This window comes from Oncorhynchus tshawytscha, linkage group LG30 (genome assembly GCF_018296145.1).
Source record: "Oncorhynchus tshawytscha isolate Ot180627B linkage group LG30, Otsh_v2.0, whole genome shotgun sequence".
Taxonomy (NCBI): Eukaryota; Metazoa; Chordata; class Actinopteri; order Salmoniformes; family Salmonidae; genus Oncorhynchus; species Oncorhynchus tshawytscha.
This window is the reverse complement of record NC_056458.1, coordinates 52723992-52926507: the sequence shown is the minus strand read 5'-3', so window position 1 is coordinate 52926507 and position 202516 is coordinate 52723992. Positions and strand designations below refer to the sequence as shown.

At 46.6% G+C, this 202516-nt stretch overlaps 6 protein-coding genes and 1 long non-coding RNA gene across 17 annotated transcripts in view; all 7 read right to left on the bottom strand.

Moving 5' to 3' along the window:
* Positions 1 to 760: 760 nt before the first annotated feature.
* heatr6 (HEAT repeat containing 6) lies at positions 761 to 43042 on the bottom strand (the record flags this gene model as incomplete). The annotated part of the gene is given in 18 exon segments (XM_042309247.1): positions 761 to 857; positions 2575 to 2699; positions 3478 to 3600; positions 13184 to 13318; positions 14786 to 14872; positions 14958 to 15080; positions 19173 to 19528; positions 19632 to 19731; positions 19884 to 20090; positions 25176 to 25350; positions 25489 to 25712; positions 28892 to 29032; positions 30077 to 30178; positions 32408 to 32522; positions 35575 to 35690; positions 35765 to 35905; positions 39791 to 39898; positions 42695 to 43042. Coding segments are annotated over 18 exon segments (2769 nt in total), but the record flags the coding sequence as incomplete, so codon positions are not given.
* An 808-nt stretch (positions 43043 to 43850) lies between these two features.
* LOC112235688 (dynein light chain 2, cytoplasmic) lies at positions 43851 to 54155 on the bottom strand. 2 transcript variants are annotated; one of them, XM_024404167.2, is made up of 4 exons: positions 53973 to 54155; positions 52979 to 53033; positions 44564 to 44700; positions 43851 to 44479 (listed from the first exon to the last, which is right to left on the bottom strand). In XM_024404167.2, the coding sequence occupies exons 3-4, from the start codon at positions 44693 to 44695 to the stop codon at positions 44342 to 44344; spliced, it is 270 nt and encodes an 89-aa protein (XP_024259935.1). In that variant the 5' UTR covers positions 44696 to 44700; positions 52979 to 53033; positions 53973 to 54155; the 3' UTR covers positions 43851 to 44341. The 2 variants fall into 2 exon arrangements, with proteins under 2 accessions (XP_024259935.1, XP_024259934.1); XM_024404166.2 differs by lacking the exon at positions 52979 to 53033 and having other exon boundaries at positions 53973 to 54147.
* A 3038-nt stretch (positions 54156 to 57193) lies between these two features.
* On the bottom strand, positions 57194 to 74565 carry LOC112235686 (serine/arginine-rich splicing factor 1B-like). The gene is made up of 4 exons (XM_042309253.1): positions 74167 to 74565; positions 60438 to 60634; positions 59926 to 60102; positions 57194 to 58073 (listed from the first exon to the last, which is right to left on the bottom strand). Exons 1-4 carry the CDS (start codon positions 74376 to 74378, stop codon positions 57892 to 57894), a joined length of 768 nt encoding a protein of 255 aa, XP_042165187.1. The 5' UTR covers positions 74379 to 74565; the 3' UTR covers positions 57194 to 57891.
* Positions 74566 to 77483: 2918 nt separating this feature from the next.
* Positions 77484 to 86407, bottom strand: rpl23a (ribosomal protein L23a). The gene is made up of 5 exons (XM_024404164.2): positions 86299 to 86407; positions 81389 to 81569; positions 80609 to 80785; positions 78754 to 78823; positions 77484 to 77546 (listed from the first exon to the last, which is right to left on the bottom strand). Exons 1-5 carry the CDS (start codon positions 86321 to 86323, stop codon positions 77532 to 77534), a joined length of 468 nt encoding a protein of 155 aa, XP_024259932.1. The 5' UTR covers positions 86324 to 86407; the 3' UTR covers positions 77484 to 77531.
* Positions 86408 to 90842: 4435 nt separating this feature from the next.
* Positions 90843 to 164794, bottom strand: LOC112235685 (inhibitor of apoptosis protein-like). 8 transcript variants are annotated; one of them, XR_006080375.1, is made up of 16 exons: positions 162936 to 164197; positions 160444 to 160558; positions 152629 to 152794; positions 144098 to 144249; positions 143832 to 144006; positions 143306 to 143615; positions 136113 to 136212; positions 130484 to 130562; positions 121517 to 121565; positions 121139 to 121363; positions 115457 to 115555; positions 114850 to 115002; positions 92692 to 92733; positions 91916 to 92475; positions 91785 to 91872; positions 90843 to 91696 (listed from the first exon to the last, which is right to left on the bottom strand). XR_006080375.1 is itself a non-coding variant. In XM_042309145.1 (15 exons), the coding sequence occupies exons 2-15, from the start codon at positions 163027 to 163029 to the stop codon at positions 92282 to 92284; spliced, it is 1953 nt and encodes a 650-aa protein (XP_042165079.1). In that variant the 5' UTR covers positions 163030 to 163824; positions 164487 to 164794; the 3' UTR covers positions 90843 to 92281. The 8 variants fall into 8 exon arrangements, 2 of the variants coding, with proteins under 2 accessions (XP_042165079.1, XP_042165078.1); XR_006080374.1 differs by having other exon boundaries at positions 90843 to 91784; positions 91829 to 91872; XR_006080372.1 differs by having other exon boundaries at positions 90843 to 91394; positions 91697 to 92475.
* Positions 164795 to 164806: 12 nt separating this feature from the next.
* On the bottom strand, positions 164807 to 172575 carry LOC121841364. Its single transcript, XR_006080376.1, has 3 exons — positions 172062 to 172575; positions 171548 to 171828; positions 164807 to 165287 (listed from the first exon to the last, which is right to left on the bottom strand). It is a non-coding gene; the product is annotated as an uncharacterized LOC121841364 (long non-coding RNA).
* A 16383-nt stretch (positions 172576 to 188958) lies between these two features.
* The window catches only part of LOC112235683 (transcriptional coactivator YAP1), a 50894-nt gene continuing 37336 nt past the window's right edge, over positions 188959 to 202516 (bottom strand). The window contains exons 5-8 of one of the 3 annotated variants that reach the window (XM_042309396.1): positions 195691 to 195845; positions 193705 to 193793; positions 193494 to 193594; positions 188959 to 190062 (exon numbers count right to left, since the gene is read on the bottom strand). In XM_042309396.1, coding sequence (XP_042165330.1) covers positions 189914 to 190062; positions 193494 to 193594; positions 193705 to 193793; positions 195691 to 195845 — 494 coding nt within the window. In that variant the 3' untranslated portion in view covers positions 188959 to 189913. Of the gene's footprint in view, positions 190063 to 193314; positions 193364 to 193493; positions 193595 to 193704; positions 193794 to 195690; positions 195846 to 202516 lie in introns of those variants that run through there. The other 2 variants (XM_042309397.1, XM_042309398.1) reach the window with 2 other exon arrangements.

Here is a 202516-nt window from a genome sequence, read left to right as displayed (position 1 = left end):
AGTGAGACACAGTGCTGTTTTTTGTCAAGGGCTTCAATAATAGAATTTAAAACCTTCATGGCTGCTGTAATTGTGCTATGCTTCTTCTTGAAGCCCGATTGGTATATTGATGAAATGGAGTTAGTAAATAAAAACTAATTTAGCTGTTCACTCACAAGGGTTTCAAGTATTTTCAACAGGGGTGACAGCTTTGAGATTGGCCTATAATTATTTAAAAGAGTTGGATCTCCCCCTTTTAAAAGTGGTAGGACAAATGCTGATTTCCAGATCTTTGGAATTTCATTACATTCCAGGGTTAGATTGAACAGATATGTAAGTGGTTCAGCTATGAAATCAGCTGCCAGATTTAAAAGGCAGGGATCAAGAAGATCAGGACCTGCAGGCTTTCTCTGATCTAAGGATTTCAGGGCTTTATGTACCACCTGCACTGAGAATGGCAAAAAGCTAAAAGTTTGACCAGCTCTCACTGGTTCATCCACACAGGGTTGTACAGAGACAGAGGGCACTGAATCAAACAGTCTACCAGATGATACAAAGTGCTCATTGAAACAATTCAGCTTTTCAGTTTTGTCATATATAGCAACAAAGTCCTTCAAAACACATGACAGTAATTCATTAACATTACTGTTACCAGACATAGACTTAATCGCCTTCCAAAACTTTCTAGATTGATGATGAAATTTTAGAATAAGGCTGTAACGTAACAAAATGTGGTTAAGAGGTCTGGATACTTTCTGAATAATCTGTTGTGTGTTCTCACCCTGTCCTTGTCAAAAGCAGCCTTGGTGGCTGACTGAAGCATCTGGAGCACCAGCATATCAGACAACTCCTCCTGGAAAACCTCCCCAAGACATCCCCTGAGAGGAGGAGAGGGAGAGAGAGCGAGGGGCAGAGAGGAGAGAGCGAGGGGCAGAGAGGAGAGAGCGAGGGGTAGAGAGGAGAGAGCGAGGGGCAGAGAGAAGAGAGTGAGGGGCAGAGAGAAGAGCGAGGGAGAGAGAGAGAGCGAGGGGCAGAGAGAAGAGAGCGAGGGGCAGAGAGGAGAGAGCGAGGGGTAGGAGAGAGAGGAGAGGGTAGAGAGGAGAGAGCGAGGGGTAGAGGAGAGAGCGAGGGGCAGAGAGGAGAGAGCGAGGGGCAGAGAGGAGAGAGCGAGGGGCAGAGAGGAGAGAGCGAGAGCGAGGGGCAGAGAGGAGAGAGCGAGGGGCAGAGAGGAGAGAGCGAGGGGTAGAGAGGAGAGAGCGAGGGGTAGAGAGGAGAGAGCGAGGGGTAGAGAGGAGAGAGAGAGGGGTAGAGAGGAGGGAGAGAGGGTAGAGAGAGAGAGGGGTAGAGAGGAGAGAGCGAGGGAGAGGAGAGAGTAGAGAGAGCGAGGGGTAGAGAGGAGAGAGCGAGGGGTAGAGGAGAGAGAGGGTAGAGAGAGAGCGAGGGTAGAGGAGAGAGCGAGGGTAGAGGAGAGGAGTAGAGAGGTAGAGAGAGCGAGGGGTAGAGAGGAGAGAGCGAGGGGTAGAGAGGAGAGAGCGAGGGGTAGAGTAGAGAGGAGGGGAGAGCGAGGGGTAGAGGAGAGAGCGAGGGTAGAGTAGAGAGAGCGAGGGTAGAGAGAGAGAGACAGCGAGGGGTAGAGAGGAGAGAGCGAGGGTAGAGAGTAGAGAGCGAGGGGTAGAGAGTAGAGAGCGAGGGGTAGTAGAGAGGGGTAGAGGAGAGCGAGGGGTAGAGAGAGAGAGGGGAGAGGAGAGAGAGCGAGGGGTAGAGAGGAGAGAGGAGAGGGGAGACAGCGAGGGTAGAGAGGAGAGAGCGAGGGGTAGAGAGAGCGAGGGGTAGAGAGCGAGGGAGAGAGAGCGAGGGGTAGAGAGAGCGAGGGGTAGAGGAGAGAGAGGGGAGAGCGAGGGGTAGAGAGGAGAGAGCGAGGGTAGAGGAGAGAGCGAGGGGTAGAGGAGAGAGCGAGGGGTAGAGCGAGAGAGAGCGAGGGGTAGAGCGGAGAGAGCGAGGGTAGAGCGGAGAGAGCGAGGGGGTAGAGAGCGAGGGGTAGAGAGGAGAGAGCGAGGGGTAGAGCGGAGAGAGCGAGGGGCAGAGCGGAGAGAGCGAGGGCAGAGAGGAGAGAGAGCGAGGGGTAGAGAGGAGAGAGCGAGGGGTAGAGAGGAGAGAGCGAGGGAGAGCGAGAGAGGAGAGAGCGAGGGGTAGAGAGGAGAGAGCGAGGGGTAGAGAGGAGAGAGCGAGGGGTAGAGAGGAGAGAGCGAGGGGTAGAGAGGAGAGAGCGAGGGGTAGAGAGGAGAGAGCGAGGGGTAGAGAGGAGAGAGCGAGGGGTAGAGGAGAGAGCGAGGGGTAGAGGAGAGAGCGAGGGTAGAGGAGAGAGCGAGGGGTAGAGGAGAGAGCGAGGGGTAGAGGAGAGAGCGAGGGGTAGAGGAGAGAGCGAGGGGTAGAGGAGAGAGCGAGGGGTAGAGGAGAGAGCGAGGGGTAGAGAGGATAGAGAGACAGAAGTGAGAGGGGACAGGGACAAGGGAAAGAGTGAAAGAAAATTAATAGACAGGAAAGCTGATGGGTTGTCTACATTGACAGTTTGTGTGTATGCGCGCGGTCTCTCACATGTTGACGATGAGTGTGTCGGTGAGGTTGCCTAGCGACCAGGCAGCCTTGGAGCGGACATTGGGTGAGCGGTCGTCCAGGGCTGTCAGGATGGCGTTGGCCGTGTCTGCTACAAACATCACATCCTGTAGAGACATGTCGTCACTTCCTACACAGCAGAGATCCTTCCTCTACCCTGGCAGACTCATCATCACCCTGACTAACAGGGTGTTATAAACAGATATCACCACCACCCTGACTAGCTGGGTGTTATAAACAGACATCACCACCACCCTGACTAGCTGGTTGTTATAAACAGACTCATCACCCTGACTAAAATTATTGTTAGAGCGTTTCCAAGACAGATTAAGTCTAATCCTGTTCCAACGATCCTACCTACCTCATTTTTCCAACGCACAGGAGAATCCTTTGAAAAACTCCACCCAAACACAATGTTTAAAATCATTTCTGACAATCCTCAAACTTTTGATTATCACTTTTAAATGTCCCTGTGGGATGTGGCCTGTCTGGTCTAGTGGGATGTGGCCTGTCTGGTCTAGTGGGATGTGGCCTGTCTGGTCAAGTGGGATGTGGCCTGTCTGGTCTAGTGGGATGTGGCCTGCCTGGTCTAGTGGGATGTGGCCTGTCTGGTCTAGTGGGATGTGGCCTGTCTGGTCTGTGGGATGTGGCCTGTCTGGTCTAGTGGGATGTGGCCTGTCTGGTCTAGTGGGATGTGGCCTGCCTGGTCTAGTGGGATGTGGCCTGCCTGGTCTAGTGGGATGTGGCCTGTCTGGTCTAGTGGGATGTGGCCTGTCTGGTCTAGTGGGATGTGGCCTGTCTGGTCTAGTGGGATGTGGCCTGTCTGGTCTAGTGGTGAGACCAGTCTACAGTGCCACCACAGCTCTGATTCCAGTGTGTATGTACCTCTCGTAGACAGGGGAACAGAATGTAGACTCCCAGAGCTCTGACTGCAGCAGCCTTCACCAGAGAGTTATCACTGTAGGTCAGCCCCAACAATACTGTTACACACAGAACCTGGCTCTTCTCCTAAACAGACAGACAGAGAGAGAGACAGAGAGACAGACAGACAGACACAGACAGAGCGAGACAGAGAGAGCGAGCGAGACAGAGAGAGTGAGAGAGAGGCAATGAAAATACCAAAAATATCATAAAATGTTTAGCTACACCTGAATTCAAGTCCAAATTCAAGTCTGCAATTTAAAGCACTTCAAACCCAAGAGCTGAGCCCAAAAATGAGCCCTCTCAGTCAGCTGGTGTTGGGACTAATGTTTACAATATTGAAAGAAAAAAATCTCAAAGCTGTCTAAATTGCTATCTGGCCCTAAACAGAGAATATGAATTGGCTGATTATTTCAACTCTGTCAGAGATACGAAGCAGAGACAGATCCTTACCAAGTACAGGCTGAGTGACCACCAATTGGCAAATAGAAACCGGCAGACATGAAAAGACATGACTACCCAAAGAGGGGTATGTGGTCACAGCATGACAGAAGTAGAGACAGATGCACTTTCTCCTTTACTGTGCTAAATATTCCTCACAAAGAGATTCATTATTCACAGAAATTACTACATTTATTCCAAATTTTAACTTGTTAAACCCAGAGGAAAAACAAATACTCACGGCGAAGGAGTAATGGCTCCTCTTGCAGCCAAATATGTATTTGCTTGCCATAGCCTGAGGGACACTGAATAAGGGGTGGCAGGTAGCCTAGTGGTTAGAGCGTTGGACTAGTAGCCAGAGGTCGCTAGATCGAATCCTAGACCAGACAAGGTAAAAATCTGTCGTTCTGCCCCTGAACAAGGCAGTTAACCCACTGTTCCCAGGCCAGTTAACCCACTGTTCCCAGGCCAGTTAACCCACTGTTCCCAGGCCAGTTAACCCACTGTTCCCAGGCCAGTTAACCCACTGTTCCCAGGCCAGTTAACCCACTGTTCCCAGGCCAGTTAACCCACTGTTCCCAGGCCAGTTAACCCACTGTTCCTAGACCAGTTAACCCACAAATAAGAATTTGATCTTAACTGACTTGCCTAGTTAAATAAAGGTTAAATACATAAAAAATAATAACATCTGTATAGTAAACAGTAACTTACGTATTATTACTACTAGTGATTATCATTCAAAATCGTACTGGTAGGGGTGGTGGTAGTACTGGTACTAGTAGTAGGGTTGATGGTATTTTTTACATTTATTTTATTTCACCTTTATTTAACCAGGTAGGCTAGTTGAGAACAAGTTCTCATTTACAACTTCGACCTGGCCAAGATAAAGCAAAACAGTGTGAACAGACAGCAACACAGAGTTACACATGGAGTAAACAATAAACAAGTCAATAACACAGTAGAAAAAAAGAGTCTATATACATTGTGTGCAAAAGGCATGAGGAGGTAGGCGAATAATTACAATTTAGCAAATTAACACTGGAGTGATAAATGATCAGATGGTCATGTGCAGGTAGAGATACTGGTGTGCAAAATAGCAGAAAAGTAAATAAATAAAAACAGTATGGGGATGAGGTAGGTAAATTGGGTGGGCTATATACCGATGGACTATGTACAGCTGCAGCGATCGGTTAGCTGCTCAGATAGCAGATGTTTAAAGTTGGTGAGGGAGATAAGTCTCCAACTTCAATGATTTTTGAAATTCGTTCCAGTCACAGGACGCAGAGAACTGGAAGGAAAGGCGGCCAAATGAGGTGTTGGCTTTAGGGATGATCAGTGAGATACACCTGCTGGAGCGCGTGCTACGGGTGGGTGTTGCCATCGTGACCAGTGAACTGAGATAAGGTGGAGCTTTACCTAGCATAGACTTGTAGATGACCTGGAGCCAGTGGGTCTGGCGACGAATATGTAGCGAGGGCCAGCCGACTAGAGCATACAGGTCGCAGTGGTGGGTGGTATAAGGTGCTTTAGTAACAAAGCGGATGGCACTGTGATAAACTGCATCCAGTTTGCTGAGTAGAGTATTGGAAGCCATTTTGTAGATGACATCGCCGAAGTCGAGGATCGGTAGGATAGTCAGTTTTACTAGGGCAAGTTTGGCGGCGTGAGTGAAGGAGGCTTTGTTGCGAAATAGAAAGCCGATTCTAGATTTGATTTTGGATTGGAGATGTTTGATATGTGTCTGGAAGGAGAGTTTACAGTCTAGCCAGACACCTGGATACTTATAGATGTCCACATATTCTAGGTCGGAACCATCCAGGTTGGTGATGCTAGTCGGGCGTGCGGGTGCAGGCAGCGAACGGTTGAAAAGCATGCATTTGGTTTTACTAGCGTTTAAGAGCAGTTGGAGGCCACGGAAGGAGTGTTGTATGGCATTGAAGCTCGTTTGGAGGTTAGATAGCAGTGTCCAAGGAAGGGCCAGAAGTATACAGAATGGTGTCGTCTGCGTAGAGGTGGATCAGGGAATCACCCGCAGGAAGAGCAACATCATTGATATATACAGAGAAAAGAGTCGGCCCGAGAATTGGACCCTGTGGCACCCCCATAGAGACTGCCAGAGGACCGGACAACATGCCCTCTGATTTGACACACTGAACTCTGTCGGCAAAGTAGTTGGAGAAGCAGGCAAGGCAGTCATTAGAAAATCAGAGGCTACTGAGTCTGCCGATAAGAATATGGTGATTGACAGAGTCGAAAGCCTTGGCCAGGTCGATGAAGACGGCTGCACAGTACTGTCTTTTATCGATGGCGGTTATGATATCATTTAGTACCTTTAGCGTGGCTGAGGTTCACCCGTGACCGGCTCGGAAACCAGATTGCACAGCGGAGAAGGAACGGTGGGATTCGAGATGGTCAGCGATCTGTTAGTTGACTTGGCTTTCGAAGACCTTAGATAGGCAGGGCAGGATGAATAGAGGTCTGTAACAGTTTGGGTCCAGGGTGTCTCCCCCTTTGAAGAAGGGGATGACCGTGGCAGCTTTCCAATCCTTGGGGATCTCAGATGATACAAAGGAGAGTTTGAACAGGCTGGTAATAGGGGTTGCGACAATTGCGGCAGATAGTTTCAGAAATAGAGGGTCCAGATTGTCAAGCCCAGCTGATTTGTACGGGTCCAGGTTTTGCAGCTCATTCAGAACATCTGCTATCTGGATTTGGGTAAAGGAGAAGCTGGGGAGGTTTGGGCGAGTAGCTGGGGGGGGGGTGGAGCTGTTGGCCGAGGTTGGAGTAGCCAGGAGGAAGGCACGGCCAGCCGTTGAGAAATGCTTGTTGAAGTTTTCGATTATCATGGATTTATCGGTGGTGACCGTGTTACCTAGCCTCAGTGCAGTGGGCAGCTGGGAGGAGGTGCTCTTGTTCTCCATGGACTTCACAGTGTCCCAGAACTTTTTGGAGTTAGAGCTACAGGATGCAAATTTCTGCTTGAAAAAGCTGGCCTTTGCTTTCCTGACTGACTGCGTGTATTGGTTCCTGACTTCCCTGAACAGTTGGGTTGTACCTACCTGGTGGGTTCCTTGATGATTTGTGTGAGATTGAGGGCATCTAGCTTAGATTGTAGAACTGCCGGGGTGTTAAGCATATCCCAGTTTAGGTCACCTAACAGAACAAACTCTGAAGCTAGATGGGGGGCGATCAATTCACAAATGGTGTCCAGGGCACAGCTGGGATCTGATGGGGGTCGGTAGCAGGCGGCAACAGTGAGAGACTTATTTCTGGAGAGATTAATTTTTTAAATTAGAAGTTCGAACTGTTTGGGTATGGACCTGGAAAGATGTGACATTACTTTGCAGGCTATCTCTGCAGTAGACTGCAACTCTTCCCCCTTTGGCAGTTCTATCTTGACGGAAAATGTTATAGTTTGGTATGGACATTTTTGGTGGCCTTCCTAAACCAGGATTCAGACACAGCAAGGACATCAGGGTTGGCAGAGTGTGCTAAAGCAGTGAGTAAAACAAACTTGCATGAAACCAAGGCTTTTTCAATCACAGAAGTCAACAAATGAAGGTGCCTGGGGACATGCAGGGCCTGGGTTTACCTCCACATCACCCGCGGAACAGAGGAGGAGTAGGATGAGGGTGCGGCTAAAGGCTATCAAAACGGGTGACTGTAGGTACTGGTATGGGTAGTAGGGGTGACTGTAGGTACTGGTATGGGTAGTAGGGGGTGATGGTAGTACTGGTACGGGTAGTAGGGGTGACGGGAGTACTGGTACGGGTAGTAGGTGACTGTAGTACTGGTACGGGTAGTAGGTGACTGTAGTACTGGTACGGGTAGTAGGTGACTGTGGTACTGGTACGGGTAGTAGGTGACTGTGGTACTGGTACGGGTAGTAGGTGACTGTGGTACTGGTACGGGTAGTAGGTGACTGTAGTACTGGTACGGGTAGTAGGTGACTGTAGTACTGGTACGGGTAGTAGGTGACTGTAGTACTGGTACGGGTAGTAGGTGACTGTAGTACTGGTACGGGTAGTAGGTGACTGTAGTACTGGTACGGGTAGTAGGTGACTGTAGTACTGGTACGGCTAGTAGGTGACTGTAGTACTGGTACTGGTAGTAGGTGACTGTAGTACTGGTAGTAGGAGACTGTAGTACTGGTACGGGTAGTAGGTGACTGTAGTACTGGTACGGGTAGTAGGGGACTGTAGTACTGGTACGGATAGTAGTGGACTGTAGTACTGGTACGGTTAGTAGGGGTGATGGTAGTACTGGTATGGGTGACTGTAGTACTGGTACTGGTAGTAGGGGTGATGGTAGTACTGGTATGGATAGTAGGGGTGATGGTAGTATTGGTAGTATGGGTGACTGTAGTACTGGTACTGGTAGTAGGGGTGACGGTACTACTGGTATTAGGGGTGACTGTAGTACTGGTATGGGTAGAAGGGGTGATGTAGTACTGGTATCAGTAGTAAGGGTGATGGTAGTAGGTGATGGTAGATGCTGATGGTAGTGATGGTAGATGGGTACGGTTAGTAGGGGTGACGGTAGTACTGGTACGGATAGTAGGGGTGACGGTAGTACTGGTACGGGTAGTAGGGGTGAAGGTAGTACTGGTACTGGTATTAAGGGTGACTGTAGTACTGGTATGGGTAGAAGGGGTGATGGTAGTACTGGTATGGGTAGTAGGGCTGACTGTAGTACTGGTATGGGTAGTAGGGGTGACTGTACGGTGGTACTGGTAGTAGGGGTGACGGTAGTACTGGTATTAGGGGTGACTGTAGTACTGGTATGGGTAGAAGGGGTGATGTAGTACTGGTATCAGTAGTAAGGGTGATGGTAGATGGTGATGGTAGTGATGGTAGATGGGTACGGTTAGTAGGGGTGACGGTAGTACTGGTACAGGTAGTAGGGGTGAAGGTAGTACTGGTACTGGTATTAAGAGTGACTGTAGTACTGGTATGGGTAGAAGGGGTGATGGTAGTACTGGTATGGGTAGTAGGGCTGACTAGTACTGGTATGGGTAGTAGGGCTGACTGTAGTACTGGTATGGGTAGTAGGGCTGACTGTAGTACTGGTACGGGTAGTAGGGGTGACTGTAGTACTGGTATGGGTAGATGGGGTGATGGTAAAGACATCAGTTAAGTGACGGTAGTAGTGGTACGGGTAGAAGGGGTGATGGTAGTACTGGTACGGGGAGTAGGGGTGACTAGTACTGGTACGGGTAGTAGGGGGGACTAGTACTTGTACGGGTAGTAGGGGTGACTATAGTACTGGTACGGGTAGTAGGGGTGACTATAGTACTGGTATGGGTAGATGGGGTGATGGTAAAGACATCAGTTAAGTGACGGTAGTAGTGGTACGGGAGGTAAGGGTGACTGTAGTACGGGTATGGGTAGTAGGGGTGACGGTAGTACTGGTATGGGTAGTAGGGGTGACTGTACTACTGGTATCAGTAGTAAGGGTGATGGTAGTACTGGTACGGGTAGTAGGGGTGACGGTAGTACTGGTATGGGTAGTAGGGGTGACTGTACTACTGGTATCAGTAGTAAGGGTGATGGTAGTACTGGTACGGGTAGTAGGGGTGACGGTAGTACTGGTACGGGGAGTAGGGGTGACGGTAGTACTGGTATCAGTAGTAAGGGTGATGATAGTACTGGTACAGGTAGTAGGGGTGACTGTAGTACTGGTAGTAGGGGTGATGCTAGAACTGGTATGGGTGACTGTAGTACTGGTATGGGTAGTAGGGGTGACGGTAGTACTGGTATGGGTAGTAGGGGTGACGGTAGTACTGGTATGGGTAGGGGTGATGGAGGTGGTAGTAATGATGGTAGTGAAAGTGATGATGATGATGGTAGTGATAGTAATGATGATGATGGTAGTGGTAGTAATGATGATGACGGTAGTGATAGTAGTGATGGTAGTGGTAGTAATGATGATGACGGTAGTGATGGTGATGGTAGTAATGATGACTGTAGTGATGGTGATGGTAGTAATGATGATGATGGTAGTGATAGTACTGATGGTAGTGATAGTAATAATGATGATGGTAGTGGTAGTAATGATGATGACGGTAGTGATAGTAGTGATGGTAGTGATGATGACTGTAGTGATGGTGATGGTAGTAATGATGATGATGGTAGTGATAGTACTGATGGTAGTGATAGTAATGATGATGGTGGTAGTGGTGTAATGATGATGACGGTAGTGATGATGATGGTAGTGATAGTACTGATGGTAGTGATAGTAATGATGATGGTGGTAGTGGTAGTAATGATGATGATGACGGTAGTGATAGTAGTGATGGTAGTGGTAGTAATGATGACGGTAGTGATAGTAGTGATGATGACGGTAGTGATAGTAATGATGATGACGGTAGTGATAGTAATGATGATAGTGATAGTAATGATGATGACGGTAGTGATAGTGATAGTAATGATGATGACGGTAGTGATAGTGGTGATGATAGTGATAGTAATAGTAATGATGATGACGGTAGTGATAGTGGTGATGATGACGGTAGTGATAGTAATGATGATGACGGTAGTGATAGTAATAATGATGGCAGTAGTGATAGTACTGATGGTAGTGATAGTACTGATGGTAGTGATAGTAATGATGATGCCGGTAGTGATAGTAATGATGATGCCGGTAGTGATAGTAATGATGATGCCGGTAATGATAGTAATGATGATGCCGGTAATGATAGTAATGATGATGCCGGTAGTGATAGTAATGATGATGATGGTAGTGATAGTAATGATGATGATGGTAGTGATAGTAATGATGATGATGGTAGTGGTAGTAATGATGATGCCGGTAGTGATAGTAGTGATAGTAATGATGATGATGTTAGTGATAGTACTGATGGTAGTGATAGTAATGATGATGGTGGTAGTGGTAGTAATGATGATGACGGTAGTGATGATGATGGTAGTGATAGTACTGATGGTAGTGATAGTAATGATGATGGTGGTAGTGGTAGTAATGATGATGACGGTAGTGATAGTACTGATGGTAGTGATAGTGGTAGTAATGATGATGACGGTAGTGATAGTAGTGATGGTAGTGGTAGTAATGATGACGGTGGTGATAGTACTGATGGTAGTGATAGTAATGATGATGACGGTAGTGATGATGACGGTAGTGATAGTAATGATGATGACGGTAGTGATAGTAATGATGGTAGTGATGATGGTGGTAGTGGTAGTAATGATGATGATGGTAGTGATAGTACTGATGGTAGTGATAGTAATAATGATGATGGTAGTGGTAGTAATGATGATGACGGTAGTGATAGTACTGATGGTAGTGGTAGTAATGATGATGACGGTAGTGATGGTGATGATGATGATGGTAGTGATAGTAATGATGATGGTGGTAGTGGTAGTAATGATGATGACGGTAGTGATAGTAGTGATGATGACGGTAGTGATGATGGTAGTGATAGTAATGATGATGCCGGTAGTGATAGTAATGATGTTAGTGATAGTAATGATGATGGTAGTGGTAGTAATGATGATGCCGGTAGTGATAGTAATGATGATGCCGGTAGTGATAGTAATGATGATGCCGGTAATGATAGTAATGATGATGACGGTAGTGATAGTAATGATGATGCCGGTAGTGATAGTAATGATGTTAGTGATAGTAATACTGATGGTGGTAGTGGTAGTAATGATGATGATGGTAGTGATAGTACTGATGGTAGTGGTAGTAATGATGATGACGGTAGTGATAGTAATGATGATGACGGTAGTGATAGCAATGATGATGACGGTAGTGATAGTACTGATGGTAGTGGTAGTAATGATGATGCCGGTAGTGATAGTAATGATGGTGACATGAGTGATAGTAATGATGATGACGGTAGTGATAGTAATGATGATGACGGTAGTGATAGTAATGATGATGCCGGTAGTGATAGTAATGATGATGCCGGTAGTGATAGTAATGATGATGCCGGTAATGATAGTAATGATGATGACGGTAGTGATAGTAATGATGATGACGGTAGTGATAGTAATGATGATTAGTGATAGTAATGACTGATGACGGTAGTGGTAGTAATGATGATGAGTGGTAGTAATGATGATGGTAGTGGTAGTAATGATGATGACCATAGTGATAGTAATGATGGTGACCATAGTGATGAATGATGATGGTAGTGGTAGTAATAGATGATGGTAGTGGTAGTAATGATGATGCCGGTAGTGATAGTAATGATGGTGACATGAGTGATAGTAATGATGATGACGGTAGTGATAGTAATGATGATGACGGTAGTGATAGTAATGATGATGACGGTAGTGGTAGTAATGATGATGGTAGTGGTAGTAATGATGATGGTAGTGATAGTAATGATGGTGACCATAGTGATAGTAATGATGGTGATGGTAGTAATGATGGTAGTGATGATGATGATGGTGGTAGTGGTAGTAATGATGATGGTAGTTGTAGTACTGATGTAATGGTGAGGATGCCAGTTATAAGTTAGTTATATTTTAATGGTTAGCCTTTTATATGCATTATATTGGGGCGGCAGGTAGACTAGTGGTTAGAGCGTTGGACTAGCAACCAGAAGGTTGCAAGATTGAATTCCCGCGCTGATAAGGTACAAATCTGTTGTTCTGCCCCTGAACAGGCAGTTAACCCACTGTTCCTAGGCCGTCATTGAAAATAAGAATTTGTTCTTAACTGACTTGCCTAGTTAAATAAAAAAATAAAAAACAAATATTTCTACTGTTGACTGTTACAATTGTATTGTATTAATTTATTTAACTTAATTACTATTTTATATTATTCTTCTTCTTTATTTTAATACAATGTATATTGTATACATTGTTGCTATGGCAATAATGACAATGTTTTTCATGCCAATAAAGCAGCTTGAAATTGAGTGCCTGCCAAGGAACGAGCAGGATAGAGGGTACATACAGGTAGCTGTGTGAAGGATTGTGGCAGGATAGAGGGTACCTACAGGTAGCTGTGTGAAGGATTGTGGCAGGATAGAGGGTACCTACAGGTAGCTGTGTGAAGGATTGTGGCAGGATAGAGGGTACCTACAGGTAGCTGTGTGAAGGCCTGTGGCAGGATAGAGGGTACCTTCAGGTAGCTGTGTGAAGGCCTGTGGCAGGATAGAGGGTACCTACAGGTAGCTGTGTGAAGGATTGTGGCAGGATAGAGGGTACCTACAGGTAGCTGTGTGAAGGCCTGTGGCAGGATAGAGGGTACCTACAGGTAGCTGTGTGAAGGCCTGTGGCAGGATAGAGGAGAGGGTGTCACAGGCGCTGGTCTGTAGAGTAGGATGCTGATGACTCTGAAGAGCTCCGTTCAGCGGACCACTCAATACATCCACCCAGAACTGGACCACCTGCAGCACACACGCAATTAGACACGTTAGACAGACAGAGAGTTTAGAACGACAGACAGTTTAGACAGCTTAGACAGACAGGCTAGACAGGCAGACAGGTTAGCCAGACAGACAGGTTAGCCAGACACATACTGTCCACATACTTTTGGTCATGCATGTGGTAGTGTGTAATAATGTATTATTCTATTGTATGTGATTGGACAGGCAGCAGCTACTCTTCCTGGGGTTTATTATGGATCCCCATTAGTTCCTGCCAAGGCAGCAGCTATTCTTCCTAGGGTTTATTAGGGATGCCCATTAGTTCCTGCCAAGGCAGCAGCTACTCTTCCTGGGGTTTATTATGGATCCCCATTAGTTCCTGCCAAGGCAGCAGCTATTCTACCTGGGGTTTATTAGGGATCCCCATTAGTTCCTGCCAAGGCAGCAGCTATTCTTCCTGGGGTCCAATCACATACAACATAATACAGTATTACTCTACCATAACATACACTGCATCACCAAAAGTATATGGACAACTGCTAGTTGAACATCTCATTCCAAAATCATGGCCATTAACATGGAGTTGGTCCACCCCCCCCCTCTGCTGCTGTAACAGCCTCCACTCTTCTGGGAAGGCTTTCCACTATATGTTGGAACATTGCTGCAGGGACTTCCATTCAGCCATAAGAGCATTAGTGAGGTCGGTCACTGATGTTGGGCGATTAGTCCTGGCTCGCAGTCAGCTTTCCAATTCATCCCAAAGGTGTTCGATGAGGTTGAAGTCAGGGCTCTGTGCAGGCAGTCAAGTTCTTCCACAACGATCTCGACAAAACAATATATAGACCTCACTTTGTGCACGGGGGCATTGTCATGCTGAAACAGGAACAGGCCTTCCCCATACTGTGGAAGCAGAGAATCATCTGGAATGTTATTGTATGCTGTAGCCTTAAGATTTTCCTTCCCTTGAACGAAGGGGCCTAGCCCGAACCAAAAACAGCCCATGACCCCTATTCCTCCCCCACCAAACTTTACAGTTGGCACTATGCCAAGCGTGATTCATCACTCCACAGATCTCGTTTCCATTGCTCCAGAGTCCAACAGCGGCGAGCTTTACACCACTCCAGCCAACGCTTGGCATTGCGCATGGTGATCTTAGGCCATGGAAACCCATTTCAAGAAGCACCCGATGAAGTCTAACACAGACCCCACAATCTTTTAAAAATGTTTTTCTCTCAGCCAAACATCAGTCATTTATGTAAGTGCTGTGCTTGTTGAGTGTCCTTCCCTATAAGTGTGCTGAAAGTCTGTTGTTTAATGTGAAATAGCTTTGTATCTGGTCAAATTAAGGGTTGGTAACAGGCTGATTGGTCAGCTATTTGAGCCAGTAAATGATTCTTTGCTATTCTTGGGTAGTGAAATTACTTGCTTTTCCTCCAGACCTGAGGGAACAGACAGACAGTTGTGGCAGAGGGCCAGACAGAGGTGTACCTGTGAGATGGGGACCCTGCAGCTCTCTGACTGGCTGTTGTCTGGTCTGTACTGTTGGATGATACCTGTCCCCAACTCCTCTAGTAACTACGGAGAGAGATGTTATGTTTGTCTCGTTATTCCACATGATTCAATAAATTAAACAAACTGCACATTGATGAGTGTGTGTCACCTTGGCTCCGTGTAGTTGAATGGAGGGGTCTGTCTCTCGGAGGCAACGTGCGCTCACCTGCCCCAGCTCACAGAGACACGCCTGGCACAGAGGGAAGTAACCACGCACCAGGTGGGCTAGCACCTAACAGTCACACACACAGGTTTCCATTAGCCGGTAAATGCTTGCTTTCGGGCCGTTCTCAAAAAAATGAAAAGCCAATCAAATAAAATTGTCCCAAGAAATAATACAAAATAATACTTTTTATTCAGCGGTTGTGCTCTAACTTCCAAGGTTAATATTCTTCACAGATAATACATTATCACGCTGCTGGGACATTACTGTCAGTTTGTATTCTAATCACAGCCCCGGCTGTCAGTTTGTATTCTAATCACAGCCCCGGCTGTCAGTTTGTATTCTAATTCTAATCACAGCCCCGGCTGTCAGTTTGTATTCTAATCACAGCCCCGGCTGTCAGTTTGTATTCTAATTCTAATCACAGCCCCGGCTGTCAGTTTGTATTCTAATTCTAATCACAGCCCCGGCTGTCAGTTTGTATTCTAAATCACAGCCCCGTCTGTCAGTTTGTATTCTAAATCACAGCCCCGTCTGTCAGTTTGTATTCTAATCACAGCCCCGTCTGTCAGTTTGTATTCTAATCACAGCCCCGTCTGTCAGTTTGTATTCTAATCACAGCCCCGTCTGTCAGTTTGTATTCTAATCACAGCCCCGTCTGTCAGTTTGTATTCTAATCACAGCCCCGTCTGTCAGTTTGTATTCTAATCACAGCCCCGTCTGTCAGTTTGTATTCTAATCACAGCCCCGTCTGTCAGTTTGTATTCTAATCACAGCCCCGTCTGTCAGTTTGTATTCTAATCACAGCCCCGTCTGTCAGTTTGTATTCTAATCACAGCCCCGTCTGTCAGTTTGTATTCTAATCACAGCCCCGTCTGTCAGTTTGTATTCTAATCACAGCCCCGTCTGTCAGTTTGTATTCTAATCACAGCCCCGGCTGTCAGTTTGTATTCTAATCACAGCCCCGTCTGTCAGTTTGTATTCTAATCACAGCCCCGTCTGTCAGTTTGTATTCTAATCACAGCCCCGTCTGTCAGTTTGTATTCTAATCACAGCCCCGTCTGTCAGTTTGTATTCTAATCACAGCCCCGGCTGTCAGTTTGTATTCTAATCACAGCCCGGCTGTCAGTTTGTAAATCACAGCCCCGTCTGTCAGTTTGTATTCTAATCACAGCCCCGTCTGTCAGTTTGTATTCTAATCACAGCCCCGTCTGTCAGTTTGTATTCTAATCAAGCCCCGTCTGTCAGTTTGTATTCCTAAATCACAGCCCCGTCTGTCAGTTTGTATTCTAAATCACAGCCCCGTCTGTCAGTTTGTATTCTAAATCACAGCCCCGTCTGTCAGTTTGTATTCTAATCACAGCCCCGTCTGTCAGTTTGTATTCTAATCACAGCCCCGTCTGTCAGTTTGTATTCTAATCACAGCCCCGTCTGTCAGTTTGTATTCTAATCACAGCCCCGTCTGTCAGTTTGTATTCTAATCACAGCCCCGTCTGTCAGTTTGTATTCTAATCATCTGTCAGTTTGTATTCTAATCACAGCCCCGTCTGTCAGTTTGTATTCTAATCACAGCCCCGTCTGTCAGTTTGTATTCTAATCACAGCCCCGTCTGTCAGTTTGTATTCTAATCACAGCCCCGGCTGTCAGTTTGTATTCTAAATCACAGCCCCGTCTGTCAGTTTGTATTCTAATCACAGCCCCGTCTGTCAGTTTGTATTCTAATCACAGCCCCGTCTGTCAGTTTGTATTCTAATCACAGCCCCGTCTGTCAGTTTGTATTCTAATCACAGCCCCGTCTGTCAGTTTGTATTCTAATCACAGCCCCGTCTGTCAGTTTGTATTCTAAATCACAGCCCCGTCTGTCAGTTTGTATTCTAAATCACAGCCCCGTCTGTCAGTTTGTATTCTAAATCACAGCCCCGTCTGTCAGTTTGTATTCTAAATCACAGCCCCGGCTGTCAGTTTGTATTCTAATCACAGCCCCGGCTGTCAGTTTGTATTCTAATTCTAATCACAGCCCCGGCTGTCAGTTTGTATTCTAAATCACAGCCCCGTCTGTCAGTTTGTATTCTAAATCACAGCCCCGTCTGTCAGTTTGTATTCTAAATCACAGCCCCGTCTGTCAGTTTTGTATTCTAATCACAGCCCCATCTGAGTGACGGAAGGAGCTGGTAATCCTGGTTGAGAGTGACGGAAGGAGCTGGTACTCCTGGTTGAGAATGACAGAAGGAGCTGGTACTCCTGGTTGAGAATGACAGAAGGAGCTGGTACTCCTGGTTGAGAATGACAGAAGGAGCTGGTACTCCTGGTTGAGAATGACAGAAGGAGCTGGTACTCCTGGTTGAGAGTGACAGAAGGAGCTGGTACTCCTGGCTGAGAGTGACGGTAGGAGCTGGTAATCGGGGCGGCAGGGTAGCCTAGTGGTTAGAGCTAGTAACCGGAAGGTTGCAAGTTCAAAACCCCCGAGCTGACAAGGTACAAATCTGTCGTTCTGCCCCTGAACAGGCAGTTAACCCACTGTTCCTAGGCCGTCATTGAAAATAAGAATTTGTTCTTAACTGACTTGCCTAGTTAAATAAAGGTAAAATAAAAAAAATCCTGGCTGAGAGTGACGGTAGGAGCTGGTAATCCTGGCTGAGAGTGACGGTAGGAGCTGGTAATCCTGGTTGAAAGTGACGGTAGGAGCTAGTACTCTCTAGTTGGTTTTCATTTGCGATGGATAGTTGATTGAACCAGGCTTGGAAACAGAAAGCCAAACCACTGAACAAAGGATGTGTAAAATATGGTTGATTTTCTTTTATTGACCTGATAATTTATTTAATCTCCTCATGAAATACAGGCGGTGTCATTTTTGTATATCTGTTGTGTGTTTGCAGTCCAGGAGCATTTGGAGTCAGTTATAGTTCCAAGATATTTGTACTGCTCAATTGATTCTATCTGTTCTGAGACCATGTGGATAGGTCTGGTGTCGTCTTTTTTAGTTCGGAAGTTTGTTATTTCCTGGGTTTTTTCACGTTAAGAAAGAGTCTGTTTTGCTTGCACCACTGGGTGAAGTGTGTTAATCAATCAATCAAATATATTTATAAAGCCCGTTTTACATCAGCCGATGTCACAAAGTGCTATACAGAAAGACAGCTAGGAAAAACTCCCTATAAAAAGGCAGGAACCTAGTAAGAAACCTAGAGAGGAACCAGGCTCTGAGGGGTGGCCAGTCCTCGCCAGCATCCCTGTGCCCCGACGAATTAGGCTGTTCTGAGGGCAAGGGGGGGTCCCCCCCGGGGGGGTCCCCCCCCCCAACCCTCACGTATATCACACGACCCCAAGATAGTTCACACTATAAACAGAACATTTATTAAGATCACCCAATAGAACTGTAGAAAGAGTGAGACATCATTTTAGGAAACGAGTGCTTCATAAAAGCACTGGCCTCATTTCACAGAAGCATTGGAAAATAAACTTTCTTTCAATGAACCAGACTTTATTTTTTGAGACTTCTTCTAGGCTAAATGGGATAACCCACTACTGTAAGGCCCTTACTATTGAGTTTGGGGAGCAGTCCCTAGCTCAGTGGAGGGGCAAGAAATAACGGAACTGCCATTGGGTAGACAGGGACTAGTTTAGTCGTTAATCCTGCAGGGGTGGTATTTTAGCTCTGACGCTAGCTAGCTACAAACTAACCATCTACTGACGCTAGCTAGCTACAAACTAACCATCTACTGACGCTAGTTAGCTACAAACTAACCATCTACTGACGCTAGCTAGCTACAAACTAACCATCTACTGACGCTAGCTAGCTACAAACTAACCATCTACTGACGCTAGCTAGCTACAAACTAACCATCTACTGACGCTAGCTAGCTACAAACTAATCATCTACTGAGGCTAGCCAGCGACGAACTAATCATCTACTGATGCTAGCTACAAACTAAATCATCTACTGTGGCTAGCTAGCTACGAACTAACCATCTACTGACGCAAGTTAGCTACAAACTAACCATCTACTGACGCTAGTTAGCTACAAACGAACCATCTACTGACGCTAGCCAGCTACGAACTAATCATCTACTGACGCTAGCTAGCTACAATCTAACAATCTACTGATGCTAGCTAGCTACAAACTAACCATCTACTGACGCTAAATAGGCGAAATGTCTTTCTGACCTGTAAGGCCTCCAGGCGGACTGGCGAGGGCTCTAGAGCTGTAGCCCCTCCTCCTCCTGGACCCTCGCTGTCTGATTGGTCGTCTTTGGGTTGAGTGACAAGCGACACACACAGCTGCAGCAGCCAGGGCACGCCTGGCTCCTCCTCTCCTGGAGTATGTGAGCCCCGAGGTGTGTGTGAGTTGTGGTATTTGTGGGAGGGTGGAGTGTGAGGTGAGGAAAAGCCCTCCCTCTGCCTCCAGCTCAGCCCAGTCTCCTGAGAGGTGTGTGTAAGGAGTAGCTGTACCTCAGAAAGAGGGGCTTGGGACGACACCAACGCTCCATACAGTGTCAGAACAGACACCCGCACGTTCACGTCTAGGAGAGAACACAAAGTCTGTAAGAACACACAGACTGGTGCCAGAGGTAGGTGTGTGTGTGTGTGTGTGTGTGTGTGTGTGTGTGTGTGTGCTGTGTGTACCTCTGTGTCGGAGGTAGGGTTGTATCTGTCTCCACAGCGGGCTGAGCAGGCCGGGTCTCAGGCGGTTATAGGGAGCATTACACACCAGGTGAGCCAGGCACTGAAACACACACAGGTCAAACGGTCACAGATTATCAGTGTGGTGTAATGTGTGAGACTCACCTTGATGATCTGAGTGAGTGAGTGAGTCACCTTGATGATCTGAGTGAGTGAGTGAGTCACCTTGATGATCTGAGTGAGTGAGTGAGTCACCTTGATGATCTGAGTGAGCGTGTGAGCAGAGGCCTCGGCCAGCAGAGCGAGGGAGAGCGAGCGGTGAAGCTCGCGGACGGCGGTGGCGAGGGAGAAGGAGAATGGAGTGTACGAGGTTCTGGCTGGAGCCAAGTCTTCAGCCACGCCCAGGAACTGACGAGAACCATCTAGCAATGCAGACACCACCTGGAGTGCACACGCACGCACCTGGAGGGAGAGAGACCAGCATTACACAAACACGCACCTGGATGGAGAGAGAGACCAGCGTCTCACACGCGCACCTGGAGGGAGAGAGAGACCAGCGTCTCACACGCGCACCTGGAGGGAGAGAGAGACCAGCGTCTCACACACGCGCACCTGGAGGGAGAGAGAGACCAGCGTCTCACACACGCGCACCTGGAGGGAGAGAGAGACCAGCGTCTCACACACGCGCACCTGGAGGGAGAGAGAGACCAGCGTCTCACACACGCGCACCTGAGGAGAGAGAGACCAGCGTCTCACACACGCGCACCTGGAGGGAGAGAGAGACCAGCGTCTCACACACGCGCACCTGGAGGGAGAGAGAGACCAGCGTCTCACACACGCGCACCTGGAGGGAGAGAGAGACCAGCGTCTCACACACGCGCACCTGGAGGGAGAGAGAGACCAGCGTCTCACACACGCGCACCTGGAGGGAGAGAGACCAGCGTCTCACACACGCGCACCTGGAGGGAGAGAGAGACCAGCGTCTCACACACGCGCACCTGGAGGGAGAGAGAGACCAGCGTCTCTCACACGCGCACCTGGAGGGAGTGAGAGACCAGCGTCTCACACACGCGCACCTGGAAGGAGAGAGAGACCAGCGTCTCTCACACGCACCTGGAGGGAGTGAGAGACCAGCGTCTCACACACGCGCACCTGGAGGGAGAGAGAGACCAGCGTCTCACACACGCGCACCTGGAGGGAGAGAGAGACCAGCGTCTCACACACGCGCACCTGGAGGGAGAGAGAGACCAGCGTCTCACACCCGCGCACCTGGAGGGAGAGAGAGACCAGCGTCTCACACCCGCGCACCTGGAGGGAGAGAGAGACCAGCGACTCACACCCGCGCACCTGGAGGGAGAGAGACCAGCGTCTCACACCCGCGCACCTGGAGGGAGAGAGAGACCAGCGTCTCACACCCGCGCACCTGGAGGAGAGAGAGACCAGCGTCTCACACCCGCGCACCTGGAGGGAGAGAGAGACCAGCGTCTCACACCACCTGGAGGGAGAGAGAGACCAGCGTCTCACACCCGCGCACCTGGAGGGAGAGAGAGACCAGCGTCTCACACCCGCGCACCTGGAGGGAGAGAGAGACCAGCGTCTCACACCCGCACCTGGAGGGAGAGAGAGACCAGCGTCTCACACCCGCGCACCTGGAGGGAGAGAGAGACCAGCGTCTCACACCCGCACACCTGGAGGGAGAGAGACCAGCGTCTCACACCCGCACCTGGAGGAGAGAGAGACCAGCGTCTCACACACGCGCACCTGGAGGGAGAGAGAGACCAGCGTCTCACACACGCGCACCTGGAGGGAGAGAGAGACCAGCGTCTCACACACGAGCACCTGGCGGGAGAGACCAGCGTCTCACACACGCGCACCTGGAGGGAGAGAGAGACCAGCGTCTCACACACGCGCACCTGGAGGGAGAGAGACCAGCGTCTCACACACGCGCACCTGGAGGGAGAGAGAGACCAGCGTCTCACACACGCGCACCTGGAGGGAGAGAGACCAGCGTCTCACACACGCGCACCTGGAGGAGAGAGACCAGCGTCTCACACACGCGCACCTGGAGGGAGAGCGAGACCAGCGTCTCACACACGCGCACCTGGAGGGAGAGCGAGACCAGCGTCTCACACACGCGCACCTGGAGGGAGAGCGAGACCAGCGTCTCACACACGCGCACCTGGAGGGAGAGCGAGACCAGCGTCTCACACACGCGCACCTGGAGGGAGCGAGACCAGCGTCTCACACACGCGCGCCTGGAGGGAGAGAGAGACCAGCGTCTCACACACGCGCCTGGAGGGAGACCAGCGTCTCACACACGCGCCTGGAGGGAGAGAGAGACCAGCGTCTCACACACGCGCCTGGAGGGAGAGAGACCAGCGTCTCACACACGCGCCTGGAGGAGAGAGACCAGCGTCTCACACACGCGCCTGGAGGAGAGAGAGACCAGCGTCTCACACACGCGCCTGGAGGGAGAGAGAGACCAGCGTCTCACACACGCGCCTGGAGGGAGAGAGAGACCAGCGTCTCACACACGCGCCTGGAGGGAGAGAGAGACCAGCGTCTCACACACGCGCCTGGAGGGAGAGAGAGACCAGCGTCTCACACACGCGCCTGGAGGGAGAGAGAGACCAGCGTCTCACACACGCGCCTGGAGGAGAGAGAGACCAGCGTCTCACACACGCGCCTGGAGGGAGAGAGAGACCAGCGTCTCACACACGCGCCTGGAGGGAGAGAGAGACCAGCGTCTCACACACGCGCCTGGAGGGAGAGAGAGACAGCGTCTCACACACGCGCCTGGAGGGAGAGAGACCAGCGTCTCACACACGCGCCTGGAGGGAGAGAGACCAGCGTCTCACACACGCGCCTGGAGGGAGAGAGACCAGCGTCTCACACACGCGCCTGGAGGGAGAGAGAGACCAGCGTCTCACACACCCTAGAGGGAGAGAGAGACCAGCGTCTCACACACACCTAGAGGGAGAGAGAGACCAGCGTCTCACACACACCTAGAGGGAGAGAGAGACCAGCGTCTCACACACACACCTGGAGGGGGAGAGAGACCAGCGTCTCACACACACCTGGAGGGAGAGAGACCAGCGTCTCACACACACACCTGGAGGGAGAGAGACCAGCGTCTCACACACCTAGAGGGAGAGAGACCAGCGTCTCACACACCTAGAGGGAGAGAGACCAGCGTCTCACACACACACCTGGAGGGAGAGAGACCAGCGTCTCACACACACACACCTGGAGGGAGAGAGACCAGCGTCCCACACACACACCTAGAGGGAGAGAGACCAGCGTCCCACACACACACCTAGAGGGAGAGACCAGCGTCTCACACACACACCTGGAGGGAGAGAGACCAGCGTCCCACACACACACACCTAGAGGGAGAGCGAGACCAGCGTCTCACACACGCGCACCTGGAGGGAGAGCGAGACCAGCGTCTCACACACGCGCCTGGAGGGAGAGAGAGACCAGCGTCTCACACACGCGCCTGGAGGGAGAGAGACCAGCGTCTCACACACGCGCCTGGAGGGAGAGAGAGACCAGCGTCTCACACACGCGCCTGGAGGGAGAGAGAGACCAGCGTCTCACACACGCGCCTGGAGGGAGAGAGAGACCAGCGTCTCACACACGCGCCTGGAGGGAGAGAGACCAGCGTCTCACACACGCGCCTGGAGGGAGAGAGAGACCAGCGTCTCACACACGCGCCTGGAGGGAGAGAGAGACCAGCGTCTCACACACGCGCCTGGAGGGAGAGAGAGACCAGCGTCTCACACACGCGCCTGGAGGGAGAGAGACCAGCGTCTCACACACGCGCCTGGAGGGAGAGAGAGACAGCGTCTCACACACGCGCCTGGAGGGAGAGAGACCAGCGTCTCACACACGCGCCTGGAGGGAGAGAGACCAGCGTCTCACACACGCGCCTGGAGGGAGAGAGAGACCAGCGTCTCACACACGCGCCTGGAGGGAGAGACCAGCGTCTCACACACGCGCCTGGAGGGAGAGAGACCAGCGTCTCACACACGCGCCTGGAGGGAGAGAGAGACCAGCGTCTCACACACGCGCCTGGAGGGAGAGAGAGACCAGCGTCTCACACACGCGCCTGGAGGGAGAGAGAGACCAGCGTCTCACACACGCGCCTGGAGGGAGAGAGAGACCAGCGTCTCACACACGCGCCTGGAGGGAGAGAGACCAGCGTCTCACACACGCGCCTGGAGGGAGAGAGAGACCAGCGTCTCACACACGCGCCTGGAGGGAGAGAGAGACCAGCGTCTCACACACGCGCCTGGAGGGAGAGAGAGACCAGCGTCTCAGCGCCTGGAGGGAGAGAGACCAGCGTCTCACACACGCGCCTGGAGGGGAGAGAGACCAGCGTCTCACACACGCGCCTGGAGGGAGAGAGAGACCAGCGTCTCACACACGCGCCTGGAGGGAGACAGAGACCAGCGTCTCACACACGCGCCTGGAGGGAGACAGAGACCAGCGTCTCACACAGGCGCCTGGAGGGAGAGACCAGCGTCTCACACACACCTAGAGGGAGAGAGAGACCAGCGTCTCACACACGCACCTGGAGGGAGAGAGAGACCAGCGTCTCACACACGCGCCTGGAGGGAGAGAGAGACCAGCGTCTCACACATGCGCCTGGAGGGAGAGAGAGACCAGCGTCTCACACACGCGCCTGGAGGGAGAGAGAGACCAGCGTCTCACACACGCGCCTGGAGGGAGAGAGAGACCAGCGTCTCACACACGCGCCTGGAGGGAGAGAGAGACCAGCGTCTCACACACGCGCCTGGAGGGAGAGAGAGACCAGCGTCTCACACACGCGCCTGGAGGGAGAGAGAGACCAGCGTCTCACACACGCGCCTGGAGGGAGAGACCAGCGTCTCACACACGCGCCTGGAGGGAGAGAGACCAGCGTCTCACACACGCACCTGGAGGGAGAGAGACCAGCGTCTCACACACACACCTGGAGGGAGAGAGACCAGCGTCTCACACACACACCTGGAGGGAGAGAGAGACCAGCGTCTCACACACACCTAGAGGGAGAGAGAGACCAGCGTCTCACACACACCTAGAGGGAGAGAGAGACCAGCGTCTCACACACACACACCTGGAGGGGGAGAGAGACCAGCGTCTCACACACACCTGGAGGGAGAGAGACCAGCGTCTCACACACACACCTGGAGGGAGAGAGACCAGCGTCTCACACACACCTAGAGGGAGAGAGACCAGCGTCTCACACACACACCTGGAGGAGAGAGACCAGCGTCTCACACACACACCTGGAGGGAGAGAGACCAGCGTCCCACACACACCCTAGAGGGAGAGAGACCAGCGTCCCACACACACACCTAGAGGGAGAGAGACCAGCGTCCCACACACACCTAGAGGGAGAGAGACCAGCGTCTCACACACACACACCTAGAGGGAGAGAGACCAGCGTCTCACACACACACACCTGGAAGTTTAGAGACCAGCCTCACACAAACACACATCTGGAGGGAGAGACCAGGGTTATTTTCAGGTGTGTGTACCTACCTTGGGTGAGGGGTCCTTCAGTACTACAGTGAGCAGTGTGAGAGGAGGAGGTCCACCAATGGGAGCCTCCGGTATGAACGACGACCAATAGCCATACAGCGTCCTTTTTTCAACTGCCTTCACCACGGCTAGGAGACACAGCAACACACCCTGCCGCACCCTGCCATGGAACAACCTGGTGGGAGAGAAAACACACACACATTACCACACACACACACCCTGCCATGGAACAACCTGGTGGGAGAGAACACACACACACACATATATTACCACACACACACACAGAGAGAGAGAGAACAGGACAATGCATTACCTCAGTTTACTGTGAGCTGCTCCCTCAGGATCAGAGAACTCTGAATCAGAACTGCTCCTCTTCCATAACGGATAGAGAGACGGAACGCCTGGAGAAGGAAGTACCGAGGTCTTAGACCAGGCCTCCCCTCCTCTTCCTCCTCTCTGGAGCCTGGGTTCTGCCTCTCTCTCCTCATCCTCCCCTCCTCCTTTCCTCCCCCGTCCTCGAGACTTCTTCTTCTTATTCTACAGAGAGAAAGAAAGAGAAGGGGGGAGAGTATGAGAAGGAGGGAGAGGGGAGGGGAGAAAGAGGAGAGACAGAGAGAAGGGGAAAGAGGTGAGAAAGAGGAGAGACAGAGAGAAGGGGGAGAGGTGAGAAAGAGGAGAGACAGAGAGAGGAGGAGAAAGGGAGAGGTGAGAAAGAGGAGAGACAGAGAGAAGGGGGAGAGGTGAGAAAGAGGAGAGACAGAGAGAAGGGGGAGAGGGGAGAAAGAGGAGAGACAGAGAGAAGGGGAGAAAGAGGAGAGACAGAGAGAAGGGGAGAAAGAGGAGAGACGGAGAGAAAGGGAGAGAAAGAAAGAGGAGAGACAGAGAGAAGGGGAGAAAGGGGAGAAAGAGGAGAGAGAGAGAGAGAAGGGGAGAGGGGAGAAGAGGAGAGACAGAGAGAAGGGGAGAGGGAGAAAGAGGAGAGACAGAGAGAAGGGGAGAAAGAGGAGAGAGAGAGAAGGGGAGAAAGAGGAGAGACGGGGAGAAGGGGAGAAAGGGAGAAAGAGAAGGGGAGAAAGAGGAGAGAAGGGGAGAAGGGGAGAAAGGAGAGAAAGAGGAGAGAAGAAGGGGAGAAAAGAGGAGAGACAGAGAGAGAGGGGAGAAAGAGGAGAGAGAGAAGGGGAGAAAGAGGAGAGACGGAGAGAAGGGAGAGAGAAAGAGGAGAGACGGGGAGAGGGAGAAAAGAGGAGAGACAGAAAAGGGGAGAAAGAGACGGGGAGAGACAGAGAGAGAAGGGGAGAAAGAGGAGAGACAGAGAGAAGGGGAGAAAGAGGAGAGACGGGGAGAAGGGGAGAAAGAGGAGAGACGGGGAGAAGGGGAGAAAGAGGAGAGACGGAGAGAAGGGGAGAAAGAGGAGAGACAGAAAGGGAGAGGGGAGAAAGAGAGAGAGAGGGGGAGAAAGAGGAGAGACAGAGAAAGGGGAGAAAGAGGAGAGACGGGGAGAAGGGGAGAAAGAGGAGAGACGGGGAGAAGGGGAGAAAGAGGAGAGACGGGGAGAAAGAGGAGAGACGGGAAAGAAAGAGGAGAAAGAGGAGAAAGAGGAGAGAGACGGGGAGAAAGAGGAGAGACGGAGGGGAGAAAGAGGAGAGACGGGGAGAAGGGGAGAAAGAGGAGAGACGGGGAGAAAGAGGAGAGAAGGGGAGAGGGAGAGAAGGGGAGAAAGAGGAGAGACGGAGAGAAGGGGAGAAAGAGGAGAGACGGGGAGAAGGGAGAAAGAGGAGAGACGGGGAGAAAGAGAGAAGGGGAGAAAGAGGAGAGAGAGAGAAGGGAGAAAGAGGAGAGACGGGGAAAGAGGGAGAAAGAGGAGAGACGGGGAGAAGAGGAGAAAGAGGAGAGACGGAGAGAAGGGGAGAAAGAGGAGAGACGGAGAGAAGGGGAGAAAGAGGAGAGACGGGGAGAAGGGGAGAAAGAGGAGAGACGGGGAAAAAAGAGAGAGAGGGGAGAAAGAGAAAGAGGAGAGACGGAGAGAGGGGAGAAAGAGGAGAGACGGGAGAAGGGGAGAAAGAGGAGAGACGGAGAGAAGGGGAGAAAGAGGAGAGACGGGGAGAAAGAGGGGAGAAAGAGGAGAGACGGAGAGAAAGGGGAGAAAGAGGAGAGACGGGGAGAAGAGGGAGAAAAGAGGAGAGACGGAGAGAAGGGGAGAAAGAGGAGAGACGGGAGAAGGGGAGAAAGAGGAGAGAAGGGGAGAAAGAGGAGAAAGGGGAGAAAGGGAGAAAGAGGAGAAAGGGAGAAGGGGAGAAAGAGGAGAGAAGGAGAGAAGGGGAGAAAGAGGAGAGACGGAGAGAAGGGAGAAAGAGGGAGAAGGGGAGAAAGAGGAGAGACGGAGAGAAGGGGAGAAAGAGGAGAGACGGGGAAAGAGAAAGAGGAGAAAGAGAGAAAGAGGAGAGAAAGAAAGAGGAGAGACGGAGAGAAGGGGAGAAAGAGGAGAGAAGGGAGAAGGGGAAAAGAGGAGAGACGGAGAGAAGGGGAGAAAGAGGAGAGACGGAGAGAAAGGGGAGAAAGAGGAGAGACGGAGAGAAAGGGGAGAGAAAGAGGAGAGACGGGGAGAAGGGGAGAAAGAGGAGAGACGGGGAGAAAGAGGAGAAAGAGAAGAGGAGAGGGGGAGAAAGAGGAGAAAGAGGAGAGACGGGAGAAAGAGAGAAGGGGAGAAAGAGGAGAGACGGGGAGAAAGAGGAGGGAGAAAGAGGAGAGACGGGGAGAAGGGGGAGAAAGAGGAGAGACGGGGAGAAAGGGAGAAAGAGGAGAGACGGGGAGAAGGGGAGAAAGAGGAGAGACGGGGAGAAAGAGGAGAGAAGGGGAGAAAGAGGAGAGAAGGGGAGAAAGAGGAGAGACGGAGAGAAGGGGAGAAAGAGGAGAGACGGGGAGAAGGGGAGAAAGAGGAGAGACGGAGAGAAGGGGAGAAAGAGGAGAGACGGAGAGAAGGGGGAGAAAGAGGAGAGACGGGAGAGAAGGGGAGAGAAGAGGAGAGACGGAGAGAAGGGGAGAAAGAGGAGAGACGGAGAGAAGGGGAGAAAGAGGAGAGACGGAGAGAAAGAGGAGAGACAGGGGAGAGAAGGGGAGAAAGAGGAGAGACGGGGAGAAGGGGAGAAAGAGGAGAGACGGGGAGAAGGGGAGAAAAGAGGAGAGACGGAGAGAAAGGGAGAAAGAGGAGAGACGGGAGAGAAGGGGAGAAAGAGGAGAGACGGGGAGAAGGGGAGAAAGAGGAGAGACGGGGAGAAGGGGAGAAAGAGGAGAGAGAAAGGGGAGAGAAGGGGAGAAAGAGGAGAGACGGGGAGAAGGGGAGAAAGAGGAGAGACGGGGAGAAAGAAGGGGAGAAAGAGGAGAGACGGAGAGAAGGGGAGAAAGAGGAGAGACGGAGAGAGAAGGGGAGAAAGAGGAGAGACGAAAGGGGAGAAAGAGGAGAGACGGAGAGAAGGGGAGAAAGAGGAGAGACGGAGAGAAGGGGAGAAAGAGGAGAGACGGAGAGAAGGGGAGAAAGAGGAGAGACGGAGAGAAAGAGGAGAGACGGGGAAAGAGGCGAGGGTGATTAAATTATTTTAAATCTCCTTTGCTGGGTCAAAGGATGGAAACCAGTTGTGATCCTGCCCTCCAAGATGAAAATGTGGACCTCTGACAGTTCCCATCAGGCCCTCTGGAATAAATCAGACACAGTCTCTTACCCCCGAGGTCTGGGTGGGGGGGTTCTGTGGAGGTTCGGGAGGTTTGGGGGTACTGCAGGTTTCGTACTGAGGCAGGGGAGCGGGGTACAGCACCGACGGCCACTCCACACACACTCCTGGACAACCTTGGAACATGAGCCTCTGTGGACACATCAACACCTGTATGGAGACACTTTCAACCAAACTACTGACATTTTATCAACAATATTTTATGTATCGTTTCTCTTTATAATCAAATAAATTCAATCAACATACAGTTTCAGCCTTGATAAAGATAAGCAAGAAAATCTATGAAATAAACACAAATCAACACAAATCCAGTACCCTCCAGTTTGACCCAGTGTATATTTGACTCCATGTATATTTGACCCAGTATATTTTTGATATATTTGACCCAGTGTATATTTGACCCAGTATATATTTGACCCAGTATATATTTGATTTTTCTGACCCCGTCTATATTTGATTTATCTGACCCAGTGTATATTTTATTTATTTGACCCAGTATATATTTGACCCAGTGTATATTTGATTTATCTGACCCAGTATATATTTGACTCAGTGTATATTTGACCCAGTGTATATTTGATTTAGCTGACCCAGTATATATTTGACCCAGTGTATATTTGATTTATCTGACCCAGTATATTTGACCCAGTGTATATTTGATTTATCTGACCCAGTGTATATTTGACCCAGTGTATATTTCATTTATCTGACCCCGTGTATATTTGATTTATTTGACCCAGTATATATTTGACCCAGTGTATATTTAACTCCGTATATATTTGACCCAGTGTATATTTGATTTATCTGACCCAGTGTATATTTAATCTGACCCAGTATATATTTGACCCAGTGTATATGTGATTTATCTGACCCAGTGTATATTTGATTTATCTGACTCAGTATATATTTGATTTATTTGACCCAGTATATATTTGACCCAGTGTATATTTGTTTATCTGACCCAGTTTATATTTGATTTATTTGACCCAGTGTATATTTGATTTATCTGACCCAGTGTATATTTGATTTATCTGACCCAGTGTATATTTGTTTGTCTGACCCAGTATATATTTGTTTATCTGACCCAGTATATATTTGATTTATTTGACCCAGTGTATATTTGATTTATCTGACCCAGTGTATATTTGACCCAGTGTAAATACAGTAGATGTGTACCTTGAGAACTGCCAATAGAGCTCCCAGTTCCTCCTGTCCTCCAAACCTCCACTTCCCTCCACACAGAGAGGACTGGAGGCCCTTCAATGCTCCCTGGATCACCTACACACACACACACACACACACACACACACACAGAGTTAGTGGAACCCTAACCCCTTCACTGCTCCCTGGACCGACCTGGTCCCCCTGCCTACACGTACATACCGTATCACCTCAACTCCCTGGTCCCCCTGCCTACACGTACATACCGTGTCACCTCAACTCCCTGGTCCCCCTGCCTACACGTAAATGTCTGATGTATAATTAAAAAAATATATATACATAAGTAGGAAGGTCCTAAAAATGGTCAAAAGACTCCAGCCACCCCAGTCAGACTGTTCTCTCTGCTACCGCATGGCAAGCGGTACCGGAGAGCCAAGTCTAGGTCCAAGAGGCATCTAAACAGCTTCTACCCCCAAGCCATAAGACTCCTGAACATCTAGTAAAATGGCTACCCAGACTATTTGCATTGCCCACCCCACCCTTTACACCGCTGCTACTCTCTGTTGTTATCATCTATGCATAGTCACTGTAATAACTATACCTACATGTACATACTACCTCACACATTGACTCTGTGCCCCCGCACATTGACTCTGTACCGGTACCCCTCTGTATATAGTCTCGCATTTGTTATTTTACTGCTGCTCTTTAATTACTTGTTTTTTAACTGCATTGTTGGTTAGGGGCTCGTAAGTAAGCATTTCACTGTAAGATCTACACCGGTTGTATTCAGAGCAGGTGACTAATACATTTTGATTTGATGAAGCTGAGAGGGTGATGCTGCTGCAGGCATGTAGCCTACGAAGTTACAACTACAGGCTAGCCACTTAGATTTAAATGTTGAAATATAATAAAGCCTATTTTACATGAGTATAATTAGTCTGATGCATATATACCTCATAATAAACCATGTCTATTAGCCTGCCTACCTCTACTGTTTCCTCATCCTTCCTCACGCTCCTTCATATATTTCTGTTCAGTATAATTCACCAGTTTCTCACAGGGAAGCGGGAGTGGTTCCCTTTCAAATCGGTATCTCTACTATGGTGAGTCAAAGACCAATCCTATTCATATGAAGCAAAGTGACATCACACCCAATTGACAACCATAGAGCCCCACCCTAAGAAAGATTCCTTGCTTTAATACTGGGGCTCGCATCCATTTTCTCAATATTTCACTCTTCGGCGAGCCTGAAGGAAAAATTGTGTCACGCAATTCACACTAAACAAAAATATAAAAACACAACATGCTACAATTTCAATGACTTCACTGAGATATAGTTCAAACAGGAGAAAATCAGTCAATGTAAATAACTGAATTAGGCCCTAATCTATGGATTTCACATGACTAGGAACAGAGATATGCATCTGTTGGTCACAGATACATTAAAAAAAGGATGGATCAGAAAACCAGTCAGTATCTGGGGTGACCACTCATTTTCCTTATGCAGCGTGACACATCCCCTTCACATAGAGCTGTTGATTGTGGCCTGGGGAATGTTGTCCCACTCCTCTTCAATGGCTGTGTGAAGATGCTGGATATTGGCGGGAACTGGAACACGCTGTCGTACACATCAATCCAGAGCATCCCAAACATGCTCAATGGGTGACATTTCTGGTGAGTATGTACACCATGGAAGAACTGGGACATGTAGAGCTTCCAGGAATTGTGTACAGAGCCTTGTGACATGGGACCGTGCATTATCAGGCTGAAACATGAGGTGATGGCGCTGGATCAATGGCACGACAATGGGCCTCAGGATCTCATCACAGTATCTCTGTGCATTCGAATTGTCATAGCTCAAATTCAATTGTGTTTGGTGTCCGTAGCTTTATGCCTGCCCATAACCCCACCATGGGGTACTCTGATGCCAGCATTGTGAAGAGCAAACCGCTTGCCCACATGATGCCATACACGCCCTCTGCCTGGTACAGTGAAATCGGGATTAATTATCCAGTGTGCCAATGGCCATCGAAGAGCATTTACCAACTCTAGTCAGTTACGACACAGAACTGCAGTCAGATCAAGACCCTGGTGAGGATGACGAGCACGCAGATCAGCTTCAGAATGATGAGTATGGAACATTTCTGGGATCTTTTATATCAGTTCATAACATTGGACCAACACTTTACATGGATTGTAATATAGTTGTTCAGTGTGGACACTTTTCAACCACATGAAGACTATGAGATTTGGCTCAGACTTGGTGTCCATCAGCGCGGGTTTGGCCGGGAATACTATGTAAATCTCATTAACCCGGTTCCCTAGTGTGGTGTCTGTGTGTACCGTGCAGTAGAGCAGTTCTTCAGCGTCCGGGGGTTTGGGTGACTGGAGCGTCTGCAGGAAGACTTTGAAACACACACTCCTGTACGGGTCTTCAAGGGACGCCTGGCCTGGAACACTACACATTAAACCGTCAAAACAGTGTACAACGCCAGCAAACAGAGAGATATGTGTGGTATGTATTGTGTGGTGGGGTATGGTGTGGTGGGGTATGGTATGGTGGGGTATGGTATGGTGGGGTAAAATATGGTGTGGTGGGGTATGGTATGGTGGGGTAAAATATGGTGTGGTGGGGTATGGTATGGTGGGGTAAAATATGGTGTGGTGGGGTATGGTATGGTGGGGTAAAATATGGTGTGGTATGCTGTGGTATGGTGTGGAGGGTGTGGTATGGTGTACGATGTGGTGTGGTGCGATGTGGTATAGTGGGGTGGGGTATGGTGTAGTATGGTATGATGGGGTATGGTGTGGCATGGTGTGGTATGGTGTGGTGGAGTATGGTGTGGTGGGGTATGGTGTGGTGTGGTATGGTGTGGTATGGTGTGGTATGGTGGGGCATGGTGTGGCATGGTGTGGTATGGTGTGGTGAGGTATGGTGTGGGGTGGTATGGTGAGGTATGGTGTGGTGGGGTATGGTATGGAGTGGTGGGGTGTGGTATGGTGGGGTTTGGTGTGGTGGGGGGTATGGTGTGGTAAAATATGGTGTGGTGGGGGGTATGGTGTGGTATGGTATGATGGGGGTATGGTGGGGTATGGTGTGGCATGGTGTGGTGGAGTATGGTGTGGTATGGTGTGGTGGGGTATGGTGTGGTGTGGTATGGTGTGGCATGGTGGGGCATGGTGTGGTGGGGTATGGTGTGGTGGGGGTATGGTGTGGTATGGTGAGGTATGGTGTGGTGGGGTATGGTATGGAGTGGTGGGGTGTGGTATGGTGGGGTTTGGTGTGGTGGGGTATGGTGTGGTAAAATATGGTGTGGTGGGGTATGGTGTGGTATGGTAAAATATGGTGTGGTATGGTGGGGTATGGTATGGTGGGGTATGGTATGGTGGGGGTATGGTATGGTGAGGGAATGGGGTGGTATGGTGTGGTGGGGTATGGTATGAAGTGGTGGGGTGTGGTATGGTAAAATATGGTGTGGTATGGTGGGGTATGGTATGGTATGGTGGGGGGTATGGCATGGTGAGGGAATGGGGTGGTATGGTGTGGTATGGTATGAAGTGGTGGGGTGTGGTATGGTGGGTGGGGTATGCTGTGGTATGGTGTGGTAAAATATGGTATGGTGTGGTGGGGTATGGTATGGTGTGGTATGGTGTGGCATGGTGGGGCATGGTGGGGTATGGTGTGGTGGGGTATATGGTATGGTGTGGTGGGGTATGGTGTGGTGAGGGAATGGGGTGGTATGGTGAGGTATGGTGTGGTGGGGTATGGTATGGAGTGGTGGGGTGTGGTATGGTGGGGTATGGTGTGGTGGGGTATGGTGTGGTAAAATATGGTGTGGTGTGCTATGGTATGATGTGGTGGGGTATGGTGGGGTATGGTGTGGTAGAATATGGTGTGGTGGGGTATGCTGTGGTATGCTGTGGTGGGGTATGGTATGGTATGAAGTGGTGGGGTGTGGTATGGTAAAATATGGTGTGGTATGGTGGGGTATGGTATGGTGAGGGAATGGGGTGGTATGGTGTGGTATGGTATGAAGTGGTGGGGTGTGGTATGGTGTGGTGGGCTATGGTGTGGTAAAATATGGTGTGGTATGCTGTGGTATGGTGTGGAGGGTGGTGGTGTGGTATGGTGTGGTGGGTATGGTGTGGTATGGTAAAATGGTGTGGTGTGGTATGGTGTGGCATGGTGGGGCATGGTGGGGCATGGTGTGGTATGGTGTGGTGGGGTATGGTGTGGTGAGGAATGGGGTGGTATGGTGAGGTATGGTGTGGTGGTGGGGTGGTATGGTAGTGGTGGGGTGTGGTATGGTGGGGTATGGTGTGGTGAGGGAATGGGGTGGTATGGTGAGGTATGGTGTGGTGGGGGTATGGTATGGAGTGGTGGGGTGTGGTATGGTGGGGTATGGTGTGGTGGGGGTGTGGTGTGGTGTGGTATGGTAAAATATGGTGGGGTATGGTATGGTATGAAGTGGTGGGGTATGGTGTGGTATGGTAAAATATGGTGTGGTATGGTGGGGTATGGTATGAAGTGGTGGGGTATGGTGTGGTATGGTGTGGTATGGTGTGGTAAAATATGGTGTGGTGGGGTATGGTGTGGTAAAATATGGTGTGGTGGGGTATGGTGTGGTATGGTAAAATATGGTGGGGTATGGTATGGTATGAAGTGGTGGGGTATGGTGTGGTGGGGTATGGTGTGGTATGGTAAAATATGGTGTGGTATGGTGGGGTATGGTATGGTATGAAGTGGTGGGGTATGGTGTGGTAAAATATGGTGTGGTGGGGTATGCTGTGGTATGGTGTGGTGGGGTATGGTGGGGTAAAATATGGTGTGGTATGCTGTGGTATGGTGTGGAGGGTGTGGTATGGTGTACGATGTGGTGTGGTGCGATGTGGTATGGTGGGGTGGGATATGGTGTGGTATGGTGTGGCATGGTGTGGTGGGTATGGTGTGGTATGGTGTGGTGGATGTATGGTATGGTGTGGTATGGTGTGGTATGGTATGGTGTGGCATGGTGTGGTATGGTGGGTGTATGGTATGGTGTGGTATGGTGTGGTGAGGAATGGGGGTAAAATATGGTATGGTGTGGTATGGTGTGGTGGGGTATGGTGTGGTAAAATATGGTATGGTAGGGTATGGTATGGTGGGGGTATGGTATGGTGGGGGGAATGGTGTGGTATGGGGTGGTGGGGTATGGTATGGTATGAAGTGGTGGGGTGTGGTGTGGTGGGGTGTGGTAAAATATGGTATGCTGTGGTATGGTGTGGTAAAATATGGTGTGGTGGGGTATGCTGTGGTATGGTGTGGTGGGGTATGGTATGGTGGGGTAAAATATGGTGTGGTATGGTGTGGTAAAATATGGTGTGGTATGCTGTGGTATGGTGTGGTGGGGTATGGTATGGTGGCGTGTGGTATGGTGGGGTGTGGTATGGTGGGGTGTGGTATGGTATGCGATGTGGTGTGCGTTATGGTGTGGTATGTTATGGTGTGGTTTGGTATGTGTGAGTCCTACCCCAGACAGAGGTTAGCCATGCAGGTGAGAGCAGCACGGCGCAGCTCCATGTCTGGCTGAGACGGGTCGCTATAGAGACGCAGGACTCCACCATCACCTAGCAACTCAATCAGATGCTGCAACAGAGAGAGCATGCTCGTCACACATCCCTCACACACATACCTCACCCTCACCCCCCCAACCTACCTACCCGGTTGCAGCGAGGTCCGTTTCCATAGATCAGAGTAGATAACGCCTGCAGCACCTCACTGTGAGTCCAGAGGCTACACACTGCCAGCGCACGGACCACGTAACACACACACACATCCAGCGTCTGCTCGTCCACTATCACCTACACACACACGGTTACAGAGAGTAGGGGTGAGGGGATACCTGTAGCTGGTTGAGGTGGTGGTGTGTATGTTGGGGGGGATACCAGTAGCTGGTTGAGGAGGTGGTGTGTGGGGGATACATGTAGCTGGTTGAGGTGGTGGTGTGTGGGGGATACATGTAGCTGGTTGAGTAGGTGGTGTGTGGAGGGGATACATGTAGCTGGTTGAGGAGGTGGTGTGTGGGGGGGGATACATGTAGCTGGTTGAGGAGGTGGTGTGTTGGGGGGGTTGATACCAGTAGCTGGTTTGAGGAGGTGGTGTGTGGGGGGATACCTGTAGCTGGTTGAGCAGGTGGTGTGTGGGGGGATACATGTAGCTGGTTGAGTAGGTGGTGTGTGGGGGGATACATGTAGCTGGTTGAGTAGGTGGTGTGTGGAGGGGATACATGTAGGTGGTGGTGTTGAGTAGGTGGTGTGTGGGGGATACCTGTAGCTGGTTGAGTAGGTGGTGTGTGGGGGGATACATGTAGCTGGTTGAGTAGGTGGTGTGCGGGGATACATGTAGCTGGTTGAGGTGGTGGTGTGTGGGGGATACATGTAGCTGGTTGAGGAGGTGGTGTGTGGAGGGGATACATGTAGCTGGTTGAGGAGGTGGTGTGTGGGGATACCCGTAGCTGGTTGAGGAGGTGGTGGTGTGATTCCTGTAGCTGGTTGAGGAGGTGGTGTGTGGGGGGGGTACCTGTAGCTGGTTGAGTAGGTGGTGTGTGGGGGGATACATGTAGCTGGTTGAGGTGGTGGTGTGTGGGGGATACATGTAGCTGGTTGAGGTGGTGGTGTGTGGGGGGATACATGTAGCTGGTTGAGGAGGTGGTGTGTGGGGGATACCTGTAGCTGCTTGAGTAGGTGGGGTGCGGGGGATACCTGTAGCTGGTTGAGTAGGTGGTGGGGGGATACATGTAGCTGGTTGAGTAGGTGGTGTGTGGGGGGATACATGTAGCTGGTTGAGGTGGTGGTGTGTGGGGGATACATGTAGCTGGTTGAGTAGGTGGTGTGTGGAGGGATACATGTAGCTGGTTGAGGAGGTGGTGTGTTGGGGGATACCAGTAGCTGGTTGAGTAGGTGGTGTGTGGGGGGATACATGTAGCTGGTTGAGTAGGTGGTGTGTGGGGGGATACATGTAGCTGGTTGAGGAGGTGGTGTGTGGGGGGATACCTGTAGCTGGTTGAGGTGGTGGTGTGTGATTCCTGTAGCTGCTTGAGGAGGTGGTGTGTGGGGGGCTACCTGTAGCTGGTTGAGTAGGTGGTGTGTGGGGGGATACATGTAGCTGGTTGAGTAGGTGGTGTGTGGGGGGATACATGTAGCTGGTTGAGGTGGTGGTGTGTGGGGGGGATACATGTAGCTGGTTGAGGTGGTGGTGTGTGGGGGATACATGTAGCTGGTTGAGTAGGTGGTGTGTGGAGGGATACATGTAGCTGGTTGAGTAGGTGGTGTGTGGGGGGTGGTGTGTGGGATACATGTAGCTGGTTGAGGTGGTGGTGTGTGGGGGATACATGTAGCTGGTTGAGTAGGTGGTGTGTGGAGGGGATACATGTAGCTGGTTGAGTAGGTGGTGTGTGGGGGATACCTGTAGCTGGTTGAGTAGGTGGTGTGTGGGGGGATACATGCAGCTGGTTGAGTAGGTGGTGTGTGGGGGATACATGTAGCTGGTTGAGGAGGTGGTGTGTGGGGGATACCTGTAGCTGGTTGAGGTGGTGGTGTGTGATTCCTGTAGCTGCTTGAGGAGGTGGTGTGTGGGGGATACCTGTAGCTGGTTGAGTAGGTGGTGTGTGGGGGAATACATGTAGCTGGTTGAGGAGGTGGTGTGTTGGGGGGATACATGTAGCTGGTTGAGTAGGTGGTGTGTGGAGGGATACATGTAGCTGGTTGAGGAGGTGGTGTGTGGGGGGATACCTGTAGCTGGTTGAGTAGGTGGTGTGTGGGGGGATACATGTAGCTGGTTGAGTAGGTGGTGTGTGGGGGGATACATGTAGCTGGTTGAGTAGGTGGTGTGTGGAGGGGATACATGTAGCTGGTTGAGGAGGTGGTGTGTGGGGGATACCTGTAGCTGGTTGAGTAGGTGGTGTGTGGGGGGATACATGTAGCTGGTTGAGTAGGTGGTGTGTGGGGGATACATGTAGCTGGTTGAGTAGGTGGTGTGTGGGGGATACCTGTAGCTGGTTGAGTAGGTGGTGTGTGGGGGATACCTGTAGCTGGTTGAGGTGGGTGGTGTGGGGGGGGGATACCTGTAGCTGGTTGAGTAGGTGGTGTGTGGGGGGATACATGTAGCTGGTTGAGTAGGTGGTGTGTGGGGGATACATGTAGCTGGTTGAGGAGGTGGTGTGTTGGGGGGATACCAGTAGCTGGTTGAGGAGGTGGTGTGTGGGGGGATACCTGTGGTTGAGCTGTGTTGAGCTGGTTGAGTAGGTAGTGTGGGATGGGGATACATGTAGCTGGTTGAGTAGGTGGTGTGTGGGGTGATACATGTAGCTGGTTGAGTAGGTGGTGTGTGGGGGGGATACCTGTAGCTGGTTGAGTAGGTGGTGTGTGGGGGGATACCTGTAGCTGGTTGAGTAGGTGGTGTGTGGGGGATACATGTAGCTGGTTGAGTAGGTGGTGTGCGCGGGGGATACATGTAGCTGGTTGAGTAGGTGGTGTGTGGGGGGATACATGTAGCTGGTTGAGTAGGTGGTGTGTGGAGGGATACATGTAGCTGGTTGAGTAGGTGGTGTGTGGGGGATACCTGTAGCTGGTTGAGGAGGTGGTGTGTGGGGGATACCTGTAGCTGGTTGAGGAGGTGGTGTGTGGGGGGATACCTGTAGCTGGTTGAGGTGGTGGTGTGTGATTCCTGTAGCTGGTTGAGGAGGTGGTGTGTGGGGGGATACCTGTAGCTGGTTGAGTAGGTGGTGTGTGGGGGGATACATGTAGCTGGTTGAGTAGGTGGTGTGTGGAGGGGATATACATGTAGCTGGTTGAGTAGGTGGTGTGTGGGGGATACCTGTAGCTGGTTGAGGAGGTGGTGTGTGGGGGGATACCTGTAGCTGGTTGAGGAGGTGGTGTGTGGGGGGATACCTGTAGCTGGTTGAGGTGGTGGTGTGTGATTCCTGTAGCTGGTTGAGGTGGTGTGTGGGGGATACCTGTAGCTGGTTGAGTAGGTGGTGTGTGGGGGATACATGTAGCTGGTTGAGTAGGTGGTGTGTGGGGGGATACATGTAGCTGGTTGAGGTGGTGGTGTGGTGGGGGGATACATGTAGCTGGTTGAGTAGGTGGTGTGTGGAGGGGATACATGTAGCTGGTTGAGGAGGTGGTGTGTTGGGGGATACCAGTAGCTGGTTGAGGAGGTGGTGTGTGGGGGGATACCTGTAGCTGGTTGAGTAGGTGGTGTGTGGGGGGATACATGTAGCTGGTTGAGTAGGTGGTGTGTGGGGGATACATGTAGCTGGTTGAGTAGGTGGTGTGTGGGGGGGATACCTGTAGCTGGTTGAGGAGGTGGTGTGTGGGGGGATACCTGTAGCTGGTTGAGTAGGTGGTGTGCGCGGGGGATACCTGTAGCTGGTTGAGGAGGTGGTGTGTGGGGGATACCTGTAGCTAGTTGAGGTGGTGGTGTGTGATTCCTGTAGCTGGTTGAGGAGGTGGTGTGTGGGGGGATACCTGTAGCTGGTTGAGGTGGTGGTGTGTGATTCCTGTAGCTGCTTGAGGAGGTGGTGTGTGGGGGAGGTACCTGTAGCTGGTTGAGGAGGTGGTGTGTGGGGGGATACCTGTAGCTGGTTGAGGTGGTGGTGTGTGGGGGGGATACCTGTAGCTGGTTGAGGTGGTGGTGTGTGGGGGGATACCTGTAGCTGGTTGAGGTGGTGGTGTGTGGGGGGATACCTGTAGCTGGTTGAGGAGGTGGTGTGTAAGCTGACATAGCTTGACGACCAAGTGCTCCTGGCTGAGAGGAACCAGGCGGGTCACGTGGATGAGCAGTGCGCATACTTCCTGTCAACAGACGACCACAGACAACCAGTAAGCAGAAGGCATCTCCTAACATCTCCTTAAGTGTACACTTGTTTCCTATTTCCTTCAAATCTAAAAGCATGGGATTGGTGGAGGCATGTCATAATAAAATATCTTATACCAGTCATTTCCTTTCAAATTAGATAAGAGGACGTGAACAAGCGCACTTTTGGGGGAGACCAGAAACGATCACCATTACAGCCAACATGAGCTTTGCTACTCGTCTAATAAATCAGACTGAACATTTCTTGGCATACAGTCAAACAAAGCACTGCAGAATCCTGGACATGTGCCTTACAAGCCAGAATGTTTACTTATTTTACATTTAAACTTATTCCACCTGTTATCTATGCCTTCAGCTGCTCAAAATTTGACACAAAATATCCAAAGAAAAATATTGTTTACCCTACTCAAACACCGGTACTAAAGTTGAAATTCCTATTACCTGGCTCAAAACCATGTAAACACCTGTTAGTTATGCATGCATCGGCATTATTAAGTGTTCTCAGTCAATTTACCTGGTAAAATAACGGATTCATAATAATTTTAAAAAATGCGTTTGAGCCAATCAGTTGTGTTGTGACAAGGTAAGGGTGGTATACAGAAGATAAAAAAGACCAAGTCCATATTATGGCAAGAACAGCTTAAATAAGCAAAGAGAAATGACAATCCATCATTACTTTAAGACATTTTCAGTCAATAACGAACATTTCACGAACTTCAAAAGTTTCTTCAAGTGCAGTCGCAAAAACCTTCAAGCGCTATGACGACTGGCTCTGATGAGGACCGCCACAGGAAAGGAAGACCCAGAGTTACCTCTGCTGCCGAGGCTAAGTTCATTAGAGTTACCAGCCAAATTTCAGCCCAAATAAATGCGGCCCAGAGTTCAAGTAACAGACACATCTCAACATCAACTGTTCAGAGGAGACAGTGTGAATCAGGCAAAGAAACACAAGAAGTGAACATTAAATGGATGGATTTTTTAAATTGAACCTTTAACTAGGCAAGTCAGTTAAGAACAAATTCTTATTTACAATGACAGCCTACCCCGGCCAAACCCTAACGACGCTGGGCCAATTGTGCGCTGCCCTATGGGACTCCCAATCACGGCCGCTTATGATAGAGCCTGGAATCAAACCAGGGTCTGTAGTGACACCTCTTGCACTGAGATGCAGTGCTTTAGACAGCTGCGCCACTTGGTAGCCAAATATGTCCTTTGGTCTGATGGCTCCAAATTTGAGATTTTTGGTTCCAACCGCTGTGTCTTTGTGAGACGCAGAGTAGTTGAACGGATGATCTCCCCGTGTGTGGTTCCCACCGTGAAGCATGGAGGAGGAGGTGTGGAGGTGCTTTGCTGGTGACACTGTCTGTGATTCATTTAGAATTCAAGGCACACTTAACCAGCATGGCTACCACAGCATTCTGCAGCAATACGCCATCCCATCTGCTTTGTGCTTAGTGGGACTATCATTTGTTTTTCAACAGGACAATGACCAAACACACCTCCAGGCTGTGTAAGGGCTATTTGACCAAGGAGAATGATGGAGTGCTGCATCAGATGACCTCGCTTCCACAATCGCCCGACCTCAACCCAATTGAGATGGTTTGAGATGAATTGGACCGCAGAGTGAAGGAAAAGCAGCCAACAAGTGCTCAGCATGTGTGGTAACTCCTTCAAGACTGTTGGAAAAGCCTTCCAGGTGAAGCTGGTTGAGAGAATGCCAAGAGTGTGCAAAGTTGTCAAGGAAAAGGGTGGATCTTTGAAGAATGTCAAATATAAAATATTTTTTTATTTGTTTAACACTTTTTTGGTTACTACATGGATCAATATGTGTTACTTCATATTTTTTATGTAAAAAGAAAAGAAAATCCCTTGAATGAGCAGATGTGTCCAAACTTTTGACTGGACATGTCATCTCTCTCCTGTTCTATTGGACCCACCACTATGTAATCTCTCTCCTGTTCTATTAGACCCACCACCATGTCATCTCTCTCCTGTTCTATTAGACCCACCACCATGTCATCTCTCTCCTGTTCTATTAGACCCACCACCATGTCATCTCTCTCCTGTTCTATTAGACCCACCACCATGTCATCTCTCTCCTGTTCTATTAGACCCACCACTATGTCATCTCTCTCCTGTTCTATTAGACCCACCACTATGTCATCTCTCTCCTGGACAGCCTAACGGACAGCCTGGACAGCCTAACGGGTAATGCATCCTGAGCACCGTGTGGGGGTGGACAGCCTAGCGGGTAATGCATCCTGAGCACCATGGGGGGTAATGCATCCTGGACAGCTTTAACAGGTAATGCATCCTGAGCACCATGGGGGGGTGGACAGCCTAACAGGTAATGCATCCTGAGCACCATGGGTGCCACTGCAACAGGACATTTTAAAAAGATAACACGTTTGGGCAATGCAGAAGATAGTATCACCAAGGCTGGTTGAAAATTCTCTGCACTACACCAAACTGTACCTATGCTGTAACAACGAGTAATGGATGCCAAACATATTTGGTTAAATCACGTAGGTTAGGCAAAGGTATTGAAAGTTGTTCATGTTAAAAGCCTTAAGGACAGAAACACCTTTCCACGGGCTTCAGTTAAACAGGCTGTTTTGAAACCTTTTGAAACCTCAAATTTCAAATGCAAGCTACATAAGTAAATTGTTAATTTCAAGCAATATTGACATAATCAAAATCCCAGTAACTAGCAAGCTCACTATTTAGCTAAGTTTAAAGTTCAAATGTCCATAGCTTCATCATAGCTACTGTACCTCAGGTCGAATGTTGTGGTTCGGGCTGTAGTTTTCAGATATCAGTTGGTCGAACAGCAGGTTGAGTTGTGTTTTCAGGCTGGCTGGATCTCCGCCTCGCAGTGAGCGGAGCTTGGATGCGTAGTGGGAGAACTGCCCCGCCACGGAACCCATCTCCTCCCGGTCCCCCGGAGCCAGCGGGCTGAACGGGACCGCATCTGGTGATAGCGTTACTGACACACCGTCGTTAATACCGGCTAGGCTGGAAGACATTGGAGGACTAGAGCCTGGTGACAACGTTGCTCTGGCAGCCATCTTTCAGGAAAAACTCTGCTGCAATGGTACATCCGGGGTTAGCAGGAGGTCAAAGCGTAGTTTCCCTTTTGTTCTTCTTCGGATTGGCGGGTCGCATCCAATTTATAAGGCGCATACACCGAGACCTACTGTTATGGAGTATGAGGCCAGTCACGGTCTACATTAAATTCTCTTCATTAGTCCTACCTATTCCTCTAAGAAAGTGACATAAGAGTGGTGGTTTCCTGTTCTGTGCAGCTTCTAATAGAAAATAAACCCAGAGGTGTTTTATATAGGCTATTTTAAATCCACCATATCTAATCTTGAACCGTTTTCACAAATGTATATCCAGTGAACAGGTTACTATTTATATCTAATATTAATAACATATTTGAAATATTACTTTATTATAAACAAGAATCGGTCACTTTGAAAAATGTGTCAGTTCCTAGTTGATTCCACTGCTTCAGGTGTCTTGAAGCAGCTCAGAAAGGCAGTCAGCAGCAGTAGCTTAAGAAACATCAATGAGACAGACAGGGAGAAACATCAATCAAATAGGAGGCAGGCCCTAGCTACCCATTGATATTTCAGTTATGAGATCCTGAGCACTCCTGTGATGTGGACCCTGGCACTAGGTGGATGTAATATCCCATGGTCATATCAAGACTCCACAGATGGTTTGTAATTCTTGATACAGGCTTTTGGTGTATCCATAGGATGGATCATGAGTTGCCTGACTCTTATCCATGACCCCCAGGCACAAGCTTGGAGAAAGAGATGACCTGAATCTCTCCACAGGCAATAGAAGGTGTTCTGTATCTTTGCCATGAATGATGAGAGATGACACGCCCCCAGTAAATCACTAGTCCATGTTCCTTTTAAATAGTGTTGAACAAATCTTTATGAACCAACAGTCAAAGCATTTTATACAGCAGTGCAAAGAAAAACAAAAACGTAACATAATAATCTCTACTTTGTAGGCCTTCAGCAACTCTGTGAGTAGCAATTCTCATACTGCAAAATATACACATGTAGTCATTAGTTGTGTCCCAAATGCCCCCTATTCCCTATGAGCCCTGGTCAAAAGTAGTGCACTACATAAGGAATAGTGTATAGGGACAGGGTGTATCCCATCATGTTAATTATACTGCAACAGATACACACCATGTACATGGCCCATGCAGCACCCCACAGACACAATGGAGAATCATCTAGAACTCTTCAATGTGTGTGTGGCCACAACCATCAATGTATCACAATCCAGGGGAGGAGTAGCGGCCTGCCTCGGTCAGTGGAGACAGGAGGAGAGAGAGCTGGAGGATGACCCAGGTAGGTGGTCAGGTGGTTAGGGAGTAGCGGTTAAGGTGTAGGGGTTCAACCAGACTTGAAGAGCAGGATGGCCACCTGGCCCAGGTAGAAGTAGATGAAGTGTTTGGTTTCATGCGTCACGTAGCTGCCAAAGTTTCTACCCACAATGCAATGCCACGTGGGGTTGTACTTCTTGTCAAACTCCTGGAACAAAACAGGGAACATTTAGAAACACACACACACACACACACACACACACACGGTAAGGATGTCTGTCTGGTTAGCAACCTTCTTGATGTAAGCAGCGATGTCCTTCTCAATGTTGTATTTCTCCATGGCCTGAGTGGCACAGTCCACAGCATCCTGCTGCATGTCCTCTGACATGTCGGCATTCTTTATGACAGCCTTCCTGTCGGTCATGATGACTAGAGGGGGAGGGAGAAGAAGGTTAGTTAAAGATACACTACGGAGAAATCGCTTCACCATTTCCTGGTTCCTAAAATTGTGAATTGTCAGGTCACACAAAAAGTAAAATATTGCAGATTTAACCTGTAGATCCTAATTCATGGTATCGTAAGCAGTGGGACTGGAGAGAGGGTAAAGGAGTCTGGCGCCCTACTCCTAACCAGAACCTGGGCCCAGTCTGGCCGACTAGCGCCCTACTTCTGACCAGAACCTGGGCCCAGTCTGGCCGACTAGCGCCCTACTTCTGACCAGAACCTGGGCCCAGTCTGGCCGACTAGCGCCCTACTTCTGACCAGAACCTGGGCCCAGTCTGGCCGACTAGCGCCCTACTTCTGACCAGAACCTGGGCCCAGTCTGGCCGACTAGCGCCCTACTTCTGACCAGAACCTGGGCCCAGTCTGGCCGACTAGCGCCCTACTTCTGACCAGAACCTGGGCCCAGTCTGGCCGACTAGCGCCCTACTTCTGACCAGAACCTGGGCCCACTCTGGCCGACTAGCACCCCTTCCGAGTCCTGTTACTGGCACTAGAGTGACATGGCACTCTAGTCAGAGGGACTCACATTTACAAAGGAAAAAAACGAAAACGTCCCTTGTCCGTCACGAACATTGAATACAATTACATTTGAATTTCCTCTGCCGATTGTCTGTGGGGTCGGTCCTTCTGTGGGTCTACTACATACATGTTTAAATTTGTAAAATTTTTCTTCCCAATTTCGTGGTATCCAATTGTTAGTAGTTACTATCTTGTCTCATCGCTACAACTCCTGTACGGGCTCGGGAGAGACAAAAGGTTGAAAGTCATGCGTCCTCCGATACACAACCCAACCAAGCCGCACTGCTTCTTAACACAGCGCGCATCCAACCTGGAAGCCAGCCGCACCAATGTGTCGGAGGAAACACCGTGCACCTGGCAACCTTGGTTAGCGTGCACTGCGCCTGGCCTGCCACAGGAGTCGCTAGTGCGCGATGAGACAAGGATATCCCTACCGGCCATTCCCTCCATAACCCGGATGATGCTATGCCAATTGTATTTATTATGGATCCCCATTAGGAAGAGTAGCTGCTGCCTTGACAGGAACTAATGGGGATCCATTAAAAAAAACAGGAAGAGTAGCTGCTGCCTTGACAGGAACTGTTTTTTTTAATGGATCTCCATTACTTCCTGCCCATGCAGCAGCTACTCTTCCTGGGGTCCAGACACACCAAAGCGTCCACATGACATATAAAACAGTGAACTGTTTGTACTGAATGAACTAAAGATAAAACAGTACATCACATAACACCACCACATATCCACAACACAGCATGTTAAATACCACCATACGACAATATCAATGTGTGCGTATGCATGGGTCTACCTTTGTGTCGGTCTCTTCACAGTGTGTGTATGCATGTGTCTGAGCCTGTTTGTCTTGCTTCACAGTCCCTGCGTATTTTAAAATCTGATTCTACTGCTGCATCAGTTACCTGATGTGGAATAGAGTTCCATGTGGTCATGGCGCTTTATAAACTCAGCAAAAAAAGAAAAACAGACCTTTTTCAGGACAATGTCTTTCAAAGAATTTGTAAAAATCCAAAAAACTTCAGGTCTTTTCCCATGCGTTTCCCATGCTTGTTCAATGAACCATAAACAATTCATGAACATGAACCTGTGGAACGGTCATTAAGACACTAACAGCTTAGGCAATTAAGGTCACAGTTATGAAAACTTAGGACACTAGAGGCCTTTCTACGGCCACTGAAAAACACCAAAAGAAAGATGCCCAGGGTCCCTTGCTCATCTGCGCGAACGTGCTTTAGGCATGTTGCAAGGAGGATTGAGGACTGCAGATGTGGGCAGGGCAATATATTGCAATGTCCGTACTGTGAGACACCTAAGACAGCGCTACAGGGAGACAGGACAGACAGCTGATCGTCCTCGCAGTGGCAGACCACGTGTAACAACACCTGCACAGGATCGGTACATCCGAACATCACACCTGCGGGAGAGGTACAGGATGGCAACAACAACAACTGCCCGAGTTACACCAGGAATGCACAATCCCTCCATCACTTCTCAGACTGTCCGCAATAGGCTGATAGAGGCTGGACTGAAGGCTTTTAGGCCTGTTGTAAGGCTGGTCCTCACCAGAATAGGGGGACCATTTGGTTATGTACTAGTATGTTGTTGTACTAGTATGTTGTGTCGATGAGCACAAAACCACAGTCGCTGGACCAGACAGGACTGGCAAAAAGTCTTCACTGACGAGTCACGGTTTTGTCTCACCAGGGGTGATAGTCGGATTCGCATTTATCGTCGAAGGAATGAGCGTTAGACCGAGGCTTGTACTCTGGAGCGGTATCAATTTGGAGATGGAGGGCCTGTCATGGTCTGGGGCGCTGTGTCACAGCATCATCAGACTGAGCTTGTTGTCATTGCAGGCAATCTCAACCCTGTGCGTTACAGGGAAGACATCCTCCTCCCTCGTGTGGTACCCTTCCTGCAGGCTCATCCTGATATGACCCTCCAGCTTGACAATGCCACACTTCTCGTTCTGTGCGTGATTTCCTGCAAAACAGGAATATCAGTGTTCTGCCATAGCCAGCGAAAAGGTCGGATCTCAATCCCATTGAGCACATCTGGGACCTGTTGGATCAGAGGGTGAGGGCTAGGGCCATTCCCCCCCAGAAATGTCTGGGAACTTTCAGGTGCCTTGGTGGAAGAGTGGGGTAACATCTCACAGCAAGAACTGGCAAATCTGGTGCAGTCCATGAGAAGGAGATGCACTGCAGTACTTAATGCAGCTGGTGGCCACACCAAATCAAATCAAATTTATTTATATAGCCCTTCGTACATCAGCTGATATCTCAAAGTGCTGTACAGAAACCCAGCCTAAAACCCCAAACAGCAAGCAATGCAGGTGTAGAAGCACGGTGGCTAGGAAAAACTCCCTAGAAAGGCCAAAACCTAGGAAAAAACCTAGAGAGGAACCAGGCTGTGGGGTGGCCAGTCCTCTTCTGGCTGTGCCGGGTGGAGATTATAACAGAACATGGCCAAGATGTTCAAATGTTCATAAATGACCAGCATGGTCGAATAATAATAAGGCAGAACAGTTTAAACTGGAGCAGCAGCACAGTCAGGTGGAAGTTGAAACTGGAGCAGCAGCATGGCCAGGTGGACTGGGGACAGCAAGGAGTCATCATGTCAGGTAGTCCTGGGGCATGGTCCTAGGGCTCAGGTCAGTTGAAACTGGAACAGCAGCATGGCCAGGTGGACTGGGGACAGCAAGGAGTCATCATGTCAGGTAGTCCTGGGGCATGGTCCTAGGGCTCAGGTCCTCCGAGAGAGAGAAAGAAAGAGAGAAGGAGAGAATTAGAGAACGCACACTTAGATTCACACAGGACACAGAATAGGACAGGAGAAGTACTCCAGATATAACAAACTGACCCCAGCCCCCGACACAAACTACTGCAGCATAAATACTGGAGGCTGAGACAGGAGGGGTCAGGAGACACTGTGGCCCCATCCGAGGACACCCCGGACAGGGCCAAACAGGAAGGATATAACCCCACCCACTTTGCCAAAGCACAGCCCCCACACCACTAGAGGGATATCTTCAACCACCAACTTACCATCCTGAGACAAGGCTGAGTATAGCCCACAAAGATCTCCGCCACGGCACAACCCAAGGGGGCGCCAACCCAGACAGGATGACCACAACAGTGAATCAACCCACTCAGGTGACGCACCCCCTCCAGGGACGGCATGAGAGAGCCCCAGTAAGCCAGTGACTCAGCCCCTGTAATAGGGTTAGAGGCAGAGAATCCCAGTGGAAAGAGGGGAACCGGCCAGGCAGAGACAGCAAGGGCGGTTCGTTGCTCCAGAGCCTTTCCGTTCACCTTCCCACTCCTGGGCCAGACTACACTCAATCATATGACCCACTGAAGAGATGAGTCTTCAGTAAAGACTTAAAGGTTGAGACCGAGTTTGCGTCTCTGACATGGGTAGGCAGACCGTTCCATAAAAATGGAGCTCTATAGGAGAAAGCCCTGCCTCCAGCTGTTTGCTTAGAAATTCTAGGGACAATTAGGAGGCCTGCGTCTTGTGACCGTAACGTACGTGTAGGTATGTACGGCAGGACCAAATCAGAGAGATAGGTAGGAGCAAGCCCATGTAATGCTTTGTAGGTTAGCAGTAAAACCTTGAAATCAGCCCTTGCTTTGACAGGAAGCCAGTGTAGAGAGGCTAGCACTGGAGTAATATGATCAAATTTTTTGGTTCTAGTCAGGATTCTAGCAGCCGTATTTAGCACTAACTGAAGTTTATTTAGTGCTTTATCCGGGTAGCCGGAAAATAGAGCATTGCAGTAGTCTAACCTAGAAGTGACAAAAGCATGGATTAATTTTTCTGCATCATTTTTGGACAGAAAGTTTCTGATTTTTGCAATGTTACGTAGATGGAAAAAAGCTGTCCTCGAAATGGTCTTGATATGTTCTTCAAAAGAGAGATCAGGGTCCAGAGTAATGCCGAGGTCCTTCACAGTTTTATTTGAGACGACTGTACAACCATTAAGATGAATTGTCAGATTCAACAGAAGATCTCTTTGTTTCTTGGGACCTAGAACAAGCATCTCTGTTTTGTCCGAGTTTAATAGTAGCCAGATACTGACTTTCACTTTTGACACCTCCCTTTGTTCAGGGACACATTATTCAATTTCTGTCAGTCAGGTCTGTGGAACTTGTTCAGTTTATGCCTCAGTTGTTAAATCTTATGTTCATACAAATACTTACACATGTTAAGTTTGCTGAAAATAAATGCAGTTGACAGTAAGAGGTGGTTTCTTTTTTTGCTGAGTTTAGTACTGTGTGCCTCCCATAGTCTGTTCTGGACTTGGGGACTGTGAAGAGACCTTTGGTGACATGTCTTGTGGGGTATGCATGGGTGTCTGAGCTGTGTGCCAGTAGTTTAGACAGACAGCTTAGTGCATTCAGCTTGTCAACACCTACAAAAACAAGTAATGAAGTCAATCTCTTCCACTTTGAGCCATGAGAGATTGACATGCATGTCATTAATGTTAGCCTGGTGTACATCCAAGGACCAGCCGTGCTGCCGTGTTCTGAGCCAACTGCAATTTTCCTAAGCCCCTCTTTGTGGCACCTGACCACACTACTCAACTGTAGTCCAAGTGTGACAGAACTAGGGCCTGTAGGACCTGACTTGTTGATAGTGTTGTTAATAAAGCGTTGCTCTACCTTCTTAAGGACAGACTTCTCCCCATCTTAGCTACTGTTGTATCAATATGTTTTGACCATGACAGTTAACAATCCAGGGTTACTCCAAGCAGTTTAGTATCTATAAGTGACTCCCTACAATAATATTTTAGCCAGATGTGTAATGCCAGTAGCCTGCGGAATCTTTCACACCGACGGCACAACGATTTTTATTTTACCTTTATTTAACAAGGCAAGTCAGTTAAGAACAAATTGTTATTTTCAATGACAGCCTAGGAACAGTGGGTTAACTGCCTGTTCAGGGGCAGAACGACAGATTTGTACCTTGTCAGCTCGGGGATTTGAACTTGCAACCTTCCGGTTACTAGTCCAATGCTCTAACCACTAGGCTACGCTGCCGCCACGATGGTAGTGGACCTGAAATTGGCCGTTTTTGGGACTCTTAATGCTAAAATCAGTTCTTTAAAATCCATTTTCCAGATGTTCCGAGCTAGCCCTCCTGATGTCGTTTGACCCCACATGGACTACGACAGTGTCAGCTCCCGGCATCTGTGGAAGAACAGTAGGAAGCAGCCTTGTTTTGTCCTGTACTCGTGCTCCTGTGGTAGAACAGTCTGAAGCAGCCTTATGTCCTGTACTCGTGTTCCTGGGTAGCACAGGGTTTTTGCCTTGGGACCAAGCTGTTTCTCACCATGGAGCTGCCTATGATGACAGCTGGTTAAGCGACAGGTCTCTCAGGCAGCCTCACAGTCTGATGAGGGTGGGAGCTCCGAGAATCTGAACCAGCGGTAGAAGCCACCGGAGAGGGAAACAAGAGAGGACGAAGACATAGGTACCGTCGGCCTTCTGATTCGATCTTGAATGGGAAGCCCCCAAGGAAGAAGGCGCCGGAGCCTCTGGATCCAGGGCGGCAAAGCCGTTTCTGGTCTGTGTCAGGTCCGGGCACAACATCTCCAAGGACACCCCTGGTGCCAGAGGACACTTTCTTCGACTTCCACTGCGAGTGACGCATCTCCTTGGCTGGTTGGTTGGGTCGAGGACAGCGCCGTTCTCCAGGGAAGGGGAAGAAACCGTCGGGGATGGAACCCTGCTCAGCACTGGCCAGTCAGCTGTGGAGAGCCGACACGCTGGCGACACTTCCAGACCAGAGTGGAATCCGGCTACTGGGGTGGAAGAAAAAGTAGGCGGGCGTGGACTCCCCCGTAGCTAGTGTAGCTTTGCTACATGCTTGCTAAGAGTAGCCACTTCACCACCCTGTAGTCCTCCGCAAGCAAGCAGTTGCTACATTGAAAGTCAGCGCGGTCCACATTGTCCTGGAACAAAGCAAACAGCTCCTGCAGTGCTGGAAACGTTCAACAGCAACCTGCAGTTGAGACCGCCGTGCCAAATAGGCTAACTGGGCTTCCATGTGCAGAATCTGGCAGGATCCCGGGACAGACAGCAGCGCTCACAGCAACTAAGCCCAACAGAGCTGCAGGATCCCGGGACAGACAGCAGCGCTCACAGCAACTAAGCCCAACAGAGCTGCAGGATCCCGGGACAGACAGCAGCGCTCACAGCAACTAAGCCCAACAGAGCTGCAGGATCCCGGGACAGACAGCAGCGCTCACAGCAACTAAGCCCAACAGAGCTGCAGGATCCCGGGACAGACAGCAGCGCTCACAGCAACTAAGCCCAACAGAGCTGAAGGATCCCAGGACAGACAGCAGCGCTCACAGCAACTAAGCTCAACAGAGACGCAGGATCCAACAAAAGTATATAAAAACACTGTCAGCTTTACGAAACAATAAACCGAGGTCTCTCGTTCAGCGGTCAACAAGAAGCAGACGTCGCGCTCAGATGACTTCATAGGCCCGGCCTATTCCCACATTCAAGAAGCTTTGTTTTGATTGGGTTATTTTGTCTAAACCTTCAGGCCTACCTATAGAAAATGTTTAAAACAACTCTGCCCAGCCTGGATAGAGTGGCCAAAAGGGTGTTATTCCCCAGTGCCTCTACAGGTGGGGAGAGGGGTATTCTCCAAGTGGGGAGAGGGGTATTCTCCAGGTGGGGAGAGGGGTATTCTCCACTGCTGGCCAGCTCTCCAGGCACTATCACATGAGCCTGAAGCTACAAACTGGCCAAATTAATGCAAAAGCCAAAGTCATTTTTGGTTTAAAATGGTGTTTATTTCTAAGTCACAGTCTAGATGTGAAATGTATAGACTATAATGACAACACAACAAAATGTTTAAATACTGAGCGCTTTATGTCCTTAACAGGCTACTGTGTCACAATCACTAATGCTTCAAAGTATTTTTTCGTGGGTTATAGCCTTGAAACTGAATTAAAACATTTTAGTTCCTTCTTAGGCTCCCTGTCTGGCTTCCAACCTATTTAGTGTGTCTATATGCTGTTTAATATGATATGTAGACTATTTGAAATGTGTGCTTCTTACACTCACATGTTCATGTTCATTAAAATATCTTTCATTAAAATCGTATGGTTTGGTTTCAATACCAAATGGTAGGTTCAGGAAGTCACAACAATAGATAGGTGTCGCATCAGTTTGTCCCCCCCCCCCAGTGGAGAGGTCAGATTTTAGAATGAGATAATTTGAGATCTGACCCTGCTGAGAGTCTATTTACGTTTGAACATCTTGAACGTTCTGGCTTTAACAAAAATGGCCATGTACTCTTATCTTCTCCCAGCACAGCCAGAAGAGGACTGGTCACCCCGCAGAGCCTGGTTCCTCTCCCCCAGCACAGCCAGAAGAGGACAAGTTGTAGTGACACCTCAAGAATGATTCAAATCAATTGGATGCACCAAGCTCATTTTGGAGTGTTACGTAAATGAGATATTTCGGTATTTAATTTTCTATGAAACTTGTTGTCATTGTGGGGTATTATGTGTAGATGGATGAAAAAAAGTATTTAATCCACTTTGAATTCAGGCTGTAACACAACATGTGGTATAGGTCAAGAGGTATGAAAACGTTCTGAAGGCTCTGTACATATAAGGGATAAACGCTGATGCCCTTTACATTACCTGGTCAATAATGAATGACTTGGTACTCAGAATTCATTCGGCAGAGGCGTTTATCCTGCTTATGCCATGGTTGCCAAATAAAACAAGCACACATTTAGTTACATGTTTTCATACAGATTTACATAAGTAAATTCATACTAATTCATCCTTCCACTAAACCTGGTTGTTAGTTCTATCGGTTAGGTTGCTAGAGAAGCAGACTGGTTGTTAGTTCTATCGGTTAGGTTGTTAGAGAAGCAGACTGGTTGTTAGAGAAGCAGACTGGTTGTTAGAGAAGCAGACTGGTTGTTAGAGAAGCAGACTGGTTGTTAGAGAAGCAGACTGGTTGTTAGAGAAGCAGACTGGTTGTTAGAGAAGCAGACTGGTTGTTAGAGAAGCAGACTGGTTGTTAGTTCTATCGGTTAGGTTGCTAGAGAAGCAGACTGGTTGTTAGAGAAGCAGACTGGTTGCTAGAGAAGCAGACTGGTTGTTAGAGAAGCAGACTGGTTGTTAGAGAAGCAGACTGGTTGTTAGAGAAGCAGACTGGTTGTTAGAGAAGCAGACTGGTTGTTAGAGAAGCAGACTGGTTGTTAGAGAAGCAGACTGGTTGTTAGTTCTATCGGTTAGGTTGCTAGAGAAGCAGACTGGTTGTTAGTTCTATCGGTTAGGTTGCTAGAGAAGCAGACTGGTTGTTACTAACCCTTGCTAGCTAGTCAACTAAGACTAACAGTCACATACCGTTTCAACACAGCTGATTCCATCTACCAGAACATACAGTTTCAACACAGCTGATTCCATCTACCAGACCATACCGTTTCAACACAGCTGATTCCATCTACCAGACCATACCGTTTCAACACAGCTGATTCCATCTACCAGAACATACAGTTTCAACACAGCTGATTCCATCTACCAGAACATACAGTTTCAACACAGCTGATTCCATCTACCAGACCATACCGTTTCAACACAGCTCCATGCAGAACAGAAGAGACAGAAATGTAACTTCGCTCACCCTCTTGCTGCTGTTGCTTGTGCTTAGTAGACGCGCTGAACAACGCAATTCTGTCTGGACGTCTATCTTTCTCACCTCCGTTGTGCGTGTTTCGAGCGGAGTTCTGTGTTTACCGGTTACTTACATGCCACGCCCCCCCGCACTGCATTGACGATCTGATTAGCTATTCCGACTCCCCCCGCGTGTTGCGATCGTTTTCACTAGCGCGCTCCTGCCCGCATCTTGTTTCCACCCAGAATGCACCGTGTCCCGGGTGAGAGACGGGCATGAAGGTGATATATCCCGAACTGATACAATTATGATCAGCTGGGAAAAAGATGGTAGAAAGACAGGCAGGTAGACAGAGGTGCCAGGCAGGCCGACAGACCTTGTCAGGCAGAGGGGACGGACAGACAGGCTGGCAGGGAGGCAAACCAATCAAATGTTATTTGTCACATGCACCGAATACAACAGGTGTAAACCTTACAGTGAAATACTTAAGATGCATTCATATTCAGAGGGACTGATACAGATTTCTAGATATGGTTTGTCTGTCTGAAGATACTTCTCTATCATTCTACAGGTCTATAATACAACACGGTGGCTACTGGATGGATGGTACAGATGTCTTGTCTCTGCAGAACAAACCAGCATCAGATTCCTTAACAGACTATAAACCATAACCCCACACTAACAGTAGTGATCTATATGTCTGTTATAACTTTTAACGATGTCCTGTGATATGTTGTACATATGTGAAGTGTTGTTTGTCCTGTGTATGTTGCTGAAACAGGGAAACAGAGACACGGTTGCTACTGTAGAAGGCAGACTTTATTGAAAGAGCTGAAACATTAAAAGTGACCAACTGGAGAAACAATCCCATCATCCTCATAACTTACTGAGGAAACCTTAAAAAACATGACCCTCCCTCAATCCCCCCCACATTGATCCCTTCTCCCAGACCCTCCCTCAACCCCCTCCACCACATCGATCCCTCCTCCCATACCACCCCCACCCCCCCCACCACCTCGATCCCTCCTCCCAGACTCTAGTTACCGCTCTCCTTACGCGCGCGCCTCCATCCTGAGACTCCTGGTTTTGCTCCCAGCTTTGAGCTCCTCTTTTAAACCCAAAAAACTACTGGATCCCAGACGGGTGCTGGAGGTTCCACATGGGAAAAAAATACTAAAAACTGAATTTAGTGTGTTTTAGAGCCAATTGAGTAAGGTCTAGTTTATAGGTTCCAGTGGACTGGGGCCGGGGTCCCGATCCGGGTTTCCTTTCTCTCCATCATTAATCCTAATCCTGAATCCTGCTCTGATCCTGATGGTCTGATTGGCTCCGGGATGGGGAGACAGAGAGCCCTCCTCCAATCACAGCCCCCCTTGAGACAGATCCCAAAACCAACAGAGAGGGAAGGAGTAACAGGTTAGAATCACTCCGCCTGATACAGCAAACGCCACACTATAAACAGACTGTCAGCTATGAAAAAAGACTTGCCTGATTTTAAAAACAAGTTATCTGACTCTGAACCAAGACTAGAGAAAATACAACCAACCAATCAGTGATGCCATTACACACTATTTTATAGTAAATATTTAGTATATATATATATATACTATATATATATATATATATATTTTTTTTTTTAAATGATACAAAACTGTCACCAGTGTGGATGAAAAGGAGGCATGCTATGCTCTGACAAGCAAGTGTATAGAAAACCAGAGGAAGGAGAGGAAATAATGAGAGAGGAGGGGGACCCAAGGAAGGAGAGGAGAGAGGGACCCAAGGAAGGAGAGGAAAGAGAGATGGGGGGGCAAGGAAGGAGAGGAGAGAGAGGGGTGGACCCAAGGAAGGAGAGAGAGGGGTGGACCCAAGGAAGGAGAGAGAGGGGTGGACCCAAGGAAGGAGAGAGAGGGGTGGACCCAAGGAAGGAGAGAGAGGGGTGGACCCAAGGAAGGAGAGAGGGGTGGACCCAAGGAAGGAGAGAGAGGGGTGGACCCAAGGAAGGAGAGAGAGGGGTGGACCCAAGGAAGGAGAGAGAGGGGTGGACCCAAGGAAGGAGAGAGAGGGGTGGACCCAAGGAAGGAGAGAGAGGGGTGGACCCAAGGAAGGAGAGAGAGGGGTGGACCCAAGGAAGGAGAGAGAGGGGTGGACCCAAGGAAGGAGAGAGAGGGGTGGACCCAAGGAAGGAGAGAGAGGGGTGGACCCAAGGAAGGAGAGAGAGGGGTGGACCCAAGGAAGGAGAGAGGGGGGGACCCAAGGAAGGAGGAGAGAGGGGGGGACCCAAGGAAGGAGGAGAGAGGGGGACCCAAGGAAGGAGGAGAGAGGGGGGGGACCCAAGGAAGGAGGAGAGAGGGGGAGACCCAAGGAAGGAGAGAGAGGGGGACCCAAGGAAGGAGAGAGAGGGGGACCCAAGGAAGGAGGAGAGAGATGGGGGCAAGGAAGGAGAGGAGAGAGATGAGAGAGAGGGGGGCAAGGAAGGAGAGGAGAGAGAGTACCCAAAGGAAGGAGAGAGGGGGGACCCAAGGAAGGAGGAGAGAGAGGGGGGGGGGCAAGGAAGGAGAGGAGAAAGAGGGGGGGACCCAAGGAAGGAGAAAGAGGGGGACCCAAGGAAGGAGGAGAGAGATGGGGGACCCAAGGAAGGAAGGGGGACCCAAGGAAGGAGAGAAAGGGGGACCCAAGGAAGGAGGAGAGAGGGGGACCCAAGGAAGGAGGAACCCAAGGAAGGAGAGGGGGACCCAAGGAAGGAGGAGAGGGGGGGGACCCAAGGAAGGAGAGAGAGGGGGACCCAAGGAAGGAGGAGGAGATGGGGGGCAAGGAAGGAGAGGAGAGAGATGGGGGGGCAAGGAAGGAGAGGAGAGAGGGGGTGTACCCAAGGAAGGAGAGAGGGGGACCCAAGCAAGGAGAGAGATGGGGGGCAAGGAAGGAGAGGAGAGAGAGGGGGGACCCAAAGAAGGAGAAAGAGGGGGACCCAAGGAAGGAGGGGGACCCAAGGAAGGAGAAAGAGGGGGGGGACCCAAGGAAGGAGAAAGAGGGGGGGGACCCAAGGAAGGAGAGGGGGACCCAAGGAAGGAGAGGGGGGGACCAAGGAAGGAGAGGAGAGAGAGGGGGGCAAGGAAGGAGAGGAGAGAGAGGGGGACCCAAGGAAGGAGAAAGAGGGGGGGGGCCAAGGAAGGAGAGGGAGAGGGAAGGGCAAAAGCTAAACTTGTGTATTGAGTTTACAGTAAAGTACAGGCTGCCGTTTTAAAACATTTATTAACAGTTATAACTGGATCATAAAAATAAACAGGTCGGAAAGCTATTTGGGTGAAAGACTGTCGTCATAGCATTGGCTGGGTATTTGACTCCTCATCCTCCTGTTAATGCTAATATAAACGGTTTCCTGTTTCCGAGCCAATTCAGACTCTGTTCCTGTGTCCCAAAAGCCTATCAGAACACAAATCAAACCATCCCTCCATCAACACAAAAGAAAAAACCTCCCTCTTTCCCATTTCCACCCCATCCCTCCATACAGCATGACACCTTCCCTTCCCCCCCAGCAGCCATAACACCAAGACAAAGAGAGTGGGGAGCGGGAGAGAGAGAAGAGATAGGAGGGGGACAAGGAGATGGGAGTGCAGGACTGTAAAGAGACAGGAGGCAGATGGAGGAGGGGGGGGCAGATACAAAAGAGAACAGAGATCATGAATGAAACAAAAATATAATAACATCTGTGGCAAACTAGACCAAAAACAAGGGGATGAAAGAACAGAGGGAGGGGAAGAAGAACAAGAAGAGGAAGGCGAGGCAAGAGGAACAGCAGAACGGTAGAATGATGTAACGCATTAGAAGATCCACCGGAGGGCGTCTGTCTTGAGTCTCCTGGTCTGATGATCTCACATCCCTCTCCCTGGGCTGGGGTCTGCTGGGCTGGGGTTCCTGGAGGTGTGTGTATCTAGGTGCGGGAGCGGGAGCGTGAGTGTCGTGGCGAGTAGCGTGGAGAGGCCCGGCTGCGTCGCGGCGGTGAGAAGCTGCGTGAGCGGCTGTTGCTACGCCCGTTGCTACGGCTCCGAGAGCGGGAGCGTCCGTAACTAGGGCTGCGAGGTCCATCCACCTTCACACGCACGTAGGCAGTCTCTCCCACACACACACACACACACACACACACACACACACACACACACACACACACACACACACACACACACACACACACACACACACACACACACACACACACACACACACACAGAGGGGAGAGAAAGTTGCCAGAGACACACATCCCAGTGTACAGTTCTAGTTTTGAAAATGTGTTTTAGGACTGATGCCCAACTGAGCTACTCAATGCATCCTCAATGAGCGCTGATGAAGATTTTATACAGTGGCTTGGAAAGACAATAACATTTCACAATAAGGCAAATCATTATACTGAACAAAAATACAACCGCAACATGTAAAGTGTTGGTCCCATGTTTCATGAGCTGAAATAAAAGATCCCAGAAATGTTCCATATGCACAAAAAGCTTATTTCTGACAAATCTGTTTCCATCCCTGTTAGTGAGCATTTCTCCTTCGCCAAGATAATCCATCCACCTGACAGGTGTGGCATATCAAGAAGCTGATTAAACTGCATGATCATTACACAGGTGCACCTTGTGCTGGGGGACAATAAAAGGCCACTGTAAAATGTGCAGTTTTGTCACAACACAACATCACAGATGTCTCAAGTTGAGGGAGCGTACAATTGGCATGCTGACTACAGGAATGTCAACCAGAGCTGTTGCCAGAGAATTTTTGTTCATTTCTCCAACGTATTTTTAGAGAATTTGGCAGTACATCCAACCGGCCTCACAACCACACCAGCCCTTTCACGTCCAACCGGCCTCACAACCACACCAGCCCTTTCACGTCCAGCTTCTTCACCTGTGGGATCATCAGACCAGCCACAAGGACAGCTGATGAAACTGAGGGGTATTTGGTCTGTAATAAAGCCCTTTTGTGGGTTGAAAAACTCACTGATAAACAGGGCCTGCCTCCCCAGTGGGTGGGCCTACGCCCCCCCCCAGCCCACCCATGGCTACGCTCCTGCCCAGTCATGTGAAATCCATAGATTAAGGCCTAATTTATTTATTTAAATTGACTGATCTCCTGATATGAACTGTAACTCAGCAAAATCGTTGAAACTGTTTCGTTTATATATTTTTGTTTAGAAAAAAGTATGAACATCTTTTGTCATAATTTCGATGTTGCCAGATTGACTTGAGATGGAGAATAACATTAGCTAGCTAGCTAGCTCAGATTTTGGGGGAAAACACTGGATTTTAGCTAGCTAATGTTAACATTGCTAGCTATTTTTGGCTAACTTTGCTAGCTATTGACAATATTGCCATCTGCCTAAAGTAAATGTGACGACATGATAACAACGGCAAAGTAGTTTCCTACTAAATATTTGCCTACTTAGAGAATGCCAAGTGTGCAAAGCTGTCATCAAGGCAAAGGGTGGCTATTTGAAGAATCTCAAATACATAAAATATATTTTGTTTTAACACTTTTTTTGGTCACTACATGATTCCATGTGTTATTTCATAGTTCTGATGTCTTCACTATTATTCTACAATAATAGAAAATAGTCAAAATAAAAGAAAAACCCTGGAATGAGTAGGTGTGTCCAAACTTCTGACATGTACAGTATGTCACGGCAGGCGTAAATATATGTCATGACAGTGTTATGATCATATTATAAACAGGTTATGACAAGCTGTTAACCGTTATGACATTTGACATGGTTATAACAGTGTTATGATGCTGGGTGTCAAGTAAAGTGTTACCCAAATGTAATATAGGTTTGTGTTTCTTGCAGTCAGTTTACAGACTACAACTGATTTGTAATTTGTTGATGATCCCTGACTTAGAGAACAGGATGCCTTCTGGAACACAGACCCAGTCTTATTCCTTGGATTCCAGACCAACCCGACCTCTAACCCTTGACCTACCTCGTGGGAGCGGAACTTGGTGTTGTCCAGCTTGCGGACAGCGTAGGTCATGTCCTCCTTGCGTACGAACTCCACCACGCCGGTACCGTCCCGGAACACGTCAGCGTAACATACATCACCTGCCTCGCGCATGTGGTCCTTTAGGTCCTGCCAGCTACCACTAGAGGGGAGACCTGGAGAGGGAGGAGGTGGTGGTAGAGGGGCAACACAGTAAAGACAGGAGGAGACCTGGAGAGGAGGACAGCACAGTAAAGACAGGAGGAGACCTGGAGAGGGAGGAGGACAACAGCACAGTAAAGACAGGAGGAGTCCTGGAGAGGACAGCAGCACAGTAAAGACAGGAGGAGTCCTGGAGAGGAGGACAGCACAGTAAAGACAGGAGGAGTTCTGGAGAGGAGGGAGGAGGACAGCACAGTAAAGACGGGGTCCTGCCAGCTACCGCTAGGGGAGAGACCACCATGCAGACAGTCGAACCAGACACAAACACAGAGCTAAGCCACACACTGACCGGAGACGATGACCCGGTACTCAGAGCGTCGTGATGGAGGTCCATATCTTCCTCTGGGTCCTCCACCGTCACCACCGCCCCTTCCACCGCCCATCCCCCCTCTCCCCCCTCCACGACCACTACGGGGGAACTCCACCCGGAGACGGTAACCATCGTAGTCATAACCATCACGACCGTGCACCGCATCATCAGCATCCCTGGGACACACACACAAATAGATAGACACACACAGACACAGGTTAGGTTGAGATTGTTCCACAGTTAGCTACTTCCCTCTGCCTGCACCGTAAGCTCCTCTGAACAGGACATTCCACAGGTGTTGAATATAGCCTTGGCTGAGCAGCAGTGTTCTTCTGCTTTACTCTGTTGACTGGACCAGTAGGTGACCAGTTTACCACCAGTCTCTCTGTGGACCGGACCAGTAGGTGACCAGTTTACCACCAGTCTCTCTGTGGACCGGACCAGTAGGTGACCAGTTTACCACCCGTCTCTCTGTGGACCGGACCAGTAGGTGACCAGTTTACCACCCGTCTCTCTGTGGACCGGACCAGTAGGTGACCAGTTTACCACCCGTCTCTCTGTGGACCGGACCAGTAGGTGACCAGTTTACCACCCGTCTCTCTGTGGACCGGACCAGTAGGTGACCAGTTTACCACCCGTCTCTCTGTGGACCGGACCAGTAGGTGACCAGTTTACCACCCGTCTCTCTGTGGACCGGACCAGTAGGTGACCAGTTTACCACCCGTCTCTCTGTGGACCGGACCAGTAGGTGACCAGTTTACCACCCGTCTCACTGTGGACCGGACCAGTAGGTGACCAGTTTACCACCCGTCTCTCTGTGGACCGGACCAGTAGGTGACCAGTTTACCACCCGTCTCTCTGTGGACCGGACCAGTAGGTGACCAGTTTACCACCCGTCTCTCTGTGGACCGGACCAGTAGGTGACCAGTTTACCACCAGTCTCTCTGTGGACCGGACCAGTAGGTGACCAGTTTACCACCCGTCTCTCTGTGGACCGGACCAGTAGGTGACCAGTTTACCACCCGTCTCTCTGTGGACCGGACCAGTAGGTGACCAGTTTACCACCCGTCTCTCTGTGGACCGGACCAGTAGGTGACCAGTTTACCACCCGTCTCTGTGGACCGGACCAGTAGGTGACCAGTTTACCACCCGTCTCTCTGTGGACCGGACCAGTAGGTGACCAGTTTACCACCCGTCTCTCTGTGGACCGGACCAGTAGGTGACCAGTTTACCACCAGTCTCTCTGTGGACCGGACCAGTAGGTGACCAGTTTACCACCCGTCTCTCTGTGGACCGGACCAGTAGGTGGTGGGCCAATGCCCAAAAACGTGAAGTTGATTGAGCCCCGTCGAGGGAGGAGCAGATTTTTTGTACATGACAGTAAAACATTCTTATGATGACTATAACATTTGTTGGCACCTTCAATCTCTGCCAGTGAATTCAACTGTTGAAACATGTTTTGGTATGATTATGTGTCTCATTTCAAGTAACTAGCTGCAGGCTTAAAGAAACATCAAATCATATGCTTTGCATGGAAACCCAAATAAAAGCATGTACAGAGCATTCGGAAGGTATTCAGACCTGTTCCCCTTTTCCACATTGTTACGTTACAGCCTTATTCTAAAATTGATAAAATAAAACATTTTCCTCATCATACTACACACCATACACCCCATAATGACATCACCACACCCCATAATGACATCACCACACCCCATAATGACATCAACATACCTCATAATGACATCACCACACCCCATAATGACATCAACATACCCCATAAACAGGTTTTTTAGAAATGTTTGCAAACTAATAAAACCTGCAAAACAGAAACACCTTATTTAGATAAGTATTCAGACCCTTTTCTATGAGACTTGAAATTGAGCTCAGGTGCATCCTGTTTCCATTGGTCATCCTTGAGATGTTTGTGCAACTTGGAGTCCACATGTGGTAAATTCAATTGATTGGACATGATTTAGAAAAGCACACAACCGTCTATAAAAGGGCCCACAGTTGACAGTTTAAATTTGCAAAAATCTAATAACCTGTTTTTCACTTTGTCATTATGGGGTAGTGTGTGTAGATTGATGAAAATGTTTTATTTGATCAATTTTAGAATAAGGCTGTAACGCAACAAAATGTGGTAAAGGAGAAATCTGGACCCCTACAAATCAGCCGGGCTAGACAGTCTGGACCCTCTCTTTCTAAAATTATCTGCCGAAATTGTTGCAAGCCCTATTACTAGCCTGTTCAACCTTTCTTTCGTATCGTCTGAGATTCCCAAAGATTAGAAAGCTGCCGCGGTCATCCCCCTCTTCGAATGGGGAGACACTCCAGACCCAAACTGCTACAGACCTATATCTATCCTACCCTGCATCTCTAAGGTCTTCGAAAGCCAAGTTAACAAACAGATTACTGACCATTTTGAATCACATAGTACCTTCTCCGCTATGCAATCTGGTTTCCGAGCTGGTCATGGGTGCACCTCAGCGACGCTCAAGGTCCTTAACGATATCATAACCGAATACTGTGCAGCTGTATTCATCAACCTGGCCAAGGCTTTCGACTCTGTCAAATCACCACATTCCTATTGACAGACTCAACAGCCTTGGTTTCTCAAATGATTGCCTCGCCTGGTTCACCAACTACTTCTCTGATAGAGCTGTGTGTCAAATCGGAGGGCCTGTTGTCCAGACCTTTTGGCAGTCTCTATGGGGGTGCCACAGGGTTCAATTCTCGGGCCGACTCTCTTCTCTGTATATATCAATGATGTGGCTCTTGCTGCTGGTGATTCTCTGATCCACCTCTACGCAGGCGACACCATTCTGTATACTTCTGGCCCTTCCTTGGACACTGTGTTAACTAACCTCCAGACAAGCTTCAATGTCATACAACACTCCTTCCGTGGCCCTCCAACTGCTCTTAAACGCAAATAAAACTAAATGCATGGTATTCAACCGATCATTTCCCGCACCTGCCCGCCCATCCAGCATCACTACTCTGGACGGCTGACTTAGAATACGTGGATAACTACAAATACCTAGGTGTCTGGCTAGACCGTAAACTCTCCTTCCAGACTCACATTAAGCATCTCCAATCCAAAATTAAATCTAGAATCGGCTTCCTATTTTGCAACAAAGCTTCCTTCAGTCATGCTGCCAAACATACCCTCGTAAAACTGTCTATCCTACCGATTCTTGACTTCGGCGATGTCATCTATAAAGTAGCCTCCAACACTCTACTCAGCAAACTCGATGAAGTCTATCACAGTGCCAATCGTTTTGCCACTAAAGCCCCAAACACTACTCACCACTGCGACCTATACGCTCTCGTTGGCTGGCCCTCGCTTCATACTCGTCGCCAAACCCACTGGCTACAGGTTATCTACAAGTCTCTGCTAGGTAAAGCTCCGCCTTATTTCAGCTCACTGGTCACCATAGCAGCACGCACTCGTAGCACGCACTCCAGCAGGTATATCTCACTGGTCACCCCCAAAGCCAATTCCTCCTTTGGTCGCCTTTCCTTCCAGTTCTCTGCTGCCACTGACTGGAACGAACTGCAAAAAAAAAATGACTGAAGCTGGAGATTCCCCATCTCCCTCACTAACTTTAAGAACCAGCTGTCAGAGCAGCTCAGATCACTGCACCTGTTCATAGCCTATCTGTATACAGCCCATCTATCTACCTCACCCCCATACTGTATTTATTAATTTTGCTCCTTTGCTCCCCAGTATCTCTACTTACATATCCATCTTCTGCACATCTACCATTCCAGTGTTTAATTGCCATATTGTAACTACTTCGCCACCATGGCCTATTTATTGCCAACTCCCTTATTTGAGCTAATTTGCACTCTTTTTTTCTATTGTATTATTGACTGTATGTTTTGTTTATTCCATGTGTAACTCTGTTGTTGTTTGTATCGAACTGCTATGCTTTATCTTGGCCAGGTCGCAGTTACAAATGAGAACTTGTTCTCAACTAGCCTACCTGGTTAAATAAAGGTGGGAAAAAAAGAAAAAAAAGAAGTGGTCTGAAAACTTTCCGAATGCACTGTATTTAAGTGGTTTAAATATTAACTTTCCTACTAACCTTCGAAGATTGACAGTACCAAAATCTTGCCAATCCATTCATTACTAGGTTCCATACTTACAAGGTTTATTCCACTGACTTAGACATGTTTTCCATACTGTACATTTCATGCACACACAGTACCAGTCAAAAGCAAGGACACACCAACTCCACACCTGTTAAACAAATCAAAATATATTTTATATTTCAGAGAAAAAGTCTGCTGCTCAAAATCAATTCAAATCAAGGATGTTGCCAGGATGGGGCCAACAACGCTGCCCGGGAGAGCATCCGTTGGGGGCCAACAACGCTGCCCGGGAGACCATCCGTTGGGGGCCAACAACGCTGCCCGGGAGACCATCCGTTGGGGGCCAACAACGCTGCCCGGGAGACCATCCGTTGGGGGCCAACAACGCTGCCCGGGAGAGCATCCGTTGGGGGCCAACAACGCTGCCCGGGAGACAATCCGTTGGGGGCCAACAACGCTGCCCGGGAGACAATCCGTTGGGGGCCAACAACGCTGCCCGGGAGACAATCCGTTTTCGGGACACCTTCACCTCCTACTTCTCCAAGGAGGGTGCTGTTCCCTGGAACATAGACAACACTATGTACAACGAAAGGCTCTTTAAACGAACATTGATTCTGTAACCATTACCCTCAGCAAACATTCTATGCGTGTGGAACCTGACGGCTGCTTTTTTGACAATGGTCACGCTTCTCATGGATGGGAGTACGTTTAAAAAAAAGTTTTTTTAAAGCTTGTCCTCATCCAGACGGGCCTGGGTGGGTGGTGGTGACGGTGGACCATCTGATGCCTTACTTGCTACTACAAGCTCTTCTCAAAAAGAGTCATTGGTTTCTTTACAGAGGCTTGTGGCTCAGCACTGGGAGGGAGCACTGAGTTGCTTGTGGTTGACCACTTCCATCACTATCGTCTCTCTGATGCTGAGGCTTCTCCTCAGTCTCTCCCGCATTTTCTCTTTGCCACTCCTCCTCCTTTTCTTCCTGCCGCTGCTGCTCCTCCTCCTCCTCTTCCTGCCACTGCTGTTGCTCCTCCTCCTCTTCCTGCCGCTCCTCCTCTTCCTGCCGCTGCTGTTGCTCCTCCTCCTCTTCCTGCCGCTCCTCCTCTTTCTGCCGCTGCTGCTGCTCCTCCTCCTCCTCCTGCTGCTGCTCCTCCTCCTCCTCCTGCTGCTGCTGCTATTTCTCTCCCTGTCCTTCGCCTGGAGCTCCATGGATGTCAGTTGCTCCCCTTAGCCCTTCAGTCATGATGGAAGTGGTGTGGCGGGACTCAAGAAAGGGGTTGAGGAAACTCATGACAGCCATGAAGCGCCATGACCGGTGTTGCACTGCTCCTGCCCCACTCCTCAACTCGTTTCTTTCCTTGACAAAAGTATCTCTGAGGTTTTTCCACTTTCTCCTGCAAAATTCCTCTTGAAAACTGGTGAAAAACACAATTCATTAAATGTCGCTATAACATTATAAAATTTTATTTGCTGTATATTTTACCAGGTGTATTATATGATCTAAATTAATCTTATTATGGTAATAGATTGATCATATGTTCTCACAGAAGAATCAAATGTAAATGCAAGGTGATATCTGAAACTCATTAATGGCATGTAACACAGAGAATAGACTACACGATCAGTGAATATATTATATAGACTACAATGTGGGGAACTCATGCTTGGTAACAACTACATGTAGGTATATACGACTTGCATCCTTGGCACCATACAATTACATTGTATTCTGCTCAATCCATAGGCTTCATTGACGCCATTCAGAGTGTCTTGAAGTCAATAAAATTGGCTATGCTAGCTGAAGTTTATAGCTAGTTAGCTTGCCAGCCATCTAGCTAGACAGCTAGCTAATATTGACATTATATTTAATATTGACATAAACATTATGATATTTTATGAAACCCACCAGGGACACCAATGACTTCTGCCACATTCCTCCACACTGCATTCCGTTTGTGTCTCTACAGATAAAAAGGGTGCCACCAGAGTTCTGGGAACCCCATCACAGCAATAATCCATTTCTCATCCATTGCTCTTGTTAAAGCTAGCGATGGACACACATTGAAATAACGTAATGTTGATTGATGAAACTAAACTTTATATTTTTAACAGAACGGAATACATTCTAGCAGGACCCCTACGCCAACCACTGTGGTTGGTTATCGCCCAGCGTTAAAGCTACCAAGCTAGCTGGCTAATGTTAGCTAATCAGCTAGCTTTTTAAAATAGCGATTTGTCAATTTACTTAATGACCAAAAAACATGCAGAATCATTTGTCTCTACATTAACATATTCCTCTCAACTGTACATTTTTTGCATGATCGGTATGACGTTATAATTACTTACATTTGCTTCCATCCCAGTATTGTTGCTGGACATCTTTGCTGAATAAAGTCTCCAGCCTTGGATCCAATCAGTGGCGTAGCTTCAGCAGGTGCTCCCACACCAGGGCTCGTGACGTACATGGGCCCGGATCTGTGGAGCCGCGGGTCCCCTATGTAATTTGAATACCGCCCCACCATGCCCAAGTATTAATTGTTGACGCAGGTCAATCACGTCTACGATTTGACCAGAAAGTATTTATTTAACCTAGGCTATATGATAAATGATCCCACTGATGGTTTCACCAACAAAATGTTTTTTTTCTGTCACTACATAAGTCAGCATGATATTTTAGTGTATTGATGACAATAAATCAAATTAATTTGCTAAATAAATCATAATATTCAATAGTTTCAATACCATGTTAAGATAATGAAATGCATTCTGGAATTCATTGTGCAAATACTCTCCAAAGTGTTATTGTTTCTGTCATCGTTTTAAGCAACAGTTGAGCTAGCTATCAAGAGACAACGGCCGGGGGAAAAAAATAGTGAGAGAAAGTCGAGAATAGAAAATTACTGATGTAAAAATCTGCAATGTATCAACATAAAAGTGGCACCCAAAAGAGGAAGGCCAAAAATGAGAAAGCAAAAGTGGTATCAATATTAGTGAAATTTGATTCCTTTTTCAAACGCAGTTCAAGTGCAGCCATTGCTAAAACAAGAAATGTAGCAGGACCAGAAGAGGATGTAGGTTAATCAGCACAAGCAATGTAGCGGGACCAGAAGAGGATGTAGGTTTATCAGCACAAGCAATGTAGCAGGACCAGAAGAGGATGTAGGTTTATCAGCACAAGCAATGTAGCAGGACCAGAAGAGGATGTAGGTTTATCAGCACAAGCAATGTAGCGTGACCAGAAGAGGATGTAGGTTTATCAGCACAAGCAATGTAGCAGGACCAGAAGAGGATGTAGGTTTATCAGCACAAGCAATGTAGCAGGACCAGAAGAGGATGTAGGTTTATCAGCACAAGCAATGTAGCAGGACCAGAAGAGGATGTAGGTTTATCATCGCCAGCAGCAGCTTTTAGCGGGTCAAGTGAGCCAAGGCCAAGCTGTTCCATCGTGCCAGAAGAAGCAACTTTGACAGAGGAGGATACAGGTTGTCAGGTATCGGCGGATACGACCCTGAGCACAAGTCAGGCCAGACATCCCCGGGCCGGGTGGGGAGGAAGAGGAGCAGGGAGAGGCTAGAATCGTGACGGCTGAAGAAACAGGTGGAAGTGGGACCGACGGCCTTTTTACCTATCCAACTGACAGGGGGCATTATGCAACAAATGTGGATGCAGAAGGTAAACGGCACGTTATTGCATTAGGCTCGTGTAAGCCTACTGGCCCATTCCCATGACGAAAGGCTGGAATCTAATTACCACGTACATGGCTGTTATTCAGACAAGCTTGATTGCACGTATTGTGATCCTTACTGGCTGTTTGGAGATCGCAGTGATCCTTTCTTCTCTGATGAGTGGGTGAATGGGGTGAGAGATTGGCGCCATCTAATATCCAAAATAGCATGTCATGAGACATCCCAGATTCACATGGGTGCCTGTTTGGTATATGAGCAATGGAAGCTCAATGTCACTATTGACTCAGAACTGGAGAGGCGTGCGTAATGCAGAAAATCCCTGGCAACAGGTGTTGGAGCGCATAGTTAATGTAACTTTCACACTTGCATCATGTAATTTGGTGTTCAGAGGGCACTGTGAAAAGCTGTGGCAGAGAGCACTGTGAAAAGCTGTGGCAGGTCAACAGTGAGAATATTGTCAGTATAATTGAACTGCTGTCATTTTACGACCCAGTTCTGAAAGAACTTTTAGAACGAGCCGCAGGATCCGTTAGTCCTCAAATCCAAAATGAGCTGATTTATATCTTAGCCGAGCGAGTGAAGTGAGACATTCAGGGAGATGCAGGAAGCCACATTTTGTTCTATTATTATGGACACCAGACGTATCCAAAGTAGACCAGTTCAGCCGAGTTTATCGCTATGTGAGAGTGATAAGGGATGCAAATAATGTCGCCACAGATCTGACCATCACAGAGTCGTTTCGGGGATTTGCCCAGGGATTTCTGGATTGCTGGCACATCAACAGCTGAGCTTCAATATATTTCTAAATGTCCTGGGCAGCATAGAGGATAGCTGGATATTTCTAAATGTCCTGGGCAGCATAGAGGATAGCTGGATATTTCTAAATGTCCTGGGCAGCATAGAGGATAGCTGGATATTTCTAAATGTCCTGGGCAGCATAAAGGATAACTGGATATTTCTAAATGTCCTGGGCAGCATAGAGGATAGCAGGCTGGATATTTCTAAATGTCCTGGGCAGCATAGAGGATAACAGGCTGGATATTTCTAAATGACCTGGGCAGCATAGAGGATAACGGGCTGGATATTTCTAAATGACCTGGGCATGGGTATGATGGAGTGGCTGACATGAGCGGGGTCTAGTCGGGTGTGCAGGCCAGAATGTCTGAAAAAAGAGCCGCTTGCTGTTTATGTGTTTATGTGCATTGCGCAGCGCACAATCTTAACCTGGCAAAGACCCTTGACGACAAATGGGGAGCTCAGAAAGCATTTGAAGAGACTTTGAGAAGGCGAGGCATCATTTTGATGAGATATGGGAGGACGGGTCGACTGTTTAATAGTCAACGTCTTTAATGCAAACCTTGACATCATTATCCACCAACTGAGTCTGTTTGACTCCATCCATCCCACTACCCTGGCCAACGCAGATGATGATGCGCTCTACGAGACCGCCAGCCGGCTGGCTGAACATTACGGCAAAGATACAGTGGTTTACGAAAGTATTCACCCCCCGTGGCATTTTTCCTATATTGTTGCCTTACAACCTGGAATTAAAATAGATTTTTGGAGGGCTCGTATCATTTGATTTACACAACATGCCTAGCACTTTGAAGATGCAAATTTTTATTTATTTATTGTGAAACAAACAAGAAATAAGACAAAAAAACAGAACTTGAGCGTGCATAACTTTTCACCCCCTTAAAGTCAATAGTAGAGGTAGAGCCACCTTTTGCAGAAATTACAACTGCAAGTCTCTTGGGGTATGTGTCTATAAGCTTGGCACATCTTACCACTGGAATTTTTGCCCATTCTTCAAGGCAAAACTGCTCCAGCTCCTTCAAGTTGGATGGGTTCTGCTGGTGTACAGCAATCTTTAAGTCATACCACAGATTCTCAATTGGATTGAGGTTTGGGCTTTGACTAGGCCATTCCAAGACATAAATATTTCCCTTAAACCACTCAAGTGTTAATTTAGCAGTACCCTTAGGGTCCTTATCCTGCTGGATGGTGAACCTCCACCCCAGTCTCAAATCTCTGAAAGACAAACAGGTTTCCTTCAAGAATTTCCCTGTATTTAGCACCATCCATCATTACTTCAATTCTGACCAGTTTCCCAGCCCCTGCTGGTGAAAAATATCCCCACACCATGCTGCTGCCACCACGCTTCACTGTGGGGATGGTGTTCTCGTGTGATGAGAGGTGTTGGGTTTGCATCAGACATAGCATTTTCCTTGATGGCCAAAAAGCTCAATTTTAGTCTCATCTGACCAGAGTACCTTCTTCCATATCTTTGGGGAGTCTCCCATATGCCTTTTGGCAAACACCAAACGTGTTTGCTTATTTTTTTCTTGCCACTCTTCTGTAAAGCCCAGCACTGTGGAGTGTACGGCTTAAAGTGGTCCTATGGACAGATACTCCAATCTAAACTGTGGAGCTTTGCAGCTCCTTCAGGGTTATCTTTGGTCTCTTTGTTGCCTCTCTGATTAATGCCCTCCTTGCCAGGTCTGTGAGTTTTGGTGGGCAGCACTCTCTTAACAGGTTCGTTGTGGTGCCATATTCTTTCCATTTTTTAACGATGGATTTATGATGCTCATGAGATGTTCAACGTTCCTGATATTTTTTATAACCCAACCCTGATCTATACTTCTCCACAACTTTGCCCCTGACGTGTTTGGGGAGCTACTTTGTCTTCATAGTGCCGCCGCTTGCTTCGTGGTGTTGCAGACTCTGGGGCCTTTCAGAACAGGTGTATATATACTGAGATCATGTGACAGATCATGTGACACTTAAATAAAGTCCACCTGTGTGCAATCTAACTAATTATGTGACTTCTGAGGGTAATTGGTTACATCAGATCTTATATAGCGGGCTTCATAGAAAAGGGGGTGAATACATATGCACGCACCACTTTTCCAGTTATAATTTTTTAAAACAAGTCATTTTTTTCATATCCCTTGACCAATTTGGACTATTTTGTGTATGTCCATTACATGAAATCCAAATAAAAACCCATTTAAATTAAAGATTGTAATACAACAAAATAGGAAAAACGACAAGGGGGGTGAATACCAATGACTGGAACGAATCGCAAAAATCTCTGAAGCTGGAGTCTTATATCTCCCTCTCTAACCTTAAGCATCAGCTGTCTGAGCAGCTTACCGATCACTGTACCTGTACACAGACAATCTGTAAATAGCACACCCAACTACCTCATCCCCATTTTATTACTTACCCTCTTGCACCTCAGTATCCCTACTTGCACATCATCATCTGCACATCTATCACTCCAGTATTAATGATAAATTGTAATTATTTTGCCTCTATGGCCTACTCTTCTACATTTATTTTATTTGATGTATTTTTATTTCACCTTTATTTAACCAGGTAGGCTAGTTGAGAACAAGTTCTCATTTGCAACTGCGACCTGGCCAAGATAAAGCATAGCAGTGTGAACAGACAACACAGAGTTACACATGGAGTAAACAATTAACAAGTCAATAACACAGTAGAAAAAAGGGGAGTCTATATACATTGTGTGCAAAGGGCATGAGGAGGTAGGCGAATAATTACAATTTTGCAGATTAACACTGGAGTGATAAATGATCAGATGGTCATGTACAGGTAGAGATATTGGTGTGCAAAAGAGCAGAAAAGTAAATAAATAAAAACAGTATGGGGATGAGGTAGGTAAAAATGGGTGGGCTATTTACCGATAGACTATGTACAGCTGCAGCGATCGGTTAGCTGCTCAGATAGCAGATGTTTGAAGTTGGTGAGGGAGATAAAAGTCTCCAACTTCAGTGATTTTTGCAATTCGTTCCAGTCACAGGCTGCAGAGAACTGGAACAAAAGGCGGCAAAATGAGGTGTTGGCTTTAGGGATGATCGGTGAGATACACCTGCTGGAGTGCGTGTTACGGATGGGTGTTGCCATCGTGACCAGTGAACTGAGATAAGGCGGAGCTTTACCTAGCATGGACTTGTAGATGACCTGGAGCCAGTGGGTCTGGCGACGAATATGTAGCGAGGGCCAGCCGACTAGAGCATACAAGTCGCAGTAGTGGGTGGTATAAGGTGCTTTAGTGACAAAACGGATGGCACTGTGATAAACTGCATCCAGTTTGCTGAGTAGAGAGTTGGAAGCAATTTTGTAGATGACATCGCACACACTGAACACAGATTTTTTATATTTTTCTTTTCTATTGTGTTATTGACTGTACATTTGTTTATGTGCAACTCTGTGTTCTTGTCGCACTGCTTTGCTTTATCTTGGCCAGGTCGCAGTTGTAAGTGAGAACTCGTTCTCAACTGGCCTACCTGGTTAAATGAAGAAAGAAAAAATTTAATACTTTTGCAAGGCACTGTATATCAGCAAGCTTCCCTGGCAAATTACTCTATTTCAGGGCCTGTTTTAAGAAGGAAATAGCAAAGCACACTACAGTGAAAGACCTGGCCAAGATGCTCATTGTGGATTACAATTCAGTCACTGCTACATTTGGGGAAGTGTTTACAGCGATGCTCCTTTTTATGACTGCCTGTAATGGGAGCCAGTGCCGAGCACTCCTTTCCCAAACTGAAGATAATTAAATCATACCTGAGGAGCAGCATGGGACAGGAAAGACTGAGTGGTTTGGCCATTCTGTCCATTGAAAACATCAGGACCATGGAGAGCGGAAGGCCCGTTGAATACCAATCAAATGAGTGATTAAGCTTCTATTTTTACAGGACATGCTACCCAGACAGCCTATATGAATCAAGCTTTATTGAGATGAATTTACATTTCTTGACAATCTACGACTATGCTGGATCTGTCTTTGGAAACCATGTTCTGGTGCAGGGCTGCTGAGCCATTTCATTGTCATCATAGCCAATACATTTAACTAAGCTTTAAGAATAATACTAAGCACATACACATCATATACTGTTTAAAGGCATGCTGCCATCTAAGCAATCTGTTTGAATGCTCCACTTCATTGATTTGCTGGTGTTTTTGCTACAGGCCCTCTGCGGGAGGTACTTTGTTTGAAATACCGGTATGTCAGTTTTGCCTCCATGCATAACATCAGGGAACATGTACTGGGTCATTAGCTGGGTTTCTGTCAAGAGATTGATCTTTATATTTATGTTTTATAATATAGGCTATTGCCTATTATTTGCAGATAAAATAGGGTAGTTTTTTACCGCTTTGTGCTTTCCATGGTGCTGATGGATTTACACGGGTTAATTTCTGACCTCTGTCCACGTGCTGCACAGCCTTACCAACAAAATTATTTTAATTTTATGGGAAATATGGGTGGTGATAGGGGCCCGTCATGATAAAGCTACACTACTGGGTCCCATGCTGCCAAATTCGTCATGGGAACCACTCAATGTGATTGGTCATCGCCCAGCGGTATCTGCTGGCGATTTGAATAAAGGGTTAAAGTTTAACTTGTTTCACCGCCTCCCAAAGGTCCACGGCCCCTCTGCTATTGAACATTAATCGGATGGTTCCCCGCGCATTGCCAGTTAACCTCAGTCTCTAACACAACACGAGGTAGCTATATTGCTAAAGCACCAAAATCTTTCTGGGGCTGTTCTAGTTTCGTTCCGTAACATGTGATTCTACTGGGACATTTGGCCGATACCAACAGACTAAACTCAACGATTTACCATCATAAATCATTGAGTTTAATCGGATATAGTAGTGTGGTCATTTTCTGTCGGCCCAGTGTCCCAACAGACAGTATGTTTATTGCATGGGCTGATACAGAACCCGTTGTTGTGGGAGGAAGCTAACTAGGGCCGTTTACTTTGACATATTAAGTCATTTAGCGACCCACATAATGAACTAACCTTCCCGGTTACTGGCCCAACACTGTTAACGGCTAGGCAACCTGCCGCCGAGCTGTTAGTTGTAAAAGCGGCTAACGTTAGCATCGTTAACTAGCTACCTGGGGTCCTCGAATTCCACGAAAGCGAACGGCGGTCCTCCTCTCCGGTTCTTCAAGTCGATATCCCGGATCGCTCCGTACTTGTAGAACACGTCCTCCACGTCTTTAGTGCGAATATCAGGCGGCAGGTTACCCACGTAGATCCGACAGTCGTTGTTTCCCGCTGGGCCACGAACCACGCTCCCGCCGCCCGACATATTATCCCCCGACATCCGAAGATTACTACTTACCTAGCTAGCTAACTGAAGAAAAGCCGTGTAACTGTATATAAGAGATGGCTGTATAAATATCAAGCTATCTATTATCTAAATCAATCGTGAACGGCGCACACAGAGTTAGCAAGCTAATTTAGAAATATTCCCGCAACTCTCGCTGACTTCTCAAAATGGCGCCGAGATCTCGCGTGTCTTTGGAACCTGCGCGGACTGATAAGACTCCTTTCTGTGTTTGCAAACATTGCCGCAGGAGGGCGATGCGCCCAAGTTGGCTGCTTCTTCTTTGGAGTTTATGGTTGGACTGCACACAAAACGGTCTATTGTCGCAATCAACTGGACGGTTTGAAACCCTGTTTTTTTTTTTATCCATACGTAAGTGATACTAACTTCATCCGCTCTAATAAAATGGTACATTGCCAAAACAAACAAAACTCCCACAGGCTCTAGGACCTGAGAGGATGGGACTGCTTTTGCCAATATTCCATGTAACTCCTTTGCTGTGAAATCTTTCAGCGCACGGAACCGCTCAGCAGCGATCACTAGGATTTCTATCTTTCTGGACCTTCTGTCCACCTTGGCAGTGTCATTAATTACCACAGCTATAAATGCCACAACGTCCACCTGCTTAACCTTTCACCAGCAGGATCCTGACATTTTAAAGGTAACCCCTGCATCCTGCAGTGTAGGCTTATCAACTACCTCGGACTCGACTCCTCTGGTGCACCATTAAAATCCTCAACCCTTTTCACAGCTGCTGCATATGAAATGCTCTGTACAACCCTTACTTTGGCCACCTCATTCTCTTTTGGAGGAAATTGGTGGCAGAACAAGGGGGAATTCTTATAGAACGGCAGCAAAAATAAAGCCTCTATTTGCATGTTGCTTATGAGTGCATTTTACACATTTTATATTAAGTCCTGCTTATGTTTGTGTCATCGCAAATCAACTGCATCATACTTAACACTAGTAAAATGTCTCTTTGGCTAACTTTTGCTACACCCTATACAGTATCAATGAACGTTAGCATTCTAGCAAACTGCTGCATCCAAAATAGTTATTTTGCAACGACCACAACCGAATATAATCTTAGCTACTGTTCAAGCAAGAATAATTTACTAAGATGCGGCCTCTGCAGAAGTCAGAGCAAATATACTTTTTTTGCAGAGCTGTTGTGAAGAAAGTGAGTTTGTGTTTATACAGGACCTCCCGCCCTCACCTGTTAACTTATCACGTCAATGATGCGCACGGTAATGTGGTGCGGAGCTCAATTTGGCCACCGGAGGCTCCGCAATTGCTTCATACAATCTATATTGCGCCTCCGACCACACTTTTGGATGAAGCATAAATTGGCTTTTAGTGAAGCTGTCTTTTCAAACATAAATACATTAAAAAACAATCCAAACCCTGTTATTAAAGTGCAAGAGACGTGTAAGTAAAAACATGAACATTCAACATCACCATGGTGATGGCAACTTCCCCCTGCCTTCAGTGGTTTCAGACTGCTGCAAAGCCTGGTTGTATTCAGTGACATGTAATCGTTCTGAACTTTACAGATATAAATAGAATGGATAGAGTTCACACAAGTTCTTTTAACAAACATTTCTGTACTACACTGCATTCAAATATTCAACCTTTAGCATCAGAGGCAGGTACTTCCACTCTTTTGCTGTCCACAGCACCCTATCAGCATAACAGCGCTCAGTTTCCCCTAGTGGCCAGTTTCCACGTCAACGTCCCCAGACATGGATGGACGTTTAATACTGAGTTGTATCACAGGGGACCTGACTGGTCGATGTTGATGTAAACACATCAGTACTGACCGTAACTGTGCTAGGAAGACTCCCATCACTCTGGTCAGTCTGTTTAAATCAACAGGAAGCTCCGTCTCAGAACCATAATGATCGTTTACATTATACACAGATGGTGTAGAGAGAATGAACATATTGTTCGTCTGTGTTTTACCATGACATCCCAGGTCAGGGAGTGGAATGTGTGTTACCATGACGCCCCAGCTCAGGGAGTGGAAGGTGTGCGTTACCATGATGAAGCCTCAGCAAGTGGACTCCCTGAAACAGAAACTGGCCTTCCACAAACTGTTGCCACAAAGTTGGAAGCACAGAATCATCTAGAATGTAATTGTATACTGTCACATTAAGGTTTCCCTTCCCTGGAACTAAGGGGCCCGAACCATGAAAAACAGCCCGACCATTATTCCTCCTCCACCAAAATGTACAGTAGGCACTATGCATTGGGGCAGGTAGCGTTCTCCTGGCATCCGACAAACCCAGTTTTGTCTGTCGGACTGCCAGATGGTGCAGCGCGATTCATCACTCCAGAGAACGCGTTTCCACTGCTCCAGAGTCCAATGGCGGCAAGTGTTTACACCACTCCAGCCGATGCTTGGCATTGCGGTCTTGGGCTCGACCATGAAAACCCATTTCATGACGCTCCAGGCAAAGTTATTGTGTTGATGTTACTTCCAGAGACGTTTTAGAACTCTAGTGAGTGTTGCAACCAACGACAGACGCGGTACATGACTCAGCGGTCGCACTCTGTGACCTACCACTTCACGGCTGAGCCGTTGTTGCTCCTAGACATTTCCACTTCACAATAACAGCACTTAGTTGATCAGGGCAGTTCTAGCAGGGAAGACATTTGACAAACTAACTTGTTGGAAAGGTGGCATCCTATGATGGTACCACGTTAATTGTCACAGAGCTCTTCAGTAAGGCCATTCTACTGTCAACGTTTGTCTATGGGGATTGCATGGCGATGTACTCGATTTTAGGCTGAAATAGCTGAATCCACTCATTTGAAGGGGTGTCGACATACTGCTGTATTGATAGTTTATTTATAATAAAGATAGCTGCAGACTGAAGGATGCACATGTTTTATTGTGCAACATTTCAACACCAAAACGGAAATATTAATTGTGCAGGTATCCATCCATTAATTGTTAATTTCTTGCACCAATCACCTGCAAGTCATGGGATGTGTGTAGCTTTATAACAGATGTATTTAATATTAGAGAACTCACATCAGAACATCCCACCAAACAGAACAGATGATAATCAACCAATAACATACGGGACAAGAGAGCGGTATGTTTTTACAAACTTTTATTCCTCTGTACATCTCCCCAGCAGCCGTTTATATGATGCCAATCTGGAACAGACAAGACAGGTATTAGCCAGGATTCATAGGGCAGTTATAAAGCATCACTATAAACAGTCTTTTTATAATGAGACACAGTGAAGGTGGTCTGTTGTTGGAGCCTGGACAAGGACACCAGATTCAACTTGTCAACTATTCACCTTGATGAGTTGAATCAGGTGAGTTAGTCTGGGTTACAATACAAATGTCTGCTGTTGGGGGTGGGGGGCTATCGAGACGTTACTGTCAGTCTCACCTTATTGGCAACATCCAATGCATCGTAATCTGGAGCCAGGCGGACATACTCCTTGGGGGTGGGACTGGAGGGGGCTGCTGGGGGCGACTGCTGGAGGCGGGCTGCTGGGGGGCGACTGCTGGGGGCGACTGGGGGGCTGCTGGGGGCGACTGGAGGGGGCTGCTGGGGGCGACTGGAGGGGGCTGCTGGGGGCGACTGGAGGGGGCTGCTGGGGGCGACTGGAGGGGGCTGCTGGGGGCGACTGGAGGGGGCTGCTGGGGGCGACTGGAGGGGGCTGCTGGGGGCGACTGGAGGGGGCTGCTGGGGGCGACTGGAGGGGGCTGCTGGGGGCGACTGGAGGGGGCTGCTGGGGGCGACTGGAGGGGGCTGCTGGGGGCGACTGGAGGGGGCTGCTGGGGGCGACTGGAGGGGGCTGCTGGGGGCGACTGGAGGGGGCTGCTGGGGGCGACTGGAGGGGGCTGCTGGGGGCGACTGGAGGGGGGGGCTGCTGGGGGCGACTGGAGGAGCACCTGACTGTGCTGCTGCTCCAGTTTTCAACTGTTCTGCCTTATTATTATTCGACCATGCTGGTCATTTATGAACATTTGAACATCTTGGCCATGTTCTGTTATAATCTCCACCCGGCACAGCCAGAAGAGGACTGGCCACCCCACATAGCCTGGTTCCTCTCTAGGTTTCTTCCTAGGTTTTGGCCTTTCTAGGGAGTTTTTCCTAGCCACCGTGCTTCTACACCTGCATTGCTTGCTGTTTGGGGTTTTAGGCTGGGTTTCTGTACAGCACTTTGAGATATCAGCTGATGTACGAAGGGCTATATAAATAAATTTGATTTGATTTGATTTGGAGGGGGCTGCTGGGGGCGACTGGAGGGGGCTGTAATGGAGTTGGGGAAACACCAACATAGGAAATAGGGTGACATTTTGGTGATACCGCTGGAGACTATTGAGATGTTACTGTCAGTCTCACCTTATTGGCAACATCCAACGCATCGTAATCTGGAGCCAGACGGACATACGCCTTCTTCTCACCATCGGGCCTTGGAGAAGAGAGGATTGTTAGAACGTATGGCCTCGTGTTTGTGTTTCAGATATCAGTGGGATAAAGAACTCCCATTTCCCAATTGTATAAGTGGTTCCTTTGACGACATCTACACTGGGACTGAACCAACACCCAGCAATGGTGGGGGGTCATCATAGATAACTCTTCACTGGGTATCTTCAACCAGCTTAGGGCTGTCCCCGAACAAAAATATTGGTCGACCGAAAGTTGTCTATTCTTTCGACCAATCTATTTGAAGATGTATTTTTTCATACATAGACACCCCATGTTTGGATAAACGCAACTATATGCACTGAGCTTGTCTAATGCTTAAAGCTCACAGTTTGATTAAATCAGACTCCCCTGGAGCCAGGCGTCTTATGGCCACATGGTGTTAAAACCTGACAGCGAGTGCCTGTGTGACCGGCACACGTCTCTCCTCCATGCTGCAGCGAACAGGCACCACAGAAAGTGTTTATTGTGCTGCTGGAGTTGAGGTTGCAAAATAATTATAGCTATTTACTTACTTGTTTCTGACTAAAAGGTTGTGTTAACGAAATCCCTCATTTGTTTAAGAAAAACATTCTATTGCCGCAACCCTTGCTCTCTTTACGTGAAACATGTACATATCACGTGTGACCAATAGGGCCTGACTTAGAGCCTATCATAATCACATCAATAAATTGGGTCTAAACTCAATGCGGTAACAACAAAATGCGGAGGATGTGAAAAAGACACTCGTAATGGGGGGAATGTTTACTGGGTGCTCAGGAGGGAAAGGGGAAGTCAGATCTGTGGAAGACATTTGATTTAGTTGTGGAAAATACTGGAGATCCAGACAACGGAGTGTATTGGTGCAAGTGTTGAAGAAACAAGTCTGTTCTAACCAGAAAATAAAGCCTATATTACAGCAAAGACTAAAAACAGTTGCATGCATTTGTGAATTGCTGTTCATTTATTGTTTAGGATAATTATTTAAAAGCTCCCATTATTTAATTTCAAAACTAAAATGCTCGTTTGCATTTCAAAGCTTGAATGACTCGTATGCAGTGTGATGACATGATTGATACAGTAACCTATATAAACACACACTGACCAAAAATATAAACCGCAACATGTAAAGTGTTGGTCCCATGTTTCATGAGCTGAAATAAAAGATCCCAGAAATGTTCCAAGCTTATTTCTTTCAAATTTTGTGCACAAAGTTGTTTACATCCCTGTTTGCGAGCCTTTCTCCTTTGCTAAGATAATCCATCCATCTGACAGGTGTGACATATCAAAAAGCTGTTTAATCAGCATGATCATTACACAGGTGCACCTTGTGCTGGGAACAATAAAAGGCCACTGTAAAATGTACCGTTTTGTTACATCACACATGCCACTGATGTTAAGTTGAAGGAGCGTGTAATTGGCATGCTGACTGAAGGAATGTCCACCAGAGCTGTTGTCAGCCCCCAAAAGGAGCAAATCAGACTGCTGTCTTGTGCACCATGGGAAAATAATCAATTTGCGACTACTCTACTAAATAAATCTTGGGTCGACGAATAGCCCATCAAGCAAGCAATAGACTAAATGGGGTCAGCCCTAAACCAGGGCCACCCTCTATTCTGTCAGATCGCCCCAAACCCCTACTCTGACCTCACGGCTCAACATGGTCAGACAAGCAGGCAGTACAGCATGTATCTTTGGAGTCTAATGGGACAAGCCAGTTTAGCGGTAGTGATGCCTGGACTACATTCAGGCTAGTAATGTCAGGATTAGGATATATTAAATTGTTATTTACCGGATGAGTGTGTTGACCTTGGCCACGTCGATGTCGTAGAGCTTCTTGACTGCATGTTTGATCTGATGCTTGTTGGCCTTGACGTCTACGATGAAGACGAGGGTGTTGTTGTCCTCGATCTTCTTCATGGCAGACTCTGTCGTCAGAGGGAACTTAATGATGGCATAGTGGTCCAACCTGGGAGAGAAAAAAGGAGGAAGACGTGTGGAAAGGGAGGAGGAAGGGTGGGGTAAGGAGAGCAGTTCATTAGACCAGTGTGATCCAAACTTTAAACCTAGGAGCCAATCTAAATCCTTCAAATGGCCCCTCTGCAAGCCAACATGTTGCATCCTTGCAGGAGAGGACCTACATATGAAGGTGCAGTATTACCATGTCCACAAAGCAGCGAGGAGTTCTGATCGAGGAGTTCTGATCCGACAATCCATTTGGACTTCTAGATCACGTTGAATAAGACTGGAGAAATCCTAGGGCAGCACTTCTACTCAGACACTGTGAATATGGGCCTGACCTTACCTACACAGCCTTTAGCTGAGACCAGCATGTTGTCTGCTGTCCTGCTTTACAGTCCAGTGGTTTAAAAGGGAATCCCTCCTAGCAGACAAACTGACCTTAACCACCAGTAGTTTAAAAGGAGGGAATCCCCCCTAGCAGACAAACTGACCTGAACCACCAGTGGTTTATAAGGAGGGAATCCCTCCTAGCAGACAATATTCTGTATAGAGCACTTTCACAAAGTACAAGTCAAACAAGTGTGCATGTACTGTATAATTTTAAACTTACTTGTTTCTGCGCGGGGCACTCTTGCGGGGGTACTTGGGTTGTCTGCGGAGGCGCAGGGTTTTGGGGCGGCGGAAGGTTGGGGAGGTTCTAATCTTCTTCTTCCTCTGGCTGTGGACTCCTTTCAGAACAGCCTTCTTGGCCTTCAGGGCCTTCACCTTGGCCTCGGTCTTGGCAGGGACAGCTACAGAGGGAGAGAAGACGTTAGGCAGGGACTGCTAACAAGGACAGGGAACATTAACTGGTTAGTGTGGGGGGGGTTAAAACAGATTTCTATCATCCAGGCATCTAAACACCAAATCCGGTTACGTAGAAATCTAACAGGAATGGGGGATTTGAGTAGGAATTCACATTGATTTCTCTGAGCAGAAGAACAAAGTAGTCGCCCCATCATGGACCACGGTCTAACGGGGAATCTAAAAACCTAACAGTGTTCTGGGACAGATTTCCCCAAAACATCTTCAGGCTACGTTCATCGGTGGAACAGGTTGCCATTTCGCAAAACAGTCTTTATTAATGTTGCACTTGAAATCACAGGTAACACCTGCCTCAGACCACTGGTACAACAACTCATTAGATCACGGTTTGCCCTCCATCACTTAACACACACAGAATCTCCACTAAATATACAACGACAATTTGTATCTCCTGTGACAGTCAAAAACATCATAGGTGAATGAATATACAGCGTTTTCGGAAAGTATTCAGACCCTTGACTTTTCCCACTTTGTTACATTAGACTTATTCTAAAATTGATTAAATAGTTCCCCCCCAATCAATCAGTCAATCTACACACAATACCCCATAGTGACAAAGCAAAAACAGTTTTTGAAAATATTTAAAAACTGAAATACACTGCTCAAAAAAATAAAGGGAACACTAAAATAACATCCTAGATCTGAATGAATGAAATATTCTTATTAAATACTTTTTTCTTTACATAGTTGAATGTGCTGACAAAAATCACACAAAAATTATCAATGGAAATCAAATTTATCAGCCATTTGGGTGGGTTGTAGACTCAGTCTCATGCTACCACTAGAGTGAAAGCACCGCCTGCATTCAAAAGTGACCAAAACATCAGCCAGGAAGCATAGGAACTGAGAAGTGGTCTGTGGTCACCACCTGCAGAACCACTCCTTTATTGGGGGTGTCTTGCTAATTGCCTATAATTTCCACCTGTTGTCTATTCCATTTGCACAACAGTATGTGAAATTTATTGTCAATCAGTGTTGCTTCCTAAGTGGACAGTTTGATTTCACAGAAGTGTGATTGACTTGGAGTTACATTGTGTTGTTTAAGTGTCCCCTTTATTTTTCTGAGCAGTGTATTTACACAAGTCCTCAGACCCCTTACTCAGTCATTTGTTGAAGCACCTTTGGCAGTGATTACAGCCTCAAGTCTTCTAGGGTGACACTACAAGCTTGACACACCTGTATTTGTGGAGTTTCTCCCATTCTTCTCTGCAGATCTTAATTAAGTTCCGTCAGGTTGGATGGGGAGCATCGCTGCACAGCTATTTTCAAGTCTCTCCAGAGATGTTTGATCAGGTTCAAGTCCGGGCTCTGGCTGGGCTACTCAAGGACATTCAGAGTCTTGTCCCGAAGCCACTCCTGTGTTGTCTTGGCTGTGTGCTTAGGATCATTGTCCTGTTGGAAGGTAAACCTTCGCCCCAGTCTGAGGTCCTGAGTAGGTTTTCATCAATAATCTCTTTGTACTTTGCTCCGTTCATCTTTGCCACAATCCTGACTAGTCTCCTAGTCCCTGCCACTGAACAACACCCCCACCGCATGATGCTGCCACCACACTTCACTGTAGGGATGGTGCCAGGTTTCCTCCAGATGTGACGCCTGGCAGAGTTCAATCTTGGTTTCATCAGACCAGAGAATCTTGTTTCTCAAGATCAGAGTCCTTTAGGTGCCTTTTGGCAAATTCCCAGCAGGCGGTCATGTGCCTTTTACTGAGGAGTAGCTTCCGTCTGGCAACGACCATAAAGGCCTGATTAGTGGATTGCTGCAGAGATGGTTGTCATTCTGGAAGGTTCTCGCATCTCCACAGAGGAACTCTGTAGCTCTGTCACTGACCATCGGGTTCTTGGTCACCTCCCAAACCAAGGCCCTTCTCCCTTGATTGCTCAGTTTGGCTGGGTGTTCAGCTCTAGGAAGTCTTGGTTCCAAATGTCTTCCATTTAAGAATGACGGAGGCCACTATGTTCTTAGGGACCTTTAATGCTTTAGAAATGTGTTGATACCCTTCCCCAGATCTGTGCCTCGACACAATTCTGTCTCGCTCTAAGGACAATTCCTTACACCTCATGGCTTGGTTTCTGCTCTGACCTTATATAGACAGGTGTGTGCCTTTCCAAATCATGTCCAATCAATTGAATTTACCAAAGGTGGACTCCAATCAAGTTGTAGAAACATCAAGGATGATCAATGGAAACAGGATGCAGCGGAGCTCAATTTCGATTTTTATAGCAAAGGGTCTGAATACTTACTTCAATAAGGTAAATAATGTTTTTTGGGTACCCATATCCAGATCTGTACCTCAACACAATCCTGTCTTGGAGCTCTACGGACAATTCCTTCGACCTCATCGCTCGGTTTTTGTTCTGACATGCACTGTCAACTGTGGGACCTTATATAGACAGGTGTGTGCATTTCCAAAGCATGTCCAATTAATTTACCACAGGTGGACTCCAATCAAGTTCTAGAAACATCTCAAGCAAAGGGTCTGAAAACGTATGTAAATAAGGTATCTGTCATATTTTTAATACAATAGTAAATATGTCTGAAACCCCGTTCATGCTTTTGTCATTATGGGGTAGTGTGTAGATTATTGAGGGGGGAAGTATTTCATCCATTTTAGAATAAGGCTGTAACGTAAAAAAATGTGGACTAGGGAAGCAGCGTGAATAACAGCCGAATGCACTGTAAATAGTCAAATAAGTTTGCAATGTTATAAACAAGCAAAGATAACCGAGCAATTTTATAATTAGGCTAGTGGTTAGAGCGTTGGACTAGTAACCGGAAGGTTCAAACCCCCGAGCTGACATGGTACAAATCTGTCATTCTGCTCCTGAACAAGGCAGTTAACGCAGTGTTCCTAGGCCGTCATTGTAAATAAGAATTTGTTCTTAACTGACTTGCCTAGTTAAATAAAAGGTAAAACAAATAAAAAATATATTGACTCCATTGCATATGCAATTGACAATTTCCCAAGTATTAAACCATTAGGCTACACCAGAGATGCTTCAATATTTCTACCTGTAAGATGGGTTAACGGACAACTACATGAAAACGATGTGGGGACTTCCATGGGGCAGAAGTCAGCCAGTTGAGGTTCTGGATGGCCAGAAAGCAAGCAAGAATGTCAAGAAACTGCCATGTGGGGAATCCATGTATGATATTGAGGTGTTGAGACTGATCTCATGTCAATGCTAATATGGCTAAAATTATCTAGCTAGCCAACCAACTTCCAACGATATGTATGTGACAAGGTCTGATTATTTTAAATGCAAGTTCATTTGCACAAACATTGGAGACCAAATATAGTTTACATGTCAACAATCAACACAGTTTACCCCCATAGTTGTGCACACCTCAGTTGTGTTGCTAAACCACCAACAAGTCCATTGTTAGTGTTATCTAAAAGCTCACATTTCACAGTACCCTAACCAATAACCTAAACGTTAACATAGTAGGCACATAGAAACAACACTTAACTTTCAACTTCACGTTTAAATAATGGTATAATCTGTAGGTCTACTTGAAACCAAATTCCTGGCTGCCATAAGACAAAAATGACTTGTTAAGCAATTAAAATCAATCATTTTATTTTTGGGTCACGTTGATATTTTTTCTAAATATAACACGTGACAGACATTCATACTTGCTCATAGTTCACACAATTTGAAGCAATGTTGAATTTACAGTCAAACATTGCATGAAAAAAAGCCAGAGAAAACACTTTCAATACACAACACATTGAAACATAATGCAAACAAATAGACTGGCTCAGGAAGTTTATTCTGTTGCTAAATACTTTAGGAGCTACAGCAAACTCTAAAGCCGATCTTCTGAAATCATTGTAAGTCCTATAAAGACAGTTAAGTTTCACATTTTATGGATTAATTGTGGTGGTAGAGGACCTTGTGCATTTAAGGTAGACTAAACCCAATGTTTATATCCCAAAACAAAGCAGCTAGAAACAGCAAGCTTGCTTGCTAAAATGCCATGAATGTTTCATGCGTCGACATGTCCCAAAATGAATAGTTTGTTAATAGTTCATTTTGATATTTCAGCCTGCGTGTCTTGAGAGCGATGACGCACACCCGGTCTGGTGTTCGGTTTAATAACGTTACATGACGACTAGACCCGGTAGTCACATCAACTATATCAACTGAAGCACGTTAACTAGCTAGTTATGACAACACAATGGGCATTTTGATAGTAGATCATGTACTTGTACAATAATTTAAACGTTTCGGTCCCATCAAATGTAGTAGCTCGCTAACATTAAGCCCGGGCTTCAACTGCACATGTCTATGCCACACAGCACTATGGGGCATATGCGTTAATACGGACCTGACTAAACCAACATGTGCACAACTTAACAGGGCCTTAGAAACAATGATTATTTTACCACACAGACACCGGAGTCCAGTGTTTAACCAGGAGGAATTAGAAATGATAGATAAGCCAACGTTGAAGTTAGCTAAATAGCATAGCCTAACGTCGCTGCCAGCCGGTTGCACCGTTCCACATTTAGTGACCGTAGACAAAATAAGCACGTCTGTGATTTTCATCGGTACAATATAGCTATATATTAATCTTGGTAAACATGTACATAGAACATACGTGGTTGTGTATTTTATCTGACTTTACGGGAAAACAATGTACAGATTCACGAACCTTCCTTCTTCGCCTTCGGTGCCATGTTGAGAAAGGAAGAATGATTGGGGTTTCCGCAGCTATAATACAGGGGCGAGAAACCAGCACTCACATATCGCGAGACTGGCGAACTGCATCATTGTACTTGTAGTTAAAGGTCACCATTTCTCGGATGAGTCCAAAAATATTTGGAATTACATACTGCTACATAGGAACTGTAGCTCAGTGGAGAACAGCTAACTATGATTCTGCTACACAGGAACTGTAGCTCAGTTGCACCCCTAAAAACATTTGTCATAAGAAACTAGCTCCATGGTCTACAGAAAATACCCGAGCTCTGAAGCAAGCTTCCAGAAAATTGTAACGGCAATTGAGCTACACCAAACTGTAAATCTTCCGACTTCTCTTGAAAAAGTCAAACCTTGACCCAGAAAATAAAGAACTATCGGTCTATATCTAATCTCGCATTCCTCTCAAAAATGTTAGAAAAAGCTGTTACTCACTGCCTTCCTGAAGGCAAACAATGTATACAAAACGCTTCAGTCTGGTATTAGACCCAATCATAGCACTGAGACTGCACTTGTGAAAGTGGCTTTTTAATGGCGTCAGACCGGGGCTCTGCATCTGTCCTCGTGCTCCTAGACCTTAGTGCCGCTTTTGATACCAACGATCACCACATTCTTTTGGAGAGAATGCAATCCCAAATTGGTCTACATGGACATGTTCTGGGCTGGTTTAGATCTTATCTGTCGGCAAGATATCAGTTTGTCTCTTTGAGTGGTTTGTCCTCTGACAAATCAACTGTACATTTCGGTGTTCCTCAAGGCTCCGTTTAAGGACCACTATTGTTTTCACTATATATTTTACCTATTGGTGAAGTCATTCGGAAACATCATGCTAACTTTCACTGCTATGCAGACGACACACTAACTATGATACATTTCGATGAAACATGGTGAAGCCCCAAAATTGCCTACCCTGGAAGCCTGTGTTTCAGACATAAGGAAGTGGACAAAACAGAGATGCTAGTTCTAGGTCCTAAGAAACAAAGAGATCTTCTGTTGAATCTGTCAATTAATCTTGATGGTTGTACAGTCGTCTCAAATACAACTGTTAAGGACCTCTGCGTTACTCTGGACCCTGGTCTCTCTTTTGACGAACATATCAAGACTGTTTCAAGGACAGCTTTTTTCCATCTTTGTAACGTTGCAAAAATCAGGAACTTTCTGTCCAGAAATTATGCAGAAATATTAATCCATGCTTTTGTCACTTATAGGTTAGACTACTGCAATGGTACATTGGTGGTTGGAGATATCCCTCTAGTGGTGTGGGGGCTGTGCTTTGGAAAAGTGAGTGGGGTTATATCCTGTGTGTTTGGCCCTGTCTGGGGATATCGTCGGACGGGGCCAGTGTCTCCCAACCCCTCCTGTCTCAGCCTCCAGTATTTATGCTGCAATAATTTATGTGTCGGGGGGTTACAGTCAGTCCATTTTATCTGGAGTATTTCTTCTGTCTTATTCGGTGGCCTGTGTGAATTTAAGTATGCACTCTCTAATTCTCTCTCTTGGATAACCTGAGCCCTAGGACCATGCCTCTCAGGACTACCTGGCATGATGACTCTTTGCTGTCCCCAGTCCACCTGGCCGTGCTGTTGCTCCAGTTTAAACTGTTCTGCCTGCGGCTAAGGAATCCTGACCTGTTCACCAGACGTGATACCTGTCCCAGACCTGCTGTTTTCAACTCTCTAGAGACAGCAGGAGCGGTAGAGATACTCTGAATGATCGGCTATGAAAAGCCAACTAACATTTACTCCTGAGGTGCTGAGCTGTTGCACCCTCTACAACCACTGTGATTATTATTATTTGACCATGCTGGTAATTTATGAACATTTGAACATCTTGGCCATGTTCTGTTATAATCTCCACCCAGCCCAGCCAGAAGAGGACTGGTTTCTTCCTAGGTGCTGGCCTTTCTAGGGAGTTTTTCCTAGCCACAGTGCTTCTACACCTGCATTGCTTGCTGTTTGGGGTTTTAGGCTGAGTTTCTGTACAGCACTTTGTGACACCAGCTGATGTAAGAAGGGCTTTATAAATACATTTGATTGATTGATTGAACTAATGATATATGAACTGTATCTCAGTGGACTACATGAGAACTGTATCTCAGTGGACTACATGAGAACTGTATCTCAGTGGACTACATGAGAACTGTATCTCAGTGGACTACATGAGAACTGTATCTCAGTGGACTACATGAGAACTGTATCTCAGTGGACTACATGAGAACTGTATCTCAGTGGACTACATGAGAACTGTATCTCAGTGGACTACATGAGAACTGTATCTCAGTGGACTACATGAGAACTGTATCTCAGTGGACTACATGAGAACTGTAGCTCAGTGGACTACATGGCAACTGTAGCTCAGTGGACAACACCTAACTATGATACTGCTACATGGGAACTGTAGCTCAGTGGACAACAGATAAATATGATTCTGCTACATAGGAACTGTAGCTCAGTGGACTACATGGGAACTGTTTCTCAGTGGACTACATGGGAACTGTAGCTCAGTGGACTACATGGGAACTGTAGCTCAGTGGACTACATGGGAACTGTAGCTCAGTGGACTACATGGGAACTGTAGCTCAGTGGACTACATGGGAACTGTAGCTCAGTGGACTACATGGGAACTGTAGCTCAGTGGACTACATGAACTAGCTCAGTGGACTACATGAACTTCTCAGTGGACTACATGGGAACTGTAGCTCAGTGGACTACATGGGAACTGTAGCTCAGTGGACTACATGGGAACTGTAGCTCAGTGGACTACATGGGAACTGTAGCTCAGTGGACTACATGGGAACTGTAGCTCAGTGGACTACATGGGAACTGTAGCTCAGTGGACTACATGGGAACTGTAGCTCAGTGGACTACATGGGAACTGTAGCTCAGTGGACTACATGGGAACTGTAGCTCAGTGGACTACATGGGAACTGTAGCTCAGTGGACTACATGGGAACTGTAGCTCAGTGGACTACATGGGAACTGTAGCTCAGTGGACTACATGGGAACTGTAGCTCAGTGGACTACATGGGAACTGTAGCTCAGTGGACTACATGGGAACTGTAGCTCAGTGGACTACATGGGAACTGTAGCTCAGTGGACTACATGGGAACTGTAGCTCAGTGGACTACATGGGAACTGTAGCTCAGTGGACTACATGGGAACTGTAGCTCAGTGGACTACATGGGAACTGTAGCTCAGTGGACTACATGGGAACTGTAGCTCAGTGGACTACATGGGAACTGTAGCTCAGTGGACTACATGGGAACTGTAGCTCAGTGGACTACATGGGAACTGTAGCTCAGTGGACTACATGGGAACTGTAGCTCAGTGGACTACATGGGAACTGTAGCTCAGTGGACTACATGGGAACTGTAGCTCAGTGGACTACATGGGAACTGTAGCTCAGTGGACTACATGGGAACTGTAGCTCAGTGGACTACATGGGAACTGTAGCTCAGTGGACTACATGGGAACTGTAGCTCAGTGGACTACATGGGAACTGTAGCTCAGTGGACTACATGGGAACTGTAGCTCAGTGGACTACATGGGAACTGTAGCTCAGTGGACTACATGGGAACTTTCAGTGGACTACATGGGAACTTTAGCTCAGTGGACTAGGGGAACTGTAGCTCAGTGGACTACATGGGAACTGTAGCTCAGTGGACTACATGGGAACTAGCTCAGTGGACTACATGGGAACTGTAGCTCAGTGGACTACATGGGAACTTCTCAGTGGACTAATGGGAACTGTAGCTCAGTGGACTACATGGGAACTGTAGCTCAGTGGACTACATGGGAACTGTTTCTCAGTGGATTATATGGGAACTGTAGCTCAGTGGACTACATGGGAACTGTAGCTCAGTGGACTACATGGGAACTGTTTCTTAGTGGACTACATGGGAACTGTAGCTCAGTGGACTACATGGGAACTGTAGCTCAGTGGACTACATGGGAACTGTAGCTCAGTGGACTACATGGGAACTGTAGCTCAGTGGACTACATGGGAACTTAGCTCAGTGGACTACATGGGAACTGTAGCTCAGTGGACTACATGGGAACTGTAGCTCAGTGGACTACATGGGAACTGTTTCTCAGTGGATTATATGGGAACTGTAGCTCAGTGGACTACATCGGAACTGTAGCTCAGTGGACTACATGGGAACTGTTTCTTAGTGGACTACATGGGAACTGTAGCTCAGTGGACTACATGGGAACTGTAGCTCAGTGGACTACATGGGAACTGTAGCTCAGTGGACTACATGGGAACTGTAGCTCAGTGGACTACAGCTCACTATGTGTTGTTTGGGTAGATGTGACAGTGGTCTGGTGTTGAGAATATCAGGTTGTATTTATTATTTTAAATTGAACCTTTATTCAACCAGGCAAGTCAGTTAAGAAAAAAATCTTATTTGGAATGAATGATACATCTTACTTAAAAGATTTTCCAACATATCTTTCCAGAAGAAAATCATTAGAAATGTGAGACGTTCAACAGCAGAATAGTCAACCTAGCATTTATTTGAGACATTCAACAGCAGAATAGTCAACCTAGCCTTTACATGCGAGGGCCTTGACTGGCTGCCCTGCGTTCCAAATGGCATCTTATTTGCTATATAGTGCACTACTTTTAACCAGTTCCCAATGTGCCCAAAATAGGGAATAGGGTGCTATTCAGGATGCAAGGGCCTTCACTGGTTACTACACATCATCTGTCCAGTTGAAACTACAACTACAGGAAGTAGTTGTATGCTCTATCAATGGACTGATTACATAGATGGACAATTATAGTTATGCCTTTATATAACCTCATGCATTCCTACAGAGTTCTGTAATGTTTATATCTACACAGGAACATATTAGTTAATGGTTAAGCAGGTAGGTTTAACAGGCTACATTCCGATATGAATAGAGACGGTGAGATTGTAGAGTCGTTGCTTATGGGATAGTGTCAAACTCCAATCCTCGAGGGTCGAGTGTCTGCGGGTTTTCACTACTCTCTTGTACTTGATTGATCAATAAAGGTCACTGATTAGTTAGGAAATCCCCTCACCTGGTTGTCTTGGTCTTTATTGATTAGTTAGGAAATCCCCTCATCTGGTTGTCTTTATTGATTAAATAGTACCGCCCCTCACCTGACTGTCTAGGTCTTTATTGATTAGTTAGCAACTCCCCTCACCTGACTGTCTAGGTCTTTATTGATTAGTTAGCAACTCCCCTCATCTGACTGTCTATTTCTTTATTGATTAGTTAGCAACTCCCCTCACCTGACTATTTAGGTCTTTATTGATTAGTTAGCAACTCCCCTCACCTGACTATTTAGGTCTTTATTGATTAGTTAGCAACTCCCCTCACCTGGTTGTCTTGGTCTTTATTGATTAGTTAGGAAATCCCCTCACATGACTGTCTTGGTCTTTATTGATTAAATAGTACCGCCCCTCACCTGACAGCCTAGGTCTTTATTGATTAGTTAGCAACTCCCCTCACCTGACTGTCTAGGTCTTTATTGATTAGTTAGCAACTCCCCTCACCTGACTGTCTATTTCTTTATTGATTAGTTAGCAACTCCCTCACCTGACTGTCTAGGTCTTTATTGATTAGTTAGCAACTCCCCTCACCTGACTGCCTAGGTCTTTATTGATTAAATAGGAACTCCGCTCACCTGGTTCTCTAGGAATTCATTGGACACGAAATGAAAGGAGATCAGAAAAACCAGCAAACACAGCCGTCCAGGAATAGAGAATGACACGCTTAGAATAGACTGTTGGTAGCTATTCTCTAGGAGTAGATAGGAGACTAGGTCAAAGAAGTTTGACAGTGCTGGGAGGGGCCCTGGTTCCTGGAGGTCTTCTAGGAGAGGAAGGTTCGGACGGTGCCCTTGACCAGTCCTCTGCAAATGGGACATTTCCTCAGGGAGGGTCCCTGGTTCCTGGAGGTCTTCTAGGAGAGGAAGGTTCGGACAGTGCCCTTGACCAGTCCTCTGCAGATGGGACATTTCCTCAGAGAGGGAGCACACTCCTTACAGACCACCAGGTGACCACACGGGATGAAGACAATGTTCACCTCCTTGTCCATACACACCTTACAGGTCCGCTCCTCCTGCAGGCGCCGTAGCTGCTCCTCCATCGGCAGGTCTGGAGGGGAGGAGGGGGAGAGGAGGAGGAGGGGGAGAGGAGGGAGAGAGATGGAAGAATAGAGAAGTAAGTATGGAGAGACATAAAACAGACATGCTCTTCCCCCCCCCTTCCCATTGGATGAGGAGACTGACCCAACCCATCCCAGTTCGAAGGCCAGCCGGCCTCAGCCACAGCTGAAAGCAGCCTAGTGTGTGTATGTGAAAGTGTGTGTACCTGAGAGATCTTGACTCGGTGATGCGGCTTCATTTGCCTGGGCTGAAAGGTGCATTGAGAACAAGAATTAAACAGAAGTCTGAAATGAAATGAAACTGAGTTGGACTGAACTGAGACTAACTAGGCTAGACATGATGTCAGTCTGATGATGTCACGGAGTAGGGCTTTATTACATAGATTTGATTGCCTACCTAGATCAGTTGTGTTCCTGAACTCTAACTCCTGATCCCAGCTCTACCCACCAATCATTCTCACAGTGACATGGTCAGAACATCTCTCCACCCCTGCCAAACCTGGAGGACTGGACTACTGTTTAGGGAGTTAGGGGACTAGGGAGTGAGGGGTCAGGGGGCTAGGAGTCAGGGAACTTAGGAGTGAGTTCATGGGGCTAGGTGTTAGGAGTTAGGGAACTAGGGAGTGAGGGGTTAGGGGGCTAGGAGTTAGGGAACTGGGGAGTGAGGGGTTAGGGCCCATGAGACTACTGGTTAGGGGACTAGGGAGAGCCCGACAGCACAGTTGATGCTGTGGCACGCAAACATTGCTTAATGCATGCAACGTCTGAGCAGGGGAACGTGACCTTACCAATGAGGTGATGTTTTACCCAGAGGTCTCTAGCAGGTTAGGGGTCAGAGGTGATGTTTTACCCAGAGGTCTCTGTGCAGGATAGGTGAAGGTATTTTTGGTAATTGGTATTTTATTAGGATTCCCATTAGCTGTTGCAAAAGCAACAGCTCCTCTTCTTGGGGTCTACATGAAACATGACATTAATGGACAAGAACAGCTCAAGGACAGAACTACATACATTTTCAAAAAGGCACACGTAGCCTACATATCAATACACACAAACTATCTAGGTCAAATATGGGAGAGGCGTTGTGCCGTGAGGTGTTGCTTTATCTGTTTGTTGAAACCAGGTTTGTTGTTTATTTGAGCAATATGAGAGAAGGAAGTTCCATGCAATAAGGGCTCTATATAATACTGTACGCTTCCTTGAATTTGTTCTGGATTTGGGGACTGTGAAAATACCCCTGGTGGCATGTCTGGTGGGGTAAGTGTGTGTGTCAGAGCTGTGTGTAAGTTGACTATGCAAACAATTTGGGATTTTTCAGCACCTGCAGCTTAACTAGATCTTTCTTTGCAGCACTGGACCACACGACTGGACAATAATCAAGATTAGACAAAACTAGAGTCAGCAGAACATGCTTTTTGGTGTGTTGTGTCAACAACAACAAAAAAGCAGAGCATCTCTGTTCCATCGACATCTGTAGATGTTAAGCTAGCACAGGTACATATAACCATCCCTTCTAATTGCTAAGAATGACCTAGAAAAAAACACAAGAAAAAGAAGAATAGGGGGAGGAGGAGTGATTCTACCATAAGAAAATAGGGGAATATATTCAAAACCATTATAGTTGTAGGTAAAAGCATCAACTAAACTTATGTGGGAAAAAGGGACTGGATCTCCCTAGGGGTTAGAGCTCGGGGGGAGTACAGTTAGGTATGGGGGTTAGGGTTAGAGCTCAGAGGGGTTAGAGTTCGGGGGGTTTGGAGCTCGCGGGGGTTAGAGCTCAGGGGGGTACGGTTAGGTATGGGGGTTAGGGTTAGAGCTCGGGGGTTTGGGGGTACAGTTAGGTATGGGGTTAGAGCTCAGGGGGGTACGGTCAGGTATGGGAGTTAGGGTTAGGGTGGGGAATACGGGTTAGGGTTATAGGGGAATAAGAGTTAGGGTTATAGGGGATGGGGAATAAGAGAGGGTTATAGGGGTATAAGGGTTAGGGTTATAGGGTTATAGAGGATGGGGAATAAGGGCTAGGGTTATATGGGATGGGGAATAAGGGCTATAGGGGATGGGGAATAAGGGTTAGGGTTATAGGGGAATAAAGGTTAGGGTTGTAGGGGATGGGGAATAAGGGTTAGGGTTATAGGGGAATAAAGGTTAGGGTTGTAGGGGATGGGGAATAAGGATTAGGGTTATATGGGAATAAGGGTTAGGGATATAGGGGAATAAGGGTTATAGAGGATGGGGAATATGGGTTATAGGGGATGGGGAATAAGGGCTATAGGGGATGGGGAATAAGGGCTATAGGGGATGGGGAATAAGGGTTAGGGTTATAGGGGAATAAGGGTTAGGGTTATAGGGGATGGGGAATAAGGGTTAGGGTTATAGGGGATGGGGAATAAGGGTTAAGGTTATAGGGGATGGGGAATAAGGGTTAAGGTTATAGGGGAATAAGGGTTAGGGTTATAGGGGATGGGGAATAAGGGTTAGGGTTGTAGGGGATGGGGAATAAGGGTTAGGGCTATAGGGGAATGAGGCTTAGGGTTGTAGGGGATGGGGAATAAGGGTTAGGGTTATAGGGGAATAAGGGTTAGGGTTATAGGGGATGGGGAATAAGGATTAGGGTTATAGGGGAATAAGGGTTAGGGTTACAGGGGATGGGGAATAAGGATTAGGGTTATAGGGGAATAAGGGTTAGGGTTATAGGGGATGGGGAATAAGGGTTAGGGTTGTAGGGGATGGGGAATAAGGGTTAGGGCTATAGGGGAATGAGGGTTAGGGTTGTAGGGGATGGGGAATAAGGGTTAGGGTTATAGGGAATAAGGGTTAGGGTTATAGGGGATGGGGAATAAGGATTAGGGTTATAGGGGAATAAGGGTTAGGGTTACAGGGGATGGGGATGGGGAATAAGGGTTAGGGTTATAGGGGAATAAGGGTTAGGGTTGTAGGGGATGGGGAATAAGGGTTAGGGTTATAGGGGAATAAGGGTTAGGGTTGTAGGGGAATAAGGGTTAGGGAATAAGGGTTAGGGTTGTAGGGGAATAAGGGTTAGGGAATAAGGGTTAGGGTTATAACGATTAAATTCCTATAAATATTTACATTTCAAACTAAGAGAATCCAGACAATACATAATAATCATGACAAGTACAATAGATCTGTAGCTTTATCCTAAACCAGTGAGGACTCCAAGAGATAGAATGGTGCCGGAGGGGATGGCTGCCGTTTTACGGGCTATTTTGTGTTTTTTTTCACATTGTTTGTAACTTATTTTGTACATAACTTTGCTGCCACCGTCTCTTATGACCAATAAGAGCTTCTGGATAACACAACAGCGATTTCTCACCTCGAACTGGACTAAGAGTTTTTCTTTATTGTGTCTGATGAAAAGGATATAGTGTTGCTCCCGGACGATGCCCAAATCCCCATCATTCACATGAAGAGAAGATGGAGGCACAGTGGGCGGAGATCGGGGTGTCTTGTGAGAATTTGTTGGCAATTGGCTAACCCGCCTCTACCATTCGTTCTATTGGCCAACGTGCAATCACTGGAGAATAAACTGGATGAGCTCTGTTCGAGACTGTCCTACCAACGGGACATAAAAAACTGCAATATCTTATGTTTCACCGAGTTGTGGCTGAACGACGACATGGACAACATAGTTAGATTGGTTATCCGTGCATCGGCAAGAAAGAACAGCTGGTTCAGGTAAAACGAGGGGTGGGGGTGTATGTCTGTCAATAATAATGTCTAATATTGAATTCTCGAGGTAGAGTACCTCATGATAAGCAGAAGACCACACTATCTATATTTTTCCATTTACCACCACAAACTGATGCTGGCACTAAGACCACACTCAGAGCTGTATAAGGTCATAAGCAAACAAGAAAATGCTCATCCAGAGGCAGCACTCCTAGTGGCCGGGTACTTTAATGCAGGCCAACTTAAATTTAATTTAATGAGCTAATTTCTACCAGCATGTCACATGTGCAGCCAGAGGAAAAAGAACTGCAGACCACCTTTACTCCTCACACAGAGACGTGTACAAAGCTCTCCCTCGCCCTCCATTTGGCAAATCTGACCATTAATTATATCCTCCTGATTCCTGCTTACAAGCAAAAACTAAAGCAGGAAGTACATGTGACTCGCTCAATACGGAAGTGGTCAGATGACACGGATGCTAAGCTACAAGACTGTTTTGCTAGCACAGACTGGAATATGTTCAGGGATTCTTCCCAACGGCATTGAGTCCACCACATCAGTCACTGGCTTTATCAATAAGTGCATCGAGGACATCGTCCCCACAGTGACTATACATACCCCAACCAGAAGCCATGGATTACAGGCAACATTCACAACGAGCTAAAGGTTAGAGCTGGTGCTTTCAAGGAGCGGGACATTAATCCGAAAGCTTATAAGAAATCTTGATATGCCCTCAGACGAACCATCAAACAGGCAAGTGTCAATACAGGACTAAGATTGAATCCTACTACAATGGCTCTGACGCTTGTCGGATGTGGCAGGGTTTGCAAACTAATACAGACTACAAAGGGAAGCACAGCCGAGAGCTGCCCAGTGATGCCAGCCTACCAGACGGGCTAAATGCCTTTGATGCTCGCTTCAAGGCAAGAAACACTGAAGCATGCATGAGAACACCAGCTGTTCCTGGACGACTGTGTGATCACACTCTCCGTAGCCAACGTGAGCAAGACCCTTAAACAGGTTGACATTCACAAGGCCTCTGGGCCAGACGTATTATCAGGATGTGTACTCAGAGCATGTGTAGACCAACTGGCAAGTGTCTTCACTGACATTTTCAACACGTCTCTGACAGTCTGTAATACCAACATGTTTCAAGCAGACCACCATAGTCCCTGTGCCCAAGAACACAAAGATAACCTGCCTAAATGACTACCGACCCATAGCACTCACGTCTGTAGCCATGAAGTGCTTTGAAAGGCTGGTCATGGCTCACATCAACACCATCATCACGGAAACCCTAGACCCACTCCAATTTGCATACTGCCCTAACAGATCCACAGATGATGCAATCTCAACACTGCCCTTTCAGACCTGGACAAAAGGAACGAGAGAATTCTGTTAATTGACTACAGCTCAGCGTTCAACACCATAGTGCCCTCCAAGGTAATCACTAAGCTAAGTATCCTGGGACTAAACACCTCCCTCTGCAACTGAATCCTGGTCTTCCTGATGGGCCGCACCCAGGTGGTAAAGGTAGGTAACAACACATCTGCCACAGTGTTCCTCAACACAGGAGCCCCTCAGGGGTGGGTGCTTAGTCACTTCCAGTGCTCTCTGTTCACCCACGACTGCGTGGCCAAGCACGACTCCAACACCATCATTAAGTTTGCTGACGACACAACAGTGTTGTTAACTGACAACGATGAGGCGGCCTATAGGGATGAGGTCAGAGACCTGGCAGTGTGGTGCCAGGACAACAACCTCTCCCTCAACGTGAGCAAGACAAAGGAGCTGATCGTGGACTACAGCAAACGGAGGGCCGAACACACCCCCATTCACATCAACGGGGCTGCAGTGGAGCAGGTTGAGAGCTTCAAGTTCCTTGGTGTCCACATCACCAACAAACGATCATGGTCCAAACACACCAAGACAGTCGTGAAGATCGCACGACAACGCCTATTTCCCCTCAGGAAACAGAAAAGATTTGGCATGTGTCCTCAGATCCTCAAAAGGTTCTACAGCTGCACCATCAAGAGCATCCTGACTGGTTGCATCACTGCCTGGTATGGAAATTGCTCAGCCTCCGACCCCAAGGTACTACAGAGGGTAGTGCGTACGGCCCAGTGGGGCCAAGCTTCCTGCCATCCAGGATCTCTATACCAGGCAAAAGGTTCTCAAATCAAATCAAATGTTATTGGTCACATACATGGTTAGCAGATGTTATTGCGAGTGTAGTGAAATGCTTATGATTCTAGATCCGACAGTGCAGCAGTATCGAACCGCAGTATCTAACAGATATCTAACAATTCCACAACAAATCCTAATACACACAATCTAGTAAAGGAATTAAAATGTATCAATATAAAATATAAAATGAGCAGTGGCAGAGCGGCTAAGTTGCAATAGATAGTGTGGGATACAGTATACACATATGCGATGAGTAATGTGACATGTACACATTCTTAAAAGTAGCATTATTAAAGTGACTAGTGTTCCATTTATTAAAGTGGCCAATGATATCAAGTCTGTAGGTAGGCAGCAGCCTCTCTGTGCTGGTGGTGGCTGTTTAACAATCTGATGGCCTTGAGATAGAAGCTGTATTTCAATCTCTCTGTCCCAGCTTTGATGCACCTGTACTGACCTTGCCTTCTGGATGAGAGTAGGGTGAACAGGCAGTGGCCCAGGTGGTTATTGTCCTTGATGATCTTTTTTGCCTTCCTGTGACATCGGGTGTTGTAGGTGTCATTCCAGAGGGACATCAGAGACTGTAACATTCTCTGCTTCACGGAAACATGGCTAACTGGAGAGACGCAATCCGAAGCGGTGCAGCCAGCGGGTTTCTCCACGCATCGCGCCGACAGAAACGAACATCTTTCTGGTAAGAAGAGGGGCGGGGGCGTATGCCTTATGGCCAACGTGACATGGTGTGATGAAAGAAACATACAGGAACTCAAATCCTTCTGTTCACCTGATTTAGAATTCCTCACAATCAAATGTAGACCGCATTATCTACCAAGAGAATTATCTTCGATTATAATCACAGCCGTATATATCCCCCCCCAAGCAGACACATCGATGGCTCTGAACGAACTTTATTTAACTCTCTGCAAACTGGAAACGATTTATCCGGAGGCTGCATTCATTGTAGCTGGGGATTTTAACAAGGCTAATCTGAAAACAAGACTCCCTAAATTTTATCAGCATATCGATTGCGCAACCAGGGGTGGAAAGACCCTGGATCATTGTTACTCTAACATCCGCGACGCATATAAGGCCCTGCCCCGCCCCCCTTTCGGAAAAGCTGACCACGACTCCATTTTGTTGATCCCTGCCAACAGACAGAAACTAAAACAAGAAGCTCCCACGCTGAGGTCTGTCCAACGCTGGTCCGACCAAGCTGACTCCACACTCCAAGACTGCTTCCATCACGTGGACTGGGAGATGTTTCGTATTGCGTCAGACAACAACATTGACGAATACGCTGATTCGGTGTGCGAGTTCATTAGAACGTGTGTTGAAGATGTCGTTCCCATAGCAACGATTAAAACATTCCCTAACCAGAAACCGTGGATTGATGGCAGCATTCGTGTGGAACTGAAGGCGCGAACCACTGCTTTTAATCAGGGCAAGGTGTCTGGTAACATGACTGAATACAAACAGTGCAGCTATTCCCTCCGCAAGGCTATCAAACAAGCTAAGCGCCAGTACAGAGACAAAGTAGAATCTCAATTCAACGGCTCAGACACAAGAGGCAAAAGAGATGATTGTGGACTTCAGGAAACAGCAGAGGGAACACCCCCCCATCCACATCGATGGAACAGTAGTGGAGAGGGTAGCAAGTTTTAAGTTCCTCGGCATACACATCACAGACAAACTGAATTGGTCCACTCACACAGACAGCATCGTGAGGAAGGCGCAGCAGCGCCTCTTCAACCTCAGGAGGCTGAAGAAATTCGGCTCGTCACCAAAAGCACTCACAAACTTCTACAGATGCACAATCGAGAGCATCCTGGCGGGCTGTATCACCGCCTGGTATGGCAACTGCACCGGCCTCAACCGTAAGGCTCTCCAGAGGGTAGTGAGGTCTGCACAACGCATCACCGGAGGCAAACTACCTGCCCTCCAGGACACCTACACCACCCGATGCTACAGGAAGGCCATAAAGATCATCAAGGACATCAACCACCCGAGCCACTGCCTGTTCACCCCGCTGTCATCCAGAAGGCGAGGTCAGTACAGGTGCATCAAAGCTGGGACCGAGAGACTGAAAAACAGCTTCTATCTCAAGGCCATCAGACTGTTAAACAGCCACCACTAACATTGAGTGGCTACTGCCAACACACTGTCAATGACACTGACTCTACTCCAGCCACTTTAATTATGGGAATTGATGGGAAATGTAAATATATCACTAGCCACTTTAAACAATGCTACCTTATATAATGTTACTTACCCTACATTATTCATCTCATATGCATACGTAGATACTGTACTCTATATCATCGACTGCATCCTTATGTAATACATGTATCACTAGCCACTTTAACTATGCCACTTGGTTTACATACTCATCTCATATGTATATACTGTACTCGATATCATCTACTGTATCTTGCCTATGCTGCTTTGTACCATCACTCATTCATATATCCTTATGTACATATTCTTTATCCCCTTACACTGTGTATAAGACAGTAGTTTTTTTGGGGAATTGTTAGTTAGATTACTTGTTCGTTATTACTGCATTGTCGGAACTAGAAGCACAAGCATTTCGCTACACTCGCATTAACATCTGCTAACCATGTGTATGTGACAAATAAAATTGGATTTGATTTGATTTGATTCCTGGATGGCAGGTAATTGCCCCCGGTGATAGAGGGGTGCTGCCTTTGCTGTTTCCTGAAGTCCTCAATCATCTCTTTTGTTTTGCTGACATTGAGTGAGAGGTTATTTTCCTGACACCACACTGCCAGAGCCCTCACCTCCTCCCTGTAGGCCGTCTCGTTGTTGGTAATCAAGCCTACCACTGTTGTGTCGTCTGCCAACTTGATGATTGAGTTGGAGGCGTGCATGGCCACGCAGTCGTGGGTGAACAGGGAGTACAGGAGGGGGCTGAGAACGCACCCGTGGGGCCCCAGTGTTGAGGATCAGCAGGTGGCACATGTTGTTTCCTACCTTCACCACCTGGGGGCGGCCTGTCAGGAAGTCCAGGACCCAGTTGCACAGGGTCAAGTCCCAGGGACTCAAGCTTAATGATGAGTTTGGAGGGTACTATGGTGTTGAATGCTGAGCTGTAGTGAATGAACAACAGTCTTACATAGGTATTCCTCTTGTCCAGATGGGATAGGGCAGTGGGCAGTGTGATGGCGATTGCATCGTCTGTGGAACAATTAGGGCGGTAAGCAAATTGATGTGGGATGATTGATGTCAAAGCACTTCATGATGACAGAAGTGAGTGCTACAGGGCAACTGTCCTTTAGTTCAGTTACCTTGGCTTTCTTGGGAACAGGAACAATTGTGGGCATCTTAAAGCATGTGGGGACAGCAGACTGGGATAGGGATTGATTGAATATGTCTGTAAACACACCAGCCAGCTGGTCTCTGCGCATGCTCTGAGGACTTGGCTAGGGATACCGTCTGGGCCAGAAGCTTTGAGAGGGTTAACAGGTTGAAATTATTTACTCACGTTGGCCACGGAGAAGGAGAGCCCACAGTCTTTGGTAGTGGGCCGCGTCGATGGAAATGTATTGTCCTCAAAGCACGCAAAGAGGTTGTTTAATTTGTCTGGAAGCAAGATGTTGATGTCCGCGATGGGGCTGGTTTTCTTTTTGTAATCCGTGATTGTCTATAGACCTGCCACATACAATACGTCTCATTGAATTGCAACTCCACTTTGTCTCTATACTGACACTTTGCCTGTTTGATTGCCTTACAGAGGGAATAACTACACTGTTGGTATTCGGCCATATTCCCAGTGGCCTTGTCATGATTAAATGCGGTGGTAAGTGCTTTCAGTTTTGCGCGAATGCTGCCACCATCAATCCACTGTTTCTGGTTAGGGAAGGTTTTAATACTCACAGTGGGTACCACATCTCCTATACACTTCCTTATAAACTCGCTCACCGAGTCAGCGTATATGTCAATGTTGTTCTCTGAGGCTACCCGGAACATATCCCAGTCCACGTGATCGAAGCAATCTTGAAGCGTGGAATCCATTTGGTCAGACCAGCGTGGGATAGACCTAAGCACGGGCGCTTCCTGTTTTAGTTTCTGCCTATAGGAGGGGAGCAACAAGATGGAGTCATGGTCAAATTTGACAAAAGGAGGGCGGGGGAGGTCTTTGTAGGTATCGCGGAAGTTAGAGTAGCAATGGTTGAGCGTGTTACTCGCTCGTGTACTGCAAGCGATATGCTGATAGGTTCTAGGTAGCCTTGTTCTCAGATTAGCTTTGTTAAAATCCCCAGCTACAATAAATGCAGCCTCAGGATATATTGTTTCTAGTTTCCATAAAGTCCAGTGAAGTTCTTTGGTGGCCGTCTTGGTACCCGCTGCGGGGGGATATACACTGCTGTGACAATAACTGAAGAGAATTCTCTTGGGAGATAATACGTTTGGCATTTGATTGTGAGGAATTCTAGGTCAGGTGAACAAAAGGACTTGAGTTCCTGTATGTTGTTACAATTACACCATGAGTCGCTAATCATGGAGCATACACCCCCGCCCTTCTTACCGGAGAGTTGTTTATTCCTGTCGGCGCAATGCACTGAAAATCCCGTTGGCTGTACTGACTCCGACAGCATATCCCAAGCTAACACTATTTCTGTGAAACAGAGTGTTACAATCCCGGATATCTCTTTGGAAAGCAACTCTTGCCCTGATTTCGTTGACTTTGGTAACTAGGGACTGGACAATAGCGAGTAATATGATGTGCGCGCATCTGAAGCCTCACTAGAAGACGCTCCGGCACCCTCTCCTCCGCCGGCGTTGTTTTGGGTCGGCCTCTGGAATCAGTTCAAATGCCCTGGGAGGTGTAGACAAAGGATCTGCTTTGGGAAAGTTGTATTCCTGGTCGTAGTGGTCGTTGTGCTGGTAAATTGACATCTCCCTGATAGCCAATAGTTCTTCCCGGCTGTATGTAATAACACTTAAGGTTTTCTGGGCTAACGATGTAAAAAAAGAATACATAAAAAGGGACTAGAAGCGAAGCTGCCATCTCTTTCGGCGCCATCTTGTGGCTTTACCATCGAGAGCCTCCTGACCGGTTACATTACAGCCTGGTATGGCAACTGCTCGGCGCTATAGAGAGTAGTGCGTATGGCCCAGTAAATCACTGAATGTGCTATAGATGTTGTTTAAGTCTGCATTCTAGTGCGTTTTGTGTCTCTCCAATATAGAGCTTATGACAAACAAGGCACTCGATCACGTAAACCACATTCCCGGTATCCAGTTGTACTTGCCTGATTGGGAACACTAAGCCTGAATGCCTATTGGACAGAAATTGTGTTTGGGTAAAGTATTCATTCTGTATCTGTTTCTTCTTAGTCCGGCTTGAATAGACTAGGATGTCCATCAGGCTCCTATAGGTTGAGATTACCCTCTGTCAAGGCCTCACAATCATTTGGGCCTGTTGAAACTTTTATTTAAGTTCAGCCCCACGAGACCTTAGAATAAGTCCCCCACAAATGGAACCACAGGGCGGTTTTCCCTCTCTACCTAATATGCTCCATGGGTCTAGAAGGTCTGATTGACCTCAACCGCTCTCAGGAACCTCCTGGAGTAGCCCCTGGGCCTTAAGGCTGAGAAGAGACTTCTTGTGGCCTCCTCTATATCCCCAGGGATACTACAGATTCTGTAGAAAAGTAGAAGTTGTGATTTGATCAACCCTCTACATGTGTGCTTTGGATGGAAACTACATTTGTGAAAGAGGGCATGTCTATCTGTCTATCATGTCTATAAGAAAAATGTAGTTGCCAATTGTTAAAATGTTTCGTATTGCAAATTATGTGTAATAGCGATGAGAGTTCAAAATGTTTACGAATTCCCTGAATTCAGAGGTGGAGCCTCCCCACAGTCCAAAAAAATCAGCCAGATACCTGAGGTAGAGCAATGGTAAGGTCTTACATTTAAGAAAAGCACTTTCTTCGCAAAAACTTGTGTACAAATGTGCAAATGTCTTTCCTATGGTCGTACCATGTACCTGGAGATAGTACTTCACATTGAACTCAGTCGTTTCTGGTGAGGCTCAACTGCAACAAGTCCAGGATAACTCTCTACGGTCGACTTAAACAGGATACCTCTGAAAGGCATTTGCAACTGCTTGTAGACCTAATTTGATATCAAGGTTTGTGTACAGAGAATTATTATCAATGTAGAATAAAAAAGCTTTTCCTGGTATCTTGGAAGGTTAAATGTTAGAATGTTGGGGAGTTGTAAGTGAACATTACATTGTTCTAGCCAGTATTTTACAATGTCAGAAGCTGTATCCCTACTCCAGTGAACCGGATCCCAGGGGTCTGTGCGAAACCTAAGTTTACTAAGGTAATTTTAAAAATCCCATCTCTCCACTATGACCTTATTCAGCTTCTGTAAGATAGACTAGCTATCGATCAGCAGTGTATCTGAGTAATGTATGAATGGTACATAAACTGTTGCATTGGGAAAGGCCTCCTTACTAGTCCTCAACAGTTGCTGCAGTTGCTTCCAAGATGTAGTTGGCGTTTGCCTCCCCAAACAATTGTTGAGGCCTACAGACAACACTATCTTCTCGGTCATTGGGTTTGATTGAAGCTTCTTGAAAACACTGTTAATATGATAAAAGTTGGCCCCAGGGAAACTATCCACCTGTACATTAGAATCTAAAAAACCTAGAATACGTGCTAGATTAGAATACCCCACAATCACTGTTGGTTTATCTATCTGTATTTCCCACACGTGAATCTACCTCTCTGACCTAGGCTTTGTTACAGGTTCCAGACCTGAATCTTCCTCTCTGACCTAGGGTGAGTTATGGGTTCCAGACCTGAATCTTCCTCTCTGACCTAGGGTGAGTTATTGGTTCCAGACCTGAATCTCCCTCTCTGACCTAGGGTGAGTTATGGGTTCCAGACCTGAATCTTCCTCTCTGACCTAGGGTGAGTTATGGGTTCCAGGCGTGGGGTCGGAGTAGATCCATGTGGTGGGCATGTCTTTAAAATGTTAGAAGGGGACTCAGATTGGGAATCACTCCGACAACACTGGCATTTAGGAGTACCATCCATCATCCTGCACCTATTGGTTGTACTTTGACAACAGCACACTGAGCCTGCCCCACTCCACCCCGGGAGCCCTGCTGTTCTGTGTCTGGCGGAGAAGCAGAAGAGAGGGAGTTACTACATGGCAGCCCTACATTACTATATGACACCTTCTGTATCACTATACTGTTTCTGGGGATCGGTTCCTGATCTACAGTAATAGTACTCTCTTCCTGCTTGCTGAACCCTTAGCATAGGGATCTAACGCTACTGGTTGAGAAGGGCCAGTCAGTGGTGGGAAGGAGTCAGAGGACAGGGCCTCAGGAGGTCTGAATGGTTGAAGCTGTAGCATTAAGGGTTTCTGCAGAAGAAGCAATAAACTTCAGTTTCTACACAGCTTTACTCCAGCTCACAACTCTGTTAAAAACCTCCAAATCAAAACCCTGCAACTCCTCCAATCCTGTGGCTATCACGGCATAATCATGTACTATTAGAAGACAGGACAATGTCTATCCATTCCGCTGTGTTTTATCTCACTGTCTGTAGTTGACTGACTCAGAGATGAAGGCTTAACTAAAACTGTGAGACCTGTCTTGTCATACCAAAAGGGCAAAGGCAGTCTGGTGCAACAGTAGTTCTAGGGGCAGTCTGTCTGGTCTGGTATAACAGTAGTTCTAGGGGCAGTCTTTCTGTCTGGTGTAACAGTATATCTAGGGGCAGTCTGTCTGTATGGTGTAACAGTATATCTAGGGGCAGTCTGTCTGGTCTGGTATAACAGTAGTTCCATGGGCAGTCTGTCTGGTCTGGTGTAAAAGTAGATCTAGGGGCAGTCTGTGTCTGGTGTAACAGTAGTTCTAGGGGCAGTCTGTCTGGTCTGGTGTAAAAGTAGATCTAGGGGCAGTCTGTGTCTGGTGTAACAGTAGTTCTAGGGGCAGTCTGTCTGATGTAACAGTAGATCTAGGGGCAGTCTGTCTGGTCTTGTGTAACATTAGTTCTATGGGCAGTCTGTCTGGTCTTGTGTAACAGTAGTTCTAGGGGCAGTCTGTCTGGTCTGGTGTGACAGTAGTTCTAGGGGCAGTCGGTCTGTCTGGTCTGTTGTAACAGTAGTTCTAGGGGCAGTGTGTCGTGTCTGGTGCAACAGTAGTTCTAGGGGCAGTCTGTCTGGTCTGGTGTAACAGTAGTTCTAGGGGCAGTCTGTCTGGTCTTGTGTAACAGTAGTTCTAGGGGCAGTCTGTCTGGTGTAACAGTAGTTCTAGGGACAGTCTGTCTGGTGTAAAAGTAGTTCTAGGAGCAGTCTGTCTGTCTGGTGTAACAGTAGATCTAGGGGCAGTCTGTCTGTCTGGTGTACCAGTAGTTCTAGGGGCAGTCTGTCTGTCTGGTGTACCAGTAGTTCTAGGGGCAGTCTGTCTGGTCTGGTGTACCAGTAGTTCTAGGGGCAGTCTGTCTGGTGTAACAGTAGTTCTAGGGGCAGTCTGTCTGGTCTGGTGTAACAGTAGTTCTAGGGGCAGTCTGTCTGGTCTGGTGTAACAGTAGTTCTAGGGGCAGTCTGTCTGGTCTTGTGTAACAGTAGTTCTAGGGGCAGTCTGTCTGGTCTGGTGTAACAGTAGTTCTAGGGGCAGTCTCTGTCTGGTCTGTTGACAGTAGTTCTAGGGGCAGTCTGTCTGTCTGGTCTGTTCTAGCAGTCTGTCTGGTGTAACAGTAGTTCTAGGGGCAGTCTGTCTGGTCTGGTGTACCAGTAGTTCTAGGGGCAGTCTGTCTGGTCTGGTAACCAGTAGTTCTAGGGGCAGTCTGTCTGGTCTGGTGTAACAGTAGTTCTAGGGGCAGTCTGTCTGGTCTGGTGTAACAGTAGTTCTAGGGGCAGTCTGTCTGGTCTGATGTAACAGTAGTTCTAGGGACAGTCTGTCTGGTCTGGTATAACAGTATATCTAGGGGCAGTCTGTCTGTATGGTGTAACAGTAGTTCTAGGGACAGTCTGTCTGGTCTGGTATAACAGTAGTTCCATGGGCAGTCTGTCTGGTCTGGTGTAAAAGTAGATCCAGGGGCAGTCTGTGTCTGGTGTAACAGTAGTTCTAGGGGCAGTCTGTCTGGTCTGGTGTAAAAGTAGATCTAGGGGCAGTCTGTGTCTGGTGTAACAGTAGTTCTAGGGGCAGTCTGTCTGATGTAACAGTAGATCTAGGGGCAGTCTGTCTGGTCTTGTGTAACAGTAGTTCTATGGGCAGTCTGTCTGGTCTGGTGTAACAGTAGTTCTAGGGGCAGTCTGTCTGGTCTTGTGTAACAGTAGTTCTAGGGGCAGTCTGTCTGGTCTTGTGTAACAGTAGTTCTAGGGGCAGTCTGTCTGGTCTGGTGTAACAGTAGTTCTAGGGATGGGGCCACAGTGTCTCCTGACCCCTCCTGTCTCAGCCTCCAGTATTTATGCTGCAGTAGTTTATGTGTCGGGGGGCTGGGGTCAGTTTGTTATATCTGGAGTACTTCTCCTGTCCTATTCGGTGTCCTGTGTGAATCTAAGTGTGCGTTCTCTAATTCTCTCCTTCTCTCTTTCTTTCTCTCTCTCGGAGGACCTGAGCCCTAGGACCATGCCCCAGGACTACCTGACATGATGACTCCTTGCTGTCCCCAGTCCACATGGCCATGCTGCTGCTCTAGTTTCAACTTCCACCTGACTGTGCTGCTGCTCCAGTTTCAACTGTTCTGCCTTATTATTATTCGACCATGCTGGTCATTTATGAACATTTGAACATCTTGGCCATGTTCTGTTATAATCTCCACCCGGCACAGCCAGAAGAGGACTGGCCACCCCACATAGCCTGGTTCCTCTCTAGGTTTCTTCCTAGGTTTTGGCCTTTCTAGGGAGTTTTTCCTAGCCACCGTGCTTCTACACCTGCATTGCTTGCTGTTTGGGGTTTTAGGCTGGGTTTCTGTACAGCACTTTGAGATATCAGCTGATGTACGAAGGGCTATATAAATAAATTTGATTTGATTTAGGGGCAGTCTGTCTGGTCTGGTGTAACAGTAGTTCTAGGGGCAGTCTGTCTGGTCTGGTGTAACAGTAGTTCTAGGGGCAGTCTGTCTGTATGGTGTAACAGTAGTTCTAGGGACAGTCTGTCTGGTGTAACAGTATATCTAGGGGCAGTCTGTCTGTATGGTGTAACAGTATTTCTAGGGACAGTCTGTCTGGTCTGGTATAACAGTATATCTAGGGGCAGTCTGTCTGGTCTGGTATAACAGTAGTTCTAGGGGCAGTCGGTCTGTCTGGTCTGTTGTAACAGTAGTTCTAGGGGCAGTCTATCGTGTCTGGTGCAACAGTAGTTCTAGGGGCAGTCTGTCTGGTCTGGTGTAACAGTAGTTCTAGGGGCAGTCTGTCTGGTCTTGTGTAACAGTAGTTCTAGGGGCAGTCTGTCTGGTCTTGTGTAACAGTAGTTCTAGGGGCAGTCTGTCTGGTGTAACAGTAGTTCTAGGAGCAGTCTGTCTGTCTGGTGTACCAGTAGTTCTAGGGGCAGTCTGTCTGGTGTACCAGTAGTTCTAGGGGCAGTCTGTCTGGTCTGGTGTACCAGTAGTTCTAGGGGCAGTCTGTCTGGTGTAACAGTAGTTCTAGGGGCAGTCTGTCTGGTCTGGTGTAACAGTAGTTCTAGGGGCAGTCTGTCTGGTGTAACAGTATATCTAGGGGCAGTCTGTCTGTATGGTGTAACAGTAGATCCAGGGGAAGTCTGTGTCTGGTGTAACAGTAGTTCTAGGGGCAGTCTGTCTTGTCTGGTGTAAAAGTAGATCTAGGGGCAGTCTGTGTCTGGTGTAACAGTAGTTCTAGGGGCAGTCTGTCTGATGTAACAGTAGATCTAGGGGCAGTCTTTCTGGTCTTGTGTAACAGTAGTTCTATGGGCAGTCTGTCTGGTCTGGTGTAACAGTAGTTCTAGGGGCAGTCTGTCTGGTCTTGTGTAACAGTAGTTCTAGGGGCAGTCTGTCTGGTCTTGTGTAACAGTAGTTCTAGGGGCAGTCTGTCTGGTCTGGTGTGACAGTAGTTCTAGGGGCAGTCGGTCTGTCTGGTCTGTTGTAACAGTAGTTCTAGGGGCAGTCTGTCTGGTCTTGTGTAACAGTAGTTCTAGGGGCAGTCTGTCTGGTGTAAAAGTAGTTCTAGGAGCAGTCTGTCTGTCTGGTGTAACAGTATATCTAGGGGCAGTCTGTGTCTGGTGTAACAGTAGATCTAGGGGCAGTCTGTGTCTGGTGTAACAGTATATCTAGGGGCAGTCTGTGTCTGGTGTAACAGTATATCTAGGGGCAGTCTGTCTGTATGGTGTAACAGTAGTTCTAGGGACAGTCTGTCTGGTCTGGTATAACAGTATATCTAGGGGCAGTCTGTCTGGTCTGGTGTGACAGTATATCTAGGGGCAGTCTGTCTGGTGTAACAGTATATCTAGGGGCAGTCTGTGTCTGGTGTAACAGTATATCTAGGGGCAGTCTGTGTCTGGTGTAACAGTATATCTAGGGGCAGTCTGTGTCTGGTGTAACAGTATATCTAGGGGCAGTCTGTGTCTGGTGTAACAGTATATCTAGGGGCAGTCTGTCTGTCTGGTGTAACAGTATATCTAGGGGCAGTCTGTCTGTATGGTGTAACAGTAGTTCTAGGGACAGTCTGTCTGGTCTGGTATAACAGTATATCTAGGGGCAGTCTGTCTGGTCTGGTGTGACAGTAGTTCTAGGGGCAGTCGGTCTGTCTGGTCTGTTGTAACAGTAGTTCTAGGGGCAGTCTATCGTGTCTGGTGCAACAGTAGTTCTAGGGGCAGTCTGTCTGGTCTGGTGTAACAGTAGTTCTAGGGGCAGTCTGTCTGGTCTTGTGTAACAGTAGTTCTAGGGGCAGTCTGTCTGGTCTTGTGTAACAGTAGTTCTAGGGGCAGTCTGTCTGGTGTAACAGTAGTTCTAGGAGCAGTCTGTCTGTCTGGTGTACCAGTAGTTCTAGGGGCAGTCTGTCTGGTGTACCAGTAGTTCTAGGGGCAGTCTGTCTGGTCTGGTGTACCAGTAGTTCTAGGGGCAGTCTGTCTGGTGTAACAGTAGTTCTAGGGGCAGTCTGTCTGGTCTGGTGTAACAGTAGTTCTAGGGGCAGTCTGTCTGGTGTAACAGTATATCTAGGGGCAGTCTGTCTGTATGGTGTAACAGTAGATCCAGGGGAAGTCTGTGTCTGGTGTAACAGTAGTTCTAGGGGCAGTCTGTCTTGTCTGGTGTAAAAGTAGATCTAGGGGCAGTCTGTGTCTGGTGTAACAGTAGTTCTAGGGGCAGTCTGTCTGATGTAACAGTAGATCTAGGGGCAGTCTTTCTGGTCTTGTGTAACAGTAGTTCTATGGGCAGTCTGTCTGGTCTGGTGTAACAGTAGTTCTAGGGGCAGTCTGTCTGGTCTTGTGTAACAGTAGTTCTAGGGGCAGTCTGTCTGGTCTTGTGTAACAGTAGTTCTAGGGGCAGTCTGTCTGGTCTGGTGTGACAGTAGTTCTAGGGGCAGTCGGTCTGTCTGGTCTGTTGTAACAGTAGTTCTAGGGGCAGTCTGTCTGGTCTTGTGTAACAGTAGTTCTAGGGGCAGTCTGTCTGGTGTAAAAGTAGTTCTAGGAGCAGTCTGTCTGTCTGGTGTAACAGTATATCTAGGGGCAGTCTGTGTCTGGTGTAACAGTAGATCTAGGGGCAGTCTGTGTCTGGTGTAACAGTAGATCTAGGGGCAGTCTGTCTGTATGGTGTAACAGTAGTTCTAGGGACAGTCTGTCTGGTCTGGTATAACAGTATATCTAGGGGCAGTCTGTGTCTGGTGTAACAGTAGATCTAGGGGCAGTCTGTGTCTGGTGTAACAGTAGATCTAGGGGCAGTCTGTCTGGTGTGACAGTAGATCTAGGGGCAGTCTGTCTGGTCTGGTGTAACAGTAGTTCTAGGGGCAGTCTGTCTGGTCTGGTGTACCAGTAGTTCTAGGGGCAGTCTGTCTGGTGTAACAGTAGTTCTAGGGGCAGTCTGTCTGGTCTGGTGTAACAGTAGTTCTAGGGGCAGTCTGTTTGGTCTGGTGTAACAGTAGATCCAGGGGCAGTCTGTGTCTGGTGTAACAGTAGTTCTAGGGGCAGTCTGTCTTGTCTGGTGTAAAAGTAGATCTAGGGGCAGTCTGTGTCTGGTGTAACAGTAGTTCTAGGGGCAGTCTGTCTGATGTAACAGTAGATCTAGGGGCAGTCTTTCTGGTCTTGTGTAACAGTAGTTCTATGGGCAGTCTGTCTGGTCTGGTGTAACAGTAGTTCTAGGGGCAGTCTGTCTGGTCTTGTGTAACAGTAGTTCTAGGGGCAGTCTGTCTGGTCTTGTGTAACAGTAGTTCTAGGGGCAGTCTGTCTGGTCTGGTGTGACAGTAGTTCTAGGGGCAGTCGGTCTGTCTGGTCTGTTGTAACAGTAGTTCTAGGGGCAGTCTGTCTGGTCTTGTGTAACAGTAGTTCTAGGGGCAGTCTGTCTGTATGATGTAACAGTAGTTCTAGGGGCAGTCTGTCTGATGTAACAGTAGATCTAGGGGCAGTCTTTCTGGTCTTGTGTAACAGTAGTTCTATGGGCAGTCTGTCTGGTCTGGTGTAACAGTAGTTCTAGGGGCAGTCTGTCTGGTCTTGTGTAACAGTAGTTCTAGGGGCAGTCTGTCTGGTCTTGTGTAACAGTAGTTCTAGGGGCAGTCTGTCTGGTCTGGTGTGACAGTAGTTCTAGGGGCAGTCGGTCTGTCTGGTCTGTTGTAACAGTAGTTCTAGGGGCAGTCTGTCTGGTCTTGTGTAACAGTAGTTCTAGGGGCAGTCTGTCTGGTGTAAAAGTAGTTCTAGGAGCAGTCTGTCTGTCTGGTGTAACAGTATATCTAGGGGCAGTCTGTGTCTGGTGTAACAGTAGATCTAGGGGCAGTCTGTGTCTGGTGTAACAGTAGATCTAGGGGCAGTCTGTCTGTATGGTGTAACAGTAGTTCTAGGGACAGTCTGTCTGGTCTGGTATAACAGTATATCTAGGGGCAGTCTGTGTCTGGTGTAACAGTAGATCTAGGGGCAGTCTGTGTCTGGTGTAACAGTAGATCTAGGGGCAGTCTGTCTGGTGTGACAGTAGATCTAGGGGCAGTCTGTCTGGTCTGGTGTAACAGTAGTTCTAGGGGCAGTCTGTCTGGTCTGGTGTACCAGTAGTTCTAGGGGCAGTCTGTCTGGTGTAACAGTAGTTCTAGGGGCAGTCTGTCTGGTCTGGTGTAACAGTAGTTCTAGGGGCAGTCTGTCTGGTCTGGTGTAACAGTAGATCCAGGGGCAGTCTGTGTCTGGTGTAACAGTAGTTCTAGGGGCAGTCTGTCTTGTCTGGTGTAAAAGTAGATCTAGGGGCAGTCTGTGTCTGGTGTAACAGTAGTTCTAGGGGCAGTCTGTCTGATGTAACAGTAGATCTAGGGGCAGTCTTTCTGGTCTTGTGTAACAGTAGTTCTATGGGCAGTCTGTCTGGTCTGGTGTAACAGTAGTTCTAGGGGCAGTCTGTCTGGTCTTGTGTAACAGTAGTTCTAGGGGCAGTCTGTCTGGTCTTGTGTAACAGTAGTTCTAGGGGCAGTCTGTCTGGTCTGGTGTGACAGTAGTTCTAGGGGCAGTCGGTCTGTCTGGTCTGTTGTAACAGTAGTTCTAGGGGCAGTCTGTCTGGTCTTGTGTAACAGTAGTTCTAGGGGCAGTCTGTCTGGTGTAAAAGTAGTTCTAGGAGCAGTCTGTCTGTCTGGTGTAACAGTATATCTAGGGGCAGTCTGTGTCTGGTGTAACAGTAGATCTAGGGGCAGTCTGTGTCTGGTGTAACAGTAGATCTAGGGGCAGTCTGTGTCTGGTGTAACAGTAGATCTAGGGGCAGTCTGTCTGTATGGTGTAACAGTAGTTCTAGGGACAGTCTGTCTGGTCTGGTATAACAGTATATCTAGGGGCAGTCTGTGTCTGGTGTAACAGTAGATCTAGGGGCAGTCTGTGTCTGGTGTAACAGTAGATCTAGGGGCAGTCTGTCTGGTGTGACAGTAGATCTAGGGGCAGTCTGTCTGGTCTGGTGTAACAGTAGTTCTAGGGGCAGTCTGTCTGGTCTGGTGTACCAGTAGTTCTAGGGGCAGTCTGTCTGGTGTAACAGTAGTTCTAGGGGCAGTCTGTCTGGTGTAACAGTAGTTCTAGGGGCAGTCTGTCTGGTCTGGTGTAACAGTAGTTCTAGGGGCAGTCTGTCTGGTCTGGTGTAACAGTAGATCCAGGGGCAGTCTGTGTCTGGTGTAACAGTAGTTCTAGGGGCAGTCTGTCTGGTCTGGTGTACCAGTAGTTCTAGGGGCAGTCTGTCTGGTGTAACAGTAGTTCTAGGGGCAGTCTGTCTGGTCTGGTGTAACAGTAGTTCTAGGGGCAGTCTGTCTGGTCTGGTGTAACAGTAGTTCTAGGGGCAGTCTGTCTGGTCTGGTGTAACAGTAGTTCTAGGGGCAGTCTGTCTGGTCTGGTGTAACAGTAGTTCTAGGGGCAGTCTGTCTGGTCTGGTGTAACAGTAGATCTAGGGGCAGTCTGTCTGTCTTGTGTAACAGTAGTTCTAGGGGCAGTCTGTCTGGTCTGGTGTAACAGTAGTTCTAGGGGCAGTCTGTCTGGTCTGGTGTAACAGTAGTTCTAGGGGCAGTCTGTCTGGTCTGGTGTAACAGTAGTTCTAGGGGCAGTCTGTCTGGTCTGTTGTAACAGTAGTTCTAGGGGCAGTCTGTCTGGTCTGTTGTAACAGTAGTTCTAGGGGCAGTCTGTCTGGTCTGGTGTAAAAGTAGTTCTAGGGGCAGTCTGTCTGGTGTAACAGTAGTTCTATGAACAGTCTGTCTGTCTGGTGTAACAGTAGTTCTAGGGGCAGTCTGTCTGTCTGGTGTAACAGTAGTTCTATGGGCAGTCTGTCTGGTCCGGTGTAACAGTAGATCTAGGGACAGTCTGTCTGGTCTGGTGTAACAGTAGTTCTAGGGGCTATCTGTCTGGTCTGGTGGGGGAGGATCATCATTGCTCACCCAATTGGTCAAGACCTGTAATCGGTTGTGGAGTGGTATCGACAGATTGATGGAATAAGATCACTAAAACTGATGGTTAGACAGGGTAGACCCAAGAGTAGGTCTCTACTGGCATCTAGTGGCCATTTATCGGTACTGCTTGCCACATGGAACCTCAATGGAGGCCCAGTGCAAGTCCTCAAAGGAAGGCTCAAACAATTGTCAAACTTAGAACAATAAAAGAGTGTGTTCTCCAATTGGATGTCAGATGTTAGGGGCCAGAGGTGATGTTTTACCTATGAGGTCTCTGAGCAGGTTAGGGTTAGGGGTCAGAGGTGATGTTTTACCCATGAGGTCTCTGAGCAGGTTTGGGGTCACAGGTGATGATTACCCATGAGGTCTCTGAGCAGGTTCGGGTTAGGGGTCAGAGGTTATGTTTTACCCATGAGGTCTGAGCAGGTTAGGGGTCAGAGGTGAAGTTTTACCCATGAGGTCTCTGAGCAGGTAGACATCGTTCTTCTGGATCCAGTTCCTGAAGACCTCAGCTGCTGCGTTCCCTTTAGTCAAGACCAAGTCTATCAGCTTGGCTGTCTGCTGCTGGGAGGACTGGCCCTGGAGACCACTGTATTCCTCTCCACCTGAAGAGACAGGGGTTAGAGGTCAGGGGTTAATGTCACTCTTCAGAACATAAATATTTTAATATAGTAGAAGATGGTAGTATTTCAATGTACTGCAGTAGTATATTAGAAGTATAGTAGTACTGTAGATATAAACAAACATACTGATGATGTTCTGCTCTCTGAGGTGGTCCAGGATCGACTCTTCAAATATAGTACCTTAATGTGGTTACTAGTAGTATATAATTTACCGCCCTTAAGTGCAGGATGCCGCTAGTATAGGATTAGTATTTTATATATAACATGCAGTATTATATAACATGTAGTAGTAGCTAGTCGTATACAACATGTAGTAGTAGCTAGTCGTATATAACATGTAGTAGTAGCTAGTCGTATATAACATGTAGTAGTATATATATATATGTAGTAGTATATATATATATATATGTAGTAGTATATATATAAGCAGACGTACTGATGACGTTCTGCTCTCGGAGGTGCTCCAGGACAGACTCAACACTCTTCAGGCGCTGGACCAACGCTGCCTGGTGTCTCTTTAAGAATGAATGACCGTCTGGAAGGAAAAAAGAAAAAAAAAGGAGAGAGAGAGTTGGGTTAGGTTCACTTGGGGAGAATCTCCAGAGTAGCAGCTAATCTTGTATAGTGGCAGCTACTCTTCCTAGAGGCCACCATTGGCAAAACTAAAAATGGTATTTAACATTATTTCACAACTACATATCTACAATACAACATTTACAATACTACCATACATATTGGGAAAGTATTCAGACCCCTTGACTTTTCCACATTGTTACGTTAAAGAATTATTCTAAAATTGTTTATATAAATACAATGTCCTCAATCTACACACAATACCCCATAATGACAAAGCGAAAAGAGGTTTAGAAATTTTTGCAAATTCATAAAAAATGTAAAATGATTCAGACCCTTTGCTATGAGACTCGAAATTGAGCTCAGATGCGTCATGTTTCCATTGGTCATCCTTGAGATGTTTCTACAACCTGATTGAAGTCCACCTGTGGTAAATTCAATTGATTGGACATGATTTGGAAAGGCACACACCTGTCTATATAAGGTCCCACAGTTGACAGTGCATGTCAGAGCAAAAACAAAGCCATGAGGTGGAAGGAATTGTATGTAGAGCCCCGAGACAGGATTGTGTCGAGGCACAGATCTATGGAAGAGTACCAACACAATATTTAACATTTAAGGTCCCCAAGAACACAGTGGTCTCACTCTTAAATAGAAGAAGTTTGATACCACCAAGACTCTTCCATGTGCTGGCCGCCTGGCCAAACTGAGCAATCGGGGGAGAAGGGCCTTGGTCAGGGAGGTGACCAAGAACCCGATGGTCATTCTGACAGAGCTCCAGAGTTCCTCTGTGGAGATGGGAGAACCTTCCAGAAGGTCAACCATCTCTGCAGCAATCCACCAATCAGGCCTTTATGGTAGAGTGGCAGAACGGAAGCCACTCCCCAGTAAAAGGCACATGACAGCCCGCTTGGAGTTTGCCAAAAGTCACCTAAAGGACTCTGATCTTGAGAAACAAGATTCTCTGGTCTGATGAAACTAAGAACTAACTCCTGGGCCTGAATGCCAAGCGTCACATCTGGAGGAAACCTGGTACCATCCCTACAGTGGCAGCATCATGCTGTGGGAAAGTTTTTCAGTGGCAGGGACTAGGAGGCCAGTCAGGATTGAGGGAAAGATTAACAGAGAAAAGCACTGCGAGATCCTTGATGAAAACCTGCTCCAGAGCGCTCAGGACCTCAGACTGGAGCGAAGGTTGATCTTCCAATAGGACAATGACCCTAAGCACACAGCCAAGACAACACAGGAGTGGCTTTGGGACAAGTCTCTAAAATGTCCTTAAGTGGCCCAGCCATAGCCCAGACTTGAACCCAATCGAACATCTCTCTGGAAAGAGCTGAAAATAGCTGTGCAGCAACACTCCCCATCCAACCTTTTTAATTTTTTTATTTATCCGTTATTTTACCAGGTAAGTTGACTGAGAACACATTCTCATTTACAGCAACGACCTGGGGAATAGTTACAGGGGAGAGGAGGGGGATGAATGAGCCAATTGTAAACTGGGGATTATTAGGTGACCGTGATGGTTTGAGGGTCAGATTGGGAATTTAGCCAGGACACCGGGGTTAACACCCCTACTCTTACGATAACCTGACAGATTTGCAGAGAAGAATGGGAGAAACTATGCAAATGCAGGTGTGCCAAGCTTGTGGGGAAATTATTATGGGGAAGTGTCAATGTGGAGGCTATATACAGGGTATTACGGTACAGTATCAATGTGGAGGCAAAATACAGGGGGTACCGGTACAGAGTCAGTGTGGATGCTATATACAGGGGGTACCGGTACAGAGTCAGTGTGGATGCTATATACAGGGGGTACCGGTACAGAGTCAGTGTGGATGCTATATACAGGGGGTACCGGTACAGAGTCAGTGTGGATGCTATATACAGGGGGTACCGGTACAGAGTCAATGTGGAGGCTATATACAGGGGGTACCGGTACAGAGTCAATGTGGATGCTATATACAGGGGTACCGGTACAGAGTCAATGTGGATGCTATATACAGGGGGTACCGGTACAGAGTCAGTGTGGATGCTATATACAGGGGGTACCGGTACAGAGTCAATGTGGAGGCTATATACAGGGGGTACCGGTACAGAGTCAGTGTGGAGGCTATATACAGGGGGTACCGGTACAGAGTCAATGTGGAGACTATATACAGGGGGTACCGGTACAGAGTCAATGTGGAGGCTATATACAGGGGGTACCGGTACAGAGTCAATGTGGAGGCTATATACAGGGGGTACCGGTACAGAGTCAGTGTGGAGGCTATATACAGGGGGTACCGGTACAGAGTCAATGTGGAGGCTATATACAGGGTGTACCGTACAGAGTCAATGTGGAGGCTATATACAGGGGGTACCGGTACAGAGTCAATGTGGAGGCTATATACAGGGGGTACCGGTACAGAGTCAATGTGGAGGCTATATACAGGGGGTACCGGTACAGGTCAATGTGGATGCTATATACAGGGGGTACCGGTACAGAGTCAATGTGGAGGCTATATACAGGGGGTACCGGTACAGAGTCAATGTGGAGGCTATATACAGGGGGCACCGGTACCGAGTCAATGTGGAGACTATATACAGGGGGTACCAGTACAGAGTCAGTGTGGATGCTATATACAGGGGGTACCGGTACAGAGTCAATGTGGATGCTATATACAGGGGGTACCGGTACAGAGTCAGTGTGGATGCTATATACAGGGGGTACCGGTACAGAGTCAATGTGGAGGCTATAAAGTATTCACCCCCCTTGGCATTTTTCCTATTTTGTTGCATTACAACCTGTCATTTAAATTGATTTTTATTTGGATTGCATGTAGTGGTCAAACACAAAATTGTCCAAATTGGTGAAGTGAAATGAAAAAAGGAACTGGTTTCAAATAATTACACAAAGACAAAAAAAGGAAAGGTGGTGCATATGTTTTCACCCCTTTGCTATGAAGCCCCTAAATAAGATCTGGTGTAACCAATTATCTTCAGAAGTCACATTATTAGTTAAATAATGTCCACCTGTGTGCAATCTAAGTGTCACACGTTGTCACATGATCTCAGTATATATATGCACCTGTTCTGAAAGTCCCCAGAGTCTGCAACACCACTAAGCAAGGGGCACCACAAAGCAAACGGCACAATGAAGACCAAGGAGCTCTCCAAACAGGTCAGGGAAAAAGTTGTGGATAAGTACAGATCAGGGTTGGGTTATAAAAAAATATCAGAATCTTTGAACATCCCACGGAGCACCATTAAATCCATTATTAAAAAATGGAAAGAATATGGCACCACAACAAACCTGCCAAGAGAGAGAGAGGCAAGGAGGGCATTAATCAGAGGCAACAAAGAGACCAAAGATAAGACCAAAGATAACCCTGAAGGAGCTGCAAAAAGCTTCACAGCGGAGATTGGAGTATCTGTCAATAGGACCACTTAAAGCCGTACAATCCACAGAGCTGGGCTTTACGGAACAGTGACCAGAAAAAAAGCCATTGCTTAAAGAAAAAAATAATAAGCAAACACGTTTGGTGTTCGCCAAAAGGCATGTGGGAGACTCCCCAAACATATGAAAGAAGGTACTCTGGCCAGATGAGACTAAAATTGAGCTTTTTGGCCATCAAGGAAAACGCTATGTCTGGCACAAACCCAACACCTCTCATCACCCCGAAAACTGGGAAACAGGACAGAATTGAAGGAATGATGGATGGCGCTAAATACAGGGAAATTCTTGAGGGAAACCTGTTTCAGTCTTCCAGAGATTTGAGACAGGGACAGAGGTTCACCTTCCAGCAGGACAATGACCCTATGCATACTGCTAAAGCAACACTCAAGTGGTTTAAGGGGAAACATTTAAATGTCTTGGAATGGCCTAGTCAAAGCCCAGACCTCAATCCAATTGAGAATCTGTGGTATGACTTAAAGATCGCTGTACACCAGAAGAACCCATCCAACTTGAAGGAGCTGGAGAAGTTTTGCCTTGAAGAATGGGCAAAAATCCCAGTGGCTAGATGTGCCAAGCTTATAGAGACATACCCCAAGAGACTTGCAGCTGTACTTTCTGCAAAAGGTGGCTCTACAAAGTATTGACTTTGGGGGGGGTGAATAGTTACGCAAGCTCAGTTTTCAGTTTAATTGTCTACTTTTTTGTTTGTTTTACATCTTCAAAGTAGTTGGCATGTTGTGTAAATCAAATGATACAACCCCCCCAAAAAATCTATTTTAATTCCAGGTTGTAAGGCAACAAAATAGGAAAAATGCTAAGGGAGGTGAATACTTTATAGCCTCCACATTGACTCTGTACAAGCTACTGTAGATAAGAGTAGCAGCAGCGTAAAAAAGGGTGAGGGGGAGATGCAAATGGTCTGCGTAGCCATTTGATTAGATGTTCAGTCTTATGGCTTGGGAAGCCTCTTGGATCTAGACTTGGCTCTCCGGTACCGCTTGCCGTGCAGTAGCAGAGAGAACAGTCTGACTAGGGTGGCTGGAGTCTGACAATTTTTAGGGCCTTGCTCTGACACTGCCTGGTATAGAGATCCTGGATGGCAGGAAGCTTGGCCCCAGTGATGTACTGGGCCGTACGCACTACCCTCTGTAGTGCCTTGGGGTCGGAGGCCGAGCAATTACCATACCAGGCAGTGATTCAACCAGTCAGGATGCTCTTGATGGTGCAGCTGTAGAACCTTTTGAGGATCTGAGGACACATGCCAAATCTTTTCTGTTTCCTGAGGGGGAGAGGTTTTGTTGTGCCCTCTTCATGACTGTCTTGGTGTGCTTGAACCATGTTAGTTTGTTGGGGATGTGGACACCAAGGAACTTGAAGCTCTCAACCTGCTCCACTACAGCCCTGTCGATGAGAATGGGGTCGTGCTCGGTCCTCCTTTTCCTGTAGTCCACAATCCTCTCCTTTGTCTTGATCATGTTGATGGAGAGGTTGTTGTCCTGGCACCACACGGTCAGGTCTCTGACCTCCTCCCTATAGGCTGTCTCGTCATTGTCAGTGATTAGGCCTACCACTGTTGTGTCATCGGCAAACTTAATGATGGTGTTGGAGTCGTGCCTGGCCGTGCAGTCATGAGTGAACAGGGAGTACAGGATGGGAGGGAACCGAGTGTTACGGGTCTGTAGTCATTTGTGCAGGTTACCTTAGTGTTCTTGGGCACAGGGACTATGGTGGTTGGCTTGAAACATGTTGGTATTACAGACTCAGACAGGGACAGGGAGAATTAACTGTAAGTGTGTGCAGTGTGTGTCTCTCTTCACAGTCCTCGCTGTTCCATAAGGTGCATTTAACTTTTTTAAAATCTGATTCTACTGATTCTACTGTTATCTGATGTGGAACAGAGTTCCATGTAGTCATGGCTCTATGTAGTACTGTGCACGTCTGTTCTGGACTTGGACTGTGAAGAGACCTCTGGTGGCATGTCTTGTGGGGTATGCATGGGTGTACAAGCTGTGTGCCAGTAGTTCAAACAGACAGCTCGGTATATTCAGCATGTCATAGTAGTTTAAACAGACAGCTCAGAGACGTGTTTCAGAATGTTTGTCGTACCAGAAGCCATCTCCTCGGCCAGCATCTCTCTCTCCTCCTCTCTCTTCTGATCTTCTGCACTCAGCAGGTCTGAGACCAGTTCCTGGACCGTCTTGTAGTTCTCTCCGCTGGTCAGAATCTTACTCTGGACTGTCTGCTTCACCAGGCCACGCTCAAACCCCATCTCTAGTGACGACACAACCACCGCAGTGTTCATCATCACGGCATCCTCCGAGCGCTCCTCACCTGAGGTGGGGGGGACAGCAAGAAGTAGAAAGAGAGAAGAGGTGGGAGGGAGTTAACAGTGATATCAACATAGTGGAGGTCTGTCTCATGGCTGAACAGTGATATCAACATTCTGTCAAGTTTTAAATTCAGTTGAAGTCAGGAGTCACTCACCCGGGGGGTCCACAAACTCTCTGGAGCTGCTGTCCCCATTGGTTAGGAGCTGTAGGGGGAGGGGCCAGGAGAGAGTTAACTTCCTGATCAGATCAGTCAGATAATACAGGTTTATTCTAGGCATTTGACAATATTTCACTAATCAAATATTTTTTTTTTCCTGACGTCAGCATGGTCAAAAAAAAAAAAAAAAAAAAAAGCTTAATCTCCATAGCCGATGTGATTTAAGACGTTTAACACAGGTTAACATTCACAAGGCCACAGGGACAGATGGATTACCAGGATGCGTACTGGCGTCTCCACTGACATTTTCAACCTCTGCCTGACCCAGTATGTAATACCTACATGTTTCAAATCAGACCACCATAGTCCTTGTGCCTAAGAACAACATAGGTAACATAAAACACACATCTGTTGCCATGAATTGTACCATACTTCCGGCGCCGACAGAGATGGCCGCCTCGCTTCGCGTTCCTAGGAAACTATGCAGTTTTTTGTTTTTTTACGTGTTATTTCTTACACTAGTACCCCAGGTCATCTTAGGTTTCTTTACATACACCCGAGAAGAACTACTGAATATAAGATCAGCGTCAACTCACCATCAGTACGACCAAGAATATGTTTTTCGCGATGCGGATCCTGAGTTCTGCCTTACAACCAGTGTAACCGAGTGGATCACATGCAGCGACCAAAAAAAAAAAACGACTCAGAAAAAGAGGGAAACGAAGCGGTCTTCTGGTCAGACTCCGGAGACGGGCACATCGTGCACCACTCCCCAGCATTCTTCTTGCCAATGTCCAGTCTCTTGACAACAAGGTTGATGAAATCCGAGCAAGGGTAGCATTCCAGAGGGACATCAGAGACTGTAACGTTCTCTGCTTCACGGAAACATGGCTAACTGGAGAGACGCAATCCGAAGCGGTGCAGCCAGCGGGTTTCTCCACGCATCGCGCCGACAGAAACAAACATCTCTCTGGTAAGAAGACGGGCGGGGGCGTATGCCTTATGGCCAACGTGACATGGTGTGATGAAGGAAACATACAGGAACTCAAATCCTTCTGTTCACCTGATTTAGAATTCCTCACAATCAAATGTAGACCGCATTACCTACCAAGAGAATTCTCTTCGATTATAATCACAGCCGTATATATCCCCCCAAGCAGACACATCGATGGCTCTGAACGAACTTTATTTAACTCTCTGCAAACTGGAAACGATTTATCCGGAGGCTGCATTCATTGTAGCTGGGGATTTTAACAAGGCTAATCTGAAAACAAGACTCCCTAAATTTTATCAGCATATTGATTGCGCAACCAGGGGTGGAAAGACCCTGGATCATTGTTACTCTAACTTCCGCGACGCATATAAGGCCCTGCCCCGCCCCCTTTCGGAAAAGCTGACCACGACTCCATTTTGTTGATCCCTGCCTACAGACAGAAACTAAAACAAGAAGCTCCCACGCTGAGGTCTGTCCAACGCTGGTCCGACCAAGCTGACTCCACACTCCAAGACTGCTTCCATCACGTGGACTGGGAGATGTTTCGTATTGCATCAGACAACAACATTGACAAATACGCTGATACGGTGTGCGAGTTCATTAGAACCTGCGTTGAAGATGTCGTTCCCATAGCAACGATTAAAACATTCCCTAACCAGAAACCGTGGATTGATGGCAGCATTCGTGTGAAACTGAAGGCACGAACCACTGCTTTTAATCAGGGCAAGGTGTCTGGTAACATGACTGAATACAAACAGTGCAGCTATTCCCTCCGCAAGGCTATCAAACAAGCTAAGCGCCAGTACAGAGACAAAGTAGAATCTCAATTCAACGGCTCAGACACAAGAGGTATGTGGCAGGGTCTACAGTCAATCACGGACTACAGGAAGAAACCCAGCCCAGTCACGGACCAGGATGTCTTGCTCCCAGGCAGACTAAATAACTTTTTGCCCGCTTTGAGGACAATACAGTGCCACTGACACGGCCTGCAACGGAATCATGCGGTCTCTCCTTCACTGCAGCCGAAGTGAGTAAGACATTTAAACGTGTTAACCCTCGCAAGGCTGCAGGCCCAGACGGCATCCCCAGCCGCGCCCTCAGAGCATGCGCAGACCAGCTGGCCGGTGTGTTTACGGACATATTCAACCAATCCCTATACCAGTCTGCTGTTCCCACATGCTTCAAGAGGGCCACCATTGTTCCTGTTCCCAAGAAAGCTAAGGTAACTGAGCTAAACGACTACCGCCCCGTAGCACTCACATCCGTCATCATGAAGTGCTTTGAGAGACTAGTCAAGGACCATATCACCTCCACCCTACCTGACACCCTTGACCCACTCCAATTTGCTTACCGCCCAAATAGGTCCACAGACGATGCAATCTCAACCACACTGCACACTGCCCTAACCCATCTGGACAAGAGGAATACCTATGTGAGAATGCTGTTCATCGACTACAGCTCGGCATTCAACACCATAGTACCCTCCAAGCTCGTCATCAAGCTCGAGACCCTGGGTCTCGACCCCGCCCTGTGCAACTGGGTACTGGACTTCCTGACGGGCCGCCCCCAGGTGGTGAGGGTAGGCAACAACATCTCCTCCCCGCTGATCCTCAACACTGGGGCCCCACAAGGGTGCGTTCTGAGCCCCCTCCTGTACTCCCTGTTCACCCACGACTGCGTGGCCATGCACGCCTCCAACTCAATCATCAAGTTTGCGGACGACACAACAGTGGTAGGCTTGATTACCAACAACGACGAGACGGCCTACAGGGAGGAGGTGAGGGCCCTCGGAGTGTGGTGTCAGGAAAATAACCTCACACTCAACGTCAACAAAACTAAGGAGATGATTGTGGACTTCAGGAAACAGCAGAGGGAACACCCCCCATCCACATCGATGGAACAGTAGTGGAGAGGGTAGCAAGTTTTAAGTTCCTCGGCATACACATCACAGACAAACTGAATTGGTCCACTCACACAGACAGCATCGTGAGGAAGGCGCAGCAGCGCCTCTTCAACCTCAGGAGGCTGAAGAAATTCGGCTTGTCACCAAAAGCACTCACAAACTTCTACAGATGCACAATCGAGAGCATCCTGGCGGGCTGTATCACCGCCTGGTATGGCAACTGCACCGCCCTCAACCGTAAGGCTCTCCAGAGGGTAGTGAGGTCTGCACAACGCATCACCGGGGGCAAACTACCTGCCCTCCAGGACACCTACACCACCCGATGCTACAGGAAGGCCATAAAGATCATCAAGGACATCAACCACCCGAGCCACTGCCTGTTCACCCCGCTGTCATCCAGAAGGCGAGGTCAGTACAGGTGCATCAAAGCTGGGACCGAGAGACTGAAAAACAGCTTCTATCTCAAGGCCATCAGACTGTTAAACAGCCACCACTAACATTGAGTGGCTACTGCCAACACACTGTCAATGACACTGACTCTACTCCAGCCACTTTAATCATGGGAATTGATGGGAAATGATGTAAATATATCACTAGCCACTTTAAACAATGCTACCTTATATAATGTTACTTACCCTACATTGTTCATCTCATATGCATACGTTGATACTGTACTCTATATCATCGACTGCATCCTTATGTAATACATGTATCACTAGCCACTTTAACTATGCCACTTGGTTTACATACTTATCTCATATGTATATACTGTACTCGATATCATCTACTGTATCTTGCCTATGCTGCTCTGTACCATCACTCATTCATATATCCTTATGTACATATTCTTTATCCCCCTACACTGTGTATAAGACAGTAGTTTTTTTTGGAATTGTTAGTTAGATTACTTGCTCGTTATTACTGCATTGTCGGAACTAGAAGCACAAGCATTTCGCTACACTCGCATTAACATCTGCTAACCATGTGTATGTGACAAATAAAATTTGATTTGATTTGATTTGAAATGCTTTTGATAGGCTGGTCATGGCTCACAACACCATCATCTCAGATATCCTGCACCTAATCCACTTCGCATACCGCCCCAATAAATCCACAGACGACGCAATCTTCATTGCACTCCAGAGTGCCCTTTCCCACCTGGATAAGAGGAACTCTACTTGAGAATGCTGTTCATTGATTACAGCTCAACGTTCAACACCATAGTGCCATCCAAGCTCAGGACCCTGGGACTGAACACCTACCTCTGCAACTGGATCCTGGACTTCCTGATGAGCTGCCCCCCGGTTGTGAGAGTAACACATCCACCACGCTGATCCTCAACACGGGGGCCCCTCAGGGGTGTGTGCTCAGTCCCTTCCTGTACTCCCTGTTGACCCACGACTGCATGGCCTCGCACAACTACAACATCAAGTTCGCTTGTGACACGACGTGGTAGGCCTGATCACCTATGGCGATGAGACAGCCTACAATGGAAGAGGTCAGAGAACTGGCAGCGTGGTGCCAGGACAACAACCTCTCCCTCAACGTCAGTAAGACCAAGGAGTTGATTGATGGATTACAGGAAAAGGAGCATGCCCACATTCTCATCGACAGGGCTGTAGTGGAGCAGGTCGAGAGCTTCATGTTCCTCAGTGTCCACATCACTAAGGATCTATCATGGTCCACACACACACAGTCATGAAGAGGACATGGCAACACTTCTTCCCCCTCAGGAGGTTGAAAATACTTGTCATGGGCCCCCAGACCCTCAAAGTTCTACCGCTGCACCATTGACAGCATCTTGACTGGCTGCATCACCGCTTGGTATGGCAACTGCTTGGCATCCGACCGCAAGGTGATACAGTGGGTAGTGCGTACTGCCCAATACATCATCCAGAAGGCGAGGTCAGTACAGGTGCATCAAAGCTGGGACCGAGAGACTGAAAAACAGCTTTTTATCTCAAGGCCATCCGACTGTTAAACAGCCATCACTAACACAGAGACGCTGCTGTCTACATGCAGACTCAAATCATTGGCAACTTCAATAAATGGATCACTAGTGACTTTAACAATGCAATTTTAATAATGTTTACATATCTTACATGTACAGTGGGGCAAAAAAGTATTTAGTCAGCCACCAATTGTGCAAGTTCTCCCACTTAAAAAGATGAGGCCTGTAATTTATCATATGTACACTTCAACTATGACAGACAAAATGAGGGGAAAAAAATCCAGAAAATCACATTGTAGGATTTTGAATAAATTTATTTGTAAATTATGGTGGAAAATAAGTATTTGGTCACCTACAAACAAGCAAGATTTCTGGCTCTCACAGACCTGTAACTTCTTATTTAAGAGGCTCTTCTGTCCTCCACTCGTTGCCTGTATTAATGGCACCTGTTTGAACTTGTTATCAGTATAAAAGACACCTGTCCACAACCTCAAACAGTCACACTCCAAACTCCACTATGGCCAAGACCAAAGAGCTGTCAAAGGACACCAGAAACAAAATTGTAGACCTGCACCAGGCTGGGAAGACTGAATCTGCAATAGGTCAATTATTAGGAAATGGAAGACATACAAGACCACTGATAATCTCCCTCGATCTGGGGCTCCATGCAAGATCTCACCCCGTGTGATCAAAATGATCACAAGAACGGTGAGCAAAAATCCCTGAACCACATGGGGGGACCTAGTGAATGACCTGCAGAGAGCTGGGACCAAAGTTCAAGGCCTACCATCAGTAACACACTACACCGCCAGGGACTCAAATCCTGCAGTGCCAGACGTGTCCCCCTGCTTAAGCCAGTACATGTCCAGGCCCGTCTGAAGTTTACTAGAGAGCATTTTGATGATCCAGAAGAAGATTGGGAGAATGTCATATGGTCAGATGAAACCAAAATATAACTTTTTGGTAAAAACTCAACTCGTCGTGTTTGGAGGACAAAGAATGCTGAGTTGCATCCAAAGAACACCATACCTACTGTGAAGCATGGGGGTGGAAACATCATGCTTTGGGGCTGTTTTTCTGCAAAGGGACCAGGACGACTGATCCGTGTAAAGGAAAGAATGAATGGGGCCATGTATCGTGAGATTTTGAGTGAAAACCTCCTTCCATCAGCAAGGGCATTGAAGATGAAACGTGACTGGGTCTTTCAGCATGACAATGATCCCAAACACACCACCCGGGCAACGAAGGAGTGGCTTCGTAAGAAGCATTTCAAGGTCCTGGAGTGGCCTAGCCAGTCTCCAGATCTCAACCCCATAGAAAATTTTGGGAGGGAGTTGAAAGTCTGTGTTGCCCAGCAACAGCCCCAAAACATCACTGCTCTAGAGGAGATCTGCATGGAGGAATGGGCCAAAATACCATCAACAGTGTGTGAAAACCTACAGAAAACGTTTGACCTCTGTCATTGCCAACAAAGGGTATATAACAAAGTATTGAGATAAACTTTTGTTATTGACCAAATACTTATTTTCCACCATAATTTGCAAATAAATTCATTTAAAAAATCCTACAATGATTTTCTGGATTTTTTTTCTCATTTTGTCTGTCATAGTTGAAGTGTACATATGATAAATTATAGGCCTCTCATCTTTTTAAGTGGGAGAACTTGCACAATTGGTGGCTGACTAAATACTTTTTTGCCCCACTGTATATACTGAATTTTATACCATCTATTGCATCTTGCCTATGCCGCTCGGTCATCCATATATTTATATGTACATATTCTTATTCCATCCCTTCAGATTTGTGTATATTATGTAGTTGTTGTGGAATTGTTAGATTACTTGTTAGATATTACTGCACTGTCGGGACTAGAAGCACAAGCATTTCGCTAAACTCGCATTAACATCTGCTAACCAGGTGTATGTGTCCAATACAATTTGATTTGATCACTGGGATCAAGGCTCCCTGCCATCCAGGACCTCTAAACCAGGCGGTGTCAGAGGAAGGCCCTAAAAATGGTCAAAGACTCCATCCACCCAAGTCATAGACTGTTCTCTCTGCTACCGCATGGTACCAAGTCTGGAACCAACAGGACCCTGAACAGCTTCTACCCCCAAGCCTTAAGGCTAAATATTTAACCAAATAGCTACCCAGCGCCTTGATGACAGCTTTGCACACTCTTGGCATTCTCTCAATCAGCTTCACCTGGAAGGCTTTTCCAAGAGTCTTGAAAGAGTTCCCACATATGCTGAGCACTTGTTGGCTACTTTTACTTAAGTATTCAGAAGCTTTACTCAGTACTTTGTTGATGCACCTTTAGCAGCGATTAGCTTCAAGTCTTCAGGGGTATGATACTACAAGCTTGACACACCTGGCCCAAGCAAGTATCTTCTTGCTTCCATTCAGCCACAAGAGCATTAGAGAGGTCGGGCACTGATGTTGACCGATTAGGCCTGGCTCGCAGTCGGCGTTCCATTTCAACCCAAAGGTGTTTGATGGGGTTGAGGTCAGGGCTCTATGCAGGCCAGTCAAGTTCTTCAACACTGATCTCGACAAACCATTTCAGTCTGGATCTCGCGTTGTGCACGGGGGCATTGTCATACTGAAACAGGAAAGGGCCTTCCACAAACTGTTACCACAAAGTTGGAAGCACAGAATTGTCTAGAATGTCATCGTATGCTGTAGCGTAAAGGTTTCCCTTCCCTGGAACTAAGGGGCCTAGCTCAAACCATGAAAAACAGCCCTAGACCATTATTCCTCATCCACCAAACTTTACAGTTAACACTATGCATTGGGGCAGGTAGCGTTCTCCTGCCATCCACCAAACCCAGAGTCGGCCGTCGGACTGCCAGCAGTTTCCACTGCTCCAAAGTCCAATGGCGGCGAGATTTACACCACTCCAGCTGATGCTTGGTATTGCGCGTGGTGATCTTAGGCTTGTGTGCGGCTGCACGGCCATGGAAACCCATTTCATGACGCTCCCGACAAACCGTTATTGTGTTGCTGTTGCTTTCAGAGGCAGTTTGGAACTCAGTAGTGAGTGTTGCAACCGAGGACAGCAATCGGCGGCCCCGTTCTTGAGCTTGTGTGGCCTACCACTTCGTGGCTGAGCCAGTGTTGCTCCTACACACTTCCACTTCACAATAAAATCACTTACAGTTGACCGGGGCAGCTCTAGCAGGGCTGAAATTTGACAAACTGACTCGTTGGAAAGGTGGCATCCTATGACGGTGCCACATTGAAAGTCACTGAGCTCTTCAGTAAGGCCATTCTACTGCCAATGTTTGTCTATGGAGATTGCATGGCGGTGTGCTTGATTTTAAACACCTGTCAGCAACGAGTGGTTGAAATAGCCGAATCCACTAATTTGAAGGGGTGTCCACATACTTTGTATATATAGTGTATATCGTTTTATGTAACAATGTCACAAGGATAATCTAATTTCATTTATAACAAAGCTTTTCACTGATAAATAGGCTGGGGAAAAAAACACTACAAAAAAATGAACACAAGTCCATTTGGATATCCGGATTTTCGATTAACCGTGCACATCCCTACTTTATTCACAGCTCAATGTTCTACCAGACGGCTAATAAACAGTTCGGTATTTTTATAATCAGGGCAGATAACAATAATGACAATACACTAGCTCTTCAGGGTATCCAAAATAACAACTTAGTTTTAGTGAGTAGGTTTTTTATATTTATTGTTTAACTAGGCAAATCAGTTAAGAACAGTGGGTTAACTGCCTTGTTCAAGGGCAGAACAGATTTTTACCTCGTCAGCTCAGAGATTCAATCTAGCAACCTTTCGGTTACTGGCTCTAACCACTAGGCTACCTGCTGGTTACTGGCTCAGCGCTCTAACCACTAGGCTACCTGCCGGTTACTGGCTCAGCGCTCTAACCACTAGGCTACCTGCCAGTTACTGGCTCAGCACTCTAACCACTAGGCTACTTGCCGCCCCATGTTTAGCAGTTACACTTTAGGACGTTTCTACACTTTAGGAAGAGTTCTGTTTTTGCTTCAACAGGCCATTTCAATGCCTAGCCCGTTAGAAAATGTGATTGTTGGTAAATAAACAATGGTGTGAATAAGGTGTATAAGCAGGTGTTACCTGTTCAAAGAGGCGAGGGAAGCGAGCCTGGATCTGATGGACAAACTCCTGACCTTTCTCCTGGAGCAGGTATACACACCTGGAAGTTACCATAGTTACATTAATATATGCTGACACCTGGAGGTTACCATAGTTACATTAACATATACTGACATGTTACCATAGTTACATTAATATATACTGACAGGTTACCATAGTCACATTAATATATACTGATAGGTTACCATAGTCACATTAATATATACTGATAGGTTACCATAGTCACATTAATATATACTGATAGGTTACCATAGTCACATTAATATATACTGATAGGTTACCATAGTCACATTAATATACAGTGGGGCAAAAAAGTATTTAGTCAGCCACCAATTGTGCAAGTTCTCCCACTTAAAAAGATGTGAGAGGCCTGTAATTTTAATCATAGGTACACTTCAACTATGACGGATAAAATGAGAAAAAAAATCCAGAAAATCACATTGTAGGATTTTTAATGAATTTATTTGCAAAATATGGTGGAAAATAAGTATAATAACATTTTGTTCACCTGCCGGCCCCAGCCTCGAACTCCTGTATGTACCTCACTGACCCGCTCTGCCCATTCATCGCCATTTAGCCATTGCTGTCTTAGCTTTCCTGATCAACACCTGTGATTACTTTATGCCGCTCTATAATGTCAATATGCCTCGTCTACTGCTGTCTTGGCTAGTTCTAATTGTTTCATTTCACTGTAGAGCCCTCAGTCCCACTCAAAATGCCTTAGATAGCTCTTTTGTCCCACCTCACACACATGTGGAGATCTCACCTGGCTTAACTGGTGCCTCCAGAGACAAACCGCTCTCACCATCACTCAACGCCTAGGTTTACCTCTGTACTCACATCCTACCATACCCTTGTCTGTACATTATGCCTGGAATCTAATCTAACATGCTCAGAAATCTGCTCCTTTTATTCTCTGTAACCAGCGCACTAGACAACCAGTTCTGTTAGCCTTTACATCACTAGAGGAGGAGTAGGATGAGGGTAGAGGTGAATCCAGGCCCTGCAGTGCCCAGCATCACTCCCATTCCCCAGGCCCTGCAGTGCCCAGCATCACTCCCATTCCCCAGGCCCTGCAGTGCCCAGCTCCCCTCCCATTCCCCAGGCCCTGCAGTGCCCAGCTCCCCTCCCATTCCCCAGGTCATGCAGTGCCTAGCTCTACTCCCATTCCCCAGGCCCTGCAGTGCCCAGCTCCACTCCCATTCCCCAGGCCCTGCAGTGCCCAGCTCCTCCCATTCCCCAGGCCCTGCAGTGCCCAGCTCCCCTCCCATTCCCCAGGCCCTGCAGTGCCCAGCTCCCCTCCCATTCCCCAGGCCCTGCAGTGCCCAGCCCTGCAGTGCCCAGCCCTCCCATTCCCCAGGCCCTGCAGTGCCCAGCTCCCTCCCATTCCCCAGGCCCTGCAGTGCCCAGCATCCCCCATTCCCCAGGCCCTGCAGTGCCCAGAATCACTCCCATTCCCCAGGCCCTGCAGTGCCCAGCATCACTCCCATTCCCCAGGCCCTGCAGTGCCCAGCATCACTCCCATTCCCCAGGCCCTGCAGTGCCTAGCTCCCCTCCCATTCCCCAGGCCCTGCAGTGCCCAGCATCACTCCCATTCCCCAGGCCCTGCAGTGCCTAGCTCCCCTCCCATTCCCCAGGCCCTGCAGTGCCCAGAATCACTCCCATTCCCCAGGCCCTGCAGTGCCCAGCATCACTCCCATTCCCCAGGCCCTGCAGTGCCTAGCTCCACTCCCATTCCCCAGGCCCTGCAGTGCCCAGCATCACTCCCATTCCCCAGGCCCTGCAGTGCCTAGCTCCACTCCCATTCCCCAGGCGCTCTCATTTGTTGACTTCTGTAACCATAAAAGCTGCCTTGGTTTCATGTATGTTAACATTAGAAGCCTTCTACCTAAGTTTGTTTTATTCACTGCCTCAGCACACTCTGCTAATCCGGATGTCCGGATGTTAGGAAGGCCACCAAAAAGTCCTGGCATTTCCATCCCTAACTATAACACTTTCCGACAAGATAGAACTGCCAATGGGGGCGGAGATGCAATCTACTGCAGAGACAGCCTGCAGAGTTCTGTCACACTATCCAGGTCTGTACCAAAACAATTCAAGCTTCTACTTCTAAAAATTCAGCTATCTAGAAATAAGTTCCTCAATGTTGCCGCTTGCTATAGACCACCCTCTGCCCCCAGCTGTGCCCTGGACACCATATGTGAATTGATTTCCCCCCATCAATCTTCACAGCTTGTAATGTTAGGTGATCTAAACTGGGACATGCTTAACATCCCGGGCGTCCTACAATCTAAGCTTGATGCCCTCAATCTTACACAAATTATCATGGAACCTACCACGTATAACCCTAAATGCGTAAACACACGCACACTCATAGATATCATCCTGACCAACCTGCCCTCTAAATACACCTCCGCTGTCTTCAACCAGGATCTCAGCAATCACTGCCTCATTGCCTGCATCCGTAATGGGTTCACGGTCAAACGACCACCCCTCATCACTGTCAAACGCTCCCTAAAACACTTCTGCGAGCAGGCCTTTCTAATCGACCTGGCCCGGGTATCCTGGAAGGATATTGACCTCATTCCATCAGTAGAGGATTCCTGGTTATTCTTTAAAAGTGATTTCCTCGCCATCTTAAATAAGCATGCCCCGTTCAAAAAATGTAGAACCAGGAACAGATATAGCCCTTGGTTCATTCCAGACCTGACTGCCCTTGACCAGCACAAAAACATCCGGTGGCATATTGCATTAGCATCGAACAGCCCCCACGATATGCAACTTTTCAGGGAGGTTAGGAACCGATATACAGTCAGTCAGGAAAGAAAAGGCTAGCTTTTTCAAACAGAAATTTGCATCCTGTAGCACAAAGTCAAAAAGTTCTAGGACACTAAAGTCCATGGAGAATAAGAGCACCTACTCCCAGCTGCCCACTGCACTGAGACTAGGAAACACTGTCACCACCGATAAATTCACAATAATTGAGAATTTCAATAAGGATTTTTCTACGGCTGGCCATGCTTTCCACCTGGCTACCCCTACTCTGGACAACAGCCCTGCACCCCCCACAGCAACTTGCCCAAACCCATTTCTCCTTCACCCAAAATCCAGATAGCTGATGTTCTTGAAGAGTTGCAAAATCTGGACCCCAACAAATCAGCTGGGCTCGACAATCTGGACCCTCTTTTTCTAAAATGCTCTGCCGCAAATTGTTGCAACCCCTATTACTAGCCTGCTAAAACTCTTTCGTATAGTCTAAGATCTAGAAAGATTGGAAAGCTGCCGCGGTCATCCCCATCTTCAAAGGGGAAGACACTCTAGATCTAAACTGTTACAGATCTATATCCATCCCACCCTGCCTTTCTAAAGTCTTCGAAAGCCAAGTTAAACAGATTACTGACCATTTCGAATCCCACCATACCTTCTCCACTATGCAATCTGGTTTCCGAGCTGGTCATGGGTGCGCCTCAGCCACGCTCAAGCTCCTAAACAATATAATAAACGCAATCGTTAAAAGACAATACTGTGCAGCTGTCTTCATCAACCTTGCCAAGGATTTCGACTCTGTCAATCACCACATTCTTATCGGCAAACTAAACAGCCTTGGTTTCTCAAATGACTGCCTCGCCTGGTTCACCAACTACTTCTCAGACAGAGTTCAGCGTGTCAAATCGGAGGGCCTGTTGTCCGGGCCTCTGACAGTCTCTGAGGTTGCCACAGGGTTCAATTCTCGCACCGAATCTCTTCTCTGTATACATCAATGATGTCGCTCTTGCTGCTGGTGATTCTCTGATCCACCTCTACGCAGACGACACCATTCTGTATACTTCTGGCCCTTCTTTGGACGATCGCCGCCCGCACCCGCCCGCCTGTCTAGTATCACTACTCTGGACAGTTCTGACTTAGAATACGTGGACAACTACAAATACCTAGGTGTCTGGTTAGACTGTAAACGCTCATTCCAGACTCACATTAAGCATCTCCAATCCAAAATTAAATCTTGAATCAGCTTCCTATTTCGCAACAAAGCATTCTTCACTCATGCTGCCAAACATACCCTCGTAAAACGCACTATCCTACCGATCTTTGACTTCGGCGATGTCCTTTACAAAACAACCTCCAACACTCTACTCAGCAAACCGGATGTAGTCTATAACAGTGCCATCCGTTTTGTCACCAAAGCCCCATATACTACCCACCAATGCGACCTGTATGCTCTCGTTGGCTGGCCCTCGCTTCATATTCGTCGCCAAACCCACTGGCTCCAGGTCATCTATAAGTCTTTGCTAGGTAAAGCACTGCCTTATCTCAGCTCACTGGTCACCATAGCAGCACCCACCTGTAGCACGTGCTCCAGCAGGTATATTTCACTGGTCACCCCCAAAGCCAACTACTCATTTGGCTGCCTTTCCTTCCAGTTCTCTGCTGCCAATGACTGGAACGAATTGCAAAAATGACCGAAGCTGGAGACTCATATCTCCCTCACTAACTTTAAGCATCAGATGTCAGAGCAGCTTACCGACCATTGCACCTGTACATAGACAATCTGTAAATAACCCACCCAACTACCTCATCCCCATATTGTCATTTATTTTTTTGTTCCTTTGCACCCCAGTATCTCTACTTGCACATTCATCATCTGCACATCGATCACTCCAGTGTTAATGCTAAATTGTAATTATTTCACCTCTACAGCCTATTTATTGCCTTACCTCCCTAATCTTATTACATTTGCACTCACTGTATATAGACTTTTCTATTGTTCTTGACTCTACGTTTGTTTATGTGTAACTGTGTAGTTGCTTGTGTCGCACTGCTTTGCTTCATCTTGGCCAGGTCGCAGTTGTAAATGAGAACTTGTTCTCAACTGGCCTACGTGGTTAAATAAAGGTGAGATAAAAATAAAAACTCCGGTGTATATTTGGCTATATTTGGTTTTAGGCTATTGTTTATCCAGAAATTTGACGAGAATTTTGAGAAGATGGTGATTGACTCCGGGGGTTGAATACTGATCAAGTTATACTGTGATAGTATAGTGATTAATTTCCCAATTATTATATATATTTTTTTACAATAGTTAGCACTCGGGTATTTTGTGTAGATCGTTGACAAAAATAAAAGACAAATCCATTTTAAACCCACTTTGTAACAACAAAATGTGGAAAAGGTCAATGGGTGTGTATACTTTGTGAAGGCACTTGCAGTACCTAACACACACACACGTTGAGTTCCTGCCTGGTTGCATTGCAGACACACGGCAGATCTTAGGCTGCGGTCCAAACACTTAAAAGACACACCCTCTCCCCTCAGCCCTCAAATTAAGTGGAGACTTCTGATGACGTCTGAGATTGGGATTCCCTCTAGGGCATAAGGCGGGTAAGTGGACGAGGGTGTGTCTTAAGGGTTTGGACCGCAGCCTAACAAAGCCTGGATAAGTGTTTACCATATCAGCTAACCACATCATACAGTATGATATAACAATTTGAGGCCCGACTGTCTAATCCAGGACGTGGCACACAGCCATTGGTGCCTTTTCATCTAGGTCAGGCAGGAACTGGACCAAGACAGCAGTGATGTAATGGGTGGTTACCTAGGGAACCATTTGGCGTGCTCCACCCAGGGGTCGTCACCTGACTCCCAGCATCTCAGACCCCCGTCACAGCAGAAACACTTCACGTCATCATTACGCCCTGCAACACACACACACACACCATCATTACGCCCTGCAACACACACACACACCATTACGCCCTGCAACACACACACACACACCATTACGCCCTGCAACACACACACACACATTACGCCCTGCAACACACACACACACACACACACACCATACGCCCTGCAACACACACACACACACACCATTACGCCCTGCAACACACACACACCATTACGCCCTGCAACACACACCATTACGCCCTGCAACACACACACACACACCATTACGCCCTGCAACACACACACACACACACACCATTACGCCCTGCAACACACACCATCATAACGCCCTGCAACACACACATACACACACAATTACGCCCTGCAAATCACACACTCGATCGCGCCTGCAACACACACACCATTACGCCCTGCAACACACACACAGTCATTACGCCCTGCAACACACACACACACACACACACACAATCATTACGCCCTGCAACACACACACACACACACAATCATTACGCCCTGCAACACACACACACACACACACACACACACACACAATCATTACGCCCTGCAACACACACACACACCATTACGCCCTGCAACACACACACACACACCATTACGCCCTGCAACACACACACACACACCATTACGCCCTGCAACACACACACACACACCCATTACGCCCTGCAACACACACACACACCATTACGCCCTGCAACACACACACACACACACACACACACACACACACACACACACACACCATCATTATGCCCTGCAACACACACCATCATTACACCCTGCAACACACACCATCATTACGCCCTGCAACACACACACAATTACCCCCTGCAACACACACACAGTCATTACGCCCTGCAACACACACACACAGTCATTACGCCCTGCAACACACACAGTCATTACGCCCTGCAACACACACACACAGTCATTACGCCCTGCAACACACACACACAGTCATTACGCCCTGCAACACACACAGTCATTACGCCCTGCAACACACACACACACATTACGCCCTGCAACACACACACACACACATCATTACGCCCTGCAACACACACAATCATTACGCCCTGCAACACACACACACACACACACAGTCATTACGACCTGCAACACACACACACACACACACATTACGCCCTGCAACACACACACACACACACACACACACGCCCTGCAACACACACACACACACACACACACACACACACACACACATTACGCCCTGCAACACACACACACACACACATTACGCCTGCAACACACACACCACAACACACACATTACGCCTGCAACACACACACATTACGCCCTGCAACACACACACACACACACATTACGCCCTGCAACACACACACACACACATTACGCCCTGCAACACACACACACACATTACGCCCTGCAACACACACACATTACGCCCTGCAACACACACACACACACACACACATTACGCCCTGCAACACACACACACACACACACACATTACGCCCTGCAACACACACACACATTTACGCCCTGCAACACACACACACACACATTACGCCCTGCAACACACACACACACATTACATTACTGCCACACAACACACACACACATTACGCCCTGCAACACACACACACACATTACGCCCTGCAACACACACACACACACGCCCCTGCAACACACACACACACACACACACACATTACGCCCTGCAACACACACACACACACACACACATTACGCCCTGCAACACACACACATTACGCCCTGCAACACACACACACACACACACACACACGCCCTGCAGCACACACACCATTACGCCCTGCAACACACACACACACACACACACACACATTACGCCCTGCAACACACACACACACACACATTACGCCCTGCAACACACACACACATTACGCCCTGCAACACACACACACACATTACGCCCCTGCAACACACACACATTACATTACGCCCTGCAACACACACACACACACACACATTACGCCCTGCAACACACACACACACACATTACGCCCTGCAACACACACACACATTACGCCCTGCAACACACACACACACACTACGCCCTGCAACACACACACACACACACATTACGCCCTGCAACACACACACACACAATCATTACGCCCTGCAACACACACACACACACACACGCCCTGCAACACACACACACACATTACGCCCTGCAACACACACACACACACTTACGCCCTGCAACACACACACACACACACACACATTACGCCCTGCAACACACACACACACACACATTACGCCCTGCAACACACACACACACACACTACGCCCTGCAACACACACACACACACACTACGCCCTGCAACACACACACACACACACTACGCCCTGCAACACACACACACACATTACGCCCTGCAACACACACACACACATTACGCCCTGCAACACACACACACACCATTACGCCCTGCAACACACACACCATTACGCCCTGCAACACACACACACACACACACACACACACACACACACCATTACGCCCTGCAACACACACACACACACACATTACGCCCTTCAACACACACACCACCATTACGCCCTGCAACACACACACACCATTACGCCCTGCAACACACACACACACATTACGCCCTGCAACACACACACACACACATTACGCCCTGCAACACACACACACACACACACACATTACGCCCTGCAACACACACACACACACACACACACAACATTACGCCCTGCAACACACACACACACACATTACGCCCTTCAACACACACACACACACATTACGCCCTTCAACACACACACCACCATTACGCCCTGCAACACACACACACACACATTACGCCCTGCAACACACACACACACCATTACGCCCTGCAACACACACACCACCATTACGCCCTGCAACACACACACACACCATTACGCCCTGCAACACACACACACACACATTACGCCCTGCAACACACACACACACACATTACGCCCTGCAACACACACACACACATTACGCCCTGCAACACACACACACACACACACATTACGCCCTGCAACACACACACACACACACATTACGCCCTGCAACACACACACACATTACGCCCTGCAACACACACACACACATTACGCCCTGCAACACACACACACACATTACGCCCTGCAACACACACACACACATTACGCCCTGCAACACACACACACACACTACGCCCTGCAACACACACACACACACATTACGCCCTGCAACACACACACATTACGCCCTGCAACACACACACATTACGCCCTGCAACACACACAAACACACATTACGCCCTGCAACACACACACACACATTACGCCCTGCAACACACACACATTACGCCCTGCAACACACACACACACACACACACATTACGCCCTGCAACACACACACACACACACATTACGCCCTGCAACACACACACACACACACATTACGCCCTGCAACACACACACACACACACACACACATTACGCCCTGCAACACACACACACACACACATTACGCCCTGCAACACACACACACACACACACACACATTACGCCCTGCAACACACACACACACACACATTACACCCTGCAACACACACACACATTACGCCCTGCAACACACACACACACACACACACATTACGCCCTGCAACACACACACACACACACACACACATTACGCCCTGCAACACACACACACACATTACGCCCTGCAACACACACACATTACGCCCTGCAACACACACACACACATTACGCCCTGCAACACACACACACACATTACGCCCTGCAACACACACACATTACGCCCTGCAACACACACACACACACACACACATTACGCCCTGCAACACACACACACACACACACATTACGCCCTGCAACACACACACATTACGCCCTGCAACACACACACACACACATTACGCCCTGCAACACACACACACAACACACATTACGCCCTGCAACACACACATTACGCCCTGCAACACACACACACACACATTACGCCCTGCAACACACACACACACACACATTACGCCCTGCAACACACACACACACATTACGCCCTGCAACACACACACACACACACATTACGCCCTGCAACACACACACACACACATTACGCCCTGCAACACACACACACACACACAAACACACATACGCCCTGCAACACACACACACACACACATTACGCCCTGCAACACACACACACACACATTACGCCCTGCAACACACACACACACACATTACGCCCTGCAACACACACAAACACACATTACGCCCTGCAACACACACAAACACACATTACGCCCTGCAACACACACACACACACATTACGCCCTGCAACACACACACACACATTACGCCCTGCAACACACACACACACACACATTACGCCCTGCAACACACACACACACATTACGCCCTGCAACACACACACACACACACTACGCCCTGCAACACACACACACACATTACGCCCTGCAACACACACACACACACATTACGCCCTGCAACACACACACACACACATTACGCCCTGCAACACACACACACACACATTACGCCCTGCAACACACACACACACACACACACATTACGCCCTGCAACACACACACACACACACACACATTACGCCCTGCAACACACACACACACACACATTACGCCCTGCAACACACACACACACACACTACGCCCTGCAACACACACACACACATTACGCCCTGCAACACACACACACACACACACACACCATTACGCCTGCAACACACACACACACACACACACACCATTACGCCCTGCAACACACACACACACACACACACCGCCATTACGCCCTGCAACACACACACACACACACACACACACATTACGCCCTGCAACACACACACACACGCCCTGCCCTGCAACACACACACACACACACACACACACACCATTACGCCCTGCAACACACACACACACACCACCATTACGCCTGCAACACACACACCACCATTACGCCCGCCTGCAACACACACACACAATCATTACGCCCTGCAACACACACATACACACAATCATTACGCCCTGCAACACACACACACACAATCATTACGCCTGCAACACACACACACAATCATTACGCCCTGCAACACACGCACACACACCATCATTACGCCTGCAACACACGCACATCATTACGCCCTGCAACACACACACACATCATTACGCCCTGCAACACACGCACATCATTACGCCTGCAACACACGCAACACACACACACCATTACGCCCTGCAACACACACACACACACATCATTACGCCCTGCAACACACACACACACACACACACACACACATTACGCCCTGCAACACACACACACACACACACGCCCTGCAACACACACACACACACACTACGCCCTGCAACACACACACACCATTACGCCCTGCAACACACACACACACACACACACCATTACGCCCTGCAACACACACACACACACACACACACACACACACCATTACGCCCTGCAACACACACACACACACACACACGCCCTGCAACACACACAACACACACACACACGCACACACACACACACACACACATTACGCCCTGCAACACACACACCACATTACGCCCTGCAACAACACACACCACACACACACACACACACACACACCATTACGCCCTGCAACACACACACACACCACCATTACGCCCTGCAACACACACACCACCATTACGCCCTGCAACACACTCACACAATCATTACGCCCTGCAACACACACATACACACAATCATTACGCCCTGCAACACACACACACAATCATTACGCCCTGCAACACACACACACAATCATTACGCCCTGCAACACACACACACACACATCATTACGCCCTGCAACACACGCACATCATTACGCCTGCAACACACACACATCATTACGCCCTGCAACACACGCACATCATTACGCCCTGCAACACACGCACACACACACACACATTACGCCCTGCAACACACACACACACACACATCCCATTACGCCCTGCAACACACACACACCATTACGCCCTGCAACACACACACACACACCCTGCACTACGCCCTGCAACACGCACACACACACACGCACCATTACGCCCTGCAACACACACACACACATTACGCCCTGCAACACACACACACACACATTACGCCCTTCAACACACACACACACACACATTACGCCCTTCAACACACACACCACCATTACGCCCTGCAACACACACACCACCATTACGCCCTGCAACACACACACCACCATTACGCCCTGCAACACACACACCACCATTACGCCCTGCAACACACACACCACCATTACGCCCTGCAACACACTCACACAATCATTACGCCCTGCAACACACACATACACACAATCATTACGCCCTGCAACACACACATACACACAATCATTACGCCCTGCAACACACACATACACACAATCATTACGCCCTGCAACACACACATACGCACAATCATTACGCCCTGCAACACACACGCACAATCATTACGCCCTGCAACACACACACACACAATCATTACGCCCTGCAACACACGCACACACACCATCATTACGCCCTGCAACACACGCACACACACCATCATTACGCCCTGCAACACACACACATCATTACGCCCTGCAACACACGCACATCATTACGCCCTGCAACACACGCACATCATTACGCCCTGCAACACACGCACATCTTTACGCCCTGCAACACACGCACATCTTTACGCCCTGCAACACACGCACATCTTTACGCCCCTGCAACACACGCACATCTTTACGCCCTGCAACACACGCACATCTTTACGCCCTGCAACACACACACACCATCATTACGCCCTGCAACACACGCACACCATCATTACGCCCTGCAACACACACACACACACACACATCATTACGCCCTGCAACACACACACCATCATAATTACACCCTGCAACATGTAATACAAATGTAAAAATAATATACATATATAATTAAATATATAATTCTGAGCCTCTCTTACCGACGTAGTAGAACCCTGCCTTGGCCAGCTGGTCAGGGCGCACAGGGATACGTAAGGGCCAGTGGACGAAGGTCAGCAACCTCTCCTCACGCTGCTGCATGGCTGGGTTAGACACGTTGCTGAGACCTGGGGGGCCGGGGCCCGGGGGGGCTGGGGCTTCTGCCCCGGGGGGCTGAGAGGTGCCTGCTACCCCCCCCACCACCCCGGCTAGGGAGACGTTGTCGGCCCGGTCTCCTCTGACGAAGTGACAGTTGGGGTAATGTCTCTGGTGCTCTGATACGGCCCGGTCCCCTGGCTCCCAGTTACTGAGCTACAGAGAGGAGATACTAATCAATCACCTGGCTCTCAGTTACTGAGCTACAGGTACAGATCCACGCAGAACATCAATTCATCTGAAATGAGGCTTTGTTTGCAGAGATGAACACAATATGAACAAGAACATGTATGATGTGTAACTATTTGTCATTTTAACATATTGCTTATGGTTGCAAATGCCACCGCAATTCAAGGGTGACGTGTATAGTACCTGTCCTCCACAGGTGAAGCAGGCCACGCGGTCTCCCTGTCCCAGGTAATAGAAGCCAGCCTTAGCCAGCTCAGAGGGGGTGATGATGGATAGGATCCAGGAGTGGAAGGAGTCCAGACGGTCCTGCTCTCTCCTCATACTGGGGTTGTGACAGGTAGGGGGTCTCTGGTGGGACCTACAGAAATGTTCCAGCACAAATTTCAGGGTTAACAGCCAATAATAACGTAGAAACATCCAGCCAATAAGAGCCTCTCGTCTGTCCTTACATGTCCTCTACTCCTCTGGAGCTCAGCGGGCTGGAGGGGGGCGGGGCAGAGAACCCCATATTCAAATATCCAACAGGCTCCTCCCCCGGCACTGGGTTGGGGGCAGGGTTAGGGGCGGAGACCGGGAGAGGGGCTGGGCCAGGGCCTGACACCTGGGGGAAAGAACACACGTTATTAAAAATTCAGGCATCATCATTTTCACCATCTCAACCAATTGGTATAGAATCAGCTTGATCCCCTCTGTCGAAGACGCTTGGACCTTCTTTTTTGATATTTTCAGTGGTGTTAACAAACACCCCCATGAAGAAAATGATAATTTAAAAACAGGTTCAGCCCCTGGTGCGACCGTGATCTTGCAGAGTTACTCCACCTCAAGAATCGCATTTGGCAAAAGGCTCAGCCACACATACTCAGGCTGACTGGCTCTCGCGAAGGCAAATGAGAAATAAGTGCACTCAGGCTATCCGGAAGGTCAAAGGTAGTTACTTTAAGGAGCAGTTCTCTCTCTGTGGGTCTCACCCCAAGAAGTTCTGGAATATGGTTAAAGACCTGGAGAATAAACCCTCCTCCTCACAGCTGCCCATGTCCCTTTATGTTGATGATGTGGTTGTTACTGACAAGAAGCACATGACTGAGCTCTTTAATCACCACTTCATTAAGTCAGGATTCCTATTTGACCCTTCTAATGCGACTATCCCCGATGCTTCCCCTACCCCGCAACTAAGTTGCTCCCTGCAGTCAGTCACTTAGTCCGAGGTGCTAAAGGAGCTCCTGAAACTTACCGCAAAAAAACATCTAGGTCAGATGGTTTAGACCCTTTCTTCTTTAAGGTTGCTGCCCCTATCACCGCCAAGCCCATCTCCAACCTTTTTAACCTGTCTCTCCTTTATGGGGAGGTTCCAATTGCTTGGAAGGCAGCCACGGTTCGTCCTTTATTTAATGCGGGAGATCAAGTTGATCCTAACTGTTATAGACCTATTTCTATTTTGCCATCTTTATCAAGTGTTGGAAAAACTTGTCAATTATCAACTGACTGGCTATCTTGATGTCTATAGTATACTCTCTGGTATGCAATCTGGTTTCCACTCAGGTTATGGATGTGTCACTGCAACCTTAAAGGTCCTAAATTATGTCCCCATTGCCCTTGATTCTAAGCAATGTTGTGCTGCTATTTTTAATGACTTGGCCAAAGATTTTGATACGTTAGACCATTCCATTCTTGTGGGCCGGCTAAGGAGTATTGGTGTCTCTGAGGGGACTTTGGCCTGGTTTGTATAAAGTCAGAAAATCTGTTGTCTCAGTCACTGCCTGTCACCACGGGAGTACCCTAAGGCTCCATCCTAGGCCCCACGCGCTTCTCAATTTACATCAACAACATAGCTCAGGCAGTAGGAAGCTGTCTCATCCATTTATATGCAGATGATAGTCTTATACTCAGCTGGCCCCTCCCCAGATTTTGTGCTATCTTAGTGTCCAACAAGCTTTTTCTACCCTTAACCTTGTTCTGAACACCTCCAAAACAAAGGTGATGTGGTTTGGTAAGAAGAATAACCCTCTCTCCACAGGTGTGATTACTACCTCTGAGGGTTTAGAGCTTGAGGTAGTCACCTCATACAAGTACTTGGGCGTATGGCTAGATGGAACACTGTCCTTCTCTCAGCACATATCAAAGCTGCAGGCTAAAGTTAAATCCAGACTTGGTTTCCTCTATCGCTTAAAAATATATATATATATTTCACCTTTATTTAACAGCACTATCAACAAGGCAGGTCCTACAGACCCTAGTTTTGTCGCACCTGGACTACTGTCCAGTCGTGTAATCAGATGCCACAAAGAGGGACTTAGGAAAATTACAGTTGGCCCAGAACAGGGCAGCACGGCTGGCCCTTAAATGTAAACAGAGAATTAACGTCAATGACATGCACTTCAATTTCTCCTGGCTCAAAGTGGAGGAGAGATTGACTTCATCACTACTTGTCTTTATGAGAGGTATTGAAAAGTTGAATGCACCGAGATGTCTGTTTAAATGACGAGCACACAGCTCAGACACCCATGCATAACCCACAAGACAACCACCAGAGGTCTCTTCACAGTCCAAGTTCAGAACAGACTATGGGAAACGCAAAGTACTACACTGAACACAAATATAAACACAACATGTAAAGTGTTGGTCCCATTTTCCATGAGCGGAAATAAAATTTAAAACATTTTTATCGCAGAAATGTTCCAAAAAGCATATGTCAAAAATGCTGTGCACAAATGTTGTTTATATCCCTTTTAGTAAACATTTGTCCTTTCCCAAGATATTCCATCCACCTGACAGGTGTGACATATCAAGAAGCTGATTAAACAGGCATGATCATTACACAGGTGCATCTTGTGCTGGGGACAATGCCATAGATGTTTCAAGTTGAGGGAGAATTGCAATTGGCATGCTGACTGTAGGAATGTCCACCAGAGCTTTTGCCAGAGACTTTAATGTTCTTTTTTCTTCCATAAGTCCAATGACATTTTTGAAAATTTGGCAGTACGTCCAACCAGCCTCAACAAGCCACATGTAACCACGACAGCCCAGGACCGCCACATCCAGCTTCTTTACCTGCAGGATCATCTGAGACCAGCCACCCGGACAGCTGAAGAAACTGTGGGTTGGCACAATCGAACAATGTCTGCACAAATGGTCAGAAACAGTCTCAGGGAAGCTCATCTGTCCCCACCAGGGTCTTGACCTGACTGCAGTTCTGCGTCGTAACGGCTTCAGTGGGCAAATACTCACCTTTAATGACCGCCATCGATAAAAGACAGTACTGTGCAGCTGTATTCATAGATCTGGCCAAGGACTTCGACTCTGTCAATCACCGCATTCTTATCGGCAGACTGAACAGCCTTGGTTTCTCAACTGACTGCCTCGGCTGGTTCACTAACTACTTCTCAGATAGAGTTCAGTGTGTCAAATCAGAGGGCCTGTTGTCCGGACCTCTGGCAGTCTCTATGGGGGTGCCACAAGGTTCAATTCTCAGGCCGACTCTTTTCTCTGTATATATCAATGATGTCGCTCTTGCTGCTGGTAATTCTCTGATCCACCTCTACGCAGACGACACCATTCTGTATGCTTCTGGCCCTTCATTGGACACTGTGTTAACAAACCTCCAATCGAGCTTCAATGCCATACTACTCTCCTTCCGTGGCCTCTAACTGCTCTTAAATGCAAGTAAAACTAAATGCATGCTATTCAACCGATCACTGCCTGCACCTGCTCGCCCATCCAGCATCACTACTCTGGATGGCTCTGACTTAGAATACGTGGACAACTACAAATACCTAGGTGTCTGGTTAGACTGTAAACTCTCCTTCCAGACTCACATTAAGCATCTCCAATCCAAAATTAAATCTAGAATCGGCATCCTATTTCGCAACAAATCCAATGTCATTTACAAAATAGCCTCCAACACTCTACTCAGCAAACTGGATGTAGTCTATCACAGTGCCATCCGTTTTGTCACCAATGCCCCATATACTACCCACCACTGCAACCTGTATGCCCTGTATGCCCTCGTTGGCTGGCCCTCACTACATATTCGTCGCCAAACTCACTGGCTCCAGGTCATCTATAAGTGTTTGCTAGGTAAAGCCCCACTTTATCTCAGCTCACCATAGCAACACCTACCCGTAGCATGCGCTCCAGCAGGTATATTTCACTGGTCATCCCCAAAGCCAACACTTCCTTTGGCCGCCTTTCCTTCCAGTTCTCTGCTGCCAATGACTGGAATGAATTGCAAAACTCTCTGAAGCTGGAGACCCATTTCTCCCTCTCTAACTTTAAGCATCAGCTGTTAGAGCAGCTTACCGATCACTGTACCTATACACAGCCAATCTGTAAATAGGACCTCATCCCCATATTGTTACTTATCCTCTTGCTCTTTTGCACCCCCAGTATCTCGACTTGCATCATCATCTGCACATCTATCACTCCAGTGTTAATGATAAATTATATTTATTTCGCCACTATGGCCTATTTATTGTCCTCCCGACACTTCTACACACTGTACATATATTTTTCTATTGTGTTATTGACTCTGTTTGTTTACGTATTTCTGTGTTGTTCTTTGTGTCGCAATGCCAGGTTGCAGTTGTAAATTAGAACTTGTTCTCAACTGACCTACCTGGTTAAATAAAGGTGAAATAAATAAATAAACTATTTCTGTTCCTAGTCATGTGAAATCCATAGATTAGGGCCTAATTCAGTTATTTACATTGACTGATTTCCTTATGTGAACTGTAACTCAGTAAACTATTTGAAATTGTTACATGTTGCATTTATATTTTTGTTCAGTGTAGTACGTTTCTTTCAAACCTGCCAATATGCCAACCAAACTAAAAACTACCAGTTGCAAAGTACATGTGGAAGGATTTGACAGCATAGCGCCATTTCATGACTACAGACCAGAGAAATGTTCATCACTCACCATGTCAGGTCATCAGATGCTTCCCCCAAAAAATATATGATTTCCTTACATGAACTGTAACTTACTAAAATCTTTGAAATTGTTGCATGTTGTGCTACAGTGGAAAGAAAAAGTATGTGAACCCTTGGATTTAATAAATGGTTGACCCTCCTTTGGCAGCAATTATCTCAAACAAATGTTTTCTGTAGTTGCGGATCAGACCTGCACAACGGCCAGGAGGAATTTTGGACCATTCCTCTTTACAAAACTGTTTCAGTTCAGCAATATTATTGGGATGTCTGGTGTGAACCGCTCTCTTGATGTCATGCCACAGCATCTCAATTGGGTTGAGGTCAGGACTGACTGGGCCACTCCAGAAGGAGTATTTTCTACTGTTGAAGCCATTCTGTTGTTGATTTACTTTTGTGCTTTTGGTCGTTGTAACGGTTGCATCACCCAATTTCTGTTGAGCTTCAATTGGTGGACAGATAGCCTTACATTCTTCTGCAAAATGTCTTGTAAACTTGGAAATGTATTTTTCCATCGATGATAGAAAGCTGTCCAGGCCCCTAGGCAGCAAAGCAGCCCCAAACCATGATAATTTACAGTTTGCTGTGCATTCTTTTCTCCACACAAAGTGTTGTGTGTTCCTTCCAACAACTCAACTTTAGTTTCATCTGTCCACAGAATATTTTGCCAGTAGCGCTGTGGAACATCCAGATCCTCTTTTGCATGCAGAAATGTTTTTTTTTGGACAGCAGAGGCTTCTTCCGTGGTGTCCTCCCATGAACACCATTCTTGTTTAGTGTTTTACGAATCGTAGACTCGTCAACAGAGATGTTCGCATGCTCTAGAGATTTCTGTAAGTCTTTAGCTGACCCTCTAGGATTCTTCTTAACCTCATTGAGCATTCTGCGCTGTGCTCTTGCAGTCCTCTTTGCAGGACGGCCACTCCTAGGGAGAGTAGCAACAGTGCTGAACTTTCTCCATTTATAGACAATTTGTCTTACCGTGGACTGATGAACAACTAACCAACATCTCCAATCTCGTCTCATTGATTGAACTCCACGTTAGCTGACTCCTGACTCCAACTAGCTTTTGGACAAGTCATTAGTCTACGGTTGTTTCACATACCATTTCCAACCCACACTGTGAATGTTTAAATTACGTATTCAATATAGACAAGAAAAATGCAATAATTTGTGTGTTATTAGTTTAAGCAGACTGTGTTTGTCCATTGTTGTGACTTAGATGAAGATCAGATCAAATTTTATTACCAATTTATGCAGAAATCCCAGTAATTCCAGAGGGTTCACATACTTTTTCTTGCCACTGTATAAGGAACTCAATTCCACATCAGGTAACTGATGTAAACAGTAAAATCAGACTTAAAAAGCAGGTAAAAATACACCTTATGGAACAGCGGGGACTGTGAAGAGACCGACACAGACACACATCTGATAACACACACATGGAATTTGTGTTTGTGATTTACATTGTAGTCATTTAGCAGACGCTCTTATCCAGAGCGACTTACAGGAGCAATTATGGTCAAGTTCCTTGCTCAAGGGGCGGCAGGGTAGGTTAGAGCGTTGGACTAGTAACCGGAAGGTTGCAAGTTCAAACCCCCGAGCTGACAAGGTACAAATCTGTCGTTCTGCCCCTGAACAAGGCAGTTAACCCACTGTTCCTAGGCCGTCATTGTAAATAACAATTTCTTCTTAACTGACTTGCCTGGTTAAATAAAGGTAGGTAAATAAATAATTAAATAATAAGGGCACAGACAGATTTTTCACCTAGTCAGCTCAGGGATTTGAACCAGCAACCTTTTGGTTACTGGCCCAACAGTCTTAGCCACTAGGCTACCTACCTGCCGCCCCATAGACACGGGATAGTAGAGTAGTGGTCTGAGGGCACACAATGTGTTGTGAAATGTATTGTAATGATTTTAAATGTGTATATAATGTGGCTGGACCCCAGGAAGAGTAACTGCTGCATTGCCAGGAACTAATGGGGAACCATAACAAATACACCATTTAATACCTCACAAGACATGCCACCAGAGGTCTCTTCACAGTCCCCAAGTCCAGAACAGACTATGGGTGGCGCACAGTACTACATAGAGCCATGACTACATGGAAATCTATTCCACATCAGGTAACTGATGCAGCAGTAGAATCAGATTTAAAAAGCAGGTAAAAATACACCTTATGGAACAGCGGGGACTGTGATGAGACACATACACTGTATGTATGGTGGTATTATAAATATTGTACTGTAGATATGTAGCGGTGTAATAATGTTGTACGTACCGTTTTATTTTAGCCTTAATTTGTTTGAACCCCAGGAAGAGTAGCTGCTGCCTTGGCAGGAACTAATGGGGATCCATAATAAACCCCAGGAAGAGTAGCTGCTGCCTTGGCAGGAACTAATAGGGATCCATAATAAACCCCAGGAAGAGTAGCTGCTGCCTTGGCAGGAACTAATGGGGATCCATAATAAACCCCATGAAGAGTAGCTGCTGCCTTAGCAGGAACTAATTCTAAACCTTAAAAGGAGTTATTTTTTTACAACCAAATCTCAATTTCTTATATAAATAACATGTTATAGGAGGGTCCAGACACCTTTTTAGTAATATCACATTTTTTTGAGAAACTTATCCCAAAACAGCAAATCACTTCCTTATCCTTGTTGTGTGGTATGGGGGCCCTGAAAAACACATTAAGATCCTCCAAAAACACCCAATAATGTCCTTTTAGAAACGGCAAATCTCTCAGTATAGTGATGCAGGTCTTTAGATGTTGTACACATGAAAATGTGTTATTCCAAAATGTTATCTGCAATATTATATTCCGTTTAGTGCGACTCGAGCCGTTTCCCTGCTGCTACAGGTAACTGCCAAAATAAAGGAAATACCAACCAAGCGTCCTAATAGTTGTTGTTGTCCACAAGCCGCCAAAACAGCAAAACAGATTCTACAAGTGTCTGGAGATTCCTTTGTGTAAGCACCCCATGCTTTCAATATACTTTGTTTCCCTCATTTATCCATGGGGTTTCCTTTATCTTGGAAGTTACCTGTAGAATGGACGGAGAGGTATCGCTGGACTGGTAACAAAATAGAATAACATGGAGGAGGAAGCTCGGAATGACACAATTTCATGTGTTCAACATCTAAAAACCTGCATCACTATACTGACAGCTTTCTGTTTCTAAAAGGACATTATGGGTGTTTTGGAGCCTCTTAATGTTTTTCAGGGCCCCCATACCACAAACGGATAAGGAAGTGATTTGCTGTTTGGGATAAGTTTCTCAAAAACATGTGAAATCACAACAACAACAGTGTCTGGACCCTTCTAAAACATTCCACAAAAATGTTGTTGTAAAATAGAAAACTTCTCCTTTAAGGTTCCCCATTAGCTGCTGCCAAGGCAAAACTTCTCCTTTAAGGTTCCCCATTAGCTGCTGCCAAGGCAAAACTTCTCCCTTGATAAATACAAATCCCAATGATCAACATCATCATCAATACCATCAACAGTATCAATATCATTGAGGGTTTTGTTAGGGTCATTGTTAGGGTTTTTCCTAGCCACAGTGCTTCTACACCTGCATTGCTTGCTGTTTGGGGTTTTAGGCTGGGGTTCTGTACAGCACTTTGAGATATCAGCTGATGTACGAAGGGCTATATAAATACATTTGATTTTGATTTGATCTGATCATCATCACCATGATGATTAAAGGTTTGAGATGACAGGGTTGTGTGACACTGTGTTTCCGGGACTGTAATACTGATCCTATGAAGTAAGTGGGGGCGGGTCCAGGTTGTGTTGAGGGTCAAAGTCCTTGAGATGTCCATTTTAGTTTTTGTTTGTTCATGAATTTGTATGTTTTATGTCTTTCTCTCATTAATTATTGTTCCTATCGCAGTGTATTTTCTTGTACTTGAAACAAATCTGTAAAAATCATACAAAGAAATATCACTCTCACCACAACCATTACCACTGTCCCAACGTCATGACACCACCATCATCATCATCAGTTGTTCATCATCATCCCAACTGTGGTATAATAAGTGAAGTAGTATCTCACCGGTATGACAGGGGCGCTGCGTAGAGGAGAGAAGGCCGAGTGTGAGGAGGAGAGGAGGTTGGCTGTGGAGGGGAGGGTCTGGATGAAGGAGCAGGAGGAGGACAGCTGTCTGTGTCTCTCTGTTGGACAGTCCCCTGTCTGCCAGCCCTCCGCCGTCACGTTACACCTGGAGCAGGAACACATCCATTAAGTCCACGTTCATTACCTTGGAAATAACGGACGACTCCGCCTTGTCCTGTTGCAGAGTTCATTTTTACATTGGGGTTAGGTCTATATTGATGGAGCCAGTCGTTGGGGTTAGGTCTATATTGATGGAGCCAGTCGTTGGGGTTAGGTCTATATTGATGGAGCCAGTCGTTGGGGTTAGGTCTATATTGATGGAGCCAGTCGTTGGGGTTAGGTCTATATTGATGGAGCCAGTCGTTGGGGTTTTGCTGGCATAGCTAGAAAAGGGGTGGCAGGGTAGCCTAGTGGTTAGAGCGTTGGACTAGTAACTGGAAGGTTGCAAGTTCAAACCCCCGAGCTGACAAGGTACGAATCTGTCGTTCTGCCCCTGAACAGGCAGTTAACCCACTGTTCCTAGGCCGTCATTGAAAATAAGAATTTGTTCTTAACTGACTTGCCTGGTAAAATAAAAAGGTAAATAAATAAATAAAATAAATAAAAAAGGTTGCCTTCTCGTCAGGACACTTGACACTGTTCATTAGGAGGAGATCGCATTGCATATCAAACACTATGCTACAAGCTAGCTAAATAAAAAAAGATATCAAATGTAAAGTGTTGGTCCATGTTTCATGAGCAGAAATAAAAGAGCCCAGAAATTTTCCAGACAATCAAAAATATTATTTCTCAAATTTTGGACGCAAATTTGTTTCCATCCCTTTTAGTGAGTATTTCTCCTTTACCAGGATTATCCATCCACCTGACATGACACGACATATGAAGAATCTGATTAAACAGCATGATGTTGCAATAGTCTGTGTTGGGGGACTGGGGTCAGTCTGTATTATCTGGTGTAATTCTCCTGTCTTATTTGGTGTCCTGTGTGAATTGAAGTATGCTCCCTCCCGGAGGACCTGAGCCCTAGGACCATGCCTCAGGCAAACCTGCCCTAATGACTCCCTGCCCTAATGACTCCTTGCGGTCCCTAGTCCACCTGGCCGTGCTGCTGCTCCAGTTTCAACTGTTCTGCCTGCGGCTATGGAACCCTGACCTGTTCATAGCACGTGCTACCTGTCCCAGACCTGCTGTTTGTGTCTCTCTCCCTCAATCGCACCTGCTGTCTCAACCTATGAATGCTTGGCTATGAAAAGCCAAATGACATTTACTCCTAAAAAGGTACTAACCTTAAGAGGACTGGCCAGCACTCAGAGCCTGGTTCCTCTCTAGGTTTCTGCCTTTCCTAGGTTCCTGCCTTTCTAGGGAGTTTTTCCTAGCCACAATGCATCTACATCTGCATTGCTTGCTGTTTCGGGTTTGATTGATTGACAATCATTACACAGGCGCACCTTGTGCTGGGGGACAAAATGCCACTAAAATGTGCACTTTTGTCACACAACACAATGCCACAGATGTCTCAAGTTGAGAGAGCGTGCAGTTGGTGTGCTTATTGCAGGAATGTCCACCAGAGCTGTTGCAAGATAATCTTATGTTAATTTCTCTACCAACCGGCCTCAAAACCGCAGAACATGTGTAACCACGCCAACCCAAGACCTAAACATCCGGCTTCTTCACCTGCAGGATCATCTGAGACCAGCCCCCCGGATAGCTGATGAAACTGTGGGTTGGCACAATCAAAGAATTTCTGCACAAACTGTCAGAAACTGTCTCAGGGAAGCTCATATGCATGCTCGCTGTCCTTCGACGTCGTAACCGAATTCAGTGGGCAAATGCTCACAATTGGTGGCCACTAGCACGCTGGAGAAGTGTGCTCTTCACAGATGAACCCGGTTTCAGCAGACAGCGTGTACGGGCAGACAGCGTGTACGGCATCGTTGGGTTTGCTGATATATTTGTATTTATTATGGATCCCCATTAGTTCCTGTCGAAGCAGCAGCTACTCTTCCTGGGGTTTATTATGGATCCCCATTTGTTCCTACCAAGGCAGCAGCTACTCTTTCTGGGGTTTATTATGGATCCCCATTAATGGGTCCATGCTTATTAGTAACTGGAATAAGCAATTTCATAAATGTGTCAAGTGCAGAGTTTGTTTGCTCCTCATTACACACCAAGAGGCAAACGAAGCACTCTTCTGGTCAGGCTCCGGAGATGGGCACATCGCGCACCACTCCCTAGCATACTACTCGCCAATGTCCAGTCTCTTGACAACAAGGTTGATGAAATCCGAGCAAGGGTAGCATTCCAGAGAGACATCAGAGACTGTAACGTTCTTTGCTTCACGGAAACATGGCTCACTCGAGAGACGCTAACGGAGGTCGGTGCAGCCAGCTGGTTTCTTCACGCATCGCGCCGACAGAAACAACCATCTTTCTGGTAAGAAGAGGGCCTTATGATTAACGAGACGTGGTGTGATCATAACAACATACAGGAACTCAAGTCCTTCTGTTCACCTGACTTAGAATTCCTCACAATCAAATGTCGACTGCATTATCTACCAAGGGAATTCTCTTCGATTATAATCACAGCCGTATATATTCCCCCCCAAGCAGACACGTCGATGGCCCTGAACAAACTTTATTTGACTCTTTGCAAACTGGAAACCACATATCCTGAGGCTGCATTCATTGTAGCTGGGGAATTCAACAAGGCTAATCTGAAAACAACACTCCCTAAATTGTATCAGCATATCGATTGCGCAACCAGGGCTGGTAAAACCCTGGATCATTGCTATTCTAACTTCCACGACGCATATAAGGCCCTCCGCCGCCCTCCTTTCAGAAAAGCTGACCACGACTCCATTTTGTTGCTCCCTGCCTACAGACAGAAACTAAAACAAGAAGCTCCCACGCTCAGGTCTGTTCAACGGTGGTCCGACCAATCTGATTCCACGCTTCAAGACTGCTTCGATCACGTGGATTGGGAAATGTTACGCATTGCTTCCAACAACAACAACATTGACGAATACACTGATTTGGTGAGAGAGTTCATCAGAAAGTGCATTGATGGTGTCGTTCCCATAGTAACGATTAAAACATTCCCAAACCAGAAACCGTGGATTGATGGCAGCATTCGCGTGAAACTGAAAGCGCGAACCACTGCTTTTAACCAGGGCAAGGTTACCGGAAACATGACCGAATACAAACAGTGTAGCTATTCCCTCCGCAAGGCAATCAAACAAGCTAAGCGTCAGTATAGAGACAAAGTAGAGTCGCAATTCAATGGCTCAGACACATACAGGGTGTACAGTCAGGGTCTGGCAGGGTCTACAGTCAATCACGGATTACAAAAAGAAAACCAGCCCCGTCACGGACCAGGATGTCTTGCTCCCAGACAGACTAAATACCTTTTTTGCCCGCTTTGAGGACAATACAGTGCCACTGACACAGCCCGCAACCAAAACCTGCGTACTCTCCTTCACTGCAGCCGACGTGAGTAAAACATTTAAACGTGTTAACCCTCGCAAGGCTGCAGGCCCAGATGGTATCCCCAGCCGCGTCCTCAGAGCATGCGCAGACCAGCTGGCTGGTGTGTTTATGGACATATTCAATCAATCCTTATCCCATGCTGCTGTTCCCACATGCTTCAAGAGGGCCACCATTCTCCCTGTTCCCAAGAAAGCTAAGGTAACTGAGCTAAACGACTACCGCCCCATAGCACTCACTTCAGTCATCATGAAGTGCTTTGAGAGACTAGTCAAAGACCATATCACCTCCACCCTACCTGACACCCTAGACCCACTCCAATTTTCTTACCGCCCAAATAGGTCCACAGACGACGCAATCGCAACCACACTGCACACTGCCCTAACCCATCTGGACAAGAGGAATACCTATGTGAGAATGCTGTTCATCGACTACAGCTCGGCATTTATCACCATAGTAGCCTCCAAACTCGTCATCAAGCTCGAGACCCTGGGTCTCGACCCCACCCTGTGTAACTGGGTACTGGACTTCCTGACAGGCCGCCCCCACGTGGTGAGGGTAGGTAACAACAGCTCCACCCCGCTGATCCTCAACACTGGGGCCCCACAAGGGTGTGTTCTGAGCCCTCTCCTGTACTCCCTGTTCAACCACGACTGCGTGGCCATGCACGCCTCCAACTCAATCATCAAGTTTGCGGACAATACTACAGTGGTAGGCTTGATTACCAACAACGACGAGACGGCCTACATGGAGGAGGTGAGGGCCCTCGGAGTGTGGTGTCAGGAAAATAACCTCACACTCAACGTCAACAAAACAAAAGGAGATGATTGTAGACTCCAGGAAACAGCAGAGGGAGCACCCCCATATCCACGGGACAGTAGTGGAGAGGGTAGTAAGTTAAGTTCTTCGGCGTACACATCACGGACAAACTGAATTGGTCCACCCACACAGACAGCATCGTGAAGAAGGAGCAGCAATGCCTCTTCAACCTCAGGAGGCTGAAGAAATTCGACTTGTCACCAAAAGCACTCACTAACTTCTACAGATGCACAATCGAGAGCATCCTGTCGGGCTGTATCACCACCTGGTACGGCAACTGTTCCGCCCACAACCGTAAGGCTCTTCAGAGGGTAGTGAGGTCTGCAGTCTGCAGGACACCTACACCACCCGATGTCACAGGAAGGCCATAAAGATCATCAAGGACAACAACCACCCGAGCCACTGCCTGTTCACCCCGCTATCATCCAGAAGGCGAGGTCAGTACAGGTGCATCAAAGCAGGGACCGAGAGACTGAAAAACAGCTTCTATCTCAAGGCCATCAGACTGTTAAACAGCCACCACTAACATTGAGTGGCTGCTGCCAACACACTGACTCAACTCCAGCCACTTTAATAATGGGAATTGATGTAAAATATATCACTAGCCACTTTAAACAATGCTACTTAATATAATGTTTACATACCCAACATTACTCATCTCATATGTATATGTATATACTGTACTCTATCATCTACTGCATCTTTATGTAATACATGTATCACTAGCAACTTTAAACTATGCCACTTTATGTTTATATACCCTACATTACTCATCTCATGTGTATATACACCGTACTCGATACCATCTACTGCATCTTGCCTATGCCGTTCTGTACCATCACTCATTCAAATATCTTTATGTACATATTCTTTATCCCTTTACACTTGTGTGTATAAGGTAGTAGTTTGGAATTGTTAGGTTAGATTACTCATTGGTTATTACTGCATTGTCGGAACTAGAAGCACAAGCATTTCGCTACACTCGCATTAACATCTGCTAACCATGTGTATGTGACAAATAAATTTGATTTGATTTGTATTCGGCACATGTGACTAATAACATTAGATTTTTCAACGCAGCCTTAAAATGCTTGGACAGAGGCCAGGAGCCAAGATGATTTGGATGGACTCCGTCATTCCTGTAGAGTATCTTCTGTTTCCAGAAGGTGTCAAAGTTATCAATAAAAGTGACTCCAGCAGAGCTACAGTCTTTCAGCCAGATGTGTAAAGCCAGTAGCTGAAATGTTCACACCTGAACGGCGATGGTACTGGACCTGAAATGACAGGCCATTGTTTGGAGTATTTTAATGCTTAAAATCCATTTTCCAGATGTTCCGAGCTAGGACTCCTGATGTCGTTTGACACAACATGGACTACGACAGTGTCAGCTCCCGGCATCTGTGGTAATACAGTCTGAAACAGCCTTGTTATGTCCTGTACTCCTGCTCCTGGGTAGAACAGTCTGAAGCAGCCTCGTTATGTCCTGTACTCCTGCTCCTGGGTAGAACAGTCTGAAGCAGCCTCGTTATGTCCTGTACTCCTGCTCCTGGGTAGAACAGTCTGAAGCAGCCTCGTTATGTCCTGTACTCCTGCTCCTGGGTAGAACAGTCTGAAGCAGCCTCGTTATGTCCTGTACTCCTGCTCCTGGGTAGAACAGTCAGAAGCAGCCCTGTTATGTCCTGTACTCGTGCTCATGGGTAACAGGGTTTTTGCTTTGGAGACCGAGATGTTTCTCACCATAGAGCTGCCTATGATGACAGCTGGTGATGTTGAATCGACAGGTCTCTCAGGCAACCTCACGGTCTGATGAGGGTGGGAGCTCCGAGAATCTGAACCCGAGGTAGAAGCCACCGGAGAGGGACAGAACAGAGGACGAAGATGAAGACGCAGGTACCTCCGGATCAGATCTTGAATGAGAAGCCCCCAGGGCGGCAAAGCCGTTTCTGGTCTGTGTCAGGTCCGGGCTCAACATCTCCAAGGACACCCCTGGTGCCAGAGGACACTTTCTTCGACTTCCACTGCGAGTGACGCATCTCCATGGCTGGTTGGTTGGGTCGAGGACAGCGCCGTTCTCCAGGGAAGGGGAAGAACCCGTCGGGGATGGAACCCTGCTCAGCACCGGCCAGTCAGCTGTGGAGAGCCGACACGCTGGCGACACTTCCAGACCAGAGTGGAATCCGGCTACTGGGGTGGAAGAAAAAGTAGGCGGGTGGACTCCCCCGTAGCTAGTGTAGCTTTGCTACATGCTTGCTATGAGTAGCCACTTAGCCACCCTGTCATCCTCCACAAGCAAGCAGTTGCTACATTGAAAGTCAGCGCGGTCCACATTGTCCTGGAACAAAGCAAACAGCTCCTGCAGTGCTGGAAACGTTCAACAGCAACCTGCAGTTGAGACCGCCGAGCCAAATAGGCTAGGCTGGGCTTCCATGTGCAGAATCTGGCAGGATCCCGGGACAGACAGCAGCGCTCACAGCAACTAAGCCCAACAGAGCTGCAGGATCCCGGGACAGACAGCAGCGCTCACAGCAACTAAGCCCAACAGAGCTGCAGGATCCCGGGACAGACAGCAGCGCTCACAGCAATTAAGTCCAACAGAGCTGCAGGATCCAACAAAAAAGTATATAAAAACACTGTCAGCTTTATGAAACAATAAACCACGGTCTCTCGTTCAGCTTTCAGCGTTTCAACAGCGTAGTTAGATGCTAACCTGCCAATATGCCAACCAAATGAAAAACTACCAGTTGCTAAAAACAGCTGGTTGAAGTACGTGGGAGGATTTGACAGCATAGCGCCACTTATGTCATGACTGCAACAGTAGGGACCAGAGAAATGTTCATCACAATATTAGCATTATGTCATCAGATGCTCCAAATAAACATATCTCTGCAAAATCAAAGCCAGCTAATTATCTAAGCTAGCTAAGTTTTTCTTAATTGAACCTATTTCAACACCAGTATAGAACCTACCTTTTAATTTAAAAAAAAACATGTAATTTTCCATTTGTTTAAATTGTTCTTAAAACTACATTGTTGGTTAAGGTCTTGTAAGTAAGCATTTCACTGTGAGGTCTACACCTGTTGTATTCAGTGCATGTGACAAATACAATTTGATGTGAAACACTGCACCCTGTCTCCAACCCCAGTATAGAACCATCACCCACCTGAAACACTGCGTCCTGTCTCCAACCCCAGTATAGAACCATCACCCACCTGAAACACTGCACCCTGTCTCCAACCCCAGTATAGAACCATCACCCACCTGAAACACTGCACCCTGTCTCCAACCCCAGTATAGAACCATCACCCACCTGAAACACTGCACCCTGTCTCCAACCCCAGTATAGAACCATCACCCACCTGAAACACTGCACCCTGTCTCCAACCCCAGTATAGAACCATCACCCACCTGAAACACTGCGTCCTGTCTCCAACCCCAGTATAGAACCATCACCCACCTGAAACACTGCACCCTGTCTCCAACCCCAGTATAGAACCATCCTGCCCTCGCCAGACTGCGCTCCGTTACCCCCAATGACGGAAACCGGGCGAAGGTGGAGATACGGAACAGTTCTGAGGGGAAAAAAACATTACCATTGTAAAGTTATTAATAACAACATTATCACTATTGCACTTTCTAACAATACTTTGAGAGCAAAATGCTTTAAATGTGTACACTACTTTGAGGTAGTGTGTGTAAAGTGTTTTTATCAGTCAAAAGTTTGGACACCTACTCATTCAAGGGTTTTTCTTTATTTTACTATTTTCTATTATTGTAGAATAATAGTGAAGACATCAAAACTATGAAATAACACACATGGAATCATGTATCAACCAAAAAAAGTGTTAAACAAATCAAAATAGATTTTAGATTCTTCAAAGTAGCCACCCTTTGCCTTGATAACAGGTTTGCCCACTCTTGACATTGTCAACCAGCTTCACCTGGAATACTTTTCCAACAGTCTTGAAGGAGTTCCCACATATGCTGAACACTTGTTGGATGCTTTTCCTTCACTCTGTGGGCCGACTCATCCCAAACCATCTCAATTGGGATGAGGTCGGGGATTGTGGCGGACAGGTCATCTGACGCAACACTCCATCACTCTCCTTCTTGATCAAATAGCCCTTACAAAGCCTGGAGGTGTGTTGGGTGATTGCCCTGTTGAAAAGCAAATGATTGTCCCACTAAGTCCAAACCAGATGGGATGGCGTATTGCTGCAGAATGCTGTGGTAGCCATGCTGGTTAAGTGTGCATTGAATTCTAAAATAAATCACAGACAGTGTCACCAGCAAAGCAACCCCACACCATCACACCTCCTCCTCCATGCTTCACAGTGAGAACCACACATGCGGAGATCATCCGTTCACCTACTCTGCGTCTCACAAAAGACACGGCGGTTGGAACCAATCAAGTTTCTTCTTCTTATTTGTGTCCTTCAGTAGTGGTTTCTTTGCAGCATTTCAACCATGAAGGCCTGAGGTGGAGTTAACTCCAATGATCTTATCCTCTGCACCGTTCCTGTGGTGGTCCTCATGAGAGCCAATTTCATCATAGCACTTGATGGTTTTTGGAACTTCACTTGAAGAAACATTCAAAGTTCTTGACATTTTGCATATTGACTGATCTTCATGTCTTAAAGTAATGATGGACTGTTGTTTCTTTGCTTATCTGAGCAGTTCTTGCCATAATATGGACTTTGTATTTTACCAAATGAGGCTATCTTCTGTATAACACCCCAACCTTTCCACAACACAACCGATTGGCTGAAGAAGGAACGACATTCCACAAAGGTTCTTTCAACTTGGCACACTTGTTAATTGAAATCCATTCCATCTACCTCATGAAGCTGGTTGAGAGAATGCCAAGAGTGTGAAAAGTTGTCATCAAGGCAAAGGGTGGCTACTTTGAAAAATCTCAAATAAATATATATTTTTTTAAATTATAGACAAGGGATCGGGATACTTTCCGAATGCACTGTATAATGCGTATGAGGTGTAAAGTGTGTGTGTATAATGCATGAGGTGTAAAGTGTGTGTATATAATGCGTATCAGGTGTAAAGTGTGTGTGTGTGTGTGTGTGTGTGTGTATATAATGTGTATCAGGTGTAAAGTGTGTGTGTGTGTGCGTGTATATAATGCGTATCAGGTGTAAAGTGTGTGTGTGTGTGTATATAATACGTATCAGGTGTAAAGTGTGTGTGTGTGTGTGTGTATATAATGCGTATCAGGTATAAAGTGTGTGTGTGTGTGTATATAATACGTATCAGGTATAAAGTGTGTGTGTGTGTGTGTGTGTATATAATACGTATCAGGTATAAAGTGTGTGTGTGTGTGTGTGTATATAATACGTATCAGGTATAAAGTGTGTGTGCGTGTGTATATAATGCGTATCAGGTGTAAAGTGTGTGTGTGTGTATATAATACGTATCAGGTATAAAGTGTGTGTGTGTGTGTATATAATACGTATCAGGTGTAAAGTGTGTGTATATAACGCATATCAGGTGTAAATTTAAGGTGTGTGTGTATATACACTGACTATACCAAACATTAAGGACCCCTTCCTAATATTAATTAATAATATTGAGTTGCAACCCTCTTTTGCCCTCAGAACAGCCTCAATTTGTCAGAGCATGGAGTCTTCAAGGTGTCGAAAGCGGTCCACAGGGGACCATTCTTGGTACACACGGGAAAACTGTTGAGCGTGAAAAACCCAGCAGCCCGGCACCTACTACCATACAAAGTTCAAAGACAATTAAAGCTTGTGTCTTGCCCGTTCACCTTCTGAATGGAGCACATACACAATCCATGTCTCAACTTTCTCAAGGCTTAAAAATCCTTCTTTCACCTGTCTTAAGGTGTACCTGAATAGTTGCCACACTGCAGGATGTGTATAACATGTACATGGCGTGTGTAAGGTGTGTACCATGTGTATATTAAGGTCTGTGCACCTGAAGAATTGTCATACTGCAGGTCTACTGGAGCTCCGTTCCGGCAGAGACCCATGAGGAACGGGCTGTTCTGGAGCTGAACCAGGGTGTCCATTCACAGACCGGTTAGACAGGCTAGATATACAGGTTATAGAGTCATATATATATATATATATATATATATATGAGTTAGAGAGTCTAGATATATGGATTATAGAGTCTAGATATACAGATTATAGAGTCTAGATATAGCCTCTAGATTGAGTTTTTAGATTAAGTTCTGGATTCTTAATATAGTTCTAGAATTAGATAAAAGGAAGGACCATTCTCCTCAGGGAGAGAGGGATGAGTAACCCAGGGCAGGGGGAATAAACACACACACACACACACACACACACACACACAAACTGGAACAAGTGAGCTGAAAAAAGTGATTTGCCTAACATGTCCCAGCAGGCTTTTCTGCTAAGAATACAAAGCTACAGAGAAACAGAACATGATTAGATGGTGCTGTGTTTGTGATAGAAGAACAAATGCCATTTAGCAAACGCTTTTATCCGAAGAAACTTAAAGTTATGCATGCATACATTTTATATACGGGTGCACCCGGGGATCGAACCCACTATTGTTGCAAGCACCAAGCTCTACTAACAGAGCTACAAAGTACCGTCTGTCTGATACCACCAGAGTAGGCCACACCACTCTGTCCCCTCCTAATGGACTCCACAACGATTCACCTCTTCCCTGTAGACTAGTTTCACAGACTGCTAGAGCCTCACTCATGAACTAAAGCACCGTTTCCTCCCTGTCCCCTGGTCTCACCCCTGGTGTCACCGTCTCTCTCCTGGTCTTCACCGTCTCTCCAGTTGCCTGGTCTCCCTTACACACCTCTGTCCCCTGGTCTCACCGTCTCGTATTGCGTGCGCGAGCGTTGCAAAATAAATGTAGGAATCTATGTTATTCAAATATTGCACCCACACTGCTCACCAGCGTATGCTTTGCCAAGGGCTAAAATAGAAGTCATTCCTATTTCTGACGCAGATCGCACTGCAAGTCCTGCCTCTCCCATCTCCTTATTGGTTTATAGAAACAGGTACCCACGTGCCATCTCCTCATTGGTTATACCCACGTGGGTGATTGAAAGACGAACTTTGTTGCCGGTCGTCGTAGTAATAGTATGAAAGTTTAGATGCCAATCACCATATAAATTCAAGGATGAAAAAGCCTGGAAGGAAGAGATGACTAGAAACGATTCAGATTAATTGTCGGAGTAGAGGACCTTGTTTATTTTACCTGAAATGCACAACTCAGTGTTTATATCCCAGGACAAATTAGCTAGCAACAGCAAGCCAGCTAAATAGGACAAATTAGCTAGCAAATTCAAGCTAGCTAGCTATATTGCCATACATGTTTAATGCTTTTCGACCTGTCCCCAAATTAAATGTAATTGGTTCAGAGTTTGTTTTAATATTTTAACCTGCGTGTCGTGATCGCGTTTGGTGTGGGGGGACAAAATACATTTAAGCACGATGGCGCACGCTCGCAGCCGGTTTTGGTTTCCGTATTACACACCTCTGTCCCCTGGTCTCACCGTCTCTGTCCCCTGGTCTCACAATCTCTGTCCCCTGGTCTCACAATCTCTGTCCCCTGGTCTCACAATCTCTGTCCCCTGGTCTCACAATCTCTGTCCCCTGGTCTCACAATCTCTGTCCCAATCTGGTCTCACAATCTCTGTCCCCTGGTCTCACAGTCTCTCCCCTGGTCTCACCATCTCTGTCCCCTGGTCTCAGTCTCTCCCCTGGTCTCACTGTCTCTCCCTTACACATCTCTGTCCCCTGGTCTCACCGTCTCTCCCTGGTCTCACCGTCTCTCCCCTGGTCTCACCGTGGTCTCACCGTCTCTCCCCTGGTCTCACCGTCTCTCCCCTGGTCTCACCGTCTCTCCCCTGGTCTCACCGTCTCTCCCCTGGTCTCACCGTCTCTCCCCTGGTCTCCCCTACACATCTCTGTCCCCTGTTCTCACGGTTTCTTCCCTGTACCCTGGTCTCTCCCAGTCTCCAACCGACACCACTCTAAACGCATGGCTGTGTGTAATGGGGCTGAGATATGGGGTTTGGTGTTAATGTAAAACAAGATGTATATGAACAAAAACGCATGCTCACCTGCTCACCCCCCGCTCACCCCCCCCACACACACACACACACACACACACCCCCCCTGGGCATGGCGGGTCAGCCCTCTCCCCCCGATTGGAACATCCCTCCTGGGGGACTTTAGGTCTCCATGACAGAAGAGATTAACCAGGTATAAGGAAATAAAGATGTCTGTCTGAGGGGAATAAAAGGTTGTCCTCCTTCACGGACACTGATGACACCTGTAGGAGAGAGAAAAGTCACATTAAAAGGGGCAATCTGCAGTGAACGATACATACTCATTGATTCATAATTTATAGATGCCTCATGAGCTTAGTTCAACTATCATACTTCATCAGAATCCAAAATATAAACTTGTTTTATATGTACACAAATACTGTATAGCTTCAACAACATGGATATCATAAACTAGGTTTCCAATTGGTGACAGTTCTTCAAGCGGATATTTTAAAAAGCTTGGAGTGATTACATAGTGCACACCAAATGTACTTTTGCTTAAATCCTGATAGCTTTGTCACAAACTAAATAGCAAATATGTCTACTCTGGTCTGGACACGTGCGCTCAAGCCAACAGCTCACAGATAAGGTGCGGGTAGGTTAGTCTACATGATGACATTAATATTGATTAAAGAACAATATTTATATTTGTCAAGAACAGTCAAACATCGATCATCACGTCACTAGAATAAGGTACATTCACCACCCTGTGAAGTTCATCATTTATTTCACCTGTTGCCTAATAAACTGCATCATTTCCTGAGTCATACTGGGAGGACCACACAACATATCATCACATAACTCCAAATTTAGTTAGCGATACAGTAACCATCACATCTATTTGTGCATAAAAGGCTTTTATACAATTGTACCGAAACTTCCTGTTTCCATTACAGCTGACTTCCAAGATGGCATAGCAGTTCAGACGTCTTTGTCTTCATCTTGTCCCGTGTTTACATATTTTTTCCCCCTTCCTTTTTCCTTTGTATATATTTTTTAAATATTTTTACCTCAATTTCAACATACTCTCCTGCAACTCGCCTCACCCAATGCGGTACGGATCTGCTATTTTAATACTTTAGAACCGGAACCGCCAACAGAAGCTAGCCAACTGACTAGCTACTAGCTAATAGTCAGTTAGCCACGGCTAGCGGCTCAGCTGACCTTAGCCTGATCAACTCCTTCCAGTCTGCACAGCGCGTTTCGACCCAGAACATACCGGACTGCTCTTTCTCCATCTCTGGTTTCCTACTGCAAGCTCTGAACCTTTTCACCTGGATCATCACAGCTAGCTAGCTGCCCCGCCGATTCTACCACGACTGGTCAACCGACATAACCCGCCCGAGGGATGTCAACAGGCTCCGCCATCGCGAAGTCCCCTGAAGGCCTATCCGCTAGCCTACTAGCCGCGGCCCGCTAGCTGTCTAGAGCATATCGGACTGCTTGCTGAAGAGGACCATCAGCCAATTTCTTGGGCTACAAAACCTATTTTGCCAATTGGCCTGGACCCTTTTACTGCCTACACGGAGCCCCGCCATCCTACCATACCCTTGTCTGTATCCAACACAACTGGTCGGCCGATGACGTTCTTAAGCCTTTAGCTCCGAGGTGGCTACAACATGTTATGCAGGTTTCATGCATGTTAACATTAGAAGCCTCCTCCCTAACTTTGTTTTCCTCATTGCATTAGCACACTCTGCCAACCCGGATGTCCTAGCCGTGTCTGAATCCTGGCTTAGGAAGGCCGGCAAAAATCCTGAAATTTCCATCCCCAATTACAACACTTTCCGACAAGCTAGAACTGCCAAGGGACGGAGTTGCAATCTACTGCAGAGACAGCCTGCAGAGTTCTGTCATACTATCCAGGTCTGTGCCCAAACAATTTGAGCTTCTACTTCTAAAAATCTACTTCACCGTTGCCGCATGCTATGGACCACCTTCTGCACCCAGCTGTGCCTTGGACACCATATATGAATTGAATGCCCCCCATCTATCTTCAGAGCTCGTACTGTTAAGTGACCTAAACTGGGACATGCTTAACATCCCAGCCGTCCTACAAGGTTGCCAGGTGCACAGTGTTTCCTCCGACACATTGGTGCGGCTGGCTTCCGGGTTGGATGCGCGCTGTGTTAAGAAGCAGTGCGGCTTGGTTGGGTTGTGTATTGGAGGACGCATGACTTTCAACCTTCGTCTCTCCCGAGCCCATACGGGAGTTGTAGCGATGAGACAAGATAGTAGCTACTACAACAATTGGACACCACGAAATTGGGGAGAATAAGGGGCTAAAAACATATTTTTTAAATAAAATAAAAAAACAGTTCAGAAATCCATAATCCTCCCTAAAATCTCACCAGAAGGAACAGATTGATGGTTTCAGCCATGGTATTCTCATTGTCGTTTGTACTGACTACCTAACAAGCCTAGGGTGACTATTCTTCAGACTACTCAGGTACCTCAATCATCTTAGTTTGTTCTTATATGACCAGACCAGGAGAAAGCCTATTTTGTTTACAAATTCACAAAGACGGCGTTTAATTTAATGATTTTGTATGCATACAGTAACTAAGATTACTTTTCATATGCACTTTATATATATTTCGTTCGAATTTGTATAATAGTCCCTTATTACACTAAAGAGAGTTTATATTCTCTCTTACTGCAGAGAACACTTTGATCTTGAACATAATTGTCTGTTGAGTTGAATTTCAAGAGCTGGATAAAAACTAGAGAGTTTATACTTTAAGTTGATATAAAATGGTGCAGATTTCGGTTCCTTAAAGCTTACTTTCACTGCTCCTACATTTTTGACTCATTCTACAGCTAATACTTTGATATTACCTTTGTTGTTTTGTTAAATTCTATAGTTTCTCTTAATGAAAGAGGGTGTTGTTTAGTCTTTGTCTATAGTTTCTCTTAATGAAAGAGGGTGTTGTTTAGTCTTTGTCTATAGTTTCTCTTAATGCTAGGGGGTTACAAAAAAATGTGAAGGCCTTATTTTATTTGCAAAACAACTTTGAACAGATTTTAATTATATATATATATATATATATATACATATATATTTTTTTAAAGGAGTCCCACTCCATTTCTGCTGATGCCAACTTCTGGGATGTCACAGTGAGGCAACGATATTTGTCTTTCCCATGGCTCTGAACGCTCTGCTAGGGTCATTACAATGAAACATACCTTTGGTGGTAATATTCTACACTCGGACTGGATAATGTATACAGTTGAAGTTGGAAGTTACATCTTTGCCAAATACATTTAAACTAGTTGTCTTCACAATTACTGACATTTAGCCCTAGTAAAAATTCCATCTTAGGTCAGTTAGGATCACCGCTTTATTTTAAGAATGTGAAATGTCAGAATAATAGTAGAGAGAATTATTTATTTCAGCTTTTATTTCTTCCATCGCATTCCGAGTTGGTCAGAAGTTTACATACACTCAATTAGTATTTGGTAGCATTGCCTTTAAATTGTTTAACTTGGGTCAAACGTTTCAGGTAGCCTTCCACAAGCTTCCCACAATAAGTTGGGTGAATTTTGGCCCATTCCTCCTGACAGAGCTGGTGTAACTGAGTCAAGTTTCTAGGCCTCCTTGCTCACACACGCTTTTTAAGTTCCGCCCACAAATTTTCTATAGAATTGAGGTCAGGCCTTTGTGATGGCCACTCCAATACCTTGACTTTGTTGTGCTTAAGCCATTTTGCAACAACTTTGGAAGTATGCTTGGGGTCATTGTCCATTTAGAAGACCCATTTGCGACCAAGCTTTAACTTCCTGACTGATGTCTTGAGAGGTTGCTTCAATATATCCACATAATTGTCCTTCCTCATGATGCCACCTATTTTGTGAAGTGCACCAGTCCCTCCTGCAGCAAAGCACCCCCACAACATGATGCTGCCACCCCTGTGCTTCACGTTGTGATGGTGTTCTACAGCTTGCAAGCCTCCCCCTTTTTCCTCCAAACATAACGATGGTCAGTATGGCCAAACAGTTCTATTTTTGTTTCATCAGACCAGAGGACATTTCTCCAAAAATTACAATCTTTGTCCCCATGTGCAGTTGCAAACCGTAGTCTGGCTTTTTTATGGCAGTTTTGGAGCAGTGGCTTCTTCCGGGCGGCAGGGTAGCCTAGTGGTTAGAGCATTGGACTAGTAACCGGAAGGTTGCAAGTTCAAATTCCCGAGCTGACAAGGTACAAATCTGTTGTTCTGCCCCTGAACAGGCAGTTAACCCACTGTTCCTAGGCCGTCATTGAAAATAAGAATTTGTTCTTAACTGACTTGCCTGGTAAAATAAAAAGGTTAAAAAAAATTAAAATTAAAATTGCTGAGTGGCCATTCAGGTTATGTTGATGTAAGACTCGTTTAACTGTGGATATAGATACTTTTGCACCCGTTTCTTCCAGTATCTTCTAGAGGTCGACAGATTATGATTTTTCAACACCGATACCGATTATTGGAGGACCAAAAAAGCAGATACCGATTAAATCGGCCGATTTAATAGTCAGATTGCCATATCGAAATCATGGCTGTCGAAGATTGTGTGACACCCTCAAATTATGTTATTCCAGTGAAAGAAGAACTTACATATTTAGGTATAACCATTACAAAGGATCAGAAGTCTAGAGTCCTAATAACCAAGGCTGAGAGTATCTCTAGACTAGCATATGCCGCTCTATCTTTATATCTTGAAGGTAAAATAAGCAAGGAGATAGTTGAAAAGCATCTGGTCTTTCTGTGGAGAAACCGTACCCATTACAGTAGAAAAACTGTTGTAATGAACACTTATGAGAATGGTGGGCTGAATTTTCTGGACTTTACTACCTTAAATACTTACAAGATCAATTGGATAAAACAATTCCTAAGCAGACCCACTTCTATGTGGAACTGTATTCCTCATCATGTCTTCTCAACAACTTCATATTGTTTTGCAATAATAATATTGACAAAGTTCCAGTGAAACCTTGTTTTTCATTGGCAGGTTCTCTTGTAATGGTCCTTAATTTATAAGCATCATTTTTCTCCACACAGATATTATATATGGAATAATCGTGACATATTGTATAAAAATACCTCTTCGTTTTTAGAATATTGGTTCTGAAATAATATCCTATTGGTGAGCCAATTGGTAAATGCAGAGGGTATTTTACTTCATTATAAGGAATTCTTATCATTTTACAAGATCCCTGTAACACCTAAAGATATTGCAATTGTTTGAGAGCTATAGGAACCTTGTTTCAACAGGATGTTGTATCTATACCTTATGTCATGCCTTATTGGAACACTTTTATTGATAATATCTGTTGGAAAAATGTTTGGATGTTGCTACACACATTCCTACTTGTTAACAAAATTAAGGACGTTTATTTTTTAAATTATTCACAAATATTATCCTGCCAATCACTATATGAAAAAGAAGAAAAAATAACATATATTCAAATGGTACCTTTTGTAATGTCCACCCAGAAACAGTGTTGCATTTTTTGGGCATTGTATTCATATAAGGAATCTGTGGCAAGACATTAGTAGATTTATATTTGAACACATTTATTAATATTCTACACTATTTTGGAGAGATGTACTACTTGGATTCTTTACCTACGATTGAAATAAGTTGAAACAATTATGTAATTGATTATATTATTCTTTTGCCCAAATTTCGTTTCACAAATATACATTTACAAAACACCACCTTTTATTAACTTGCAAAAATAATATTTATTTTAAGACAATTAAATACTCTGGCAACTAAAAAAAGCTGTTAAAATTATAAACGTGTGTATGAGGTCCCTGTGCAATGTGATATTTTACCCCCGTGACAAAATGTCCTTTGTATATTCTTCACACACACACACTTGTGTTCCCCATGTACTTTTTGTATTGATTTGTAAATAAAAAAATCTATTTAAAAAGTTAAATAAATAACACTTCCTGATTTTGAATAGGAGGAAATGGATCAGTCCTAAACAAGGACACATGCACAGCGAAAATGTTCAATTATCGTTTATATACAGTGTTACCTCCGTTGGGTTAATTTGCCAACATGCACACTATCATGTTGACTTTTCTGAAATGGCAGCTAGTTACAGTGGGTTAACGTAAACTACGTAACTCAAACCGCTAGGCTCAAAATGGCAGAGGATACGGCGCAAGTCATAAAAAACAGTAGTATGGCCATATTACGTTATGCAACGATTTTATTTACGTGATTTAACTTCCTGGGCTGCTGGAATTAGACCTTTTAAATGTGGTGCTTTAAATTTTTTTTGTCTGAGATGGTGACACATTTAATAAAACGAATGTTGCTAGTTAGATGGTGTCTGTAAATTGCGTCATCTGTTGTCATCCATAGCGGACACCTGAACGTGTAGCTAGAAAACATTACAACAAGACAGAGGTCAGAAAGAGAAGGAGAACCCTTGTGTCGTATGCCTAACGATACAACCGTAAAGGCCCTGTTCTACCAGGCTACAACTCACCCTTAGAGACGTCTGCCCTGCCGAGTCTGGTCTGGAAAAGTCCCCTACTGTATGTCTGCTGTTTGGATATTCAGGGGCGTTTTCATTACGCCAATTATGTGGCATAACATTCAGGATACGAAACAGGGATGGACCTTCCTGAATTTGTCCAATGGAAACTCTCGTTTTGCTCTGTTCGCTTCTGTGGTGACGTTTACGTTTCCGTAACTAATACACCGCAGCTGCCACTTCCGTTCGGGTCGATCTGATGATAGTTTAGACATTCCACTGTCTTTTCTTATCTATGATGAAAGAATCATCAATGTGAGAAGATATCCATCCCATGTCAATGACATAGACCATTTCATACCAACACTAAAAAAGGGATAATCAACTCGGGGCTCTATGGGAAAGAAATCAACACCGCGGAAAGTCGCTCCGCTACTGCGTCATGGGACGCAGCCCCTGGTTGATTAGCCCTTACATACCATGGCTATAATTTAACACATTTACCACTAGAACTGGGTTCATTTACCACTAGAACTGGGTTCAACATCCGCTAGAAATGGGTTCATGTACCACTCGAAATGGGTTTAAGTTGGATAGATAGCTACAGTAGGAGCCGTGGTAACCAAACAGACTCGCTAGTTTATCTAACCAAACCATCATTCCTAGCTTGCCATTATGAAAATGGAATTTAACAATGTCAATAATGTTTTCAATTCGACTTTAGCTTTCAAAAGCAGCTCAAACATAGAACATTAACTATAGAGTGCTCGCAGTTAACACACGACGCCTCCTGGCCGCCATGTTGGAAGACCAGCGCATTAATTCTTCCGACAGCAGCGGAGTTGCTTCCCCAAACTGTATAATAACGGTGCCGAAAACGAGTTGATTCTTCACTACTGTCATTCCCTGTGTGCTCTAACAAGGGAAGAAAGACAACGGAGAAAACACATGTTTACAGATTCCCCGCTATCATGAAACACCGAGATAAGACTGAAGAACTGTCAGAAAAGCGCAGAAACCTTTCTGCCCGTTAAGACCTGAACCCAGACAGCTGTCAGTACAGGGTCTGCTACGATCATTTCATCACTGCTGAATCAAGTCTGCTCGATTTCGAGTTTAGCTGTTATGCTTACCAGGTGTTAACAACACTAAATTAGCTAGATAGTTTATATTCGAGTGAGTTTTGGGGAAGACATTTTTTGTCACCATAAAAATGCATATAACAAATGATTGCATGCCTCTATCATCGCATTTGCAGACTAATGTAAGCCTAGCTACTATTCCTAATGTGATGAGTAGATTGGATAGTCATATTTTAGGCTATTAATAAGCACGTAGTGGCAGAGGTTTATAGGCTATATCAGAGACGTTTCATTCCTTTGCACAGGAAACGTGGCGTTTGTAAACATTTGATGCAATTCTACAACACGTTATATGCGTTATATGACGAGACATTAGCAAAATATATTTTTAATACGAGGGTAGCTTACACTTACTCTACTAACAACATATCAGAAAAAACACCGTGTCTTGAATGCAACTATGTAATCTAGAATATTACCTAAATTTGACAAAAACTGTATCCCTTCTAGCCATGACCATGAAAAAGGGAGACGCAAATGGTAGTGTGACGTCCATACAGCCTGGAGGACAATCTTGTCACAAAAAACTCCAGTGGTTATTATATATCATATGATAATCCAATGATCATTTGTTGAGCACTTTATTCATAAGAGGGAACATGTATGGACATTACAGAATAGGACAAAGGCCTCAATGGGATAGGACAACCTGCTGTGTTGTCTATTGATTGTTCCAGCCCAACAATACATTTCATCTTTATATGACACTAAAACACCTGAATGAATTTAACACAACCAAACAATTAAGTGCCCCAATGGTATAGGTGACCTAAAGAAGTGCTATTCTAATATCAGGAGTGCTTTTCATTAGTTTATGTACTGCTGTAGGTTCACCAGCTGACCTCTATCAAGACACCCATGTCGACCGGATTCCCACTGTGAAGATGAGCAACGCTGCAGCAGCATCAGATTCCCACTGTGAAGATGAGCAACGCTGCAACAGCATCAGATTCCCACTGTGAAGATGAGCAACGCTGCAGCAGCATCAGATTCCCACTGTGAAGATGAGCAATGCTGCAGCAGTATCAGATTCCCACTGTGAAGATGAGCAACGCTGCAGCAGCATCAGATTCCCACTGTGAAGATGAGCAACGCTGCAACAGCATCAGATTCCCACTGTGAAGATGAGCAACGCTGCAGCAGCATCAGATTCCCACTGTGAAGATGAGCAATGCTGCAGCAGTATCAGATTCCCACTGTGACAATGGGCAGTGCTGGAGGACTGGAGTTGGGCTGTTGGGGATACTGGAGGACTGGAGTTGGGCTGTTGGGGGTACTCAAGAACTGGAGTTGGGCTGTTGGGGATACTGGAGGACTGGAGTTGGGCTGTTGGGGGTACTCAAGAACTGGAGTTGGGCTGTTGGGGATACTGGAGGACTGGAGTTGGGCTGTTGTGGATACTGGAGGACTGGAGTTGGGCTGTTGGGGATACTGGAGGACTGGAGTTGGGCTGTTGGGGGTACTCAAGAACTGGAGTTGGGCTGTTGGGGATACTGGAGGACTGGAGTTGGGCTGTTGTGGATACTGGAGGACTGGAGTTGGGCTGTTGGGGGTATTAAAGAACTGGAGTTGGGAACCACTGTGGTAGGTATAACAGCTGCAAAATGGGTTCACATGGCTGATATCCTGAAAAAAATTATGACAATCAAATAAAACTAATTGGAGAGCTTATGCTGAACAAAAAGGTCATGTTCATGTAAGAATACAACACAGAAACATCAGAGACAGATTCCCTCTTTATTGCAGGATTGGAATCTGTGATTAATCAACAACGACACTAGTTCATCTTGAAAAATAGTTTAGTTAACAATTAAAACAAGAATAAACACTTAACTTCAAAGAATCAACACTATTTCGTATAATTTCAAAGTATACAAATAAGCCTACTCATGTGTAAAGGTTAGACATTTTTATTAACAAGTAGACTACTATTACTAAAGCATAATTTCAGGAGAAGAAAAACAAGCCAATACCAGAGGTGGTCAACCTCGCTCATTGATCTACTGGGGAGCAGACTTCTGTTCCAGCCCAGCAATTGTGAGACGCCTAAGACAGCGCTACAGGGAGACAGGACAGACAGCTGATCGTCCTCGCAGGGGCAGACCACGTGTAACAACACCTGCACAGGATCGGTACATCCAAACATCACACCTGCGGGACAGGTACAGGATGGCAACAACAACTGCCTGAGTTACACCAAGAACGCACAATCCCTCCATCAGTGCTCAGACTGTCCGCAATAGACAGAGAGGCTGGACTGAGGGCTTGTAGGCCTGTTGTAAGGCAGGTCCTCACTAGACGTCACCGGCAACAACGTCACCTATGGGCACAAACCCACCGTCGCTGGACCAGACAGGACTGGCAAAAAGTGCTCTTCACTGACAAGTCACGGTTTTGTCTCACCTGGGGTGATGGTCGCATTTGCGTTTATCGTCGAAGTACTCTGGAGCAGGATCGGTTTGTAGGTGGAGGGTCCGTCATGGTCTGGGGTGGTGTGTCACAGCATCATCAGACTGAGCTTGTTGTCATTGCAGGCAATCTCAACGCTGTGCGTTACAGGGAAGACATCCTCCTCCCTCATGTGGTACCCTTTCTGCAGGCTCATCCTGACATGACCCTCCAGCATGACAATGCCACCAGCCATGCTGCTCATTCTGTGCGTCATTTCCTGCAAGACAGGAATGTCAGTGTTCTGCTATGGCCAGCGAAGAGCCCGTATCTCAATCCCATTGAGCACGTCTGGGAACTGTTGGATCGGAGGGTGAGGGCTAGGGCCATTCCCCCCCAGAAATGTCCGGGAACTTGCAGGTGCCTTGGTGGAAGAGTGGAGTAACATCTCACAGCAAGAACATCTGGTGCAGTCCATGAGGAGGAGATGCACTGCAGTACTTAATGCAGCTGGTGGCCACACCAGATACTGACTGTAACTTTTGATTTTGACCCCCCCTTTATTCAGGGACACATTATTCAATTCCTGATAGGCACATGTCTGTGGAACTTGTTCAGTTTATGTCTCAGTTGTTGAATCTTATTTTCATACAAATATTTACACATGTTAAGTTTGCTGAAAATAAACACAGTTGACAGTGAGAGGATGTTTCTTTTTTTGCTGAGTTTATAATCCATGGTATACAAGGATGTACCATTTTTCTCTTGGGACATTCATTTGGGACCTCTTCAACTGCAGACAGGGTTTGACAGCTCTCTGTATCGGAGGACAAAAAACATCACAAAGAAACAGGCTGCATTATACTCAAGTTAGACAGCCCTGAATATTATGTTGCCATATCTCTGTGTTCACTTTTTCTCACTAGGGAACTGGAGAATATTTTCATAATTTCCTCCCACAAAGGTACCTGCCATATTCAGTGTAGCCCTTCTCTGACAGCTGGAATTGCTAGCTAATCCTTTCACCATCTTACATGGCTGTTAGCTAGCTACCTAGCTACAAATGTATTTAGAGTTACAATGATAAATACACCAAGATAGCTAGCTATGTTAGCAAGCTGGTGATATTGACAGCTGGTGCTTATAGCTAGTGAGGGAGATATGAGTCTCCAGCTTCAGAGATTTTTGCAGTTCGTTCCAGTCATTGGCAGCAGAGAACTGGAAGGAAAGACGACCAAAGGAGGAATTGGCATTGGGGGTGACCAGTGAGATATACCTGCTGGAGCGCGTGCTACGAGTGAGTGCTGCTATGGTGACCAGTGAGCTGAGCTAAGGCGGGGCTTTACCTAGCAGAGACTTGTAGATAACCTGTAGCCAGTGGGTTTGGCGACGCGTATGAAGCGAGTGCCAACCAACGACAGCGTACAGGTCGCAATGGTGGGTAGTGTATGGGGCTTTGGTGACAAAACGGATGGCACTGTGATAGACTGCATCCAGTTTGTTGAGTAGAGTGTTGGATTTTATAGATGACATCACCGAAGTCGAGGATCGGTAGGATGGTCAGTTTTACGAGGGTATGTTTGATAGATACTTTTTTTTTTCATGAGTGAAGGATGCTTTTTTGTGCCATAGGAAGCCAATTCTAGATTTAATTTTGGATTGGAGATGCTTAATGTGAGTCTGGAAGGAGAGTTTGCAGTCTAACCAGACACCTAGGTATTTGTAGTTGTCCACGTATTCTAAGTCAGAGCTGTCCAGAGTGTTGATGCTGGATAGGCGAGCAAGTGCGGGCAGTGATCGGTTGAATAGCATGCATTTAGATTTCCCTGCATTTAAGAGCAGTTGGAGGCCACGGAAGGAGAGTTGTATGGCATTGAAGCTCGTCTGGAGGTTAGTTAACACAGTGTCCAAAGAGGGGCCAGAAGTATACAGAATGGTGTAGTCTGCGTAGAGGTGTACCAGAGAATCACCAGCAGCAAGAGCAACATCATTGATGTATACAGAGAAGAGAGTCGGCCCGAGGATTGAACCCTGTGGCACCCCCATAGAGACTGCCAGAGGTCCAGAGAACAGGCCCTCCGATTTGACACACTGGACTCTATCAGAGTAGTTGGTAAACCAGGCGAGGCAATCATTTGAGAAACCAAGGCTGTCGAGTCTGCCAATAAGAATGTGGTGATTGACATAGTCGAAAGCCTTGGCCAGGTCGATGAAGACAGCTGCACAGTAATGTCTCTTATCGATGGTGGTTATGATGTCGTTTAGGACCTTGAGCGTGGCTGAGGTGCACCCATGACCAGCTCTGAAACCAGTTTGCATAGCGGAGAAGGTGGGATTCGAAGGTGGTGGGATTCGAAATGGTCGGTATTCTGTTTGTTAACTTGGCTTTCGAAGACCTTAGAAAGACAGGGTAGGATAGATATAGGTCTGTAACAGTTTGGGTCTAGAGTGTCACCCCCTTTGAAGAGGGGGATGACCGCGGCAGCTTTCCAATCTTTGGGAATCTCAGACGATACAAAAGAGAGATTGAACAGGCTAGTAATAGGAGTTGCAACAATTTTGGCAGATAATTTTAGAAAGAGAGGGTCCAGACTGTCTAGCCCGGCTGATTTGTAGGGGTCCAGATTTTGCAGCTCTTTCAGAACCTCAGCTATCTGGATTTGGTTAAAGGAGAAATGGAGGGGGCTTTGGCGGATTGCTGTGGGGGGTGCCAGGCAGTTGACCGGGGTAGGGGTAGCTATGTGGAAAGCATGGCCAGCCGTAGAGAAATGCTTATTGAAATTCTCAATTATAGTGGATTTATCGGTGGTGACAGTGTTTCCTAGCCTCAGAGCAGTGGGCAGCTGGGAGGAGGTGCTCTTATTCTCCATGGACTTTACAGTGTCCCAGAACCTTTTTGAGTTAGTACTACAGGATGCAAATTTCTGTTTGAAAAAGCTAGCCTTAGCTTTCCTAACTGCCTGTGTATATTTGTTCCTAACTTTCCTGTACATTTGCATATCACAGGGGCTATTCGATGCTAATGCAGAACGCCACCGGATGTTTTTGTGCTGGTCAAGGGCAGACAGGTTCCTATCTATTCCTAGTTCTAAAATGTTTGAATGGGGCATGCTTATTTAAGATGGTGAGGAAGGCACTTTTAAAGAATAACCAGGCATCATCTACTGACGGGATGAGGTCAATGTCATTCCAGGATATCCCGGCCAGGTCGATTAGAAAGGCCTGCTCACTAAAGTGTTTTAAGGAGTGTTTGACAGTGATGAGTGGAGGCCGTTTGACCGCTGACCCATTACGGATGCAGGCAATGAGGCAGGGATCGCTGAGATCTTGATTGAAAACAGCAGAGGTGTATTTGGAGGGTGAGTTAGTTAGTTAACTACCCCTTTCCCTACTTTATTTATTTTGCTCCTTTGCACCCCATTATTTCTCGCTCTACTTTGCACATGCTTCCACTGCAAAACAACCATTCCAGTGTTTTACTTGCTATATTGTATTTACTTCGCCACCATGGCCTTTTTTTGCCTTTACCTCCCTTCTCACCTCACTTGCTCACATTGTATATAGACTTATTTTTTCTACTGTATTATTGACTGTGTTTGTTTTACTCCATGTGTAACTCTGTGTTGTTGTATGTGTCGAACTGCTTTGCTTTATCTTGGCCAGGTCGCAATTGTAAATGAGAACTTGTTCTCAACTTGCCTACCTGGTTAAATAAAGGTGAAATAAATCAAAGTTGGACAGATTGAGTGAAAAAAAGTTATTTTCCCACACAACATCTCTCCTTCTCACTGTCACGCATTAGTTTCACTTCCCCACCCGCCATTTTTTTAAAATACCCGACGGGGCTCATTGCCTGCTTGAATTATGCAGAAACGGGCAGTGTTTAGGTCATGAAATTGATTCTGTTGGAAAGGGGATAAATTGTGCTTTACAGTGGTATTGACATTACAGTTGATCTGGAAGTATTACGTTTTTGGGGCGCTAAAATAAGGGCAATTGTACGGACCAAGGCGATGTACGAGTTTACGTGAGTTTACGTTATACAGTATGTAAAGTTAGCCAACTAACGAACATTACTTTAGCAGCTCATTTGAGTTAACCAGTTTCTGTAGCAAGCTAGCTAGCTAATAATACATTGTTTTTGATAATTTTCTAAATATATTTACTTACTTGGATAGGTTCTCCAACTGCCTCCATTTTCTGGGTCCTTAGAAAAACGAAATAATGGGCAATCTTCCCGAAGTTACTGGTGGTAGCAAAACACAGACTGACTTTGATCTTCCAACATAGCGCCTGGTTCGGTGGCTAGGTGATTTGTGGCAGAACTGCAAGCCCTCTATAGCCATTAAATTCTACTGTGCAAATATACAGTGCATTATAAGGAAATAATGCACACTCTAGAATGCCCTTCCAGCCAATCAGAAACAAGTATTCAACAATGTCATTGTATAACATATTTAAGTGATAAAGCCGGTGTTGAGGATATTGTGACAATATATCCTCCAAACAGTGGAGCAGGTTGAGAGCTTCCTTGGTGTCCACATCACCAAACTATCATGGTCCAAACACACCAAGACAGTCGTGAAGAGGGCATGACAACGCCTATTCCCACTCAGGAGACTGAAAAGATATGGCATGGGTCCTCAGATCCTCAAAACATTCCACAGCTGCACCATCGAGAGCATCCTGACTGGTTGCATCACCGCCTGGTATGGCAACTGCTCGGCCTCCGACTTCAAGGCACTACAGAGGGTAGTGCGAACTGCCCAGTACATCACTGGGGCAAAGCTTCCTGCCATCCAGGACCTCTATACCAGGCGGTGTCAGAGGAAAGGCCCAAAAAATTTCCAAGGACTCCACATGGCATGCGGTACCAGAGCGCCAGGTCTAGATCAAAAAGGCTTCGTAAACAGCTTCTAAGCCCAAGCCATAAGACTCTTGAACAGTTAATCAAATGGCTACTCGGACTATTAGCATTGTCCCACCCCACCTCCCATTTTTACACTGCTGCTGCTCTCTCTCTATCATCCATGCATAGTCACTTTAACTCTACCTACATGTGCATATTACCTCAATTACCTTGACTAACCGGTGCCCCTGCACATTGACTCTGCACCGGAACCCCCTGTATATAGCCTCGCTATTGTTATTTTATTGTTGCTCCTTAATTAGCTGTATCACATCCGGCTGTGATTGGAAGTCCCATAGGGCGGCGCACAATTGGCCCAGCGTCGTCCGGGTTTCGCCAGTTTAGGCCGTCATTGTAAATAAGAATTTTTTCTTAACTGACTTGCCTAGTTAAATAAAGGTTAAAACGCTGCACGAATTAAAGCAGTGGAGCCGAGTGTTGTGATTCAAAACTTTAGTGTTCAAAACAATTGATCTTGGGGCGACTGGGGAAGCGGGGTCATGTCATGCATTTACACTATTTATAAAATGGTGATATGAATATATATACTTTTAGTGTGAACATGTCCAAATGATCCAATAGATTATAATTTTCTGGTATAGAGATGGATGTGCAAAAACAAAAGTTGTAATATGCTCCAAGCCCCTCCCACCCACCTTTACACAAAGCCCCACCCACTCACCTTCACACAAAGCCCCACCCACCCACCTTTACACAAAGCCCCACCCACCCACCTTTACACAAAGCCCCACCCACCCACTTTTACACAAAGCCCCACCCACCCACCTTCACTCAAAGCCCCACCCACCCACCTTCACACAAAGCCTCGTCCACACACACATACAGTGCCTTGTGAAAGTATTCATCCCCCTTGGTATTTTTTATATTTTGTTGTATTACAACCTGTAATTTAAATAGATTTTTACGTAGTGGACATACACTAAATACTCAAAATTGTTGAAGTGAAATGAAAAAAATTGTTTCAAAAACAAACAAAAAAAATCACAAAAAAAAAGGAAAGGTGGTGCATATGTTTTCACCCCCTTTGCTATGAAGCCCCTAAATAAGATCTGGTGTAACCAATTATCTTCAGAAGTCACATTATTAGTTCAAATCAAATCAAATCAATGTTTTTTTGTCACATACACATGGTTAGCAGATGGTAATGCGAGTGTAGCGAAATGCTTGTGCTTCTAGTTCCGACAATGCAGTAATAACCAACAAGTAATCTAACTAACAATTCCAAAACTACTGTCTTATACACAGTGTAAGGGGATAAAGAATATGTACATAAGGATATATGAATGAGTGATGGTACAGAGCAGCATAGGCAAGATACAGTAGCTGATATCGAGTACATTATATACATATGAGATGAGTATGTAAACAAAGTGGCATAGTTAAAGTGGCTAGTGATACATGTATTACATAAGGATGCAGTCGATGATAGAGTACAGTATATACGTATGCATATGAGATGAATAATGTAGGGTATGTAAACATTATATAAGGTAGCATTGTTTAAAGTGGCTAGTGATATATTTACATCATTTCCCATCAATTCCCATTATTAAAGTGGCTGGAGTTGAGTCAGTGTCAGTGTCAGTGTGTTGGCAGCAGCCACTCAATGTTAGTGGTGGCTGTTTAACAGTCTGATGGCCTTGAGATAGAAGCTGTTTTTCAGTCTCTCGGTCCCAGCTTTGATGCACCTGTACTGACCTCGCCTTCTGGATGATAGCGGGGTGAACAGGCAGTGGCTCGGGTGGTTGATGTCCTTGATGATCTTTATGGCCTTCCTGTAACATCGGGTGGTGTAGGTGTCCTGGAGGGCAGGTAGTTTGCCCCCGGTGATGCGTTGTGCAGACCTCACTACCCTCTGGAGAGCCTTACGGTTGAGGGCGGAGCAGTTGCCGTACCAGGCGGTGATACAGCCCGCCAGGATGCTCTCGATTGTGCATCTGTAGAAGTTTGTGAGTGCTTTTGGTGACAAGCCGAATTTCTTCAGCCTCCTGAGGTTGAAGAGGCGCTGCTGCGCCTTCTTCACGATGCTGTCTGTGTGAGTGGACCATTTCAGTTTGTCTGTGATGTGTATGCCGAGGAACTTAAAACTTGCTACCCTCTCCACTACTGTTCCATCGATGTGGATAGGGGGGTGTTCCCTCTGCTGTTTCCTGAAGTCCACAATCATCTCCTTAGTTTTGTTGACGTTGAGTGTGAGGTTATTTTCCTGACACCACACTCCGAGGGCCCTCACCTTCTCCCTGTAGGCCGTCTCGTCGTTGTTGGTAATCAAGCCTACCACTGTTGTGTCGTCCGCAAACTTGATGATTGAGTTGGAGGCGTGCGTGGCCACGCAGTCGTGGGTGAACAGGGAGTACAGGAGAGGGCTCAGAACGCACCCTTGTGGGGCCCCAGTGTTGAGGATCAGCGGGGAGGAGATGTTGTTGCCTACACTCACCACCTGGGGGCGGCCCGTCAGGAAGTCCAGTACCCAGTTGCACAGGGCGGGGTCGAGACCCAGGGTCTCGAGCTTGATGACGAGCTTGGAGGGTACTATGGTGTTGAATGCCGAGCTGTAGTCGATGAACAGCATTCTCACATAGGTATTCCTCTTGTCCAGATGGGTTAGGGCAGTGTGCAGTGTGGTTGAGATTGCATCGTCTGTGGACCTATTTGGGCGGTAAGCAAATTGGAGTGGGTCTAGGGTGTCAGGTAGGGTGGAGGTGATATGGTCCTTGACTAGTCTCTCAAAGCACTTCATGATGACGGATGTGAGTGCTACGGGGCGGTAGTCGTTTAGCTCAGTTACCTTAGCTTTCTTGGGAACAGGAACAATGGTGGCGCTCTTGAAGCATGTGGGAACAGCAGACTGGTATAGGGATTGATTTAATATGTCCGTAAACACACCAGCCAGCTGGTCTGCACATGCTCTGAGGGCGCGGCTGGGGATGCCGTCTGGGCCTGCAGCCTTGCGAGGGTTAACACGTTTAATGTTAATGCGAGTGTAGCGAAATGCTTGTGCTTCTAGTTCCGACAATGCAGTAATAACGAACAGGTAATCTAACTAACAATTCCAAAAAAACTACTGTCTTATAACACAGTGTAAGGGGATAAAGAATATGTACATAAGGATATATGAATGAGTGATGGTACAGAGCAGCATAGGCAAGATACAGTAGATGATATCGAGTACAGTATATACATATGAGATAAGTATGTAAACCAAGTGGCATAGTTAAAGTGGCTAGTGATACATGTATTACATAAGGATGCAGTCGATGATATAGAGTACACTATCAACGTATGCATATGAGATGAATAATGTAGGGTAAGTAACATTATATAAGGTAGCATTGTTTAAAGTGGCTAGTGATATATTTACATCATTTCCCATCAATTCCCATGATTAAAGTGGCTGGAGTAGAGTCAGTGTCATTGAATGCTGCCATCAATCCACGGTTTCTGGTTAATGTTTTAATCGTTGCTATGGGAACGACATCTTCAACGCACGTTCTATTTTGCATCTTCAAAGTAGTTGGCATAATGTCCACCTGTGTGCAATCTAAGTGCCACATGATCTCAGTATATTTTCACCTGTTCTGAAAGGCCCCAGAGTCTGCAACACCACTAAGCAAGCAGCACCATGAAGACCAAGGAGCTCTACAAACAGGTCAGGGACAAAGTTGTGGAGAAGTACAGATCAGGGTTGGGTTATAAAAAAATATGCAAAACGGGTTAAAAAAAATCAAAAACGGAGCACCATTAAATCCAATATTAAAAAATGGAAAGAATATGGCACCACAACAAACCTGCCAAGAGAGAGAGAGAGGCAAGGTGGGCATTAATCAGAGAGGCAACAAAGAGACCAAAGATAATCCTGAAGGAGCTGCAAAGCTCCACAGCAGAGATTGGAGTATCTGTCCATAGGACCACTTTAAGCCGTACACTCCATAGAGCTGGGCTTTATGGAAGAGAAAGAAAAAAGCCATTGCTTGAGGAAAGAAATAAGAAAACATGTTTGGTGTTCACCAAAAGGCATGTGGGAGACTCCCCAAACATATGGAAGGTACTCTGGCCAGATGAGACTAAAATGGAGCTTTTTGGCCATCAAGGAAAACGCTATGTCTGGTGCAGACCTAACACCTCTCATCAACCCGAGAACACCATCCCCACAGTGAAGCATGGTGGTGGCAGCATCATGCTGTGGGGATGTTTTTCATCGGCAGGAACTGGGAAACTGGTCAGAATTGAAGGAATGATGGATGGGGCTAAATACAGGGAAATCCTGTTTCAGTCTTCCAGAGATTTGAGACTGGGAAGGAGGTTCACCTTTCAGCAGGACAATGACCCTAAGCATACTGCTAAAGCAACACACGAGTGGTTTAAGGGGAAACATTTATTTGTCTTGGAATAGCCTAGTCAAAGCTCAGACCTCAATCCAATTGAGAATCTGTGGTATGACTTAAAGATTGCTGTACACCAGCAGAACCCATCCAACATGAAGTAGCTGGAGCAGTCTTGCCTTGAAGAATGGGCAAAAATCCCAGTGGCTAGATGTGCCAAGCTTATAGAGACATACCCCAAGAGACTAGCAGCTGTAATTGCTGCTAAAGGTATCTCTACAAAGTATTGACTTTGGGGGGGTGAACAGTTATACACGCTCAAGTTCTGTTTTTTTGTCTTATCTCTTAAACTATTTTGCATCTTCAAAGTAGTTGGCATGTTGTGTAAATCAAATGATACAAACCCCCCAAAAATATATTTTCATTCCAGGTTATAAGGCAACAAAATAGTAAAAATGCAGAGGGGGGTGAACACTTTCGCAAGCCACTGTACATGCAATAGGCTGCACTTCTTTATAATTATGAAGCCTTGTAGATTGAGTCATTGAGCTGCAGTGAACCATTCATTATGCCACTTGGGATATACTGATGTCTGATCTGGCTGTTCACCCAATAAAAATACACACAAAACAACAACAACTTGAAGGGTTACCAAAGTGTCTGATGATTAGGCTCCTGCCAATAAAAGCATGAATATCAACAAGAACAGATTGTCAAAGTTTATTCTACTATAGGTTGGTTTAAAAATGATTACACAAATATAAAGATAAACTGCATTTGAAAACACATGCATATATAAACATGATCAAAATACTAAATAATAGTTCTGAGTATCAGTTATTATTGAGTTGTTCTAAGGTGATACACAGACTACAGGCAGACAGACAGACAGACTAGACAGACGACAGGCAGACAAACATGCGATGGACAGACATACTATGGACAGACTACAGGCAGACAGACAGAACCTACATGCAGACAGACAGACTACAGGCAGACAGACTACAGGCAGAGAAACAGAACAACAGACAGGAAATAGGGTTCCATACACCTAGTATCAATACTATAGTATAAAACACATAGTATCAATACTGTATTATAAAACACATAGCATCAATACTGTATTATAAAACACATAGCATCATGCATAATAGGTTTGCTTTAATTTACATGGTGTGTGTGTGTTCTGTAGGGTTATGTGTTAAGGCAGTGTTTACACAGGCAGCCCATTTCTGATATTTTTTTTCACTAATTGGTCTTTTGACCAATCAGATCATCTCTGAAAAAGATCTGTGATAACATCAGGTGTGATTGGTCAAAAGACCAATTAGTGGAAAAAGTATCAGAACTGGGCTGCCTGTGTAAACGCAGCCTAACTGTCCCAGACTGATGTAACATTCTGTCCCATTATTATAGCTACATACAAATACATACAAGTATTGACACCTCTTGACTTTCTCCACATTTTCTTGTTTTACAGACTGAATTTTAAATGGATTAAAATGTATTGTTTTGTCACTGGTCTACACACAATATCCCATAACATCAAAGTGGAATTATGTTTTTAGCATGTTTTACAAATTAATACAAAATAAAAAGCTGAAAGGTCAATAAGAATAATAATGAATAATAATAGAATAGAATAGAATAATTGAATAATAATATTCAACCCTTTGTTATATCAAGCCTACATATGTTCAGTATTAAAAATGTTCTTAACAAGTCACAAAATAAGTTGCATGGACTCACTCTGTGTACAATAATAGTGTTTAACATGATTTGTAAATGACTAGCCCATCTCTGTACCTCACACACAGTTATTTGTAAAGTCCCTCAGTCGAGCAGTGAATTTCAAACACAGATTTTACCACAAAGACCAGGGAGGTTTTCCAATGCCTCGCATAGAAGGGCTCCTATTGGTAGATGGGTCAGAATAAAATTTTAAAAAGCAGACATTGAAAATCCCTTTGAGCATGGTGAAGTTATTAATTACATTTCGGATGGTGTATCAATACATCCAGTCACTACAAAGATACAGGCACCCTTCTGAACTCAGTTGCCAGAGAGGGAGCAAAGCACTCAGAGATTTCACCATGAGGCCAATGGTGACTTTAAAACAATTAGAGTTTAATAGCTGTGATAGGAGGATGGATGTCCCTGACCGAGGATGGATGTCCCTGACTGAGGATGGATCAACAACATTGTAGTTACTCCACAATATTAACATAAATGACAGAGTGAAAGGAAGGAAGCCTGTACAGAATAAAAATATTCCAAACATGCATCCTGTTTACAATAAGGCACTAAAGTAAAACTATAAATATAAATATGGCAAAGAAATTAACTTTAAGTCCTGAATACAAAGTGTTATGTTTGGGGTAAATCCAGCACTTAATATTTTCAAGCATGGCGGTGGCTGCATCATGTTATGGGTATGCTTGTCATAGGCAAGGACTAGGGAGTTTTTTTAAGGTAAATGAAACAGAATAGAGCTAAGCACAGGCAAAGTTCTAGAGGAAAACTTGGCTTTCCAACAAACACTGGGAGACAAATTCACCCTTCAGAAAGACAATTACCTAAAACAAAAGGCCAAATCTACATTCGTCTTGAGAATGTTTCGCCAAGACGAATGTTCCTGAGTGGCTGAGTTAACAGTTTTGACTTAAATCGGCTTGAACATCTATGGCAAGACTTGAAAAGGGTTGTCTAGCAATGATCAAAAAACAGAGCTTTTAAAGGATAAATGGGCAAATATTGTACAATCCATTTGTTGTACAAATGACTGCCTTCAACTGAAATGTGTCTTCCGCATTTAACCCAACCCTTCTGAATCAGAGAGGTGCAGGGGGCTGCCTTAATTGACATCCATGTCTTCGGCTCCCGGCTGCCTTGCTCAGGGGCAGAATGACAGATTTTTACCTTGTCAGCTCGGGGATTCGATCTGGCCCAATGCTCTAACCACTAGGCTACCTGCCGCCCCAGTTAAACCACTCTTAGTTAGCCAGAAATATTCCCAGCTGTAATCGCTGATTATAACATGAATACTTACAGTTAAAGTCGAAAGCTTATACACCTTAGCCAAATACATTTAAACTCAGGTTTTCACAATTCCTGACATTTAATCCTAGTAAAAATTCCCTTGCTGTAAAATTCCATGTTAGGATCACCACTTTATTTTAAGAATGTGAAATGTCAGAATAATAGTAGAAAGAATGATTTATTTCAGCTTTTATTTCTTTCATCACATTCCAAGAGGGCCAGAAGTTTACATACACTCAATTAGTATTTGGTAGCATTTCCTTGTTTAACTTGGGTCAAATGTTTAACTTGGGTCAAATGTTTCAGGTAGCCTTCCACAAGCTTCCCACAATAAGAATTTTGGCCCATAACCTCCTGACAGAGCTGGTGTAATGGAGTCAGGTTTGTAGGCCTCCTCGCTCACACACGCCTTTTCAGTTCTGCCCACAAATTTTCTATAGGATTGAGGTCAGGGCTTTGTGATGGCCACTCCAATACCTTGACTTTGTTGTCCTTAAGCCATTTTGCCACAACTTTGGAAGTATGCTTGGGGTCATTGTCCATTTGGAAGACCCATTTGCAACTAAGCTTTAACTTCCTGACTGATGTCTTGTGATGTTGCTTCAATATATCCACATAATTTTGCTGCCTCATGATGCCATATATTTTGTGAAGTGCACCAGTCCCTCCTGCAGCAAAGCACCTCCACAACATGATGCTGCCACCCCCGTGCTTAACGGTTGGGATGGTGTTCTTCGGCTTGCAAGCCTACCCCTTTTTCCCCCAAACATAACAATGGTCATTATGGCCAAACAGCTCTATTTTTGATTCATCAGACCAGAGGAACCATAGTCTGGCTTTTTTATGGCGGTTTTGGAGCAGTGGCTTCTTCCTTGCTGAGCGGACTTTCAGGTTATATAGATATAGGACTCATTTTACTGTGGATAGATACTTTGTACCTGTTTCCTCCAGCATCTTCACAAGGTCCTTTGCTGTTGTTCTGGGATTGATTTGCACATTTTGCACCAAAGTACATTAATCTCTAGGAGACAGAACGCGTCTCCTTCCTGAGCGGTTTGATGGCTGCGTGGTCCCATGGTGTTTATACTTGTGTACTATTGTTTGTACAGATGAATGTGGTACCTTCAGGCGTTTGGAAATTGCTCCCAAGGATGAACCAGGCTTGTGAAGGTCTACAATTTTTTTCTGAGGTCTTGGCTGATTTTAATTTTCCCATGATGTCAAGCGAAGAGGCACTGAGTTTGAAGGTAGGCCTTGAAATACATCCACAGGTACACCCCCAATTGACTCAAATTATGTCAATTAGCCTATCAGAAGCTCTCCAATTGACTCAAATGATGTCAATTAGCCTATCAGAAGATTCAAAAGCCATGACATCATTTTCTGGAATTTTCCAAGCTGTTTAAAAGCAGTCAACTTAGTGTAGGTAAACTTCTGACCCACTGGAATTGTGACACAGTGAGTAATAAGTGAAATAATCTGTCTGTAAGCAATTGTTGGAAAAATTACGTGTCATGCATAAAGTAGATTCCCTAACCGACTTGCCAAAACTATAGTTTGTTAAAAAGAAATTTGTGGAGTGGTTGAAAAACAAGTTTTAATGACTCCAACCTAAGGGTATGTAAACTTCCAACTTCAAATGTACCTAATGTCAAAATCTTCCACTTTGACATTACTGAGTATGTTGTGTAGATCGTTGACAATTAAATGCATTTTATTCCCACATGGCAACACAACAAAATGTGGAATAAGTCAAGGGGTGTGAATACTTTATGAAGGCTCTGGATGTACGTTATAACTGGTAAATTATATTACAACTGCTGATGTGGAGGAATATTCTGTTAATCTCTCATGCCTCACAATTTAGCAGCCTGCAAGTTAAACAACACGTTGAGAAATTGTACCACAAGAAGATTGTTTGTTGATATATGTAGGCATAACTAACAAAGATACATACTTATGGGAAGGGAAAGGCAGGTGTGAGGTATACAGGGATGAAAGGCAAACTGAAGATTCTCTCTCCTGTGAAAGGGAGGGAGGGAGGGAGAAATGAGGAGGGAGAGGAGAGGGGGAAGGAGAGAGGGATAAAGAGGAGAGGGGAGGAGAGGGAGAGATCGAGGAAGAAAACACTAGCCACATTCTTCAGTACCACATAATGTATCTCCCTATCTCCAGTCGTCAAGGGCCACAGTGTCACATCATGTATCGCTCTATCTCCTGTCGTCAAGGGCCACAGTGTCTACTGGGTTACATCCTGGGAAACCAGCCAATCAGTGGCCAGCTAAGTTCAAGGAAGATAGGTAACAGCCAGGAGAGGAAGTGGAGGGGCAGAGTCTGAGTCTCGTTCCCTGTTGTGTAGTCTATAACCCATCAAGTCAGTTCATTATGTACTACTGTCGTGTAGAGTCTATAGCCAGGTAGGTGTGTCTATAGTGTGCGTGTGTGTGTCCACAGTGTGTGTGTGTGTGTGTGTCTATGGCTATAGTGTGTGTGTCTATATTGTGTGAGTGTGTGTGACTATAGTGTGTATGTGTGTGTGTGTATCTATAGTGTGTGTCTATAACCAGAGAACAGTATCCATGTCACTCAGGAGGTCTGAGCTCAGGGCTTCCTGGATGCTGGGCATTAGCTCCTCCCCATCGGTAGCCATGCACACCCCTGGGCCTGCCTCCAGGAATGCCATTGGCTGGCCTGCTCCAGAGTCACCTATCACAGCACATAATACAGTCATTAGGATGTTGCTAGAGCTCCAAGATGTAACCCCAGAGATTGAGTGCATTCATTTACACAGAGTACAACAAATTCACAACACCTTCCTAATAGTGAGTTGCACCCCCCTTTTGCCCTCAAAAAAGCCTCAAATCGTCAGGGAATGGACACTACAAGGTGTGGAAAGCCTTCCACAGGGATGCTGGCCTATGTTGACTACAAATGCTTCCCACAGTTGTGTGCGGTTGGCTGGATATCCTTTGGGTGGTGGACCATTCTTGATACACACAGGAAGCTGTTGAGTGTGGAAAACCCAGCCTGGCACCTACTACCATACCCTTTTCTAAGGCACTTAAATATTTTGTCTAGCGCATTCACCCTCTGAATGTCACACATACACAATCATTGTCTCAATTGTCTTAAGGCTTAAAAATCCTCCTTTAACCTGTCTCCTCCCCTTCATCTACACTGATTGAAGTGGATTTAGCAAGTGACCTCAATAAGGGATCATAGTTTTCACCTGGTCAGTCTATGTCATGGAAATAGTGTTCTTAATGTTTTGTACACTCAGTGTATATTATTGTGACTATGGTAACCTCCAGGTGTCAGTGTATATTATTGTGACTATGGTAACCTGTCAGTATATATTAATGTGACTATGGTAACCTGTCAGTATATAGTAATGTGACTATGGTAACCTGTCAGTGTATATTAATGTGACTATGGTAACCTGTCAGTGTATATTAATGTGACTATGGTAACCTGTCAGTGTATATTATGGTAACATGTCAGTGAATATTAATGTGACTATGGTAACCTGTCAGTATATATTAATGTGACTATGGTAACCTGTCAGTATATATTAATGTGACTATGGTAACCTGTCAGTGTATATTAATGTGACTATGGTAACCTGTCAGTATATATTATTGTAACTATGGTAACCTGTCAGTATATATTAATGTGACTATGGTAACCTGTCAGTATATATTAATGTGACTATGGTAACCTGTCAGTATATATTGACTATGTAACCTGACTATATGGTAACCTGTCAGTATATATTAATGTGACTATGGTAACCTGTCAGTATATATTAATGTGACTATGGTAACCTGTCAGTAACCTATATTAATGTGACTATGGTAACCTGTCAGTATATATTAATGTGACTATGGTAACCTGTCAGTATATATTAATGTGACTATGGTAACCTGTCAGTGTATATTAATGTGACTATGGTAACCTGTCAGTGTATATTAATGTGACTATGGTAACCTGTCAGTGTATATTATGGTAACATGTCAGTGAATATTAATGTGACTATGGTAACCTGTCAGTGAATATTAAATGTGACTATGGTAACCTCCAGGTGTCAGTATATATTAATGTAACTATGGTAACCTGTCAGTAAATAAAAATGTAACTATCAGTGTATATTAATGTGACTATGGTAACCTGTCAGTATATATTATTGTAACTATGGTAACCTGTCAGTGAATATTAATGTAACTATGGTAACCTGTCAGTATATATTAATGTGACTATGGTAACCTGTCAGTATATATTAATGTGACTATGGTAACCTGTCAGTATATATTAATGTGACTATGGTAACCTGTCAGTGTATATTAATGTGACTATGGTAACCTGTCAGTATATATTAATGTAACTATGGTAACCTGTCAGTATATATTAATGTGACTATGGTAACCTGTCAGTATATATTAATGTGACTATGGTAACCTGTCAGTATATATTAATGTGACTATGGTAACCTGTCAGTATATATTAATGTGACTATGGTAACCTGTCAGTGTATATTAATGTGACTATGGTAACCTGTCAGTATATATTATTGTAACTATGGTAACCTGTCAGTGTATATTATGGTAACATGTCAGTGAATATTAATGTGACTATGGTAACCTGTCAGTATGTATATTAATGTGACTATGGTAACCTGTCAGTGTATATTAATGTGACTATGGTAACCTGTCAGTGTATATTATGGTAACATGTCAGTGAATATTAATGTGACTATGGTAACCTGTCAGTATGTATATTAATGTGACTATGGTAACCTGTCAGTATATATAATGTGACTATGGTAACCTGTCAGTGTATATTAATGTGACTATGGTAACCTGTCAGTATGTATATTAATGTGACTATGGTAACCTGTCAGTGAATATTAATGTGACTATGGTAACCTGTCAGTGAATATTAAATGTGACTATGGTAACCTCCAGGTGTCAGTATATATTAATGTAACTATGGTAACCTGTCAGTAAATAAAAATGTAACTATCAGTGTATATTAATGTGACTATGGTAACCTGTCAGTATGTATATTAATGTGACTATGGTAACCTGTCAGTATGTATATTAATGTGACTATGGTAACCTGTCAGTATGTATATTAATGTGACTATGGTAACCTGTCAGTATGTATATTAATGTGACTATGGTAACCTGTCAGTATGTATATTAATGTGACTATGGTAACCTGTCAGTATGTATATTAATGTGACTATGGTAACCTATTAATGTGACTATGTGTAACGGATGTGAAACGGCTAGCTTAGTTAGCGGTGCGCGCTAAATAGTGTTTCGATCGGTGACGTCACTTGCTCAGACCTTGAAGTAGTGGTTCCCCTTGCTCTGCAAGAGCCGCGGCTTTTGTGGAGCGATGGGTAACGATGCTTCGTGGGTGACTGTTGTTGATGTATGCAGAAGGTCCCTGGTTCGCGCCCGGGTATGGGCGAAGGGACGGTCTAAAGTTATACTGTTACATATGGTAACCTATCAGTGTATATTAATGTGACTAGGGTAACCTGTCAGTATATATTAATATGACTATGGTAACCTGTCAGTATATATTAATATGACTATGGTAACCTGTCAGTATATATTAATATGACTATGGTAACCTGTCACTATATATTAATATGACTATGGTAACCTGTCACTATATATACATGTTTACCAAGCATTTCACTGTTAGTCCACACCTGTTGTATACAGAGCATTTCACTGTTAGTCCACACCTGTTAGTCCACACCTGTTGTATACACCTGTTGTATACAGAGCATTTCACTGTTAGTCTACACCTGTTGTATACAGAGCATTTCACTGTTAGTCTACACCTGTTGTATACAGAGCATTTCACTGTTAGTCTACACCTGTTGTATACAGAGCATTTCACTGTTAGTCTACACCTGTTAGTCTACACCTGTTAGTCCACACCTGTTGTATACAGAGCATTTCACTGTTAGTCCACACCTGTTAGTCCACACCTGTTGTATACAGAGCATTTCACTGTTAGTCTACACATGTTGTTTACGAAGTGACAAATAACATTTGATTAGGTTATTTTCCCTTTAAAATAGTCCAATTTAAACCAAGGTGTGTGTGTGTGTGTCTTACCTGTATCCATGAGTTCCACAGTGTTCAGCAGGTCATCAGGTGTCCGTGTGAAGCTGCTGACACTCAGACCACTGTCAGTACTCTGGTTACGGGAGTGGGCCCTACAAGCAGTGACCAACACACACAGTTGTAATATTGGCTAAAATGCACACATTTGTTTTGGAAGCGTATACCTCCACATGCACACAGACACTAAGACAGACAGGCTCACCCGTTGAGGGCGGGGTCTACATGGTTGTTCCTCATTTTCCCATCATGCTCCAGTCCACTCCTCACCGCCACATCCTGACACGGGTTACACTATTTATTGATTATTTATTACTATTTTACTTCCAGCATTATTATTATTGGTTCTGTAAAAACAACTAATATTAAAAACTCTGCTGGTACTTTGCTGTTACAATAAAAACATACATTTTAAATAAATAACACCCAACATATTTACACACACATATACAGTGCATTCTGAAAGTATTCATTTTGTTGTTATAGCTAAATTCTAAAATTGATTATAATCATTATTTTCCTTCATCAATCTACCCACAATACCTCCATAATGACAAAGTGAAAACAGGTTTTAAGACATTTTTGCAAATGTATTACTTATTTACATAAGTATTCAGACCTTTGCTATCAGACACGAAATTGAGCTCAGGTGCATCCTGTTTCCATTGATCATCCTTGATGTTTCTACAACTTGATTAGAGTTCACTTGTGGTAAATTCAATTAATTGGACATGATTTGGAAAGACACACACCTGTCTATTTAAGATCCCACAGTTGACAGTGCATGTCAGAGCAAAAACCAAGCCATGAGGTCGAAGGAATTGTATATAGAGCTCTGAGACTGGATTGTGTCGATTGTGTTTACCTTTATTTCACTAAGCAAGTCAGTTAAGAACAAATTCTTATTTTCAATGACGGCCTAGGAACAGTGGGTTAACCGCCTTGTTCAGGGGCAGAACAACAGATTTTTACCTTGTCAGCTCAGGGATTCGATCTAGCAACCTTTCGGTTACTGGCCCAACTCTCTAACCACTAGGCTACCTGCCGCCCCGATCTGGGGAAGGGTAGGGTACCACATTTGTTTTGCAGCATTGAAGGTCCCTAAGAACACAGTGGCCTTCATCATTCTTAAATGAAAGTAGTTTGGAACCACCAAGACTCTTCCTAGAGCTGAACACCCAGCCAAACTGAGCAATCAAGGGAGAAGGGCCTTGGTTCGGGAGGTGTCCAAGAACACAATGGTCACTCTGACAGTTTCTGGCCACTCTACCAGAGTTCTGTGGAAATGGGAGAACCAGAAGGACAACCATCTCTGCAGCACTCCAGCAACTGGCCTACCTGGTTAAATAAAGGTGAAATAACAGTTTTTTTAAATGTAATAATCCGTTCACCCACACCGCGTCTTACAAAGACACGGCGGTTGGAACCAAAAATCTTCAATTTGGACTCCAGACCAAAGGACAAATTTCCACCGGACTTTGAAGAACTGACTTGTTGGAAAGGTGGCATCCTAAGACGGTGCCATTTTGAATGTAGAATGGCCTTACTGAAGAGCTCAGTGACTTTCAAAATGGCACCGTCTTAGGATGCCACCTTTCCAACAAGTCAGTTCTTCAAATTTTGGCCCTACTAGAGCTGCCCCGTCAGTTATTAGCGCTGTTATTGTGAAGTGGAAACATCTCGGAGCAACAGCTCAGCCGTAGGCCACATAAGCTCACAGGACAGGACCGCTGAAGTGTGTGGCGTGTAAAATCATCTGTCCTCAGTTGCAACACTCACTACCGAGTTCCAAATTGCCTCTGGCAGTCCGACGGACATATCTGGGTTTGGCCAATGTTTGTCTATGGAGATTGCATGGCTGTGTGCTCAATTGTATACACCTGTCAGTACCAGGTGTGGCTGAAATAGCCAAATCCACTGTTTTGAAGGGGTGTCCACATACATTTGTATATATAGTGTGTATATATAAGTGTTTTATTTTTCATAAATGTTTTACAAATGTTCGAATTTTTGTTCCACTTTGACAGAGTATTTTGTGTAGATTGTTGACATAACTTTTTTTAAAGACAATGAAATGCATTTTAAACCCACTTTGTAATAAAATGTGGTAAGTCAAGGGGTGTGAATACTTTCTGAAGGCACAGTATAGAACATAATATCCATATGTATTCCAGTGTGTTTGACCCCTGACCTGTACTCTGATTGGACGGGCCAGGTCCTGTTGTTTACGCCTCAGCCTGTCCTTCTCCACCTGCAGCTGCTGCCTGCGCTTGGTTACCACTGTCGCAATGCCAACCGGATCAGAGGTCAGGGTTGAGGGCTTCACCTGGGCTACAGCACTCTGGACTGGAGGGAGGACAGGGTCAGAGGTTAGGGAGGGAGACAGGGTCAGGGAGGGAGACATGGTCAGGGGTTAATGTTAGAGAGTGAGACAGGGTCAGGGGTTAATGTTAGAGAGGGAGACAGGGTCAGGGGTTAATGTTAGAGAGGGAGACAGGGTCAGGGGTTAATGTTAGAGAGGGAGACAGGGTCAGGGGTTAATGTTAGAGAGGGAGACAGGGTCAGGGGTTAATGTTAGAGGGGTCAGGGGTTAATGTTAGAGAGGGGGGTCAGGGGTTAATGTTAGAGAGGGGGGTCAGGGGTTAATGTTAGAGAGGGGGTCAGGGGTTAATGTTAGAGAGGGGGTCAGGGGTTAATGTTAGAGAGGGGGTCAGGGGTTAGAGGGTCATGTTAGAGAGGGGGTCAGGGGTTAATGTTAGAGAGGGACAGGGTCAGGGGTTAATGTTAGAGAGGGGGTCAGGGGTTAATGTTAGAGGGGGTCAGGGGTTAATGTTAGAGAGGGGGTCAGGGGTTAATGTTAGAGAGGGGGTCAGGGTTAATGTTAGAGGGGGTCAGGGGTTAATGTTAGAGAGAGGGGTTAATGTTAGAGAGGGGGTCAGGGGTTAATGTTAGAGAGGGGTCAGGGGTTAATGTTAGAGAGGGGGTCAGGGGTTAATGTTAGAGGGGGGTCAGGGGTTAATGTTAGAGAGGGGTCAGGGGTTAATGTTAGAGGGGTCAGGGTTAATGTTAGAGAGGGGTCAGGGGTTAATGTTAGAGAGGGGTCAGGGGTTAATGTTAGAGAGGGGTCAGGGGTTAATGTTAGAGAGGGGGTCAGGGGTTAATGTTAGAGAGGGGGTCAGGGGTTAATGTTAGAGAGGGGGTCAGGGGTTAATGTTAGAGAGGGGGTCAGGGGTTAATGTTAGAGAGGGGGTCAGGGGTTAATGTTAGAGAGGGGTCAGGGGTTAATGTTAGAGAGGGGTCAGGGTTAATGTTAGAGGGGGGTCAGGGGTTAATGTTAGAGAGGGGGTCAGGGGTTAATGTTAGAGAGGGGTCAGGGTTAATGTTAGAGAGGGGGTCAGGGGTTAATGTTAGAGGGGTCAGGGGTTAATGTTAGAGAGGGGTCAGGGGTTAATGTTAGAGAGGGGGTCAGGGGTTAATGTTAGAGAGGGGTCAGGGGTTAATGTTAGAGAGGGGTCAGGGGTTAATGTTAGAGAGAGGGTCAGGGGTTAATGTTAGAGAGGGGGTCAGGGGTTAATGTTAGAGAGGGGGTCAGGGTTAATGTTAGAGAGGGAGACAGGGTCAGGGGTTAATGTTAGAGAGCGAGACAGGGTCAGGGGTTAATGTTAGAGAGGGAGACAGGGTCAGGGTGTGTGTGACTGTTAGGGAGTGTCTTATCTACCAGTTGTTCCTGTTTAACCAGACTGTTCTCTCTGGCCTTGAGGCAACTCTCCCTCTCTGTTTCGGTCTCTAGCTCCCTCCCTCCCTCCCTCCGTCTCTCACTCCCCCCCCCGTCAGTCTCTCACTCCCTCCGTTTCTTGCGCCCTCCCGTCTCTCTCCTTCCATGTCTGTTTGTCTGTCTCTCTCCTTCCATGTCTGTTTGTCTGTCTCTCTCCTTCCATGTCTGTTTGTCTGTCTCTCTCCTTCCATGTCTGTTTGTCTGTTTGTCTGTCTCTCTCCTTCCATGTCTGTTTGTCTGTTTGTCTGTCTCTCTCCTTCCATGTCTGTCTGTCTCCTTCCATGTCTCTCCTTCCATGTCTGTCTCTCTCCTTCCATGTCTGTTTGTCTGTCTCTCTCCTTCCATGTCTGTTTGTCTGTCTCTCTCCTTCCATGTCTGTTTGTCTGTCTCTCTCCTTCCCTGTCTGTTTGTCTGTCTCTCTCCTTCCATGTCTGTTTGTCTGTTTGTCTGTCTCTCTCCTTCCATGTCTGTTTGTCTGTTTGTCTGTCTCTCTCCTTCCATGTCTGTTTGTCTGTTTGTCTGTCTCTCTCCTTCCATGTCTGTTTGTCTGTCTCTCTCCTTCCATGTCTGTTTGTCTGTCTCTCTCCTTCCATGTCTGTTTGTCTGTCTCTCTCCTTCCATGTCTGTTTGTCTGTTTGTCTGTCTCTCTCCTTCCATGTCTGTTTGTCTGTTTGTCTGTCTCTCTCCTTCCATGTCTGTCTCTCTCCTTCCATGTCTGTTTGTCTGTCTCTCTCCTTCCATGTCTGTTTGTCTGTCTCTCTCCTTCCATGTCTGTTTGTCTGTTTGTCTGTCTCTCTCCTTCCATGTCTGTTTGTCTGTCTCTCTCCTTCCATGTCTGTTTGTCTGTTTGTCTGTCTCTCTCCTTCCATGTCTGTCTCTCTCCTTCCATGTCTGTCTCTCTCCTTCCATGTCTGTCTGTCTGTCTCTCTCCTTCCCTGTCTGTCTGTCTGTCTCTCTCCTTCCATGTCTGTTTGTCTGTCTCTCTCCTTCCATGTCTGTTTGTCTGTCTCTCTCCTTCCATGTCTGTTTGTCTGTTTGTCTGTCTCTCTCCTTCCATGTCTGTTTGTCTGTTTGTCTGTTTGTCTGTCTCTCTCCTTCCCTGTCTGTTTGTCTGTCTCTCTCCTTCCATGTCTGTTTGTCTGTCTCTCTCCTTCCATGTCTGTTTGTCTGTTTGTCTGTCTCTCTCCTTCCATGTCTGTTTGTCTGTTTGTCTGTCTCTCTCCTTCCATGTCTGTTTGTCTGTTTGTCTGTCTCTCTCCTTCCTTGTCTGTTTGTCTGTCTCTCTCCTTCCATGTCTGTTTGTCTGTTTGTCTGTCTCTCTCCTTCCCTGTCTGTTTGTCTGTCTGTCTCTCTCCTTCCATTTCTGTCTGTCTGTCTCTCTCCTTCCCTGTCTGTCTGTCTGTCTCTCTCCTTCCCTGTCTGTCTGTCTGTCTCTCTCCTTCCCTGTCTGTCTGTCTGTCTCTCTCCTTCCCTGTATGTCTGTCTGTCTCTCTCCTTCCCTGTATGTCTGTCTGTCTCTCTCCTTCCCTGTATGTCTGTCTGTCTCTCTCCTTCCCTGTATGTCTGTCTGTCTCTCTCCTTCCCTGTATGTCTGTCTGTCTCTCTCCTTCCCTGTATGTCTGTCTGCTCTCTCCTTCCCTGTATGTCTGTCTGTCTCTCTCCTTCCCTGTATGTCTGTCTGTCTCTCTCCTTCCCTGTATGTCTGTCTGTCTCTCTCCTTCCCTGTCTGTCTGTCTCTCTCCTTCCCTGTCTGTCTGTCTGTCTCTCTCCTTCCCTGTCTGTCTCCTTCCCTGTCTGTCTGTCTGTCTGTCTCCTTCTCTGTCTGTCTGTCTGTCTGTCTCCTTCTCTGTCTGTCTGTCTGTCTGTCTCCTTCCCTGTCTGTCTGTCTGTCTGTCTGTCTGTCTCCTTCCCTGTCTGTCTGTCTGTCTGTCTCTCTCCTTCCCTGTCTGTCTGTCTGTCTGTCTCTCTCCTTCCCTGTCTGTCTGTCTGTCTCTCTCTCTCCTTCCCTGTCTGTCTGTCTGTCTCCATCCCTGTCTGTCTCTCTGTCTGTCTCCTTCCCTGTCTGTCTGTCTGTCTGTCTCTCTCTCTGTTCCCTGTCTGTCTGTCTCCTTCCCTGTCTGTCTGTCTCTCTCCTTCCCTGTCTGTCTCTGTCTGTCTGTCTGTCTGTCTCTCTCTGTCTGTCTCTCTCCTTCCCTGTCTGTCTGTCTGTCTCTCTCCCTGTCCCTGTCTGTCTGTCCCTTCTGTCTGTCTGTCTGTCTGTCTCCTTCCCTGTCTGTCTGTCTGTCTGTCTGTCTCTCTTCCCTGTCTGTCTGTCTCTCTCCTTCCCTGTCTGTCTGTCTCTCCTTCCTGTCTGTCTGTCTGTCTGTCTGTCTGTCTCTCTCCTTCCCTGTCTGTCTGTCTGTCTCCTTCCCTGTCTGTCTGTCTGTCTGTCTCTCCTTCCCTGTCTGTCTGTCTCTCTCTCTCCTTCCCTGTCTGTCTGTCTGTCTCCTTCTGTGTCTGTCTGTCTCCTCCCTGTCTGTCTGTCTGTCTGTCTCTCCTTCCCTGTCTGTCTGTCTGTCTCCTTCCCTGTCTGTCTGTCTGTCTCCTTCCCTGTCTGTCTCTCTCCTTCCCTGTCTGTCTGTCTCTCTCCTTCCCTGTCTGTCTGTCTGTCTCTCTCCTTCCTGTCTGTCTGTCTGTCTCTCTCCTTCCCTGTCTGTCTGTCTGTCTGTCTCTCTCCTTCCCTGTCTGTCTGTCTCCTTCCTGTCTGTCTGTCTGTCTCTCTTCCCTGTCTGTCTGTCTGTCTGTCTGTCTGTCTCCTTCCCTGTCTGTCTGTCTGTCTGTCTCTCCATCCCTGTCTGTCTGTCTGTCTCTCCTTCCCTGTCTGTCTGTCTGTCTCTCTCTTCCTTCCCTGTCTGTCTCTCTCTTCCCTGTCTGTCTGTCTGTCTCCTTCCCTGTCTGTCTCTCTCTCTTCCCTGTCTGTCTGTCTGTCTCTGTCTCCTTCCCTCTGTCTGTCTGTCTCCTTCCCTGTGTCTGTCTGTCTGTCTGTCTCCTTCCCTGTCTGTCTGTCTCTTTCCCTGTCTGTCTCTCTCCTTCCCTGTCTGTCTGTCTGTCTCTCTCCTTCCCTGTCTGTCTCTCTCTCTTCCCTGTCTGTCTCTCTCCTTCCCTGTCTGTCTGTCTCTCTCTTCCCTGTCTGTCTGTCTCTCTCCTTCCCTGTCTGTCTCTCTCCTTCCCTGTCTGTCTGTCTCCTTCCCTGTCTGTCTGTCTGTCTCTCTCCTTCCCTGTCTGTCTGTCTGTCTCTCCCTCCTTCCCTGTCTGTCTGTCTGTCTCTCTCTCTTCCCTTCCCTCTGTCTGTCTCTCTTCCCTGTCTGTCTGTCTGTCTGTCTCCTTCCCTGTCTGTCTGTCTCCTCCCTGTCTCCTGTCTGTCTGTCTGTCTGTCTCTCTCCTTCCCTGTCTGTCTGTCTGTCTCCTTCCCTGTCTGTCTGTCTCTCTCTTCCCTGTCTGTCTCTCTTCCCTGTCTGTCTCTCTGTCTCCTTCCCTGTCTGTCTGTCTGTCTCCTTCCCTGTCTGTCTGTCTGTCTCCTTCCCTGTCTGTCTGTCTCCTTCCCTGTCTGTCTGTCTCCTTCCCTGTCTGTCTGTCTCTCTCTCTTCCCTGTCTGTCTGTCTGTCTCCTTCCCTGTCTGTCTCTCTCTTCCCTGTCTGTCTCTCCTGTCTGTCCCTGTCTGTCTGTCCCTTCCCTGTCTGTCTGTCTCCTTCCTTGTCTGTCTGTCTGTCTCCTTCCCTGTCTGTCTGTCTGTCTGTCTCCTTCCCTGTCTGTCTGTCTGTCTGTCTGTCCTTCCCTGTGTCTGTCTGTCTCCTTCCCTGTCTGTCTGTCTGTCTGTCTGTCTCCTTCCCTGTCTGTCTGTCTGTCTGTCTCCTTCCCTGTCTGTCTGTCTCCTTCTGTCTCCTGTCTGTCTGCCTTCCTGTCTGTCTGTCTCCTTCCTGTCTGTCTGTCTGTCTCCTTCCCTGTCTGTCTGTCTGTCTCTCTCCTTCCCTGTCTGTCTGTCTGTCTGTCCCTGTCTGTCTGTCTTCCCTTCCCTGTCTGTCTCTTCCCTGTCTGTCTGTCTGTCTCCTTCCCTGTCTGTCTGTCTCTCTCTTCCCTGTCTGTCTGTCTGTCTCCTTCCCTGTCTGTCTGTCTCCTTCCCTGTCTGTCTGTCTCCTTCCTGTCTGTCTGTCTGTCTCTTCCCTGTCTGTCTGTCTCTTCCCTGTCTGTCTGTCTGTCTGTCTGTCTCCTTCCCTGTCTGTCTGTCTGTCTCTCTCCTTCCCTGTCTGTCTGTCTCTCCTGTCTGTCTGTCTGTCTGTCTGTCTGTCTGTCTCCTTCCCTGTCTGTCTGTCTGTCTGTCTGTCTCTCCCTTCCCTGTCTGTCTGTCTGTCTCCTTCCCTGTCTGTCTGTCTCTCCTTCCCTGTCTGTCTGTCTCTCTTCCCTGTCTGTCTGTCTCCTTCCTGTGTCTGTCTGTCTGTCTCCTTCCCTGTCTGTCTGTCTCCTTCCCTTCCCTGTCTGTCTGTCTGTCTGTCTCTCTCCTTCCCTGTCTGTCTGTCTGTCTGTCTCTCTTCCCTGTCTGTCTGTCTGTCTCTCTTCCCTGTCTGTCTGTCTCCTTCCCTGTCTGTCTGTCTCTCCTTCCCTGTCTGTCTGTCTGTCTCTTCCCTGTCTGTCTGTCTGTCTGTCTCTGTTGTCCCCTGTCTGTCTGTCTGTCTCCTTCCCTGTCTGTCTGTCTCTGTCTTCCTGTCTGTCTGTCTCTTCCCTGTCTGTGTCTGTCTGTCCCTGTCTGTCTGTCTCCTTCCCTGTCTGTCTGTCTGTCTCTCTCCTTCCCTGTCTGTCTGTCTGTCTCTCTCTTCTCTTCTGTCTGTCTGTCTGTCTGTCTGTCTGTCCTTGTCCCTGTCTGTCTGTCTCCTTCCCTGTCTGTCTGTCTGTCTGTCTCTCTCTTCCCTGTCTGTCTGTCTGTCTCCTTCCCTGTCTGTCTGTCTCCTTCCCTGTCTGTCTGTCTCTTCCCTGTCTGTCTGTCTGTCTGTCTCCTTCCCTGTCTGTCTGTCTCTCTCCTTCCCTGTCTGTCTGTCTCCTTCCTGTGTCTGTCTGTCTGTCTCTTCCCTGTCTGTCTGTCTGTCTCTCTCCTCCCTGTCTGTCTGTCTGTCTGTCTCCTTCCCTGTCTGTCTGTCTGTCTCTCTCCTTCCCTGTCTGTCTGTCTCTCTCCTTCCCTGTCTGTCTGTCTCCTTCCCTGTCTGTCTGTCTG

Excerpts from the sequence above, each read along its gene's own strand:
- LOC112235688 (XM_024404167.2), bottom strand. The coding sequence starts at position 44,695 with ATGACCGACAGGAAGGCTGTCATAAAGAATGCCGACATGTCAGAGGAC. Across the intron at positions 44,480-44,563 it reads TCGCTGCTTACATCAAGAAG|GAGTTTGACAAGAAGTACAA; the intron begins GTTGCTAACCAG and ends GTTTTGTTCCAG.
- LOC112235686 (XM_042309253.1), bottom strand. The coding sequence starts at position 74,378 with ATGTCGGGGGATAATATGTCGGGCGGCGGGAGCGTGGTTCGTGGCCCA. Across the intron at positions 60,635-74,166 it reads GTGGAATTCGAGGACCCCAG|GGATGCTGATGATGCGGTGC; the intron begins GTAGCTAGTTAA and ends TGTGTGTCCCAG. Across the intron at positions 60,103-60,437 it reads GTACCGGGTCATCGTCTCCG|GTCTCCCCTCTAGTGGTAGC; the intron begins GTCAGTGTGTGG and ends CTCCCTCTCCAG.
- rpl23a (XM_024404164.2), bottom strand. The coding sequence starts at position 86,323 with ATGGCACCGAAGGCGAAGAAGGAAG. Across the intron at positions 81,570-86,298 it reads ACCGAAGGCGAAGAAGGAAG|CTGTCCCTGCCAAGACCGAG; the intron begins GTTCGTGAATCT and ends CTCCCTCTGTAG. Across the intron at positions 80,786-81,388 it reads AGTGCCCCGCGCAGAAACAA|GTTGGACCACTATGCCATCA; the intron begins GTAAGTTTAAAA and ends TTTCTCTCCCAG.
- LOC112235685 (XM_042309145.1), bottom strand. The coding sequence starts at position 163,029 with ATGGACACCCTGGTTCAGCTCCAGAACAGCCCGTTCCTCATGGGTCTC. Across the intron at positions 152,795-160,443 it reads GACAGGGTGCAGTGTTTCAG|GTGTAACGTGACGGCGGAGG; the intron begins GTGGGTGATGGT and ends TTCCTGCTCCAG. Across the intron at positions 136,213-143,305 it reads GGCAGGGTTCTACTACGTCG|GGCGTAATGATGACGTGAAG; the intron begins GTAAGAGAGGCT and ends TGTGTGTTGCAG.